The sequence below is a fragment of the Triticum aestivum genome, chromosome 3B (assembly GCF_018294505.1).
Source record: "Triticum aestivum cultivar Chinese Spring chromosome 3B, IWGSC CS RefSeq v2.1, whole genome shotgun sequence".
Lineage (NCBI taxonomy): Eukaryota > Viridiplantae > Streptophyta > Magnoliopsida > Poales > Poaceae > Triticum > Triticum aestivum.
In genome coordinates this window covers 219,563,299-219,851,656 of record NC_057801.1, presented here as the reverse complement: position 1 = coordinate 219,851,656, position 288,358 = coordinate 219,563,299, and positions in this window count along the sequence as shown.

Sequence of the window (288,358 nt, the reverse complement as noted above, 5' to 3'; positions counted from 1 at the left end):
AAAAAGATAGAAAGTAAACAGTTGCTAGTCAATAAGAATATACGAAACACACACGAAATGAAAAGAAGCATCTTAATTATGTTCATGGCAATCACAGAAGGACAGTAGAAATTTTAAAACGTTAGCAATGCTTCATGTTACCGGAAGCATTACGATCAACTATGACATTCATCAAATATGGGATTACTTTAATGGTGGCATTGCTTGTTTACCAGATACAGTAAATCAACAGCAGCTAAAGAGTTGGTTTAAGGGCATGGGACCATAGGGACACCAGGTCACTCAGCAGCGTAAAGAACCAACTTACTATCATAATGGGGAAAACTGTACGAGTACCATTTGTTAACACAGTTTAATTGCATCATATCACTAGAGGCATTAGATTAACAATAACACTGGTTAGACATGTCCTTAAGGTAACAGTGTGATCGCTTCATTTTACATGCACCCCTACACTAACAACAACAAAAGGTTGGTATAAGGACATGCGACAGTGGACGCATAAGCACAATGTACCTACAAGGAGGCATAAAGTGGTGATGCCGAGTTTGTTCATGCTCTATGAGGGCAACAAATCTAATCCTGGAGAACATTTACTATGTGAGGGCAGCAAATCTAATCCTGGAGACTTTTACTATGTGAGGGCAGAAAATCTAATCCTGGAGACCTTTTAATATGTGAGGGCAGCAAATCTAATCCTGGACATACTCTGTTGACTTGTCCACCAGCCGCCACTTTCTATCCTTTTTTCAACCAAGAAAAGATATGTTCCTTATCCAGTTTGCACTGAGTTTTCCCATTATTTCCCTTTTCAACCAAGAGACCGGTTGGGTATCCGGTCTCTACTACTTTCCCCCTGATATTTCCTCTTTGAATAAAGTCCTAGATTCATGCTACGACTTTCCCCCCTTTCTTCGTTGTTTGAATGAAGTCCTAGATTCGAATGCATGAAGCAGCTTTACCACTAATAATACTAAAAATTTAGGTGGATTTGGAAGAGCTGATGGAAGTAGAAAAAGATGCACATGCAGACACGTGGGGAGCTAGGGCAGTAGAGCAAGGCCGCTTTAACTTGTACGTGAGGTTCATCGGGATGTCGGCGGTGGCAGGTCTGTTCTGCGCACAATACGGAAGGGAGGAAGAAGGGTCGGAGGACCTCCCGAGCCGGTGCTGTGTTGGAGAGAACGACATGGGCAGAGGATCGGGCCCCGCAGGCAGCTGTGGGTTTCCTCCCTCTGCGATGATGACCGCGTGAATGATGCACCTTTAAGTCCTCTACACACACTGGCCAAAGGGATCCGACCAGATCAGTGACCAGCAGTGGGCAAAGAGAAAATATCGCTACCGCTGTCTTGTTTAGATCTGGAGAGGATGAGAGAATGAAGAGAGCAACCCTAGTAAAGAAAGCGCTCAGGCCACTACGTACATATATAGTGGAGTGATTATCTTTTTCTATCCACAATAAGCATTCCAATTTGTGTATATGGCATTAAAGAAAAGAAACTCTCTATTTAAGGTGACTAACTGTATGACTCCTACTTACTACTAGTAGTACTAGTATCGTTCACTTGTGCTTGCCCCCTCCATTCACTGAACAACCCCACGGGTGAATAAAAATACAATACTAGTATTCATATAGAACGAACAAGCTCGAACTACTTTCGCGTAGTTAAAAGTTGAGGGCGGGGCTTTTCTCGGGCAGTATGTGCGGCAGTTTTTGCGTAGGCGGTTTGACGATGAGGTGAGGAGGGTGAGGGAGTAGCGGATTCAACTTACTTACTGCTGGAAAGGTCGGGCTATGCAATTTGACGGCGCGTTACTGCTGGAAAGACTTGTGATATGACTGGCGCTACGGCCGGGATGATGCCCCCCTTCCGTTCTGCACTCTAATCTGGTGCATGACACATCGACCCGAATGCTGGCTCTCCCACATTTCGGCAAAGTACGTAGTAAGAAGGAGCAAAGAATCATGCGGTATATACTACTACTACTCACATCGGAGGAGTGCGAACCACGGCAGCCCAGTGAACCAGCAGTGCGAACCATGGCAGCCCAGTGAACCAGCAGTAGAAAACAATGTGGTGATATGACCATAAAAACAATGTTCTACGGTCCAGACTGTAGCATGTACTGTACAACTCCTCTTTGTTTGGATCCCTGAGTTAGAGCTAGTTTGGGTTGAAATAGCCTCAAATTATTGAAACAAGAGGGGTTAGTTTGAGCTAGTTTGCTCTAACCCACCTAAAAAACTAGCCCGTTGGAGAGGTTCTAATTGGGTTAGTTATCCTCGAGCCCACTAAAATAGAACTAAAAAATCTCCCCTACCTGTACCGGTTCGCTCCCTCCTCCCCCCCCCCCCGGCACGACTCCTCTCTATTCCCCATATGGCCGCCCGCCCAAGCGCCGCTCTACCGCACGCCCTCTCTCTCCTCCGGCCGCCCTCTCCCTCTAGCCTCCGCCGCCCTCCTCCGACCGCCCTCTCCCTCCAGCATTCGAAGGTCACCCCGCTTCCCCTTCACCTATCATTTTTCTTCCTCTATCATGTACGGAGGTGGCGCATCTACCAAGGAGGTCGCGAGAGGGGTGAGTTTGTTCGTTCCTTCTCTGCCTCACAGCCATATCATTGATCTTGCTCGCTCCAGCACTCATTCAGATTTGGAAAAGTAGATCCTGATCAAACTTGGTATAGATTTGTGGTGCACGCATGGAATTGTTTGATGCTGCTTGAGGAGGTAATAAATCTTTCTAGAGGCCCAAAGATTTAGTTCACCTTTCTAGGTATTTTAGTTTCAGGCTTGCATTATTTCTAGAGGCCTAAAGATTCAGTTCACCTTTCTTGGTATTTCAGTTTTAGGCTTGCATTATTTCTAGAGGCCCAAATATCTAGTTCACCTTTCTAGGTATTTTAGTTTCAGGCTTGCATTATGCTAGAGGCCCAAAGATTCAGTTCACCTTTCTAGGTATTTCAGTTCCAGGTTTGCATTATTTCTAGAGGCCCAAAGATTAAGTTTGTAGTCGTCGGCAAGCAGCACTGCTACCCATGCCGGTGTGGACCTCAACTTGCAAGCGCCGGCATCGAAGGGGTTCCCGGGGCTTGGACTCTACAGAGCCTTCCTTCGGAGCGACGATGATGAGCTCCTCCCTGGGTGCATGAGGGGCTTCGGGCTCCCTCCCTATCATGAATGACTTCCGTGATGAGTTAGCTCATGCTTTGTTTCATGGTGTGTATTTTTTTGTGAAGCTTGATTGATGACCTGTATGTTTAAGTGGGATATCTCATTTGTATGGACAAAGTAAAATTTATCATGTTTTGCATGCTTGATTTGTAAAGATGGTTCACTTATGTCAATTGTGAGCGGGAGGACGCCACACAAGAGCCGGTCACACCAAATCCGGCTGGAAATAGGGTCCAAAGTAGTCAAATAATCGAGAAAGAGCATTTATTGTCAATCTAACCCTGCCATCCATACACCTCTTTGGTTTCGAGTTAGTTCAGGGTTAGTTCAGGGTTAGAATCTAACTCTAACCTCTAACTGAGTTAGATTTATCCTCGTCTCGGTTCATCACCATCATATTTTCCCTATTCCTGTGTTTTCACTACCCTGCGAATCAAGGTGACCCTTTTTTGCAGGAAAAATCAAAGAGGCCCTTAGACTGGTTTAGGTCCAGTCATTTTTTATAAACGTGTTATATCAAAAATTTAATGAACGTGCTCCGATTTCTATGAAAATAATCCGATTTCATATAGTAATTCATTTATTTGTTTATTCTTCTGTGGGGGGTTTGCATGTAATTCGTGAGGTCTGAAATGTACAGTACCCTGGCATATGCTTCGAGTCATGCATGCACTACGACCCAGATGTTCTATGTCCCACATGTCGGCGAAAGGCAACACGTGGAAATAGCATAGGAGTACATATAGGAGGATAAATGCGTGAAAAAATATGTACTGTGAAGCGTAGCTGTGGTTTGAAAAGGAGACCTAAAGTGATGACAGCTATAGGTCGCACGCACCCAACTAGTGGTACTAGACATACGACTATTTTCCCTCAAAAAAATAGGTATGAGTGCTCAGTACTCCTATTCTATCACCACAAGTCCCATCTGACAACAGCGTCCATGCTATAGCTAGCTCTTCTCCCTCATTTCTCTCTTCTAATTCTAAACTCAGCCGACGCCTGGTGGGCGGGGTGGGGATTTGCCGATGGTCAGTTTGCTCAACTGCGACCCCACCTCACAGTGAAAACTTTATGACTGGAATAAAAATGCAATATACTCCCTCCGTTCCTAAATATAAGCCTTTTTAGATAGTGTTTCAAATGGAATACAACATACAAATGTATGTAGACATATTTTAGAGTGTAGATTCACTCATTTTGCTCCGTACATAGTCACTTGTTGGAATCTCTAGAAAGACTTATATTTGGGAATGAAGGAAGTACTATACTAATAAAACATTAAGGCCACAAGGCGATGCAGTGCTGGAAGACACATCCATCGATGATGTCTACCTCCTTGACTCAAGGCACCGGCCCACCGAACGACGGCTAAGTAGCAGCGTGTAAGTGCATCTAGTGCCCCTTAGTGATTTTGGTTTATTGAAGACTTATAGGTTAAGTAACTGATGCGTTTGTGAGTGTACACAGGTCTATAAGTCTATGAGGAGTTTGATATTTACAGAGAAAGTCGACCCCTAAAAATGAAGTTCTTCGACTGAAGACTTTGATATTCTGAAGACTTTCTGAAGACTTTGAAAGTGAAGAAATTGGTGTGACCTTGAAGACTTGATATTCATTCGAGGAATATGAAGCGTGAAGACTTTTGTTTTCGTAGTTTCATTTTCTCTTTATTGAGTCATAGGAAACACCGTACTGTTAAAGGGGGTCGAGGAAATACTAAGGAAAAATTTCCATGTGATGCTCAACTCAAAATTCTACACCTACCAATCCCTTCGAGTGAAGCCATTGGAAATCTCATACAGTCCAGTCAAATTCGTCAGTGACAGAGACGCAGTTCTTCTGTTCACTGAGGACTTTGCTCTGACTGAGGAGGTAGGAATTCACCAGTGCGAATTGCCTACACAGTGAGGAACATGATAGCCCTGAGGAATTTGAGAGTCAAAATTCCGACCGTTGCTGTGTTGCGCGCCAGCTGTCCCAAAATATCTTATCCATGTCGGGATGCTCCCTAGGCTATAAATAGCCGCCCCCTACAACCACTAGCTGGTTGGTTGCTCCGATAGAACTTGATACTTGTCATTTGAGAGCAACCCATCCTCCGAGGACTTTGAGCGAAAATCATCAAGTGAGGAAAATCCCAAAACCAAACCCCCACAAACCCAAAGTGATTGAGCATCACTGAAGAAATTGATCCTGCGTGGATCCGATGCTTGTTACCTTTGAAGACTGTGCTTCTTCCAGACGGTTAGGCGTCAAGGTCTAGAGCATCCAAGAGGAATTGTGGATCGCCGAGTGACCAAGTCTATGAAGGTTTGGAAGTCACCCGAAGACTTACTACGAGTGATTGGACGAGGCCGGCGTGGTCTTAGTTCAAGGAGAATACGGTGAGAACTGGGTGTCCTGAGTTGCGGCTCAGAGACTGGGTGTCCGGGACTGTGTGTCCTCGAGTTTAAATACTCAGCCGATCCAACCAGACGTACAACTGAGACAGCAGTTGGAACTGGTTTACCAAATCATTGTCTTCACCAACTGACTGGTTCTATGTCCTCAACTCTTTCATTTCCTCATTACTGTGTTGGATGTTGTTCATATCTGTGCTTGAAGACTTTGACTGAAGACTTTCACAAATTCCTCAGTTCAATTTCTTCAGTCTGTTTGTCTTCATCTTGCTATCCTGTGTTTACGCTTTCCGTACTCTGTGTTAGTCCTCATTTCATCATGCTGACTATGTTTGTATCCTGTTATGTTTACTTCTGAGTACATATTCCACTGCAAGTAGTTCTTCGCTAAGGAATTTTCTCAACGGCAAATTCCTCGGTGAAGAATTCATAAAAATCGCCTATTCACCCCCCCTCTAGTCGATATAACACACTTTCAATTGGTATCAGAGCAAGGTACTCCCTTGTTCTGTGTGATTTTGGTTTAACCGCCTGGAGTTTTAGTTATGTCGACCGCAGGTATGAAGAAAGTAACATGCCCTATCTTTGACGGTCCTGACTATCCCAAGTGGAAGGCCATGATGAGGAAGCGCCTCATGGCAAAGAACAGCAAGCTGTGGACCGTCACTGAGATTGGTCTTACTGATCTATGCAAGATGGCGAATGCTGATGATATTCGCAAGTACACTCGACTTGATATCATAGCGAAGGATATCATCTGCTCCTGCCTATCCAGAGATCAATTCGGGCGAATTATGCATCTTGGCAATTCGAAGCTCATCTGGGACCGAATCTCTGATGTCTATGAAGGTCATCGAACTCGTCATGATCCCTGGTTTGAGGACTTCAAGGAATCTCTCAAAACGATGACTTTCGAGCCAGAATCATCATCATCTGCATCTTGTCTCATGGAAAACGGTGCTGAGGTAACCGAATGCTCCTCATCCGAGTCTTGTGATAATGAATCTCATAATGATGAATCTGACAATGATGAATCTGATGATGATATTGAATCTTGCTATACCAAACTTATTTGCGTTGCCACTAAACAACAAACCGTTTTAGAACAAACTCAAGATATGCTAGAAAGAAGTGATAATATGTTGCGCAAAGAAATGGATCAGTCAAAAGCATTGGGTGAATGTCTTCAGAAAATTCACGCCAAGTTTGACGTCCTTCAAGACCAACATAATACCTTCTTGACTGATCATGAGAAGCTTTCTCTTGAAGCTCTTCAAAGAAAGGAAGATCTTGAAAAGCTAAGAGTGTGTTATGAAGATCTTCAGAAGGAGCGCGATTCATTACTAGCTCAACAAATCAGCGCTTCTCAGGAAGAATTTGTTCCTCCATGCTTAAAGTGCATTGAACGTGAATCTGCTAATTCTTCACCTGAATGTTCAAATGCTTCAAATGTTACAAATTCTTCATCTGCCTCTGCTATCACTAATTCCTCATCCGAGGACATTGCTAGTATCACTGACAATGCAGGGCTGAAGGAATTGTACATGACAGGCATGTACAAAAGCCTCAAAGGGCATCAGACACTTTGTGATGTGCTCAAAAAGCAGATCCTCAACAGAAACCCTAGGAAAGAGGGTATTTCCTTTGAGAGGAAACTCAATGCTGATGGAACATATTGGAAGCCTGAGCAGTATCCCAAAACCTCATGGGTTGCTGCAAAGGGACCTCCAGTTGATCCATCTAACTTATCTGGCTTTACGTGTGAATCTTCTCATTCTTCTGATGAGTCATTTGACTCCAACTATAAACTGTTCAAAGGACTCAGGGTTTCTCGATTGCTTCTGGTGTCTCAGCAAGTTCCTCAGCTGCACCAATGTCATCATCAGGCCCCACTCAGCTGAAGACAAAAGCAACTGCTGGACGCGGTCCTCGGCCAAGTCCTAGAAAGAAACAGGTTGCCTTCAACGTGCCCTCTGATGATGAAGCTTCTGCTGAAGAACTTGCAGAAATCATCAGAGACAGACTGACCAAGGCTGCTAGAGCCAAAGGAACAACTGTGCCTCTGCTTTTGGATCCGAAGAAGATCCTTGACTTCATCGACCTATGGCATCAGGATGCAAACACTCCCATACCTGATCTGCCTCTAACTCCTGGTCAAAGTCATATGCTGAACCATTTCATCGCTGAAGAGAAATGGAAATTTGAAAAGGCTCGTGAGATAAAGAGAGCACAAGCCAGAAAGGAGAAGCTTCTGAGGAAGAACATCATCAACCTGACTCCTGAAGAACTTCTCAAATCTCAATCTGAAATCCGAGCCCTCAGCAAGGATTTCGATGCTTACAATGCTGATTGGCAAGGAGCCAAGGTGAGATTCGTCAATTTGACGAAGAAAATGACAACTGTTGCAGCCCCATCGCAATAAGAAAATCCTCAGGCTGAAGACTCTGCTCAGCCTGCTGAAGAACATGCCAGCACTGCTGATGACTTTCAGCATGCTGATGAGAATACAAGTTTCAGGGCTGAGGACTCCACTCCAGCCGCTGAAGAAATTCCCAGGGCATCCACTAGCGGTGCGCCTGAAGAAACTGAAGAGATCAGGGCAACTGCACCAGTTGCGCCTGAAGAAACTGAACCACAGTCCTCAGCTCCTCCTGCGCCAACACCAACTCCAATTCTTCCTTCTGCTTATGAAGTGAAGAAGACAAAGGCTGCAGAACAAGCTGTAGTGAAGAAGAGGAAGGCATCAACTGTGTCAAATTCTTCGGCTGCGAAGAAAATGAAGCCAATGATCAGCTCTCGTGAAAATCCCATTGATGCCGTTCCCATTTCCTCCATGTCGTCTAAGGAAATTGTTCCTTATGGAGAAGACTACAAGATCCCAAGCGGATCTGATGAAGAAAATCAATCTGTTGCTACCTCAGAACAGGTTGATGAAGAAATTGAAGTGGAAACATTCCCTTCATCAACAGTTGTTTCCTCACCCATGCCTCAATTCACAGCTGAAGAGGCTGGTGTTGAGGAAATTGAAAAAGAAGATGAAGACGTGGATATTGGATGCACTACACCAGTGATGAACGATGACTTTTGGGAAAGTCAGCATCCCAATACTCCCCTCTTCACTCCGATTCAACAAATTCCTCAGTCCCCGGCTACAACTGTTCAATTGGGCTCTGAAGAAACTCATCCCACAACGTCTGTTAATGAGGAAATTCCAGCCACTAGCGCTAAAGAACCTGCTGCTGATCCCCAAACTGCACAAGAAGAGGAACCAGAAATTCCTCAGCCTGAAGCACCTGAGATCGCGATTCCTGAGGTTGTGCTGCAAATCACTGACATTCCTCTGCCCAAACCAAAGAATCCGTTCTCTAGCAAGCAAAAATTCAAGGCTGAAGACTTCTTTTCTGAGCACGTGTTCTTCACTGCTTACAATCCATATGACTCTGCTCGCATGAGGAAAAGACGCTTCTGGACTGCTACTCAAGCCAACTTCTATTCCTTAGTGCTCTTTGACAAGGACAAGATCTTCGATCATGAGCATATTCCTCATGTGGATATGGAATCTCTGCCGTGCTTCGAGCCAGTACTCCGAGTTATTCATGATGCAGGACTCCTAAATTTCTGCACTGATATCTGTGATTGGAATGAAGAACTCATTCTTCAGTTCTACGCCACTCTGCATATCACCGGAGATGCTGAAGATGTCAATTCATGGGTGCTGGATTGGATGACAGAAAACACTCACTACAAGGCACCAGCAACTGAATTGCTTCGTGTCCTTCCTCTTGATCCTCCCCATGAAAGTGCACGTTGCATCTACAATGACCGAGAACTGACTGATCATTTTATGCAAGTGCTCATGAAGCCTTTGAAGCCAGGGCAGGCCCCTCGAACCAAATTCCTCGTCAAGGAACTGATGTATGTGCCTCGGACTGTCTATCGAATCCTGACGAAGACAATGAGTCCCATCAAAGGCCATGACTCAAATGAAGAAGATGCCGTTGGCATCATGAAGAACATGCTTTTCAACATCATTCATGGCGTTCCCGTCAACTTCCATGATTTCTTCATGAGGACTCTGGCTAATGTTGCAATGTCGCCTTTTGAGCTGAAGCCATATGCGCCTTGGATTATGAGATTCATAAGGGCACGATCTTCACTGAATTACAAGGCTGACACTCTAAATCATGGCAGCTACTTGCCGCCCATTGAAGTCCTCAAGCGACCAGTTTCATCATCTGATGATAAAGGCAAGGCAGCAGCTGTGATTGATGAAGGCACTCGTCCATTGGATGGTCAATTCCGTCTAGCTACATCTTACTCCACCAATGATGATTCTGCAACACATGACACTGCCGCAAATACCTCAGCCAAGCAAAAGCCTCAAGCAACAGCACCCAGGGTGATGACTGACCGTGAGTTACTCCTCAGTCTTCATCAGAAGGTTGAACGCAATCAGAAATGGGTGAAGCGTCAATTTGCTGCAATTCTTCATAACATGACCTCAACACATAATGCAGTGAAGAAAAATCAGTACTACCTTCATGAAACCCTCAACCGCACCTGGGCTGTTCTCAATCATGTATATTCCGCGGAAGAATTGAAGACTATGGGTCTCCAGGAAGCATTTGACTGGTCTGCACCACCTCCCAAGAAATTCAAGAGAGTCAAAGTTCCTGATCTGGTGGCCAGTTCTTATTCTTCATCGCGTGAAACTGATGAACATGAAGATTTGGACAACACTGCGGCAGGCCCTACTTCAACAACCAACCCCAACAACGCTGGCGCTCCTCCATCAAGTTGAAAATCTTCAGGGGCGTTAGTCCTCAGTTTCGATCCTTTTGGTCATTTGATGACAAAGGGGGAGAAATCTGAGTTAGTCTTCAAGCGGGTTTATATTATGGGCGTTTTTATTAAGTTACAACTCTCGTTCTTCCGAAACTTTTATTGGATCGAGTTGTAATCTTAAATCCGATGGTGCCTTGATACTTTTGGTCGTGCTCTGATGCTTTTGATGCACTGAGCTCTGAAACTTTTGATGTGCTATTCCGCATGCTTATTCCTTGTCAATATTATTGCACGCATGCTGAATCTCATCAGGCACCATATTTCATCATGCATTTCAAATTCTTCATATTATATATCAAATGCGTGTATGAAATACAAGATATAGGGGGAGATCTCCATGATTCAATTCTTCAAATGTGCAATGCCTCAAAAGCAAATTCCTCACTATGCACATATTCAGGGGGAGTTCTTCTATATCTTGCAATCAAATTCCTCAATATCAGTATTTACACTTCATATGTTTATCCCCGTTGAAAACTTAACCAATGTTGTCATCAATCACCAAAAAGGGGGAGATTGTAAGTGCATCTAGTGCCCCTTAGTGATTTTGGTTTATTGAAGACTTATAGGTTAAGTAACTGATGCGTTTGTGAGTGTACACAGGTCTATAAGTCTATGAGGAGTTTGATATTTACAGAGAAAGTCGACCCCCAAAAATGAAGTTCTTCGACTGAAGACTTTGATATTCTGAAGACTTTCTGAAGACATTGAAAGTGAAGAAATTGGTGTGACCTTGCAGACTTGATATTCATTCGAGGAATATGAAGCGTGAAGACTTTTGTTTTCGTAGTTTCATTTTCTCTTTCTTGAGTCATAGGAAACACCGTACTGTTAAAGGGGGTCGACGAAATACTAAGGAAAAATTTCCATGTGATGCTCAACTCAAAATTCTACACCTACCAATCCCTTCGAGTGAAGCAATTGGAAATCTTATACAGTCCAGTCAAATTCGTCAGTGACAGAGACGCAGTTCTTCTGTTCACTGAGGACTTTGCTCTGACTAAGGAGTTAGGAATTCGCCAGTGCGAATTGCCTACACAGTGAGGAACATGATAGCCCTGAGGAATTTGAGAGTCAAAATTCCGACCGTTGCTGTGCTGCGCGCCGGCTGTCCCAAAATATCTTATCCACCTAACGGTCATATCATTGAAGGGCATTTATGTCTTATCATGTCGGGGTGCTCCCTAGGCTATAAATAGCCACCCCCTACAACCACTAGCTGGTTGGCTGCTCCGAGAGAACTTGACACTTGTCATTTGAGAGCAACCCATCCTCCGAGGACTTTGAGCGAAAATCATCAAGTGAGGAAAATCCCAAAACCAAACCCCCACAAACCCAAAGTGATTGAGCATCACTGAAGAAATTGATCCTGCATGGATCTGACGCTTGTTACCTTTGAAGACTGTGCTTCTTCCAGACGGTTAGGCGTCAAGGTCTAGAGCATCCAAGAGGAATTGTGGATCGCCGAGTGACCAAGTCTGTGAAGGTTTGGAAGTCACCTGAAGACTTACCACGAGTGATTGGACGAGGCCTGCGTGGTCTTAGTTCAAGGAGAATACGGTGAGGACTGGGTGTCCTGAGTTGCGGCTCAGAGACTGGGTGTCCGGGACTGTGTGTCCTCTAGTTTAAATACTCAGCCGCTCCAACCAGACGTACAACTGAGACAGCAGTTGGAACTGGTTTACCAAATCATTGTCTTCACCAACTGACTGGTTCTATTTCCTCAACTCTTTCATTTCCTCATTACTGTGTTGGATGTTGTTCATATCTATGCTTGAAGACTTTGACTGAAGACTTTCACAAATTCCTCAGTTCAATTTCTTCAGTCTGTTTGTCTTCATGTTGCTATCCTGTGTTTACGCTTTCCGTACTCTGTGTTAGTCCTCATTTCATCATGCTGACTATGTTTGTATCCTGTTATGTTTACTTCTGAGTAGATATTCCGCTGCAAGTAGTTCTTCGCTAAGGAATTTCCTCAACGGCAAATTCTCAGTGAAGAATTCATAAAAATCGCCTATTCACCCCCCCTCTAGTCTATATAACACACTTTCACAGTGGCTTTCGTGGCCAGGTCGACGTGCTTCTCAACAATGGCATCCAAAGATTCCAGCCGCTGGAAGAAGGCCAACGTCTTTCTTTCCTCACTTGCCTTGTAGTGGCCTATGTAGACGATTTCCTCGTAGACAAGGATGTGCAGGTCGACAGTTTCTTGCATGGCGAGGCGCTGCGCGGCGAGCGCGGCTTCGAGGTGCACATTCTTCATCGCGACCGCTGGCGCCTGCAGGGCCACCAGGGCTTAAAAGAGTTCATCACCATGGAGGCCGATGAGGGTGGCAGGCAATGAGGATCCTGGGCACGCAGGCTGGAGCAGTACGGCAAGGTCGTCTACGTGGTTGTTGACGGCGGTGAACTTGTGGATGGAGTTGACCATCATGTCGTCCATGCAAGAGGCGAAGCCGGCGTCGGCGAGGGGTACGATGCTAGTGGTCGCCAGCACCGTCTGGAACGCTGCACGGTGCAGGGCCGCAGGCCGGCGCCTTGGATGATTTGGCACAGCCGACTGCCGCTCGCGTCAATCGCCTCCATAGGTGCTTGTGGCTTCTGTTCACTTGGTCTTGGATTGGAGTGAGCAGTGTTGCGCAGATACTAGGAGTAGATGGATTGGAGTGGTGGGGCGCCTTATTATGAGAGTCCAAACTCTGTTCCATTCACATCGCACTGGCTCTATTCTGCTTCTCCAATTAATTTCCTCTACATGTAATTGAGGATGCATCATTGACCGTTCAACGTCTCGGGAACCGCTACCCTCTCCCTCCTTGGCATTCAAGCACCTATATATGGAGGAGACTGCCGCTCGCGTCTATCGCGTGTCAGGAGACGTTGTCGTTGACGACGAGGTGCCTATGGTGACTTTGTAAATTTCAAGATGTTAGTGCCAGCTCAGTCTTTCGGAGGTGCTCATAGGGGTAGGGTGTGCGTGTGTGAGTTCATAGGGGTGAGTGTATGCACGTGTATATAAGCACTTGCGTCTGTATCATGTTAAAAAACGTAAATGCGTGTCAAAAAGAGACTAGTTAGTATACTTAATATTGTGCACTGCGACCAAGGCAGAGAGGAAAACGAGAGAACTATGTATTTATTTACGGTGCAGATTCACTCATTTTGCTCCATATGTACTCCATCTCGATGTAGTCTAGTCTCTTGTTGAAATCTCTAGAAAGGCAAATACTCCTTTCTGGTTTACAGGGCTATACTAGCAAGTACTACAAATAGCAGGCTCACATAGCAATTTTGTCTCATGCAAGAGCCTGGCTATATGCATGCTCCAAGGTTCACAACTGCCATGTTCGGGTTGCGCTTGGCTCTTCGCCTCTTCGAGAAGATGAACAATGATGTTACTACTACTGCTTCTACAGTATCAAATCCACTGCTGCATGTCCGTCCACCGCGAGCGGGAGGGATAGCTTGTTGTAGTACTATAAGCAAAAGCATGTCCTCGTCTGCGAGCCACCGCGCGCATGGGCGAGGGAGAAGTCGTGCAGTAGTAAAATAAAGCTTCTCCTTGTTGTACGAGTTGATGCGAAACATCATAGCACTGGCCCCCCATACTTGCCTCTAAACTTGGCTGAAAGACCCGCAGTGTACAATATATTTGCTGCAACCTCTAACATTTACCCACCACAAATTACAATATATATATTCCTGTCTTAACCATATGAGCATGCAAACTACAATTAGTAGGATGACAGGTAGGGCCAGAAGATTATATTAATCAAAAAAACCTTTGAGATGGCCACATAGCATGGAGCCGACCCCACCAATTTTATGCTTACAAGCATGGTACACGCTATCCTAGACAACTCTACACATGAAACTGCCACATGAGCTTCCAGGCTGCGCTTGGCTCTTCGCCACTTCGGGAAGTTGAACAATGATGGAGTACTACTATAGTGGAGGAGTACTACAGTATGCTTCTGGCCATCTGACATCGGTAGCACTGCTGCATGTCGACCGTGTGTGGGAGGGAGAGCGTTTAGCAAAAGGTTCTCCTAGTCCTACCAGCCACTACGATCATGGGCGAGGGAGGGATGCAGCTTCATTGACTTAGCGCTCCTACCTTTGCTTGTATGACAGGTGGGCCTAACAGCTGGGTGTCCCACCTGTCATATAGCCAAAGGCAGGTGCAGTTAAGGCACCAGAGAACAGTCCGCGAGGGAGAGGATAATCAAACTTCTCGTCCTTGTACGAGTTGACGCGACACATCAAAGCACTACACTCAATATATTTCAATAATTTGCATTTACCAATGAATTAATTACAATGCATTCATGCATGTCGTGTCTCTCCTTTTGATACTTGCATGTGTCGACTTAATGCACCTTGAGGTAGTATGAATATGTGACAGTAAAGCTTTGTAATGCCCCGGCCCTAAAGCGAGAGATGGATGTGCACGAGGAGGGCGAGATCATGCAGACGGAACATGACCCGATGATGGAGCTCTCTATGGTATCGATGGACCTCACCTTGCTCCACTACCCCTTGTGCCTCTGCCCCTTGAAGCCTCCAGTGTATGAGGTTCGAAAACACCTCGCCCGTTTGGCTGATCGAGCAAGGTGCAGGTTTCTTGATTGACGTGTTGTTTGATTGATTTGTGCAGTGCAACTGAGGGCACTTGGCATGCGCGGACTGCCGTGTCGAGCGCCCCGGGAACCAGTGGTAGTGCCAGAAGTGCGAGCGCGGCGGTGGCTTTAACATGCGAAACACGGCGGTGGATGCCGTCCTCTCGTCGGTGAGGGTGGAGTGCCCGCACAAAGGCTCTGGGCTCTATGTCACTTACCACAACCTCACCGATCACTAGAGCATGTGTCCGCTCGCGCCATGCAAATGCCCTGTGCCCGTCTGCGGCTATGAAGACCCGCCGCCGGCGCTCTCCCACCACATCAGCATCGCGCATCCCATGCCCGTGCATAGGATCCAGTACGGCAAGGTGCTCCAGCTGCAAGTGCCACTGGAGGAGGCATGGCTCTTGCTGTTCGTGGAGGAGGACGGCCGCATGTTTTTCTTCATCGGCTGCGTGCTCGACATTGGCGTGCCTATCACCGTTTCGGTTGTCTGCATTAGAGCGGGGGTGTCCCCCAGCCGCATTACGTGGCCAAGTTGTGGGCGAACGGCCCGCCGGGGGAGCCCAAAGGCATGACTGACGCCGTCAAGGTGGAAATGAAGGTGACAAGCAGCAAGGATCCCGGCGACGTCGCCATGCAGGAGCTGACCTTCTTCACAGTTCTGCCCAAGCTGCTGGCCAGGTCTAAGCTGGTGTCCCTCCACATTCAGATTGACAAGCTCACGTCCTAAATATTTCTACAGTGCCTTATGTTTATATTAGTAATATGCTAATATAGGGATTAGCTCGGTCAACTTTAGCTTAAGAGATGGTGGGTTTTGGTGGCGATGCAACAATTACTTCGACATCAGATCAGTAATTTCCAACAGTCGAACGGATATTTTGTGTCTGTTGGATATAAAGTTCCTTTGGGTAAGAAGTACTACTTGTCATCAAAATGGATTAAAGGAGATGTATCTAGACGTATTCTAGTTCTAGATACGTCCCTTTTTATCCATTTTGATGACAAGTATTTTCGTACGTAGGGAGCTTATATGCTTGTTTGTTCACGAAGTGTTTCATACTTGTGCGAGTTGACGCGAGACATCAAAGTAGTACTACTACTAGTAGTACTCCCTCCGATCCTAATTCCTCTATGCATAAGTCGAGGCGCAGATAGCAAGCAGGGCCTGGTTGTGTTGGACAAGTCACCCGACTGCGAACCAGGCAAATGAAGCTCGTGTAGTGTTGGTGCATTGTGCGGCCCGCACATTAACCAAAACCTCGCGCCTCCAGCTTAGCCTCCGCATTTTAAACTTCTCAATCTAAAGGCCAAGGAGCAACGTGAAACCTATGATAGAGCCAATCGGATGGTTGAGAACACTACAATTCGTAGCTACAGATGCGTGTGTGAGAGGACAAGTGCGTGTGTGCACCTCTTCTCTTCCTGTATAACGTACTAAACTCAAAGTACAAGTGTATGTGGGTGGCATCGACCTAGGGAGCTAGAGAAGGTGCGTGTGAGAAGTCCCGGGAGATAGGTGTAATGCATCCGAAAAAAGACTAGTCTATAGCTCGCCACTAGGCTATTCCTGTAGAACGCCCCAATAACCGTAAGATATGTATCCAATGGTGCCAGTTATTGCACGTATACAGCAGTAGAAAAAAAACTACCACGACATATGCTACACCACGGCTGAGAACACGTGCCCACGTTACGCCATCCGGGAATAGTGCCACACTTCGAAACTAGAACCGTCAATAAATTTTGAGCTTCCGTCTCGTCACATTCCAAATTAGTACTACTGCCATGCTATATTTAATTGCAAACCTGTTCACACCGGTCACAACCTAAACGGTTTCCCACTTAGGAGTGTATTACTACTCGGTTATAAATACTACTATGCCAAGATGACTACACATTCCTCCTCAACTCCTCATCCACAAAAACAAACAAGTCATTCAGCATCCTTCCCTTGCGTCTGCCATGGCCAGCGTGAGTTCTAGGTCGAGAGATTACCACCAGGGAGAGGCGAGCATGGAAGTGGAAGCACGAGAGATATCCCGCCTCGCCACGAAAGTAGCCGTCATAACCCGCCGCACGGAAGTAGCAGCACAGAGATCCTGCCGCGCCGCCGAAGCAGCACGGAGGTCCCGCCACACTGTCGATGCAGCAGACTGGTCCGGCCGTGCCGCGGAAGCAGCAGAGATGTCCCGCCGCGCCGTGGCGGCCTGGGAAAATGTCCCGCAGGCAAGCGATGACTCTTACAGGCGCATGCATGCGATCGTCCATAGCCAGATGTATTAGATCTCCGGCTGGGCGAGGTCGCAGGACGACATGAAAGCCTCATTTGAAAAGGCTACCGATGTCATCCGGCAACTAAGGGAGGGAAATGAGAGGCGTCGGGCCGAGCGTGACCTACTAAGGGCTAAGATCATCCGAAGTGCAGACCAGTAGGAGGAGACCAGTGCCTTGTTGAAGAGGACTGGCGTCATCGTCAAGAAACTTATGGACGAGAATGACATGCTCCGCATCGAGCGCCAAAGGCTGGTGGAGGAATCCGTGTATGCTCCCAAGCAGTGTCTTGAGAACACGAAAGAGCTCATCACCGCTCGTGGCGGAGACTAGTTCCCGCGGCCTGCAGCAACGCATCAAGAAAGTAGAGATCAGCGAGCCAGGTCGTTGTCTTCCTGCTTCTTTTGCCCTTGTGTATTTCGGGCGTAGTTGCATGTGGATTTTTTAATTATCTTCCTAATTATGTAAGACAATTATTATCCACTGTTGTCATGCTTATATATTCATCAGTCTTGCTATAAGCCGCATAGGTCCGTCGGATCTTACATCAAGATCCGTGCAGAATTTTCTTTTCACATTTTTTCTCTTAAATCTCAGTCGAGTGAGACATAGCCATGCCATTAAATAGAGCACTACAAAATAATACACCTCTGTGATGATACGTGTTTGTCACACTAGGTCATGTTTTTTGTCATGCATGTACATCCATGACAAATTTATGACAGAATCAAGATAGTCATACCTGTGCTATCGTAGAAGTGCTCCATGACATTACCAAAATTATCATCACGGAAGTGTCCACTTCCATGACAATAAATCGCGCGTCACAGAAGTGATTTTGTCAAGGGTGACCGACACGTGGCATCCACCGTAACGGAACATCGTTAAGCTATCGGGTCGGTTTTTGGATCCGATAACCCGTTAACAGCCCCGACCAATGGGGATTTTCCACATGTAAAATCATCATTGGCTGGAGGAGACACGTGTCAGGTCCGCGCCGGCACAGGTGTCACTCATCCAATGGGCGAGACGCGCCTATGATATGTTGACACGTGGGCCGGCCCATCAAGTTTAAATGGGCCGGCCCAACTAAAGGCCCACTGTCGGTGTCAAAACCGGCGGATCTCGGGTAGGGGGTCCCGAACTGTGCGTCTAGGCGGATGGTAACAGGAGACAAGGGACACGATGTTTTTACCCAGGTTCGGGCCCTCTCGATGGAGGTAAAACCCTACTCCTGCTTGATTGATATTGATGATATGGGTAGTACAAGAGTGGATCTACCACGAGATCAAGGAGGCTAAACCATAGAAGCTAGCCTATGGTATGATTGTTGTAATGGTTGTTCGTCCTACGGACTAAAACCCTCCGGTTTATATAGACACCGGAGAGGGCAAGGGTTACACAGAGTCGGTTACAATGGTAGGAGATCTACAGATCCGTATTGTCAAGCTTGCCTTCCACGCCAAGGAAAGTCCCATCCGAACACGGGACGAAGTCTTCAATCTTGTATCTTCATAGTCTTGGAGTCTGGCCGATGATGATAGTCCGGCTATCCGGAGACCCCCTAGTCCAAGACTCCCTCAGTAGCCCCCGAACCAGGCTTCAATGACGACGAGTCCGGCACATATATTGTCTTCGGCGTTGCAAGGCGGGTCCTCCTCCAAATTCCATGTGCTTGCCGAATAGTGTCCAGCTTCCTTACAAATGTTACGCTCCTTGGCTTCCACGCCCAATAATGGCCCTCTTCCACGTGTCGCACGAATGCGAAAGGCCAGGGTATTTTTATATTTTACCCCCTAGCTGCGCAAATAATCTGCCTATAAGAGAGGCAGGAATCCAGATCCAAATCACACCATCTTCCTTCCGCGAGTACTCATCGGAGCGCTTCTGACCAGAAATCCATTCCATCATGGACCGTCGACGCGGCTCCTCCTCTCGTGCTCCTAGCCCTCAGCCAGGAGATTGGAGGAGATGTTCTGTCCCGCACAACGAGCTGGTGACGCTCCAAGCGGAGGGATACCTTCCTCCGGCCTTTATGGTCCCAGTCCGAGCCGGGCTGGCCACCTACAAAGGTGGTAAGCAAGCGGAGGCCACCCCTAGTCCCTCCAAAGGAGAGCGGGTGTGCTTCGTCTCTTATCTGATAAGGGGGCTCGGATTTCCCATACATCCGTTTCTCCGGGGGCTTCTGGAGTTCTACGGACTCCAGCTTCATCACCTCACGCCCGCCTCTATTCTGCACATCGCGGGTTTCGTAGCTCTTTGCGAGCTGTTCCTGGGCATCGAACCCCATTTTGCGCTGTGGAAGAGACTATTTTGACTCGTACCCCGTTCTCACGAGGGGTCAATATATCAAGTGGGCGGAGCCGATATATGGCGCATCGCCGGGACCGGATATCTATCCGGAACCCCAAAGAAGGCGTCCGAAGACTGGCCCTCAGAATGGTTTTATGTGGAAGATGCTCCACTACCGGACCCAGTTCGGATCGGCCTCCCAGAGTTCAGCAAGGATCCTCTGAAGAAACGCCTAAGTTGGCGCCTGCGGAGCCCTCAACAGGAGGAAGACAGGAGCGTCTATTATTTGATGGGCCGGATAAGGCTACTGGCCCATTCCGGATTGACCATGATTGGAGTCATGGCCACATGCATCATGCGAGGGGTGCAGCCGCTTCAATATAGGGGCCACCCCATGTGGGATTTCAACGGGGAGAATGACGCCACCCGTCATGGCCGCAAGGGGCCGGGATCGCCCGCGGATCTGGTGAAGATCCTGTCCGGCCTGTACAAGGGGGAGAAGGAGGACTTCCTCCAGACGAGCCCATTGAATGGGTTTTCCATGAATAACCCTCGGAGCTGGGTAAGCGGACTCTTATTCATCCGACCCGTGCTTTCAACGTTAAGTGCCTTATTTTATGATTTTGACGGAGGAACTGCGTCGGGATGTGGAGGGCATACACAGTCCGGCTCCACAACCCAAGGACCCGGGAAGATCCCTTGACCCGGCCTCCGAAGAGGATCCGGACATAAAGGTGGAGTTAATTGATGGGGTGTTCCACCAACTCAGCATGGACAATGCTCTAGTCGCCATTACGGCTGACTACCCCGGCCTATCTCCGGCTTCCCAGGTAATTATGACCGGAGTCCTGACACCATTACTTCATCCTTGCGTATTTCTGACCACCGTATACAATGGTGTCTTGCAGGAGGTGCCTTCAAGGCGGGAAGCCGAACCCGCGGCGGCTGACCAACAAGGGCCAGTCCGGCCCGCAGGCGGAAGAGGGGTGCGGTGTGAATCGAAACGTCACCGCAACAGTATAGCTCGCGACCGTTGTTTAGGAAAAATATTCCTAGGAGGTGTGTTAATGCTCATGACTTTTTCAGGAGAAAGAGCGCTCGCCGAGCTGTGCCCGGAGAGTTTGCCAACCAAGCCTCCGCCAGCCAGGCTCCAACACCTGGTCCGGAGGGGGAGGCGAGCGCAAGGTGCGAGCCAGATACTCCTCCAACGGAGGATGCCGACAGGCTGTCCGCCACCAGGTCTGAGGTGGAGAGCGCCATGAATCATAGGCGCCGCCGGACAGTTCTTCGTGACGCGTGTTTCTCCCCAGACGCGCTGAATGCCTTTAACGCGGGAGACGCGCACCTTCGTGCCGCTCAAGATGGTTTGACCAGAGCCACAAAGCAGTATGTAAAAGACATACGGGTAAAGGATTTTAATAGTTGTATATGCCAGTAGCCCCAGAGACTTAAAGTAGTTAAAATAACTGATTTATGGATCATTTGATATGCAGGATCTCACGGAGAAGAATGCCCAATTGTCTCAGGAGTTACAAGGGTGCAAGGCCCAACTTGAGGCCGCACTGGCCGCCGCAGGAGGAGACACCGAGACCTCCTCCGGTAACACATATTTCAACAGGATGGGCAGTGTGCGGCGTGCGTATAAGTCTAACAATAATATTACAGATGTTGCCGGACTTGATCCGGACAAGCAACAGCTACTGCGCCAGCTAAAGGCTGGCGAGAGGGTGCTTATGAAGGTGCAGCAGGAGAGGAACAAACTCCAGGATGCCCACACCCAGCTTGGAGAAGAGCTAAAAGGTGTTCAGACTGAGCTGTCTGGCTCCGTGAAGGAGAATCAGCAGCTTCGTCGCGGCATCTATAGTAAGTGCTTGAGCAAACTCTTTTGAAAAGGAGAGTTCGGCGAGGAAGTCAATTCACAGAAATATGTCTATAGGTGTGCTCACAGGCCGCCCTGCGGAGGAAATGCCCGGTTCAACGGGTGACCAACTTCCCGAGCTGGTGCAACTACTCGAACGTGTTCGGCAGGCGATGAGTGGCGTCGTCCAGGACTTATGGCCGTCCGTCTCCCTACCCGAGGGCCTTGGAGAGCTTGCGGAGAAGCTTCAGGGAGCACGGCAGTGCTTCCGTTTATGGAAGATATCGGCCTGCCGTCAAGGTGCCAGGGAAGCCTGGGCCATGGTGAAGACACGGTACAAGAAGGCGGATCCAAACCACTTGGCCGAGGTCGGACCTGTGGGGCCTGATGGGAAGGAGATCCCTGTGAGCTTAGTGTACGGCCAAGTAGAGTTGGCCGCTAAGTATTCCCAACGAGACTGTAAATTAGACAGCCTGTTAGAAGGGGTTGAGAAGGAGTACAGTCAGTCAATTTGACGATGTATTTAAAATGACATGTAAAATGCCTTCTAGCCAGATTGTAGATCGTTTGTCTTTGCCGACCTTTTCGCTTCAACCTCGGGACCCTAGAGTCCGGAGTGTGTCTGAATACCTTCTTGGTTATGAAAAAACCGGGGCGTGCATGGAGACCAGGCGTAGGGGTCATTAGTGCTTTATCAGACAAGTGCCCAACTAGTTATGTTATATTACATGGTTAGTAAGAAACATCTTCCAGGGAGAATAGTTCTGTTAAGGATTCCTTTCCCTGGGAGGCATGCCCTAAAGTGCATGTCCGGACTGCAAAAAGAGCAGGAAAACATCTGGGGGCAGATAAATAAATAGTTAAAAAGGAAAATCATCTTTCAATTCACCGACCGAATATTCCCTTAAGAACGCTAGCTTTCGGCTTCACAGAGTCTGAGGTACACATCCGGCTGACCCGGCAGTAACAATCGCAGAGGTGCTCCCTTTACCTCCTAGCCGAACAATCGGGAATGTAGGGGTAATCACAGGAGCCAGGCAACCCAGCTTGGCCAAAACTTAAGTCATATTGATGCATATAATGGTGAATAAAATGTACATGCGGAAGTTTGACACATGTATTCGGCGTAAAGCCTGTTACAAGTAAGCTTCTGTGAAAGAAGCCCCCAGGTATAATGAGTGCAAGTAGCACGTCAAGTATGTGCGAACAATGCGCAGATCGGCCCTCAAGGGCTTTATGAAAAAAGTGGGAGAAAAGAGAAAACAAAAGACAACTGAAACGTAAAATGTGGACGGAGGAAGGAGACGAACTCTGAGTCCGACGCTAGGCGTAGAATCTTCGGAGGCAGGCTGTGTTCCATGGGTTCGGCTCGAGTCGGTTGTCCGATGCGTTTCGCAGACGGTATGCTCCGCCGGTCAGAACTTCGTCGATGATGAAGGGACCTTCCCATTTGGGCTTGAGTTTTTCCTTTTTCTTGTCTGGCAGGCGTAGAACTAGTTCCCCAATGTTGTAAGTTTTAGCCCGTACTTCTCTGCTTTGATATCTTCGAGCCTGCTGCTGATAGAATGCGGAACGAGCCTTTGCCACGTCGCGCTCCTCCTCCCATGCGTCCAAGCTGTCCTGCCGATCCAACTCGGCTTCTCTTTCTTCGTACATGCGCACTCGAGGTGAGTCATGAATTATGTCGTAGGGCAAAACTGCTTCTGCGCCGTATACCATAAAGAATGGTGTGAATCCGGTAGTACGGTTTGGCGTGGTCCGCAACCCCCAGAGTACGGAGTCGAGCTCCTCTACCCAGTGCGTGTTAGATTCCGTAAGGGACCGCACTAATCTGGGTTTGATGCCGCTCATGATTAGACCATTTGCTCGTTCAACTTGACCGTTGGTTTGAGGGTGATAGACTGAAGCATAGTCGAGCTTAATGCCCATATTTTTGCAGCAGAGTTTAACCTCGTCGGCCGTGAAGTTCATGCCGTTATCGGTGATGATGCTGTGGGGGACGCCATAACGGTGTACTACCCCGGATATGAAGTCTATCACTGGTCCGGATTCGGCCGTTTTAACTGGCTTGGCCTCTATCCATTTGGTGAATTTGTCCACCAGGACCAAGAGGTACTTCTGCTTGTGGGTTCCCCCTTTAAGGGGTCCAACCATGTCAAGCCCCCAGACCGCGAACGGCCAGGTGATGGGTATAGTTTTGAGGGCGGTGGGTGGCATGTGGCTCTGATTAGCAAAGAGCTGACAACTGACGCATCGTTGGACTAAGTCCTGAGCATCTGCCCGGGCCGTCTGCCAATAAAATCCTGTACGGAAGGCGTTGCCTACGAGGGCCCGGGCTGCAGCGTGAATTTCAGCCAGAAGGTTTCGCACTTCCTCTTCGGAGATGCACCTTTGAAGGACCCCGGTTGTACTTTTCTTATAAAGTTCTCCCTCATGGACCTTGTAGGCTTTAGATAGCCAAACTATGCAGCGGGCCTCATTTTGGTCTTCGGGAAGTTCCTGCCTAATTAAGTAGGCTAGGAATGGTTTTGTCCACGGGGCAATTACCGACATTATTTCGTGGGCTGAAGTTGTCATTTCATCGGCTGATCCGCCGATAATGTCAGATTGTTCTGTGTTGGGTGGTGCGGTTGCTTCCGGGTTATTATTTCCGGACTCCTCTTCCCATAGTACGGATGGCTTAAAGAGCCGCTCCAGGAAGATGTTTGGAGGGACGGTGTCGCGTTTTGCGCCGATGCGTGCCAACACGTCGGCTGCTTGGTTATTATCCCGGGCTACGTGGTGGAATTTGAGTCCTTCGAACCGAGCTGACATTTTTAGGACAACGTTACGATAGGCTGCCATTTTCGAATCCTTGGCGCCAAAGTCTCCATTTACTTGGGATATTGCAAGGTTTGAATCCCCGCGCACCTCTAGGCGTTGAATACCCATGGAGATTGCCATCCGGAGACCATGTAGGAGGGCCTCATATTCGGCTGCATTGTTGGAGTCCGTGTACATTATCTGAAGTACGTATTGGACTGTGTCTCCGGTTAGGGATTTCAATACGACGCCAGCCCCGAAGCCGACCAACATTTTGGAGCCATCGAAATGCATAATCAAATTGGAGTATGCGCCGTACTCTTTAGGGAGTTCGGCTTCAGTCCATTCAGCGATGAAGTCAGCCAAGACTTGTGACTTTATAGCTCGCCGAGGTTTATAAGTTATGTCGAATGGTAAGAGCTCAATGGCCCATTTTGCAATCCTGCCCGTCGCGTCACGGTTGTTTATAATGTTGTTGAGGGGTACTTCGGAGGCCACTGTTATCGAACACTCTTGAAAGTAGTGTCGCAGCTTCCAGGATGCCATAAACACCGCGTGCGCTATCTTTTGATAATGCGGGTACCGGAACTTGCATGGGTTAAGACAGTGGATACATAGTACACTGGCTTTTGAAGAGGGAATTTGTGTCCTTCTGTTTCTCGTTCGACGACGAGGACCGCGCTGACAACTTGATGTGTTGCCGCAATATATAATAACATTGGTTCGCCCAGGTTAGGCGCGGCCAGGACCAGATTTGTTGCCAGTATGTCCTTCATTTCTTTGAGTCCGGCCGTGGCGGCATCCGTCCACTCGAAGTGTTCGGTGCGCCTGAGGAGGCGATAGAGGGGCAATGCCTTTTCTCCTAAACGAGAGATGAAGCGGCTTAGAGCCGCCATGCATCCAGTCAATTTTTGTATTTGTTTGAGGTCTTTTGGAATATCCAGCTGTGACAGAGCTTGGATCTTGGCTGGGTTTGCTTCAATTCCTCTACCGAATACAATGAAGCCCAGGAGCTTTCCGGCTGGTACGCCGAAAATGCATTTTTCCGGGTTCAGCTTTATGTCATATGCTCGGAGGTTATCGAATGTGAGCCTCAAATCGTCTACTAGAGTTTTGATGTGTTTGGTCTTGACGACCACGTCGTCTACGTATGCCTCTACTGTTTTGCCGATCTGGGTAGCCACACATATCTGAATCATGCGCTGATATGTTGCGCCGGCGTTCTTGAGTCCGAAGGGCATCGTGTTGAAGCAGAATGGTCCGTATGGAGTTATGAATGCCGTTGCGGCTTGGTCCGCCTCCGCCATCTTGATTTGATGGTAGTCGGAGTATGCGTCGAGGAAGCACAGTGAATCGTGCCCTGCAGTAGCATCGATTGTTTGATCGATGCGGGGAAGGGGGAAAGGATCCTCTGGACAAGCCTTGTTGAGGTCCTTGAAATTGACACATAGGCGCCAGGATTTGTCCTTCTTTGGTACCATTACCAGGTTTGCTAGCCAGTCCGGATGTTTGATGTCTCAGATGAATCCGGCTTCCAATAGTTTGGCTAGCTCCTCTCCCATTGCCTGTCTTTTGGGTTCGAAAAATCGCCGAAGAGCCTGTTTGACTGGCTTGAATCCTTTTAGGATGTTTAGGCTGCGCTCTGCCAATCTGCGTGGGATTCCTAGCATATCTGAAGGGTGCCAGGCGAAGATGTCCCAATTCTCCCGAAGGAATTCTCGTAGTGCGGCGTCTACATCAGGGTTTAACTATGCCCCAATGGAGGCCGTCTTTGTTGGGTCCGTTGGATGGACCTAGAATTTGACTATTTCGTCCGCTGGTTTAGAAGACGTGGACTTGGACCTATTATCGAGTATCACATCATCCCTGTTCACCGTGGAGCGCGGCGTAGTGAGCTCCTCTGCCACTAAGGCTTCGGATAGTGCCTCTAGGGCTAGTGCGGCTGTCTTGTTTTTGGCGCGGAGTGCTGTGTCCGGATCACTAACAAGAGTGATTATTCCATTGGGCCCGGGCATCTTAAGCTTCATGTACCCGTAATGGGGTATGGCTTGAAAAATTGTGAATGCCTCTCGCCCTAATAGAGCGTGATATCCGCTGCTGAACGGGGCCACTTGGAACGTAACCTCCTCGGACCTGTACTTGTCCGGCGAGCCGAACACCACATCGAGTGTAATTTTTCCTGTGCAGCATGCTTCCTGGCAAGGGATTATTCCACTAAAGGTTGTGCTACTTCGCTCAATGCGGCTCCAGTCTATTTCCATTTTTCAAAGTGTTTCCTTGTAGATGAGGTTTAATGCGCTGCCGCCATCCATGAGCACCTTGGTAAGGCGAAAGCCGTCCACTATTGGGCTGAGGACCAATGTGGCTGGTGCTCGGGGAGTTCGGAATTTAGGTTCGTCGCTGGCGTTGAAGGTGATAGCCATGTCGCTCCTTGGATTTGTTGTTTCTATGTGGTAGACTTCGGCGAGGCTGCGAATTGTTCGTTTTCGCATATTATTTGATGCCAAAGTCTCGAAGACTGTTGACACCGTACTGGTACTGTTGGAGTGGTTCTCCGGGGCTATAAGCTCTTTGCCACTTTTGGCCACCTGCCGCAGTATCCAACATGCTCGAAGGCTATGTGTTGGAGTGGCGCCCTCTGTACTGTGAATTTTACAAGGTCCGCTAAGCCATCCCTCCAGTACGGTTCCGTACCCTTTATGGGGTTTTGCTTTTTGGTTTTTGTACCGGGTGCCTGAGCATGATGCACCTTTTGTTTCGGACTAGGGTTGTATTCGGAGCCAGATTGTCCCAAAACTTAGTTTCGGTTTTCCGGAAACTCTCCATCACACAGTACTTTCGTACTATGGACGCCAGGTCGGCGAAGCGTGTAATTTCACGACGACTTATGGCGTTCAAGATTCCCTTGTCCGTGCAATTATTGCAGAAAATCGAAATTGCGTTTTCCTCACGGCAGTCTTTTATCCTGTCCATAACGAGCAGGAATCTGGCCCAGTAATGATGTACTGTTTCAGCGGGCTCTTGCCGGATTTGAGATAGATCGCATATGTTTGGGTGGGTGGGTGGAATTGAGTCCGGAACCCTGCCCATCTTGAGGCTCAAAGGCCGAAAAATTTCCGAATTCGGAAGCTTGGATTGCTGGACGTTGTCCAACGAGTATGGTCTGCTACCTGACTTTAGGTTCAGTACTTGATCGACGTCCGTCCCTCCGCGGGAATCCGGCATGGAGGGTTCGGGAATCCGGACATGACTAGTTTTTAATACAGAAGAAGAGTCGCCGCGTTGTTCCTCTACCACCGCAACGTGGTGGGTAACCTGGGGAGAGTTAATCTCTCTCAGATTGGTTTTAAGCCCAATCTGATTGTAGTCTGTAGCTACTCCCAGGGCGGCGATGCGATCCAAGAGTTCGCTTACGGATGAGAGTTCTATTGGATCCAGTTGCTCGGCGAATTCCGAGTTGACGTGAAGATTGCTTTTGATGACCCGAGAGGTCATCGTCGAAGCGGTGGCCGAACAGGCGGTCATGAGAAAACCACCTAGCCGGATAGTTTGGCCGGCGGCCAAGGCTCCTTTGGTGATGATACCGTCTTTAAAGACGGGAAGAGGCATCCTTCCTGATCATGACGGCACAGAGGAACTCTCAATGAAAGCACCAATGTCGGTGTCAAAACCGGCGGATCTCGGGTAGGGGGTCCCGAACTGTGCGTCTAGGCGGATGGTAACAGGAGACAAGGGACACGATGTTTTTACCCAGGTTCGGGCCCTCTCGATGGAGGTAAAACCCTACTTCTGCTTGATTGCTATTGATGATATGGGTAGTACAAGAGTTGATCTACCACGAGATCAAGGAGGCTAATCCCTAGAAGCTAGCCTATGGTATGATTGTTGTAATGGTTGTTCGTCCTACGGAGTAAAACACTCCGGTTTATATAGACACCGGAGAGGGCTAGGGTTACACAGAGTCGGCTACAATGGTAGGAGATCTACATATCCGTATTGCCAAGCTTGCCTTCCACGCCAAGGAAAGTCCCATCCGGACACGGGACGAAGTCTTCAATCTTGTATCTTCATAGTCTTGGAGTCCGGCCGATGATGATAGTCCGGCTATCCGGACACCCCCTAGTCCAGGACTCCCTCACCCACAGGATTTTGCGGACCATAATGGGCCAGCCCAGCTAAAGGCCCATGAGATTTTGCGGACCATAATGGGCTGGCCCAAGTAACGGCCCACAAGATTTTGTGGGCCATAATGGGCCGGCCCAAGTAAAGGCCCACAAGATTTTTGTATGCCATAATGGGCCGGCCCAGGTAAAGGCCCACAAGATTCTTGCGGATCATAATGGGCCGGCCCGGCTAAAGGCCTACGAGATTTCGCCGACATTAATGGGCCGGCCCAGCTGTAGGCCCACAAGAATTTGAGGACCCTAGTAGGCCGGCCCATTAACTGGCTGCCATGTTTTGGGCCAAATGCCGGCCCATATTTGATCTGGTCCATTAATGGCCTGCCACGTCCCGGGCCTAATAGTGGCCCATATGAGATCCGACCCGTTAAATGCCTACCACGTTCTGGGCCAAATTACGGCCCAGATCAGGTACGGCCCTTTAAGAGGCTATGGGCTCAATTATGGCCCATATCAGATTCGGCCCGTCAACTGGACACTATGCATTTGGGCCCAATTGCTAGAGGCCCACTTAGTAATTCGGCCTGACATTAGTTTTGGCCTCTTAAGGACCCGTTTAACATTTCGGCCCTATATTAATTTCGGCCTGTTGAATGCCCGTCATATAGATGGGCCTAACTACGGCCCGGTTTGCATCCGGCCTGCTCGCAGCCGATATCTGATTGGGCCAAACAAGTACCGAGACAATTTTGGCCTGTTAAAAGCCCGTGATTTGATTCACACAATCATGGGCCGGGGTTCATTTCGGGCTGCTGCCAGCCTGTTAGCTATTAGGCACGTTTCAGGCCCAACCTACATCGTGATTGCATGAAGGCTCGATTATGTACCGTAATTTTACGGTTTGGCCGGTTTACTGCGAAGACAGGATATATATAAAGTAAAATAACTGCAACATTGTGAATAAGAAAAAGCCTAGACTATACAATAAAGAAATTATAGCATATTACATCCACTGGGCATCAAAGTTTGCTACTATGATAATAAAGCACAAGCAGACTGTAGATTACATACACTGGGCATCAAAGATCGCCACAAGTGCAAATAAACACGCCGACAAAATAATATACAAAACCGACAGCACTTCAATAGAGTTCAAGAAAGGTTAGCCCTGCTGGGGAGCTGCAGCGCAAGCAGCTGAGAAAGATGATGAGACTGCGCTTGTTCAACACTTAAATCTTCCTCACTCTAAAAGATAAACAAGCAGACAGATGACAGGTTTTGCACATAAAAGTATTAGTGCTGACAATTCATCACATTTCTTACTAACGAATAAAGTGACACAGTTTAAAATTGCATTAACACAATATGGTATTGTTCAGGTCAAGACATGGCAGGAAATGACATTGTGAAGGAGTTGGCACCTTCACGGCACCACTGGATTACAGATCAAGAACTCATAAGTATCAATGGTTAGTGTGCTGTCAATATATCCCATTTCAGATTGGCAAATAAAGAGACGGTTTAAAAAATACTCCCTCCGTCCGGAATTACTTGTCATCAAAATGGATCTGTCTAGAACTAAAATACATCTAGATACATCAATTTCAATGACAAGTATTTTTGAACGGAGGGAGTAGTAGAATGATATGACATTGTTCATAGTTAAGACATTGCAGAATATGACATTGTGCTGTAGTGGGTAGGTTCACCACACCACTGGATTACGGACGAAGAATAGAAGCATACATGCAGTGCAAAAGAAGATCACTTGCTCTGTATAGTTTAATTTACATGGTATGAATAAGGAACTTGGTTGTACAACTGAAAACTCAAATTGAGAAAGGACAAACTTTTGTTTATGAACTACATAATAAACTTTAAACATGCATTTTGATGCAAACACAAAAAATAAACATCTGTTGCAGTCATGCCTAACCAAATATATACAAAAAAGTGGGAAGGCTTGAGATGGACAAACTTACATTATTGGTGAAGACATGCTCTATAAAGGCCTTGTCCATGCTGATGGGGGGCAATTCAAGAAGTTTACCACAGAATCTTGTTCATAAGCGTTGCCTTTATTCTACATTTTGTTAAGAGTAAATATAGATGTGATAATATACGAAAAAATGGAGAATATTTAAGATAAGATGAAGAGTGATGCTACATAGCCAAGTAGCTATAAATGTAAGTGCAGCGATACAAGAAAAAGGTACAGCCAAGAGCAATGCACAACTAAACTTCTTCAGTACCAACCTTATGGTAAGAGTAAATATAGAGCAAAGGAAAATAAGCTGCAGAGTGATGGTACATGAACAACTACCTGTCATTATAAGTACACTGATAATGGACAGCATGTACTTACAAGAACAATGCAGAGCTAAAAAAACATTGGCATTGGATATATTCTACACTAATGTAACCATTCATATAGATCAGATAATTTGCAACAATTGATAAGCAAGCTATCATGCATACTGCTGTCACATAATGAGCCAGGTATGTATGCAAGTACATTGATACAGGACAACAGGTACTAACAAGAGCAAAGCAGCGGGCATGATATTTGCGATATCCTGTCGTTCTTTTCAAACCGGAGTTCTTCTTCGAGCAGATTTCCTTCAAACAAGATCCGTAAGGCACATGCGGAAAAGTAGAAGTTCAAATTGTCATGTGATTTCATAGACTGTACCTCATCCTAGGAACGAGACCAATGCATAACAAGCTTTTTCCATTCAATGTCTTCTAAATTTAGCACAAGGGACTTCACCGGAAATTCGTTTATAGATTTGCCACCAAATTGTGATTTCCTCAGGTAACACCGATACTGCTGCAATGCTTCCTTGAAAAGCACAAGCAAGCTTTGCTCGTCATGACTATCCAGATTGACCCTCGCCTAGTTACAACAATGTAATGTAAATCATTGATGTGTTCAATCAGCAGAAAACAGGAAAATAATAACCATGAATAATAGCACTTACACGTAAGTTGGACAGGAAGATGTGAAAATGGTGTTTGTCTTCACAATAATCTTCCCATGATGGGAATATATGCACGTAGTCCCTAAGAACATTGAAAGCATTGTCTTTTAAACTGGGAATAAATGGAATGGGGTCCAATCTGCAGGAATTGGCCGTCTCTGCAGTTCGGATAGGTCTTCGGCCGGTGGACTTGCTGTGCTTTTTGCTGGAGTGGGATTTTTCTGTGGTATAGCTGGTGCTATGGCAAATGAAATCGGTATACCTTTTGCTGGAGTGCAGGTCCTGTGTGGCGGGGCTAGTGGTGTGGCTAGTGAAGTATGGGTACAGTCTGCTAGAGTCGGTCCTAAGTTTTGTGTCACTGGTTGTACAACCAACATAAGTGGGGTGTTCTATGATTTCTCCGGCACCACCACGTTTTTCAGGGACTTTGCTGGTGCTCCTTCAGGTTCGGCAATCACCCTCTTCCTTTTTGATGTCTGATGCACACGAACAACATTTGAGTGGAAAAACATGGTATGATGACAGATGGAATATGTATTGATAATGGATGGGCATGGCATCTCGACATATATGATGAGTAAACTAAGCAGATGGCGGTGCAACAAAGTAGAAGAAATGCAACACAACATATGCAAGATACCCGCAATCAATAAAACATTGCCAAATTAGAACAGGCACCTTGATGGGTGAACAAGACAGGCCATCTGCCTTTGACTCCTCGAGGTTAGAATAGTCATTAGGATCATATTCTGAACAAGAGTCAACAGGTGGGGAGCGTATGAGTTTCATTGCATCCAGAATGGCACTCAATGCCTTGGTGCCAATTTTGTAAGTCATTGCAGTGTTTAGCTTCAAGAGTGGACTGCTGCTAGTGCGACACAAAGCAGCTACACAGATCATAGTGTAGATATAACGGGAAAACCTTAAGCATCAGAGTAAAATCAGCAAAGTGGAACTTGCTGGAATATATGTGCTAGTATTGCCGGTACGGCTAGATAGGCTTCGGATACCAGCTCTCTTCAAGTGAAGGTGCGGTACTGTTAATATAAGTATAACTCTCAAAGGCGACACAACCCCGCGCATTTCCTTGATATTCTTATAGGATTCAAGTGGGCAGGCCACCACAAATCCTATTCATATGTTTAGAAGATCCTACGAATCAAAGAGGCTCAAAGTGTCCATCACAACCGACCGTATAGACCTCTACACCACAAATGTCCCTGCTCATCTTCAGTACAAGGAACATACTGTACTACTAGCATACTCCCTCCGTTCCAAAATATAAGTATTGGTAGAGATTTCCACTATGGATCACATACAGATGTATCCAGATACATTTTAGAGTGTAGATTCACTCATTTTGCTCCATATGTAGTCCATGGTGGAATCTATACAAAGACTTGTATTTAGGAACGGAGAGAGTACATATTAAAGAAGAACGGAAGCGGAACATGGTAAAGAAGAGCAAGCAGATTTTGGATAATAAAATGTTGGTTGTGCAGTGCCCACACAAGATGAACCAGAGCGCATTAAGAATGCAACTCCCAGCTGTCTCTCGACCATTTCAGGCGGTTGGATGAAGATCCTACATCTCCTAACCCTTCTTCTTCCTCGTCTCTGATTCTTCCCATAAAGAACACCGCACGTGCCGCCGGCCGAACCACCGGCCCCCACCGCCTGTGTTCCTCTGCCACCCCCACCCCTCACCCGCGTCGAGTTTTCTTCGTTCGGCGAGGCCCCACAACCACCCGAGCCCTTTGGATCGCACCGGCGAACTCCGGCGAGCTCTGAAAAATCGACTGACCCAATTTTGAAATTTAGTCTACTGTGATTTAACTAGTGTGGAATATAAAAGGGGAAAACCATAAGCATTGGGAGTATATTGTTGAGCGTGCCATGGCGGATCTGAAGGTGCAAACTGGACAAAGGCAACTTTGCAACCAAGACAATAAATCAGAGTAAAGCAGTGGCGATCTATTTTCTTGCTGCGATAAATAAGTTGAGAAGATACAAAAGAGTACCGCCTATGGTGCGGTGCCATGTACGCATCTGCTGAGAATTTGACGGTGCTGCGGTAGCAATGGCTGTCGGCGGCGTGGAAGCAGATCTAGGAGGGAAGACGGTGGCAGCGGGGCGCGATGGATGAGATGGTCGTAGGAGTGGCGCCGGCAAGGTGGACGACGGCGGGGATGAAGCGAGTGGACGGGATGTAAGGATCCCGGTCCAAAGGCATGGATGAGAGAGGTCGATCTCTTGTAATGGACGGCGGTGTCGGGGTATCAGCTCCGGCATGGTGGAGGAGGACGGCGGTGGATGGGGTGGCGGACGGCGGCAGACGGAGGAGGGTGGGGTGGAGAAGGTGTTTTGGCGCCCATGGAGTACGAATGGGAAAAGGGACGTAGAGAGGAAGGGGGAACCATGTATTCAGGGCGCGCTTGTCTCAAATGCGAGGAAATTTACAAACTTAGCCCCCGTTTCAAATTTCTACTACATCACAGCAACATTAGTCGGTTGGGGATAGGACGGTAATCTCGCATACACCGAATATTTGCCGACGAGAGTTTGTTTTTGGCGCCCACCGTGTATGAATATGAATCAGGGAGGGAGTCGATTTTGGCCGAGGGCACACTGTGTTTTGGCGCCCACCGTGTATGAATCCAGGTGAGAGGCGGTTACGTCACGTTTGGGTGAAATTACAAACCTACCCCTATCAAAACCTATAGAAATCCAGCAGATTGGCTTTGCATGGCAGGGATAGGCAGTAGTGATTTCCATCTCGCAGATTTTGGTTTCGGGCAGTTACTGCGAGTTTCCCCGCTTCGTTCAAATTTTGCACAGTGCACGTTTACCGTGCCAACTCAATTTGAATCCCGTTTGTATTCTACTATTTTTTTCGGGCGGGATCCATTTTCAATTGGAATTACATTCTATATACATCATTTTTTTACATATACTTTCAAAAGCACAACAAAGAATTCTGCTCCTTTATATGTATAATATGATTTACAAATACAACGATCTCGAAATCTTAAGGTTGAATTCGAAAAAATTTAACCAAATTATGTTCACCTAAAATGTATGGATCAGTAATATATACAAATTAAATAACATAGATGTGCGTGAATTCATATCAGTATGCATGTTTGATAGATCATCTTTGGTTTGAGTATGGATTACATGTATCATCATCTCGAATTCAAATATTTGAATCCCTTTTTTGTTCACTCCTTCACGCCCATCTCTCTCGCATGCATGCTCCTTCAGGTAGCCATCACTCTCTTTTCTCCAGCTCACCCGCACGCTCACTTCATGTTTCTCCTATCCTCACAAACATGGTCTCTCGACGTCTCCCTTGAGAAGTGTCACACTCTCCCTATCATTATACATTACACGGTTTTCATTATCTCTCACGTCTCTACTGTTCTCTGGTATAACACGGTACCTACGCTTTCTTTTTCACCGCCACACACAAATTCTCCACTCGTCTTTCACTTTGTTTTTCTCTCTATGGGATTCTCTCACACACCCTATATGTCTCTACATATGACTCATACCACTAAAATTACTCTCACTCTCTCCTGTAGACACAACATTTGTTGTGGTCTCCTTTTCTTCTCCATCCCAGACTGACACCGATCAGACAACCCCGACTACCATCTCCTCTCTCTCTCACACAGACACACACACACAACTCCTGCTTCCACTCCCCTTCCCGACTACCGTCTCTCTCTCACACACACAAAACTCTCGCTTTCGCACCCCGACTCATATTTCTCTCACAAACATTTATCGACTAGCTAGCCTCTAGATAGGTTTATACACCCGCACACTCATGCTTCCACCATCGCATGCATGTCTCTCTCCCGCTCCTTGTATCTATGTAGCTTTTTCTTCCCTTCTTGAGGCACGCCGTCTCGATTGTGCACACACACTATCGCCTCATTTTAAGCTAATACCAATCGCACACACACTACTTGTGTCTTTTTCACACATGCACTCCGTCCTCCTCCACTCTCCCTCTCTCTCACACACACATGGGATTTTTGCAACAACTAGCAAGATGCCCATGCGTTGCACGGAACATCAAGATGCATTTGTACGAGTAGTTTATCTTGTGGGGGAATAGGATGAACGAGGGAAGAACTTATTTGCAAATGTGGAGAGGGATGTGGGTATCTTTTTGCAAAATTGCCATAGTTTCCTTCCTATCCGTCAGATATAGATCGGACGGCCTATATTGCAGGATGGCAGGCACACGATCATCACTGACAATGCTTTTTATAAGAGTAGGGATAAAAAATAGAGTTGGTGATGATGGTGGGCCTGCCATCCTGCAATGTAGGTCGTCCGATTTATATCTGACGGATAGGAAGGAAAATATGGCAATTTACCCACACTCTTCACCACATTTGCAGATAAGGCCTTCCCAAGTTCATCCTTTTCTCCCACAAGATCTTGATGTTCCGTGCAACGCACAGGCATCATGCTAGTAAGAGTAGAAATTAGACATATACCACTTCTCGAATCTTGAAACCAACAACATGCCTCCCTTATCTCATCAAAACCGCCAAAGGAATATATTTTGAGTGAAACATAACATATTTTTAGTGATATACGTATTTCAAAACTAGACTTTTTTTTCTATCAAATCGGTGAATATGTATTAATCTACTTTGATCGTGTGGCAACGCATTGGCATATTCTATTAGTTATTATAATTTTTTGGACACCAGACAAACGGTGGAGTCCATATACGAAGAGAAGAGGCGCACGCACGCAGTCGGCCTCTCGCTGTCTCGCACACATTAGTGTTATGTAAAGGCGACGTTAACAAATAAACCCTGAAACCCTAGGTGCACGATTGCTGCATTCGCGGGTACCGGGTACGTGGTGGAGCACCTTTGTAGGAGTTGATGGTCGGGAGCACAGGTGAACAACTTGGAGCGTGGTGGCTCGCCAGTTGCCACATATCGAGTAGCCACGTTTAAAATATCATTTTTTAGCGGGGTTAAGAGTTCCGATTTTCAATGGCACGTTATAAGTAGTAAGTAGTTTTTATAACGATTGGTATGGAGCGAAAATGGAATTCATAGTACTGCATACCTCCTTGGCGTATGGTTGTATGGGTTTATGTTACGAGATGTTGAACCTAGTAGTTCTAGGGCAAATACTATGGTTTAGATTTAGATGCTGGTTTTCAGTAATCGGAAGGGGAAACCCTTCTTTGATTAAAAAAACTACTACCTCCATTCTGGTTTACTAGTCCCCATCGTACTTTGGGTCAAAGTTTGTCCACGAATTTTACTTGTAAAATGTGAATGGAAAACGAGATTTTGTTATACCCAAACAAAAAGGGACTGGAGGGATTGATTGCTATGACACGGACGCGACCTCTCATAGCGCAGGCATTGAACCGGCGCACCGGCCAAGAGGGCTGCACTCGTTGCAGGCCCGGCTGAGCACGCCTCCTCGCCGCGTGCAAGCAGCTTAAGACTGCCCCACCTGCCTTCATTGAATCCACGCGTGTGCCGGCAACACGTCCTTTCGCGAGCCGGCAGGCATTTTAGAACACAAAAAATTACTAAAATATAATTAATTTATGCATGGTCTTGACTTGATGTGCTCGCACGAGTAGCGAGAACTAGTAGAGGTTTTTCTTTATTTATAACTCTCCTTGCATTTTTTTTGCTTTGAGGTGAATCATGGTTGTGGACATTATGTATGAATGTGCAGATATCTGTGAACACGAGTTTGATGTGGAAGTTGAACTTGGAATGTCGGTCTTGCGTGTGAACTATACCATGTCCAATGCTTCGTCTGTTATTGTTAGGAAAGTAATTGCTGTTATTACATGACCCAAAAAAAACATTTTGTGCCACATCAGTAGATGCACAGACATCACAACAGGCATGCTGACTGGATAAACATTTGAACCTAGCTATTATGAAGGAAATTTTGTATTGACAATAGTTTTAGATAGCAGGAGACGCCTAGCCTGCTCTGCCTCTGCTAGCTTATTTCTGGATTCTTCCATCCCTTCTTTGGCTTGGGTGAAGAGAGCATCTGATTGCTCTTTTCGCTTCTTCAGAAACTCAGCTACATTCTCAAGGGCTGCTGCACGCTTTCTTTCAGCCTTTACTAATGCCACGAGGACACGAACAGCTGACGACTCCACCTGGCTTGTGTGTAATCCAGCATCATCTGGGAATTTGCACCTTGTGTCTAATCCAGCATCATTAGGGAACTGGCACCTTGTGTGTAATCCAGCCTCATTTTGGAAACATGATCTCGAGGTTGACCATACTTCCCTCCTCGCAGGAACTGCATCCTGACATGAAGTTACTTCTTTTTTAGATCAGTACTCAGAGAAACCTAGATCCATTTAGTAGAAGCCAGATAAAAAGAACTCGGAGAAGTGAATTCAAAAGGAAAAGAAATATAAAAACAGACTACAAGGTGAGAACACCCACTTCCTACATCAAGTTAAAAACGAAAGCATTAGAACGATTAAGACTCTTCTTATTACACATCAAAGAACACCACGCTTAAGAGAAACATAAACTACAACATATACACATCGAAGAACACGAGGCTAAATGAAAGTAATTGAAAGGGTGTTACTTACCAAAGCTCATTTTATAGGTTCGGTGCAGCTCCTCTTTAACTTGCCACGCTCCTTGAAGATGTCCCAAATATTCCGTGCTTGGTCTTCATTGCTCCTCTGCATGTTCACACTCGTGGTTTTAAAATCTCAACATGGCAAGAAAAATACTACTAGTAATACTCGCGCATCTTGTGGGCAACATTAAAGCACTCATCTGCCATGTTAGAGCATCTCCAACAGAATCGCAACGCGTGGCGCTTTAAAAAAGCGTTTACAGTGCTGAGATCGAGAAGTAGATACTAGAGAGTAGAGGATAGTTCTCAGCATAGATTGATAAAAAAAGATAATTCAACTACTCCTCGTCGTCTGACTCCTCCTCGGTGATGTCCTCCTCCGACGTGTAACTCTAGGCATGAAGATACCGATCATCGTCGGATTCCCAGGGCGACACTGCTCCTAGCCTCATGTTGAATTGAGCATCCGCTTTTCGCCTACGCTTGTCCTCGCGATAGGCGGCTCGCTCCGCCCTCCTCTTATCCCTCTCCGCCCTCCTTTGCGCATAGAACTCGCGCTCGTTGATGATGTCCTGCGGAATTGTTGGCGCCACAGTGCAATGGCTTCCTCGTCCATCTCGGCGATGCCGAGATGGTGCTCCCGCATCTGATTGTCGTGACGCTCCTCGTCGGTGCTAAACCGCGACAGAGGCGTGAGCTCCTGCACCCGCTCCCGCATCGGCATGTTGGGGAAGTTCAATGTTCTATGAGGCCATCGGAGGCGCCACGCCGCCGCGTCGTATGCGCGGGCGGCCTCGATGGCAGTGTCGAAATTGCCGAGGCCGAGGAGCATCCCACGAAACCGGATCTCGGCGGAGAAGCCGCCGGAGGGGCGCGCGCAGACGCCGCGGTATCCCCATGTTTCCCGGCGACACGGCGGCATGGTGGCGTGGCGGAGGCGAGGCAAAAAAGAGCGGGAAGAGAGCGGTGGCGAGGCACAGAGCGGTGGCAAGGCACAGAGCGGTGGGAGGGCGTTTGATTTTATAAAGCGCGCCGGACGCCGCGCGCCAAAACTAGCGCACGCCCGGCCGCTTTTTCCCGCGCGCATGCGATCCTTTCCCGACGTCTTTGCTATCTCTACTCTCTTCTCGACGGTTATATTTATTTAATATTTAATATTTAATATTTATCTCTACTTCATTTATTGTCTACTTTTTTTCTATACTTTTTTTTCTTGCAATATAGGCCGTCCGATTTATATCTAACAGATAGGAAGGAATCAAATGGGAATTTTGCAAAAAGATACCCATACCCCTCTGCAGATTTGCAAATAAGGCCTTCCCTCGTTCATCCTTTTGTCCCACAAGATTAACTACTCATACAAATGCATCTTGATGCGTTCAACGCATGGGCATCTTGCTAGTTCTAAAAACCTTTCCATCATTTGCCACACTGCTGGTTGCAGATGAAAAACCTACCCAAGCATAGTGCGATATAGGAGTGACGCACAATTACAAGCTGATATTCTGTTGGACAATGGAGGCTATAACCAATTACGTTTACGGGAACAATAGCACCCAGGAAAATTGAAGGGTAGGTATGAAGAAAATTGGAACTGCACATGTACTGCTAAGTGATTCAATACACACATTACGAATCGAGGAGGAGAACGATGGTCGTGGCGGCCTCTGTGAGTCATGGTCGTCAACGGGAGCCAGTTCATTGTCCACGACGGTGGTACTTCTGCGCTTGGTGTCGGCTTCCGAGAAGCAGATCCGACACCGTGGAAGATGATGCCGGGGAAGAGGCTCTGTCTACGACGACGGTGGACCGGCTCCAGTGCCGCGTACGAGGTCGTCGATGTGGCAGATGCGCTGCGGTGGACGAGTGCGGCGATGTAAAGGGGAGGAGCACCAAGGCTCCGGTGCCGTGGAGAAGTCTATTTTGCGGTGGGGATAGAAAATGGGGAGTATTCAGCTGTACTACTCTGGGTGCCAGGGTGGGGCTGGCTGGGTAGGGTGAACCTAAAGTTACGAAAACAGCCCCCACCAAGCGTCATCCGTAGGCCTGTTCCGAAGGCTATCATGGTAACTTCCCACTGCTCGAATCAGGGTTGCGAGAGATTTTCTCGCCGACCTCAAAATTTTGTGACACTGGACTCCCCGTGTGGCATGTTGAGTGATTCGGCTAAGCAACTAGCGAGTAGTAGTAGTAAACTCTGCATATTAATTTTGACCGAAGTCAAACTTCCTAAAGTTTGACCAAGTTTATATAAAAATATAAACATTTACCATAACATATATGTATGATGTGGAAGTACATCCAATAATGAATCTAATGGTATTTATTTGTTATTGTATATGTTAATATTTTTTGTTATAAGCTTTCTGAGAGTTTACAAAACTTGACTTTGACCATTGCTAATACGCGGACTTAAATAAAAACGGAGGGAGTACACATTTGTTTTCTTAGTTTGTAGTGAACTAATCATTTGTTGAAATTCTGAAATAAATACATTAGGCTATTGACTTTGAATGTAATGTTCTATACAATTCAATAGTTACAATCATTGTCGAATCCCAAGATGTATACAAGGTCTATAGTACTTCACAACATGCTCAAACTCACATAATCCCAGTCAAATGAGAATCTAAATGCATTTCATAGTTATTACTTTGTAGGATGCAACAAAAAAACCAAAACTCTACATCAGCCATTATAGAAGCAACATTTTTGACATATCCCATTATGTGAATGAAACGTGTAGAGAGAGCTTTTGAAGATGGAGCAGATAGGGCAGGAAAGATTGTATGTATGTGGATGAGAGAGTAGGAGACAAACCTAACGAGACAGAGAGAGAGAGAAAGAGAAATAGAGAGAGGAAGAAGTTAGGTCTGTGAGAAAGATGGAGACATGTAATATACGTGATTCTGTATACGTGGAAGGAGAAGAGACAACATGTTTGATGAGAGAGCTGGAAAAAGATGGACGAGAGGGTAAGGATCTCATGGGTTGAGGGATTGACAATTTTGTGCGGGGGAAAGAGGGATTGGTAATTTTGTGCAAGAGAGAGAGAGGGTGGGGGGAGGAGTCAGTCAGCCGTCGTCACATCACCCTGCTTCCAAATGACCCCGGATTCTCTAGCGCGGTGTGGTCACCTTCTTCGACCTGCTCGATGCCCTCTTTGAAGATTGATGTGTTGTGCATGTTGTGGTGCAAAGAAGCACAAGCAAGAGTGGTTGTCGTATAACCTTGGATGGGGATGAATTGTGTCCTCGGGGGAGTATGTGTGTGTGTGTTGTGCTGCGTATGTGTGTGTGTGTGTCAGATATTGAGCGAAAACAAACCTAAGGAGAGCAATGGGTATTCACAAAGAGATTGTGCGGGCCTTGAGGTGGGCAGGGCCGAGTGAGGGTGTCAAAATGTGCGCGTTGATGCATATGTTGCATGCGATCATGCGAGGGACGGACGAATCGAGAGAGATGGTTGTTTTTTTACGGATGCTACTCTCTCTTTCTGTCTCTCTGTGTCTCTCTCTCTCCCTCACACACACACACACACACCCAAACACAAACATACACACACACACAAGTAAACTAGAAGACCGTTCTCTCATGTATACACAACGTATCGGCATCTATCTATGTCTCACTCATGCATGATCATTTGCAGATTCACACCTCTCTATGTCTGTATCACACGCACACCGTCTCCACATTGCCCTTCCGCCGCAACACACATATGGACACATACACACGTTCTCTCTTAGTCACACACACAAAATAAGTATTAAAAATAACTAGGGCGCACCTAAAACGTCCAAATCCAAATAAACACAAACTGGACCTAAATTCAAATATATGGAAATATTTCAGCGTCAAGAACTTTCCCAGGAAAAAAAAGTTGAGTAATATTTGAGGATTGTTTTCACACACACAAAAAGGTTCGGTGGATGTCCTTTGAGCGCGACACGATGACGCACCGTTCGATCGACCGTGCGGCCGCGGTTCACGCGCTTGCACATGATTCCGTATCGTGGCTGTGGTACTAACTTCAAAAAAATTTAATAAAAGCGCTGCCTAAGTCTAATGTTTATGTGTACTAGTACGATTTTCTTTTAAGTTTGACCAACCTCATATAAAACTAAAGTAAGCTCCCATACGCGCACTCATCAATATGCCGCCGCCGCCCTTGCGCATGCCGGCGCCTGCCTCCTCCGGCCAACAATTTCTCGCCCATCACCGCCGTGTCGCCCCCATCCCTGTGACATGAAGCCGAAGGCTCGCCCATGTCGTCTGTAGTCCCTCCTCGCCATGCCGCCGCGCTACCAAACATGCGAGCAGCTGGTGGAGCCGCGTCTATGTCACACCCTGCATTTTGTAACATTTCATTTGCATTAGTAAAGCATGAAAATTTGGACCAACAAAAACTTTTGCTTTATTTGGCTTTTATTTGGAGTTGGGTTTCTCTCTGTGATTTTTTTTTTCAAGTGCTCTCAAAAGTGAACATAGTTTCACCTTCTATACTTCATCTCCTTGCCCCAAACTTCTGTCCAATGATCATGCCATGTGTATAGATCAATATAGTATTTTCTTACAAAAATAATTTGGCCAAAAAGTATTTTCAAAAATTATTTCTCCAAAAACCCCTAAATTGAGGTTTGCACTGCAAGTACTTGATTTGGGTTATGAAAAATATTTCAAAAGGTATATTTGAATCCTATTAGATGTAGGACTCCTATAAACCACAAAAATATAATTTTAAAAACTATTTTCCTATTTTATTTAAAAAGCTTTTTCTTAAGGCCAGAAATGGACTTTAATAGGGAAAAATTATTTTATAATTTCAAAAATATTTTATAAAAATCAGGGAAACTCATTGGACATATATTTTCCATATATAAGAGTTTCAACACATGGTCATGTTCAAAATATTGGACAAAACCTCCCAAAACCATTTCTACCCATTTCAAGGATTTGAAATATTTCTACAGGAAATATTTTCATATAAATCCAAGAAAAATCCAGCAAGTCACAAATTCATATTGTGATGATCTTGCAAAGCCTCATGCCAATTAAAGTCATTTTGGTTCACCAAAATGCCCCCAAACCCTCTCTGACCAGAATGAAATTTGATCAAGTTTGTACTACCAACTTTCTCCCCTTGACCTCAACTTTTGTGAGCATGTTCACATGACCAAATGAGGCCACTAAACCAAGTGGTGCATCAAGGAGAAGTGATTTGCCCAACTAGATCTACTCAAGTCTATTTCTGCTCATTTCTAGGGTTTACGAAAGTTGCATTGGCAACTTTCCCCAAATAAGCTCAAATTTGGTGGCACACCCTATTTCTAAGTGTCTTTCCATCCTGTTAAGTATCATGGCAATGAGAGTTCATCTGCTAGCCCAAACCATTATCAAACACCTTCTGGCATTTTGCAAAAACCACTATTTTGACCCCTTCCACTATTCTTGGAGAGCTCAAATTTTTACCACAGCTCCTCCTAGACCGCTTTCACCTCCAGTAACAATGGCAAGTCCCCAGCTCAATTATTGTATGGGTAAAACACCACCTTCTCTCTCTGGACAGCCCCTTTCTCCCTCTTCCTCACCTCTCTCCTCACCCCAGTGGCCATCCAGAGCATCCAATGCCTCCCCCTCCTTCTTTACTCCACCCTTGAGCTACTAGACACGGTTGGCCGCGCCCACAAGGCATAGAAAATGCCATGCTGGCCATTTAGGTGCTTTGGAGCACGCTACAGTGCGCTCCCGCACTGTAGCCGCCCCCTACCAAGCAGCTCCGGCCACCTCGGGCCTCCCCCGCGCACCTGCCGATGCGCCTCGGCGTCCGCGCCATGCTACGCGGTCGGCCCCCTCCTCTCTCCTCCTCCCCGCGCCTCAGCGCTAGCGAACAAGGGCCGCCCGAGCGCACCAGTGAGCGTGCTCACACGCGCGGTGCCTCTGGCCCCCTGATCCCCCTCTCTCCTCTTCGCCTGGGCGTAGTCGACCCTCACGAACACCCCAGACACAACCAAGCAGGCCCCCATGACCTGTGGCGATGGCAACGAGCTCGCCAGCGCACAGGTCCACGGTGGACCACCGTGCGGGTATATAAGCTCGCCTCGGGCTGCTCCAGTGGCATTCGCCTCCTTCTCACACCTCCAGGAGCACGCCCGCACCACCCAATCACCCCCGGAGAGCCTCTGTGCTCGTGATCGACCGGAGCTCCGCCGCCTCGGGTCGCCGTCGATCTCAGGGTACGGGCTCCCTCCACCCCTTCTCTCTCTCGATCTGGACTCTCCTCACCTACCTGATCATTTTCCCTCCGTTTCCCCTCTCCTTTGCAGCCGGAAACGACCAGAGCCATCGACACCCGAAGCTCCTCCGCCGCGAACCTCGTCGCCGGCGAACCCCTCCACCCCGGCGACCAACTCCGGCACCACCCGAACAGCGACACGACGAGGAGTCCAGCGGTGCCATCAGCTCACCTCGCCGTGCCCGGAAACGTCGCCGGTGAGCTCGCCGCCCCTCTGACCCAGGGTTGACGACGATGGCCGTGGGGCCCGTCTGTCAGCCCCTCGCCCTGACGCCTGGGCCCCGCCCATCAGGTTTGAACCTGGCGCGCGCGCGTGCACCGGCGCGCTGGGCCGCCTCGCTGGCTGGGCCTGCTGCCCTGCGGCTGTTCTGGCCCAGCAGGCATAGTGCCCCTTTTTCTTTTTCTTTTCTGTCACTTATTCCAAAAATTCCACAGGATTAAATAATAATCCAAATACAACAATTCCAGTTCCAAAAATCTTGTAAAAATCCCACCTATTTAATGGTGTAACTCTCATATATGTCCATCAAACTTTTCTGCACTGTTCAAATTTAAATTCAAATTTGAGCATTTAATTCCCCTCTAAAAATCCATTTCTCCTATTCCACAACTCCAAATCCAAAACTAGGAATTTTCCCCTTCTTAGTTTTCAACATAGTATTTTACAAAAGTGTGTTGACATTCTTCTGAGCACTTTGGTTTTTCTGTCTTATTATTGCCTTATTTTCCTCGTTGTTATTTTGCGACGATAGATTGCGTTGCTAACGAAGGAGTTGGACCAGAAGACTTTGAAGACCCCGAAGACTTTGTTGAGCTAGGCAAGCAGCCCTTTGACCATGTCCATGAAACCCTTTTTGTGCATGCCATATAGCTCTTATTTGTTGTTGCATCGGAATCATGATGAGATGGTGAACCACGTAGGTTGGTTGCCCCTGTTACTTCCTCGTTGATACTTGCATTGTGCATGACCCTACCTTGTTATGAGGGTTATGCCGGTGGGAGTAGATAGGATGCTAAGTAGTTGCTACGCAAAAAGGGATGGGAATATGCATGTGATGGAGACAAAGTATTTTCAAAGGACTTTTCAAAAACGCCGACGGGTGCCACTTTTGCCCGAGGGAGATGATGAGTTGGGTAGCCACTTGATGACGAAGTGGTGTACCGAGGCAAGTGTGTGTGTTGTTTTCAAAAACGGATTGGTTTAAGTTGCGACCGTTATTCCAACCTTACATGCGCAACCACTCTACCCTTATATGGGAAAGGGCATTATTGATTACCTAGGCCGATACTAGCTTGGAGCCCGCATTACTAGTGACGGGAGAGTTGTTGGTGCGCTCTCTCGGGACGGGGTCGTGCCAGGTAGGGCGGCCATGACTGTTTTCACAGGGCACCGGATACACCATTGTGTCCCCTCTCGGATGTTACGATCTCGAGCGAGTCTCGTATGATGTACATCGTGAGGATACGGAACAACGAGTGGACTCCATGTTAGTGTCGTCTAGGGAAAGGTAGTGATCGGGTGCTTACCCCGGGTACTTGAGGTACCGCGGGTCGTGGATGACATGGAAGTTCCCCGGATCTAGTGGGTAAAGTGTGCAACCTCTGCAGAGTGTAAAACTATTCGAATAGCCGTGTCCACGGTCAAGGACAGTTGGGTGACCGCTCTTGGGCTACGTCCACATGTTTACAAACCGTGTGTGTGCGTGTGTGTTGATAAAATGACCTGGGTCAAGTCAAGGGACTTGACGTGATTGAGATGGGTTGGTGCCCGCTCTATTTATGTTGATATCTGTAACCTGTCCTCATGGTTGCTTGAATTATCTTGATGCATGTCTTACAAGTTGTTGAACATGTCCTTGCACTCAAAACTAGCTTTCTGCAAAAATTTACCTATATCATGCATTGTTGTATATTGAACCAAAAACATGGGTTGCTTGCGAGTACATTCAAAGTACTCATTGGCTTGCCACTGGTTATTTAATTGACCAGGCAATGAAGAACCGGAGTTCGAAGAAGAGTTCTTTGGAGACGAACATGCAAACTAGGACGTTTCCCAGTCAGAATGCCTGTAGGGTTAAGGCAGATGGCATGGGTTCTACTTATCGACGTAGATTTCCGCTGCTTATGTTTCATTTGATGTTCAGCCCTTAAGGCTTTATCTATGTAAGACTTGACCGTAATGGTCATAATTTGTGTAAGACGGTATGTATGGATGTAAGACTCTTGTTATTCAGCTTCTGTGTGTTCAGTGAGCATTGATCTCTGGGATCACTGTACACGTGCATTCGGTGATCTCGACTTATGAGTCGGGGTCCCCACAGAGCTGGTATCAGAGCCATCCTGACTGTAGGAAGCCTTAGTTAGCATGGACGTTAGTTAGCTTGAGACCATCTAAACTTCTCTTCTTTTCTAAAGCATACCCAACCCAAGATATATTTCCCCTTATTGACCTCGCCCATTCAACCTTTGTAGATGGCTGCCGTACCCGAAGACTTCCTGACCACCGGATTTCCCGTGCTTCTCAAGGATAGCCTCAAGAAGTGCCAGTACCACCGAGCCCCCATTTTCACCTACCATGAGCATTGGATCAATAACACCGAGACGGAGTATCATGTGGAAGTGATCGTGAAGGCCAATGACTCTCCAACAAACTGGTTCTTCGAGGGACCCCAAATGGCAACACTAGTTCTTGCTGTCGAGACGGCAACCCTCAAGGCACTCACCCGCCTCCGAGACCTTCTTCCAGAGATGGCAGACAAGTTGGAAACCCGCTTCTTGCCTTATCGGAAGGAAGGTGAGGATGAGAGTAGTGCACCAGCTCCAACAATAGAAGAAGGACTTCCACTCCGATTGCAGACCTACTTCAGCCTTTGTGCCGATAGTTTGGCACAACACTTGGCCTCGGAATCAATGGAACTCCGAAAGGAACTTCATGAGACCAAGGCACTTCTTCTCCAAGCTCAAGTGAAGATGGATAGGATCAAGAAAGAAGGTGCTCCCCCTGGACAGCCCGCTGTCGCATACAGAGGCAGAAGACCCCCAAAGGATGGAGAACCACCACAGCAACACCGCATGAGCGCGAGGGATTACCGAAAGCTCTTCACCCCACCAGCCAAGCAATGCCGTGTTGAGCACCTCCACTCCCCCACCCCTTCAAGGAATGAAGAAAGCCGCGCTACTGATGATGAGGATGAAGACCCAGAAGAGCTAGACTATGCGACCGAGCATTCCACCACTTAGGTTAGAGCCAGACACGGAATCTACCTTCGAGACCTTGAATGCCACATGGATCCTGCAATCTGAAGGAGCAATTTGGGTCAGTCGACTCATGTGAGCCGTTTGATGCAACATGGATGGCTAGAAGGGCTTCTTCCACCTCTTCTGCCGTCTTCTTCCTTCGCTCCGTCAACTTCTTTCACAAATCGACTGACTCAAATTATACTACTATTACGAACGTATTAAGTACAGTAGGAACACGAAGGTACGAGCAGTAGTACCAACTGCAAGAAGAACAATAGTAAGACATAGTATTAGTACTACTCTACGTACTAAAGAGTTCAAATAACGAGAAAGAACATAAACATAGTTCTGCTGGGGCCTTAGCACAACACACCTTTGAAAATAAACTAAGCAACTAGTCCGCTTGACACTGCAGTAGAACCAGCATGAGCGACGGCAGTGCCACCTACTCGGAGTCCTAGTCCACATCCTCGAATTCATCCTTGTCCCTCTTCCTCTTCCTCTTCGCCGACGCTTCTTTGCTTGAACCGGACACTGGGCTCTGCTTCTTCATCCAACCCATGTAGATATTTAAACAAAGGTAGGCATCCATTGCTGCTTACAGGATGTGTTCTTCATCTAATGTCTTCGACTCCCATGCATGATGTAACTCGTGATGAGGTTTCTTCAGTTTAGCGTACGAAGGATCAATCATGGCTGCTGCCAGGGTCTGCATTGAAGGTTGAGAGGAGGACACCAGGCTTTCCTTCTGGAGATCGAAGGGTTGGCCTACAACGAGACCTATTCGACGTAGGACATCCCTGTCGTTCTTAAAGCCTACAATAACGAATTTCACTCTTTTGTCCTTGAGGAAGTTCTTAAAATCCTGGCACTCAACGTCGGCATGGCATATGTGGTAGACCATGCAAACGTTATGTACGCAAACCTGGATCACGGCGGGCTTCTTCCTCTCTTCATCCTTTAGATCCTTCTCTCGTCCCAGGACTGTGGTGTACTCAACATCTAGCCCAGCGACCCACTCATCCGTTGAACTGTTGAACATGCATAGGAAGCGAGCAAGCCATGCTTTCACCGTCGTGGATCCATGTGTGTAGATGACGATGAATTGATTGCCGGTGATGGCTCTAACCTAGTACTCAGCAGCAACCATGGAGATTTGGGAGGCCATGGATTTTGGAGGAGGGTTAGGAGAAGTTGAATTGTTGTACCCCGCAAAAACTGGGAGCGAACTAATGAGAAAGGACGGGATGACTGGGAGCGAACTGTTGTGAGGTAGAAGACGGGGATGAGTAGGGCGTGCGAATAGCGTGGGGTTGCTGGCTTGCCCGGTGGATAAACGACTGCAGGCCCCCAAAGAGTTCTCGAGAACTATGCGAGACCCACTAGATGTCATGTCTACTAGACCCATATTGTAGGCCTGACGGTATAGCTTCTGCCTGTTCGCACGCCATGCCGGCGCGTGGATGTAACTTCACTTAATTCCATTAATCGTCGCGCCTCCCATGACCTGCGCCTCCCTCGCGCGGTCGCGCCCTTTGAGACTTCGATCGGCTATAAATGAGCATTTTTTTTTGCCTACTCCGCATGCATGATACTCCCTCTGGTCCTTTTTACTCCCGTCAACCGTTTGCAAAGTGTTTGACCAAATATATACTTTTTAACAGCACCTTATATTAATTAACCAGCCATACCAGTACACTCATTCGATAAAATATTCACCACACAGGGTGGTACGTTATTTACAAGAATACCATCTAATCTATTGTCAAAGCTATACTTAGCGATTAAGTGTGCCACCTTATTGGCCGAGCGGCTAAATTTTGACAATTGAAGATTGTTGATCAACTTCGAGATGCTCAACACTTTCATCTTCAGGTCACGCATAGCAGACCTATCATAGTCCCCCGATGCAAGAGATGCTACCACAAAAGCGTAATCAGTCTCTAAAATTACAGGATTATGAAGAGAAATACGTATGTAGAGGCCGGCAATGCAAGCCCTAAGCTCCGCTTCCTCCACGCTTTGACATGCATCAATGAAATCCCATGACCAAATTTATACTAAAAATATCAATATCTACAATACGGATTATAATGAGTATAAGAACTATGTTTTATAATGAGTGTATAAATATTGATTTGACATTGTGAATGTTGATACTCCCTCCTTCTAGGTGAGTAAGTCATCTTAGGCTGAGCACCGTGACCAAGGAGGAGGGGAAAACGAGAGACATTAATGTTTATTTGCTAATTAAATAGTATTGCATGCAATGAACTAACCACTGCATGTCATGTCTGATAGTCTCAAGTCATTAAAAGCATTCACACCCTCATCTCTTATTGGTTGATATGTCAAGAAACAAGAAACGAGGTAGAAGTTAATGCACCACGCCTACGTGTTTTGGGATTATTTGGTTTTCGTAAGATGACTTACACACCTAGCTATTAGAGTACCACTAGCTCCCTTCTAGTTTAAAGGGCTCGACTCAAAAATTTCACCTACTCTTAGCAAGATAGTAGAGGCGGTGGAATAGTTTTTGAAGTCTGCAAAAGTACTCAACTAATGCTGTCGTTCTTCACAAAAAAATGTGTTTACCAATGCAAGCATGAACACTAGTTACTCTAACCCCCTCTCTTCTTTAATTCTTTGCCACATCAGCATGTTTGCTATTCCCGTGTGCATGATACCAGCTAAGATACCACCATGATGGCCAGCCTTAATCAACGCATGCAATAATTTAGTGCACCTTGAAATATGAACATGTGTGGGGCGTGTATGTTTTTAATGACTTGAGACTATACTTAGCCCAGCATGCAAGATGACTTATTATGCACCATTCCCCATACCTCCAGGAAGCTCGTTCGTCTGCAAATCTTTTCCTCTCCATGTGTGGAAACTATATGCCTGCAAATTCTCCTTCTCCCTCCGGCGGTCCCACGACTCCACCTCGTGTGAAAAAATCTGCATGCATGACTCTCCTCCCCCCACGCTCGTCCAATCTGTTGTGACCAGCAATATTTCCACCCCTTCGCTCCCCCGTAATTTACTCCAACAAATATGCCCACGTAGCTTTTACTTAACTTCAAGTACATTGGGTCACTGACATACGGGCCCAGCAGTGTACTGGCCCACATGTTAGTGACGCAACTGGACCTGCAGTTAACTCAGTGCAGCTCAGTCCATATCTTACGTAGGTGTGCCATTGCTCGCTATAAATACTGCGCCTCCCACGACATCGCTATCTCCTCCCCCTCACGTTCACGTTCATCGCTATCTCCTCCCCGTCCCTCTCACGTCGACCACCATGGCATCGCCCCTCCCAAGCCCTAGGAGCCCCTCGCTGCACCGCGCGGACGGTCACGCGTCGCCATTCTGTTCCTCGCCGCCACTAGTCGAGGACGACGCGTCGGCATTCCGCTCCTCGCCGCTATGCGACACGTCGCCGTTCCGTTCCTCGCCGCCACTAGTCGAGGAGGACGCGTCGGTGTTCCGCTCCTCGCCGCGACGTGACGCATCGCCGTTCCGTTCCTCGCCGCCACTAGTCGAGGAGGACGCGTCGGCATTCCGCTCCTCGCCGCGACGCGTCGAGGTGGACGCGTCGGCGTTCCCAGTCTCGCCAGCACGCGCGTCGGAGGACGCGTCGGCTCCCCGCTACGAGGAGAATGTCGCGCCACTCACCGAGCCCCCCAGCCTTGAGGAGCTTTGGAAAGAAATGGATGTCGCCTTGTGGGAGGCTTTGCCTCCAGCAGAGCGCGCCAAAATAGAGGCAGAGAAGAAGGCCGAGGAAGAGAAGCGCGCCACGCAACAAGCTTTCTGGGAGATCTATGTCGCGTCCGAGAGAGTCAAGCAATTGGTTCTTTGGCAGAAGGCTCGTGCGAGGGCCGTGAGGGTGGCGGAGGACACCCGTGCCGACGCCCTGAGTGCAGTCGTGCCCAAGTGCCTCATCTACGCTTGGCGATACGTGGACCGGGTGCACGCTTCCAGCCAGGAGGAGTACCTGTTGGTGCCGGATCACCACACCGGTTAGATCGCGCTCGCCCGCCGGCAAGCCACCAATCAGCACCTCGTGGGGTTGCGAGGCTGAGGAAGAGGTGTTGTGTCGGCGCACTAGGGCTCTCGTGGTGCGCCGCAAGCGCTCCTGCGAGCGTTGTGGCTTTTAGGAGGAGTATAATTTTTGTTTCGTAAGGCGATCACATTAGTTTTGGGACGCAAATGATAAATCCCTAATGTTCAGGAATTTTTAGCGTCCTTAATTAAGTATGTAAAAGGGAAAGTTTGGAAATGTTGTGTATTATTACGCATTTTGCAAGTACGTGCATATAGCACAAACTTTACTATATACTATCGGACTACACGTCTCTCTCGATATATGCTTGCAGACTGTGCTACTCCCTCCATCCAGGTCAATAAGTCATCTTTGGTTGTTCACGGTGACCAAGAAGGAGGGAAAACTTGTACACCTAGACGGAGGGAGTACTAATATTACTTATGTATGTGCAAATGCACGTTTTAACATTACGATGCGGTTTTTGTAAAAGTAGAAAAACAACACTAGTCAAGCTTGTGAAGCGATTCAATGCAAAACAAATGCAAAAATGCTCGTTTGATTGTTTACTTTTAGCTTCCTTCTCTGTGGTTATTTCTCTGTCGTACTTTGTACGGAGTATCTCACTGGTTGGAAAGGCATGCAAATTCCCAAACCGCTTCCTACACCCTGTATCAAATTTTTTGCCTAACAAGTTGTGCCGTGCAATTGGAATTCCAACTTGAGTACTACTACTAGTAGGAGTACCAGGGGCCAGTTATTTTAGGCTTCTAGATTAGTAATCCCATAACTACTACCTCCATCCTGGTTTATTGGTCCCCATTGTAATCTGTGTCAAATTTTGATCATAAATTTAACTAATGAAACGTTAGTGCATGTCACATGCACTACTCCATCCGTCTAGGTGAGTAAGTCATCTTAGGCTGTGCATCGTGACCAAGGAGGAGGAGAAAATGAGAAATGTTAATGTTTATTTGCTAATTAATAGTATTGCATGCAATGAACTAACCACTGCATGTCGTGTTTGATATCTCAAGTCATTAAAAGCATGCACACTCTTTATCTCTTATTGGTTGATATGTCAAGAAACAAGAAACGAGGTAGAAGTTAATGCATCGTGCCTAAGTGTTTTGGGATTATTTGGTTTTCATAAGATGACTTACACACCTAGATGCACCGCGCCTAAGTGTTTTGAGTAACATTTTATCAGTTAACTCTTTGATCAAAATTTAGCACAAATTATAATGGTGAGGAATAAACCAGGACAGAGTAGTAGTTTAGAAGCCCAAATAAATAAGTGAGGCGCCTTATTGTTACTCTCCACTGTGACTAGTCTTGTGGGAAAAGTTGGGGAAGCCGCCAAAAGAACTGGCCCTAGGAGTAGTAGCTAGGGATCGAGTGTGGGAGATGAACCGGAGAAAGTAAATGCAGAGAGATGAAATGCAAAAAAGACGGAGGGATGTGATGGTTGCTTGTCCGTTTATTTTACCAGGCCATTTATTACTGGGAGTGGTTGGGTTTGTGATATGACGGCTTTACTGCCACGCCACGAGCGGGGTGATATGACGGCTTTACTGCCAAGCCACTCAAGTTTAACTACAAGCTTACAGAATCAAAAGTGGCAAAGACACGGGTCATAAGCGCCCACACACACACTACATGTTTTCTAAGTGCACTTGATAATGCGTATGTCCAGGTGAACCTCCATGGAGTCCCCGTGTACCGAGTCAGTGGGTAAAGGATGGAACGGATGCCATGGGTTTTCCAAGTCCACATTGGCGTGATAGTCCTAGCTCCTCAGAGTCCAAGTCTGTCCGATGAGGCGGATTTCGCCGCACGCGCCCGGAGGGGTACTAACATTGACCACGCACCCGTACATCTGCCTCGTGTCAGTGTCAGCATCAGCGGCGACACCCCTGATGCACATTATAGAGACGGGGCGGCGGCCTGCGCGGGCCTCGCCGGTGCCCACGATCAAGAGGAAGACGCTGCCGTCCTCCTCCGAGACTAGCAGGCAGCGGTGATCCTCCAGCGACTCCGGCATGGTGAAACGGTAGCACGTGTCGTACTTGATGTTCTCCGCCAAGGGCCAGCAGTGACCGCTGCACGCATCCGTGAGGTGATGCACCATGTCCGCCGGCGAGCCACAAAACGGCATCGGGCACTCATAGCAGTGGACGAAGGGCTCCTTGGAGGCATCGACCAGTCCGTCCATGAAACAGGAGTGGCTGTAGGGGACGCTGCGCCAGTTGAATATGTGAGCAAGTTACTATTAGATTTAATCCTAATAAGCACAAAATAAATTATGACGGCTATAACAGAGATGAAACTAATCATGTGGACTAGCATAGTAGTAGGATACAGAGTAGAAACATGAATTCTACCACGATTTCAAACAGGAAGGACAGAAACGCATACGGTGCAACGGGAGCAGCACCGTTGGCGTTGAGGTTGTCGCCCATGTCGTTGAGGAAGAGGTTGCCGAGTTCGGGGAAGAAGTCGCCGTCGGTGAAGTCGTGGCTGCCAGCAGTCGCGAAAGTGCGCTCCCCAGATTTCAACAGTGCCCGCCGAATGGAGCGCAGGAGGGAGTGGCTGTAGGGGACGTTGCGGCCACCGAATGGAGCACATGAGTAGCACACGAAGCAGTAGATGGTGTCCTTACTAGTACTCCCTAGTCTCTATCTATCTATATCTATATATATCTACTCTTATAGAAAACCGAGTTTGTGATGATGGTATGCCTGCCATCTTGTAATATAGACCGTCCGATCTATATCTAACAGATAGAAAGCCAACTCTGACAATTTTACAAAAGATACCCGCACCTCTCTCCACATTTACAGATATTCATCCTTATCTCCCACAACCTCGTGCTCCTCCCTATGTCTCTATCTCTACTACTTTTTTTATAACAAATCGAATAGTGCTGCACCGTTCGCTGCACGCCCGGCTGAACACGCCTCCTCGCCTCCATCATCACCAACTGAGTCTTTTATAGGAGTAGGAGTAGAGAAAAAACCGAGTTGGTGATGATGGTGTGCCGTGCAATGCACGGGCATCTTGCTATTTTTTTTGCATATAAGTCCAAACACCACGTAGACACGGTCTTTAAGCATGGTTCGTAGTCGTTCCACGCTCGGGCATTGAAGTTTGTAAATATTTTAGATTAGAATATACTACTCCTCCGGTGCTAGTAGTAGAGCAGAGTCCTACTCTACTACTCTACTCTAGCAAGCTAGGGCATAGTACTGTAGTAGGTACTGTACAGAGTACCAGTACTATGATCACTCAAGCAAGTTGTCTGGCATCGATATGACCCTATGCTGCTAGTATGTGTCTCGTAAGTTAAGCGGCGTGCTGTAGTAATCATCATCTGTCCACTTCCCGCAAGACATATTCGCTTCTCCATCTTTGTCCGCACATAATCTTGTCCAAGCTTCCATCCCCGCTAAGGCGCCTCCCCCCTCGTCCGAAACCCAAGCACTAACAATGGCAGAACCGAGCAGCGTCTACCAAAAGAGTGGCTGGAATTCGCTCGCCATAGAGTTAATCAAGCTCATTGTTTCGCGTGTGGACAATCTCAGTACCATGCCGCTCGCCACGTGCTCGTCGGGGCTGTACCGTTTACTCAAAGCCCTCAGGCCGGAGCTTTTTAAGCCAGCTCCTTGCTTGCTGATGCCACCTGATCTTTAGAAACAGCGTGTCACGCAGCATAACGTTCATAGGGTTGCGAGTGTCGGTGTCAAAACGGGAAGATCTCGGGTAGGGGGGTCCCAAGCTGTGCGTGTTAGGATCGATGGTAACACGAACACGGGATTTTACCCAGCTTCGGGCTCTCTTGATGAGATAATACCCTACATGCTGCTTGATTGACTTTAATGAGTATAGGGGTTACAAGAGTTGATCTACCCTGAGATCATATGTTGTGGTCTAAACCCTAGAGGTATGATGAGTAATGTCATAATGATCTATCGACTAGCCTGGCCTCGGTTTATATAATGTACCAGCGGCCTAGGATAACAAGAGTCCTAGCCGAATACGCCGGTGGGGAGGAGTCCTTGTCTTGATTACCAAGTCTTGTAGAATCTTCTTTGTATGCGGCAGCCGTCCGAACTGGCCCATGAGTATACAGCCATGGGGGTCCTCGGCCAAATCTAACTGATTGGGAGACAATGTGGTGAGTACCCCCTAGTCCAGGACACCGTCAGTAGCCCCCTGAACCGGTCTTCAAGTTGGGGACGCTCCTCGATTCTTCCAAACTGTTCTTCATCTTCATTCGTCGGTCTAGAAAACTGGTTCAACAAATCTTCTTATCTTCGATCTTGAGGATCGCCGAAGTAAATCCGAAGAGTTTACACGTCGGGCATCCGAGGAGCCCCTTTAAGTTTCTGGCCTTTATTAATGCCTTGTTATTTTTAAGCCATACCTCGGGTTTGAAGTTGTTCCCGAGCGGCAACATCCTCTTGTGTCCGAGCTCCAATGCCGGATTGCATTCGAGGTATCTTTAGCAGCCAAGCACCAACGCCAGACCACTTCCGAGCTCCAATGACGGAATGTATCCGAGCTCCAACGTCGGACTATGTCCAAGCTCCAACGCCAGACTATGTCAAGCTCCAACGTCGGACTGTATCCGAGCTCCAATGCAGAACTATGTCCAAGCTCCAACACCGGACTATATCCAAGGTGTCATAGATCACCTTGGTTCAAAAAAGTCGAAGGAGTTTAGCCGAGCTTAATGCCGGAAATGCCCTCTACGGAGCCAGCCACTAGCGTCCAAGCTTTATGCCGGACTGCTTCCGGGTTGTCTATTGTAGTCGAGCACCAACGCTGGACTATATCCAAGGTGGTGCACCACCTCGGCCATGGGCTGACTTTTATGAATTTAATTCCGTATTGTGCAATGTAATCTCTGCCGAGATGTATAGCCAGTAGCCCTCAAGGTGCGTGTTGGCCTAATATCCGGGATGCACCTGAAGGAAAAAAATGAAACCGCTGACCCTAGTAGCCCCTGAGACTCTGGTCGATTCATAAAATCAGCATGAGGATCAATTCCCAGCTCGGTAGCATACTTAGGAATAGAAGAGCGGTGTGCAAAGTCCTCGAGACTCGGGTTGGGTGCGGCCGACCAACCTGAGGATAATAATCTCCTCGAAAACTATATTGTGCTTTAAATTTTCTGCATTGGATTGTCAATGCAGTAGCCCCCGAGACACTGGTCGGGTAGCAACACCAGATCAGGGGATCGATGTACCCCTTTAATATTTGTAAATAATAAGCCCGAAGCCCAGTAGCCCCCGAGCCTTAATGCGGGCACGGGAGGCCGAATTAAGGACCGATATCCATAGTAAAATGACTCTATGTACACAAGTAATTTACGTCATTAATGCTCGGATCCGCATTGTACAAAACTTTGTTGACCAACCATTGGCTCCAACCTCCTCGGCCAGCAGCCGAGGAGTGTTTGTCGTACTTTATAAAGCCTTTATGAGGGCAAAGATTTATGGCAAACAAGGCAATCCGGCCATACGGTTTTATAAACAAAGCTACACAGAGAGACTTGTTATATTATTGTTTAACATAAGAAACATCGTCCAAAGAAAATAGCCCCGCTATCGGTTCCTTTCTCTGGGTTTTCATGCTAAGCATGATCATGAAACCTCAGCTCCGATCAATGTGGGAGGAAAATACTGAGGATTTAGTTCGGGGAAAGCTTCCAAACTATGTTTTCTAAATGAACCCAAATTTTTACCTCCATTGCGACCGTCTATAATCTGAAAGTGGCCCATCGTCGGCTTCTACCCCCTTGTAGATGCTATGCAGGGTGTTTCTGCAATAAAAAACAACCCTTAGCCAACGTCTCAGTGCCCGAAGGCGGTTGTGTTAGCGGAAACGAGGCAATTAGATACGCAGGCTTTATATCTTTCACTTAGTCATAGGAGCTTAAAGTTGGGACGCCAGCAAGTAGCCCCCCCCCCCCCGGTTAGTGTTCGGCGACAGTCGAGGTCAAGACGTAAACACTTCGGCCAATGTTATGAAGGGCCCATCATTTAATACAGTCATAGGACCGCTGACCAGTTTACGCTTATTGTGACAGTCAGTTTTCGGCTTTCTCCACTGAGGTGCTTAACCATGCGAGATGGAAGCACAATCGCAGTGGTTCTCCCTTTGCACACCTAGCCGAACAAAGCGGAGCATAGGAGGCAAGCACAGGAGCCTGGCAACCCAACTATTGACCGAAGACACAATTCGAAACTGATGCATATATAGGAATATCCGAGATTTTTTGCCGAATCTCTAGAGGTGTCCGGGGTTGCACTACAAGACTTATGCGGAAAACACACAAATAGTTGAAAAGTGCCATAGGCTTGGAAAACCAAAAAACGTTAGGAAAAAATCGACGTCCGAACTAGATCAATTGTTCGGTGCCAATCAGAAAATTGGTCTTATAAAAAAATTGTGCTTCTGTCGTGCTTTAACATGACACATCCTATCTCAAGACCTCAAGCGGGTCAGCCTACGGCTTCAAACTCCTATCCCGAAGGCGGAGTACTTCTTGTTAGGCCAGTTTAACAAACTTTAGCGGCATTGAGAGAGAAATTAGGCTCCCCGGCTATTGACCGCAAACTCGTGTCGAAAAAACGAGTGATAGAAAAAAGACTTTGCAACGACTAAGAAGAAGAACACCTATTATATAAAACAGCTCACATAAATTTAAGAGCCCCCGAGAGACTTGGGTAAAAGAATTTTATGTATAATTATTGTATGTACCGAAGTACTTATATCATATCTGTGTTCACCCGACCTTAATACGCGTCTTAACAGGCCGTCGGCTTCTCCCTCTTTGGTCAAGGACCGAAAAGTGTTATGTACTCCCCTTGTCAAGAATATCGACGGTGTTTCCGATAACCAGGCAATCAGGCCATAAGGCTGTAACCAACAAAGGGAGCTCAGGGAACTTATGCTATATTATCGACGAAGTGTAAGAAGCATCTTCGAAGAAAATAGTACCCCCACTGATACCTTTCTTAGGTTGCTCACTATGAGACTTGTGCAATAGATTTTTTGTACTCATGAGTTCCGTTGTGTGCCGACCATTATTGAAAACAGTAAGAGCGCTAGCTTTCGGCTTCACCCAGTCTGAGGTCCGGCTCGGGTGACCCGATCGTGACAATCGCAGAGGTGCTCCCTTTACTCCCTAGCCGAACAATCGGGAACGTAGGGGTAAACACAGGAGCAAGGCAACCCAGCTTGCAAATCACTTACGTCAATATGGTGCATATTGTGGCGTAATACACGAACAAGTAACAAAGCCGTACAAGTATAATCATATGCAAGAGGAAAAGCTCTAGCAAGGGAGCCCCCAAGTAAACGGGGTATTTGAATTTGTGTGCCACAAACAAAGTTATGACAAGAAATTTTTTCGCAAACAACTTTTTGCCAAAAAAGAGTATAATGCTTGGTCAGACCGAACAAAATTTAAAACTGAAAGTTTTTGAGCATGAAAGCAACTTAGCTGGTTAATGTGCTCGGTGTTGATGATGCGATTCGGGCTTGTGGCGGGACGAAGACGCCCATTGATCTGCGACAGGTCCGACAAGGTTTGCAGTCCTCGGCATGGCCGAGGTCCTAGCCCCCCGAGGTGTCCGAGCAAGGAGTTCGGTACTCTAGAGTAGTGACCGCGTAACGCAGTCAAAATCGATTACCTGCACACATAAAACAGTGCGGTCCAGGAAATAATAATAATATATATAATCCTTGAATAATTGCTTTATGCGAGAATAATTTATTTAAAGAGATGTGGCCAGGCGCCGAAGCCAATGTCGATGCAGGGCATCGGCGTGACGCAGTGAAGGCGTGACAAAGCCTGAATTTGCAGGGTGGTCTGAGTTTCGGATGCGGCATTCGCTGAACTGTGTACGGAAACTGACCGAACCACCACGCGACCGTTTTTAATGTGGCCGCCATTTGATAGACCTGTGTACAGATGATGGAACAAACCAGAGTAATAATACTTTAAAAAGAATAAGCCCAACAAGCAAAAATTGTTAGGATTAATAGCACCTGGTTTATTTGTTGTAGTAGTCCGAAGAAAAGCGACTCCCAAAATTGGGAATCGATCCACACACCCATTGCCTGATGGGCGATAAAGCGACGGCACGGCGATGCCGGCAAAGGTTGGCTTGCCGAGACAAAGCCCCTGGTCCAGCTAACATGACGAAGCTGGTCGGCTGGTGACGCCGAAGTCACCGGAGTATGTCTAGCCGAGGTGACGGAGCAGGCCGGTGAGGAGTTGTTGCAGCTGCCACGTCAGCCGAGGTGTTGAAGTAGTTTGGCGTGAAGGCTATTGGCACAAAGAGGCAACAGTGCAGCCATGCCGACCCAGGTCGTCACTTGTGACGTGGTCAATGCTGGCTTGATGAAGTGACCATGCGGCTGCCGGTGTGCCCGCTCCGTGTAGTCCGTGTAGCGACGATGTTGGTGACGATTTATCCTTCGTGATGCCGAACTATTGTTCGGCTGGCCGAGATGATGATCCGAAGAAGTTGAGCTCGGCTCAACAAAGCGACGACGTGTCTAGCGCAGGTCGGCCGCCGTGGAGTGATGTTGTCGAGCCGGCTTGACACCAGCGCGATGGTGAAGATCGTATTGTAAAAATACTTTTAATATTAATGGGATGTGTCTGAGAATAAAACACAATACCCCATACAAAAACATCCTTCAAAAATGACGTCCGAAATCCCGTTCGCAAAGGAGATGAACTCGGGTCGGATTCGTTCTCGCGCAGAAAACAGATCCAAAAAGCGATGCACTAATCGGAAGGTTCCCGGAGTTAGAACGGTCGAATCGAGCTGAATTTTTGGCAGGTGGTAGATATGGGAATTCCGCAGGCGATCAACGGTTGGATCTTCTAAAGGACGTCCGAGCTAGATGCTAGACACCCCGCCCCCCACTCGTCTGGATTGTCGTCCAGATTCAACAGGGTTCCGGTATATCGAAGATTGCCGGAGATTACTCCATCGGCACTTGACGAAAGTTTTGCAGGGTTGTTGTAGACTTAATTCCGCATAATTCCACCGAAGCAATCGTTTGGGCGACACTCGAGGAGGCGGCGGCGGCGGATACAAGTTTGTTGTCCAAAAAAACAGCACGGTCGCCCGAGGGCAATGTTGACGTTGAGCCCTCGAGCTCCATGGATGACTCTTCCATGATCTTGATAGAGATCGGAGTTGATGTTGATCAAGGCCCTCATCCGAACATGACGATCGAGGGTAGGGTGTAGTCCTCGGTCAAGCCAAGGTGACCAGTCGAGATGGTGACGAAGAAACCGACGTCGCAGTTGACCTGCAGTCGAGCCTGACGTCGCCATTCACACAGCGGAACTCTCAATGAAAGCACCATTGTCGGTGTCAAAACTGGCAGATCTCGGGTAGGGGGGTCCCAAGCTGTGCATCTTAGGATCAATGGTAACATGACCACGGGATTTTACCCAGCTTCGGGCTCTCTTGATGAGATAATACCCTACATGCTTCTTGATTGACTTTAATGAGTATAGGGGTTACAAGAGTTGATCTACCCTGAGATCATATGTTTTGGTCTAAACCCTAGAGGTATGATGAGTAATGTCATAATGATCTATCGACTAGCCTGGCCTCGGTTTATATAATGTACCAGAGGCCTAGGATAACAAGAGTCCTAGCCGAATACGCTGGTGGGGAGGAGTCCTTGTCTTGATCACCAAGTCTTGTAGAATCTTCCTTGAATGCGGCAGCCGTCCGAACTGGCCTATGAGTATACAGCCACGGGGGTCCTCGGCCCAATCTAACTGATTGGGAGACAACATGGTGAGTACCCCCTAGTCCAGGACACCATCAGCGAGCATCAACCCCCTTCACTGCGATCCGATCCCCGTCAGCCTCAACTACATGAACGGTATGTACTGGGTCGGCATGAACACGTCTTGGATGGTGCTCGTCGACGGTCGCGGCAGCTGGATGCTCGTGGAGGTCTACACCCGGCGATTGATCCCCCTTCCTTCGATTAACACTGCACTACTTTGTCACCGCGGACCAGAATACTCGGAATCTTACAGTAGCCAACATGATACCAAGTTTGATTTTCTCAAGGTTGTAATCTGCCAAGTGCCCACAAGATATGCGAATTATAAAGATTTCTGGCTAATTGCGTTCTTCAACCACGGTCTCGCCTATCTGACAGGTCACTGCGGTAAGTGGATAAATCTACACGTCCATCGCAGGATCATACATCCTCCATGGTTTTCTGATGCCATTGAACACAAGGGCTTCATTTACGCGGTCGACTCCTTCTATGGCTGGACGTATTGCTGGCCTACTCCAGTCATCGCTACAAACGGCTATTATAGCAGTATGTTACTTTCCTATGATATCATGATGGCTTGCTTATATTACTGTCAACATTTACTAAAAAACTATTCATGCTCATAACATGCTGTTCTTAAGATTGACTAAATCAAGAGCCCTTTTTTATTTGACTCCAACTTGATCTGATGTTGTAGGCCACTTGGTGCCCCTAGCCTTCCTAATCCTAGAACCTTTCAAAGAAAAGCGGCATGGCAGTTGCAGGTGGTTCCTGGCTCGATCAGACGACGGCAAAAGATTGATGATCGTTTGCACGTACCGGACGTGTTGTTTCGCGGAATACAATCACAATCACTGCAAGGTCTTTGAGCAGGATCCCAGCTTCTTTGGGCCTTCAGGAATTTTTGACTGGAGGCTGGTAAGTGGCCTTGGTACACTCTCTCTGTTTGTCGGACTGAATTATTCGATTAACCAGGAGATAACCGACGGCAAGGATCATGATGGCAGCGCGGTTTCGTTCATCAGGCAAAACTGTGTGTATACAGCGTACCATGCGTCTCTGCATGCACCATACCCTGATATGTGCCGCCACGCTCTGAAGCCCAAAGTAGGAGAGAGGGTCACAAGTATCAGACTTCGACCTGCTGGCTGGAGTTTCCCCCGTCAGGCACCCATCTGGTTCAAGCCGTCAGCCAATCTCCACAGCTTAATAAATAGTAACATCTAACTGAGCCAGTTAGTTAGATGCGTACACTTGGTGTAGTAGGATCTTTATTTAGTTTGATGCATACACTTTTTTTTTGTAATGATGGCTGATGTTTGGTTTGGAAGAGAGAGTTGTGTCTTCACTCTTCTGGCCTGCTTACTACTTCTGTTGCACCCCCAGCCCTGGTTGCTGCTGCTGCTGTTTTCAATGTACAATCAGTAGTATATTTCGTCTGTTGGTTGAATAAATGTGTTGTTAGAACGACAAACACAATGTTTTGGAAGTCGTTGCACGGTTCGATTCTTTAGTGCCCCGTACCGTACGTAGCTCATGCTATTTTTCATACGGAAGAAATTTTCCACTTGTTGATAACATGCAGCCCACTGATGAAGGTCCAATGGAGAAACCCATAATTAACTGGAAGGGAGGCTCTCACATGAATCCGGCCCAGGTACGTGCTCATCGTTCCCTAAACATAAATAAGTAAATAAATAAATAAAGCTAATGCTCATGCACCAGTTCTTTGGGAAAATAGGTAGCCCAGTATTTCTTTTTGAAGAATACCCAAGCTAGGCCTATTTGTTTTCTCCGAATACTGGGCTGCAAATCTTTCAAGACGAGCAAATGGGATATTAGTTTTTTTTTGAATTTTGTTCTTCACTGATATGTTATACGTATTTCATTGCATTTAACATGACATAGTACTAATTTATTTTTAAATTTATTTTAGTATGGTTATTAATTTTTGGATTAAGATTGTTTCGTTCCCCAGCAAAAATTTGTGAATTTTCAAAATTTCCCACATATTTAGTTATTTTTTTGACCTTGGTACTGACCAGAAAATGGCTGCAAATCTATCAAGACGAGAAGAGCTTTCATTCGGCTGGCCGAGAAAATGGCCCATCAGTAATGAGAAATGGGTTGTACATTTTTAAAACACATCAAACCGGCAATTAGTTTCAAATATCTTTTTTTTTCGTTTCGAGATTTTAAATTAAATTAATTTTTATGTGTGGAGAATTTGTTGGATTTTATATTGATATACATTTATTTTTAAAATCAGTTTGAATGTGAGTCAAAATTTCGGGATTAAAAACAGTTCGAACCGCACCGAAATATGCAAAATTTTGTATAAGTTTTTAACCGTGGCCACAATATGGGTTGTGATGCTAACAAAAAGAATATGGGCTCCAAAAAAACCTTAAGAATTAGCAAATGGGCTGTAAATTATTAAAAATAATGGCAGATGGGCTGTATGCTGTTTCCACAGATTTGAGGCTTTCCTAAAAAAAGGTTGACGCACAAGAAGTGACTATTGGATGGCCATCCAATGGCCGTCGTGCTTCTTCAATCTCTGCTCTTCCTGCTCCAGCCGCTCAAACAAGCGCCGGCGGGACTGCCTGCTCCCTCCTCCTCGCGGTCGGCTCTGACTGCTTGGAACCACCAGCTATATCTTCGTACGCAAGGAAGTGCCTCCTTATTACGCACAAAAAAATGAATACTCCCCCTGTTAGCTGGGACCCAGTATAGTGGCAGGCTGACTTGTGGGCCTACTAAGTTGACGGGGACGGAGGGCTTTGTAAACTTAGTCAATATGCATGATTCTAGCTCCAGTGACTGTACGATGTCCATCCAACGGCGTAGTGCTTCTTAAACATCTGGTCTTCTTGCTCCAGCCGCCCAAACCAGCACCGGTCGTGCCTCGTGCTACTGCCTCCCGTGGTCGGCTACGATGCGGCGGAGGCCTCACCGCCCCTACTACTCCCACCTCAGGCCAGGCCATCCCTCTACTCACCCACACCCCCTGTTATTCTGCAGCGATGGCAGCCTCACACTGAAGCGAACCAGTGAACCCTTGTACTCCTCTACGCATGGGCATCCACTGCCGCGTCTTCCCCGGCTCCGCGTCATCCCCTTCCTAGGCCTCGTCGTCATCCACCGCCCTGGTGCTCTCGGCGCGGCATGGTCAACATGGTCAAGGAACGACTTCCATCGGACGTGGACTATACGTGGAGAGGCTGACAGTTGGGTCCATGGCCGCAGCAAGGAAGTGCCTCCTTGTTATGCGCAAAATAATTATTCCTCCACCTGACAGCGGGGATCCACTGGACAGGCCACCATATTTTGCGAAAAAACGTTTCCCCCTGACTGCTGTGACCCACCAGCTACACCTTCGCACGCAAGGAAGTGCGTTCGGGCAAAAAACAAAACCCCCCTGACTGCTGGGACCCACCAGCTACATCTTCGCACACAAGGAAGTGCGCCCGAAAAAAACGATTCGCCCCCCTGACTGCTGGGACCCACCAGCTACATCTTCGCACGCAAGGAAGTGCGTCCGGGCATAAAAATGATTCGCCCCCCTGACTGCTGGGACCCACCAGCTACATCTTCGCATGCAAGGAAGTGCGTCTGGGCAAAAAAATGCACGTGTCGTAGTAGAGGCGCGCACGTAGCATGTACACGTAAGTACAGCGGCGAGGGTGCAGGAAAAAAAATACGGCCACGTACGTACATACGGGCAGGGTCTCGAACACCTACTCGCGCATACGTACATGGCTTGGTCGGAACAGAGAAACAACATCGTCGTCGTGTTCATGGTGAGGCAACGGGATGCGTCGTGTTCATGGGGACGCAACGAAATGCGTTGTGTTCATCGAGAGGCAATGGAACGCGTGGGAGACAACCGGCTTGCACGGAACAGGCGATGGACACAAGGCCTGGCGTACCGCACAACGGAGGAAACAGACCTCCTATGTTCGGAACGGGGTCCTGTTGATCGGGAGGGGTGTGGCGTACCGCAAAACGGAGGAAACGGACCTCCTACAGTCGAAACGGGGGTCCTGTTGATCGGGAGGGGTGTGGCATACCGCAAAACAGACGAAACGGACTTGTGTTGGAGCACTACGGTTGAAACGGGGTTCCTGTTCATCTGGAGGGGTGTGGCGTACCGCAAAACGGGACTCCACGGGATACTGTTCATCTCAACCGTGGACCTCCTCCAACCTCCACGGGCTACCGTCGACCTCCTCCAGCCTCCATGGGCTCCTGTTCATCCAGCCTCCACCGCACACTACTCCACCGGCTACTGTTTAACCACCCCTCCACCATCTACAGTTCATCCAGCCCTCCACCATCTACTGTTCATCAAGCCCTCCACACCACGGGATCCTGTTCAACCACCCCTCCACGGACACCCCTCAACCGTCTACTATTCATCTAGCCCTCCACACCACGGGGGTCCTGTTCATCCAGAGGCAACGCCACTGCTCACTGTTCATCCAACCCCCCCCCCCCTCCGCAACGCTCACTGTTCATCCAATCGATCGGCTTTAGTTAGCAGCAGTAGCGAAGGAATCGCTCCATCGAGTTCAGTTAACAGCCATCGATCGATCGCTCAGGTTCAGCAACACATAGCCTGCAGTGCAATCGCTCGGGTTCAGTTAGAGCCCAACGCCTCGCTCGGGTTCAGTTAGAGCCAATGCCTCGCACACATGCGCATACGTGTACGAGAGAAATGCGCATCGCTCATTCCCGACCTCCCACCGTAACCGGCAACACCCCAAAATTTTCCTTCCCCTCGCTTCTCCACGGTTTTTTCCTTCATGGACGGCCGAAAGAATGTCATGCAGCTGCGTCTCCGGCCCGCCCAGGACGAAAAGCCCATTTTCTGTCATGACTATTTGTCATAGAAGTAGGAGCCCACCACATCTATGATGATACCGGGTTTTGTCACAATTATCATTATAGAAGTGTCATATGTATGACAGAAAAAAAATCGTTCGGCCCAAAATTTCACGGATGTGTCTTTTTTTTGTAGTGGAGGCTCGGGCGCCATTAATGAAGACCTTGGGAGAGAGGTGGACGGAAGATGGAGGTCAAAGGGCTCTCCTCTCAATAAGCACGCACAGGGGTCTGATCGCACGCCTCTCGTACTCAAATAGCTACCCTGCACGGTGCCTCCTAGCTAATAAAATAAGGGGACGAGTGGCGACACTTAAATGGTAAATAGAACGCCCACATTTTCAATAATACTTGTGTTTCCGATTGTAACGTGACAACACTCGTTCCAAAATGACTTTGTTGATTGTTAATGTGTGCGCCTTCACAAATCGGATAGCAAAATTACCACAGCATGTTGGTGCCATGTCATGGCACCAAGCCAAGTTTAATGATTTCCATGCGTGTTTTGATTTATAGGAATTAAAAATCTAAGTTTCTCAATGTTTCCAGCCGAGCCACGACGCCCAGAATTTTGAATTTCATTCCCTTTCTTGCATGGAACATAGAAATTTACCCGAGGAGACACATGTGATTTTTCAACCAACGTTGGTGCACTGGAGCATGTGCTTGTATTTCAAAATTGAATTATGCACACAGAGGTGACACGTTCCCTCTCAGAACCACGAGCCTTCTTGAGAGAAGCTCCGGTATGCAAGAAGCTTATACCAAAAGTTGTTCCTATTAGGCCAATTTTACCATAGCATGGTAGTACCATGACATGCCACCCTGCCAAGTTTCACGATTTTCAGGCATGTTTTGGATTTACAAGAATTTTAAAACCAAGTTTCTCAATGTTCTCGGTTGAGCCACAATGCCCAGATGTTTGAATTTCATTCCCATTTCTTTCATGGGACCTAGAAATTCATCCGAGGACACACATGTGATTTTTCAACCAACTTTGGTGTACGAGAGCATGTCCAAATTTGAATTATGCACATTAAATGACCAGAAACTCAATTAATGTATAAAAAGGCCAAACAAACCCGGAATAATTCCAAAATTTAACAGGGCACTCATGTAGTTCTATGTTGCCTCTGTAAAGAAACTCAAGGGGGGCAGCGCATATCATTTCACACTCAAAGGTGGCACATTCCCTCTCACAACCACGAGCCTTCTTGAGAGAATCTCCGGTTTGCAAGAAGCTTATACCAAAACTTGTTCCAAAGTGGCCCAATTTTTACCACAGCATGTTAGTGCCATGACATGACACCATGCCAAGTTTCATGATTTCTAGGGTATTTTTGGATTTACATGAATTTAAAATTCAAGTTTCACAATGTTCTCGGCCGAGTCACGACGCCCAGATGTTTGAATTTCATTCTTATTTCTTGCATGGCACCTAGAAATTCAACCAAGGACACGCATGTGATTTTTCAACCAAGTTAGGTGCATCAGAGCATGTGCTTGCAATTCAAATTTGGATTATGCACATTAAATGTCCAGAAACTCAACTAATGTATAAAAATGACAAACGAACCTGGAATAATTCCAAAATTAAACAGGGCACTCATATAGTTCTATGTTGCCTCTGTAAACAAAATCAGGGGGGAGGCAGCGTATATCATTTCGCACACAAAGGTGACACGTTCCCTCTCGGAACCACGAGGCTTGTTGAGAGAATCTCCGGTTTTGCAAGAAGCTTATACCAAAACTTGTCCCAATTTAGCAAAAATTATATATATGAAAACAGGGTTTAGATTATCCCGAGCATCTCGCTACCTAGACCAATGTACTATGATTTGAATTCAACATAAAATGGATACAAATATTTGAATTGGAGATCGTATGGTACATGTAGTTCATAGTGAAATATGATTACTGCTATATGCATGTTTTTTGTTATCAATATAATATTTAAATGATTGTATAACTCGACAACAATCGTATTCAAATGAGAAAAATGATTCAAATTTAGTCCATATGGTAGACGACAATATATATGTTCATAGGGTGAAGTAAAATGTTCATATATGATGGAAGATCAAAATGTACGACCACATCAATTATAAACCGCAAGGCCACCTAACGATATATTCGAATTCAACATAACGTGGATTCAAAAATTGAAATTTGAGATCCTGGCATTGTAATTTTATAAAAAGGGACATTACTCTTTCTTTTTGTGGGAATTGATTTGTTTTTTGTTCTTGTTGAGGGAAGTGCAAATCGATTTGGTATTGTACAGGGTAATCTTGTTCTCCGACTTTTTACATTTTTCTTGTAGTTTTTTCAATGGCATTTATAGCAATATAGTAAAAAGGGGACATGACTCTCTTGTGTCTTGTATGAATTAAGTTTGCTCTGCTGAACAAGGAATCCGCACCTTGTTATCCTGAAATTTTAAAGCTCGAGTATCTTTTGTCTCACCTGCTTTGAAACTCATGCCTCTTCAACCCGCACCGTGCCTTGTTATCCCGAAATTTTGATGCGCGTGAAAACTCCCTCCTCAACCGAAATCGGTCCCGCAGCCCAGACATGCGAAATCCCCCTTCTACCCCTGAGCCGGAAATGCCGGCTCGACGTCTCAGTGTCAAAACCGGTGGGGGTATGCTGGTAACTTACCCTACATTACGAACAAGCGCGTCCCTAAGCCATGGCTCCCCCAACCTTCCCCTTTGTTCCCCCCATTCGTACACTGAGGATGCCAAAACACGCGAAACCCCACGCTCCTTCGTCGGCCTCCCGACCGCCGGCCAGCGGGAGACTCTTCCCCGATAACGTCGTCCACCACAACAGCTCGCCTTCCCTCATCCACCGACTGGATGAGGATCCGTCATTGATCTCGTCGTCTCGCTGGATCAGCCGCCCCGTCCTCCACCTCCAAGGATCTGCCCCAATGTTCGCCTTTTCTATCGCGCCACCTCCATCCCCACAACACCGTCTTGACCTGCCCCATCGGAACCGCAGTACCCTCAACAATTCCTCCTATGAAATCGAGGCCAACTCGGCACCACCAAGGAGGTTCTACACTCACGGCTGAATTTTTTCTTTTATTCGATCTTATGGGGCCGCGGTGCTCGATACCGAGCAGCCATTGCGGGTCTCCATCGACGGTGCCGTCGCCGGGCACTTCATCCATGGCATCTCTTCCCCATGTCGTTGCATTCTCGGCAGCGACTTCCACACGAGCACTAGCTGCAGCTGCTCTGGCTCTCGCTCATGCTGCTGCTGCTACTGCTCCGGCTCTCGCTTGCGCTGCGGCTCTATTCTTGCTGTTGGTCACGTTGCTGCTTTCGTTCGTGCTGCTGCTCTGCTCTACTATTGCTATCGGTCATGCTGCTGCTCCACTCTTGCTCTCATTCGTGCTGCTACTCTGCTCTTGCTCTCGCTCGCGCTGCTGCTGCTGCATGACCTCCAGCAGCTACAGGAGTTGCTGCTTTAGCACTCGCTCGCGGTGCTACTACATGACTTGCTCTTTGTTAGTGTGTTTCCTGCTCGAGCGTCTACTGATTTAGTTCACTGCTTCTCTGCTACTAGTGCTCCAACGCCCTAAACATCTATTGCAATGCTCTGCTATTAGTTCAATCAGTTTCGACAATAAAATTCAGTTTTGACTGTAAAGTTTAGTTTCTTCAGTTAAGTTCAGAGCGGAGGTGGCCGTGGCGCGGCTGATGCATTTTACATCTAGCACTTTTTGGTGATGTATTTTACATCGTCTATTGCAGATGATATTAGAATCCCACTTCAGATTAACATTGTATGTCTTGTCCTGCTTCAGCCTCGTCGCCGCAGACCTCATCGAAGCTGCTCCAACGACGGAACCGTCCATCACAGCGGAGTAGTACCCTCAGTGCCGTTTCCAGAGGCCTCAGATCTTCTTCCCGCCTCTGATAGTCACACCAGCATCACCATCCTCCACGTCCAACCCAATGATGCTGAGGTCCACAAGGCTATGCCAAAGAGGTTTTACACTCGTCACATCACTTTGTTACTCTGCATTCATGTCGATCCCTCAGGGATCCTTTGCTACGGAACTACTACGGTACTACTATTCATGCATTAGGTTAGAAGGAGTGGAGCAAACAAAACTACAGGATTTTTTTCCTTTGGTGTCTCTTTCAAAGAAAAAACATAGAAATTTTAATATACACTTGGACGTCCTTCTAAAATTAATATGCATGAAGAACAGAACTAATTGCATTGCTAGCATAATAAGATTTATATTTTTTTCATTTTCATGTGGTTTGACTTTAGTTTGACCATGTTTCTCCATTCTTGTGTTTTTCCAATTCATGTGAACCAAACACCCAGGTTGACAGAAATCCTATGTTTCCAAATGCTCTATTTTTCACGTGCATTCCTATCCTATTCCTCTGTTTTTCCTTTCCCTGCATTTATAGAATCCTCCAATTCTATGGAGCCCTTACAGATTTACTTCATTTTCAGATAGGTTTCAAAAAAACTCTGTGTTATGTCCTACTCCTGCCGTGCCGTCATCCACCCCACCTGAGGTGCACCATCGATAGAAGTGTTCACAGTAGTAGAGATTCCCCCTGTAAACTTTCTTTCGCTGCCTCAGATCATCTTCCCCATTGCCGGCAGCCACGCCAACTACATTACCATCATCAACTAAGTAGATGAACCTGAGGACTACACAATTCCAGAAGAGAGGTCGCAGTCTTTCGTGTTTGCTTACGTTATACATCGCTTGTTATTACTTGCTACTTTATCGTTCAAATTTGATATTTAAAATGCCCGTGGGTGTCATATCGAGGTAGCAACGAATAGTATCTGTCTACTATCTGGTTCATCTGGGGTCTTCAATGTGGTTCATGTTGGGTGGGCAACAAGCAGTAGATGATCCATTGTCTATGCTTTTAAACTAAAGCTATAATCTACCCGCTATCATTAATTTTGGATCTATCCACTCGTTTACTACCATCAGTCTTGATTTCTGCATGCACCCCTTATGCCTTACAAAATCTAACTATTTTTATTATTATGCATGTTAGTTATTGTACATAATCGTACTGAACATGTAGATAAAAAGAGAAGACCGTTGTGAGGGAATATAATGTCATGCAGACGCCACTCCATGGTGGGTGAAGTGGGCCCCGCTCCTGCCATTCCAGATTGTATTCTAGAGGAAGATAACTGTTCAGATGGGGATTCAGAGGGTGCCGACCACTCCTATTTACCACCTGAAGTGTTTGCTCTAATCTGGCATGCTGATGTTGGTCATATCATGCATATGACGCCTCACAGTGCTTACATTATACATCTTATATGTCATCAGCTTAGTTTAGATTTGCTTAGTGTGAATGCCACCTGTTTGGTTTCTATATCATACTCCCAGCGTTCCTAAATATTTGTCTTTTTAGAGATTGCAACAAGTGACTACATACGGAGCAAAATGAGTGAATCTACACTCTAAAATATGTCTATATTTTATCCGTATGTGGTAGTCAATTTGAAATCTGTAAAAAGACAAATATTTAGGAACGAAGGGAGTATATGGGAATTATGCAGTTCCATCTTCTTTAGCCAGGCATCATATACGTGAATCATGCAATGCCATCCTGTTTAGCCAGTCATCGTTTATGTGAATTGTATCGTGCCATGTTTTTCATAATGTATTCCATTTGTCAACAATGTTTATACATTCATCTACTCTTCCTGTGCATCAACCATTTGAGTTGGTCATGGGAAAATCTGGAGTGAAAACAAGGTCTTCTAAGCAGTCAGTGCTACCTGTCATTGCAGATTTCTTGCGGGTTACAGATAGCTCCTCAGAGGAGGATTCAGAGACAGAAGACCAGTCGTATTCCCCCCTGCCCCGAGGTGCATGCTCTAACTTGGCAGGGTTATATTGCTCATATCATGCATATGGTGTCTTGCATTGCCATGACATCTGCTTAGATTAGACATGCTTTGTGTGAATGCCTCCTATTTTCTTTCTATATCAGATATGTGAATTATGCACCGCCATGTAGCCAGGCATCATATATGTGAATTATCTCATGCCACCTTTTTTTCGTTACGTATTCCATTTGTCGACAATCTGTGTATATTGAACTACTCTTCATGTGTATTATCCATTTATCTCCTCAGAGGAGGATTCAGAGACAGATGACCAGTCCTATATCCCACCTGAGGTGTATGCGCTAAGTTGCAATGTTTATATTTCTCATATCATGCATATGGTGTCTTGCATTGCTTAGTTTAGACATCATATGCACAATATTTAATTCCATCTTCTTAGTTTAGAGATCATACATGCGAGTGCTAGCTACTTAGTATATGAATCAATTATAACAATTATATCATGCCATCCTGTATACTAATCACAAGGCCAGCGGATAGTAACCCACTTCTAGTTGACAAAGCACCATGTCCACCAAAGAGTACCCCCACACGAGCAGTTTTTAAAGCAACTGCAGTGCCCAAAGCACAAAGATCACCACAGCGAACCCAAACTCCACGTTTAAAGCAGAAGAGCAACTGTTCTCAAGTCAGATTTCGTAGCTAGGGTCCATACTCCTTTGTTGTTGCATCACTGTATTTACTCATACTAACTACTTTCGAATTTGAAGGATCCAATTGAAACTCCAATTGCGCAACAGGTATGTTTTAAACCTTTTCTTTAACTGGATTGCTGTTCTAACTTCTTGCTCTATGTTGATTTCAGTTTTAGTTGTATAAAAAGTTATGTTCTCATGTGATGCACATTAGAAGTGTTGCCAATGTTGTGTACATTCTCACACTTATATTCTATCTATGTTGTTGTGTCTTAAAAATATATGAGTTGAATTGTGTCTCTATCTTGATTAGGGAACATAAACTAGAATGATATGGACAATACAATGACCATAGTACATAGATATATGTTTGTTTCATGCTGTTATCCTGTCCACCTTACTACTGAACCGGTTTACCAAAATGAGTTTCGTATACTACATGCTAAACCTGTGATGTGTCTCCTTGTTTCTCTTATAGTATGCAAACAGAATATTCGAGAAGAGCACCCCACTAGGCAATGGTAGAGAAAGTAATGCAGATAAGGTTCAAGATAGTGATACAACCCTGTTGGTCTCCAAGAAAGGTGATAAAAACGATCTTGTAGACAGTGAGAAAACCCCACAGCCCTGCGTTCATGTAGTGTTAGAGTTACGGGCCAGTACCGCTGGCACAAGCTCTTCAAACTCGTTGCCTGAATCACTTTGGATTCATTAGTCTCATCTACAAGCTCAAAGGCGTCAGTCGGCTGTGCTGCGGAAAAAAGCCGAAGGACTAAGGCATTCCCTGCAGAATTCAGATGCATACTTTCTTGTGCAACAACAAGCGCTGGAGGATTTAAGCGCCAAACAAGAGAAAGTTAGTATGCTTGCTAAGCATCTTGCCAGCATTATGGGTACCCAGGATGTTGTTTCTTGAGCCCTTCTAAAGTGGTTTCAGTTCTGGACTTGTTTTGTTGTGGCGTTTATTAGCACTAGTCGCCAACTTTGACAACCAGTGTATGCGATATGCTGCTTTGTTCCCTATAATTGCACTAGTGGCGAACTTTGATGCCCAGTGGACGTAATATGTGTAATAGCCGTGATAGCCTAGTGTAAGTTGCTTGCTTATTTATTTCCTTGTTGTCTTGTTTATTTGTTTGCTTGTAGTGAGTGCAGTTCTTTTTCTGCGGTTTGCTAGTGGACGCGACAACCTATTTTTTTAAAACTATGCCACAATAACCGTGGGCTACATATTTACTGTAGTGACATTGGGCCTCCTACGGGTCGTAGAAACAATGGGCCTTCTATGGGCCGTAGAAACAACGGGCCTTCTACGGGCCGTAGACACAATGGGCCTTCTACGGGTCGTATCATCAATGGGCCTTATACGGGTCGTATGATCGATTGGCCAAACATGGGTCAATAAAAGACCGCATTATGGCCGTAAACTGGCTAGAGTTGGAATCATCCGTTCATGGGCCGACCATAACGGGCCGTCGTTAATCAGCCGTATTTGATGATGCTATAAAAACAGCCCAACATATTAACGTGCCACAAACGGGCTGACTGAAACCCCGGGCTGAATTTGGTCCACAAGCAGAAAATGACAGTAACGGGCCGTAAGTAACCGAATGCTGGAAATGAGCCCAAGAATAAATGGCCCTAAGAAGGCCGAAAATAACATGGGCTAGAAACGGCCCAATGGAATAATGGGCCGTTAATGGGTATAAAGTGATACACTGTTCATTACGGGCCAGTTTCACCACGGGCCGTTAATGGGCCAAGATTTACAAAGGGCCTCATATGGGCCGAAAGACGTCATGGGCCATACATGGGCCAGAAGTTAAAACGGGATGGAATCATATTGGACGGCCTAGATGACGCTACTGGGCATAATTCGGATAGGTTGCAACGGGCCCTGGGTTAGCGGGTTGTAAATGGGCTATATGCGAACAGGCCGTTAACAAGCTTTCCATGGGCCGGCCCGCCACCTTTTAACCAAGTCAAATGGGCCGAACTTTTCATAGGAATGGGCCTCTGTTAGAACGTGCCACGTGTTGACATATCATTGGCGCCTTCGGTCCAATGAGTGGATGACATCTGTCCCAGCGGTGAGCTGGCACGTGTTTCCTCCAGCCAATGATGATTTTACACATGGAAAATCCCCATTGGTCGGGGCTGTTAACGGTTTATCGGCTCCAAAACTGGACCCGATAGCTTAACGACGAGCTGTTACGGTGGATGCCACGTGTCAGTCACCCTTGACGAAAGCACTTCTATGACGCACGATTTATCGTCATGGAAGTGGACACTTCCGTGATGATAATTTTGGTAATGTCGTGGAACACTTCGACGATAACACATGTATGACTATCTCGATTTTGTTATAAAATCGTCATGGATGTACATGCATGACAGAAAATGTGACCTACTGTGACAAACACGTATCATCACGGAAGTGTATTTTTTTGTAGTTAAGAGCCATCATAGATCGTACTATATCTAATAAAGTACAATTACGACGTTCGGACACACCATTACGCTGTGGTGTTCTAGGTGGCGTGAGTTGTGAAACTATTCCACATTGTTTTAAATGAAGGCCAAACTCGTAACTCAAATGTTCACCTCCGTGATCAGATCATAGAAATTTTATTTTCTTGTTACGATGATTCTCCACTTCAATCTGAAATTCCTTGAACTTTTTGTAACAGCCTGGATTTTGGCCCTTTTCTTTTTCTTTTGATTTAGTTGGTTTTTGCTCTGTTTTTCTTTTTGGAGTGGTTCAGTGGCCTTGCCACCTGGGAAATCATCCTAATTCCCCCTCCCAAGTGGCTCATCATTCTCAAAACCTTGCCAAAGATCATTTCACTTCACTCCTTGACCAAACCCTAAGATTCTTTTCTAGGGAATATTCCTTTTTCATTAAAGGAATAACCCTATCTGCCCTAGGTTGTGAAGAAACCTATATTTCTGTCCATCCAACAATCCCCAAATAATTCTCATAATTCCTTTGGGTCATATATAGATCAAATATGCCCACACATTGCCTTGGCCAATTCAAAAATAATTCTCCAATATTCCTTTTTCTATTCTGCCCTGAATGGCACTTTGTGAAGGAAGTGTCATTTATATTTTCCTAGTGGCTCCCAACCTTTTTGGGCATGTTTATATGTCCAAATAATTGCCTCATGCACAAGTCCAACTTAATTTACCTAGCCAATCTTCCTCAGTGAAGTTTCAAATTTTCTGTTAGATAGAAGGCTTTGGGAAGGAAGTACTAGCTAGGAGTACCCAAATAAGTTGAACTTTTGCACACTCCTTAATGTGCTCATATTAACCCCCTCCACCCATTTTCAGCCCTATACAATCAACTATGTGAGCACAGGAGCAAATCTTTGATTTTGGCAATATTTTTAGGTTGTGAAACAAGTGTATTTTATATTGCTTCAAAAATCCTGATAAATTACCGAATCATCCTTATACCCATAAAACATCTCTCCACCCAATTTGGAATCATTTCATTGATCCATTTGATCACCAAAATTATTCCAAGTTTCTGGTCAGCAGAGATGTTTGTGAACCAAGTGCCATTTTGGCTTGGCCAATTGGTATGTGACTTTGTGAGCATCTTCATATGCCCAAATGACCAAGCCTTGCCCAAATTTTAGGTCAAGTTGACACTCCATGTGAGTGCACCATCATGATATAGTTTCTGGACCATTTTGGTCAGTTGTGAAGCAACTGCAGTAAATATTGGTCCATTTCTCCTCCAACTCTCCAGGATTGTAGTCCTTCCTAGCCTAAATACCCCAGACATAACACTTGACACATAGCAGCCCCCTGTTGATCACATTGAGCTGATAAAGTTTACTGCAGTAAACTTTAGAGCTCACTAACCTTTTAACCATAGCCGTTTTCACCAAACTACCACCGCAGTTGAAACCACCCTACGAAGGACTTACCACTAGACAACATTGCAAGCCATTTGGCTCTTCTTGATGCCAGTCTGCGCGGTGACCACCGCTTTGGCATGCAATGGCCGCATCTAGATTGGTTTCTTGCTCGGGCCCCTCCCCCTCTCGTCGTCTTCGCGCTCGTGAACGTGTCTACCAGATGGCCCGTGTCATCGCCGTCCCCCTGGACTCATCTCCCTCTCCCGAAGCCTCCTCGTCAGCGCTCATTGCCGCTCGCCCGCGGGAGCTGTGTGGCCGACATCGCATTAATGGTGCCCGGCCTCTTCCTCAACCCCTTCTCCTGGCCGTCTCTTCCTCGTGAGCTCTCCCATGTGCCCTCCCCATCGTTTTCCCCGGAGTTCATGCGCGCGACCACACGTCCGCATCGTCGGAAACGCGTCCGCGGCAGTGACAGCACGGCAGCTCCTCCCCGCGGCTATTTAAGGCCTCCCCCGAGCCTTCCGAGCTGACAACCAGCCTCTCCACACTCCACTACCCCACCCAAACCTCTTCCCCGAGCACTGGAGCCCCTCTGCTCGTCCTCCGTCCGCCACGGGCGCCGCCCCCTCTGGCCTAAATCCGAGCGAGTCGAGCTCTCTCCCTCTGTTCTAGCACCACTAGGGGCCTCCTCACCTGCCCTAGATCCACCCTAGTGCCCCATTCCTTCCTCGGTGGCCTCTGGCCACAAGTTCCCCGGACCCCGGAGAGCCCCGTCTGCCACGGCCATGGTCCCGCCCTGCCCAAGTCTTGCTGACGTTCGAGTGGTGGTGGGACGGGTGCGCCTCGCCGTCTTGAGCACTCCGGCGGCCCAAGCTCCGCCGAAGGTGGCCAGAGTGGCCGGAGCGAGCGCCGGCACCGGCGACCTCTCCTCTGCCCTGCGTGTGGCGTCGGGGAAAGAAGGAGGAGCAGGAGGAGGGCGTTGACCCAGCGCGTGGGCCCTGCGGGCCCCAAGCGTCAGCGACCCAAAGGCCGGCCCCATCCCCGCTGACGTGGCTAAGTGGAGACGTAATTGGGCGAGTACGTTTTCACCTATCGAAAGCGTATTTCCAATTTTACGCTTCTGTCTTATCCACTCAGGGACTTATTTGTGGGAATTTTTTTACAGAAAAGTCCCTGAACTTCAACCCCTCAAAACTTTTTATTCTTAACTCCAAATGAGTTGAATCCAAAGCCTACTTCTTCATTTCGTCGAGCCCTTTCTGTTGCTGAACTTTGATTATGTTTTGGCATACTGAAAATGACCATTATGCCCTTGCCCTTATTCAGCCCCCTCCGAGAGAGAACACTTTCCAACGATTCGTTCCGCGAGTTTCTCCCACTTTCTTTCGGTGATTTCTTCCACCCCAGGAAAGCCACACCCTCCATTTGCAACACTGTAATGCAGTGACATGGTTTAATTCATTTTGAACTTGTTTAAAACATCATTTTTGCTACTTGTGATGTGTGCATGGCATTTTATCGGAGTATTATTTTGATCTTGTTGATGCCATGCTATTGTTTGGATTACTAGGAGTTATGTTTGTAGTTGATGAGTATCATGTTGCCACTGGAGTATTAGTGGCTGGTATTAGGATTGTTTCCATGATGATATCTGTGATTATGTTTGGAGTATTACTTTAGAGGTCATGCTACCTTTGGATTATTAGTGGTTAGTATGATTATCTTCATGATGATAGTTGATGTTCTGTTGCTTGGAGTATTATTTTTGGAGATGATGTTTACTTGTGGATCATAGTTGGATAACTTGTTCTTGCATATTGGAGTAGTAGTATTGTTGTTGTCAGATTCATCATGATAGTAGTGTTGTGCTACCCTTGGAGTATTTTGAGATGATGATATTATGCTTGGATTATTGTTGGATATTGCTATGACTTGGATTATAGTTTGATAGTTGACATCGGAGTATCAATTATCATGGTTATATTTTTGGGGATAAATTCCGTCAGTAAGTTGGTCAAGTGTCGCCGAACTGAACTTTTCTAGTGCAATCACATTTGCTGGTATGGGACGGCCCTAATGCGGTCTATTCTCATGCCTCTCGCTGGTGCCTACAACTAGGGAAGTTTATGGGCGTGCTGTACCCTGGCCCGATAAGCAGGCATAACCTTGTGAGCTCTTTGTTGAGTTTTTGCGCGTGTGTCCCTGTGTGGGACGGGCCACGACGGTGGTCATTGTGTCTTGAGGTAGACACGGGGCCATGACTTAGCCTAGATGGGAGTGAGTCGGAGTGGCCGAGAGAGTGTCATGGCAGTAGATCGGTTTTGTCGGAACACCATTGGTCCACCCGAATGGGAGTGCGAGGCCATGGGTTCTATGGTGTCGGTACAGTGCACTACCTCTGCAGAGTGTATGTTTGATCTATCAATAGCCGTGTCCTCGGTCATGGGCATGGGTTCATACTAGGGTACCCTGTTCGATCAACACTCACATGACGGAATGACTGATAGGTGATGGATATGTGGATATTTCGAGCAGTGCAGATTGGCCAAGTATTGGTCGTGGTTGTGATCGCCGTAAGGATCACGGGACATTCATTGGTCGGGTTGTGATCGTCGTAAGGATCACGGGCCATTTATTGGTCGGGTTATGATCGCCGTAAGGATCACGGGCCATTTATTGGTCGGGTTGTGATTGTCGTAAGGATCCCGGGTACAGTTTGGTTTTGATCACGAGGTGATCGAGATGGTATATTGTTTGGCCGGTTAGCGAAGAAAGATATGGTTATGGAGATTGGAGATGGTGATTTATCAGTATTGTTGTAGCTTCATATTATGCTTAGGAGTTGCTGTTATATCATGGTAGCTGTTAATTTAATTAACCTGCTTAATGCTATGTTTTTGTCTTGCCTTGATGTTTTTGGTTGTTGTGAGCTTGCAAGTACATTCAATGTACTAACCTGGCGTGTCATGCCACATTGCAGGTGATGCCGTGATTGCTTGATTGCTTGTCGTGGTTTCCATTCGTGCGAGCTAGATCGTGTCCCAGCCAGAGTCCCTGTGGAGTAGAGTTCACCACCGTCGTCGTTGTTCCGCTGCTAGAAGATTTCCGCTGCTACGAGTTGTTCCGCTGCTAGCATAGAGCAAGTGTAGTATCACAGGCGTAGTGTCGCCGTGCTGATGTGAACCTTTGTAACATCAGACCTTTGTATTTATTCTTGTAATAAGAGCTGATTTGTTCTATATCAAGCAGTGTCATATTCCAGAGACTTCTCCTCGATCTCTGGGCTGGAATACGGGGCATTCCGGCTTCTCTGAGCCGGGGTGCCACAAGCTTGGTATCAGAGTAGCTCTGACTGTAGGACGCCCTAGTCAGCGTGAGTGGTAGAAACCGGTAGAAATCGGTAGTATAGAGTCTGGTTTGTTTATTGCATTTGGTTGCTGCATTTGTTTGTTGCATAGCATGCATATAGCCTTAGTATTGGTGATAACGGTTTATCTGGTGAGTGTAGCTGGCATCGGTTCGGATCCACTACAGCTCAACCTTTGCATTTCCCTAGTTCCTTTTTCTTTTGGTGTTTGGTGTCATCTCTGTCCCAGCAGAGTGATGCCAAGTGATACCGACACTGTTTGCAAAAATAGTGCTCAGGTATCGCACGATTTCTTTCTTCTAGTCCCGTCTATTGTTTCGGTGATGGACATGCTTCTATCCTGGATCGTTTTTTTATTTTGTCGTGTTGGCAACCCTTAATGATCTTAGTTATCAAGAAAGAGCAATGTTAACAACCTCGGTTTTTCCCCGCTATCCTATTTCTTGGACGAGTACGGATCTTTTTCCGTCCGCTTGATAATAATGTGGTTGGAACCTTCATGTCCCACTGCATGATTACCGAGTACGTCCTCGCCTCCGAGCTAGTCCAGGTTGCTATCTGACTAAGCTAGCACTTGTTGTAGCGCTGTTTACACCAATTCTTCCACACATTTATTCGTCCTTGTGCACATCGTCACAGCATGCTAGATCGTAGAACCGGAGACCCCGCAAGATTTGTGTGCTTAAGTAGGCATGCATATTGTGTGACTAGCAGTAATATGTGACATTGATTGTGTGAATTGTTTGTTGTTGTGTGCTTTTGTTTAGTTGAGTTTTCTTGTGCTTCTTTCTTTTTGGGCCCCGGTGTTACATTATTTTCCCCTATAAAGTGTTGCTCATCAACTGACACTGGACTTGAAGAAGCAATAAGGAGTTCAATTATTTGGAAGAAGCTCAGCTAAACATTTTGGTCTACCCAGTCAACTGCATTATGGCATTAATATCTGCTCAGAATACCAATGGTGTATTGAATTGATTATCAGCATCAAGTCCCCATCAGTACCAAATCCTCACAGCATTTATGATCCAGCCAGCAGGAAGATAAGTTAGGTACAAGGCCAACAATATATTTTCAGACAGAGGTATGGATCATATACAAAGTTTTGGCTCAGCACTGCATGATGTTTGAAATATGTTATCATCCACAATAAAGTCAGAATGTGATATGCTCAAGGAAGACGGTCAAACCATTTTTCTCATGCAAATAATCAGCCTCAGAATATTATGGGCATGTGTATGGATTTCAGTCTGCATGACAGTATGAAGTTTTGGATATAAGCAACCCAGTATTCTTCCACACGCTATCGGAAGAAATTTATGATGCAAGGCTCCTCAAATTTTCCTCAGCATGATATGTGAACAATTTCCGGCCCACGATACCCGGTCTTTCACAGCAAGACACCTCATTAAAGGCTTCTGACACACGGACATGAAAATTTTCTCAACAAGCAAACCTCAGGAGAAGCTTCTCAAGTACGGAACTCAGGCTTCTCCAGCACAATAATCAGACCAAGCTTCGTGTGTAAGCTATAGAGCCTTCTCCTGCACGATACCTAGACAAAATGTTTGAGCAGCAGTTAACAAGTCTCCCACAGCAAGCTACTCGGATGGCTTCTCTCGTAAGCCACCTAGTCCGCGTGAGTACCACAATATTGCACCATCCTCAGAGATTATATGAAGAGTTGCCAATGTATGGCAGTACCGCTCAAGGACCAGACTTGCAATAACTTTGTCAGAGATATACCTAAGAGGAGTAAGAATCCCACAACCTCGTGGGTCAGGCAAATGAAAATAAGGATGAGCAGAAATACATATCGTGAAATACAAGGATCGACAAGATCTGGAGATGACATCACAGAATCAACAGTCTTGACAGTGATCACCAAAGGCATTATTCTTGCACCAAACAAGGACATATCATGAAGCCTTGTCACCTACTTGTATGATTGGCCTCAGCAAAGAGCTCCATGCGAGCTACAAACCCCGGGTATATGTCATATGTGTGTGGACCCAGGTCAGAAAACAAACACAAGGAATAATGACAAAAGTACTAATCACGCCCATGGTCATACGAAGAATCAAGGACAGGTGTGGCCGAGATATTTCAATAAGGTATCCTAACAAAGAAAATTATGACAGTAAAAAGAATGAGACTGACAGCAAAGGAATGATGATTTATGCGCAACCATCAGGGTCCAGATACCCCAACTCAGTTGGAGGCCATAATTCCATATGGATCCACCAAGGCATACTTTCAAGGGCCTAGTCTATTTACCAGGTTTTTTCATATCTCGTTGACCTGCTTGACATGGTTAGTGTGGAATATCCAAGTATCTTCTGTCAGATCCAAGATTTCTTTGCAAGCTCAGCAGTCTGTCCTCAGCGGCAGTGTTAAAACATATCGCAACCTATTACCATAGATAGGTATATCAACCACCTGAGAAAAATCAAAAGCCGAACAATCAGCTCAGACCCGGTATGTCAGGAAAAGCATTTGTCCGTCAGCCCCCTGCCGGGCCAGTCTCAAGATGTAAATAATTGAGGTTTGACACAGCTAGAACTCCATACACCATTCTATTGCTCACGATAGAAGGCAGTAAAATCTTTGGTACATATCTCATGCTCGAGCCAAAGAAATAAATCAAGATAAATCAGTGCCACCTGTGAAGCAGTCAGATCCCGTTAGAATATGGCCATGATGCTTCTCAACATTTATGGAACCCAGAAGGCATGCATTTATTTGAAGCAACACCATGACAGAAGTAAAAAGGTTTCATGACCAAAGGAAAATCTATGCTCAGAGCCCTTGGATATCACCGCAGACATGAGAAAATTTGCGGCAGCAAAAGGATTTGGTATGTGAGCAAAAACCCGTTAGAATTTGGGGAAAGGTGAAGCAAGACCACCCTAGAGCAAGGTAAGTTGATCATCTGAAATTCTTGGGGGAACAATAAATAAAGGAACAAGGATACCCAAGTTGGAGACGGTGTCCTCCAGTCATACTTGTTCCACCGGCAACCAAATCTTGAGGACGACATTTCTTTAAGGGGGGAAGGTTTGTAACAACCTAGATTTTGGCCCTTTTCTTTTTCTTTTGATTTAGTTGGTTTTTGCTCCGTTTTTCTTTTTGGAGTGGTTTAGTGGCCTTGCCACCTGGGAAATCATCGTAATTCCCCCTCCCAAGTGGCTCATCATTATCAAAACCTTGCCAAAGATCATGTCACTTCACTCCTTGACCAAACCCTAAGATTCTTTTCTAGGAATATTCCTTTTTCATTAAAGGAATAACCCTATCTGCCCTAGGTTGTGAAGCAACCTATATTTCTGTCCATCCAAAAATCCCCAAATAATTATCATAATTCCTTTGGGTCATATATAGCTCAAATATGCCCAAACATTGCCTTGGCAAGTTCAAAAATAATTCTCCAATATTCCTTTTTCTATTCTGCCCTGAATGGCACTTTGTGAAGGAAGTGTCATTTATATTTTCCTAGTGCCTCCCAAACTTTTTGGGCATGTTTATATGTCCAAATAATTACCTGATGCACAAGTCCAACATTATTTGCCTAGCCAATCTTCCTGAGTGAATTTTCAAAGTTTTTTGTTAGATAGAAGGCTTTGTGAAGGAAGTACTAGCTAGGAGTACCCAAATGAGTTGAACTTTTGCACACTCATTAACGTGCTCATATTAGCCCCCTCCACCCATTTTCAGCCCTACCCAATCATATATGTGAGCACAGGAGTAAATCTTTGATTTTTGCAATATTTTCAGGTTGTGAAGCAAGTGTATCTTATATTGCTTCAAAAATCCTGATAAATTACGAGATCATCCTTATACCCATGAAACATCTCTCCACCCAATTTGGCATCATTCTATTGAACCATTTGATCACCAAAATTATTCCAAGTTTCCAGTCTGCAGAGATGTTTGTGAAGCAAGTGCCATTTTGGCTTGGCCAATTGGTATGAGACTTTGTGAGCATCTTCATATGCCCAAATGACCAAGCCTTGCCCAAATTTTAGCTCAAGTTGACTCTCCATCTGAGTGCACCATCATAATCTAGTTTCTGGACCGTCTGTTGTGAAGCAACTGCAGTAAATATTGGTCCATTTCTCCTCCAACACTCTAGGACTGTAGTCCTTCCTAGCCTAAATACCCCAGACATAACACTTTACACGTAGCAGCCCCCGGTTGATCACACTGAGCTGATAAAGTTTACTGCAGTAAACTTTAGAGCTCACTAACCTTTTAACCATAGCCGTTTTCACCAAACTACCACCGCGGTTGAAACCACCCTTCGAAGGACTTGCCACTAGACCACATTGGCATGCCATTTGGCTCTTCTTGATGCCAGTCCCCATGGTGACCACTGCTTAACATGCAATGGCCGTGTCCAGATTGGTTTCTTGCTCGGGCCCCTCCCCCTCTCGTCATCTTCGTGCTCGTGAACGTGTCTACCAGCTGGCCAGCGTCATCGCCGTCCCCCTGGACTCAGCTCCCTCTCCTGAAGCCTCCTCGTCGGCGCTCGTCGCCGCTCGCCCACGGGAGCTCTATTGCCGACAGCGCATAAATGGTGCCCGGCCTCTTCCTTTGCCCCTCCCCTCACCGTCTCTTCCCCATGAACTCTCGCTTGTGCCCTCACCGTTGTTTGCCCCCGAGTTCATGCGTGCGAGCACATGTCCGCGGCACCGGACACGCGTCTGCGGCGGTGACAGCGTGGCAGCTCCTCCCTACGGCTATTTAAGGCCTCCCCTGAGCCTTCCGAGCTCACAACCAGCCTCTCCACGCTCCACTACCCCGCCCAAACCTCTTCCTCGAGCACCGGAGCCCCTCTGCTCGTCCTCCGTCCGCCACGGCCGCCGCCCCCTCCAGCCTAAATTCGAGCGAGTCGAGCTCTCTCCTTCCGTTCTAGCACCACCAGAGGCCTCCTCACCTACCCAAGATCCACCCCAGTGCCCCATTCCTTCTCCGGTGTCCTCTGGCCATGAATTCCCCAGAGCCCGGAGAGCCCCGTCCGCCGATGCCATGGTCCCGCCCTGCCCAAGTCTCCCTGACGTTCGAGTGGTGGTGGGACGGGTGCGCCTTGCCGTCCTAAGCACTCCAGCGGTCCAAGCTTCGCCGGAGGTGGCCCGAGTGGCCAGAGAGAGCGCCAGCGCTGGTGACCTCTCCTCTTCCCTGCGCGTGGCGTCGGGGAAATAAGGAGGAGCGGGAGGAGGGCGTTGACCCAGCGCGTGGGCCCCGCGGGCCCCAGGCGTCAGCGACCCAAAGGCCGGCCCCATCCCCGCTGACGTGGCTAAGTGGAGACGTAATTGGGCGACTACGTTTTCACCTATCGAAAGCGTATTTCCAATTTTACGCTTCTGTCTTATCCACTCAAGGACTTATTTGTGGGAATTTTTTTTACAGAAAAGTCCCTGAACTTCAACCCCTCATAACTTTTTATCCTTAACTCCAAATGAGTTGAATCCAAAGCCTACTTCTTCGTTTCGTCGAGCCCTTTCTGTTGCTGCACTTTGATTATGTTTTGGCATACTGAAAATGACCATTATGCCCTTGCCCTTATTCATCCCCCTCCGAGAGAGAACACTTTCTGACGATTCATTCCGCGAGTTTCTCCCACTTTCTTTCGGTGATTTCTTCCACCCCAGGCAAGCCACACCCTCCATTTGCATCACTGTAATGCAGTGACATGGTTTAATTCATTTTGAACTTGTTTAAAACATCATTTTAGCTATTTGTGATGTGTGCATGCCATTTTATCAAAGTATTGTTTTGATCTTGTTGATGCCATGCTATTGTTTGGATTACTAGGAGTTATGTTTGTAGTTGATGAGCATCATGTTACCATTTGAGTATTAGTGGCTGGTATTAGGATTATTTCCATGATGATATCTATGATTATGTTTGGAGTATTGCTTTAGAGGACATGCTACCTTTGGATTATTAGTGGTTAGTATGATTAACTTCATGATGATAGTTGATATTCTGTTGCTTGGAGTATTATTTTCGGAGATGATGTTTACATGTGGATCATAGTTGGATAACTTGTTCTTGCATATTGGAGTAGTAGTATTATTGTTGTCAGATTCATCATGATAGTAGTGTTGTGCTACCCTATGAGTATTTTGAGATCATGATATTATGCTTGGATTATTGTTGTATATTGCTATTACTTGGATTATAGTTTGATAGTTGACATCGGAGTATCAGTTATCGTGGTTATATTTTTGGGGGATAAATTCCGTTAGTAAGTTGGTCAGGTGCCGCCGAACCGACCTTTTCCAATGCAACCACATTTGCCGGTATGGGACGGCCCTAATGCGGTATATTGTTGTGCCTCTCGCCGGTGCCTCCAACTAGGGAAGGTTATGTGCGTGTTGTACCCTGGCCCGGTAAGCAGGCATAACCTTGTGAGCCCGTTGTTGAGTTTTTGCGCGTGTGTCCCCGTGTGGGACGGGCCACGACGGTGGTCGTTATGTCTTGAGGTAGACACGGGGCCACCCATGACTTAGCCCAGAGGGGAGTGAGTCGGAGTGGCCGGGAGAGTGTCATGGCAGTAGATTGGTTTTGTCGGAACGCCATTGGTCCACCCGAATGGGAGTGCAAAGCCATGGGTTCTGTGGTGTGGGCACAGTGCGCTACCTCTGCAGAGTGTATGTTTAATCTATCGATAGCCCCATCCTCGGTCATGGGCATGGGTTCATACTAGGGTACACCGTTTGATCAACACTCACATGATGGAATGACTGATAGGTAATGAAAATGTGGATATTTGGAGCAGTGCAGATTGGCCAAGTATTGGTTATGGTTGTGATCATTGTAAGGATCACGGGCCATTCATTGGTCGGGTTGTGATCGCCGTAAGGATCACGGGCCATTTATTGGTCGGGTTGTGATCAACGTAAGGATCACGGGCCATTTATTGGTTGGGTTGTGATCGCCGTAAGGATCACGGTTATAGTTTGGTTTTGATCAGGAGGTGATCGAGATGGTATATTGCTTGGCCGGTTAGCCAAGAAAGATATGGTTATGTAGATCGGAGATGGTGATTTATCAGTATTGTAGTAGATTCATATTATGCTTAGGAGTTGCTGTTATATCATGGTAGCTGTTAATTTAATTATCCTGCTTAATGCTTTGTTGTTGTCTTGCCTTGATGTTTTTGGTTGTTGTGAGCTTGCAAGTACATTCAATGTACTGACCTGGCATGTTATGCCAGATTGCAGGTGATGCCGTGATTGCTTGATTGCTTATCATGATTTCTGTTCGTGCGAGCTAGATCGTGTCCCAGCCAGAGTCCCTGCGGAGTGGAGTTCACCACCATCGTCGTTGTTTCACTGCTAGAAGATTTCCGCTGCTACGAGTTGTTGCGCTGCTAGCATAGAGCAAGTGTAGTATCGCAGGCGCAGTGTTGCCGTGCTGATGTGAACCTTTGTAACATCAGACCTTTGTATTTATTCTTCTAATAAGAGCTGATTTGTTCTATGTCAAGCAGTGTCATATTCTAGAGACTTCTCCTCGATCTCTGGGCTGGAATACGGGGCGTTCCAGTTTCTCTGAGCCGGGGTGCCACACTTTTCAAATGTTTCAGACTTGTGTTTCATTAAGTAGATATACCCATATCTGCTCAAATCATGTGCGAAGGTCAGAAAATAAAGATACCCGTCGCGTGCATCAACACTCATCGGACCTCATACATCGCTATGTATTATTTCCAATAGGTAATCGGCTCATTCCATTGTTCCTAAGAACGGATTTTTAGTCATCTTGCCCATGAGGCATGGTTTGCAAGTATCAAATGATTCATAATCAGGTGATTCCAAAAATCCATCCGTATGGAGTTTCTTCATCCACTTTACACTAATATGACCTAAACTGCAGTGCCACAAATATGTTGCACTATCATTATCAACTTTGCATCTTTTGGCATTAATAGTATGAATACGTGTATCACTATGACCGAGATTCAACAAACCATTTACATTGGGTGTATGACCATAGAAGGTTTTATTCATGTAAACAGAACAACAATTATTCTCTGACTTAAATGAATAACCATATCGCAACAAACATGATCCAATCATATTGATGCTCAATGTAAACATCTATTTAGGTCCAACACTAATCCCGAAGGAAGAGGGAGTGTGGAATTTTGATCTTGTCAACCTTGGAATCACTTCCAACACACATCGTCACCTCGCCCTTAACTAGTCTCACTTCATTTGGCAACTCATGTTTTGAGTTACTAATCTTAGCAACTGAACCGATATAAAATAGCCTGGGGTTACTATGAACACTAGTAAAGTACACATCAATAACATGTATATCAAATATACCTTTGTTCACTTTGCCATCCTTCTTATCTGCCAATTATCTATGGCAGTTCCACTTCGAGTGACCATTTCTTTTGTAGTAGAAGCACTCAGTTTCAGGCTTGGGTCTAGATTTGGGCTTCTTCATGGGAGTGATAACTTTCTTGCAATTCTTTTGAAGTTTTCCCTTTCTTTCCCTTGCCCTTTTTCTTGAAACTAGTGGTCTTGTTAACCATCAATACTTGATGCTCTTTCTTGATTTCTTCCTTCGCCGATTTCAGCATCGTGAAGAGATCGAGAATCTTTCCCGTTATCCCTTGCACATTATAGTTCATCACAAAGTTCTAGTAGCTTGGTGATAGTGACTAGAGAACTCTGTCAATCACTATCGTATCTAGAAGATTAACTCCCACTTGATTCAAGCGACTGCAGTGCCCAGACATTCTGAGCACATGCTCACTAGCTGAGCTATTCTCCTCCATCTTGTAGGCAAAGTACTTGTCAGAGGTCTCATACCTATCGACACGGGCATGAGTCTGAAATACCAATTTCAGCCCTTGGAACATCTCATATGCTCCATGGCGTTCAAAACATTTTTGAAGTCCCGGCTCTAAGCCGTAAAGCATGGCAAACTAAACTATCAAGTAGTCATCATATCGAGCTTGCAAAACATTCATAACGTCTGCATCTGCTCCTACAACAGATTTGTCACATAGCGGTGCATCAAGGACATAATTCTTCTATGCAGCAATGAGGATAATCCTTAAATCACGCACCCAGTCCGCGTCATTGCTACTATCATCTTTCAACTTAGTTTTCTCTAGGAACATATCAATAATAGTGGAGCTACAACGCGAGCTATTGATCTACAACATAATTTGCAAATATTATCAAGACTAAGTACATGATAAATTAAGTTCAATTAATCAAATTACTTAATAACTCCCACTTAGATAGACATCCCTCAAGTCATCTAAATGATACGTGATCCAAATCAACTAATCCATGTCCGATCATGACGTGAGATGGTGTAGTCATCCATGGTGAACTTTCGGTCATATCTACTATATGATTCACATTCAACCTTTCGGTCTCCAGTGTTCCGAGGCCATGTGTGTACATGCTAGGCTTGTCAAGTCTAACCCAAGTATTCCACATGTGCAAAATTGTCTTGCACCCGTTGTATGTGAACGTAGATTCTATCACACCCGATCATCACGTGTTGTCTTAACACGACGAACTGTCGCAACGGTGCATACTCAAGGAGAACACTTACACCTTGAAATTTAGTGAAGGGATCATCTTATAATGCTACCACCGTACTAAGAAAAATAAGATGCATAAAAGATAAACATCACATGCAATCAAAATATGTGACATGATATGGCCATCATCATCTTGTGCTTTTGATCTCCATCTCCAAGCGTCATCATGATCTACATTGTCACCGGCTCGACACCTTCATCTCCATCGTAGCGTCGTGGTTGTCTCACCAACTATTGCTTCTACAACTATCGCTAATGCATAGTGATAAAGTAAAGCAATTACATGGTGTTTGCATTTCATACAATAAAGAGACAACCATAAGGCTTGTGCCAGTTGCCGATAACTTCTACAAAACATGATCATCTCATAAAATAACGCATATCACATCATGTCTTGACCATATCACATCACAACATGCCCTGCAAATAAAAGTTAGATGTCCTCTACTTTGTTGTTGCAAGTTTTATGTTGCTGCTACGGGCTTCTAGCAAGAACCGTTCTTACCTACACATCAAAACCACAACGATGTTTCTTCAAGTTTTTAGTTTTAACCTTCTTCAAGGACTGGTCGCAGTCAAATTCGATTCAACTAAAGTAGGAGAAACAAACACCCACCAGCCACCTTTATGGAAAACTAGTTGCATATCTGTCGGTGGAACGGGTCTCATGTGCGTGGACATGTAATTTTGGTCCAGGCTGCTTCCTCCCACAATACCGCTGAATGAAAATAAGACATTGGTGCTAAGAAGTATGACTATCACCCACAACTCTTTGTGTTCTACTCGTGCATATTATCTATGCATAGACCTGGCTCGGATGCCACTATTGGGAAACATAGCATTTAATTTCAAAAAAATTCCTGCGTTTGCGCAAGATCTATCTAGGAGATGCATAGCAATGAGGGGGAGAGTGTGTCTATGCACCCTCATAGAACGTAAGCGGAAGCGTTTCATAACATGGTTGATGTAGTCGAACTTTCTTCGCAATCCACCAATCGAGTACCAAACATACGGCACCTCCAAGTTTTGCACACGTTCAACTCAGTGACGTCCCTAGCCTTCTTAATCCAGCAAGTTGTCGAGGTAGTATATGAGTTCCGTCTGCACGACGGCCTGGTGACAGTGATGGTGAAGTGATTCGCGCAGGGCTTCGCCTAAGCACTACAAAGATATGACCGTATGCGTAAACTGGGGAGGTGGGTGTCGGCGTTCTGGGAACGGGGGTCCCCAGACTTGCCTGCCTACGGCCTGCAGCGTGGCTCAAGCGGGGGCCTAGTGTCGCCCAGCTTTGTCAGCTCAAGCTCAAGACCCTCGCGAGGGGCCAAGCCTCGTGTGGCGGACGACAGGAAGCTTCCTCAGGAGCAGCCTCATTAGGCGGGCTCGCGAGGAGGCTGAGATATCAAGGCAGGGTACCTCGCGAGGTGCCCGTGACGCAAGCCATGACGATCGAGACCAGGCAGGCGCCAGGCAGGCGCCGGCCTGTGCAGTGTCCTTGTTTCCCCTTCGGTGCAAAGAGGGCAAGCACAGGCCAAGGTATCTGGCAAAGGTTACCACTTCGGTGCAACAAGACCAAGACCAGCAGAACGGCAGGGTGGAGGTCATCGTGGAGCCCAGGGCAGCATCACTGTCAGAGTCTTTGGCAGTCCGAGACCAACTTTAGTCAGGATAAGTGTACTAGATGTTCCCCTTCAAAATGGCCAATTGTTGGCGTCCTTCCCGCTCATTATTTGGGAAGAGGCCCAGGGCCACTATAAATAGGACTAGCCACCACAGTAGAGAAGCACCTGATCCAGATTTCGGGTAGACTAGATAGATAGATAGAGAGAGAGAGAGAGAGAAAGAGAGAGAGAGAGAGAGAGAGAGAGAGACGACTGAACTCACCCAAGCAGTTCATCGCACCAGCTCAAGAACAGCCCCTCGTGAGGTTGTTCTCCCTTTGTATTGTTCATCATGAGCCCCTGAGGCAATCCACCATACCACACACTGGAGTAGGGTATTACACCACGATGGTGGCCTGAACCAGTATAAACCCCGTGTCCCTTTTGTGTTCTTCTTTCTAGCTTAGATCCCTTGCGAGGCTTCGAGACGTGAGCTGGTAGGGGAGAGATCTTCGTGCGCACCCTAGAGTTCGGACCTCAAGGGACTGCCAGAACCCGAAATCCTACATTTGGCGTGCCAGGTAGGGGTGCGCCAAAATCCCTCTTCCACCGCCTCGCGTTCCGTCGCCTCGCCGTTCTGATGTCAAGCGACCCGACTTCCAACACCGACCGCTGGCCGGCGTGGCCCGCCCACGCCGTGTCGCCGGCCCAGGGCTACCTCAACCTTGCGTCTCAGGTAGCTCGCGCTGTGCAGGGCGCTGCGGGGCGTGTGCGACACGGCCAAACACCGCCTGCCCTCACATCGCAGCAGGTGCAGTCAGCAGCAAGAGCCTCAAGCCACACCGCGGCCACGGCGCCGCACACCCGACAGGAGCAGGCAAACTCAAGGGCCGTGCTCACAGTAGCCCGAGAGCTGCTGCAGTGCAGGCTGCTGGAGGGCGGCCGCGACGTGCTGCTGGAGCAAGTGGCCGAGCTCCTGGATGCCGCCACCTCGGGAGCACCTCCTTTCTGCGTCCAGCTACCACCACAGATCCAGAGCGGGCCATATGGCGGCCCCATACGTGCCCATGCAACTCCGAGCGGACTCCAGGGCCAGCTCAACGCCAACTCGGCCGTCAGCACCGGGCGACGGGTCGCGCCGGCCCCATCTCCGGCCGGCGAAGGAGTGCAGGCCGCGGCCTTTGGCCTCGGCGGGCCACCACGCCACCACCCCCAAGACAGCGCTCCAAGCCGAACTGCATGGCGTATGGGGCACTACGGCGAGGCCCACGGGGCGGTGGCCCTAGAAGCCTATGTGCCCCACATGGTGGATCGAGAGTGCGCACTGGAAGAAGACCATGGCTCGTTCCTCGAGCCAGGCTGGGGCGAGGAGACACCAGAAGCTGAGCTCTTTCAGGAACCCACCCCAAGAGGGCCTCGACGACCGCGCTGGTGGCAGCAACTATCGGGTAACGCTAATTCCTCAGGAGCAATCTTATGCTAACCATGGGTCGCAGGATGTACAGGTCGCCGCGGTAGATGGCTGCCCCAATACTGTAGCCTCTTACCCCTCGGGAGGAGGGCACTGGGGGCTGCAGGAGAGGGGCCGAGATCCGGGTTCACCCCCGTGGTGCTCGGAGCAAGGCGTTCTCAGGAGGTAGGCCCTCTGCCGGGGAGATGCCTCAGGGCCTGCCTTCGGCAGAGGACCCATGGTCATCGAGGGAACCGCTGGTGACCGCTCTACCCCATTGGCGTCGTCCTTGGTCTCCGGCCGCTGTCAATGGCGGTAGAGTGTGGCGCAAGGCGGGGCCCTCATCTGGCGATATGAAGCAAGACCGATACCTGTGAAGAAGGCCTAGTGCCTGTGAAGCTAACCGCCCGTGACACTCTCACGTAATAATGAGTGGGGCTGTACATGCCCCGGAGTCTTCGGAGAGCCGCCCTCGGGCCTCGGGGGCTCCCGCCCACGCCTAGTGGTAGCACTTAGCTCCGCGCTGGTGAGAAGACGTCGAAGACTAGACTAGGTGCTGGACGCGGCTTTTTGCCTTTTGCCTTTTACTATGTTGTCAAGGTTCTTCGATTCGAATTTAAGTTGGATTTGAGCTTGAGACTTGCGTGAGTTTGGGGAAGGGGTGTTTAGTCTCGTTCGAGCAATCTCTTGTGTTGTGGTTTCGGCTTTGCGTCCAAAGTTAATGTCAGCTGCCTCCCCTCACGAGCCCCTCGCGAGCCGGGCCAGGCCAAGCACGTCTACAATTCGGACCGCTATCGCCGCACCCTCTCCGGAGGTTCGCATCGCAGGATCAATTGGTTCGCCCAAAAGACGCTTGAGGTGCTGCGGCTCCCACAGGCCCTCCCGGGACTCGTCAGGGTCAAAAGGTAAACAAGTCGGCTGACCCATCGCTGGGCCAGTAGCCCGGCATAAGATCACACGCGACGTTATACCTACAAGGATACTGATCGCAAACCTTTACATGAGGGGCTCCCCCTCCCAAAATGCTCTTACAATCCTTAGGGCCGAGCCCGAACCTTCTTCATGCAGGGTAAAAACAGCGGCGGCGTGCGATCAGTCGGACATGTCACTCACCGCGTCTTCCGGGGCACCTCCGGAGGCATCGCTGGCGTCACTCACATCATCACCACCACCGCCACCACCTCCGTCAACGCCAGGCTCGTCCACAACGCCACCTTCATCGGAGGCCACGATCACACCGTCGTCATCGGATGCGAAGGCCCCGATGAGGGCGTCCATGTTGTCTTCCACCCATTGCGCCAGGTCGCCCCGAATGGCTATGGGCACCAGAGCGATGGTGGCATCGAAATCGAAGTGGGGGTCTCTGTCCTGTAGATAGCTGAAGACGCGGGAGAAGGCACGCCCAAGCAAGGCTCGGCTCCTCTCCTCGACAAGCCAACAGGCCCTGTCAAAGCGGGTCTCCAGCTGTGTCACCACATCCGTGAAGAACTGGATGTTGCCAGCGTAGTTGATCACGTGAGGCTCAGCAATAACCGCCTCGCAAATGTGGCCCAGGGCTGCATTGGCCCTTTCCCTGAGTGTCTGGAGCATGGGGGCATGCTCATGCTCCAGAGTCTGCCACTGACGGATCTCGTCCTCTTTCTGCCGCGCGACGGCCTCGACGCCATCAACCCTGTGTTGAAGAAGAAGCAGCTCGACGCGGGAAGCGGCCAGCTCCGCTTGTGCTGCACCGAGGGCGGCTGCAGAGGAGTCCGCACTCGGCGTCACTTCAGCCAGCTTGGCCCTGAGGGCCGCGGTCCTACCCTCAGCTTCGGCCCTGATCAGCTCCAACCTCACTTCGTATTTGTTAACGCTCAAAAAAGGCATGATCACAAAGAGTGACTTGTGTCTATAATGAAATGAGGTTAAGATTATGAGTTTATGTCACCATTTGATGGCCCTCGTCAAGATGATCAAAATAAATATGAAGATGGACCAAAAAGGAGCTCAAGTGCAAAAGATATGACAATTTCGGAGATACCCGTGTTGACACCTGATTAAAGAATGGCATGAAACCTAATTAAGAATACCTCGGATGGAAAAATTTACAACTGCAAAGTTCTTCGGCTCGTCGAAACGTACGATTTTGATATAGGGAATGTCCCCATCCAAGATTATATGCAAAAGTTATAGGCAAAACCGTGCACTGCAGCAATGTTGGCCGGATCATCCGGGCCGGGGTCCGGATCATCCAGGTAATTGGAGCACTAAGATTCCAGAAGGTTGGTGCTGAAGCCGGATGATCTGGGTCAAGTCCCGGATGATGGATTCATGTACCTAGGGTAGGGTCATAGGCCTGACCTAAATGTCCTACCCAAGGACACCCTTAGAAGAGATCACCTTCCAGTCGACCAACGAGGAACCCACTCGACTGACTAGAAGGACTCGACCATGGAGACTCACTCCACCATGGAGATACACTCGACCACCAGAAGGTCAGAAGGCACTCTGCACTGCAACGGCCTGTAATTGAATAGACTTAATGGTAGTTAAGACACTTTATGTGGGGCGTTACCAGTAACGCCCCAGACTTAATGTACTTTAAACCCTCCAATACGTGGGCTGGCAGGGGTCCTGGCGTACTCTATATAAGCCACCCCCCTCCACAGGTAGAGGGGTTCGCACTCTTGTAACACCTATACACATAATCCACTCGACCGCCTCAGGGCTCCGAGACGTAGGGCTTTTACTTCCTCCGAGAAGGGCCTGAACTCGTACATCACTTGTGTTCACAACCTCTCCATAGCTAGGACCTTGCCTCTCCATACCTACCCCCACTCTACTGTCAGACTTAGAACCACGACAGTTGGCGCCCACCATGGGGCAGGTGTTTTAGCGATTTTGTGGAGAAGTTGCGGTATTTCCGATTACTTTCATCATGATGACTACTGGAGTTTTGGTCGAGGGGCGCGAGATCCGTCTTGGCGCTCGCACCTTTGTCGCCGACGACCCCGCGTGGCTCCAGGAGGCTCCACTCGACGTTGATGCGCTCCCCGTCCGCGGTGCGACGCATTTTCGCGCATGTGTCCGCGGCGTTCTGCTGCGGCAACCGTCGGCCCCCTATCGGTCGACTCCCCTATCGGTCACCCGTCCGGTCTCCCCCCAGCGCAAGCGCTCTGGTCGGTCGAGGCTTCAGCGGTGTGTGAAGCACGCGGTGGCTCGCCAGACGGCCATCGCACAAGTTGCAGCAATCGAGCCCGACGAATCTCTCTGCGGCATGTTCGATCTGTCGACTGGCTCCGTAGAGACTACATCCGAATGCGATAGCAGTGATCCAGCGGCAGAAATTCTCATGGTCGACGGGCCCCGCAGTCCTCCCGGCTTTGCCCATGGGGGCGGAGCGGGCGGTGGAGGTGACCCCGCACAAGACCACGAAGAGTACCAGCCCGAGACACTCGACTCTCTGCAGAGAGAAGAGCTTCGCCGCAGGAACATGGATGCCCTGCATACTTCCATCGCGGGAGAAACCCCCGAGGCTCGCGCCTTGGAGGAGGCACGTTTGGCCAATGTGGCTGAACGCGCTCGTCTGGAGAACCTTCAGCGAGCACTCGACGAGCGCGCGCGGCAATGAGTTCCCGAAGCCAGTCAACGTCGACTCTTCCCGCCGACTCAGGTATACCGCACGCCAATTCAGAATTTAGCAGCTGCAACCCGTATAGTAGAGTCCATCCAGCCTTCATAGTCGGAAGCTGGGAGAGGCTTGATGCAGATCAGAGATTTGCTCCGAGCAGCAGGGGACCAGAACTCAGCCGTGTCGCAGTCGCGCAACAGAATTCACAGTCAATCCGTCGCTGCGAATACAGTTCAGTCGGCAGACAGTCCTAGATCGCCTCCGCGGCGGGAAGGGCGCGACAACCGGCGAGATCAGTATGGAGACCGACACGACCGAGATGACAGGCGTCGAGTGCCCGTTTCTCCTCCGAGGGAAGGGTCTTACACTCCTCGGCGACAGGATGACAGGCGTCAGTTCAGTGCGGGGCGAAGAGTTCCAGTCGACCCCAGGGAACCAGGCTTCCACGCGCGATCCATTATCGTGCAAGGCTTGGTCGACCGGAACAGAGCCCATTGAGGTGGACCCGAGAGAGATGCACCCACGAGCAGTCAAGTGCATGTTTCTGGTCCAGAGTGTTTTAGCAGGGTTATCAGAGCCGCAGTGATTCCTCCCAATTTCAGGTTGGCGACAGGAGTCAGCAAATTCACTGGGGAGTCCAAGCCTGAAACTTGGCTTGAGGACTACCGAGTGGCTGTTCAGATTGGTGGTGGGAATGACGAAGTGGCCATGAAGCATTTGCCCCTCATGCTGGAAGGTTCAGCCAGAGCATGGTTGAATCAGTTACCTCCTAGCAGTATTTACACTTGGGAAGATTTGTCCGGAGTGTTCGTCAGAACTTTTGAAGGAACTTGCAAGCGACTAGCTGGTTTGACAGAGCTGCAAGTTTGTGTGCAAAAGACCAATGAGACTCTCAGAGAGTACATTCAGAGGTGGATCACTCTGCACCATACTGTGGAAAATGTGTCTGATCATCAAGCAGTTTGCGCCTTCAAAGATGGCGTCAAGAACAGGGAATTGAGTCTGAAGTTTGGTCGAACCGGGGACATGACCCTGAGTCGAATGATGGAGATTGCTACCAAGTACGCTAACGGCGAGGAAGAGGACCGACTCCGAAGCGGCAAGTACAAGCCAAGTCAGTCGGAGAAGGAAAATTCCAGTCGGAAACAGAAGCGGAAAGCCGAGCCAGCAGCTCCTGGACAGGCCCTGGCCGTGACTCAGGGAAAGTTCAAAGGGAAGCCAAAAGGATCCTGGAATCCTAAGAAAGTAAAGGATAAAGAAGGAAACGACGTGATGGATATGCCATGCCACATCCACACGAAGAAAGATGAAGAGGGCAACATCATTTACCCAAAGCACACCACTCGCCAGTGTCGACTCCTGATCCAGAAGTTCCAGGGAAAACAGTCTAAGGACAAGGAAAAGGAGTCAGACAAGGCCGGAGACAAAGAGGACAGTGAGGAAGAATATCCGCATGTCAACTCCACTCTGATGATCTTCGCGGATGTGGAAAGCAAGAGTCGACTGAAAGTCATTAACTGTGAGGTGAACATGGTTGCCCCAGCAAAACCAAGTTATCTGAGATGGTCCTAAACACCCATCACATTCGACCAATCTGATCACCCGACTCATATTGCCACCACTGGGAGGCAAGCTTTGGTGGTCGATCCAGTTGTCGAAGGCACTCGACTGACGAAAGTGCTGATGGATGGTGGTAGTGGGCTGAACTTATTGTATGCAGACACACTGAAAGGAATGGGCATCTCGATGTCCCGACTGAGCACCAGCAACATGAGTTTCCACGGAGTAATACCAGGGAAGAAAGCCGACTCACTCGGCCAAATAGCTCTGGACGTGGTTTTTGGTGATTCCAAGCATTTTCGCAAAGAAAAGTTGACCTTTGAGGTCGTGGATTTTCAGAGTGCGTATCACGCCATTTTGGGGAGGCCAGCCTACGCACGGTTCATGGCGCGACCATGTTACGTGTACATCAAACTGAAAATGCCAGGTCCCAAAGGAGTGATCACTGTCACCGGGGATCGGAAAAAGGCAGAAGAGTGCTTTCAGAAGGGCTCAAAGATTGCCGATTCCCAGGTGACAGCGGTCGAGTTCGAAGAGTACAAGCAAAACGCAGATCCGAGTGATTTGTTGCGATCCAAGAAACCCGCCACAGAATCTGCATTTCAGTCGTCTGGCGAGACGAAGCCAGTTCACATTCACCCGACCGACCCCAATGCAGCCCCGACCCACATCTCCACGACACTCGACCCGAAATAGGAAGAAGCGCTCATCCAGTTCCTCCGTGAGAACTGGGACATTTTTGCATGGAAGCCAGCTGACATGCCAGGTGTTCCCAGGGGACTGGCTGAGCATCGCCTCATAGTCGACAAATTAGCAAAACCAGTCAAAGAGCATCTTCGGTGGTCCGCCGTCCAGAAGAGAAAAGCTATTGGTGAGGAAGTGGCTCGACTGTTGGCAGCAGGATTTATCCGAGAGATATACCACTCCGAGTGGCTCGCTAATGTCGTCATGGTTCCCAAGAACGACAACTCACTACGCATGCGCATTGATTTCAAACACATCAATCGGGCCTGCCCGAAAGATCATTTTCCTCTCCCTCGCATAGATCAAATTGTTGACTCGACCGCGGGGTGTGAGAGATTGTCTTTTCTAGACGCATATTCCGGGTATCATCAGATCCGTCTGTATGGACCCGACAAAATAAAAACAGCTTTCATCACTCCATTCGAGTGCTTCTGCTATATCACCATGCCATTCGGCCTCAAGAATGCCGGAGCCACATTTATGCGAATGATTCAGAAGTGTCTTCTCACTCAAATCAGTCGGAATGTGGAAGCGTATATGGATGATATCGTCGTTAAGTCGCGAAAAGGTTCCGACCTGCTTGCTGACCTCGCCGAAACATTTGCCAACCTCAGAAGGTATGATATCAAGCTCAATCCATCGAAGTGCACATTCGGAGTTCCTGGTGGAAAATTACTCGGTTTTCTCGTTTCTGAGCGAGGGATCGACACTAATCCAGAGAAGATCGGCACTATTCTCTGAATGAAACGCCCTGTGCGAGTGCACGATGTCCAGAAGCTTACTGGATGCTTGGCCGCATTAAGTCGATTCATCTCACAACTCGGTGAAAAGGCATTGCCTCTTTACCGACTGATGAAGAAGGCAGACAAGTTCGAGTGGACTCCAGAAGCTGATGCAGCGTTTGCCGAGCTAAAAGCTCTGCTCTCCACCCAGCCGGTGCTTGCTGCTCCAATCAGCAAAGAGCCTCTGTTGCTTTATATTGCAGCCACAGGACAAGTCGTCAGTACAGTGCTTACGGTCGAGCGGGAAGAGGAAGGAAAAGCCTTCAAAGTTCAGCGCCCGGTGTATTATTTGTCTGAAGTCTTGACTCCGTCCAAGCAGAGATATCCTCATTATCAGAAGCTTGTGTATGGAATATACATGACCACGAAGAAGGTTGCTCATTATTTCTCTGATCATTCTATCACAGTCGTCAGCGACGCCCCACTATCAGAGATTCTGCACAACAGAGATGCAACTGGTCGAGTGGCGAAATGGGCGATTGAACTTCTTCCCCTTGATATCAAGTTTGAGGCAAAGAAAGCCATTAAGTCCCAGGCAACAGCTGATTTCCTCGCCGAGTGGATTGAACAACAGCAGCCGACTGAAGTTCACTCGGAGCATTGGACCATGTTCTTCAATGGCTCTAAGATGCTGAATGGTTCTGGTGCTGGGGTTGTTCTAGTTTCCCCCAGAGGAGATAAGCTTAGGTATGTGCTCCAGATTCACTTTGATTCCTCCAACAATGAGGCAGAGTATGAGGCCCTTTTATATGGATTACGCATGGCCATCTCACTCGGCGTCCGTCGCCTGATGGTTTACGGCGATTCAGATTTAGTGGTCAACCAGGTGATGAAGGAGTGGGACGTGAGAAGCCCAGCTATGACTGGATATTGCAATGCAGTGAGGAAGCTGGAAAAGAAGTTCGAGGGGTTGGAGCTCCATCACATCCCCCGACTGAAAAATCAAGCAGCAGATGATCTGGCAAAGATAGGTTCCAAAAGAGAAGCCATTCCGAGTGGTGTGTTTTGGGAACATATACACACTCCGTCAGTTAAAGAGGATCCCTTCACAGAGGAAGCTCCACAGCCCAAGAGTGCCACACATCCGACTAAGGTTGAGGTCCCAGCAGTGGTCGACTTGGTCATGGAAGTTTTAGTGATCACTCCCGAATGGACAATTCCCTATATCGCGTATATCCTGAGAAAAGAGCTCCCAGAGGATGAGGAAGAGGCTCGGCAGATCGTCCGTCGATCCAAAGCCTTTACCGTCATCAAAGGACAGCTGTATAGAGAAAGCCCGACTGGAGTTGGTCAAAAATGCATAACGCCAGAAGAAGGTCGAATCATTCTCAATGATATCCACTCAGGGACCTGTGGTCACCATGCGTCCTCTCGGACCATTGTAGCCAAAGCATACCGAGCTGGATTTTACTGGCCGAGGGCGAATGAGATGGCAAAGGAAATAGTGGACAAGTGTGAAGGATGTCAGTTCTACTCCAATATGTCACACAAGCCCGCGTCAGCTCTGAAGACCATTCCACTCGTCTGGCCGTTCGCAGTATGGGGGTTGGACATGGTCGGTCCCTTGAGAACAGGTCGAAGTGGTTTCACGCACGTACTGGTCGCAGCCGACAAGTTCACGAAGTGGATTGAGGCTAAACCAATCAAGAATCTTGACGCCGGTACTGCGGTTATCTTCATCAGGGAGCTAACGTTCAGATATGGAGTCCCGCACAGCATCATTACGGATAATGGGTCGAACTTTGACTCGGAAGAATTCAAGGATTTCTGCAACGCTCAAGGCACATGAGTCGACTACGCTTCAGTCGCTCATCCGCAGTCGAATGGACAAGCAGAGCGAGCCAATGGCTTAATCCTCAAGGGTTTAAAACCCCGACTGATGCGTGATCTCAAGCACGCGGCTGGAGCATGGGTCGACGAACTCCATTCGGTGCTTTGGGGTTTGCGGACCACACCCAATCGGTCGACCGGAAGAACTCCATTCTTTTTGGTCTATGGAGCTGAAGCAGTCTTGCCGAGAGATCTTCTTCACAATGCTCCTCGAGTTGAACTCTACAATGAAGCAGAAGCTGAGCAAGCGTGTCAGGACGCAGTCGACCTTCTAGAGGAAGAAAGGGAGATGGCTCTGATCTGATCGACCATCTACCAACAGGACTTGCGTTGCTTTTACGCCGGAAATGTGAGAAGTCGAGCCTTCCAGGAAGGAGATCTAGTGCTCCGAGTGGATCAGCAGAAACCACACAAGCTCGCTCCTTCTTGGGAAGAACCCTTCATCGTCACCAAGGTTCTCCACAATGGGGCATATCGTCTTTACAACGTCGAACACAACATAGAAGAGCCCCGAGCTTGGAATGCGGATCTGCTCCGCCCATTTTACTCTTAAAGTTTTTTCACTCGGATGAGTTGTAACAAAGTACTTCTGTAGTTCATGGATTTCAAAATAATAGTGTCATAATTCCTTCATAGTTTTTGTCACTTTTTATTTTTGTCCAATAAAAATTTCCCCCAGTGGGTGGCTTAGACGCGAATCTGTTTCGCCTAAGTTTGTAAGAATCCTACCGAGTGGCAAGCCAGACTTCCACTCGGAGGCTTAGCCGCGAATCCGTTTCGCCTAAGTTATTAAAAAAATCCTACCGAGTGGTAAACCAGACTTCCACTCGGGGGCTTAGCTGCAGCCCAGCGCTCGCCTAAGTTATAAAAAAATCCTACCGAGTGGTAAGCCAGACTTCCACTCGGGGGCTTAGCTGCAGCCCAGCGCTCGCCTAAGTTATAAAAAAATCCTACCGAGTGGTAAGCCAGACTTCCACTCGGGGGCTTAGCTGCAGCCAAGTGCTCGCCTAAGTTATAAAAAAATCCTACCGAGTGGTAAGCCAGACTTCCACTCGGAGGCTTAGCTGCAGTCCAAGTACTCGCCAAAGTTATAAAAAATCCTACCGAGTGAAGAGCAAACCTCTCACTTGGGGGCTTAGCTGCAGCCTAGTGCTCGCCTAAGGTATAAGAAATCCTACCGAGTGAAGAGCAAACCTCTCACTCGGAGGCTTAGCTGCAGCCCAGTGCTCGCCTAAGGAATAAGTCGACTCCAGTGGACATCTTGCTGTGAACCTGCAAAGGACAATTCGAGCCAAGAGCAATCATATCCAAACATCAAATCCAAGTTTAGGTCGATACCTAAAGGAACCGAGAGTGCCCAGGCGTTAAGCCTGTTAAGGTTTATCGGTTACAATTCCACTCGGCATACCGAGGCAAATTTAAAGTGTTGGGCTTAAAGGAAGTTTTTTACCCCTCCTGTGGAGGGCTGGAAGGAGCAACGAACTCATCAAGGTCGATTCCGTCTGTGATCCGGGTAGCAGCAGTGATGAAGGTTTCCATGAAGGACCTGAAGTCGTGTTTCTTGGTGTTGGCCACTCGGAGAGCCGCCAGCTTGTCTTCTCGCGCGTCTTTGCAGTGGACTCGGGCCAGACACAGGGCAACATCAGCACCGCAACGAGCCGAGGACTTCTTCCACTCTTGCACTCGGTCAGGGACGGCATTCAGTGGAGCCATCAGCGACTCGAGGTCGTTCTGGAGTGTCGCCCTGGGCCAGAGTGTCGAGTCGATGCGGGACGTAGCAACCTTCAGCCTTGCAAGGTAGTCCACGACAGCTGCAACACGGGACTCCAGTCTGAAGACATTCATAGCTGGCTAGTCTCTTCTTCAAAGTTTCGACAGAATTCACTGGAGAATTGACGGGGTCAAGGTTCGGCTCCAGCTGGCTAGTCTCTTCTTCAAAGTTTCGACAGAATTCTGCAAGGACAAAATGCCGAGTCAATACAGTGGTCGAATGGAAGCATCACAGTTGAAAATGTTGGTCGAGTGTAAAAGGTTACCTTCGAGCATAAGGAACAATTTCTTGGCAAGACCACCCAGGAAGGCTTCCAGGTCATTCTTCTTCCCAGTCAACTGGTTGATCTTCTCGGTGAGTGTAGTCTTGTCAGTTTTCAGTCGGTCGACGTCCTTGGTGGCAATCGCCAGAGCAGCTTTCAGATTGGTATTTTCCTGTTCAAGCTTGGTGACTGAAGCTAACTTCTCATCAGCAAGCTTGGTCTTCTCGGCTAGCTCAAGCTCTTTCTTCTTCTGGGCCTCCTTCACCTTGCCTGCAAGTTACAGCAAAGTCAGATTTTGAAACAAATGGAAGGAAAAAGGAGTCGTCGAGGTCTCACCGAACATACCTTTGGTCTCCTCCTTCGCCTTCGTCAGATTCTCCTGCACCAGCTTCAGATCCAGCTCGAGCTGAACGTGCTTCTGCTCCAGTTCGGTATAGCGAGCCGCAAGGTCACAGGATTTCTACGAAGAACCAATCGACAAAATATCAAAGATAATTCACTTCCGAGTGGATAAGAGAAAATCACACGTTTCTAAGACTACAGTCGAATGCAAGCATTCGACCGTAGTCTCGGGGACTACACCCAGTGGGTGCACTCAGCATGCCCCCACTAATTCTGTTCAGGACAGAGTCGACCAGTCGACCCCAAAAAAAAAGACGTGCTCTTCAGACTGTAGTCGACTGCAAGCAATCGACCACAGTCTCGGGGACTACACCCAGTGGGTGCACTCAGCGTGCCCCCACCGGTTTCAGAAATCCATTCGATCTAGTCGAATGACGAAAAGCCGTTACTTATAAAGCCTAAGGCCGACTGCCAGCAGTTGACCTTAGCCTTGGGGACTACACCCAGCGGGTGCACTCAGCGTGCCCCCGCTAACACGGAGTTTTTTATCAACACACCTAGTGGGTGACTGCTATGAATTCCAGAAAGAAAAGTTTTGATAGCATATCCTAACAGAACAGGCGGTGGTCGACTGACCTGAATGTTGCTTTGAAGGGCGGAGCTGGCGTCGTAAGCTGCTTGGCTCGCATCCCGGATGGTCTTCATCTGCTCCATCATAGCCCCTGCTTGGCGTATCGCTTCCTTCCCAGCGCTGGCTTGGTCCTCTGGGACGTGGTGCTTCGTGAAGAGAGAAGGTTGTGCGGCACTCGACGAAGTGGGATGAGCACTCGTTAACAGCACCGCGAAAGACACGGTGTGTCGAGTGGTGTTCTCCCCCTCAGTGTTCAGAGTTTCAGGCACCGTCACATCCTGTGCCACCCGGCCGGCAGATGCTTTCCTACTCCTTCTGTGCTTCAGCGGTTCCTCATCCTCATCATCATCAGGAAGAGTGATAACAACATTGGATGGAGCTGCAGAATAGAATCAGAATCATAGATCACGAATCAGTCGACTAAAGACGGAATTAAGAGTATAATACCAGGATTTGAAGTTGCTGCGTCCTCCATCTCATGGTCTTCAGCCTTGCCTGAAGTATCAGAAGTTGCAGCGCTGAAGTTCCAAAGAATCAGTCGACTAACTCAAGTATCAACCAGAGATAAAGCTTATACAAAACAAGAAGACTTAAGCAACATGTTTACCCTGATATGGTGGGGATGGACACCTTCATCTTCGGCAGGAGCTTGGTTGGCTTTGAAGGAGCCACCTTCGACTGCTTCGGCGCCTTTTCAGTCGGCGCCGGAGAAGCGGTCCGAGGGCGCTTGGTCGACTGCGAAGCAGTCGCAACCCCCTTACCGCGTTCAGTCGCTGGGTCATGGACGAGTTTCGACCGCCTTTCCGAGCACGGTGGTGAAACCTCCTCCTCCTCTTCTTCTTCGTCCTCATCATCGTCGTCGTCATCGTCGTCATCTTCGGCAGCGTCTGAATCCCACTCATCCTGGCTCTCGCCCCCGCTGGCTTCTCCCTCCTCAGTCGGAGCCTGAGCTCCATTGGGCATCGAATACAGCTCGGTAAGGGCCTGGAAGACGTCAAGACAAAGATCAATCGACCAAGTTGCAGAACATACAGAAACAAATTCGACAAATATACAATAGAAGGCAGAGCAAATGTACCTTGTCTGGAACGCTGTGATGGTCGAGTGGAGGAATCCTCCTGGATCCACGGGGATTATCCTTGTTCCCAGTGATCGCGGCCATCCACCTTTCTACCGTGGCGTCGTCGACTGCTTCCGGGTGGACTTGAGTCTCGTCTTCTGTACCGCAGTACAACCACATGCAATGGCTCCGGAACTGAAGAGGCTGGATACGCCGCCGAAGGAAAACCTCCAAAAGGTCCATGCCAGTCACGCCGTCCAGAACCAACTGCACCACGCGGTCCATCATCATCTTCACATCGGCTCTCTCCTCCGGAACCACCTTCAGAGAGGAGGGCTTGTTCACTCGGCTCATGGTGAATGGAGGGAGTCCACTCGACTGCCCCGGCGTCGGCTCGTTCTGGGAGTAGAACCAGGTCGACTGCCAGCCCCTGACCGACTCGGGAAACGACATAGCTGGGAAAGTACTCTTGTTCCTCACTTGAATTCCCAGGCCCCCGCACATTTGGACAACTTGAGTTTTCTCATCATCGGGACTCGCCTTCTTCACGGTCTGAGAACGACACGTGAAGATGTGCTTGAACAAGCCCCAGTGCAGTCGACAGCCTAGGAAGTTCTCACACATAGATACAAACGCAGCAAGATACGCGATGGAGTTCGGAGTGAAGTGGTGGAGTTGGGCTCCGAAGAAGTTCAAAAAACCACAAAAGAAAATGCTCGGTGGCAGAGAAAATCCTCGATCGACATGAGTGGCCAGGAGCACACACTCACCCTCTTCCGGCTGGGGTTGCCACTCTTTTCCTGGAAGTCTTGCAACATCGTGGGGGATCAGCCCGTCATCGGCCATGTCGAGGAGATCCTTCTCCCTGATGGTCGACTGGATCCAATCTCCCTGGACCCAGCCCTTCGGCAGGCGGGATCTCGACGAAGACCCGCTACGGCTGGTGGATCTCCCCTTCGCCTTCTCCGCCGCCGACGCCTTCTCCGCCGCCGACGCCTTCTTTGCGCGCTCCAGCACCGCCGTCTTCTCCTTGACCATGGCTGCCGGCGAGGTGCGTGAAGAAGAGCTTTGCGGAGGCGAAAGCGGGTGCGTTGGGCGGAGACGAGGAGAGCAGAGGAGGATGAATGGAGCACTATTCAGAAACCCTCACTAGTCGCATTTATAACATCCCTTCCGAGTGGATGACAGGTGGACCCGGTCAATCTAATCATATCCCGAAACAGTTGCATTGACACGATACGTGGTGCAAAAAGTGGCACGGAGATCGAGGCGTCTATGTCCTGTCCCGTCCGAGTGCCGCGGTTCGTTCCTCTTCGCGCGCTTCCCCAAATTTCGTATCCCGTGGAATCCGCGAGCGGCAGATCGGTCTGTCAGACACGAGATTTCCTGCGATCCATCGCTCGGGAACCGGCAAAGTCTAGAAGATCACTCGACGAAAGACAAGAATGGATCGAGTCGACTGAAGAAAAGTTGCTCGTTATCAACAGAGAAGATCTTGGTCACGAACGACGCATAGCCAGTATACCAAAAATCAATCGGAAACAGTATCAACACTTTCATCATTCAAGCCTCAATCCATTCAGGGGCTAATGATGGATTCATGTACCTAGGGTAGGGTCATAGGCCTGACCTAAATGTCCTACCCAAGGACACCCTTAGAAGAGATCACCTTCCAGTCGACCAACGAGGAACCCACTTGACTGACTAGAAGGACTCGACCATGGAGACTCACTCGACCATGGAGATACACTCGACCACCAGAAGGTCAGAAGGCACTCTGCACTGCAACATCCTGTAATTGAATAGACTTAATGGTAGTTAAGACACTTTATGTGGGGCGTTACCAGTAACGCCCCAGACTTAATGTACTTTAAACCCTCCATTGCGTGGGCTAGAAGGGGTCCTGGCGTACTCTATATAAGCCACCCCCCTCCACAGGCAGAGGGGTTCGCACTCTTGTAACACCTATACACATAATCCACTCGACCGCCTCAGCGCTCCGAGACGTAGGGCTTTTACTTCCTCCGAGAAGGGCCTGAACTCGTACATCGCTTGTGTTCACAACCTCTCCATAGCTAGGACCTTGCCTCTCCATACCTACCCCCCACTCTACTGTCAGACTTAGAACCACGACACCGGATGATCCGGGTAAAGGTCGGACAATCCGGGCAATCGTCCGGACGTCGGGACAAGTTTTTCTGCTGCAGACTTTATAAAACGACCCTAAACCCTCTCAAGATGACCTCAAATCGAAAAGTGTTCAACATGAAAGTTGTGCATCTCGTCGAGGTGGTTGATTCTGATATAAAAACGTCCAAATCCAAGGTTGGATGCAGATTCTAGAGCCATAACAGTAAGCTGCTGTTAGAAAACTGGGCTTGGCTGGATCATCCGGGCCTAGAGCCGGACATTCGGGCCGGAAGTCATGAGAAGTCCGAATTTTGCTACATTTTAATGATTTGGACGACAAGGTAAGTCCTTTTCTTGTACGGGAAGTCCATCCGCCTCTTATATAGATAAGAGGTGATCGTCGATTGAACAACAACACACAATCGAACAAATCTATCTACACTTTTTACCTTTACTTTTCCTTCTCCGTTGTTCTTCTTCTTCCTCGTTCTTCGTCTGTTCTTTTTGTTGCAGGGCAGCAAACCTTGAGGCCCTAGGGGCGATCAGGTCGACCTAGGGCAGCCCATAGCCGCCATGCGCCCTGACGGGGTCCCTCCAGGGCATGTGGGGTTTCGGGTCATCAAAAGCGCCCGCCGGATTGCCTGCGTACCGCGCTTCCGGACGGGTCTCCTTCGGCGTGAGCTGCGGTGCAGCACCCTTGGCGTTGGGGGTACACGGTGACGTGTTCGTGTGCGAACATACTTTTTGGCGACTCCGCTAGGGAAGAAGCTTCGAACGGTCTCCGGCCCGTTCTTGCTACGAAGAGATCGTCATCTAGGGTTTGCAGTCTACAAAGGTAATATGAATACCCAATCCCTTTATGTAGATTCAAATAATTCATATGGTGTTAATAGATCGTTCAATGAGTATACTCTATCGGCCAACTAACTACGTGCAAGGGCCAATTCAAAGTAATTTATATACTTCAACTTCTTATGATATTAGTAACATGCACCATATGTATCCCAACTCACATGCATCGGCAACCCAGCAAATTCATATGCCGATGAGCAACATGATGAGTTCGATTAATCAATTTGAAACACCCCAAGTTAGAATTTCGAACGCCATCCAAGAAAGTGTTTCACCCTTTTATTCATCGGCAACTAATGTGCAATATAGTAATCCAACCATGCCGATGAGTGAGAGAATTGGCCATGCTACTAGTGGCTATTCGGCCAGTTACTCTCAACCGTCATATGCTACACCTCATGTTAGTAATTCTTCGGCACCATACACAACTGTAGATGTTCATAATTCGGCTTCACACCTTCCTGGTTATAGCTGAATGAATGTAAATTTTACAGGAGCGGTTGTGCCCAATATTGTGGAAGATGAGGTAGTGGTGGCTGTATTGTAGAGTTTAGCCCAGAATAAGAGGATTAGTGCTCTTTGCCTTGAACAACATGAAAAGGGGCTATTTCCCGATTATGCCGCAATAAAAGCTAGAGTTTTGCAACAAGATGAATCTTTGCCAATTGATAAATTTGGCGAGCAAAAGTATGGTCTTACAACAATGCATATGCCTTCACCTAGTACTACATCATATTATACACCCCCTACACAATTGAAAATTTTCGGCAAAACCCGTGTGTCATTGCCGAAAGAATCTAAAAGTATTGGGGGGCAATCATATCCGGAGTGGGCTGAAATTGAGAAAAAGCTTAAAGCTAATTTTGCCGCTTGCCGTCAGAAACAAATAGAAAAAGAATTGGCTCAGATAAAAGAAGAATTGCCAATTGGTAGTATCAATGAAAAGAAGGATGATTCAGAACATGAAAGTGCTTCGGTTGAAAAAGCTGAATCAAGTAGTATATATTCTGAATCCATCAAATCCAACGAGGCAAGCATTATTGAGAAAGGGCATGGCAAGCATAGGAAAACAACGGTGCTTGATTTTTCTGAAGTTAATGGAACCTACTTCCTGCCCTATGAGTTTCGTGTCGTAGAAATTGACAAGCTTCAAGGACAAGAACAAGTAGCCGAACAAAGTTCAGCCGACAAAAATCTTCAAAGCAATGATGCACGGATTCAAGAAAAAGATGATGACAAGGTATTGGGGAGCCATCCAAAGATGGAGCAAGATGTTCTTCAAATGGCACCACTATCATGCTCTCCCAACATATTTGAAGAGGTATGCATAGCGAATAATTTACCTATTGTCAGATTTGGTCGCAACTTCATTATTGATGCATCTATAAGAAATATTCTCATAACTAACTTCGAAAGACCAATGAAGAAGGGTAATTTACTTGTAAGCAGTAAAATTGTTATGGAACATATCGGTCAACCCATTGCACCATTTATAAAGAACGGTAATGACTTATCGTTACAGCCAAAGCTTTTTGCCGTTGCTTTCTCTAAAGTTAATATCTAGTTGGGTAGCTTTGCTTATTTCTTACTTGGCTTACACTTGGTTTCAACTGAGACATGTATGTTCTAAATATCTTCGTTTCAGAAATTTAAAGCCAAGGTTAAATTCTATTGAGAAAACCGATGCTAATATAATATCTTATCCAAAGACATCGGAGATAGAGTGGAAAACACAATGCATAGCCGAATGGGGATATTCCAAATCTGAACCATTCGTTTGCTTATCTCCAAAGCCGTTCAAACAGCAAGATCGGCTAGGATACAAGAAGTATACCTTCAATTCAAGCATTGTGATAAAATATTTGATTTGTTGCTGAAAAATAATTACATTACAATTCTTGATCACCATGTTAAGCCATCAATCCAAGGACGAATGTATTGTAAGTTGCATGATTCGTCCAAGCATAATTTTGAGGATTACAACATGTTTCGTCAAATAGTTAAATCAGCCATTGAAAAAGGACGATTGAAGTTTGTTGAAACACCAAGAGATGACCAGTCTATTCCGATTGGTCCCGATGGAAAAAAGTTTTTGCATCGGCTGCTTCAAGCCGATCCATTTAAAGAGAATGTAAAAGCTGCAGGTGATGGCATCAAGCTTTCAAGTAAAGAAGTTGTTGAAGAGCATAACGAGCATAATCTTGAGGGCAGGAGTTCCATCAAAGCTACAATGGAGACGCCAAGGACTGGGGGGGGGGCAGCAAGCAAATCTAATGATCGATGAAAGCAAACCAAAAGAAAACAAAGGCCGGAATAAGCGCAAGTGTAAGAGATCAAAAATCACCTTTGCTGAACTATTGGATAAATATCAAAAGAAGAGTGAAGAGAAGAATGCTTATAGGCCAAACCATGCAAAGAAACCAAAATCACCCCCAAGGCGCAAATATGAGGATTGGTATTGGCAAAGTGACAATTTTAATGCAACATATTCATATCCTTATTTTGGGCCGCCAATGCCAATGCCGTGGATGCCTCCCTATGCTCATATAGATACATATTCATCATGGGACATGTATGATACAAGGGCACATTCTCCATCTTATTCTAGACCATCTCACCAATACTATGCAGCTCCAAGGAGATTAACATTTGAACAATCACGCGTCAAAGACCGTTTCAATCATAAGGAATCGGTCCAGAGCTCAAGGAAGAAGAAAGAGGTGGTCAAACAAGTTTGCCGTGTTAAAAGAGATGGTCATAAGAGTGCTACTTCAGATTTGATCTCAAATGAAAAAGAGCCAATGAAAGTGTTGACATTGGCTACTACAGGCAATGAGATGAAGCAACCAATTATTGAGAGTTAAAGTGCCAAATCTGAAGAAAAGAAGTTGAGAGTGCACAAGGACAAGAAAGAATTGCCATTGGTTAAAACAGAATCACAACCGAGATGCCCACTCGGCTTATCGTATTGTCAAAAGAAGGAATTACAAAATCTTAGCGCACAAGAGCTGAGAAAGAGGAACATGGCATGGGTTCCCAAGAAGATCAATCAAGACAAAAATGAGGTGCATACTTCTGTTGCAACAAGTACAATAAAAGTGAAGAAGGAAAATAATGAAAGCCACAAACAATTAAGCCGAAGGTGTGCATCACAACATCAAAATCTTTGGTTAGCACATCATCCATTTTCTTCAACAATGCCATTGATGCCTTTGCCACGGAATTCATCCACAGGTATGATCAGTTACCCTCCATGGACTTATTTTGATCCATGGATGCAACATAATTGTCATGCCCAAGATGCGACCCTATCCTAAAGGAACTTGAAGGTCCCACCAAGGATAGAAGCGCATCTTGAAGGCGCTTTTGCAAGGTGGATATCATTACATCAACATTACATAATAGTGGGGATACATACAAAAAGGCATACAATGCCACATGAATACAACAATACAACATACAAGAACAACATCCGACTATGAATGAATCATAAACAGAAACTCAAACAATATCCACCCTGCTAGCCCAGGCTACCGACCTGGAACCTATCCCCTAATCGAAGAAGCAGAAGAAGAAACTCCAAAACAAGCAACATCGCTCTCGCGTCAAGATCATCGCATAACCTGTACCTGCAACTGTTGTTGTAGTAATCTGTGAGCCACGAGGACTCAGCAATCCCATTACCATGGGTATCAAGACTAGCAAAGCTTAATGGGAAAGGAAGGGGTAAAGTGGTGAGGTTGCAGCAGCGACTAAGCAAGTATGGTGGCTAACATACGCAAATGAGAGCGAGAAGAGAATCAAAGGAACGGTCGTGAAGCTAGCAATGATCAAGAGGTGATCCTGAACTCCTACTTACGTCAATCATAACACAGAAACCGTGTTCACTTCTCGTACTCCGCCGAGAAGAGACCATCACGGCTACACACGCGGTTGATGCGTTTTAATTCGGATCTGGTGTCAAGTTATCTACAGCCGTACATTAACAAATTCCCATCTGCCACATAACCGCGGGCACGGCTCTCGAAAGTTTAAACCCTGCAGGGGTGTCCCAACTTAGCCCGTGACAAGCTCTTGCAATCAACGAAGGAATAGACCTTCTCCCAGGAAGACCCGATCAGTCTTGGAATCCCAGTTTACAAGAAATTTCGACAATGGTAAAACAAGACCAGCAAAGCCTCCCGCTGTGCCGACAAATCCCGATAGGAGCTGCACATATCTCGTTCTCAGGGCACACTGGATGAGCAAGACTTCGGGTTGGCATAGACCCTGGTTGCCCAGGGGGCGCCGGACATCGCTCGGTTCGGACCAGCATTAGACAAGAAATGGCCCTGGGGGGCTAAAATAAAGATGACCCTCGGGTTGGCCGACCCAAGGGAAAGGGATAGGTGGTGGTGAGGCAAATGGTAAAACCAAGGTTGGGCCTTGCTGGACAAGTCTTATTCAAAACGAACTATCAGGGGGGTCCCATAAATCACCCGACCGCGTTAGGAACGCAAAATCCGGGAACATAACACCGGTATGACGGAAACTAGGGCGGCAAGAGTGGAACAAAACACCAGGCATAAGGCCGAGCCTTCCACCCTTTACCAAATATATAGATGCATTAATAATATAAAAGAGATATTGTGATATCCCAACATAAATCCTGTCCACCATGGAGAAATCTTCAACTTCACCTGCAACTAGCAATGCTATAGGAGGGGCTGAGCAAAGCGGTAACATAGCCAAACAACGGTTTGCATAGGAAAGGTGTCAAAGGTTAGGGGTTCATGGCAATTTGGGATGGCTTGATAAACAGGTAATAGGTAGCGCAGCATAGCGATAGAACGAAGCAACTAGCATAGCAATGATAGTAGTGAGATCCAGGGTAGCGGTCATCTTGCCTGAAATCCCGCAAGGAAGAAGAACGAGTCCATGAAGAAGATGGATCCACGAAGACGAACCACACGAAGACGAATGCATCCTCACGATCGCAACGAAACGGGAACTATCGAGAAGAAGCACACAACATGGTAAACACACCACACATGAACAAGGCATGATGCACAACAAGCATGATGCATGACCAAGCTACATGAAGCTACTCATGGCAACAGATGATGCAAACAAGAACAACACATCAAGGCAAGTTTAAATGAGGCCGGGAACAACATATAACAATTCCGGTAAGTCCTCATATGCAAATTTCGAAATTGGTCCAGAACTGAATAAACCTTATGTTCAAGTTGTTAAACAGCAAGTTAAGATGCACCAAGATGATCTACATGAATTTCTAGGCAAGTTACATACAAAGTTCATTTAATTCGGAGCTACGGCCTAGAAGATATGAGCAAAACAAGTTAAACATGGCATTGATGCAAAATGCACCCAAACATCAAGCAAACACCTCAAAACAAGGATGCAACATGATAATGTGAAGCTACATGCAAAAATCAAGCAAGTTTCATATAGAGCACACTCAAAACGGAGCAACGGTGCAACACATACACTCTATACAAGCCATAGCAACAATCTGTCCATAACAGCAACTAGGCATATTACAAGCATCAAAACAACATGCTACAGCACCCCAACATAAGAACAAAAGGAATGGGCATGAAGTACTGGTAAAACACTACAAAACATGAACACCGAGCTATCTCCAGAAACAACTAGAACATGCTCTACACATGGTCAGATTGCAAATAATAACAGTTTCAGACTTATCAGGAAATAACATCAGGTTGCAATGTTTAGAGCAAGCAAACAACATGTTACAGGAACTTATCATGGCAAACAAAGGCATGGCATGAATCTACTAAAAGCATAGATCAAAAGTCCCTTACTGACCATAAGCCAAAAAGGATCAGAAAATATGATGGCACCCATGTAAACATGGCAAGTTATATTACAGATTCATACATGGCAGGAACAACAATAAGTAGGCAAGTTCGTGAGCTTGAACCACTCACCACAGAGCAATACATGGCATGGCAAGGCAACCAACAGTAAGAAGACATGTTTATGAATCTAAGCATGGCAAGAACAAGGTCATAGGGTGCATGGATCACTAGCAAAACACATGGGAACAAGTGAACTTAATGTAAACAGGCTGACAGCAACATTATGAAGCAACTTTAGAGCAAGATTACAACAAGCTACAACAACCTATAAATGCAACCAGGGGCATGAATGGATAGAGCAAGACATGTAGATCAAAACATGTTTATAGAGCATCTCCAGATTATGCACGAAATGACTAGTAGAAGCATGTTAACATAGCAACAAAATATAACAGAATCTGTCAGGAAAACAGCAACAGCAACTACCCTACTTAGCAAGCTTGATACACTCAGCACACAACTCACAAAAATACATGGTTGGCACCCCTGGAAAGATGGCATGGCATAGATCAACATACATGTAGACATCAACCTCATAGGATGCACACATCAATCATGGCAAAAATGATAAATGAGCAAGTTATAACAGTTTCAGCAGATTAACATCAACATGCACTTTTCCAACAGCATTTCGGGCATCAAGATGAGCTCAAATGAAAATGATGCAATGGAATTAAATGAAGTACTCGTCGAGACAAACAATTTGACATATTATACGCACGAAACGGAGCTACGGATGCAGAGATATGATGCGATGAACATGACATGTTTATGCAAGAAATCTGGGACTTGTGGATATTTGACCTCCGGGAAAACTGGATGACGCGGATCCGGGGCGCCGTTTGGATGGCCGGGCGGGTGGATCTCATCCCACCCGCCGGATCCGGCGACGAGGCGGCCGGTGACAGCGGCCGGAGGGAGGGGCGGCGCCGGAGGAGGCCGGGGACGGCGGCGCGGCTCCCGCGGCGGAGGCCGGCGGCGGGGCTGGGCGAGCAGCGCGGGGCGGAGGGCGGGCGGAGCGGCGCCGGCTCGGGGCCGAGCGCGGAGGCGGCGGCGCTGGTCCGAGGCGGCGGGCGCCGGCGAGCGGCGGCGTGGGCCAGCAGGCCGGAGCGGAGGGCGAGGCGGAGGCGGCAGGGTCGCACGGGGAGGACGCCACCGGCGGCAGGCGGCGGCGGCCGTAGCCGGCGAGGGAGGCGGGGCGTCGGGCGCGGGCGGCGGGGCGAGCGGGCTCGCGCGGGCCCGATCTGGGCCCCGCGGGCCGCGGCGACGGCGGGCGGCGGAGCGCCACGTATCGCGCAGCGGTTGGACGCGGGCGGCGGCGGGTTTCGTCCGGCGGCGGGCGGACATGTCCGGTGGCGGCGGGGGCGATTTGATCTAGGGTTTGGTCCAAAAAATGGAGGAGGAGGACATTTTTATAGGTAGAGGGAGCTAAGAGAGTCCAAATGAGGAGCGGTTTTTGGCCACGCGATCGTGATCGAACGACCGAGAGCATGGAGGGGAGTTAGATGGGTTTTTGGCCAGTTTGGATGGGGTGTTGGGCTGCAACAAAAGAGGCCTTTTGCGGTAACCCGGTTAACCGTTGGAGTATCAAACGACCTCCAAATGGCACGAAACTTGACAGGCGGTCTACCGGTGCTATACCAAGGCCGCTTGGCAAACCTCGGGCCATTCCGAGAAAGTTTAATACCCGCTCACAACAGAAGAGAAGAAGGGGACGCCGGAGGACATAGGAGTGCCGGATTGCAAAACGGACAACGGGGAAAAGGCTCGGATGCATGAGACAAACACGTATGCGAATGCAATGCACATGATGACATGATAAAATGCAACACGCAAGCAAATGACATGGCAACAACGGCGAATAACTGGCAGACACCTGGCGCATCGGATCCGGGGTGTTACAATAATTTTCGATATCATGACAGAGTATTACCAAATCACTATACATTTGGTTAGTTACATTTTTTTGCTAAGACAAAGGGGCCGAAATATTTTATTGCTATTTTATTTGTTTATTTCGGCTATACATGCTTTAATGGATGAATTCTACATGGACCTCATGATAATGGCCGATAATTAACTATCGTCCTAAAAAACTATCCGATCATGGCCGGTGTCACATTCTAACATCGTCCTTAGTTCAATTGGAACCGAGACAAGGTACATGTTAAGTGATATTAACCTTGTCTCTCTAGTGCTATGGAGATTATGTTTCGATGGTCGAATTCATAACAATGGCCATGGTGTTGGTGTTGTTTATATATCTCCATATGGTGTTGTTATGTGAAGCCTCATGCCTCTTAAAATATTTATTGCACAATAATCAAAGCCGAATATGCAATGTTATTCGGTTTGGAACTTTTGCCATATGTGCTAAACATATTGAGGCTTTTGGTGATTCGTTATGAGTAGTGCAACAAATATCCAAGGTTATGAATGTTTTGACGAATCACTTGTAGTTTATCTTGAGGTATGCATAGATGCAAAATTTAGCTTGGTTGCTTTAAAATTGTTCATATTTCTAGACATGACAATTCAAGAGAGTTGGCATAGCAAGCATCTGGCTACTATGTTAATCATGGTGTATTGCATTTATGTCAATAGCCGATGCTTAGTCTCGTCAACAGAGGTAAGGCCGAACCGAAGTCCACCGCTTCGGCCACTAATGAATTTTTTTATGCAGGTGAAAGTAAGATTTGGAGAAATTTTATTGTTGATTATCTGCGAAATGCTAGCAAAAGGGTGAAATGATTCAGAGGATGACCTTGAGATACATATCTATGGAGCTTTATCATCAGATTGTTAAGGAAGTTGAGAAGGTTTCATCCAATTTTGCATCAAGGATTCAAAGAAATAATGGCTGATATATATTTAGCGCCCAAGAACATGCAAAGTGGCCGATGGAGTGTTGACCTCGTCCTTAGAATCAACATGATACAAGTTATTTTTCGGCATACTACCTTTGCCGAAAAACAGGGGGGCATGTGTTAACGCTCAAAAATTTCATGATCGCAAAGAGTGACTTGAGTCTATAATGAAATGAGGTTAATATTATGAGTTTATGTCACCATTTGATGGCCCTCGTCAAGATGATCGAAATAAACATGAAGATGGACCAAAAAGGAGCTCAAGTGCAAAAGATATGACAATTTCGGAGATACCCGTGTTGACACCTGATTAAAAATGGCATGAAACCTAATTAAGAATACCTCGGATGGAAAAATTTACAACTGCAAAGTTCTTCTTCTCATCGAAACGGACGATTTTGATATAAGGATCGTCCCCATCCGAGATAGTATGGAAAAGTTATAGGCAAAACCGTGCACTGCAGCAATGTTGGCCGGATCATCCGGGCCTGGGTCCGGATCATCCGGGTAATTGGAGCACTAAGATTCCAGAAGGTTGGCGCTGAAGCCGGATGATCTAGGTCAAGTCCCGGATGATCCAGGTAAAGGCCGGACAATCCGGGCAATCGTCCGGACGTCCGGACAAGTTTTTCTGCTGCAGACTTTATAAAACGGTCCGAAACCCTCTCAGCATGACCTCAAATCGAAAAGCGTTCAACATTAAAGTTGTGCGTCTCGTCGAGGCGGTTGATTTTGATATAAAAAACGTCCAAATCCGAGGTTGTATGCAGATTCTAGAGCCATAACAGTAAGCTGCTGTTAGAGAACTGGGCTAGGCCGGATCATCCGGGCCTAGAGCCGGACATCCGTGCCGGAAGTCGTGAGAAGTCCAAATTTGGCTACATTTTGATGATTTGGATGACAAGGCAAGTCCTTTTCTTGTACGGGAAGTCCATCCGCCTCTTATATAGATAAGAGGTGACGGCTGATTGAACAACAACACACAATCGAACAAATCTATCTACACTTTTTACCTTTACTTTTCCTTTTCCCTTGTTCTTCTTCTTCCTCTTTCTTCGTCTGTTCTTATTGTTGCAGGGCGGCGAACCTCGAGGCCCTAGGGGCGGTCAGGTCGTCCTAGGGCAGCCCATAGCCACCACGCGCCCTGAAGGGGTCCCTCCCGGGCGTGTGGGGTTTCGGGTCATCAAAAGCGCACGCCGGATTGCCTGCGTACCGCGCTTCCAGACGGGTCTCCTTCGGCGTGAACTGCAGTGCATCACCCTCGGCGTTTGGGGTACACGGTGACGTGTTTGTGTGCGAACAGTATTCATGCTCAAGATCCGAGCGAGCTCCCGCAACGAGGCGGTCCACCTCTTCTTGGACTCGGGCTTCCCGCGCGGCGACGTCATCCTCCGCCTGAGTCACCAGGCGCTCCCTTGTCTCCAACTGTTCAAGGTCAAGGTTGCACTCGGCAGCCTCCAGCGTCAGCGCCTCCTCGCGCTTCAGGAGCTCCGCCTGGTCGATGGAAGCCCCCTTCAGCGGCGCAAGGGCCGCCTGGCGCAGTTCCACTTGCCGCTCCAAAGAGCTGCTCCAGGCTTGGAGCTCCCACGCGCGCTCCTCCGCAGCCTTGCGTCGTCGGTCTGCTTCCCGGGCCTCCTCGACGGCTTGGGAGCAGGCCTCTCGCAACGCCACCAGCGACGCCTCAGCCTTCGCATTATCAAGGTCACGCTGGTGACGCGCAAGGGCGATGGCTACCTTCAGCTTGCGCCTCTCCTCAGCGAGACGCACGCCTTCGGCCTCAAGGCGCGCATCCTCGCCAGCAAGCTTCGCGCCGATCCGGCTCACCGCATCCGCCGCCCCTTGGAGGAACTCTTGACGAAGGGCGCGACGCTCCCGAGCACGCCTGAGAACATCTTCCGCGTCACCCTCTGCCACTTGTGTGTGCGGAGGGCCCCGAGGCGGCTTGCCCCCTCCCGGTGCGGGACTGGGGCTGGCGCCCCAGCAATCGCCGGACAGACCTCGCCAGGAATCCAGCCTGGTGCCGGTCCATCCCCAGAGGAGGAACTGAAGACCGACTTCAGCCAGTCTCCATCCACGATCAGGGGAGGAACGCGGGGCAAGCTAGCTGTGCCCCAGAAGGACTCGTGAAAGGAGGACAGCAGGCGCGCAGGCTCGAGGTGCCCAGCAGGACGGACCACTTCTCCGACCGGTCCAGCGGCGGGGGCGCTGCTCGAGCTCGGCGCACCTAGGGTCAGCGATGAAGACAAAGCTTGGGGGATGGCTCCTGGGCCGTCTCTACGAATTCGGCAGGAAGGGCCCTGAAAGGCCACAATCAGCTGTAGGGACAGTAAGGTAAAGGAGCAGAGAGAGAAGAGGACATACTCGTCCACGACAAAGTACTTCCTGCGCTTCAACGGGTGACAAGGGCGATCATCGCCACCCAAGGCCTCCTTCCTCTTGCGGAGGGCCTCGAAGTCTACGCGGAACCAGCCTAAGCGCTCGGCAAAAGGGTCGGCTTGTGACATGAAGGAGTAGTCAAGTTGTTCAGCACCAAGGGGACCGGCCTGGGGGACGCCGCCAGGCGCCGTCTCATGAGGAACGGCCGGGCTCTCGGAAGCCCCAGCCTCGGGAGCCATAGGCAGCAACTCCTTGCCTGCCACTACTCCAGGACGGGCTTCGGGAGGTGCCGCCTTCGGGGCTCTGCGCGGCGTCAGCATCTCGACATCGGCCCCTTCAGCTTCTGGCGGTTCTCGTCTCCTCGCTCAATCGCCTGAGGCAGAACCGTCGTGGGCGACCGGAAGAGCAACCACAGCAACTGGGTTCTCGCGGGGCCTCGTGAGGCCAACCGGACGTAGCCCCCACTCGTCAAAGTTGGGCATCTATCTCACAAAATCGGCCCTGCCTGAGCAAAGATACAAGAGGGCAGCATTGTGTCGAAGGCTGCCTGGGGAAGGATCGCCAGTCAGGACCCTGAGCATCGTCCTCAGCACTTCAGGCGCCAGATCCTCCTCCTGAAGCCGCATGCGGTCTTTGTGCCCCGCAAAGGCCCACATCTGACGGGAGTGGCGCTGGAGAGGAGCAATGAGATGTTGGCGGAACTCCTTCACTACCTTGGGCGCCGTCATGTCGAGCGCCCTCAAACTCTGGAAGCGGCACCAGACGAAGGCGAGCCGGGGGCTCACGAGCGTCTCATGATCCCAGCCTGTATTGGGAACAGCGGGCAAGGTTGGGTGCGAGAGCAGGGGGCTGGGCACTCCGACATCAACATACAGCCACCGCTCTCTGAACCTGTCCTCAGGAGGAGGAAGGCCGAAATCGATCCCTTTGAAGCAGTCGTCTCCAGCACGGCGAGGAAGCTCACGCACCCGAGCATTGAGTGGGGTCGCTTAGGCGCAAAGAGAAGAAGTGGCGTAGGAGGACAACAGAAGGAGGGATGCCCACCATTGCCTCACAATCAAAGGCGAAAAAAGCCAGGAGGGTAATGGACTCAGGCCCCAAGTGCATCATGTGGATCTGATAATGGGAGAGCACCGCATTGAAGAAAGCGGAAAAGGGGGGAACCAAACCCGCCCACAGGGCATCGGCGAAGAACCGAACCTCCGTGACGACTGAGGGAGTCCTGGACTAGGGGGTGTCCGGATAGCCGAACTATCATCATCGGCCGGACTCCAAGACTATGAAGATACAAGATTGAAGACTTCGTCCCGTGTCCAGATGGGACTTTCCTTGGCGTGGAAGGCAAGCTTGGCGATACGGATATGTAGATATCCTACCATTGTAGCCAACTCTATGTAACCCTAGCCCTCTCCGGTGTCTATATAAACCGAAGGGTTTTAGTCCATAGGACGAATGATAACAATCATACCATAGGCTAGCTTCTAGGGTTTAGCCTCCTTGATCTCGTGGAAGATCCACTCTTGTACTACCCATATCATCAATATCAATCAAGCAGGAGTAGGATTATACCTCCATCAAGAGGGCCCGAACCTGGGTAAAAACATCGTGTCCCTTGTCTCCTGTTACCATCCGCCTAGACGCATAGTTTGGGACCCCCTACCCGAGATCCGCCGGTTTTGACACCGACATTGGTGCTTTCATTGAGAGTTCCTCTGTGTCGTCAGCGATAGGCTCGATGGCTCCTTCGATCATCAACAACGACGCAGTCCAGGGTGAGACTTTTCTCCCTGGACAGATCTTCGTATTCGGCGGCTTTCCACTGCGGGCTAATTCGCTTGGCCATCTGGAGCAGATCAAAAGCTACGCCCCTGGCCGTCAGGTCAGATTTGGAAGTCTGAACTTCACGGCTGACATCCGCGGAGACTTGATCTTCAATGGATTCGAGCCACAGCCGAGCGCGCCACACTGTCACAATGGGCATGATTTAGCTCTGCTGCCGGACAGTGCCCTGGAGGCCGCACACGCGCCCGCTCCGACCCTTAATTCGGAGCCGGCTGCACAGATCGAGGATGAGTGGCTAGACACCGCCTCGGGGGCTACAACCCCTACTGACCTTGTCCCTTGTGAAGCTCGTGACTCCGAGGTGCCGGACTCCTCGCTGGACTCCGAACCTCCCGCGCCCCCTCCAATCGAATCCGATTGGGCGCCGATCATGGAGTTCACCGTTGCGGACATCTTTCAACACTCACCTTTCGGTGACATACTGAATTCGCTAAAATATCTCTCATTATCAGGAGAGCCGTGGCTGGACTGCTGTCAGGACGGTTGAGATGCGGACGATGAAGAAATTCAAAGCCCACCCACCACCCACTTCGTAGCCACTGTCGACGACCTAACCAACATGCTAGACTTCGACTCCGAAGACATCGACGGTATGGACGACGATGCCGGAGACGACCAAGAACCAGCGCCTGCTGGGCACTGGAAAGCCACCTCAACTCACGACGTATACATGGTGGATACACCAAAAGGAAGTGATAACGAGGAACAACAGGACGCGGCGAAGGATAATTCCCCCGAAAAACAACCAAAACGGCGACGCATGCGCCGCCCGAAGTCCCGCCTCGATAACAACAGCACCCATACTGACCCAGCCGTAGAACACGATCCACATAAGGATCCTCGCAAAAAGGACGGCCCGGTCAGGTCCATCTATGGGCCAAAAAAGAAGGCTCCAAGAAGCAACACAACACACCGAGTGTTTGAAGATAACGGCACACCTAAATACAGGGGTGCCGCACACCCACTATGTTTCACCGACGAGGTACTGGATCATGAATTTCCAGCGGTATTCAAGCCCGTAAACATAGAGGCATACGACGGAACAACAGACCCCGGAGTTTGGATTGAGGATTACATCCTACACATACATATGGCTAGAGGAGACGATCTCCATGCCATAAAATACCTACCCCTCAAGCTCAAAGGGCCAGCTCGGCATTGCCTCAAAAGCCTCCCAGAAAATACCATTGGAAGTTGGGAAGAGCTCGAGGATGCAATTCGAGCAAATTTCCAGGGGACTTATGTCCGCCCTCCGGATGCAGACGATTTAAGTCACATAACTCAACATCCCAGAGAGTCAGCACGCAAATTCTGGAACAGGTTCCACATCAAAAAGAACCAAATAGTCGACTATCCGGACGCCGAAGCCTTAGCAGCCTTTAAACATAACGTCCGAGACGAATGGCTCGCCAGACACCTCGGCCAAGAAAAACCAAGAACAATGGCCGTGCTAACACGCCTCATGACCCGCTTTTGCGCGGGGGAAGATAGCTGGCTGGCAAGATGCAGCACCAGCGACTCGAGTACATCCGAGGTCATGGATGGAAATGGGAAATCACGACGCAAAAAAGATCAGCACCGGAATAAGAAAAATGGCCCAAATAGCACGGCGGTCAACGTCGGGTTCAAAAGCTCTTGGCGGAATAACAAAGCACTGCCCCTTAAGGACAACAGTGACGATCTATCCAACCTAAACAAAATCTTGGATAGGATATGTCAAATCCACAGTACCCCCGGGAAGCCTGCAAACCAAACCCGCAGAGATTGTTGGGTCTTCAAGCAGTCCAGCCAACTTAACGCCGAACACAAGGGGCTCGACACACCAAGCGAAGACGATGACAAACCCCACAAGCAGCGCGCCGGAAAACAGAAGACTTTCCCACTAGAAGTCAAAACAGTGAACTCACTTCGTGTGATAACAAGGAAAAATAGTGCGGCACCTACTAAAGCACGCGCCACATGGTCCACCCCAGCGGAGTCCCAAAATTGGATGTCAAAACCAATTACTTTCGACCATCAGGATTACTCCAGAAGTATTCGAAACGTAGGAGGGACTGCTTTGATATTGGATCCCATAATCAACGGACTACAATTCACACAAGTCCTAATGGATGGCGGCAGTGATATAAACCTGCTATACCAGGACACCATCCGCAGAATGGCGATAGACCCTACCAAAATTCGCCATAGCAGCACTTACTTCAAAGGAGTGACGCCAGGCCTTTATGCCAATTGTACAGGCTCCGTACTACTAGAGGTTGTGTTCGGTTCATCCGACAACTTCCCTCGCGAAAAGCTAATCTTCCATATCGCCCCATTCAAAAGTATCCATCAAGCACTACTGGGACGCGAAGCTTTCGCCCGCTTTAACGCAATACCGCATTACGCGTCTCTTACACTTAAAATGCCCGGTCCACACGGCATAATCTCATTAAAGGGTAACTTCGAGTGTTCCTCGACCACGGAAAATGTGAGACTGCTTTGACAGCCACACACTAATCCGGCCTTGCTGATCAAAGCCCCTAAAAACAGGTCATTCAAACCTCGGACACGGTTAGGCGAGTCCGGTACAAATAAACACGGGGCTTTCTAGCCGCATACCTCTTTACAAGGGGATGCACGCATGAACAATGAGAGCCAATAAAGCTCAACTTTATTCATCTTCCAAATCATACTCTGTTTTAAATACATTTTTTGCACGATATTTTTTCCAAACTAAGTTCTTCTCTTTTACAGATGAACCTCGTGATACACCCGTCCAGGACGCAGCACAACAGAGACATAGGCGCAGACGTGCAGCAGGGACCCGTTGCAAGTTTTCAGATTAAGACCCTGCGTAAACCTTTTTTACTATCTCTTGTTGATACACATCCCCCGGTTTTCTACCATAACCGAGGAGGAGGCTGGCGTTTTGGCATCGGCCGTGTCAGAAGTTCTCGCCCGCACCTGGACACTAGGGGCTTAGGGCATTATTCTGCCCGCTATCATAAAGACCGAATACCTTAGGGAGTGTTCGGCGTCTCGAGTTAGGCCTTATATGCATCAGCTCCGAATCATGCCTTTGGTCAAATGTTGGGTTTGCCCGGCTCCTGTGTTTTGCTGCCTTACGTTCCACTCCATCGGCTAACGCTGCACCAGGAGAACTACTGTGATTGTGGCCCGGTTCGGCCGGGCGAGCACCTCAGTAGAGAAAGTCGAAAACTGACTGTCATGATATAGCGAGAGACTGGTCAACCACTCGATCGATAACTGGAATGTTTAGAATTCCTCCGCTTTGACGAAGGACCGCTTCCCGGTCAGGCACACACGCGCCCCGAATTCGGAGAGCGCGGTGCCCCTAGGGGCTATATCGTTGCCCCACCTTCGAACTCCTATGGCTAAGTGAAAGTGATAAAGCATTATAGTCTGGTTGCCTAGTTTGCTATGCTACCGCCTCCTTCACAGGACCAAGACGTTGGATTAAGTGTGAAAATGCGCTTCTTTGCAAACACCCCCGCACCATGTGCGTGGGGGCTGAAGCCGAAGACTGCCATCTTTCAGGTTATATATACATATACATTAACGGTCGCACAGGAGATATTTCAATACTTGAACGCACAAGTATAAAAAGCCCTTATATTATAAATATGGTTTTACAAATCATACATGTCATTTGAACATAACGTTTTTTGAGCACTGCGACTCTATTAAACGAGTTCTCTGCAGGACTTCCTCAAAATAGTGCTCGGCGGGTAATCGGCTTCTGTCCGAATCCCGGGATGCAACATCGGTGGCGTCCATCTCTGCCCAGCATGCTTTGACACGGGCGAGAGCCATCCGTGCACCCTTTATGCATGCCGACTGCTTCATCGCCTTGATATGCGGCACCGCATCAAGGAATTGCTGCAATAAGCCAAAATAACTCTTCGGCTTGGGCCTTTCCGGCCACAGATGAGCCACCACATCCGTCATCGCTAATCCGGATAATCTATTCAGCTCAGCCCACTCAGCCAACCGATCGGTCAACGGAAGTGGACGCTCCGGACTATGGAATTGAGACCAAAAAAGCTCTTCCATTTCGTGATCCTTTTGGCTTCATAAGTGCACGATTGCGTCTGCCGCACTCGCCGCCAAATTCAGATAAGGATCCTCCGCACCCCACAACTGGCCCAACTGAGCATACTTCGGATCCGTTAACTTCCTACGCAGCAGAAAGGGCTTTCCAGCCGCAATATCTCCAGCCTAACGCAGTTCCTCCTTTATAGCCCGCATTGCAGAACGGGCATCCTTGGCTTTGGCGGTGGCCTTCTTCAGGTCCTCTTGCTCCGCCTGGTGTTCTCTTTCAAGAACCTCGTAGCGGTCGGTAGCATCTTTTAGTTTCACGGCCATTCCGGCCATCTCCTCCCTGCTTCGGCAGTGAGCAGCCTTTTCGGCTTTTAGCTCCTCCGCTGTCTTCGAGGCAGCCGCATCACTTTTTCTGGCTTGCTCATTGGCTCGAGCAAGCTCTGCCCGAAGGTCTTCCACAGCAGCGGCACCATCTGCAACAAGCATACATGTTGTAAGGAGTGGGCATCAGCTCCCTTACCAGGTGACTGCGGAGAAACCACCTACCTTGTGACTCGTCAAGTCGTTTATTGACCAGCGCAATGTCCGCATCCGCAACGTCAAGTTGCTGCTTCAGCTCGGCAACTCTATCAGTCCGGCTGGCCACTGAATGTTCCGCCACCTACATAGAAAAGGCGACATTTTATAACTGAGATTATGATCCTCGGCACGCTGTCGCTTTCGACAACATACCGAGTCTCAGGGGCTACTATCTATACAGGGCGCACTCTATGTGCAAAACTGTCAAAAGGTATGTCATTTTTATGTACCTCAAACCCCGTCAGTAAAATTCTGACGGCCTCATGCAACCCGCTCTTAGCAGATGAAATCCTTTCAATCACCATACTCATTGATGTACGGTGATCTTCTGAGATAAACGCCCTCTCAAGCAGATTCTTCAGCTCCTCCGGCCGTACACCAGTTGGTGCCGAACTCTCCGGCCACGCCGGACTTGGGGATACCCTCCGCGACGACACCTCAGGGTCGCCCGCCCCGCCTGACGGTGCGAAAGATGGAGGCGTCTCGCTCTACATCATCTCCGGACGAAGATCCCCCGAAGATGAGCTCTGCTGAGAAGGGCTGAGATCCAAACTACAAGGTAAGAACTTCGGTTATCCTCAGAAATAAAAAACATGGATGTCCCTTATTACAAAACTCCCCTTTTTCTACTTACGGCTTGCTGGAGGGCTGATTCCCTTGGGGAGACAGTGCGGTCGGGGCTTCTCCCGGCACAGGACCTTCCGGTGCGGATTTCTTCCCCCGCTTTAAGGCCTTAGCCTCCGGGTCCTCGGAAGCGGTCCTCTTCCCCACCTGGAGGGAGGGATTCTTGATCCCTCCCTTCTTGAGAGCCTCCTTAGTGGAGGCGGTAGTTTTCCTGTTCTCCCCTTCGCCCTCTTCCGAAGGCGCAACCTCCAACATCTTGACTAACACGGGATCCGGCATGGTCTCAGGAAGGGGGGGGGGCGGACACTGTACCAGTTTTGCTTGCGCTATCCACTCCTGTCCAAGGGATAGCTGGTTAAGAGGCAAATCCATGATAAATAAATGGACGATATGTCCGGACACAGGGCTACTTACTTGAGTATCCGGGCGATTGCAGCTTAGGCCAGTGTCCTCGGTCAATTCCGGACACATCTCTCGTGTTCCGAAGAACAGTTTGTACATCTCCACGGGTGTCGTACCCATGAAGTGTTGGAGAGCTCGTGGTCCCTCCGGATTGAATTCCCACAGGCAGAGGGGGCGACGTTTGCAGGGCAGAAGACGCTGAATCAGCATAACCTGCGTCACTACGACCAGATTGATCTCCCTCTCTTGGAGGTCTTGAATCCGGCCCTGCAATAGGGTTACGTCCTTGGACGGCCCCCAGTCAAGCCCTTTGTTGACCCATGACGTCAGCCGTTGTGGACGGCCCGAGCGAAAGGAGGGCGGCGACCTCTGCCTGCTGCCCCTGGGAGCGGTGATGTAGAACCACTCATGTTGCCACAAGCCGAGCTCCTCCTGAAAAGAGCCCTCGGGCCATGGAGCATCGGCCCTCTTGCTTATAACCGCCCCGCCGCACTCTGCATGACGCCCCTCAATCATCTTCGGCTCCATGTTGAAGGTTTTGAGCCACAAACCGAAGTGAGGGGTAGTGCGGAGAAAGGCTTCGCAGACGACAATAAATGATGAGATATGGAGGATGGACTCCGGAGCCAAGTAGTGGAATTCTAGCCCATAGTAAAACATGACCCCCTCACGAAGGGAGCCATCGGGAAGCCTAAACCCCGATGGAGGTGAGACATGAACACGACACTCTCACCAGGCTCGGGAGTAGGAATGACTTGCCCTTGGGCAGGTAACCTGTGCGAAATCTCGTAGGTTAAGTACCTGGCGTCTCTCAGCTTTAGCACGTCCTCTTCCATGATGGAGGAGGGCATCCACCGGCCTAGTAGGTCGGAACCAGACATTGTCGAAGGTTCGAAGTGCCTGAATCTGGAGCCCTGGGTGTTGGAACTTGGGGCGAGGGACGGATTCGATTGAGGATTGAAGAAAAGGAACGGGCCTTGGTCTCATTATAAAGAGGAAGAATACCAAGAGCCGTCCCCGTGACCGTTTGGAACTCGCCTTCGATGGAGGGGGCGTGGCAACGGGCGCGGTTGGGTTACCCACATCCGTATTGATGGGAATCCCGGAATAAGGGGAACACGATCTCTGCTTCGACAAGACGTGCCAAGGAAACCGCTTCGCTAAACGCGCTGAGGTGGTATAATAAAAACGATTTGAGTAAAGGCTTGGTTGTGGTGTGACGTCACGCCACAAAATACGTCAGCAGATTGAACTTGTGTAAATATTATTCTCTCTACGGTGGTATGTGGAATTTATTTACAGAGCCGGACACTATCCTGGTGTTCACAATATTCTATGAATTATTCGGACAAGGAACCCGCCTTGCAATGCCGAAGACAATATGCGCGCCGGACTCCTCGTCATTGAAGCCTGGTTCAGGGGCTACCGAGGGAGTCCTGGACTAGGGGGTGTCCGGATAGCTGAACTATCATCATCGGCCGGACTCCAAGACTATGAAGATACAAGATTGAAGACTTCGTCCCGTGTCCGGATGGGACTTTCCTTGGCGTGGAAGGCAAGCTTGGCGATACGGATATGTAGATCTCCTACCATTGTAACCAACTCTATGTAACCCTAGCCCTCTCCGGTGTCTATATAAACCGGACGGTTTTAGTCCATAGGACGAATGACAACAATCATACCATAGGCTAGCTTCTAGGGTTTAGCCTCCTTGATCTCGTGGTAGATCCACTCTTGTACTACCCATATCATCAATATTAATCAAGCAGGAGTAAGGTTTTACCTCCATCGAGAGGGCCCGAACCTGGGTAAAAACATCTTGTCCCTTGTCTCCTATTACCATCCGCCTAGACGCACAGTTCGGGACCCCCTACCCGAGATCCGCCGGTTTTGACACCGACAACGACCCTATCAAAGGAGGCATGGGACACAGGCCAGACCGTGGTCCTGCTACACTCCTTGAAGATGGAGGCAAGAGCAGAGTGGACCTTGTTCAAGGCTTCGGGGTTGAGTATGATTAACCGATCAACGGCGGGGGCCGCCACTAGAGATGAGCGGGGCAAAGGCGCGGGCTTCTTCCCCATTTCCTTCTTCTTTGGTGCCTTGGCAATGGAAAGGGGGGAGAGCTCGAGCTAGATTGGAGATGGAGGTTGGAGCCCGAGGAAGAAGGAAGGGCAGGAAGCGTGCGAGCGGCGGAAGGGGAACAACTGTGTGCAACCATGGGTCCATCTAGCCGGGCGCGTAATGAGGCATCATGGGGAAGCGGAGACGCCCACGTCCAATCAATCGCCACGCGGCACCCAAGGCCGCAGGCTGTTGGGGCCCGGGGGCTACTGTCGGTGTTCAGGGAACGGGGGTCCCCAGACTTGCCTGCCTGCGGCCTGCGGCGAGGCTCAAGCGGGGGCCCTGTGCGGCCTAGCTTCGTCAGCTCAAGCTCAAGACCCTCGCGAGGGGCCAAGCCTCGCGGGGCGGACGACAGGAAGCTTCCTCAGGAGCAGCCTCATCAGGCGGGCTCGCGAGGAGGCGGAGAGATCAAGACAGGGTACCACGCAATGTGCCCGTGACGCGAGCCATGACGATCGAGACCAGGCGGGCGCCAGGCGGGCGCCAGCCTGCGCAGTGTCCTTGTTTCCCCTTCGGTGCAAAGGGGGCAAGCACAGGCCAAGGCATCAGGCAAAGGTTACCGCTTCGGTGCAACAAGACCAAGACCAGCAGAACGGCAGGATGGAGGTCATCGTGGAGCCCAGGGCGGCGTCACCGTCAGAGTCTTTGGCAGTCGGAGACCAACTTTAGTTAGGATAAGGGTACTAGATGTTCCCCTTCAAAATGGCCAATTGTTGGTGCCCTTCCCGCTCATTATTTGGGAAGAGGCCATAGGACAAGCCACCATAGTAGAGAGGCACCTGATCTAGATTTCGGGTAGATTAGAGAGAGAGAGAGAGACGACTGAGCTCACCCAAGCAGTTCATCGCACCTGCTCAAGAACAGCGCCTCGCGAGGCTGTTCTCTCTTTGTATTGTTCATCATTAGCCCCTAAGGCAATCCACCATACCACACACTGGAGTAGGGTATTACACCATGATGGTGGCCTGAACCAATAAACCCCGTGTCCCTTGTGTGTTCTTCTTTCTAGCTTAGATCCCTTGCGAGGCTTCGAGACGTGATCTGGTAGGGGAGAGATCTTCATGCACACCCCAGAGTTCGAACCTCAAGGGTCTTCTAGAACCCGAAATCCGACATTTGGCGCGCCAGGTAGGGGTGCGCCAGAATCCGTCTTCCGCCGCCTCGCGTTCCATCGCCTCGCCGTTCTGAGGTCAGGCGACCCGACTGTCAACTGATCTTCTGTGTGCTAGGCTCACCCTCCTCATATATATAGGTGGGAGGGAGAGGGAGAGGCCAAGGGGTGCCCCAAGTGGGGCCTAATCCTGCCCTGGTTCGCCCCCCTTCCTTGTATAGGCGCTAGGGGAAGGAAGGGGGAGGTGGTGCCCCCCCTTTCCTTTCTTCCTTGAGGAGCGAAAGGAAGGAGGGACTTTCCCTCCCCCCCTTTCCTTTCCCTAGGGCTGGATGACTTGGTGGAGGGGCGCACCAGCCTCTTGTAGGTTGGTCTATCCCTCCCTTGTCCCATTAAGCCCATATCTTTGTCGGGGGTGCCCGGAACCCCTTCCGGTGACCCTATATGTACCCGGTACCCTCTGGAACACTTCCAGTGTCCGAATACCATCATCCTATATATCAATCTATACCTCTCGACCATTTCGAGACTCCTCTTCATGTCCATGATCTCATCCAGGACTCCGAACAACATTTGGCCACCAAATCACATAACTCATATAATACCATATCGTCATCAAACATTGAGCGTGCAGACCCTACGGGTTCGACAACTATGTAGACATGACCGAGACACCTCTCCGGTCAATAACCAATAGCGGAACCTGGGTGCCATATTGGCTCCTACATATTCTACGAAGATCTTTATCGGTCAAACCATTATGACAACATATGTAATTCCCTTTGTCCATCAGTATGTTACTTGCCCGAGATTCGATCATCGATATCTTCATACCTAGTTCAATCTCGTTACCGGCAAGTCTCTTTACTCGTTCCGTAATACATTATCTTGTAATTAACTCAGTAGTCACTTTTCTTTCAAGGCTTCTTATGATGTGTATTACTGATAGGGCCCTAAGATACCTCTCCAACACTCGGAGTGACAAATCCTAATCTCGATCTATGCCAACCCAACAAACACCTTCGGAGATACCTGTAGAGCAACTTTATAATCACTCAGTTACGTTGTGATGTTTGATAGCACACAAGGCATTCCGCCAGTATCCGGGAGTTGATTAACCTCATAGTCAAAGGAATATGTATTTGACATGAAGAAAGCCATAGCAATAAAACTGAACGATCAATATGCTATGCTAACGGATGGGTCTTGTCCATCACATAAGTATCCTAATGATGTGATCACGTTCATCAAATGACAACACATGTCTATGGTTAGGAAACTTAATCATCTTTGATTAATGAGCTAGTCTAGTAGAGGCTTACTAGGGACATGGTGTTTTGTCTATGTATCCACACATGTATCAAGTTTCCGGTTAATACAATTCTAGCATGAATAATAAACATTTATCATGATATAAGGAAATATAAAATAAAAACATTATTATTGTCTCTTGGGCATATTTCCTTCATAATCAACTAGCGAGCAATAATAGTAGATCTCAGATGACAACACTTTTTCAAAACAATCATGATATGATATGATAAAATGGTATCTCGCTAGCCCTTTCAGAGACCGCAAAACATAAATGCAATGCACCCCTGAAGATTAAGGACAGACTAGACATTATAATTCATGGCAAAAGAGATCCAGTCACAGTCAAACTCAATATAAATTAACAACAGTGCATATGAATGACAGTGGTGCTCTCCAACTGGTGCTTTTTATAAAAGGATGATGACTCAACAATAAAAGTAAATAGATAGGCCCTTTGCAGAGAGAAGCAGGGATTTGCAGAGGTGCCAGAGCTCGAAGCTTTTAAAACATAGATGAATATAATTCTGAGCGGTATGCTTTCATTGTCAACCTAACAACCAAGAGAGCTCACTATCTTCCATGCTAGATACATTATAGGCGGTTCCCAAACAGAATGGTAAAGTTTTTACACCCCGTCCACCAACAATCACACTCCATGGCTGATCCGAAATAACGGGTACCGTCCATACCAACAACAGTCCTAGGGGAGCTTTGTTTCATGATTATATTTTGATTTGATTTTGAGCATGGAACTGGGCATCCTGATTACCAGCCACTTTCTCGTGAATGACAAGTTAATCAACACTCATCGTGAGAATAACCCACCTAGGATGGAAGATACTAACAGCCCCCAATTACTACATGAGCGATTCGGGCATACAAAATAGATTATTATTTGAAGGTCTGGAGTTTGGCACATGCAAATTTACTTGGAACGGCAGGTAAATACCGCATATGGGTAGATATGGTGGACTCATATGGAACAACTTTGGGTTTAAGAAAGTGGATGCACAAGCAGTATCCCCGCTTATTTAATTGAAGGCTAGCAAAAGATTGAGGAGCGACAACGGTCATAAACATGCATTGAGATTAACCAAAAATGAGTGCAAGCATGAGTAGGATATAAATCACCATGAACATAAATATCGTGGAGGCTATGTTGATTTTGTTTCAACTACATGCATGAACATGCGGCAAGTCAAGCCACTTAAATCATTCAAAGGAGGATACGATCCTATCATACTACATCACAACCATTTTAATTATCATGTTGGCACTCAAGACAAACCATTATAAACTCCTAACTAATTAAGCATGTCATGAGTAACTATCTTATATCTTATATCTTATATTTACTAATTGGAGGCACCTTTCAAGATCTCTCATTAATCCACATCATTAGAATTAATTACACCGTTGGATTGTAAAATTTACGATCAGGATAAAAAGAAAACGTGCGTAACACAGGTGGCCCAGTCCCACAAAAAACACATCTGTCACGTTCAACGTTAGTGATATACCCAGCTCAAGAAAAAAATTAGTCGTATACAAAACATATAAGGCCTCCATATGTTCATGAAAATAAAAGAGGATAGCTGCACTTAAAATAAAAGGAAAGTCTCTGTGCGATAAAAAGTGTTCATCGTTAAAAAAAGAAAAAAAGATCCACACGAACCAGCTGACTATCCGTGCCATTAAAGTTCTCATATGGTCATCAAAATAAAAAAATGTTTTTCTCCAAAAAAAACAAAGGAAGGGAGCGCCTCACATAGAAAAGAAAACTAAGTCTCCATCCATTAAAAGTCCAGCGTAAAACAGGAAGGAAATAAGAACGCCCCGCTGCCTGACATAAAAAAAAGCCACCGTCATTTAAAAGTCCAGCGTAAAAAAGGAAATAAATCAAAACGCCCCGATGATTACCCGCACCATTAAAGTTCTCATCGGTTCATCAAAATAAAAAAGGACAGCCTCATGTCAAAAAACAAGGAAAGTCTCCGTCCATATAAAGTCCAACCTGGAAAAAAAGAAAGAAATCAAAACGACCTGGCCGATTACCCGCACCATTCAAGTTCTCTTATTAATCCACATCTTGAGAATTAAATACACCGTTGGATTGGCAATTTATGTTCAGCATAAAAGAAAAAACATGTGTAACCCATATGATCCAGTCTCACAGAAAAGGCATCTGACACGTCCAACGTTATTAGTCATATATACGAAACAAATAAAGCATTTATACGTCCCTCAATCAAAATAAAAAAGGGAAGTCCCACGTCCTAAAAAAGGGAAAGCCTCCATCCATAAAAAGTACAATGAAAAAAGAAAAGAAGTACACACAACCCGGCTGATTACCCATAAAAGCATCCATCAACAAAGTATTCAGCTGTTCAATAAAATATATTCTGCAGATCCAAATCACTATGAACTCCTGTAATAGGCCGCCGCTTCCTGCTCTCCTGCTCTCCATCAAATCAAGTTTAGTCTCTCATAATCATGTTCCTCTCGAGCCTTTTATTCTCACTTTTCTAACAACAATAATCCATCAAGTATTTTTGTTGTGGGATAATTCATCATGTATGTTAATTGTGTTCCACCTCATTCTTTGTATCTCACTTCTTAAGTGCAACAATCCATTATGTATATGTTCATGATTTTATCCCATGATGCCAATTTTGTAGGTATGGTCCAATCAAGTAATTTAGCATATGTATATTGTTGGGCGTCCTACATAAAACTGTAAGAAGAAAACATTTTTAATAAATGTGTCCATAATATTAAAAAGCCAAAAACATCCATGTGATCAAAGAACGTTCAGATCTATCCTGTGTGTCCATAAGTCTTTCTATATTTAAATCCAGTCAAAATTTCTACTCCTTTAAACGGTCTGAATGAGGGAGAATGGCATTCTTCCGCAAGGCGAGGCCGATCTGCTTCACTAATTAATTGGTCAGCCTGTGGATGCATGAGCACGTCTTGCCGCGTGTACCAAATTTCTTGATGTAGTTACTACAGTAATCAAAAAAATCTTGATGTACCATTTGCCACAAAGATCTCATATACACATCATTATGTATGTCATATATATGTGTGTAGTTAGAATGTAACAAAAATGCACAATTATAAAAGACATTATTTAAGATTTTTTGGGTGCGCACAAATTAGATCTGAATTATAGACACAGTTACCAGCTGCTCCATTAGTCATAAAAGAAATTTTGTGAGAATTTATTGGTTCAGACAATAACTTAAAGTCTAAATAATGTATGGTTCTTAAAGGTATGAGAAAATAGAATTCTCTAATGTATATCTTTTGCTACAGTTTCACATATGTTGAGAGAAAACTTTGTATGTCTGTTGTTTCATTGTTGTTTATAGAAACATCTTTTTTGTAATCAAACAAAATTAGGGGCAATCCAATGTTCCCGAGGGAGGAATTTGGCTTAATGTTGTACAAATCCAAAAAGAGGTTTTAAGACAAACTTCTACTGTAACTCTGAGGTAAAAACGAAGATGTATGTTTTTTTAGATAGCGAAATAAAATGAACATATACCTATTAAAAACTTATATGTAACAAATACATAATACATGCAACAAATTTTGAATTCGTAACCATGTTGTCTACGAATCTAATAATAACATTTTCCTATTATTGTGCAACATTTATAATAGATACCCACTTTTTCATATATATTCTTACAAGTGCTAGCCCGTGCAAATGCACGGGGTTGAGGACTAGTAATCTCTAATTGTCATTGCAAGCATGTTTCATTCATAATAGGCTGAATCAGGAACGATGAGCTAATAATATTTACAAAAACAAAATAGGTCGAGTTCGTACCAGCTTCTCTCCATCTCAATCATTTCATCATATATCGTCATTATTGCCTTTCACTTGCATGAACGAATGGTGTGGAAAATTAGAAGAGTCCACGTGCATTTGACTAAGCTAGAATCTGCAAACATTTATTCAAAAGAGAAGACAAGGTAATATGGGCTCTCTGTTAGATCAACAATAATGCATATGGGAGCCACTGAACATTTTCATCATGGTCTTCTCCTTACAACCCAAAGAAAAATAAAAAGAGTTTTAAAGAAACACACTGAAATATTTTTGGAGTTTTTGTTTTCCTGAAGAAAGTTAAACAAGAACGAGAAAAGCTATTTACACGGGAAAGCTCCCAACAAGCAAAAGAAGAACGATAAATGTTTTGGGTTTTACTTTAATACTACACTAAATTAAGCTAGAAAGAAAAACTAAAAATAGGCGAGGATTAATTTTTTTTGTATTTTCTCAAAGTTTAACAAAATGCACAAGAAGAAAGCATCAAAAATAAACTAACATGGATATCACAACGAAAAAGTATGAACACCGACAACTGAAATGAGTGTGTGAATATGAATGTCGGTGAGAAATATGTACTCCCCCCAGTGTAGGCTTTTGGCCTAAGTTGTTCTAGGGCCATGGCTCAAAATAATCCTCTCCCCGGTACTCCGGAAGGTCGTGGGGGTTTTGCTGGTTGGCGAGATCCTGTGGCTCCCACTAGTAAACAGGTTCGTGGTATGGATTAGGTGATAATGCTGGCTCAGGGACTTGGGATCGCGTCCGCTCCCAGTATGCATAAATGTCCTCAGGCGTAATAGTGTACCTGCCTGAATGAATATCAAACAAAGAAGGTTCTGGCAATGTAATAATTTGACAAGTACCCTGGCTGGATACTAAGTTATAAATGAGCTGATTGTCATCATCTTTAGTAATAAAATCATGTGCATACTAACATAGTCCAAATATCTAGTTGGTACAACATCTCTTCCTTCTCATTAAACCTAATGGGTATCTCAAAATGTTTAGCTAAGCGGGAAGCATAGATTCCTCCGAAAATAGGACCCCTCGAATGGTTTAAACTCAACCTTTGAGCAACCATAGCGCCCAAACTAAATGTTCTATTAGAATGTAAGGCATGGCGCAAAATGGCAAGGTCAGGAGCACTGAGGCCTCCATTCTCCCCACGACCAATTAAACATCTCCCAGCAAATAATGAATAATAGCGTAAAAAAGGAAAATTTAAACTAGCCACTCTCGCTTTTGACACCCCTCTCTCTTCACCCATAGTAGTTTCAGCAATAAAGTCCTCCACATCTCTAGGACGTGGCTCACTAACACTGCCCTCATAAGGTAACTTGCAAACATCGCAAAAGTCATAAAGAGTAATTTTCTTAGGCACATCATATAAGTAAAATTCTACCATAGGAGGATCTTCCCTATAACGAAAGTGAAAATTTTGCACGAAAGTCTTAGTGAGCAGGAGGTATGGTCCACACTTATCTTGGGGGAAGTCGGTGATGCCTGCATTCTCTGCTAAATAATAGAAATAATCATAAATTCTAGCCGCCCTCAAGAATGCATCACTTGGCCATTCACATGGCCAGACCTCCGCGGTGCGAGGAGGGTTGTACATGGGCTTCTTCTTTTCTTCATTTCATTTTCATTTGAATTCCGACTTGAAGAACCCCTTTACAACCTCTTCATCATTACTTTCCTTTTCTCCGAAAATATTCTGAAAATTTTAGTGACTCAAAATAAAAGTGAACCAAACTCATAGTAACTACTCCCACAAGTGCCTAGAGGCTATATCATGCAACAAAACTAGTTTGGACCATATAAATTTGACATGGAAGCACAAGAACAAGGTCACCACAGTAGCAAGAATTTGCAATATATAAAGCACTAGAACAAAAACTAATTGGACCATTGGAGGAGTCACATACCGATGAACAATCCCCAAAATAGTTTTGCAAATGGAGCTTTGAGCAAGGAGATCAAAAATGGCAGCAAGATGAGCTAGAACACGGGTTTGAGCAATGGCGGGATTTTTCTGGAACAATACGAAGTGGATGGGTGTTGGCATAATTGAGTGAGACCCAAGTGGGACCCACAAGCCTTGGGGGTGCCCAGGGGGTGGGCGCGCCCTGTGGGCTTGTGATCCACTCGTGCTGCCCCGTGGTGTGTTTTCAGTGCCAGAAATTCTAAAATATTCCAAAAAATCATACTAAATTTTTAGGGCACTTGGAGAACTTTTATTTTCGGGACATTTTTATTGCACAGATATTTCAAAAAACAGAAAATAGCATTTCTACTTTCTTTAATCTAATTAACTAAAAGTAAAAGTTGGGTACAGTGGGTTGTGCCTCCTAAATTCATCCATCACATGTCCGTCAAAAGGAATCCATTCATAAGGTTGATCAAGTCTTATTAACAAACTTCTTCCGAATGACATGAAACCGATATGTCCCCAACAATAAGAATATCATATTTCTTTTTGACTGCAGGAATAGGGAATTCAAAACCTCCAATAACAATAGTTGAAATTTTTCCGATATAATTGATGCTATTCACTTGAGGTTGTTTCTACGGAAAGTGTACCATATGCTCCTTACCATTAACATGAAAAGTGACATTGTCATTGTTGCAATCAATAGCATCCCCTACAATATTCAAAAAGGGTCTACCAAGGATGATCGACATACTGTCATCCTCGGCTATATCAAGAATAACAAAGTCTGTTAAAATAGTAACATTTGCAACCACGAGAGGCACATCCTCACAAATACCAATGGTTATAGTAGTTGATTTATCATCCATTCGCAATGAGATTTCAGTAGGTGTCAACTTATTCAAATCAAGTCTACGATACAAAGAGAAAGGCATAACACTAAAACTGGCTCCCAAATCATATAAAGCAGTTTTAACATAGTTTCTTTTGATGGAGCATGGTATGGTTGGCATTCCTAGATCTGATAATTTCTTCGGTATTCCACCCTTAAATGTATAATTAGCAAGCATGGTGGCAATCTGCTTCTGGTATCTTTCTTTTATTAGTAATAATATCTTTCACATACTTAGCATAAGGAGACATTTTCAGAATATCCGTCAAATGCATCTGCAAAAAAGACAGGTCTAAGCATTTCAACAAAGTTCTCAAAGTCCTCATCATCCTTTTTCTTGGATTGTTTAGGAGGAAAGGGCATGGGTTTTTGAACCTACGGCTGTCTTTCTTTACCATGTTTCCCAGCAATGAAATCATTATTATCATATCATTTATTCTTAGGTTGTGGGTTATCAAGATCAACAACAGGTTCTATCTCCATATCGTTATCATTACTAGCACTACTAGGGAAAAGCCTAGCAGCAGCGCGGGTTTTGGGCCTATTAGTAGCGCGGGTACCCGCGCTACTAATAAGGCGCTACAGCTAACGTACAGCAGTAGCGTGGGTAGAAACCCGCGCTACTACTAATCTGTAATCTCTGAATTCTTTTTTTCAATTTTTTCGAATTTTTTTTGAATTCTTTTCCCTAATTTTCAAATTTCTGAATTATTTTAACCTCAAATCTCTAATCACCCCTCGTCGCTGCTCAATTTAATCTCTAATCACCCCTCATCGCTGCTCAATTTAATCTCTAATCAACCCTCATCATTCCAAATCATCTAACTTCCCGGACGGTCACCCATCCTCTCACTACTCCAGCCTGAACACGCTTAACTTCCGGGTTCTATTCTCCCTCGTTTCCAAGTCAGCACTTGTTGTTTTCCTAACAATAGTAAGATGTCAATCCTATTAACCTCAGGAATTTAGCTTGAGCATGAAGTCACACATTTCACTGTTTGACTTTTAAACTATTGTTCTAAAAAATTAGTAACACTAATATTTCTTGAATAATTAGTTTGACCATAGTTTGACAACAGTTTGACCAGATTTGACCATAGTTTGACCAGATTTGACCATAGTTTGACCATAGTTTGACCAGATTTGAACAAAATTCAAAAAAAAACTAAAATAATTATTTAGTAACACTAATATTCTTCAATAATTAGTTTGACCATAGTTTGACCAGATTTAACAAAAACTAAAAAAAACTGATTTTTTTGAATTTTTTGCCTCCAGATCTTAAAAGCCCCGTAACTTTTTTCTGTTAGGCTTTTGAGGATTTTAAAAATGTTTAACGGGGTTCCCCCGGTTAATTTCGGATGTAACTTTTCGAGTAGATGATTTTTCATATAAAAAACTTTTTCATCCGAGTTCGTATGCAAAAGTTATGGCCATTTTACAATTTTCCAAAGAGATTTTGTAAATAAAGTCGAAATTCATATTTGTAAATTTTCCCAACAACTAGACCACATATCACATGGGAAACTTATTTTCTTTTATTTTTTTGACATTTTTATCATTTTCTTTTGTTTTTTTTAACTGAAAAGGCGGTCCAAGGGGGGGGGGGGTAGACTTTGACAAATAGGCCATACCCCGCGCTACTACTATGACAGACGATTAGCAGTAGCGCGGATTTTTAACCCTCGCTACAACTAAGTTGATAGCAGTAGCGCGGGTTAGTAGTAGCGAGGGTTAAAAACCCGTGCTACTGCTATCAACTTAGTAGTAGTGAGGGTTAAAAACCCTCGCTACTACTATGGCATATCCCGGGGGGCACGGTAGAGACCGCTTAGTAGTAGCGAGGGTTACAAACCCGGGCTGCTGCTATCAACTTAGTAGTAGCGAGGTTTAAAAACCTGCGCTGCTAGTAAGTAGCAGTAGCGTGGGTTTTTAACCCTCGCTGCTGTTAAGATTCAGTGTATAGCCTTTTCCCTAGTAGTGTAGGTTGAGCATCAACATGAACATTACCATTAACATTATCACTAGGTTCATGTTCATCATCAGATTGTGTCTCGACATCAGAAATAGAAATATCATTTGGATTCTCAGGTGTGTCTGTAACAGGTTCATTAGAAGCATGCAAAGTCCTATCGGTTTCCTTTTTCTTCTTAGATGAACTAGGTGCATCAGTATTAATTCTCTGAGAATCTTGCTCAATTCTCTTAGGGTGGCCTTCAGGATACAAAGGTTCCTGAGTCATTTTACCACCTCTAGTCATAACTCTAACAGCATGATCATTGTTCTTATTATTCATCTCATTAAGCGGATCATAACTCGTAATAGGTGTCTACAACTTGCAAGATCAGATCAAAAGCATATATATATATATATATATATATATATATATATATATATATATATGTATATATATTAATGAAAGCATAACAGGTTTAGATCTGAAATCATGGCACTCAGGCCCTATTAACAAGCATTAAGCATAGCAAAGTCATAGCAACATCAATCTTAGAACATAGTGGATACTAGGGATCAAACCCTAACAAAACTATCTCGAATACATGATAAATTTCATCCAACCCAGCACCATCCAGCAAGCCTACAATGGAATTACTAACGCAGGACGGTGAGCATCACGAAATTGGTGATGGAGGAAGGTTGGTGATGATGACGACGATGAATCCCCCTGTCCGGAGCCTCGATCGGACTCCATATCATCGCTCTCGATGAAGAATAGGAGGCAGCAGCGGCTCCGTATCGTAAAACATGATGAACTCTTCTCTCTGATATTTTTCTCCCCGAATAGGGTTATATGGAGTTGGAGTTGAGGTCGGAGGATCTCCAGGGGGCCCACAAGCCACCTAGGCACGCCCTAGGGGGGCGCCCCCCAGGCTTGTGACCAACGGGTGGACCCCCTCTGGTTGATTCTTGTGCCAGTATTTTTTATTAATTCCAAAAATATTCTCCATAAATTTTCAAGTCAATTCGAGAACTTCTATTTCTGCACAAAAATAACACCATGGCAATTTTGCTGAAAACAGCGTCAGTCCAGGTTAGTTGCAGTCAAATCATGCAAGTTAGAGTCCAAAACAAGGGCAAAAGAGTTTGGAAAAGTAGATACGATGGAGACGTATCAATAACCCTGCCAAGTTAGAGCATACACCTCGGTGTGTGGGGGGGATACGATTGGTCATCTGTCTCTGAATCCTCCTCCGAGGAGTTATCTGTAACCAGCAAGAAATCGGCATCGACATCTAGCACTGCCTACTTAGAAGACCTTGTTTTCACTCTAGATTTTCCCATCACCGACTCAAAATGCTGATGCACAAGAAGAGTATATGAATGTACAAACATTGTCAACAAATGGGATACATGATGAAAAATATACTATGACACGATACAATTCACATATACGATGACTGGCTAAACAGGATAGCATTGAATGATTCACGTATAGATGCTTGGCTAAACAAGATGGCATTGCATAATTCACATATATGATAAAGAAACAAAAGAGGTGGCATTCACATAAAGCAAATGTAAACTAAGTTGATGACATATAAATGTATAACACTAAAAAAAGCCACATACAGGACATTTTGGGCCGAACGAATTTTTTCCTGTCATGCTTATGACACTTCTATGATGATAATTGTGACAAAACCCGGTACCATCATAGATGTGGTGGGCTCCTAATTCTATGACAAAAAATCATTAAACAAAATGGGCTTCTCTTCCTAGGTGGGCCGGAGACGCTCCTGTATGACATTCTTTGGGCCGTCCATGATGAAAAAAAATCATGGTAGAAGCGAGGACGAGGAAAATAACGAGGAGTTCCCGGTTACCGTGGGTGGTCGGGCCGAGCGACGCACAGAGGGGTTGCACATTTTTCTCGTACATGTATGCACGTGGGTGTGAGGCGTTGGGCTCTAACTGAACCCAAGGGAGGAGTTCGCCCACTGAACCCGAGCGATTGCACTAGCTACACATTACTGAACCCGAGTGATCGATTGATCCCTGGGTGTTAACTGAACCCGATCGAGCGATTCCTTCGCTACTGGTGCTAACTGAAGCCGATCGAACCTGCTGCCTCTTGATGAATAGTGAGCATTGTTGGGGGTTGGATGAAAAGTTCCCGGTGGGGGTTTGATGAACAGGACCCCACGGTTGTAGAGACCGTTGCCACTGGATGAATAGGACCCCGATCGAGCCGGTTGGGGGTGGATGAACATGACCCTTGGAGCGCTGGATGAATAGTAGCCTGTGGAGGGCTGGTTGAACAGTAACCGGTGGAGAGCTAGATGAACAGTAGCCCGTGGAGGACTGGTTGAACAGGACCCCATGGAGAGGGTTGGTTGAAGAGTAGCCAGTGGAGGCTCGATGAACTGGAGCCAATGGATGAATAGTAGCTGGTGAAGGCAGCAGGGAGACGCCGTGGATGAACAGTCGCAGGTGGAGGCTGGAAGAGGTCGATGGTATATGAACAGTAGCCCGTGGAGGCAGTAGCGAGGCAGTAGACAGTGGATGAACAGTAACCCGTGGAGTCCCGTTTTGCGGTACGCCACACCCCTCCTAATGAACATGACCCTCGTTTTGACCGTAGGAGGTCGAAGAGAAGTCCGTTTTGCGGTACTCCACACCCCTTCCGATCAATAGGGGGAACGTTTTTTTTAGCAAAATACGGTGGCCCGTCCGATGGGTCCCTCCTGTCAAGTGGACGAATAATTATTTTACACAAAATAAGGTTGCACTTCCTTGCTGCGGCTATGGACCCAGCTGTCAGCCTCTCCACGTATAGGACTGTTCCGAGGGAAGTCGTTCGTTGACCACATTGACCACGCCGTGCCGAGAGCACCAAAGCGATCGACGAAGGCAAGGCCTAGGAAGGGGACGACATGGAGCCGGCGAAGACATGGCAGTGGATGCCCACACGGAGAGGACTATGAGGGTTGACTCGTTCGGCTGTGGTGTGAGGCTGCAGTCAACACAGAATAACAGGGTGTGTGTGTGTGAGTAGAGGGATGTCCTGGTTAGCAGTGGGAGTAGTAGGGGGTGGCGAAACCTCCACGGCAGCACAACCGGCCACGGGGGGCAGGAGCAGGCGACATGACCGGCACTGGTTTGGGCGGCTGGAGCAAGAAGACCAGGTTGAAGGAGCACTACGGCCGTTGGATGGACAACGTACGGTCAGTAGAGGTAGAATCGTTCATATTGACTAAGATGACAAAGCCCTCCATCCGCGTCAACTTAGTAGGCCCACAAGTCAGCCTCCCACTATGGTGGGTCCCAGCTAGCAGGGGGAGTATTCATTTTTTTATGCGTAATAAGGAGGAACTTCCTTGTGTGCGAAGATATAGCTGGTGGGTCCGAGCTGTCATCGAGGGGAACATTTTTCGTGAAACACAAAGGCCCTTCTGGTGGGTCCCAACTGTCAGGTGGAGGAATCATTATTTTGCGCGTAATAATGAGGCATTAACTTGCATCCGGCCGTGGACTCAGCTGTTAGCCTATCCACATATAGTCCACTTCCGATGGATGTCATTCGTTGACCACGTTGACCACGCCATGCCGAGAGCACCAGGGCGGTGGACAACGGCGAGGCCTGGAAGGGGACGACGCAGAGCCGGGGAAGACGCGGCAGTGGATGCCCATGCGGAGAGGAGTACGAGGGTTGACTATTTTGTCTACCATCACCGGAGAATAATAGCAGGTGTGGGTGAGTAGAGGGATGGCCAGGACAGCGATGGGAGTAGGGTGGGGCGGTGAGTCCTGCGCGGCAGCAAAGCCGGCCACGAGAGGTGGGAGCAGGCAGTCCCGACGGTGCTTGGTTGAGCGGCTGGAGCAGGAAGAGGAGAGATTGAAGAACCACGCCAACCGTTGAATGGAAATCCAATAGTCACTACTTTCTTGCGTTGACTAAGTTGACACGGTGTAGCGTGCGCGTCAACCTTTTTTTAGGAAAGCGTATGCGTCAACCTATAGTAGGCGCACAAGTCAGCCTCAAATCTGTGGAAAACAGCATACAACCCATCTGCAATTATTTCTAATAAATTACAACCCATTTGCTAATTCTTAAGGTTTTTGTGGAGCCCAGATTCCTTTTGTTAGCATTACATCCCATATTGTGGCCACGGTTAAAAAATTATACAAAATTTTGCATATTTCGGTGCGGTCCGAACTGATTTTAATCCTGAAATTTCGAGTCACATTCAAACTAATTTTCAAAATAAATTTATATCAATATAAAATCCAAATAATTTTCCACGCATAAAAATCAATGGAATTTAAAATCTCGAAATGAAAAAAATTTGTAACTAATTGCTGATGTGTTTGAAAAATGTACAACCCATTTCTCATTACTGATATCCCATTTTCTGGGCAAGCTGAATGAAGCTCTCCTCGTCTTGAAAGATTTGCAGCCTAGTAGGGCTGACAAAGCAAGTAGTCCTCGGATGGGTATTCTGCAAAAGAACAAAAAAACTGGGCTAGCCATTTTAAGAAAGAAAGAAAAAACTACTGGGCTAGTCTTTTGGTAAACATAAAAGAAAAGGCTGGCTAGACAGGCCAGAGTGCCCTGCATAGCCCAGTTGACACCCTACTTCGGTCTAAAAAACAAAAATAATTGAGCGAGCTGCTGGGTCCCTGGTGGCAGCCGTTGTTGGGCAATTATCTCGTTTATTGACTACATTGACAATGGCATGGGACCCAGATGTCAGAAATCCATTAGGAGGAACCATTTTTTGGCTTGAAATAAGGAGGCACTTGCTTGCGTACTGCCATGACCCTGGTGGGTCCCTGCTGTCATCCTCTCCACTTACAATCATCTCCTGATTGTGTACGCGTCAACCTAGTAGGCCCACAAGTCATCCTCTAAACCCGTGGACAAGTACAACCCATTTAAGAAAATAACATCCCATTCCATACATTCAAACGGAAAGTTCAACATTCAGAGCAAAGTAACAGGTCTGATCCAGATATAGAGTACTGAACTTCCACGTTGACAACCATCATAGCCAAGTTAACTATCTACTCCCAGTAATACTCTAGTAGTGTACAATTACTAACTTACTCTTAGCTAACTAGATGATGCCAGCCACCATTTGTGGTACATGATAAATGCGGGCACCGACATCCTCCTCCTCATCTCGTAGTTGCCAGAGGTGCGATAGGGCGCGTTGTTCGCGCGCGTTGGCCATTTCCATGCCAGCTTGGTCCACCAAAGCTTTGGCTTCTAAGTGGGAAACCCACTTGACGAGCTGGCAATAAAATTCGGCGTCCCAAATGCATGCGTGCCCGACAACCTCCAGGGCTATTTGCCGGGCGCCAGCCTCCACGTAGTCGGCCCAGTTGCTAGCGCTCTACTCGCGACTCAGAACATCGGTGCGCTGCTGCTCCATGCCCCGTTGGCGGTGCAAATCAGTGATACGCTGCTCCTCCGCAAGGCAGTCGCGCTCCAACAAGTCCTCATACTCCGCATTGCCATCTCAAGACCGATAGAATGCCTCCTCCCTCTACCTGCCTTCCGGTGAAAAACTGAACAATACTTTCGGCGGTGACCGCCTCCAACGTCGCCTATTGCGGACGAGCGGGGGCATGAAGGACGTGGCGAGAGAGAGGACAAGTGGTGAGCAACATCGAGCCGGTGGGGGCTTATGAGGATAGGGCGAATTGGGTGATGGTGCCACCAGAGAACGCCGGGAACCAGTAATTATAGGCGGAAGGTAGGTGTCCGATTTCGGGCTCCGTAGACCCTGGATAGATTCAAACTTCAGTGTGTGTACGAAGAACTCAACCTCGCAAGTATGCCTACTCATCAATCCCACGTCCTAGCTCGATGAATTGGAAGGAAATGGGACAAGGAAGTTTACCCAGGTTCGGGCCACCCTGCGGTGTAAAACCCTACTCCTACTTTGTGGTGGATTGACCTTGGGGAACTAGTACAGTGGGAGAACTAGTACAGTGGGAGAACAACCACAAGAGGTGTGTTCTTGATATGGTAAGAGAGAGGATGATCTAAATGATTCGTCCTTGTCTACGGTGGTGGCCTTGCCCTATTTATAGTGGCTTTGGTCCTCTTCCCCCAAAATGGAGGCGAGAAGGGATGCCACAAAGGACAAATTTGAAGGGAGGCAACTGGTACATCTTATCCTGACAGAAGGTAGTCTTCGCCTGCAAAGCTTCTGGTCATGACGCCGTTGTGGGCTTGGCGATGACCTCCATCCTGCCGTCCTGGCGGTCTTGGTTTTGTTGCATAGAAATGGAAAACTTTGGCTGATTCCTTGGGACCCTGAGCGTGCGCTTGCCTCTTTAGCACCAAAGAGGAAACTATTGTACTGCGCCCACTGGCGCCCACCTAGCCTTGGTCGTCATGGCATGCATCATGCAAACCTAACAAGGTGGAGGCTTGCATAGGTATCTCCGCTCCTCAGGAGCCAGCCTCAGGAGGCCACTCCTTATGGAGGTCTTGGCGTCATCTGTTGTCGGCGTCCTGGGAACGGGGGTCCCCAGACTTGCCTGCCTGCGGCCTGCAGCATGGCTCAGCAGTGATCCAGTACGGCCCGTCTTCATCAACCCAAGCTCAAGACCCTCGCGAGGCCAAGGCTCGCGGTGCGGATGACACAAGGCCTCCTCGGGGGCGGCCTCGCCAGGCAGGCTCGCGAGGAGGCAGGGAGATCAAGGCGAGGGGTACCTCGTGAGGTGCTCATTACGCAAGCCATGACGATCGAGACCAATGGGCGCCAGCTTGCGCAGTGTCCTTGTTTCCTCTTTGGTGCAAAGGGGGCAAGCGCAGGCGCGGAGTACCGAGACATCAAGCAAAGGTTTCCATATTAGTGCAATGAGACCAGGACCAGCAGGACGGCAGGATGGAGGTTACCATGGAGCCCAAGACGGCGTCATCGCCAGTGCTTTTGGCAGCCGAAGACCATCTTTAGTCAGGATAGCTTGTACTAGTTGTCCCCTTTCGAAATGGCTGTTGTTGGCTCCCTTCCCGCTCAATATTTCCGAAAAGGACCAGGGCCTCTATAAATAGAGATAGCCACCATAGTAGGAAGGGATCGAATCCTTCCTAAGTAGAACACCCCACCACTACAAGAACACCTCTCCTCGCGAGGCTGTTCTTCCTCTGTATTGTTCATCATCAGCCCAAGAGGCAATCCACCACCACACACACTGGATTAGGGTATTACACCACAACGGTGGCCCAAACCAGTATTAACCTCGTGTCTCTTGTGTTGTTCATCATGCTAGCTTATAATCACGGCGAGGTTTTGGGTGTGTTTCGGTAGGGACAAGATCTTCGTGCGCACCCCAGAGTTCGAACCTTAAGGGTTTTGCCAGAACCCGATATCCGACATTTGGCGCGCCAGGTAGGGGTGCGCCGGAGCTCTCCCTTCCGTCGACTTGCTCCACCAACACCGCACTTCGCCCTCATGGCGGACAACGCGCCGCCGGCTCTGGCGGCTGATGCCAACGCTGGGGCCAGGGGGCTGTGAGCCTTGGCTCCCACCTTGCGGTAGGTGCAGTAGCGGCACAAGTTCAAGCCAGAGATGCCACCACGCTACAACGGCGCGGTGGATCCGCTGGCTTTCCTGCTGGCATACGAGGAGGCCGACCTCAAGGCCGGGGACGATGACAAGGTCATGGCCAACTGGTTCCCCATGGCCCTCACCGGCGTAACGCGCGTTTGGCTGCTCAACCTGCCAACATCCTCTGTGGCCTCCTGGGAGGAGCTGTGCAACCTCTTCCTTACCCACTATGTTGCGCCAGCGGCCCCGGTCGTCGTAGCTCTCCTGGGCGGCTCGCAGGCGCCACCCTCAGACCACCACGCCAAGCCGTTCTTCCGCCGGATCGGCGCCGCCCTCGCGCGGCAAGGAGCTCGTCCGAGTTGGGCGGCACCCAAAGCTGATCTGACCTTCAGCTCAGACGATCACCCCATCAAAACCGCCTGTTCGGCTGCGCTCCCAATGCTTTGCACGCACACCATCTGCCAGGTGGCCATCACCAGGACCCTCATCAATGGCAGCGCCGACCTCAACGTGCTCTCGGTGGAGGCCTTCAGCCTCCTACATGTACTGCTGGAACGGCTCCGACCCATTTAGCCCTTTTCGGGCGTCGGAGGCGATTCCTCCAGCTCCCTTGGGCAGATCCACCTTCATGTGACCATCGGCACCCACGACAACTTCTGCATGGAGCTGGTCAACTTCGACATCGCCCACATCAGCCTCCCGTACAACGCCATCCTCGGATACCCTGCCTTGGCTCAGTTCATGGCAGCGACCCATCCGGCCTACAACCTCATGAAGATGCCCGGGAGCAGTGGCGTCCTCACCGTAGCTGGGGATACCAAGGATGCTCTGCTGGCGCTCAAGCTCACCCTCAAGACAGCCGCAGCAGCACAGCCTGCCGGCGCGGACACCTCCAAGGCCAACGAGGCTGCGCCGACCAAGAAGAAGCAGTTGTTCACCCAGGACAACGCGGAAACCAAGCAGGTACTTGTTGAGGAGGATGGGTCCTCAGGCGCCACCTTCACCATAGGTGCCAATCTCGACTCCGACCAAGAGGAGGCACTGGTGAAAGTTCCTGCGCTTGAACAATGAGGTGTTCACGTGGGAACCCAAGCAGCTAGCGGGGGTCCCAAGGCAGGTGATTGAGCATCACCTGATTGTGTGCCCCAATGTACGCCCCGTGAAGCAGAAAGCAAGGAGGCAGTCCACCGAGAAGCAGGCCTTCATCATCCAAGAAACCCGCAAGCTGGAGGCGGCAGGTGTTATTCGCGAGGTCCGCTACCCCGAATGGCTGGCGAACCCAGTTGTTGTGTCGAAAAAGGGGGAAAGGAGCGCATGTGCGTCGAATTCACCAACCTAAACAAGGCCTGCCCTCAAGATCCGTTCCCACTCCCTCGCATCAACCAAATTGTCGACTCCGGCCACCGCCGAGTGCGACTTACTATGTTTCTTGGATGCGTTTTCGGGCTATCACAAAATCAAGATGGTAGTAGAAGATGTGGAGAAGACGACCTTCCTGACCCCATGTGGGGTATACTGCTACACCTGCATGCCATTCGAGTTGCGCAACGCGGGCAGAACCTTCCAGCGGCTGATGCACATCAACTTAGGCCGGCAGCTCGGGAGAAACACCGAGGCTTATGTCGAAGACATTGTGGTGAAGTCTCGGGAGGCGAAGACCTTGATCCAGGACCTGGAAGAGACCTTCGCAAGACTCTGCAAAGTGGAGCTGCGACTCAACCTGGAAAAGTGTGTGTTTGGCGTTCCTTCCGTAAAGCTTCTGGGTTTCCTCGTGTCCCACAGAGGGATCGAGGCCAACCCGGAGAAGGTCAAGGTGATCGAAGACATGAGTCCACCGCAAACCGTCAGAGATATGCAGAAGCTCGCTGGGCGCATAACTGTGTTAGGACGCTTCATCTCCAAGCTGGGGGAGCGAGCCCTGCCCTTCATCAAGATGATGAAGAAGAAGGGCCCGTTTGAATGGACACAGGAGGATGACCAAGCATTTCAAGACCTCAAGAAGTACCTAACCAGCCCTCCTGTGATGGTGGCGCCACGCCCTCTCGAGCCCTAGGTGCTCTACCTCGCCGCCACAACCTACTCCGCAGGTGCCGCTCTGGTGGTGGTTCGGGAGGAGCGCCAGGTCAAGGCTGCTTCACGGCTGGCCATGGCCCCAGCCGCGGCGGCACAAGAGCAAGAAGGCCTCGCGAAGACTGCGGCCTCGGCAGATGGAGACCAGCCTCAGCAGGAAGACGCCCCTAGGGCTGAAGAGGCCGAGCCAGGCGGCCAGGCGCTGGGGGCTTCGTCGTCTCAGGAGGCGCCTAACCCTCCGGAGGGCTCAGACCTCGTCGGCACGCCCACCCTCGTCGAGCATCTCGTGTACTTCGTCAGCACAGTGTTGCGGGATGCAAGGGCACGGTACCCCATGCCTCAGATGATCTTGCTCGCGCTGCTGGTGGCCTCGCATAAGCTGCATGACTACTTTCGAGGCCAGCCCATCAAGGTCGTCTCGGCCTACCCATTGGAAAGGGTGCTCAGGAGCCCCAACTCCGCTGGGAGGATCGCCAAATGGAACATAGAGCTGCAAGCGTTTCAGTTCGAATGGACAGAGGCGTCAAGGGAGCTACACTTGCAGATTTTGTGGCAGAATGGACAGAGGCGCCCGGGCTCGAAGCAGGCAAGGACCGGTCACTTTACCCAGGAAGTGAGGCACCAGATGGCTGGGTCATGTACTTCGATGGAGCATTCTCGCGACATGGCGCGGGGGCTGGCGCAGTGCAAATATCCCCCACTCAGGACAAGCTTATTACACCGTGCAGCTTTGTTTCCAGCAGGGTGAGAAGGTCTCCAACAAAATAGCAGAATACAAGGGCCTCATAGTAGGCTTGAAAGCTGCAGCAGCGCTGGGGGAGAAGCGCCTCATCATTAAGGGCGATTCACAGCTCTTCGTCAACTTCTCCGACAAGATGTACGAGCCAAAGGACGAGCACATGGAAGCGTATCTTACGAAGGTGCGCAGGATGGAAAAACAGTTTCGGGGGCTAGAGTTGCAGCATGTGCCCGCGGCACCAACCAAGAAGCTGATGACATCGCCAGCAGGGCATCCAGGCGGCTGCCTCAAGAGCCTGGCGTTTTTGAGGAACGACTCTTCAAGCCATCGGCGGCGCAGTCACTGTCAACTATGGAATTCAAGGACTACCTGATGCAAGGGATGCTACCAGAGAAAGAGGAGGACGTGGAACGTGTGGCCCGGGAGGCCACGGCCTACTGCATCCAAGATGGAGAGCTCTACCGAAGGCGGCCAAATGATGTTTCCATGCGTTTCATCTCTAGGGAACAGGGGAAGGAGTTGCTGGGTGACATACACGGTGGAGATTACGGACACCACACATCATCTCGGACCCTCGTCGGCAAGGCATTTCGCAGCGGGTTCTACTGGCCTACGGCACTCAACGACGCAATCGAGCTGGTGATGGCCTGCGAAGCCTGCCAGTTCCATGCCAAGCAGATCCATCAGCCAGCTCAGGGCCGTCAGACCATCCCACTCTCATGGCCATTCTCGGTCTAGGGGCTGGATATCTTGGGTCCATTTCCTCGAGCGCCTGGGGGCTACCGCTACCTCTACATCACCATCGACAAGTTCACCAAGTGGGCAGAGGTGGAAGCCGTCCGCACCATCCCAATTGGCTCTGCATTAGAGTTCATCAAGGGCCTCGTGAGCCGATTCGGGGTCCCTAATCGCATCATCACCGACAACGGTTCGTAGTTCACCAGCAATCTCTTCAAAACATATTGCGCTAACCTTGGAACACAGATATGCTACGCTTTAGTGGTACACCCCCAGAGTAACGGCCAGGACAAACGCACCAACGCAAAGGTCCAGAAGGGCCTCAAAACCTGGACCTTCAAAAATAAGCTGGAGGCCTGCGGCAGGGGCTGGTACGACGAGCTTTAGTCCGTGATGTGGTCCATCCGCACTATCGCCACCAAGTCGACTGGCGAGACCCCGTTCTTCCTCATCTACGGAGTGGAGGTGGTCCTCCCTCACGAGGTCAAGCATCGCTCCGCGCGGGTCCTAGTGTTTGATGAGGCGCAATAGGATGCCATGCGGGGGACTGGCCTCGTGCTGGGGGAGGAGCGTCGTCGAGAAGCCGCACTACAGGCAGCAAGATACCAGCAGGCACTACGGCGGTATCATTGCCGCAACATCCGCCCCAGGACTCTCGAGGTAGGTGATCTCGTGCTCAGGCGGGTGCTCTCCAGGGAAGGGCTACATAAGCTCTCGCCCATGTGGGAGGGCCCGTTCAAGGTTGTCCATGTTTCCAGGCCTGTCGCCGCGTGTCTGGAGACCCAGGAAGGGGTGCCCATCCCAAATGCTTGGAACATTCAGCACGTCCGGAAGTTCTACCCCTGAAGGAAGGCCAGTGCCTGTGAAGAAGGCCCGGTGCCTGTGAAGCTCGCTGCCCAAAGAAAGGCCCGGTGCCTATGAAGAAGGCCCGGTGCCTGTGAAGCTCGCCGCCCGAAGAAAGGCCCGGTGCTTGTGAAGAAGGCCCAGTGCCTGTGAAGCTCGCCGCCTGTTACACTCTCACGTAATAATGAGTTGGGGCTGTACACGCCCCGGAGTCTCCGGAGTGCCGCCTCGGGCCTCGGGGGCTCCCGCCCATGCCCAGTGGCAGCACTTAGCTCCGTGCTGGTGAGAAGACATCGAAGACTAGACTAGGTGCCGGACGCTGCTTTCCATTTGCTTTCCGCAGTTGGCTTGTTCTCCCTTGTTTGAACCTCTAATGAAGTTGCTTCTATTGTTGTTTGCCGTCTTCTGCCCCTGTCTTCTGTTTTCAGCTTTTCTCTGGCTTGCTCTCTCTCTCGCAGGCCTCGTGAGGGGGCTGTGCGGCGCCCTCGTGATCCCTTCTACTCCTGGTTTTCGCGAGCCCTCTCATTCAAGTTCACACCGGGAGCACCCGTCCCGGTCCATACCCCTCGGGCATCGCGATACAAAGAACCGCTCCTAAGCCGGCAACCCTCGCGACCAAGGTTCGGAAACGATTCTCCCAACTGATCTTTGCAGCTCTTAAGGCGCCCGGCGAGGCCTCGGGCAGTTACCTCGCAAGGAGAAAACTACTGTAGACGTCCCGAGCTAAGTTGTTCCGACACGCAGGCAGATAACCATGACACCATAACACAGCATAGGAACAATAAATGTAGCACGACAATTAGGGGATGATAGTCTGTTGCACGCCCCCACGGGGCTCCAAACTTCTCTCTCTTAATGCAGGAAAAGGAGAAAAACAAAATGAAAGCGGCGCACGCCTTGCGACAGCTCGCGAGGAGGGATCCGCATCATCCTCCCGAACTCAATCAGACTCCGCCTCGCGCTTCACCGGGGCGCGACGACGGGTCGACCCGCTACCACCCTCGAAGTGGGCGCAGCGGCATGGTGGCTGATCGTGGCTACCGCTGGAGGAGCTGTCACCAGAGGAGGAGCCACTGAAGCTCGACGAGCTATGTTCACCGCCAGGAGCGGGTTCGCCTTTGCCCTCGTCACGGCCGTCGCCAAGGCCAAGCACCTCATAGCCACCATCGTCTTAAGGGCAGCACCTGACACGGCAACCATCTTCTTCGAACACCCTCATGTAGAGGGTCGCGTCGCCATCGTACTTGAAGTGGAGGGTGCACCACCTGCCCAGGCCACGCGCGCATGCAAATGTCTGCCAACCCCGGGCCAGGGCCACGTTCCCGGCGACGGAGATCTCCACCGTGACCCAGGAGGCCCTGCTGCAGCAGCCGTCCGCCTGCAGCCAGAGCCCGTTGGGGGCAGCGGCTGGCAGTTCACCAACAAAGAAGCGAGGGAGCTGGAGCCAGTTGCCGACCGGGTTGTCCAACCACACCACAAATTCTGGCAGCACCACTGCCGAATGGAAGCGCGGCCGAGGAGGTCGTGCAGTCACGACACGCCTTCTCCATCGACTGGGCTGCCTCCATACGGGTGGCCGCCACCGCGTGAAGGGCCACCACCGCGACCACGAGAAGCCGCAATGGGAGTTGCTGGATGCTTGCGGGGACGGCCGCGGCCACGCTTGGGCGGAGGAGAGCTAGGTCCTTCCTGGCAAGCCTTCCCTTTCTCCGCGGCCGAGAACCTCTTCACTGGAGCCATGGGATGCTGCAAGCAACCGAAGCAAGGAAGGAGAAGAAGCAGGTGGGGCGAGGGGGGATGTGCAACAGGGGCTTTCGCCCCCTCCCCATTTATAGCCCAAGGGAGGCCAATTGTCAGCCTCCACGATCATAGGTAATGATGACTCTTTGTGCATGCTGCAGGGTCTCGTTAAATCGAGCAGTTGCCGAGGCAGCGTGGGGAAGCGGAGACGCCCATGTCCAATCAACCGCGATACAGCAACCAAGGCCGCAGGCTGTTGGGGCCCGTGGTGCTCCGCACTTGCCCTTTGGCTTCGATTCTAAGCCAAGTCCGAGCGCGCCTTGGGCCCGGGGGCTACTGTCGACATCCTGGGAATGGGGTCACCAGACATGCCTGCATGTTGCGTGTAGCTTGGCTCAGCAGTGGCCCTGTACAGCCCATCTTCATCAACCCAAGCTCAAGACCCTCGCGAGGGGCCAAGCCTCGCGAGGCGAACGACACAAGGCCTCCTCAGGGGTGGCCTCGCCAGGCAGGCTCGCGAGGAGGCGGAGAGATCAAGGCGAGGGGTACCCCGCGAGGTGATCATGACGCAAGCCATGACGATCAAGACCAGGCGGGCGCTAGCCTGCGCTGTGTCCTCGTTTCCTCTTTGGTGCAAAGGGGGCAAGCGCAGGCACATAGTACCGAGGCATCAAGCAAAGGTTTCCATATCAGTGCAACAAGACCAAGACCAGCAGGACGGTAGGACGGAGGTCACCATGTAGCCCAAGACGGCATCATCACCAGTGTTTTTGGCAGCTGAAGACCACCTTTAGTCAGAATAGCTTGTACTAGCTGTCCCCTTTCGAAATGGCCGTTGTTGGATCCCTTCCCGCTCAATATTCGGGAAGAGGACAAGGGCCTCTATAAATAGAGATAGCAACCACAGTAGGAAGGGATCGAGTCCTTCCTAAGTAGAACACCACACCACCACAAGAACACCTCTCCTCGCGAGGCTGTTCTTCCTCTGTATTGTTCATCATCAGCCCAAGAGGCAATCCACCACCACACACACTGGATTAGGGTATTACACCACAACGGTGGCCCAAACCAGTATAAACCTTGCGTCTCTTGTGTTGTTTATCGTGCTAGCTTAGAATCGCAGTGAGGTTTTGGGTGTGTTTCGGTAGGGAGAAGATCTTTGTGCGCACCCCCAGAGTTCGAACCTTAAGGGTTTTGCCGGAACCCGATATCTGACATCCGTCTCGCGAGGCTTGGCCCCTCGCGTGGGTCTTGAGTTGTTGATGCTGGAGATGGGCCGTACTAGGCCATTGATAGAGCCATGCCGTGGGCCGCAGGCAGGCAAGTCTGGGTACCCCCATTCCCAGAACACCGACAGTAGCCCCCTGGCGTAAGGCGCGCTCGGACTTGGCTTCGAGGCGAAGTCAAAAGGCAAGGGCGGAGCGCCGCAGGCCCCAACTTCCTGTGGCCTCGGTCGACGAGTGGCGCTAGATGGGACGTGGGTGTCTTAGCTTCCCCATGCCGCCTCAGCAACCGTTCAACTTGACAAGAGCATGCTACATGCAGAAATGTCATCATTACGGGGGGAGGGGCAGAGCCCCCCTTGCTCATCTCCATCTTCTCCTTGCTTGCTCCTTCTTCTTCCTCCTCATCTTGCCGTATTGCCGTAGCATCCATGGCAAGTATGCCGCAACCCCGGCGGTGTCCCCTTGAGGGTATGGGCACACCTGTTCGAGGGCTGGGGTTGCCCTAGTCAGCCGTGGTGATGCTTCCTCTCGCGATGGGTGCCACCAAGGACAGGGCAGCTCCTGCGATGGGGGAATGCGCGCCGTGGTCGCACGGCCACCTCAGGAGACCTTCCACTCAGGGATGCGTTCCTGGAGTTTGTCGTGTGGTCGGAGAGGCCCGTCGGCACCTGGCTCCTGCTCCCGCGCTTCTTCGTGGGCGCGCTGCCGACCGCGGGGCCGGATGGCCTCTGGCTGCAGGCTGACGGCTGCTGCAGCAGGGCTTCATGGGCGGGAGTCAAAGTCTCCGCTGCGGGCAATGTGTCCTTGACTAGAGGGTCGCAGGCGTTTGCTCGACGCAGGGCATGAGCGGGAGGTGCACCGTCCATTTCAGGTATGACAGCCTTGCGACCCTCTAGTATTTGGGGAAAATGGCCGCTGCACGGGGTGCTGCCCAGAAGATGGCAGCGGTGATGACAAGCTTGCCCTTGGTGATGGCCGCGACGACGACGAGGGTGAGCTTGCCCTTGGCGACGGCCAAACTTCCTCCAACAATGGTGGATCCTCCTCCAGTGAGAGCACCAACGGTGGCAGTTACGATGAACCACCACGCCGCCGGGCTCGTATTAGGGAAGGCGACGAGCCGTCTTGCCACCATGCTATGGCGAAGCGGGAGGAAAGCTCAGGCTGAGCTTGGGCACTGCTGGAGCCTGGCCCCAAGAGCTATTGTAGCCATGGGGTCTGCTTTTGTTTTACCTTTACTTTCTCCTGCATTTTGAAATAGTAGAAGGCCCTGCTGGCGTGTGTAATGAACCATGGCGCTTGCGCCACTATGCTATGTTTGTTATCTGGATATTGTGCCATGATACCCGTGTTTTTATTAGGTGCGGTTAGGGTAACTTAGCTCGGTGTGCTTGTGGTAGTCTCCCATGTTGCGAGGGTGCGCCTTTCCTGAGGTATCTCCCAAGGGCTTCCTTCCTGACGACCCAGGAGACATCGATCCCTGAGAGACGTTGTGCAGCTGCAGAGTTTTTAGTAGGCCTCATGGGGCATCTCCTCCTTCCTCGACCGACCCCCAAGCATGCGTTGGTGGTGGCTGGTGCACCGAGTCGCGCTGCCTGGAGGCATGGACATAAGAGGGTCACTACAAAAAAAAGAGACATCCTTGACATTTTGGGCCGAACGAAATTTTTTATCATGCTTATGACACTTCTATGACGATAATTGTCACAAAACCTGGTATCAGCATAGATCTGGTGGGCTCCTACTTCTATGACAAAAATCATGATAGAAAATGGGCTTTTCGTCCTGGGCGGGCCGGAGACGCAGCTGCATGACATTCTTTGGGTCGTCCATGACGGGAAAAACTGTGGTAGAAGCGAGGGCGAGGAAAATATCGGGGAGTTCCCGGTTACGGTGGGTGGTCGGGGGCCGAGTGATGCGCGTTTCTCTCCTACACGTACGCGCGTGGGTGCGAGGCATTGGGCTCTAACTGAACCCAAGCGTGGCATTGGGCTCTAACTGAACCCGAGTGATTGCACTAGCTATGTTACTGAACCCGAGAGATCCATCCCTTACTGTTAACTCAACCTGAGTGATTCCTTCGCTTGTGCTGCTAACTCAAGCCGATCGAACACTGCTGCCTTCTTCCCTTGATGAATAGTGAGTGTTGTTTGGGGGGGTTTGGATGAACAGTTCACGGTGGGGGGTTGTGTCGGTGTTCTGGGACCGGGAGTCCCCAGACTTGCCTGCCTGCAGCCTGCAGCGTGGCTCAAGAGGTGGCCCAGTATGGCCCATCTTCATCAACTCAAGCTCAAGATCCTCGCGCGGGGCCAAGCCTCGCGGGTCAGATGACGCAAGGCTTCCTCGGGAACAACCTCTCTAGGCAGGCTCGCAAGGAGGCAGAGAGATCAAGGCAGGGGTACCTCGCGAGGTGCTCGTGACGCAAGCCATGACGATCGAGACCAGGCGGGCGCCGGCCTGCGCAGTGTCCTTGTTTGCTCTTTGGTGCAAAGGGGACAAGCGCAGGCATGGAGTACCGAGGCGCCAAGAAAAGGTTACCATTTCGGTGCAACGAGACGACCAAGACCAGCAGAGCGGTAGGACGGAGGTCACCGTGGAGCACAAGACGGCGTCATCGCCAGTGCCTTTGGCAGCCAAAGACCAACTTTAGTTAGGATAACTTGTACTAGATGTTCCCCTTCAAAATGGCCGTTGCTGGCTCCCTTCCCGCTCAATATTTTGGAAGAGTACCAGGGCCTCTATATATAGAGATAGCCACCACAGTAGAGATCACTTCATCTAGAGGCTAGAGAGATCCACCCAAGCGGAGCACCGCACCAGCCCAAGAACACCTCTCGCGAGGCTGTTCTTCCTCTGTACTATTCATCATCAGCCCCTTAGGCAATCCACCACACCACACACTGGATTAAGGTAATACACCACAACGGTGGCCCGAACCAGTATAAATCTTGTGTCCCTTGTCTTGTTCATTGTGTAGCTTAGATTCTCAGTGAGGCGTTGGGACGTGGATTGGTAGGGGGAAGATCTTCACGCGCACCCCAGAGTTCAAACCTTAAGGGTTTTGCCGGAACCCGATATCCGACATTTGGCGCACCAGGTAGGGGTGCGCCGGAATCTTTCTTCCACTGTTCCGCGTTCGATCGTTCATCGCATCCATGGCTGACGCTCGCCGAGCTCGCGCAGAGCGTCGAGCTGCTCTCGCCGCTCGCGTCGCCTAGACGGCTCCCGTCAGTGGACCTCCCCATCGTTCCCTGTTGCCTGCCACCAACGACGCCACCAGCCTATCGGGGAACGAGCAGCAAGCATCGTCGTTGCATCCCTTGGTGCGTTGGGAAGGCTGCACCGCCACTCCGTCACTTACTACAGCTGGTTCATCGTCGCACGCTCGTCGCGCTCCCACGGACGCGCATGCCGCTTTGCTCTTGGCACGTGAGCTCCTGCACTACCGCCCCGTCGACGACCTCTACAAGGAGTGGCTCGCTCGCATCACCGAGATCTTCAGCGCTGCAGGGGTGTCCCCTGCATCGTCCCTCTCGCTGACTCGCCCTCCGTCCTGCGTGGGTGATGCAGCTCAGGAGGTGCCTCCTCCACCTCCTCCCCAAGAAGGCGCCCTGGCTCCAAGGCGCGCGGCCCCTAGTCGAGACACACCATGTCCAGTGCCCGCGCGACAAGAAAGGACCTGCCAAGAAATCCCTCGTCCCCAAGAAGGTGCTCGCATGCTCCCTGCTCCAGCACATCATGATCGCGTCCCAGCGCCAATACGTCAAGACCCCGCGCTGCCCCTGGTGGCGGCGCGCGGGAATCCCCAGGAGCAAGCCCCGCGTCTGCAAAGGGCTCCGGTGGCCACTGCAGGCTGCCATGCCTTCACCACCGAGCTACACAGTGTCACCTGGCCGGCAAGTTCAAGGTGGATCTGCCTCCTTGCTACGATGGCACTGCCGACCCCGCGGAGTTCCTGAAGCTCTACGAGCTAGGCATTGAAGCGGCCAACGGAGATGAAAAGGTCATGGCGAATTGGTTTCCCATGGCTCTCAAAGATGGTGCCCGCACTTGGCTCCTGAGCGTGCCTCCAGGCACGATCTCCTCTTGGGATGAGATGCGCACCCGCTTCATCGCCAACTTCCAGGGCACTCGCGACCGTCCTCCAGTCATAGGTGACCTGTGCCGCATCAAGCAGCAACCTGGAGAGACCCTGCAGAAGTACATCCAGTGCTTCAACAGCGCTCGACTCAATATTGCCAAGGTGACCGAGGAGGCCATCATCTCAGCGTTCTCTGATGGCGTCTGCGACGTCAAGATGAAGGAGGAACTGGCAATCCATGAGGATCTGTGCACATCTATGGAGCTGTTCAACCTGCGACCAAGTGCGCAAGGGCTGAGGAAGGGCGCCTCTCAATTCTCGAGCTCCCCGCCGCTGACCCTGAAGAGAAGAAAGCCAAGGCCAAGGACGTGAAGTGCAAAGGAGCAGCTTTTCTCACAGCAGAGCCAGACACGAAGTGCGGCAGGGACTAACCGGAGTCGTCCAAGGGCAGCCAGTACTACGTGTACCACGACCTCCACACCCACAACACCAACGAATGCCAAGAGCTCAGGGCCGTGCGAGAAGAACATATCGGTCGACGCCCCGAGTGCAACGACCGGGGCTATGGCCGAGGAGGAGGAAGAGGTGGACGACGATGGGACGACCGAGGCCCTCGCCAAGGGTGGCGTGACCGACCTCGCGAGGACCGATGGTAGGACCAGCCTCACGAGGGGCTTGGAGGGATCAGCCTCGCGAGGATCTCCTACAGGGTAACGCAGGCCTTCCTCCTCTGCCACCACCACCAAGAAGGAATGACGACCATCATCAGGACGAGGGGCCTGGGGGCTTCCAGGAACCATGTGTTATCGCTTGCATCTTGGGCGGTGCCCAGGCCCCAGCCTCTCAGTGCATCTTCAAGCAGTTTGCTCGCGAGGTGAACGCAGTCCTTCCCAAGCTCGAGGCCACGTGCCCTCTCAGGTGGTCCACGTGTGCCATCACGTTCAGCTCAGCGGATCAGCTCAAGTGTGCGGCTACAGCCGGGGTCCTCCCAATGCTTTGTTCCCCAGTCATCAGCAATGTGCAAGTTACCAGGACCCTCATCAATGGCGGCGCAGGACTCAACATTCGATCCATCGAGACGTTCAACAATCTCCAAGTGCCATATGATCAGCTTCAGCCAACCAAGCCTTTCTCAGGAGTCACTGACGGCTCCACCACCCCGATAGGGAAGGCCCGCCTCCCTGTCACCTTTGGACAATGCAAGAACTACCGTACCGAGATCATCGACTTTGACATTGCCCACATTCGCCTGCCATACAATGCCATCCTCGGGTATCCAGCCCTGGCCAAGTTCATGGCAGTGACTCACCATGGATACAATGTCCTCAAGATGCCGGGAAGCGGTGGAGTCATCACAGTCCCCTACGAAGACAAGGATGCGGTGTGCTCTCTCGAGCGTGCCTTCCAAGCTACATCAGTCGAGGACCCAGACAGCAAGAGCGGGAACCCTCTCGAGGCAGTTCCTAAGAAGAAGAAGACATCACCCAGCTCAAGGCCTCAGGAGGCAGGTGTCTCCAGAGGCTCCGCGTCAGGATCTGCGCCCATGCAAGGGGCTCCTCCCTCCATTGCATAGGAAGGCGCGCCCGGCGCCCTCCTCAGGCAAGGCTCGGGGGCTCTCTCCTGGAGGGCCTCTAACTTTGCCAAGATCACGAGGGAGGCGCTCGGGCACCACTTGGAGGCGTGCTTCGCGGCACGTTTCCCTCGGGAAGGCATGAGGCAAGGAGGGCCCAACCCTCAGGAGTTCATCACCAAGGTCACTCAGGAGCTGCAGGAATCGAGAGTCATGCGCGACAATCGCCGCTTGCCCGGCGTAGCTCCCCATCGAGGCGAGGATGGCGGGCTGCGCGTCTGCATCGACTACCCAGGGCTCAACTGAGTCGCGTCTCAGGAGCGTTTCTAGCCTTTGCGCGTGGGACATTGTGAGGGTCCACCTTGCAGCTATGTTTGCATGCCTCTCGGCCTGCCGAACGTGGCTGCTGCTCACCAGCGCCTAATGAGGAGCATTCTGGAAGCTCAGGAGGCCAGGCACCGAGCCTTCCTGGCGGAGATGGAGATGGACCTTGAGGAGCCGCCCGGACCCCGAGAGCCTCCCGAGGCTCAGGGCTCCGATGGCTCATGAGGATCGGCTTCTACACCGTGCATCGTCCACTACTCCAACACCTGCCCTGCAATAATACCAGGTGACACCTTTCGAGTTTCGTTTCAGCTGGGAGCGCCCTCAGGGCTGCGTTATTCCTAGGTCGTATGGGTCCGTCCCTGCGGCATGTATCCGTTTTGCTTATGTCTTTAGTTCACTTTGCTTGGAGCGCCCCTTGGGTTGCATCATCCCCAAGCCGCTCGGGCCTGACCCAGTGGCATGCATCTTTCCTGCATCTATCTAAGCCAATTTGCCTTGATGCTTAACCTGCCTGTGATAATCGCCTGCTTGATTGAGACCTACCTTTGGAGCCGCTCGTGCTGGCACGGAGCTTGCGCATGGGTCCGTCCCTACAACGTCGACAAATCTGAGTGGTCGAGCTCTGGACGCGGCAACCCCGCAAAGCGCTACCTCACCAGGCCCTCAGTGCCCTCATCACTCTCTCAGAGCGACCCATGGCTGGCCGGCAGTCATAATGGCAATCCTTGCTTCTCTCGTGTTGGTTTACAGGGTCCACCTAAGGAATAACATGGGGGCGTCGCGAGCTCTCTCTGTCCCTCACCCGTGCGATCTGCTCACGCGTTAAAAGGGGGGCTCCTGAGCATCGCGACTCAAGAGCTCTTACTAGCTCTCCAGTCCTCACCCCCTGGCCTTGTCCATGGCATCGCGACCTGGCATACCAGCGGCTGAGCTCGCTCGTGGGCCGGGACCTGAGGACGTAGAGCACAAAGGAGAGTCGGGGACGGGAGGAGAAGCTCACGAAGTCCTGACCCAACAACATCCCAGCTACCGGCACACAGGCCCGGCACCTCCCGAGCAAACAGCTCCAAGCTTTTGAGATAAGTCTCGCTCCTGGAACAACTAATCGATGTGACACCGAAACCTGACTTAATGCAGCTCTGTAACAGCGATGTTGCCTTCCTTTCTCGCCTTTCGGCGGCTACTTGAGCGCTAAAGGGGACCTCAAGAGCATCGCGCCTCAGGGGCTCTTACTGGACCTCGGGCCGCTCACCTCCTGGCCTTGACCACGGCATTGCGACCTGGCATACCAGCGACGGCTGAAGCCTGCCTGGGGACCGGGACCTGTCAGCATAGAGCACCAAGCTGTTGCGAGGTTAGAAAGGGGGAACCGAGCCGAGACAAGACAAGCATCTTGCACCACTTCATAATAAGGGTGATATCAACAAAAGACACAGTAGATGCTTTACATGCCCCCACAGGGTATTCCCTTGATTCCTCGCATGAAACAAAAGACGCAAATCCTAAGGAGCCCTGACTACATGTGCCTCCACGGCCGACGCTATCATCAACAGTGGGCCACCAAGCGTCGACGCCAACCCCATCCAGATCAGCCGTGTCGGCGGCCTAATGTTGCTGCCTTGCTCCGAGCGCGGCGCGAGCTCGTGGGCTCGTAGCTGTCGTCACTCGTCTCCGGAGTCGCGAGAAGCTCGGGAGAGTCGCTGGACTCCCCAACATCTCCGCTACTGCCAGAGGAGCCGCTGAGGAAGCGGAGGGCAGGCCTAGCCCTTGCCACACCGGCATCCCGGCCGCCTCCTCTGGGGTAGCACTCCAGCCGACGTCCTTCCGTGTCAAAGACCTTGAAGAGCATCAGGCAGGCGCCGTCATATTCGAGATGAATCACGAGGTCACCTCCTGTTCGGCAGAGCCGGGCGATCTCGCCCCAGCCCCGGGTCATGTAGACCTTGCCCGGAGCGACGACCTCGACCTCTGGTCTGGTCGCGGGGGTACCGTAGTCGGCGTGCTGCAGCCAGAGCTCAAGAGGCCCCCTCGGCGGCATCTCGAAGGCAAAGGAAGGAGGAAGGCGGATCCAGGAGCTTGGAGGCATGGCGGCGTGAAGTTCGAGCTCGCGAGAGGAGTCCGCGGCATGGACTCCAGGACCGACGACAGGCACCGCCACAACTTGTCAATGCTGCCGACGATGCAGGCAACACCCCTCGGTGTCTTCCTGTCTAGGGCCCTCAGCCCGAGCGTACAGAGGTAGCAAAAACCCAAGAGGTGGCCGCTCTTACCAAGGCCTCGACGTCTACAGCCGAGCAACCACGTCACGGCCGCCGAGGACTGGCCGCTTCTTCGGTGGGAGCAGGTCGGGTCCCTCTCTGGGGGCCTTTCCTTTCTCCTTGGCTGAGAACCAGCAGATCATCACCTTTGGCGTCAGGATGGAGGAGGAGCGAGGAAGAAGGAGCGGAGCAAGAAGAGATGGACTGCGGGGCTCACGCCTCTCCGTACTTAGTCCAGAGGAGGCCAACCATCGGCCCCCACGATCATAGGTAATCATGACTCATTTTTGCATGCAGGGACTCGTCAAATCGGGCAGTTGCTGAGGTAGCATGGGGAAACGGAGACGCCCACGTCCAATCAACCGCCACGCGGCGCCCAAGGTCACAGGCTGTTGGGGCCCGCGGCGCACCGCACTTGCCCTTTCGCTTTGCTGCTAAGCCAAGTCCGAGCGCGCCTTGGGCCCGGGGGCTACTGTCAGCGTTCTGGGAACAGGGGTCCCCAGACTTGCCTGCCTGCGGCCTGGGGCGTGGCTCAAGGGGTGGCCCAGTACGACCCATCTTCATCAACTCAAGCTCAAGACCCTCGCGAGGGGACAATGCAAGGCTTCCTCAGGAACGGCCTCTCCAGGCAGGCTCGCGAGGAGGCAGAGAGATCAAGGCAGGGGTACCTCGCGAGGTGCTCATGACGCAAGCCATGACGATCGAGACCAGGCGGGCGCCAGGCGGGAGCCGGCCTGTGCAGTGTCCTAGTTTCCTCTTTGGTGCAAAGGGGGCAAGCGTAGGCGCGGAGTACCGAGGCGTCAAGCAAAATTACCATCTCGGTGCAACGAGACCAACACCAGCAGAGCGTCAGGACAGAGGTCACCGTGGAGCCCAAGACGGCGTCATTGCTAGTGCCTTTGGCAGCCGAAGACCAACTTTAGTCAGGATAACTTGTACTAGATGTTCCCCTTCAAAATGGCCGTTGTTGGCTCCCTTCCCGCTCAATATTTGGGAAGAGGACCAGGGCCTCTATATATAGAGATAGCCACCACAGTAGAGATCACTTCATCTAGAGCCTATAGAGATCCACCCAAGCGGAGCACCGCACCAGCCCAAGAACACCTTTCGCGAGGCTGTTCTTCCTCTGTACTGTTCATCATCAGCCCCTGAGGCAATCCACCATACCACACACTGGATTAGGGTATTACACCACAACGGTGGCCCGAACCAGTATAAACCTTGTGTCCCTTGTCTTGTTCATCATGTAGCTTAGATTCTCGGCGAGGTGTTGGGACGTGGATCGGTAGGGGGAAGATCTTCGCGCGCACCCCAGAGTTCGGGCCTTAAGGGCTTTGCCGAACCAGATATCCGATAGGTTGGATGAACAGGACCCCATGGTAGTAGAGACCGTTAATGTAGGATGAACAGGACCCCGATCGATCGAGCCGGTTGGGGGTGGATGAACATGACCCCGTGGAGGGCTGGATGAATAGGCCCCCGTGGAGGGCTAGTAGAACAGTTGCTGGTGGAGGGTTGGTTGAACAGTAGCCGGTGGAGGGTTGGTTGAACAGTAGCCGGTGGAGGGCTGGATGAATAGTAGCCTGTGGAGGGGTGGTTGAACTGGACCTCGTGGAGAGGGCTGGTTGAATAGTAGCCGGTGGAGGAGCGGTGGAGGTTGGATGAACAGGAGCCCGTTGATGAACAGTTGCAGGTGGAGGCTGGAGGAGGTCGAAGGTGGATGAATAGTAGCTCGTGGAGGCTGGAGGTGGTCGGCGGTGGAGATGAACAGTATCTTGTGGAGTCCCATTTTACGGTACGCCACACCCCTCCTAATGAACAAGACCCCCGTTTTGACTGTAGCGCACCAAAACAAGTCCGTTTCCTCCATTTTGCAGTACGCCACACCCCTCCCAATCAACAGGACCCAGTTTCAACCGTAGGAGTTCCAGGAGAAGTCTGTTTCCTCTGTTTTGTGGTACACCTGACCCCTCCCTTTGAACAGGATCCCGTTTACACCGTGGCCAGTCGAACACAAGGCCGTTTCCTCCGTTCTGCGGTACGCCAGACCTCGTTTTGATCGGCTGTTCCATCCAAGCCGGTTGGCTCCCGATGAACATGAAGTATTCCGTTGCCTCCCGATGAACACGACGCACTCCCCATGAACACGACGACGCAGTTTCTTCGTTCTGACCCAGCCATGTACACGAGCCCTAGCCGTACGTATGCGCGAGTAGGCATTCGAGACCCGCCCATATGTACGTACGTGGTCGTATTTACTTTCTACCACCCTGGTGATACGTCCATTTTGCATCATGCTTTTATATCAATATTTATTGCATTATGGGCTGTTATTACACATTACATCTCAATACTTATGGCTATTCTCTCTTATTTTACAAGGTTTAGCATGAAGAGGGGGAATGCCGGCAGCTGGAATTCTGGCTGGAAAACGAGCAAACATTGGAAACCTATTCTGCACTGCTCCAAAAATCCTGAAACTCCACGAAACATGTTTTTGGAATTAAAAAGAATTATTGAGTGAAAGAAATACATCAGGGGGCCCACGCCTTGGCCAGGAGAGTGCCCCCCCTACTGGGCGCGCCCCTGTCTCCTGGGCCCCCCTGGTGGGCCTCCGGTGTCCATCTTCTACTATATGAGAGCTTTTACCCTGGAAAAAATCATGTGCAAGCTTACGGGACGAAACTCCGCCGCCACGAGGCGGAACCTTGGCGGAACCAATCTAGGCCTCCGATGGAGCTGTTCTGTCAGGGATACTTCCCTCCGGGAGGGGGAAATCATCACCAACGTCATCACCAATGATCCTCTCATTGGGAGGGGGTCAATCTCCATCAACATATTCACCAGCGCCATCTCCTCTCAAAACCCTCGTTCATCTCTTGTATCCACTCTTGTATCAAAACCACAAATTGGTACCTGTGGGTTGCTAGTAGTGTTGATTACTCCTTGTAGTTGATGCTAATTGGTTTACTTGGTGGAAGATCATATGTTCAGATCCTTTATGCATATTATTACTCCTCTGATTATGAACATGAATATGCTTTGTGAGTAGTTACGTTTGTTCCTGAGGACATGGGTGAAGTCTTGCTATTAGTAGTCATGTGAATTTGGTAATCGTTCGATATTTCGATGAGATGTATGTTATCTGTTCCTCTAGTGGTGTTATGTGAACGTCGACTACATGACACTTCACCATTATTTGGGCCTAGAGGAAGGCATAGGGAAGTAATAAGTAGATGATTGGTTGCTAGAGTGACAGAAGCTGAAACCCTAGTTTATGTGTTGCTTCGTTAGGGGCTGATTTGGATCCATATGTTTAATGTTGTGGTTAGGTTTACGTTAATACTTCTTTTGTAGTTGTGGACGCTTGTAATAGGGGTTAATCATAAGTGGGATGCTTGTCCAAGTAAGGGCAGTACCCAAGCACCGGTCCACCCACATATCAAATTATAAAAGTACCGAACGGAAATCATATGAACGTGATGAAAACTAGCTTGACGATAATTCCCATGTATACTCGGGAGCTCCTTTCTCATTATTAGAAATTGTCCAGGCTTATCCTTTGCTACATAAAGGATTGAGACACCTTGCTGCACTTTATTTACTTTATTTACTTGTTGCTCGTTACTATTTATCTTATCACAAAACTATCTATCACCTACAATTTCAGTGCTTGTAGAGAAAACCTTACCGAAAACCGCTTATCATTTCCTTCTGCTCCTTGTTGTGTTCGACACTCGAACTTATCAAAAGGACTACGATAGATCCCCTACATTGTGGGTCATCAAGACTCTTTTCTGGCGTCGTTGCCGGGGAGTGTAGCGCTTTTGATGAGTGGAACTTGGTAAGGAAACATTTATATAGTGTGCTGAAATTTTCTGTTATTTGTCACTATGGAAACTAATCCTCTGAAGGGCTTGTTCGGGGTATCTTCACCCCGACCAGAAGAGCAAAGAGTTGCTCCTCAACCTACTGAACTTTATGAAAATATTTACTTTGAGATTCCTTCGGGTATGATAGAGAAACTGCTAGCTAATCCATTTGCAGGAGATGGAACATTGCAACCCGCTTTACACCCTATCTTTGTGGATGAAGTTTGTGGATTATTTAAGCTTGCATGTATTACCGATGATGTTGTCAAAAGGAACTTCTTCCCTTTATCTTTGAAGGGAGATGCATTGATATGGTATAGGCTATGAGATGATGCGAGATCTTGGAATTATAAGCGATTGAAGTTGGAATTTCACCAGAAGTTCTATCCTATGCATCTTGTTCATCGTGATCGTAATTACATATATAATTTCTGGCCTCGCAAAGGAGAAAGCATCGCTCAAGCTTTGGGGAGGCTTAAGTCAATGTTATATTCATGCCCCAATCATGAGCTCTCCCGGGAAATGATTATTCAAAAATTTTATGCTCGGCTTTCTCTTAATGATCGCAACCTGCTCGATACTTCCTGTGCTGGTTCTTATATGCTGAAGACTATTGATTTCAAATGGGACTTATTGGAAAGAATTAAACGCAACTCTGAAGATTGGGGTTCCGACGATGGTAAGCAGTCAGGTATGACACCTAAGTTCGATTGTGTTAAATCTTTTATGGATACCGATGCTTTTCGTGGATTTAGTGCTAAGTATGGACTTGAGTATGAGATAGTAGCTTCTTTCTGTGAATCTTTTGCTACTCACGTTGATCTCCCTAAGGAGAAGTGGTTTAAATATAATCCTCCTATTGAAGTGAAAGTAGTTGCACCTATTACAGTTGAAGAAAAGACTATGACCTATAGTGATCCTATTGTTCCTACTTATGTTGAGAAACCTCCTTTTCCTATTAGGATAAAGGATCATGCTAAAACTTCGACTGTTGTTTGTAAGAGTAATACTAGGACTTATACACCTCCTGAGCAAATCAATGTTGAACCTAGTATTGCTATGGTTAAAGATCTCTTGGATGATGATTTAGATGGTCATGTTATTTATTTCTGTGATGAAACTGCTAATATTGCTAGACCAGATACTAAGATACATAGACCTGTCGTAGGCATGCCTGTTAACTCTGTTAAAATAGGAGATCATTGTTATCATGGTTTACGTGATATGGGTGCTAGTGCTAGTGCAATACCTTATACCTTATATAAAGAAATTATGCATGACATTCCACCCATTGAATTAGAAGACATTGATGTTACCATTAAGCTTGCTAATAGGGATACCATTAAACCAGTTGGGATTGTTAGAGATGTTGAAGTCTTGTGTGGGAAGGTTAAATACCCAGCTGATTTTCTTGTTCTTGGTTCCCCATAAGATGATTTTTGTCCCATTATTTTTGGTAGACCCTTATTGAATACAGCTAGTGCTAAGATTGATTGTGAAAAAGATACTGTCACCGTTGGCATAGATGGTATGTCTCATGAGTTTAATTTTGCTAAGTTTCGTAGACAACCTCGTGGTAGGGAACCACCTAGTAAGGATGAGATTAGTGGTTTCGCTTCCATTGCTGTGCCTCCTACTGATCCGTTAGAACAATATTTGCTAGACCATGAAAATGATATGTTTATGAAGGAAAGAAGGGAAATAGATGAAGTGTTCCTTAAACAGGAACCTATGCTGAAACATAACCTTCCCGTTGTAATTATTGGGGATCCCCCTCCACCCAAGGGTGATCCCATGTTTGAACTCAAACCATTACCTGATAATCTTAACTATGCTTATCTTGATGAAAAGAAAATATATCATGTTATTATTAGTGCTAACCTTTCAAAGCAATAAGAAGAAAGATTATTGAAAACTATGAAGAAGCACTGAGCAGCTATTGGATATACTCTGGATGATCTTAAGGGCATTAGTCCCACATTATGCCAACACAAAATTACAGTGGAGAAAGATGCCAAACCAGTTAGAGATCCTCAACGATGACTAAATCCCAAGATGAAAGAAGTGGTAAGAAAGGAGATACTAAAGCTCCTTGAGGCAGGTTTAATTTATCCCGTTGCTGATAGTGAATGAGTAAGCCATGTCCATTGTGTTCCTAAAAAGGGAGGTATTACCGTTATTCCTAATGATAAAGATGAATTGATCCTACAAATAATTATTACAGGTTATAGGATGGTAATTCATTTCCGTAAGTTAAATAAAGCTACCTTTTATTGATCAAATGCTAGAAAGACTATCCTAACACACACATTTCTGCTTTCTAGATGGTTATTCTGGTTTCTCTCAAATACCTGTGTCAGCGAAGGATCAATCTAAAACTACTTTTACTTGCCCTTTTGGTACTTTTGCTTATAGAAGTATGCCTTTTGGTTTATGTAATGCACCTGCTACCTTTCAAAGATGCATGATGGCTATATTCTCTTATTTTTGTGAAAAGATTTGTGAGATATTCATGGATGATTTCTCCGTTTATGGATCCTCTTTTGATGATTGTCTAAGCAACCTTGATCGAGTTTTGCAGAGATGCGAAGACACTAGTCTCGTCCTCAATTGGGAAAAGTGTCACTTTATGGTTAATGAAGGCATTGTCTTGGGGCACAAGATCTCCGAGAGAGGTATTGAAGTTGATAAAGCCAAAGTTTATACTATTGAAAAGATGCCATGTCCCAAGGACATAAAAGGTATAATAAGTTTCCTTGGTCACGCCGGTTTTTATATGAGGTTCATTAAGGACTTTTCTAAAATCTCTAGGCCTCTGACTAATTTATTGCAAAAAAATATTCCTTTTGTCTTTGATGATGATTGTGTAGAAGCATTTGAAATACTTAAGAAAGCTTTAATCACTGCACCTATTGTTCAGCCACCTGATTGGAATATACCCTTTGAAATTATGTGTGACGCTAGTCATTAAGCTATAGGTGATGTTCTAGGGAAAAGAGTTGATAAGAAACTGAATGTTATCCAGTATGCTAGTAAGACTCTTGATACTGCCCAGAGAAATTATGCTACTACTGCAAAAGAGTTCTTAGTAGTTGTGTTTGCATGTGATAAGTTTAGACCTTATATTGTTGATTCCAAAGTTACTATTCACATTGATCATGCTGCTATTAAATATCTTATGGAAAAGAAAGATACTATGCCTAGACTCATTAGATGGGTTCTCCTGCTCCAAGAATTTGATTTACATATTATTGATAGAAGGGAGCTAAGAACCCCGTTGCAGATAACTTGTTTAGGTTAGAGAATGTTCTTGATGACCCACTGCCTATTGATGATAGCTTTCCTAATGAACAATTAGCAGTCATTAATGCTTCTCATACTACTCCTTGGTATGCTGATTATGCTAATTACATTGTTGTTAAATTTATACCGCCTAGTTTCACATACCAGCAAAAGAAAATGTTCTTTTATGATTTAAGACATCACTTTTGTGACGATCCACACCTTTATAAAGTAGTAGATGGTGTTATTAGACGTTGTGTCCCTGAGCATGAACAGGAACAGATCCTTCGCAAGTGTCACTCTGAATCCTATGGAGGACACCACACTGGAGATAGAACTGCACACAAGGTACTACAATCTGGTTTTTATCGGCCTACTCTCTTCAAAGATGCTCGTAAGTTTGTCTTATCTTGTGATGAATGTCAAAGAATAGGTAACATTAGTAGACGTCAAGAAATGCCTATGAATTATTCTCTTGTTATTGAACCGTTTGATGTTTGGTGCTTTGATTATATGGGACCTTTTTCCTGCCTCTAATGGTTATACACATATTTTAGTTTCTCTTGATTACGTTACTAAGTGGGTAGAAGCTATTGCAACTAGTAGTGCTGATCATAACACTTCTATTAAAATGCTTAAAGAAGTTATTTTTCCGAGGTTTGGAGTCCCTAGATATCTTATGACTGATGGTGGTTCACATTTTATTCATGGTGCTTTCCGTAAGATGTTTGCTAAGTATGATGTCAATCATAGAATCACATCTCCTTATCATCTGCAGTCTAGTGGTCAAGTAGAGTTGAGAAATAGAGAGCTCAAATTAATTTTGCAAAAGACTGTGAATAGATCTAGAAAGAATTGGTCCAAAAAACTTGATGATGCATTATGGGCCTATAGAACTGCATACAAAAATCCTATGGGTATGTCTCCATATAAGATGGTTTATGGAAAAGCGTGTCATTTACATCTTGAACTTGAACATAAGGCATATTGGGCTATTAAAGAGCTCAACTATGACTTCAAACTTGCCGGTGAGAAGAGGTTGTTTGATATTAGCTCACTTGATGAATGGAGAACCCAAGCTTATGAGAATGCCAAGTTATTCAAAGAAAAAGTCAAACGCTGGCATGACAAAAGGATACAAAAGCGTGAGTTTAACGTAGGAGATTATGTGTTATTATTCTACTCTCGTTTAAGATTTTTTGCAGGAAAACTTCTCTCTAAATGGGAAGGTCCCTACGTTATCGAGGAGGTCTATCGTTCTGGTGCCATAAAAATCAACAACTTCGAAGGCACAAGTCCGAGGGTGGTAAATGGTCAAAGAATTAAACATTATATTTCAAGTAATCCTATTAATGTTGAAACTAATATTATTGAAACTGTAACCCCAGAGGAATATATAAGGGACACTTTCCAGAACGTTCTAGACTCCGAAAAGGAATAGGTATGTGGTACGATAAGTAAACCGACTCCAAAACGACTCCAATGGCAATTTTTATCAGTTTTGGAATATTTAAGAATTTTAGGAAGAAAGAAGTAGTCCGAAAGGGACACGAGGCCCCCACGAGAGTGGAGGGCGCGCCCACCCTTACTGGGCGCGCCCCCTGTCTCGTCGACACCACGTGTGCCTCCCGGACTCCGTTTTCTTGCACGTTACGTATTTTCGTCAGTAACAATTAATTATATATACTCCCGAAGGTTTTGATCACTGTATCACGCAAATATCCTCTGTTTTTATTTCGAGCTGTTTCTGTTTCAGATCTAGAGCATCATGTCGTCTCCAAGCGCTCCCAAGGACAATTTTTTCGAGAGGGTTATCAACCCCTATCTCGCGGAGGTGCTGCAACACCCTCATACCATTGACATGCGTGAGGGGGTGCTGCACATCCGCGATGTGGAAGGACCAAGGCGTACCGGAAGCGTGGAGACAACGCTCGAAACCGTGGAGCAGCAAGTTTTCAAGTGCCAAGGGGTGGTGGATCATGGACTCAACGCCAACCAGAAGATGATCACGAAGTTCACCAACAACCATAAGCTGGATGCCAAAGTCATTGGGGAGACCATCTTCAAGCATCAAGAGAAAATCGAGCACCTCCATGCCCAGATCTGTGATCTGCAAAACCAGAACTGTGGGTATGAATATAGATTCAAGAGGATGAGTTTGGCTACAGATTTAAGGATCCCGGAGACTTGATCATCCTTCTATGATGGAGAGCCTATGTGTGGGGACCCCGACTCATAAGTCGTGATCACCGAATGCACGTGTACAGTGATCCCAGAGATAAATGCTCACTGAACACACAGAAGCTGAATAACAAGAGTCTTACATCCATACATACCGTATTACACAAGTAGGACCATTATGGTCGAGTCTTGAGTATAACATCGCAGCGGAAATCTTCGTCGACAACTTGGACCCATGCCATCTGCCTTAACCCTACAGGCATTCTGACTGGGAAGCGTCCTAGCTCGCATGAACGTCACTGAAGTATTCTTCATCATATCCTGTTCTTTCATGCCTGGCCAATAAAATAACCAGTGGCAAGCCAACGTACTTTGAATGTACTCGCAAGCAACCCATGTTTTGGTTCAAGATACAATAATGCATGATATAGGTAAATTTTTGCACAAAGCTAGTTTTGAGTGCAATGACATGTTCAACAACTTGTAAGACATGCATCAGGAGAATTCAAGTAACCATGAGGACAAGTTACAGATATCAACATAAATAGAGTGGGCACCAACCCAACTCAATCATGTCAAGTCCTTTGACTTGACCCAAGTAGTTTTATCAACTCACACACACACGGTTTGTAAACATGTGGACATAGCCCAAGAGCGGTTACCCAACTGTCCTTGACCGTGGACACGGCTATTCAAATAGTTTTACACTCTGAAGAGGTTGCACACTTTACCCACAAGATCCGGGGAACTTCCGTGTCATCCACGACCCGCGGTACCTCAAGTACCCGGGATAAGCACCCGATCACTACCTTTCCCTAGACGACACTAACATGGAGTCCACTCGATTGGTAGTAACCCTCGTGCCTAACATTTCAAATCATAAAGTTGTGGAGCCTCGCTCCCATATTCATCACATACCACAAGCACGGGGTACCAACGGTGTGTCCGGTGCCCTGTAAAAAACAGCCATGGCCGCCCTACCTGGCATGACCCCGTCCCGAGAGAGAGCATCAACTCTCCACCGTCACTAGTAATGCGGGCTCCAAGCTAGTATCGACCTAGGTAATCAATAATGCCCTTTCCCATATAAGGGTAGAGTGGTTGCGCATGTAAGGTTGGAATAACGGTCGCAACTTAAACCAATCTGTTTTGAAAACAACACACACATGCCTCGGTACACCACTTCGTCATCAAGTGGCTACCCAACTCATCATCTCCCCCGGGCATAAGTGGCACCCGGTGGGGTTTTCGAAAAGTCTTCTGAAAATACTTTGTCTCCATCACCATGCATCTTCCCATCCCTTTTTGCGTAGCACTACTTTAGCATCCTATCTACTCCCACCGGCATAACCCTCATAAGAAGGTAGGGTCACGCACAATGCAAGTATCAACAAGGAAGTACGGTGGCAACCCATCAAAGTGGTTACTACCTCACCATGATTGCGTTGCAACAACAACATGGTGCTATATGACATGCATAAAAAGGGTTTCATAGACATGGTCAAAGGGCTGCTTGCCTGTTTTAACAGAGTCTTCGAGGTCTTCAAATATCTCTGGTCCAACTCCGAGCATTTCGTCTACTTCGTCAACTATCGTCGAAAGCAACCATAATAAGCAACACAACAAGGCAGGAAATAAAAGTGCTCTAAAAATGTGAGTTGGACTTTTCTAGGATACCTCTGGTCATATGAGGGATGACCAAAGTGGTTTCATTAGGATTTGATCAATGGACATCTTTGAACATTTCAATATGATGGAATCAAGGGGTTTATGGATTTGCAAGAAGTGTACAATTTTTTTAAATGAGCAAAGGCACCCATTTAGCAAATCATGATTTTAGAAGCATCTGGGAGTTGGTTTCACTGGATTTGGAGTTCAAATGAATATTCTATGGATTTGCAAAGTTGACAAACATGAAGAAATGGCTCACTCATTTGTGGAGTACAGAAAGTATTAAGAAAAATGTTCATAAACTAAGTTATGAACTTAGATGCATCTAGGAATTTGAGTCATGGCATTTGGATCAATTTTGAGCTCTCTGTGATTTTCTAAAGTTCATCACAGAAATAGGAAAAATAGGATTTGATAAATATTTGTGAAGAAAAGGTCTCTAGAAAAATGTGCAAATCGCACCATTTGATAGATCATGAATTTATGAACTACTACAAATTTGAATCATCAAATTTGGAGTTAATTTGGATTGTTTATGGATTTTACAAGTTTCTGGAAAAATAAAAAGACAAAGGAAGGGGTTATACCTATACTTCGCACCGAGCGCAGCATAGCGCCACAGCGCATTGGGCCGGCCCAGCTGCCTGGCCACGCGGCTAAGGAGGGCCATGCCGATGGCGGACTAGCGGAGTATGCTTCTCTGCGGTGGAGACGGTTAACCCAGATCCCGCCTCCACTTAAACACCTGGGCCCGCCGGCTGAGTCGCTGACCCGCGGGGCCCACCCATAGGGTCGTCTCCTTCCTCCCACGCCCGCGACAGAGGGGATCGAGGTTGCGGGTGAGCGCCGACCGTCGCTTGCCCCCGGCGGCAGAGGCCACCCCCGGCCAAGCTCCGGCCACGGGAGGGGTCGCCGGGGAGAGGCGGTTCTTCTGGAGGGGAGAGAAGGTGGGGAGGACCTCGTCCTTGTCCGAATCGGAGCGGAGGCCAGCGGCAGCATTCCGGCCATGGGGGAGTGCTGGAGGGCACGAGAGGAGGTGTGGGTTGGTCCAAGGGATGCACGGGAGGGAGAAAGAGCCAAAGGAGTGGAGAAGAGGCTCGGGGGTGACCTTAAATATAAGGGGGCGAGGTGCACCGCGGGGCTGTGCGCCCGCGAGGCTGTTGCCATCGCTACAAGCCACGGGGGATCGTGTGGGCGTGTCTGGGGTGTTCCTGGACGTCGACTACGTCGGGAGAGATAGAGAGAGGGAGTGGGGAGAGGTCAGAGGCGCGCGCGTGTGAGCCGCGCCATTGGCGCGCTCGGGCGGCCGGTGTTTGCTAGCGCGGAGGCGCGGGGAGGAGGAGAGAGGAAGGGGACAGCGCCGTGTCATGACGCGGACATCAAGGGGCGTTGGTTGGCGTGCTGGGGAGGCCCGAGGTGGTCGGGGGACGCGGCGTCAACGGTCGGGAGCGCGATGACGTGCTCCAGAGCGTGTCTTTCGCCGGCATCCGCGGCTTTTCCGCGTGCACTCGCGCGCCCACCTGTGTCTGGTAGCTGCAGGGGGAATAAACAAGGGTGAAAGAAGCTTGGGATGCTCTGGAACTTGCCAGGAGTGAGGGAGAGATGAGAAAGGGAGGGGAAAGTGGCTGTCCAGAGAGGAAAAATGGGTCTCTGCCCCCTTCATCATTGCCTCTTGGGCAGGGAAGCACACCAGAGGTTGAGTGGGACTAGGAGGGGTGATGGTAAAATGTGGAGTCCATGGAGATTAGTGGAAGAGGCCAAAAATGGGATTTTGGTAAAAGTGGCAGAAGGTGTTTGATGTAGGTTTGGGCAAGCAAATGGTCTTCCCTTGTCATGAGGCTTGACAGGGTAGAATGGCATGAGAAAATAAGAGGTTCCACCAAGATTGAGATCATTTGGGCAAAGTTGCCAATGCAACTTTTGTGAACCCTAGAAATCAACAGAAATGGACTTTCCAAGATTTAGTCATGCAAGTCTGTTCTCCTTGATGCACCACTTGGTGTAGTGTCATCATTTGAGTTTATGAACATGTCCACAATAGTTGAGATCAAAAGGAGAAAGTTTCCAATGTAGAGTTGTCAAAATTTGGTTCTAGACAGAAGGAATTTTGGGGCACATTGATCAAGTTAACTTGTTCTCCAACCTGTGCCATTCGGTCTAGATGAATTATTAGACCATTTGAGCATGTTCACAAGGTTTGATAACATTTGGACATGTTTGGCAATGTAAAGTTGCTCAAACTTTAAAATGGACAGAAATGGTTTTGAGGGGATGTCATGGGGTTATACTATTCTCCATGGCATCATACTTGTCAAGATCATCAACAATGTCATATGTGACATGCTAGAATTTTCTTGGAATTTTTGGAGAATACTTCCTTTGTAAATATTTCAAAAGCTTGAAATATTCAGAAAGGGTTTTTCAAGGATTTGACCAATATTTTGAACATGACCATGTGTTGAAACTCTTATATATGGACACTATATGTCCACTGAGTTTCCCTGATTTTTGTCAAATATTTTAAAACAATAAAATAATTTTTCCCTATTAAAGACAATTTCTGGCCTTAAGAAAAAGCTTTTAAATAAAATAGGAAAATAACTTTTAAATTTATATTTTTGTGGTTTCTGGGTATCCTGTATCTAATAGGAGTCAAATATATTTTTGGAAAGATTTTTACTACCCTTAATTAAGTACTTGCAGTGCAAATCTCAATTCAGGGGTTTTTGGAAAACTACTTTTTGAAAATACCATTTGGCCAAATTATTTTTGTAAGAAATTGTTTTTATGTCATATACACATGGCATGATCATTGGTCAAGGTTTTTGGATCAAGGGGAAGGAGTATAAGGGTTGGGGAATTTATTTGATTTTTAGAGCACTTGCAAACAGCAGTCAAACATTCAATCAAAGCAAAGACAAAACACTCAAAAGTTTTTGTCAAACCACATTCTAGCATGATTTATTGACTTAAGTGTTGTGCCATGAAAATCAGGGTGTGACAGACCTACCCCCCTTACAAGAATCTCGTCCCCGAGATTCCCAGACTAGGCGTAGAAAGGGATACAGAATTTAGATGCGAGGCAGTCTTCACGTCCTCATACAACTCCTTCTTCCGTGTGGTGCTCCATTGAATCTTGAAGTACCTGGTGTTGTAGCTTCATGTATGATTCTCTCGGTTGACCCAGGTTGCTGAGGGGTCTCTCGCGTTAGGTCAGGTTGGACTAGGGGTCGATGGCTCGGTGGTCAATGCCCTCGTAGAGATCGGGCAAGTTAGGAAGTTGGAAATGTTTCCGGAGTGGTGTCGTGTGGGAAAAAAAACATTACACAGTGGGTAAGTCAGGTGGTAACTCTAGATGGTAGCCATCTGCTCTTCGCCTTGTAGTGATCTCAGAGAGGGTTGTTAAATCTTGGAGTGATCTCGAAGGGGGCCGATGAATCTTGATGTGGGTCTCCTTGTCATGGAAATGCTTGGCTCCTTAGAGAGGAGTGGTTTGTAGATACGCACGGTCTTCAACGAGGAAGTTCACTTCTTGGCGATGGCGGTTGACATAGTTCTTCCTCCTAGACATGACGATCTTCAGATGTTCCTTGACCAGCACAACGATTCTTCTTCCGTCTTTGGGTAGACAAGTATGTCATCAAAGAAAGATGACAACTAACTTGTCCGAGCACTCAATGAAGTCTATGGGGTACGTAAAGTTGGCTGAGGCATTGGTGGTGGTCATGGTTGAGTATCGGCCAAGGTCTTATGATCTGAAACCAAAGCCCAAGGTCAGGATCCGACCATGTTGTGGCTTGGTAGGGCTTAAGGGTTTCAAGGATTCTATTGTGCGAGTGAATGTTTATCATTCCATCCTTGAGCATAATTTCTGAGATGCCAATACTTCTACCTAGTCTTCACCTCATATTACCAAAAGAATCATCTCGTATAGGTCAACTCCAATCATCACTCATGTGATTCATATCCTCATGGCTCCCGAGAGGAGGTCTAACAAAATCATATATGTCTACAATCCCCAAACTCATATGTATGTCTACCCCTAAAAATCCATGGGTAGAACATATAAGCTGCTAAGCTTGAACGTGACAATCCAAGTGCTCAGCCTGTTCTTCCAAGGTCTAAGATAAAGCACCTCTATCTAAGGAAACACGTCGTATGCCACTCCAAGATCCTGTTTCCTTCCTATGAATCAACCCCAATAGTCCATTAAGTTCCATCACCAACTACCTAATCCATTAATTCTACAAATCCAATGTCCATGGTGTTCCATACGATCTTCTTATGTCTTATAATCCACAAATACAGGGAAAGCTACCTTACTATAGTCAGTTCACCAATTTCCATTATCATGATCAAGTAAACTTCAAGGTCAAGCTTATATAGATCCCTAAATAAACTCCGACAATTAGTCCAATCTCCTAGTTTATCGTCCACCGAGAAACAGGGTATCATGTTCGAGATCATCAGTCTAAATCCAATTTACTCCGAACCATGTAGACATACTCAACATCCATATTCAACTAGAATCACCTACAAAAATCCAAATCTCTTGTCCAACGGGAATTCCTACATGTTCCCCCAAGTCATTTACGTAATATCAACTCTCTCCTATCAATATCCCATGGCTAAGTTAAATCCAAATACTTCCAAGAATTCCAGCTTGCGAACACAATTATCCTTCTAAATCCAATTTACTCAGGGGTAATGAAAGCTACGCTAATCTATACTCATGATCCCACCAAGTTCATCTACCAACATCAAAGACTCATAATCCACCAAATAGTCTCATATAATTCCTCAAGTCATTGATATAAACTCATCAAGTCATTTGTCCCTATTCCTATATCCTCAGATTTGTCCTCCCTATGGCATCGTCAGTTCTGGTGCTATCTTAGGAAGATAATGTGCTCGTTCACTATGTCCACTAGTTCCCTAATGAACCCAGTGATAAGCAAGGTTACGGAGGCTTAACAGGTTCTCTTGCAATTCTGTGGGTTAAGCACATGGTTAAGGACTCGAGCTGGGGTATCTTATGAAGTCTTGAAGGGTCTAGGAATGGGTCTCTAATCTTGAGAGGTAAACATAACTCTACTGGGCTGCCCTTGGTCGAGGAGGTTGTAGCAAAAGTCTTCAGTGCTGGTTGGTTGCCAAAGTAGAATCCTTGGTGTATCTTGTCTTGCTAGCCTTCAGTTGGGGAGAGAGATGAGAGGGACAGGTAGCATAGAGGAGGGGAATGCCTAAAGGGGGTTCTATAGTGCAAGTGCAAACAATCATGTGCAAAAGGGGCCAAATACAAGCATTAAGATAAGGAAGGTGATATACATGCGTACTTGCCGCCTAGGGCAAAAGTGCGACCTACATCAAAACACAAACAAATAAAAACAAGCAACACACAATCATGGTTCTATTCGAACTATCATATGGACTCGACTGCGCATAGGGGGTACACGACTCATCCTACCCTAGGGGTTCTCGGACTCAGTAGTCATGCCTTGTGCCTCATGCAGTCTTCTGAGTTTTCCTTAGGTGTTGCTACGTCTCTTGTAGTTGTTCGATGAAACACTCCAGGTTGAGCCTGAAGATTCTTCAACAACTTCTTGCCTATTGAAGTGATGGGGTGAAGGTGGCTCCTCATGGCTGGCATTGACTTGATCTTCTCTTGTCTTCTTAATCACGACGATCCCTTTCTGTCTTCTAAGCCGTCGATGGTACCAAGTAGGTAATCCTTTATGCAATGACATTATCAAGGCATAATAGAGGTCCATCATGTCGGTTACGTTGATGTCAACATCGACACCAAGAGCGGGGGATGAGGAGAACCGTTTTCCTGCTTACTATGGTGAGGCGGACCAATTGGCTAGATTCTCACCACTGGTGGTTGCCGATACAACAACGGTAAGGACAGGATTGCTCTATTAGCGATGTATATCATGATCTTGCATATCCTATACCCTGGTCATCGTAGGCTAAGGTTGCATCATCTTGGGGCAGTGTCAAGGGTGTCACCATATCCTGGGTCTTCAGGTCCTCATTCCTTGAGGATATATCTTCTGTTGGTATCGTCTTGTTGTGATGTCGCCAATCTTGTGTTCAGGAGATGTGGGTGAATGTCTGGCAAGGCATCTTCCTTCTAGATTATCCACGAGGATTACAAGGAATCCAGTGGTTAGGGGCATAAGGGTTCTAGCGACCAAAGGTTTGAAGGGGAAGAGATCAATAAGGAAAGTATACCTTAGTTTTCAAAAAACTGAGAAGGGAAGAGAAGTACATATAGTTTTGAAAACCAGTAGTAGTTTTGGAAATAGTTTTACCCTAACTAACGACCATGCTAACTAAGGCTTCCTACAGTCAGGATGGCTCTGATACCAGCTCTGTGGGGACCCCGACTCATAAGTCGTGATCACCGAATGCACGTGTACAGTGATCCCAGAGATCAATGCTCACTGAACACATAGAAGCTGAATAACAAGAGTCTTACATCCATACATACCGTATTACACAAGTAGGACCATTATGGTCGAGTCTTGAGTATAACATCGAAGTGGAAATCTTCGTCGACAACTTGGACCCATGCCATCTGCCTTAACCCTACAGGCATTCTGACTGGGAAGCGTCCTAGCTCGCATGATCGTCACTGAAGTATTCTTCATCATATCCTATCCTTCCATGCCTGGCCAATAAAATAACCAGTGGCAAGCCAATGAGTACTTTGAATGTACTCGCAAGCAACCCATGTTTTGGTTCAAGATACAATAATGTATGATATACGTAAATTTTTGCAGAAAGCTAGTTTCGAGTGCAATGACATGTTCAACAACTTGTAAGACATGCATCATGAGAATTCAAGTAACCATGAGGACAAGTTACAGATATCAACATAAATAGAGTGGGCACCGACCCAACTCAATCATGTCAAGTCCTTTGACTTGACCCAAGTAGTTTTATCAACTCACACACACGGTTTGTAAACATGTGGACGTAGCCCAAGAGCGGTTACCCAACTGTCCTTGACCGTGGACATGGCTATTCGAATAGTTTTACACTCTGCAGAGGTTGCACACTTTACCCACAAGATCCGGGGAACCTCCGTGTCATCCATGACCCGCAGTACCTCAAGTACCCGGGGTAAGCACCCGATCACTACCTTTCCCTAGACGACACTAACATGGAGTCCACTCGATTGATAGTAACCCCCGTGCCTAACATTTCACATCATAAAGTTGTGGAGCCTCGCTCCCATATTCATCACATACCACAAGCACGGGGTACCAACGGTGTGTCCGGTGCCCTGTAAAAACAGTCATGGCCGCCCTACCTGGCACGACCCCGTCCCGAGAGAGAGCACCAACTCTCCCCCGTCACTAGTAATGCGAGCTCCAAGCTAGTGTCGACCTAGGTAATCAATAATGCCATTTCCCATATAAGGGTAGAGTGGTTGCGCATGTAAGGTTGGAATAATGGTCACAACTTAAACCAATCCGTTTTGAAAACAACACACACTTGCCTCGGTACACCACTTGATCATCAAGTGGCTACCCAACTCATCATCTCCCCCGGGCATAAGTGGCACATGGTGGGGTTTTCGAAAAGTCTTCTGAAAATACTTTGTCTCCATCACCATGCATATTCCCGTCCCTTTTTGCGTAGCACTACTTTAGCATCCTATCTACTCCCACCGGCATAACCCTCATAAGAAGGTAGGGTCATGCACAATGCAAGTATCAACGAGGAAGTACGGTGGCAACCCATCAAAGTTGTTACTACCTCATCATGATTCCGTTGCAACAACAACATGGTGCTATATGACATGCATAAAAAGGGTTTCATAGACATGGTCAAAGGGTTGCTTGCCTGTTTTAACAGTGTCTTCGAGGTCTTCAAATATCTCTGGTCCAACTCCGAGCATTTCCTCTACTTCGTCAACTATCGACGAAAGCAACCATAATAAGCAACACAACAAGGCGGGAAATAAAAGTGCTCTAAAAATGTGAGTTGGACTTTTCTAGGATACCTCTGGTCATATGAGGGATGACCAAAGTGGTTTCATTAGGATTTGATCAATGGACATCTTTGAACATTTCAATATGATGGAATCAAGGGGTTTATGGATTTGCAAAAAGTGTATAGAAATATATTTTTTTAAATGAGCAAAGGCACCCATTTAGCAAATCGTGATTTTAAAAGCATTTGGGAGTTGGTTTCACTGGATTTGGAGTTCAAATGAATATTCTATGGATTTGCAAAGTTGACAAACATGAAGAAATGGCTCACTACTTTCTGGAGCACAGAAAGTATTAAGAAAAATGTTCATAAACTAAGTTATGAACTTAGATGCATCTAGGAATTTGAGTCATGGCATTTGGATCAATTTTGAGCTCTCTGTGATTTTCTAAAGTTCATCACAGAAATAGGAAAAATAGGATTTGATAAATATTTGTGAAGAAAAGTTCTCTAGAAAAATGTGCAAATAGCACTATGTGATAGATCATGAATTTATGAACTACTACAAATTTGAATCATCAAATTTGGAGTTAATTTGGATTGTTTATGGATTTTACAAGTTTCTGAAAAAAGAAAAAGACAAAGAAAGGGGTTATACCTATATTGCGCACCGAGCGCAGCATAGCGCCACAACACATTGGGCCGGCCCAGCTGCCTGGCCACGCGGCTAAGGAGGGCCACGCCGATGGTGGACTAGTGGAGTATGCTTCTCTGCGGTGGAGACGGTTAACCCGGATCCCGCCTCCACTTAAACGCCGGGGCCCGCCGGCTGAGTCGCTGACCCATGGGGCCCACCCGCAGGGTCGTCTCCTTCCTCCCGCGCCTGCGACAGAGGGGATCGAGGTCGCGGGTGAGCGCTGACCGTCGCTTGCCCCTGGCGGCACAGGCCACCCCCGGCCAAGCTCCGGCCACAGGAGGGGTCGCGGGGAAGAGGTGGTTCTTCTGGAGGGGAGAGGAGGTGGGGAGGACCTCATCCTTGTCCGAATCTGAGCGGAGGCCAGCGGCAGCATTCCGGCCATGGGGGGAGTGCTGGAGGACACGAGAGGAGGTGTGGGTTGGTCCAAGGGATGCACGGGAGGGAGAAAGAGCCAAAGGAGTGGAGAAGAGGCTCGGGGGTGACCTTAAATATAGGGGGGCGAGGTGCACCGCGGGGCCGTGCGCCCACGAGGCTGTTGCCATCGCTACAAGCCACGGGGGATCGTGTGGGCGTGTCTGGGGTGTTCCTGGACGTCGACTACTTCGGGAGAGATAGAGAGAGGGAGTGGGGAGAGGTCAGAGGCGCGCGCGTGTGAGCCGCGCCATTGGCGCGCTCGGATGGCCGGTGTTTGCTAGCGCGGAGGCGCGGGGAGGAGGAGAGAGGAAGGGGACAGCACCGTGTCGTGACACGGACGTCGAGGGGCGTTGGTTGGCGTGCTGGGGAGGCCCGAGGTTGTCGGGGGACGCGGCGTCAACGGTCGGGAGCGCGATGACGTGCTCTAGAGCGCGTCTTTGACCGGCATCCGTGGCTTTTCCGCGCGCACTCGCGCGCCCACCTGTGTCTGGTAGCTGCAGGGGGAATAAACAAGGGTGAAAGAAGCTTGGGATGCTCTGGAACTTGCCAGGAGTGAGGGAGAGATGAGAAAGGGAGGGGAAAGTGGCTGTCCAGAGAGGAAAAATGGGTCTCTGCCCCCCTTCATCATTGCCTCTCGGGCAGGGAAGCACACCAGAGGTTGAGTGGGACTAGGAGGGGTGATGGTAAAATGTGGAGTCCATGGAGATTAGTGGAAGAGGCCAAAAATGGGATTTTGGTAAAGTGGCAGAAGGTGTTTGATGTAGGTTTGGGCAAGCAAATTGTCTTCCCTTGTCATGAGGCTTGACAGGGTAGAATGGCATGAGAAAATAAGAGGTTCCACCAAGATTGAGATCATTTGGGCAAAGTTTCCAATGCAACTTTTGTGAACCCTAGAAATCAACAGAAATGGACTTTCCAAGATATAGTCATGCAAATCTGTTCTCCTTGATGCACCACTTGGTGTAGTGTCATCATTTGAGGTTATGAACATGTCCACAATAGTTGAGATCAAAAGGAGAAAGTTTCCAATGTAGAGTTGTCCAAATTTGGTTCTCAACAGAAGGGGTTTTGGGGCACTTTGATCAAGTTAACTTGTTCTCCAACCTGTGCCATTTGGTCTAGATGAATTATTAGACCATTTGAGCATGTTCACAAGGTTTGATAACATTTGGACATGTTTGGCAATGTAAAGTTTCTCAAACTTTAAAATGGACAGAAATGGTTTTGAGGGGATTTCATGGGGTTATACTATTCTCCATGGCATGATACTTGTCAAGATCATCAAAAATGTCATATGTGACATGCTAGAATTTTCTTGGAATTTTTGGAGAATATTTCCTTTGTAAATATTTCAAAAGCTTGAAATATTCAGAAAGGGTTTTTGAGGGATTTGACCTATATTTTGAACATGACCATGTGTTGAAACTCTTATATATGGACACTATATGTCCACTGAGTTTCCCTGATTTTTGTCAAATATTTTTAAAACAATAAAATAATTTTTCCCTATTAAAGAAAATTTCTGGGCTTAAGAAAAAGCTTTTAAATAGAATAGGAAAATAACTTTTAAATTTATATTTTTGTGGTTTCTTGGTATCCTATATCTAATAGGAGTCAAATATATTTTTGGAAAGATTTTTATTGCCCTTAATTAAGTACTTGCAGTGCAAATCTCAATTCAGGGGTTTTTGGAAAACTACTTTCTGAAAATACCATTTGGCCAAATTACTTTTTAAGAAATTATTTTTATGTCCTATACACATGGCATGATCATTGGTCAAGGTTTTTGGATCAAGGGGAAGGAGTATAAGGGTTGGGGAATTTATTTGATTTTTAGAGCACTTGCAAACAGCAGTAAAACATTCAATCAAAGCAAAGACAAAACACTCAAAAGTTTTTGTCAAACCACATTCTAGCATGATTTATTGACTTAAGTGTTGTGCCATGAAAATCAGGGTGTGATACTATGCCTTGGAAGACGGGCGACAAGCCTACATCATCAACAACTCCTACTTCACCACCTCCAAGGACATGATCACATGGGTATGGGCACTCCCCTTGGCAACTGCCAAGCTTGGGGGAGGTGCCCCGCTATCGTATCACCATCACACTCTTATCTTTACCGTCTTATTTAGCTCTATTCTTTTAGTAGTATCTTGATCTAGTAGATTGAAGTTTTGATATCAAGTAGTTTTGAGTTTTGCTTTGTGATCTCTTTTTGTAATCGAGTCCATGAGCTATCTATAATAAAGATTTGTGTTGAGTCAAGGGCTTTGCTATGTTGCTATGATCTTGAGAAAGTATGAGGCATAAAAGTTGTTGAGAGTTGATAAACGTAGTTTTGGTCATCGTTGCAATTAATAGGAAGTGATAAGGAAAGAGGGGTTCACATATAAATATATTATCCTGGACACCTTTTATGATTGGGAGCACTCATTAAGTATGACATGCTAAAAGAGTTGACGTTGGACAAGGAAGACAACGTAATGGTTTATGTTTTTGCACATCTCAGTTAAAGTATATTGTCATTGACCTTCCAAACATGTTGAGCTTGCCTTTGCCCCTCCTGCTAGCCAAATTCCTTGCACCGAGTAGAGATACTACTTGTGCTTCCAAATATCCTTAAACCCAATTTTTCCATGAGAGTCCACCATACCTACCTACGGATTGAGTAAGATCCTGCAAGTAAGTTGTCATGTTGCAAGCAATAAAAAATTGCTATCTAAACATGTATGACTTATTAGTGCAGAGAAAATAAGCTTTGTACGATCTTGTTGTGGAAGTAATAAAAGTGACGGATTACATAATAAAGGTCCACATACAAGGGGCAATATAAAGTTACGGTCTTTTGCATTAAGATTTTGTGCATCCAACCCTAAACGCACATGGCAACCTCTGCTTCCCTCTGCGAAGGGCCTATCTTTTACTTTATGTTTTTACTTTATGCTTGAGTCAAGGTGATCCTCACCTTTCCCTTTTTCATTTTATCCTTTGGAAAGCTCTTCGTGTTTGAAAGATCATGACATATATATCCAATTGGATGTAAGTTAGCATGGGCTATTATTGTTGACATCACCTAAAGGTGAATACATTGGGAGGCAACACAATAAGCCCCTATCTTTCTCAGTGTCCGGCTGAAACTCCATAATCACAAGTATTGCTGAGTGTTAGCAATTATAGAAGACTACAAGATAGTTGAGTATGTGAACTTGCCGACAAGCTCTATTGTTGACTCTTTCTGATGTTATGATAAATTGCAATTGCTTCAATGAATGAGATTATAGTTTGTTAGTTCTCAATGAAGTTTTTGAACCATACTTGACATTGTGAATTGATTGTTACTTGAGCATAGGAAATCATATGACAAAATCCATATATGTTGCTGTTATAAGAAAGATCATGATGCCCTCATGTCCGTATTTTATTTTTATCGACACCTCTATCCCTAAACATGTGGACATATTTTTCGATTTCGGCTTCCGCTTGAGGACAAGCGAGGTCTAAGCTTGGGGGAGTTGATACGTCCATTTTGCATCATGCTTTTATATCAATATTTATTGCATTATGGGCTGTTATTACACATTACATCTCAATACTTATGGCTATTCTCTCTTATTTTACAAGGGTTAGCATGAAGAGGGGGAATGCCGGCAGCTGGAATTCTGGCTGGAAAACGAGCAAACATTGGAAACCTATTCTGCACTGCTCCAAAAATCCTGAAACTCCACGAAACATGTTTTTGGAATTAAAAAGAATTATTGAGTGAAAGAAATACATCAGGGGGCCCACACCTTGGCCAAGAGAGTGCCCCCCTACTGGGCGCGCCCCTGTCTCCTGGGCCCCCCTGGTGGGCCTCCGGTGTCCATCTTCTACTATATGAGAGCTTTTACCCTGGAAAAAATCGTGTGCAAGCTTACGGGACGAAACTCCGCCGCCACGAGGCGGAACCTTGGCGGAACCAATCTAGGCCTCCGATGGAGCTGTTCTGTCGGGGATACTTCCCTCCGGGAGGGGGAAATCATCACCAATGTCATCACCAATGATCCTCTCATCGGGAGGGGGTCAATCTCCATCAACATCTTCACTAGCACCATTTCCTCTCAAAACCCTAGTTCATCTCTTGTATCCAATCTTGTATCAAAACCACAAATTGGTACCTGTGGGTTGCTAGTAGTGTTGATTACTCCTTGTAGTTGATGCTAATTGGTTTACTTGGGGGAAGATCATATGTTCAGATCCTTTATGCATATTATTACTCCTCTGATTATGAACATGAATATGCTTTGTGAGTAGTTACGTTTGTTCCCGAGGACATGGGTGAAGTCTTGCTATTAGTAGTCATGTGAATTTGGTAATCGTTTGATATTTTGATGAGATGTATGTTGTCTTTTCCTCTAGTGGTGTTATGTGAACATCGACTACATGACACTTCACCATTATTTTGGCCTAGAGGAAGGCATAGGGAAGTAATAAGTAGATGATGGGTTGCTAGAGTGACAGAAGCTTAAACCCTAGTTTATGTGTTGCTTCGTTAGGGGCTGATTTGGATCCATATGTTTAATGTTGTGGTTAGGTTTACCTTAATACTTCTTTTGTAGTTGCGGACGCTTGCAATAGGGGTTAATCATAAGCGGGATGCTTGTCCAAGTAAGGGCAGTACCCAAGCACCGGTCCACCCACATATCAAATTATCAAAGTACCGAATGCGAATCATATGAACGTGATGAAAACTAGCTTGACGATAATTCCGATGTGTCCTCGGGAGCTCCTTTCTCATTATTAGAAATTGTATAGGCTTATCCTTTGCTACATAAAGGATTGGGCCACCTTGCTGCACTTTATTTACTTTATTTACTTGTTACTCGTTACTATTTATCTTATCACAAAACTATCTATCACCTACAATTTCAGTGCTTGCAGAGAAAACCATACCAAAAACCGCTAATCATTTCCTTATGCTCCTCGTTGGGTTCGACACTCTTACTTATCGAAAGGACTACGATAGATCCCCTACACTTGTGGGTCATCACCTGGCTATACGTACGTGTACGTGCTACGTGCGCGCCTCTACTACGGCACGTGCGCGCCTCTACTACGACACGTGCCCTTCCTTACATGGCCACGGTTCATCACTACAGCCGGCCGACAGACCGATCGACCAGTATGTACGTACACGTTCACGACCAGAATGACAACACTACATACGCTTAGACCAGGTGGGTCCCGACTGTCAGGCACTTCCTTGCATGCAAAGATGTAGCTAGTGGGTCCCAGCAGTCAGGGGGCCAATCCTTTTTTTGCCCGTAATATGGATGCACTTCCTTGCATGCAAAGATGTTGCAGGTGGGTCCCAGCATTCAGGGGGGAAATATTTTTTCGTGAAATATGGTGGCCCGTCAGGTGGGTCCCTGCTGTCAGGTGGAGGAATAATTATTTTCCGCATAATAAGGAAGCACTTCCTTGCTGCGGTCGTGGACCCAGCTGTCAGCCTCTCCACGTATAGTACTCTTCCGGTGGAAGTCGTTCCTTGACCATGTTGACCACGCCGCGCCGAGAGTACTAGGACGGTGGGCGACGGCGAGGCCTAGGAAAGGGACGACGCAGAGCCGGGGAAGACGCGGCAGTGGATGCCCACACGGAGAGGAGTATGAGGGTTCACTGGTTCGGCTGCGGTATGAGGCTGCCATTGCCGCAGAATAACAGGGGGTGTGGGTGAGTAGAGGAATGGCCTAGCTAGCGGCGGGAGTAGTAGGGGCGGTGAGGCCTCCGCGGTAGCACAGCCGGCCACGAGAGGCAGGAGCAGGCGGCATGACCGGTGCTGCTTTGGGCGGCTGGAGGAAGAAGACCAGAGGTTGAAGAAGCACGACGGCCATTGGATGGACATCATACGGTCAATGTAGGTAGAATCATTTATATTGACTAAGTTGACAAAGCCCTTGGTACGCATCCACTTAGTAGGCCCACATGCCAGCCTCCGAAATGGTGCGCCCTAGTTGTCAGGGGGAGGAATCATTTTTTGGGCGGCTGAAGCCAGAATATCCAAGATTGAAGAAAAAGCACGACATCCATTGGATGGACATCCAACGGCCACTACTGCTAGAATCGTGTGTTGGCTATAAGTTGACAAAGCCTTGCATACGCATCAACTTACTTTTTTTAGGGACGCGACAACTTAGTAGGCCCACAAGTGTGTGGCAGAGAACTTATAGCCCATTTGCGATTTGTGGGTCCCTACTGTCATCCAGTCAAAATAAAGTCATCTCCTGAATCCTCATGTTCGTTGACCATGTTGACCATGCTCGGCACCACAGTGAGCGCAGGAACTCAGAGGACGATGGAGAGGGCCTCACGGGCCCTACAGATGATCTGATACATCGCCTGCTGCTCATTCAGGAAGCCAGGATCATAGGACACGTATGAGCACCTTCAAGAGACTGAGACGGCATGAAACGGTAATGTCGCGCTTGGGAGCTCTGGTTTATTTCACACCTGTATTAAGATACAAGTGTAATTTACTCGTCATTGGAAACAACGCGTAAAGTACATGCGTAATGAAACCGAGGGCCTGAGGTCTGTAAGGAAATCCGGCGTGTTATGCGTGTAATTTGAGAGACCACTGTATATTTTACTAGTCGAAATCAACCAACCAAGCACTTTGCCCGAGACCATCTACTTTTATTTACAACCTTCAGTTTTACAAGCGGTTTTGGTTGGAAAATGACGATCCAATCACGGCCTAAGATGATGAGTTGGTCAGAAGATCATATGTTTTCACCTCTAACCTACCCGAGTTGTCGTATAGGCTATGAATGAAACATAAGACAATGACCTTCATAAGCACAGGAACAACATAAGAGGATGATCTTCATAACATGCAAATCACAGGCATTACCTCAACATGTAAAACAATATGAAGCATTATTCTCAGGAGGATGGTGAACAGCTTGTGATGCCGCATGCCACAACATTCCAAGCTCAACTTTGCAATCAAACTAACAAGGCCCGGCATTACATAGACAACATTCAGAATAAAACTCTTAAAATACCTTACATAAGTCAACATTCATGTGACTATGCATCTCAACAGAGTAAATATTTCTGAACTGAAGACAAGAATAGGAAAAAAACGATCAATGTTGCTCACAACAAAGGGCGTCCCACTCAAAAGTATCAAATGCATGTCTTCTGGCTAACATCAATGAGCAAAATTTGACAAGGTTTTCCAATTCCAATATATTAAAGTAATGTCTTCTTGCTAACATCAATGATTAAACTTTGACAAGCTTTTCCCGTTCAAAATATGTAATGCCTATGATTGTGGAACAGGCAGGGTTTGTCATCAGTTTGTCACCTGATAGTCCAATGGCTCAAGGTGACAACGAATGATTAGAGAACCATTCGATGTTTTGTGCATGATGAAGTATTATGGAGGACACGAACGATCTCAACATTTTGTGCAGTTCCACTAGAATCAAGCTGAGTATCCCTCTAGATTTCGTATTTATATGCTGCAAGAAAACGAAGACACATCAACACACACATGAATATTGGCCCCAGTGTCAACCCACCAATCGGTGGACTAACAAACTGAAAGTACAGTAAACAGATTACCATACCCAGAAGCCCCATCATTGTTGCTTAGAATGACATTAACAGACATGGAGTCCTGTCCTGGCTTCTTGTACTTGTTTGGGCACTTTTTGCCCAGTGCACTCCACGTGTTGTAGAGTTGCCTATGCTCTCTACAGACTAGTCATGTCACCAGCATCTACTAATACTCTGTAAAGCTTCTTGATCATTCCTTCTATAATGTAGTGCAAACAGTGACTACTTCTTTCGGCAAAGTGGTAAGACAAACTTGACCCACTAATGCAGCCATTTGCCTTAGACACATTGGCTCCTTTTGTGCAGTTCAACTAAAATCAAAGTCGGAATAAAACCGAGCTTTAATTTTGATATCCCTGTAAGCAACAATAGGTATAAGGGAAACAATTACTGAGAAATAACGGTTGATGACTTGTACTCCCAGAAGAAAAAATCTACTGATCTACCTTATATTAATGGGAAACAAAGCAGGAGAGTAGCAGTTCTCAATCAGTGTGATTCATTCATATTAACAGAGACATTATCTTAACAATGCCTTGTTTCAACATGTATAAAGAACGACAAAGCAGAAAAGTACCATTCCTAAAACAATGCGACTGATCCATTTAATAGAGACATTATCTTAACAATACCTTGTTCAAACATGTAGAAAGAACTACAAAGCAGGATAGTACCATTTGTAAAACACTGTAACTGATATATAATAACAGAGACATTATCTGAACAATACATTTCTTAAACATGTACTCCGGCTGGTCCCTAACAGAAATGGTACTCCCGCCGATCCCTAACAAGTGTTGCAGTTTTGAACTAAGATTCAGTAGTTAATTCTGAGGAAAGTCGGTACTGAAAGTCGATACTAACCTTTCAAGACTAAGATTTGAAACAACTCGTGAGGAAGACCAAAAAGAGATCTCAACACATAAATGGAAATCTGGTCTCCTTTTGTGCAGTTCAACCAAAATGAAGCGAAGCAAAATGTCGCAATAGCAACAAGTTCAATAAATATCCCTGTTTTAACAGAGGCAAAAAAGGAATCAATTACAGGCCAATAAAGGAGGATGAAACATGCGGCAACAAAAATGGTAATCCAACCAATCCCTAACAAGTATTGCACTTTTGAACTAAGATTCACTAGTTAATTCTGAGAGTGGCATTGCTTAATTTTATCGGCGGCATTAGATTAACAAAAAGCATAAACAGTTCCGGGGAGAGTGGGCGCAACAACAGCATGTGCTTCCATCTACTTATAAAGGGGGTGATGCAGAGTTTTGTTGTAACAAAGAAACAAGCATCATGTCTGGGTTGGAACAATTTTTGCTCACTTAATGGTGAAAGACAGTAGTTCAATAGCTTCGATTGAACATTTATCCAAAACAGTACCAATACAAGTAGCACAACATCTCAAAGCACACTGCAACATCATGTGGATGAAAGTCGGTATTGACCATTCTTGACCAAGATTTGCGAGGAGGACTGGAACCATATCCCAACACAAATATGAAAATCCGATCTCCTTTTGTGCAGTTCCACAAAAATTAAGCAAAGTCGCTGGTGCGACATTCAAGTTGAACTGCACAAAACACTCTTAAAACATAAGTGTTTCGCGTAGCGAAGCAAAATGTCGCAATAGAAACAAGTTGAATAGATATCCCTGTTTTAACAGAGGCAAAATAGTAATCAATTTCTGGCCAATAAAGGAGGATAAAACATGCGGCCAGAAAAATGGTACTCCCGCCAATCCCTAACAAGTGATGCAATTTTGAACTAAGATTCAGTAGTTAATTCTGAGAGTGGCATTGCTTAAGTTTACCAGCGGCATTAGATTAACAAAAAGCGTAACCAGTTCTAGTGGAGAGTGGGCACAACAACACCATGTGCTTCCATCTACCTATAAATGGGGTTGTCGGTGTCAAAACCAGCGGATCTCGGGTAGGGGGTCCCGAACTGTGCGTCTAGGCGGATGGTAACAAGAGACGAGGGACACAATGTTTTTACCCAGGTTCGGGCCCTCTCGATGGAGGTAAAACCCTACGTCCTGCTTGATTAATATTGATGATATGGGTAGTACAAGAGTAGATCTACCACGAGATCAAGGAGGCTAAACCCTGGAAGCTAGCCTATGGTATGATTGTTGAGATGTATGTTGTCCTACGGACTAAAGCCCTCCAGTTTATATAGACACCGGAGAGGGCTAGGGTTACACAGTGTCGGTTACAATGGTAGGAGATCTACGTATCCGTATCGCCAAGCTTGCCTTCCACGCCAAGGAAAGTACCATCCGGACACGAGCCGGAGTCTTAAATCTTCTATCTTCGTAGTCTGGGAGTCCGGCAGATATTGATAGTCCGGCTATCCGGACACCCCCTAGTCCAGGACTCCCTCAGTAGCCCCTGAACCAGTCTTCAATGACGATAAGTCCGGCGTGCATAATGTTCGGCATTGCAAGGCGAGTTCCTCCCTTGAATAATCCGGAGAAGATAATGAACACCAGGATAGTGTGCGGCTCTGCAAAAATAATTTCCACATTCCGTCGTAGAGAGAATAAAATATACACTTAGCTCAATCTGCTGACGTATTATGCGGCGTGTCAACACACCGCAACCAAGCCTTTGTTTGAATTACTATACCACCTCAGCACGTTTAGCGAAGCGGTTTCCTTGGCATGTCCTGTCGAAGCAGAGATCGTGTTCCCCTTATTCCGGGATTCTCATCAATACGTGCGTGGGTAACCCAACCGCGCCATTGATGGTGGCGCTTGGGAGATAAGCGAGTTTTACCAGGCTGGTGGGGAACGCATAGTTTTGTCCGCCTACATATAAGGGATAAGGATTCACCTTCTCACCTACGCCTTCTTCCTCCTTTGCTTATCCATCCCTGGCGAACTCAAGCTCCAACGCCCAAGCTCGTGCATCTCGCCTCGACCTTCTCCGAATATGTCCGGAGCGGGAGGTAAATGGTTAGCCTCCACCGCCAAGGAGGAGGACATCACCAAGCTGCGCGACGCCGGATATCTTTCCAGCGATATTGCGCATTGGCTGCCCGACGAGGGGCAGCTCATCCCTACCCCAGGGCCTCATGAGAGGGTCGTCTTCCTCCCCCACTTCCTCCGCGGACTGGGCTTTCCGCTCCATCCATTTGTCTGGGGGCTCATGTTTTACTACGGCCTAGATTTCCACGATCTGGCACTGAACTTCATCCTCAACATCTCGGCGTTTATCGTCGTGTGCAAGGCCTTTCTCTGCATCCAGCCCCACTTCGGCCTGTGGCTCAAGACCTTCAACGTCAAGCCGAAGGTTGTGAAGGGCACGCAAGCGGAATGCGGAGGCGCCATGTTGGGCAAATTGCCCAATGTCCCTTGGCTAGAAGGGACCTTCGTGGACTCCGTCAAGGGGTGGCAATCGGGGTGGTTCTACATCACCGAGCCGCGCAAGCCCACATGGGCGGCGGCCCTCGAGTTTAGATCTGGAATCCCCACGCAGCTCACCTCCTGGAAAGATGGTGAGCAATAGGCTCCGGCTCGTCGACGTGGTCAAAGTCATGCTCCTCCGACGGATTCTCCCATGCCAAGAACGGGCATTCAATTTGTGGGAGTTCAATCCGGAAAAGCACCAGACGCTAAGCGGGCTCTTCGATACAACACACGAAGGTTCCTGGAGGGTGCTGTTCAAGGGCGCCGAAGCCCCCACATCCGCGACCGAAGACCGCGGATTCAGCTCGCAGTCTCCGACTGACGAGGTAAGTGATTCAACCCCATTACGGGACACTTGTGGTAATTAGATTGACTCTGGTGAGGTTTTAATCTGCCTCTTCCTTTGACAGGAATGGATGGAGAAGGCCAAGCTGCTCATCAGCCCGGCTCCCATGCCAGAAGACCCAGTGAACGCCCGCTTGACAGGGCTATTGGTCCTGGCACCGCACGTGGTGCCGGAGAAAAAGGCCAAGAAAGTGGCCACGGGGACTCGAAAGAGTTCCCCGTAATCAGGCGTCTGACGACGACGAGGACTCCTCCCCCGAAGACGAGGAGGAGGAGTACTCTCTCCCGGAGGAGGGAGAGAAGAAGAGGAAGGCTTCCCCGATCGGGGCGGCCGAAGGGTCCAAGAGGGGGAGAACTATCCCCCCGGACAGTTTTGCCAACATCAGCGTTGGCGAGGATGAGTGGCCTCCAAGGGCCAGGCGTCCGGCAGGATCGTAAGTATTCGGATCATTTATATGCCGTACCTTTCATGTCATGTAGTATCCTTCTAACGCCGCATCCTGTCCATAGTCCGGCCAAGGATGATCTCCCCGGCTCGATGAGCGGGTCATTGGCCTCGTCGGATGTAAATTCCGTCCCGACCACCTCTACCCCACGCGCCGCCAAGGACGCCGAGGTGGGATCCCAAGAGGGGACCCATCAGGAGGAGGCTCCAGAGGCGCCGTCAGGTGACCTCCCGGACTTTGTGCCGGACTCTACATCGGAACCCGCAGTGGTTCCAGAGTCTGACAAGCGGCCCCTTCGAAAGAAGGGCAGGACCGTGACGCCGGCGGCCTCCGTCCAACCGGAGGCGCCGGATAACCTGTTGGAGGCGCTTAAAGGCGCTTCCATCGAGGAAGAACACAGCACTATCATGAGTGCGGTGATTGAGAAGGTCCAGCTCGCCAAGAGCGGGCTGACCGAAGCTTGCAGCAGCCTTCTAACAGGTTTTGAGGTAAGAAGTTAAAATTATGTAATGTAATACCGCATAGACAGTAGCCCCTGATGCTTAGTTCAGTGTTCGGAAGGAAAAGTCGGACTGAGGATCTAACAAGATATACGCAGGGTTGCTTAAAATATGTCAATATGGGTTTGCAGGCTGCACTGTTGACCTCTGCCGCATTAACGGCGGAGGTCGAGGTGCTGAAGAAGGATCTCGAGCAGTCCGAGCAAGAGCTCGGCCATGCCAAGAGGCAGCTCGAGGAAAAAGAAGGTGAGTAACACCATTTTAAATAAGTACCTTACAGAAAAGGATTTCGGTTGCAAATAAAATTAACAAGGATAATATGTGTATTGCAGGGGCCACTAACGAGGTGGCAGCCCTGAAGGATGCCGTGTCCGTGGCCGAACGCAGTGCGGCCACGGAACGGGCTGAGCGAGAAAAGCAAGAGGCCCAGGTGGCGGAAGTTCGGCAAGAGCTCCAGGGTCTCATGGAAAAGCATGAGAGTTTGGAGCATGACTCCAAGACTCGAGAGTCCGAGCTTGCCTCGGCTCTCGAAAGTGCCAAGTCCGCCAAGGCCGAGGCCCGTAAGGCCCTTCAGGAAGTTGAGGACATAAAGAAGATAGCGGCGGGTAAGGCATTTTTCATGCAAAGCAGGCATGTTAGTGTGAACTACCTGACACTTACCCGAATTCGGAGCTCTCCAGGGGCGTTTGCAGATCTACCGCGTAGTGCGTCTGATGCCACCGCATTCTATCGTGGCGAGGAGGGGAGCTCGACGGAGAAGGTCTTCTGGTCTCAGTACTCTGAGGCCGGCCATCCGGTGCCCCCAAGCGACCAGCTGAAGCAGCTGGTCGAACTCCACAAGGTAGCTGAGGAGGCCATGAAGGGCCTCATAGTCCGGCTATGGCCTGGACAGGCCATGCCTGGGAGCTACTTTGGCCTCGTGCGGCGGCTGGTGGATGCATGCCCCAGGCTCGATCTAGTCAAGCGCTCCGCCTGTATTGAGGGCGCTCGTCGGGCCCTTGCCCGCATAAAGGTGCAATGGGGCAAACTGGATGCGGAGAAGCTTCTCATGGACCCCACCGCCGCCGGGCAAGGAGCATCGCATGCGGAGCGGTATTATAAGTTGTCCTGAAGGGAGCCTGCGATATTGCAGATGAGTGCTCCCGAAATGTAATTTTTGAGTGAACTCGCTGTGTATTTAGCCTGTGAGCCAAAAACTTCGTTTATGTGCGCCATGAGCAACGCTTGTTTAATTTAAATATTACCTTCTGTGCGGCCGTTTGTTAAATCTGAGAGATGGCAATTCGTTGGCTTCAGCCCCAAGCCACAAGTGCTGGGGTGTTCGGTGATAACTTGAGCACTCTTGTTCCCATTTTTGGGTCATCTAGGGAGGCGCTCAACACGACGAACAGGCAACCGGACTTTATGCTTGAACACTCTCCTTAGCCATAGATTCTATAATTTTAAATTTCGGCGAAGCCCCTGGTATTCGGAAGACGAATCCGGGCGCTATCCACGCCTTCATCGGACATTATCCGGAAACTGTCGCTCGAAGCGGCGTGGTCTTTAAGGACCCGAAAGAACCTCTCGAACAGCGACCAGTCTCTCGCCTTATCATGCCAAGTCAGTTTAGCGCGCATATCATTTCACACTCAAAGGTGGCACATTCCCTCTCACAACCACGAGCCTTCTTGAGAGAATCTCCGGTTTGCAAGAAGCTTATACCAAAACTTGTTTCCAAAGTGGCCTATTTTTACCACAGCATGTTAGTGCCATGACATGACACCATGCCAAGTTTCATGATTTCTAGGGTATTTTTGGATTTACATGAATTTAAAATTCAAGTTTCACAATGTTCTCGGCCGAGTCACGACACCCAGATGTTTGAATTTCGTTCTTATTTCTTGCATGGCACCTAGAAATTCAACCAAGGACACGCATGTGATTTGTTCAACCAAGTTAGGTGCATCAGAGCATGTGCTTGCAATTCAAATTTGGATTATGCACATTAAATGTCCAGAAACTCAATTAATGTATAAAAATGACAAAAGAACCTGGAATAATTCCAAAATTTAACAGGGCACTCATATAGTTCTATGTTGCCTCTGTAAACAAAATCAGGGGGAGGCAGCGTATATCATTTCGCACACAAAGGTGACACGTTCCCTCTCGGAACCACGAGGCTTGTTGAGAGAATCTCCGGTTTTGCAAGAAGCTTATACCAAACTTGTCCCAATTAGCAAAAATTATATATATGAAAACAGGGTTTAGATTATCCCGAGCATCTCGCTACCTAGACCCAATGTACTATGATTTGAATTCAACATAAAATGGATACAAATATTTGAATTGGAGATCGTATGGTACATGTAGTTCATAGTGAAATATGATTACTGCTATATGCATGTTTTTTGTTATCAATATAATATTTAAATGATTGTATAACTCGACAACAATCGTATTCAAATGAGAAAAAATGATTCAAATTTAGTCCATATGGTAGACGAACATATATATGTTCATAGGGTGAAGTAAAATGTTCATATATGATGGAAGATCAAAATGTACGACCACATCAATTATAAACCGCAAGGCCACCTAACGATATATCGAATTCAACATAACGTGGATTCAAAAATTGAAATTCGAGATCCTGGCATTGTAATTTTATAAAAAGGGACATTACTCTTTCTTTTTTGTGGGAATTGATTTGTTTTTGTTCTTGTTGAGGGAAGTGCAAATCGATTTGGTATTGTACAGGGTAATCTTGTTCTCCGACTTTTTACATTTTTCTTGTAGTTTTTTCAATGGCATTTATAGCAATATAGTAAAAAGGGGACATGACTCTCTGTGTCTGTATGAATTAAGTTTGCTCTGCGAACAAGGAATCCGCACCTTGTTATCCTGAAATTTTAAAGCTCGAGTATCTTTTGTCTCACCTGCTTGAAACTCTTTGCCTCTTCAACCCGCACCGTGCCTTGTTATCCCGAAATTTTGATGCGCGTGAAAACTCCCTCCTCATCCGAATCGGTCCCGCAGCCCAGACATGCGAAATCCCCCTCTACCCCTTGAGCGGAAATGCGCTCGACATCTCAGTGTCAAAACCGGTGGGGTATGCTGGTAACTTACCCTACATTACGGACAAGCGCGTCCCTAAGCCATGGCTCCCCCAACCTTCCCCCTTTGTTCCCCCCATTCGTACACTGAGGATGCCAAACCGCGAAACCCCACGCTCCTTCGTCGGCCTCCCGACCGCCGGCCAGCGGGAGACTCTTCTCCCGATAACGTCGTCCACCACAACAGCTCGCCTTCCCTCATCCACCGACTGGATGAGGATCCGTCATCGATCTCGTCGTCTCGCTGGATCAGCCGCCCCGTCCTCCACCTCCAAGGATCTGCCCCAATGTTCGCCTTTTCTATCGCGCCACCTCCATCCCCACAACACCGTCTTGACCTGCCCCATCGGAACCGCAGTACCCTCACAATTCCTCCTATGAAATCGAGGCCAACTCGGCACCACCAAGGAGGTTCTACACTCACGGCTGAATTTTTTCTTTTATTCGATCTTATGGGGCCGCGGTGCTCGATACCGAGCAGCCATTGCGGGTCTCCATCGACGGTGCCGTCGCCGGGCACTTCATCCATGGCATCTCTTGCCATGTCGTTGCATTCTCGGCAGCGACTTCCACACGAGCACTAGCTGCAGCTGCTCTGGCTCTCGCTCATGCTGCTGCTGCTACTGCTCCGGCTCTCGCTTGCGCTGCGGCTCTATTCTTGCTGTTGGTCACGTTGCTGCTTTCGTTCGTGCTGCTGCTCTGCTCTACTATTGCTATCGGTCATGCTGCTGCTCCACTCTTGCTCTCATTCGTGCTACTCTGCTCTTGCTCTCGCTCGCGCTGCTGCTGCTGCATGACCTCCAGCAGCTACAGGATTGCTGCTTTAGCACTCGCTCGCGGTGCTACTACATGACTTGCTCTTTGTTAGTGTGTTTCCTGCTCGAGCGTCTACTGATTTAGTTCACTGCTTCTCTGCTACTAGTGCTCCAACGCCCTAAACATCTATTGCAATGCTCTGCTATTAGTTCAATCAGTTTCGACAATAAAATTCAGTTTTGACTGTAAAGTTTAGTTTCTTCAGTTAAGTTCAGAGCGAGGTGGCCGTGGCGCGGCTGATGCATTTTACATCTAGCACTTTTTGGTGATGTATTTTACATCGTCTATTGCAGATGATATTAGAATCCCACTTCAGATTAACATTGTATGTCTTGTCCTGCTTCAGCCTCGTCGCCGCAGACCTCATCGAAGCTGCTCCAACGACGGAACCGTCCATCACAGCGGAGTAGTACCCTCAGTGCCGTTTCCAGAGGCCTCAGATCTTCTTCCCGCCTCTGATAGTCACACCAGCATCACCATCCTCCACGTCCAACCCAATGATGCTGAGGTCCACAAGGCTATGCCAAAGAGGTTTTACACTCGTCACATCACTTTGTTACTCTGCATTCATGTCGATCCCTCAGGGATCCTTTGCTACGGAACTACTACGGTACTACTATTCATGCATTAGGTTAGAAGGAGTGGAGCAAACAAAACTACAGGATTTTTTTCCTTTGGTGTCTCTTTCAAAGAAAAAACATAGAAATTTTAATATACACTTGGACGTCCTTCTAAAATTAATATGCATGAAGAACAGAACTAATTGCATTGCTAGCATAATAAGATTTTATTTTTTTCATTTTCATGTGGTTTGACTTTAGTTTGACCATGTTTCTCCATTCTTGTGTTTTTCCAATTCATGTGAACCAAACACCCAGGTTGACAGAAATCCTATGTTTCCAAATGCTCTATTTTTCACGTGCATTCCTATCCTATTCCTCTGTTTTTCCTTTCCCTGCATTTATAGAATCCTCCAATTCTATGGAGCCCTTACAGATTTACTTCATTTTCAGATAGGTTTCAAAAAAACTCTGTGTTATGTCCTACTCTGCCGTGCCGTCATCCACCCCACCTGAGGTGCACATCGATAGAAGTGTTCACAGTAGTAGAGATTCCCCCTGTAAACTTTCTTTCGCTGCCTCAGATCATCTTCCCCATTGCCGGCAGCCACGCCAACTACATTACCATCATCAACTAAGTAGATGAACCTGAGGACTACACAATTCCAGAAGAGAGGTCGCAGTCTTTCGTGTTTGCTTACGTTATACATCGCTTGTTATTACTTGCTACTTTATCGTTCAAATTTGATATTTAAAATGCCCGTGGGTGTCATATCGAGGTAGCAACGAATAGTATCTGTCTACTATCTGGTTCATCTGGGGTCTTCAATGTGGTTCATGTTGGGTGGGCAACAAGCAGTAGATGATCCATTGTCTATGCTTTTAAACTAAAGCTATAATCTACCCGCTATCATTAATTTTGGATCTATCCACTCGTTTACTACCATCAGTCTTGATTTCTGCATGCACCCCTTATGCCTTACAAATCTAACTATTTTTATTATTATGCATGTTAGTTATTGTTACATAATCGTACTGAACCATGTAGATAAAAAGAGAAGAACCGTTGTGAGGGAATATAATGTCATGCAGATGCCACTCCATGCTGGGTGAAGTGGGCCCCGCTCCTGCCATTCCAGATTTTATTCTAGAGGAAAGATAACTGTTCAGATGGGATTCAGAGGGTGCCGACCACTCCTATTTACCACCTGAAGTGTTTGCTCTAATCTGGCATGCTGATGTTGGTCATATCATGCATATGACGCCTCACAGTGCTTACATTATACATCTTATATGTCATCAGCTTAGTTTAGATTTGCTTAGTGTGAATGCCACCTGTTTGGTTTCTATATCATACTCCCAGCGTTCCTAAATATTTGTCTTTTTAGAGATTGCAACAAGTGACTACATACGGAGCAAAATGAGTGAATCTACACTCTAAAATATGTCTATATTTTATCCGTATGTGGTAGTCAATTTGAAATCTGTAAAAAGACAAATATTTAGGAACGAAGGGAGTATATGGGAATTATGCAGTTCCATCTTCTTTAGCCAGGCATCATATACGTGAATCATGCAATGCCATCCTGTTTAGCCAGTCATCGTTTATGTGAATTGTATCGTGCCATGTTTTTCATAATGTATTCCATTTGTCAACAATGTTTATACATTCATCTACTCTTCCTGTGCATCAACCATTTGAGTTGGTCATGGGAAAATCTGGAGTGAAAACAAGGTCTTCTAAGCAGTCAGTGCTACCTGTCATTGCAGATTTCTTGCGGGTTACAGATAGCTCCTCAGAGGAGGATTCAGAGACAGAAGACCAGTCGTATTCCCCCTGCCCCGAGGTGCATGCTCTAACTTGGCAGGGTTATATTGCTCATATCATGCATATGGTGTCTTGCATTGCCATGACATCTGCTTAGATTAGACATGCTTTGTGTGAATGCCTCCTATTTTCTTTCTATATCAGATATGTGAATTATGCACCGCCATGTAGCCAGGCATCATATATGTGAATTATCTCATGCCACCTTTTTTTCGTTACGTATTCCATTTGTCGACAATCTGTGTATATTGAACTACTCTTCATGTGTATTATCCATTTATCTCCTCAGAGGAGGATTCAGAGACAGATGACCAGTCCTATATCCCACCTGAGGTGTATGCGCTAAGTTGCAATGTTTATATTTCTCATATCATGCATATGGTGTCTTGCATTGCTTAGTTTAGACATCATATGCACAATATTTAATTCCATCTTCTTAGTTTAGAGATCATACATGCGAGTGCTAGCTACTTAGTATATGAATCAATTATAACAATTATATCATGCCATCCTGTACTAACACAAGGCCAGCGGATAGTAACCCACTTCTAGTTGACAAAGCACCATGTCCACCAAAGAGTACCCCCACACGAGCAGTTTTTAAAGCAACTGCAGTGCCCAAAGCACAAAGATCACCACAGCGAACCCAAACTCCACGTTTAAAGCAGAAGAGCAACTGTTCTCAAGTCAGATTTCGTAGCTAGGGTCCATACTCCTTTGTTGTTGCATCACTGTATTTACTCATACTAACTACTTTCGAATTTGAAGGATCCAATTGAAACTCCAATTGCGCAACAGGTATGTTTTAAACCTTTTCTTTAACTGGATTGCTGTTCTAACTTTGCTCTATGTTGATTTCAGTTTTAGTTGTATAAAAAGTTATGTTCTCATGTGATGCACATTAGAAGTGTTGCCAATGTTGTGTACATTCTCACACTTATATTCTATCTATGTTGTTGTGTCTTAAAAATATATGAGTTGAATTGTGTCTCTATCTTGATTAGGGAACATAAACTAGAATGATATGGACAATACAATGACCATAGTACATAGATATATGTTTGTTTCATGCTGTTATCCTGTCCACCTTACTACTGAACCGGTTTACCAAAATGAGTTTCGTATACTACATGCTAAACCTGTGATGTGTCTCCTTGTTTCTCTTATAGTATGCAAACAGAATATTCGAGAAGAGCACCCCACTAGGCAATGGTAGAGAAAGTAATGCAGATAAGGTTCAAGATAGTGATACAACCCTGTTGGTCTCCAAGAAAGGTGATAAAAACGATCTTGTAGACAGTGAGAAAACCCCACAGCCCTGCGTTCATGTAGTGTTAGAGTTACGGGCCAGTACCGCTGGCACAAGCTCTTCAAACTCGTTGCCTGAATCACTTTGGATTCATTAGTCTCATCTACAAGCTCAAAGGCGTCAGTCGGCTGTGCTGCGGAAAAAAGCCGAAGGACTAAGGCATTCCCTGCAGAATTCAGATGCATACTTTCTTGTGCAACAACAAGCGCTGGAGGATTTAAGCGCCAAACAAGAGAAAGTTAGTATGCTTGCTAAGCATCTTGCCAGCATTATGGGTACCCAGGATGTTGTTTCTTGAGCCCTTCTAAAGTGGTTTCAGTTCTGGACTTGTTTTGTTGTGGCGTTTATTAGCACTAGTCGCCAACTTTGACAACCAGTGTATGCGATATGCTGCTTTGTTCCCTATAATTGCACTAGTGGCGAACTTTGATGCCCAGTGGACGTAATATGTGTAATAGCCGTGATAGCCTAGTGTAAGTTGCTTGCTTATTTATTTCCTTGTTGTCTTGTTTATTTGTTTGCTTGTAGTGAGTGCAGTTCTTTTTCTGCGGTTTGCTAGTGGACGCGACAACCTATTTTTTTAAAACTATGCCACAATAACCGTGGGCTACATATTTACTGTAGTGACATTGGGCCTCCTACGGGTCGTAGAAACAATGGGCCTTCTATGGGCCGTAGAAACAACGGGCCTTCTACGGGCCGTAGACACAATGGGCCTTCTACGGGTCGTATCATCAATGGGCCTTATACGGGTCGTATGATCGATTGGCCAAACATGGGTCAATAAAAGACCGCATTATGGCCGTAAACTGGCTAGAGTTGGAATCATCCGTTCATGGGCCGACCATAACGGGCCGTCGTTAATCAGCCGTATTTGATGATGCTATAAAACAGCCCAACATATTAACGTGCCACAAACGGGCTGACTGAAACCCCGGGCTGAATTTGGTCCACAAGCAGAAAATGACAGTAACGGGCCGTAAGTAACCGAATGCTGGAAATGAGCCCAAGAATAAATGGCCCTAAGAAGGCCGAAAATAACATGGGCTAGAAACGGCCCAATGGAATAATGGGCCGTTAATGGGTATAAAGTGATACACTGTTCATTACGGGCCAGTTTCACCACGGGCCGTTAATGGGCCAAGATTTACAAAGGGCCTCATATGGGCCGAAAGACGTCATGGGCCATACATGGGCCAGAAGTTAAAACGGGATGGAATCATATTGGACGGCCTAGATGACGCTACTGGGCATAATTCGGATAGGTTGCAACGGGCCCTGGGTTAGCGGGTTGTAAATGGGCTATATGCGAACAGGCCGTTAACAAGCTTTCCATGGGCCGGCCCGCCACCTTTTAACCAAGTCAAATGGGCCGAACTTTTCATAGGAATGGGCCTCTGTTAGAACGTGCCACGTGTTGACATATCATTGGCGCCTTCGGTCCAATGAGTGGATGACATCTGTCCCAGCGGTGAGCTGGCACGTGTTTCCTCCAGCCAATGATGATTTTACACATGGAAAATCCCCATTGGTCGGGGCTGTTAACGGTTTATCGGCTCCAAAACTGGACCCGATAGCTTAACGACGAGCTGTTACGGTGGATGCCACGTGTCAGTCACCCTTGACGAAAGCACTTCTATGACGCACGATTTATCGTCATGGAAGTGGACACTTCGTGATGATAATTTTGGTAATGTCGTGGAACACTTCGACGATAACACATGTATGACTATCTCGATTTTGTTATAAAATCGTCATGGATGTACATGCATGACAGAAAATGTGACCTACTGTGACAAACACGTATCATCACGGAAGTGTATTTTTTTGTAGTTAAGAGCCATCATAGATCGTACTATATCTAATAAAGTACAATTACGACGTTCGGACACACCATTACGCTGTGGTGTTCTAGGTGGCGTGAGTTGTGAAACTATTCCACATTGTTTTAAATGAAGGCCAAACTCGTAACTCAAATGTTCACCTCCGTGATCAGATCATAGAAATTTATTTTCTTGTTACGAGATTCTCACTTCAATCTGAAATTCCTTGAACTTTTTGTAACAGCCTGGATTTTGGCCTTTTCTTTTTCTTTTGATTTAGTTGGTTTTTGCTATGTTTTCTTTTTGGAGTGGTTCAGTGGCCTGCCACTGGAAATATCCTAATTCCCCCTCCCAAGTGCTAATCATTCTCAAAACCTTGCAAAGATCATTTCACTTCACTCCTTGACCAAACCCTAAGATTCTTTTCTAGGGAATATTCCTTTTTCATGAAAGGAATAACCCTATCTGCCCTAGGTTGTGAAGCAACTATATTCTGTCCATCCAAAAATCCCCAGATAATTCTCATAATTCCTTTGGGTCATATATAGATCAAATATTGCCCACACATTGCCTTGGCAATCAAAAATAATTCTCCAATATTCCTCTTTCTATTCTGCCCTAATGGCACTTTGTGAAGGAAGTGTCATTATATTTTCCTAGTGGCTCCCAACCTTTTTGGGCATGTTTATATGTCCAAATAATTGCCTCAGGCACAAGTCCAACTTAATTTACCTAGCCAATCTTCCTCAGTGAAGTTTCAAATTTTTTGTTAGATAGAAGGCTTTGGGAAGGAAGTACTAGCTAGGAGTACCCAAATAAGTTGAACTTTTGCACACTCCTTAATGTGCTCATATTAAACCCCCTCCACCCATTTTCAGCCCTATACAATCAACTATGTGAGCACAGGAGCAAATCTTTGATTTTGCAATATTTTAGTTGTGAAGCAAGTGTATTTTATATTGCTTCAAAAATCCTGATAAATTACCAAATCATCCTTATACCCATAAAACATCTCTCCACCCATTTGGAATCATTTCATTGATCCATTTGATCACCAAATTATTCCAAGTTTCTGGTCAGCAGAGATGTTTGTGAACCAAGTGCCATTTTGGCTTGGCCCAATTGGTATGTGACTTTGTGAGCATCTTCATATGCCAAATGACAAGCCTTGCCCAAATTTTAGGTCAAGTTGACACTCCATGTAGTGCACCATCATGATCTAGTTTCTGGACCATTTTGGTCATTGTGAGCAACTGCAGTAAATATTGGCCATTTCTCCTCCAACTCTCCAGGATTGTAGTCCTTCCTAGCCTAAATACCCCAGACTAACACTTGACACATAGCAGCCCCCTGTTGATCACATTGAGCTGATAAAGTTTACTGCAGTAAACTTTAGAGCTCACTAACCTTTAACCATAGCCGTTCACCAAACTAACACCGCAGTTGAAACCACCCTACGAAGGACTTACCACTAGACAACATTGCAAGCCTTTGGCTCTTCTTGATGCCAGTCTGCGCAGGACACCGCTTTGGCATGCAATGGCCGCATCTAGATTGGTTTCTTGCTCGGGCCCCTCCCCCTCACGTCGTCTTCGCGCTCGTGAACGTGTCTACCAGATGGCCCGCGTCATCGCCGTCCCCCTGGACTCATCTCCCTCTCCCGAAGCCTCCTAGTCGGCGCTCATTGCCGCTCGCCCGCGGGAGCTGTGTGGCCGACATCGCATTAATGGTGCCCAGCCTCTTCCTCGCCCCTTCTCCTGGCCGTCTCTTCCCGTGAGCTCTCCATTGCCCTCCCCGTCGTTTCCCCGGAGTTCATGCGCGCGACCACACGTCCGCATCGTCGGAAACGCGTCCGCGGCAGTGACAGCGCGGCACTCCTCCCCGCGGCTATTTAAGGCCTCCCCGAGCCTTCCGAGCTGACAACCAGCCTCTCCACACTGCCTACCCCGCCCAAACCTCTTCCCGAGCACTGGAGCCCCTCTGCTCGTCCTCCAATCCGCCACGGCCGCCGCCCCCTCCGGCCTAAATCCGAGCGAGTCGAGCTCTCTTCCTCTGTTCTAGCACCACTAGGGGCCTCCTCACCTGCCCTAGATCCACCCTAGTGCCCCATTCCTTCCTCGGTGGCCTCTGGCCACAAGTTCCTCGGAGCCCGGAGAGCCCCGTCTGCCACGGCCATGGTCCTGCCCTGCCCAAGTCTCGCTGACGTCGAGTGGTGGTGGGACGGGGTGCGCCTCGCCGTCCTGAGCACTCCGGCGGTCCAAGCTCCGCCGAAGTGGCCAGAGTGGCCGAGCGGCGCCGGCACGGCGACCTTCTCCTCTGCCCTGCGTGTGGCGTCGGGGGAAAGAAGGAGGAGCAGAGGAGGGCGTGACCAGCGCTGGGCCCTGCGGGCCCCAGGTGTCAGCGACCCAAAGGTCGCCCCATCCCTGCTGACGTGGCTAAGTGGAGACTAATTGGGCGAGTACGTTTTCACCTTATCGAAAGCGTATTTCCAATTTTACGCTTCGTCTTATCACTCAGGACTTATTTGTGGGAATTTTTTTACAGAAAAGTCCCTGAACTTCAACCCCTCAAAACTTTTTATTCTTAACTCCAAATGAGTTGAATCCAAAGCCTACTTCTTCGTTTCGTCGAGCCCTTTCTGTTGCTGCACTTTGGTTATGTTTTGGCATACTGAAAATGACCATTATGCCCTTCCCCTTATTCAGCCCCCTCCGAGAGAGAACACTTTCCAACGATTCGTTCCGCGAGTTTCTCCCACTTTCTTTCGGTGATTTCTTCCACCCCAGGAAAGCCACACCCTCCATTTGCAACACTGTAATGCAGTGACATGGTTTAATTCATTTTGAACTTGTTTAAAACATCATTTTAGCTACTTGTGATGTGTGCATGGCATTTTATCGGAGTATTATTTTGATCTTGTTGATGCCATGCTATTGTTTGGATTACTAGGAGTTATGTTTGTAGTTGATGAGTATCATGTTGCCATTTGAGTATTAGTGGCTGGTATTAGGATTGTTTCCATGATGATATCTGTGATTATGTTTGGAGTATTACTTTAGAGGTCATGCTACCTTTGGATTATTAGTGGTTAGTATGATTATCTTCATGATGATAGTTTGATTGTTCTGTTGCTTGGAGTATTATTTTTGGAGATGATGTTTACTTGTGGATCATAGTTGGATAACTGTTCTTGCATATTGGAGTAGTAGTATTATTGTTGTCAGATTCATCATGATAGTAGTGTTGTGCTACCCTTGGAGTATTTTGAGATGATGATATTATGCTTGGATTATTGTTGGATATTGCTATGACTTGGATTATTAGTTTGATAGTTGACATCGGAGTATCATTATCATGGTTATATTTTTGGGATAAATTCCGTCAGTAAGTTGGTCAGTGTCCGCCGAACTGACTTTTCCAGTGCAATCACATTTGCCGGTATGGGACGGCCCTAATGCGGTCTATTCTCATGCCTTCGCTGGTGCCTACAACTAGGGAAGTTTATGGGCGTGCTGTACCCTAGCCGATAAGCAGGCATAACCTTGTGAGCTCTTTTGTTGAGTTTTTGCGCGTGTGTCCCTGGTGGGACGGGCCACGACGGTGGTCACTGTGTCTTGAGGTAGACACGGGGCACCATGACTTAGCCCAGAGGGGAGTGAGTCGGAGTGGCCGAGAGAGTGTCATGGTAGTAGATCGGTTTTGTCGGAACGCCATTGGTCCACCCGAATGGGAGTGCGAGGCCATGGGTTCTATGGTGTCGGTACAGTGCACTACCTCTGCAGAGTGTATGTTTGATCTATCGATGGCCGTGTCCTCGGTCATGGGCATGGGTTTGTACTAGGGTACACTGTTCGATCAACACTCACATGACGGAATGACTGATAGGTGATGGATATGTGGATATTTTGAGCAGTGCAGATTGGCCAAGTATTGGTCGTGGTTGTGATCGCCGTAAGGATCACGGGACATTCATTGGTCGGGTTGTGATCGCCGTAAGGATCACGGGCCATTTATTGGTCGGGTTATGATCGCCGTAAGGATCACGGGCCATTTATTGGTCGGGTTGTGATTGTCGTAAGGATCCCGGGTACAGTTTGGTTTTGATCACGAGGTGATCGAGATGGTATATTGTTTGACCAGTTAGCGAAGAAAGATATGGTTATGGAGATTGGAGATGGTGATTTATCAGTATTGTAGTAGCTTCATATTATGCTTAGGAGTTGCTGTTATATCATGGTAGCTGTTAATTTAATTAACCTGCTTAATGCTATGTTTTTGTCTTGCCTTGATGTTTTGGTTGTTGTGAGCTTGCAAGTACATTCAATGTACTGACCTGCGTGTCATGCCACATTGCAGGTGATGCCGTGATTGCTTGATTGCTTGTCATGGTTTCCATTCGTGCGAGCTAGATCGTGTCCCAGCCAGAGTCCCTGTGGAGTAGAGTTCACCACCGTCGTCGTTGTTCCGCTGCTAGAAGATTTCCGCTGCTACGAGTTGTTCCGCTGCTAGCATAGAGCAAGTGTAGTATCACAGGCGTAGTGTCGCCGTGCTGATGTGAACCTTTGTAACATCAGACCTTTGTATTTATTCTTGTAATAAGAGCTGATTTGTTCTATATCAAGCAGTGTCATATTCCAGAGACTTCTCCTCGATCTCTGGGCTGGAATACGGGGCATTCCGGCTTCTCTGAGCCGGGGTGCCACAGGCTTGGTATCAGAGTAGCTCTGACTGTAGGACGCCCTAGTCAGCGCGAGTGGTAGAAACCGGTAGAAATCGGTAGTATAGTCTGGTTTGTTTATTGCATTTGGTTGCTGCATTTGTTTGTTGCATAGCATGCATATAGCCTTAGTATTGGTGATAACGGTTTATCTGGTGAGTGTAGCTGGCATCGGTTCGGATCCACTACAGCTCAACCTTTGCATTTCCCTAGTTCCTTTTTCTTTTGGTGTTTGGTGTCATCACTGTCCCAGCAGAGTGATGCCAAGTGATACCGACACTGTTTGCAAAAATAGTGCTCAGGTATCGCACGATTTCTTTCTTCCAGTCCCGTCTATTGTTTCGGTGATGGACATGCATCTATCCTGGATCATTTTTTTATTTTGTCGTGTTGGCAACCCTTAATGATCTTAGTTATCAAGAAAGAGCAATGTTAACAACCTCGGTTTTTCCCCGCTATCCTATTTCTTGGACGAGTACGGATCTTTTTCCGTCCGCTTGATAATAATGTGGTTGGAACCTTCATGTCCCACTACATGATTACCGAGTACGTCCTCGCCTCCGAGCTAGTCCAGGTTGCTATCTGACTAAGCTAGCACTTGGTGTAGCGCTGTTTACACCAATTCTTCCACACATTTATTCGTCCTTGTGCACATCGTCACAGCATGCTAGATCGTAGAACCGGAGACCCCACAAGATTTGTGTGCTTAAGTAGGCATGCATATTGTGTGACTAGCAGTAATATGTGACATTGATTGTGTGAATTGTTTGTTGTTGTGTGCTTTTGTTTAGTTGAGTTTTCTTGTGCTTCTTTCTTTTTGGGCCCCGGTGTTACATTATTTTCCCCTATAAAGTGTTGCTCATCAACTGACACTGGACTTGAAGAAGCAATAAGGAGTTCAATTATTTGGAAGAAGCTCAGCTAAACATTTTGGTCTACCCAGTCAACTGCATTATGGCATTAATATCTGCTCAGAATACCAATGGTGTATTGAATTGATTATCAGCATCAAGTCCCCATCAGTACCAAATCCTCACAGCATTTATGATCTAGCCAACAGGAAGATAAGTTAGGTACAAGGCTAACAATATATTTTCAGACAGAGGTATGGATCATATACAAAGTTTTGGCTCAGCACTGCATGATGTTTGAAATATGTTATCATCCACAATAAAGTCAGAATGTGATATGCTCAAGGAAGACGGTCAAACCATTTTTCTCATGCAAATAATCAGCCTCAGAATATTATGGGCATGTGTATGGATTTCAGTCTGCATGACAGTATGAAGTTTTGGATATAAGCAACCCAGTATTCTTCCACACGCTATCGGAAGAAATTTATGATGCAAGGCTCCTCAAATTTTCCTCAGCATGATATGTGAACAATTTCCGGCCCACGATACCCGGTCTTTCACAGCAAGACACCTCATTAAAGGCTTCTGACACACGGACATGAAAATTTTCTCAACAAGCAAACCTCAGGAGAAGCTTCTCAAGTACGGAACTCAGGCTTCTCCAGCACAATAATCAGACCAAGCTTCGTGTGTAAGCTATAGAGCCTTCTTCTGCACGATACCTAGACAAAATGTTTGAGCAGCAGTTAACAAGTCTCCCACAGCAAGCTACTCGGATGGCTTCTCTCGTAAGCCACCTAGTCCGCGTGAGTACCACAATATTGGACCATCCTCAGAGATTATATGAAGAGTTGCCAATGTATGGCAGTACCGCTCAAGGACCAGACTTGCAATAACTTTGTCAGAGATATACCTAAGAGGAGTAAGAATCCGACAACCTCGTGGGTCAGGCAAATGAAAATAAGCATGAGCAGAAATACATATCGTGAAATACAAGGATCGACAAGATCTGGAGATGACATCACAGAATCAACAGTCTTGACAGTGATCACCAAAGGCATTATTCCCGCACCAAACAAGGACATATCATGAAGCCTTGTCACCTACTTGTATGATTGGCCTCAGCAAAGAGCTCCATGCGAGCTACAAACCCCGGGTATATGTCATATGTGTGTGGACCCAGGTCAGAAAACAAACACAAGGAATAATGACAAAAGTACTAATCACGCCCATGGTCATACGAAGAATCAAGGACAGGTGTGGCCGAGATATTTCAATAAGGTATCCTAACAAAGAAAATCATGACAGTAAAAAGAATGAGACTGACAGCAAAGGAATGATGATTTATGCGCAACCATCAAGGTCCAGATACCCCAACTCAGTTGGAGGCCATAATTTCATATGGATCCACCAAGGCATACTTTCAAGGGCCTACTCTATTTACCAGGTTTTTTTCATATCTCGCTGACCTGCTTGACATGGTTAGTGTGGAATATCCAAGTCTCTTCTGTCAGATCCAAGATTTCTTTGCAAGCTCAGCAGTCTGTCCTCAGCGGCAGTGTTAAAACATATCGCAACCTATTACCATAGATAGGTATATCAACCACCTGAGAAAAATCAAAAGCCGAACAATCAGCTCAGACCCGGTATGTCAGGAAAAGCATTTTTCCGTCAGCCCCCTGCCGGGCCAGTCTCAAGATGTAAATAATTGAGGTTTGACACAGCTAGAACTCCATACACCATTCTATTGCTCACAATAGAAGGCAGTAAAATCTTTGGTACATATCTCATGCTCGAGCCAAAGAAATAAATCAAGATAAATCAGTGCCACCTGTGAAGCAGTCAGATCCCGTTAGAATATGGCCATGATGCTTCTCAACATTTATGGAACCCAGAAGGCATGCATTTATTTGAAGCAACCCCATGACAGAAGTAAAAAGGTTTCATGACCAAAGGAAAATCTATGCTCAGAGCCATTGGATATCACCGCAGACATGAGAAAATTTGCGGCAGCAAAAGGATTTGGTATGTGAGCAAAAACCCGTTAGAATTTGGGGAAAGGTGAAGCAAGACCACCCTAGAGCAAGGTAAGTTGATCATCTGAAATTCTTGGGGGAACAATAAATAAAGGAACAAGGATAACCAAGTTGGAGACGGTGTCCTCCAGTCATACTTGTTCCCTCGGCAACCAAATCTTGAGGACGACATTTCTTTAAGGGGGGAAGGTTTGTAACAACCTGGATTTTGGCCCTTTTCTTTTTCTTTTGATTTAGTTGGTTTTTGCTCCGTTTTTCTTTTTGGAGTGGTTTAGTGGCCTTGCCACCTGGGAAATCATCATAATCCCCCCTCCCAAGTGGCTCATCATTCTCAAAACCTTGCCAAAGATCATGTCACTTCACTCCTTGACCAAACCCTAAGATTCTTTTCTAGGAATATTCCTTTTTCATTAAAGGAATAACCCTATCTGCCCTAGGTTGTGAAGCAACCTATATTTCTGTCCATCCAAAAATCCCCAAATAATTATCATAATTCCTTTGGGTCATATATAGCTCAAATATGCCCAAACATTGCCTTGGCCAGTTCAAAAATAATTCTCCAATATTCCTTTTTCTATTCTGCCCTGAATGGCACTTTGTGAAGGAAGTGTCATTTATATTTTCCTAGTGCCTCCCAACCTTTTTGGGCATGTTTATATGTCCAAATAATTGCCTAATGCACAAGTCCAACATTATTTGCCTAGCCAATCTTCCTGAGTGAATTTTCAAAGTTTTTTGTTAGATAGAAGGCTTTGTGAAGGAAGTACTAGCTAGGAGTACCCAAATGAGTTGAACTTTTGCACACTCATTAATGTGCTCATATTAGCCCCCTCCACCCATTTTCAGCCCTACCCAATCATATATGTGAGCACAGGAGTAAATCTTTGATTTTTGCAATATTTCCAGGTTGTGAAGCAAGTGTATCTTATATTGCTTCAAAAATCCTGATAAATTACGAGATCATCCTTATACCCATAAAACATCTCTCCACCCAATTTGGCATCATTCCAATGAACCATTGGATCACCAAAATTATTCCAAGTTTCCAGTCTGCAGAGATGTTTGTGAAGCAAGTGCCATTTTGGCTTGGCCAATTGGTATGAGACTTTGTGAGCATCTTCATATGCCCAAATGACCAAGCCTTGCCCAAATTTTAGCTCAAGTTGACTCTCCATCTGAGTGCACCATCATAATCTAGTTTCTGGACGGTCTGTTGTGAAGCAACTGCAGTAAATATTGGTCCATTTCTCCTCCAACTCTCTAGGACTGTAGTCCTTCCTAGCCTAAATACCCCAGACATAACACTTTACACATAGCAGCCCCCGGTTGATCACACTGAGCTGATAAAGTTTACTGCAGTAAACTTTAGAGCTCACTAACCTTTTAACCATAGCCGTTTTCACCAAACTACCACCGCGGTTGAAACCACCCTTCAAAGGACTTGCCACTAGACCACATTGGCATGCCATTTGGCTCTTCTTGATGCCAGTCCCCATGGTGACCACTGCTTAACATGCAATGGCCGTGTCCAGATTGGTTTCTTGCTCGGGCCCCTCCCCCTCTCGTCATCTTCGTGCTCGTGAACGTATCTACCAGCTGGCCAGCGTCATCGCCGTCCCCCTGGACTCAACTCCCTCTCCTGAAGCCTCCTCGTCGGCGCTCGTCACCGCTCGCCCACGGGAGCTCTATTGCCGACAGCGCATAAATGGTGCCTGGCCTCTTCCTCTGCCCCTCCCCTCACCGTCTCTTCCCCATGAACTCTCCCCTGTGCCCTCACCGTTGTTTGCCCCTGAGTTCATGCGCGCGAGCACGTGTCCGCGGCACCGGACACGCGTCCGCGGCGGTGACAGCGTGGCAGCTCCTCCCTACGGCTATTTAAGGCCTCCCCTGAGCCTTCCGAGCTCACAACCAGCCTCTCCACGCTCCACTACCCCGCCCAAACCTCTTCCCAGAGCACCGGAGCCCCTCTGCTCGTCCTCCGTCCGCCACGGCCGCCGCCCCCTCCGGCCTAAATTCGAGCGAGTCGAGCTCTCTCCCTCCGTTCTAGCACCACCATAGGCCTCCTCACCTACCCAAGATCCACCCCAGTGCCCCATTCCTTCTCCGGTGTCCTCTGGCCATGAATTCCCCAGAGCCCGGAGAGCCCCGTCCGCCGATGCCATGGTCCCGCCCTGCCCAAGTCTCCCTGACGTTCGAGTGGTGGTGGGACGGGTGCGCCTTGCCGTCCTGAGCACTCCAGCGGTCCAAGCTTCGCCGGAGGTGGCCCGAGTGGCCAGAGAGAGCGCCAGCGCTGGTGACCTCTCCTCTTCCCTGCGCGTGGCGTCGGGGAAATAAGGAGGAGCGGGAGGAGGGCGTTGACCCAGCGCGTGGGCCCCGTGGGCCCCAGGCGTCAGCGACCCAAAGGCCGGCCCCATCCCCGCTGACGTGGCTAAGTGGAGACGTAATTGGGCGACTATGTTTTCACCTATCGAAAGCGTATTTCCAATTTTACGCTTCTGTCTTATCCACTCAAGGACTTATTTGTGGGAATTTTTTTACAGAAAAGTCCCTGAACTTCAACCCCTCATAACTTTTTATCCTTAACTCCAAATGAGTTGAATCCAAAGCCTACTTCTTCGTTTCGTCGAGCCCTTTCTGTTGCTGCACTTTGATTATGTTTTGGCGTACTGAAAATGACCATTATGCCCTTGCCCTTATTCATCCCCCTCCGAGAGAGAACACTTTCTAACGATTCATTCCGCGAGTTTCTCCCACTTTCTTTCGGTGATTTCTTCCACCCCAGGCAAGCCACACCCTCCATTTGCATCACTGTAATGCAGTGACATGGTTTAATTCATTTTGAACTTGTTTAAAACATCATTTTAGCTATTTGTGATGTGTGCATGCCATTTTATCGAAGTATTGTTTTGATCTTGTTGATGCCATGCTATTGTTTGGATTACTAGGAGTTATGTTTGTAGTTGATGAGCATCATGTTACCATTTGAGTATTAGTGGCTGGTATTAGGATTATTTCCATGATGATATCTATGATTATGTTTGGAGTATTGCTTTAGAGGTCATGCTACCTATGGATTATTAGTGGTTAGTATGATTAACTTCATGATGATAGTTGATGTTCTGTTGCTTGGAGTATTATTTTCGGAGATGATGTTTACATGTGGATCATAGTTGGATAACTTGTTCTTGCATATTGGAGTAGTAGTATTATTGTTGTCAGATTCATCATGATAGTAGTGTTGTGCTACCCTAGGAGTATTTTGAGATGATGATATTATGCTTGGATTATTGTTGGATATTGCTATGACTTGGATTATAGTTTGATAGTTCACATCGGAGTATCAGTTATCATGGTTATATTTTTGGGGGATAAATTCCGTTAGTAAGTTGGTCAGGTGCCGCCGAACCGACCTTTTCCAGTGCAACCACATTTGCCGGTATGGGACGGCCCTAATGCGGTATATTGTTGTGCCTCTCGCCGGTGCCTCCAACTAGGGAAGGTTATGTGCGTGTTGTACCCTGGCCCGGTAAGCAGGCATAACCTTGTGAGCCCATTGTTGAGTTTTTGCGCGTGTGTCCCCGTGTGGGACGGGCCACGACGGTGGTCGTTATGTCTTGAGGTAGACACGGGGCCACCCATGACTTAGCCCAGAGGGGAGTGAGTCAGAGTGGCCGGGAGAGTGTCATGGCAGTAGATTGGTTTTGTCGGAACGCCATTGGTCCACCCGAATGGGAGTGCAAAGCCATGGGTTCTGTGGTGTGGGCACAGTGCGCTACCTCTGCAGAGTGTATGTTTAATCTATCGATAGCCCCATCCTCGGTCATGGGCATGGGTTCATACTAGGGTACACCGTTTGATCAACACTCACATGATGGAATGATTGATAGGTAATGAAAATGTGGATATTTGGAGCAGTGCAGATTAGCCAAGTATTGGTTGTGGTTGTGATCGCCGTAAGGATCACGGGGCATTCATTGGTCGGGTTGTGATCGCCGTAAGGATCACGGGCCATTTATTGGTCGGGTTGTGATCAACGTAAGGATCACGGGCCATTTATTGGTTGGGTTGTGATCGCCGTAAGGATCACGGTTACAGTTTGGTTTTGATCAGGAGGTGATCGAGATGGTATATTGCTTGGCCGGTTAGCCAAGAAAGATATGGTTATGTAGATCGGAGATGGTGATTTATCAGTATTGTAGTAGATTCATATTATGCTTAGGAGTTGCTATTATATCATGGTAGCTGTTAATTTAATTATCCTGCTTAATGCTATGTTGTTGTCTTGCCTTGATGTTTTTGGTTGTTGTGAGCTTGCAAGTACATTCAATGTACTGACCTGGCATGTTATGCCAGATTGCAGGTGATGTCGTGATTGCTTGATTGCTTATCATGATTTCCGTTCGTGCAAGCTAGATCGTGTCCCAGCCAAAGTCCCTGCGGAGTGGAGTTCACCACCATCATCGTTGTTTCGCTGCTAGAAGATTTCCGCTGCTACGAGTTGTTGCGCTGCTAGCATAGAGCAAGTGTAGTATCACAGGCGCAGTGTTGCCGTGCTGATGTGAACCTTTGTAACATCAGACCTTTGTATTTATTCTTCTAATAAGAGCTGATTTGTTCTATGTCAAGCAGTGTCATATTCTAGAGACTTCTACTCGATCTCTGGGCTGGAATACGGGGCGTTCCAGTTTCTCTGAGCCAGGGTGCCACACTTTTCTAATGTTTCAGACTTGTGTTTCATTAAGTAGATATACCCATATCTGCTCAAATCATGTGCGAAGGTCAGAAAATAAAGATACCCGCCGCGTGCATCAACACTCATCGGACCTCATACATCGCTATGTATTATTTCCAATAAGTAATCGGCTCATTCCATTGTTCCTAAGAACGGATTTTTAGTCATCTTGCCCATGAGGCATGGTTTGCAAGTATCAAATGATTCATAATCAGGTGATTCCAAAAATCCATCCGTATGGAGTTTCTTCATCCACTTTACACCAATATGACCTAAACTGCAGTGCCACAAATATGTTGCACTATCATTATCAACTTTGCATCTTTTGGCATTAATAGTATGAATATGTGTATCACTATGACCGAGATTCAACAAACCATTTACATTGGGTGTATGACCATAGAAGGTTTTATTCATGTAAACAGAACAACAATTATTCTCTGACTTAAATGAATAACCATATCGCAACAAACATGATCCAATCATATTGATGCTCAATGCAAACATCTATTTAGGTCCAACACTAATCCCGAAGGAAGAGGGAGTGTGTAATTGTGATCTTGTCAACCTTGGAATCACTTCCAACACACATCGTCACCTCGCCCTTAACTAGTCTCACTTCATTTGGCAACTCATGTTTTGAGTTACTAATCTTAGCAACTGAACCGATATCAAATAGCCTGGGGTTACTATGAACACTAGTAAAGTACACATCAATAACATGTATATCAAATATACCTTTGTTCACTTTGCCATCCTTCTTATCTGCCAATTATCTAGGGCAGTTCCACTTCGAGTGACCATTTCTTTTGTAGTAGAAGCACTCAGTTTCAGGCTTGGGTCTAGCTTTGGGCTTCTTCATGGGAGTGATAACTTTCTTGCAATTCTTTTGAAGTTTTCCCTTTCTTTCCCTTGCCCTTTTTCTTGAAACTAGTGGTCTTGTTAACCATCAACACTTGATGCTCTTTCTTGATTTCTACCTTCGCCGATTTCAGCATCGCGAAGAGATCGAGAATCTTTCCCGTTATCCCTTGCACATTATAGTTCATCACAAAGTTCTAGTAGCTTGGTGATAGTGACTAGAGAATTCTGTCAATCACTATCGTATCTAGAAGATTAACTCCCACTTGATTCAAGCGACTGTAGTGCCCAGACATTCTGAGCACATGCTCACTAGCTGAGCTATTCTCCTCCATCTTGTAGGCAAAGTACTTGTCAGAGGTCTCATACCTATCGACACGGGCATGAGTCTGAAATACCAATTTCAGCCCTTGGAACATCTCATATGCTCCATGGCGTTCAAAACATTTTTGAAGTCCCGGCTCTAAGCCGTAAAGCATGGCACACTAAACTATCAAGTAGTCATCATATCGAGCTTGCAAAACATTCATAACGTCTGCATCTGCTCCTACAACAGGTTTGTCACATAGCGGTGCATCAAGGACATAATTCTTCTATGCAGCAATGAGGATAATCCTTAGATCACGCACCCAGTCCGCGTCATTGCTACTATCATCTTTCAACTTAGTTTTCTCTAGGAACATATCAATAATAGTGGAGCTACAACGCGAGCTATTGATCTACAACATAATTTGCAAATATTATCAAGACTAAGTACATGATAAATTAAGTTCAATTAATCAAATTACTTAAGAACTCCCACTTAGATAGACATCCCTCAAGTCATCTAAATGATACGTGATCCAAATCAACTAATCCATGTCCGATCATGACGTGAGATGGTGTAGTCATCCATGGTTAACTTTCGGTCATATCTACTATATGATTCACATTCAACCTTTCAGTCTCCAGTGTTCTGAGGCCATGTGTGTACATGCTAGGCTTGTCAAGTCTAACCCAAGTATTCCACATGTGAAAAATTGTCTTGCACCCGTTGTATGTGAACGTAGATTCTATCACACCCGATCATCACGTGTTGTCTTAACACGACGAACTGTCGCAATGGTGCATACTCAAGGAGAACACTTACACCTTGAAATTTAGTGAAGGGATCATCTTATAATGCTACCACCGTACTAAGAAAAATAAGATGCATAAAAGATAAACATCACATGCAATCAAAATATGTGACATGATATGGCCATCATCATCTTGTGCTTTTGATCTCCATCTCCAAGCGTCATCATGATCTCCATTGTCACCGGCTCGACACCTTCATCTCCATCGTAGTGTCGTGGTTGTCTCGCCAACTATTGCTTCTACAACTATCGCTAATGCATAGTGATAAAGTAAAGCAATTACATGGTGTTTGCATTTCATACAATAAAGAGACAACCATAAGGCTTGTGCCAGTTGCCGATAACTTCTACAAAACATGATCATCTCATACAATAACGCATATCACATCATGTATTGACCATATCACATCACAACATGCCCTGCAAATAAAAGTTAGACGTCCTCTACTTTGTTGTTGCAAGTTTTATGTTGCTGCTACGGGCTTCTAGCAAGAACCGTTCTTACCTACACATCAAAACGACAACGATGTTTCTTCAAGTTTTTAGTTTTAACCATCTTCAAGGACTGGTCGCAGTCAAATTCGATTCAACTAAAGTAGGAGAAACAAACACCCACCAGCCACCTTTATGGAAAACTAGTTGCATATCTGTCGGTGGAACGGGTCTCATGTGCGTGGACATGTAAGGTTGGTCCAGGCTGCTTCCTCCCACAATACCGCTGAATGAAAATAAGACGTTGGTGCTAAGAAGTATGACTATCACCCACAACTCTTTGTGTTCTACTCGTGCATATTATCTATGCATAGACCTGGCTCGGATGCCACTATTGGGAAACATAGCATTTAATTTCAAAAAAATTCCTGCGTTTGCGCAAGATCTATCTAGGAGATGCATAGCAATGAGGGGGAGAGTGTGTCTACGCACCCTCATAGAACGTAAGCGGAAGCGTTTCATAACATGGTTGATGTAGTCAAACTTTCTTCGCGATCCACCAATCGAGTACCAAACGTACGGCACCTCCGAGTTTTGCACATGTTCAACTCAGTGATGTCCCTAGCCTTCTTGATCCAGCAAGTTGTCGAGGTAGTATATGAGTTCCGTCTGCACGACGGCATGGTGACAGTGATGGTGAAGTGATTCGCGCAGGGCTTCGCCTAAGCACTACAAAGATATGACCGTAGGCGTAAACTGGGGAGGTGGGTGTCGGTGTTCTGGGAACGGGGGTCCCCAGACTTGCCTGCCTACGGCCTGCAGCGTGGCTCAAGCGGGGGCCCAGTGTGGCCCAGCTTTGTCAGCTCAAGCTCAAGACCCTCGCGAGGGGCCAAGCCTCGTGTGGCGGACGACAGGAAGCTTCTTCAGGAGCAGCCTCATTAGGCGGGCTCGCGAGGAGGCTGAGATATCAAGGCAGGGTACCTCGCGAGGTGCCCGTGACGCAAGCCATGACGATCGAGACCAGGCAGGCGCCAGGCGGGCGCCGGCCTGTGCAGTGTCCTTGTTTCCCCTTCGGTGCAAAGAGGGCAAGCACAGGCCAAGGTATCTGGCAAAGGTTACCGCTTCGGTGCAACAAGACCAAGACCAGCAGAACGGCAGGGTGGAGGTCATCGTGGAGCCCAGGGCGGCGTCACTGTCAGAGTCTTTGGCAGTCCGAGACCAACTTTAGTCAGGATAAGTGTACTAGATGTTCCCCTTCAAAATGGCCAATTGTTGGCGTCCTTCCCGCTCATTATTTGGGAAGAGGCCCAGGGCCACTATAAATAGGACTAGCCACCACAGTAGAGAAGCACCTGATCCAGATTTCGGGTAGACTAGATAGATAGAGAGAGAGAGAGAGAGAGAGAGAGAGAGAGAGAGACGACTGAACTCACCCAAGCAGTTCATCGCACCAGCTCAAGAACAGCCCCTCGTGAGGCTGTTCTCCCTTTGTATTGTTCATCATGAGCCCCTGAGGCAATCCACCATACCACACACTGGAGTAGGGTATTACACCACGATGGTGGCCTGAACCAGTATAAACCCCGTGTCCCTTGTGTGTTCTTATTTCTAGCTTAGATCCCTTGCGAGGCTTCGAGACGTGAGCTGGTAGGGGAGAGATCTTCGTGCGCACCCTAGAGTTCGGACCTCAAGGGTCTGCCAGAACCCGAAATCCTACATTTGGCGTGCCAGGTAGGGGTGCACCGGAATCCCTCTTCCACCGCCTCGCGTTCCGTCGCCTCGCCGTTCTCATGTCAAGCGACCCGACTTCCAACACCGACCGCTGGCCGGCGTGGCCCGCCCACGCCGTGTCGCCGGCCCAGGGCTACCTCAACCTTGCATCTCAGGTAGCTCGCGCTGTGCAGGGCGCTGCGGGGCGCGTGCGACACGGCCAAACACCGCCTGCCCTCACATCGCAGCAGGCGCAGTCAGCAGCAAGAGCCTCAAGCCACGCCGCGGCCACGGCGCCACACACCCGACAGGAGCAGGCGAACTCAAGGGCCGTGCTCACAGTAGCCCGAGAGCTGCTGCAGTGCAGGCTGCTGGAGGGCGGCCGCGATGTGCTGCTGGAGCAAGTGGCCGAGCTCCTGGATGCCGCCACCTCAGGAGCACCTCCTTTCTGCGTCCAGCTACCACCACAGATCCAGAGCGGGCCAAATGGCGGCCCCATACGTGCCCATGCAACTCCGAGCGGACTCCAGGGCCAGCTCAACGCCAACTCGGCCGTCAGCACCGGGCGACGGGTCGCGCCGGCCCCATCTCCGGCCGGCGAAGGAGTGCAGGCCGCGGCCTTTGGCCTCGGCGGGCCACCACGCCACCACCCCCAAGATAGCGCTCCAAGCCGAACTGCATGGCGTATGGGGCACTACGGCGAGGCCCACGAGGCGGTGGCCCTAGAAGCCTATGTGCCCCACATGGTGGATCGAGAGTGCGCACTGGAAGAAGACCATGGCTCGTTCCTCGAGCCAGGCTGGGGCGAGGAGACACCAGAAGCTGAGCTCTTTCAGGAACCCACCCCAAGAGGGCCTCGACGACCGCGCTGGTGGCAGCAACTATCGGGTAACGCTAATTCCTCAGGAGCAATCTTATGCTAACCATGGGTCGCGGGATGTACAGGTCGCCGCGGTAGATGGCTTCCCCAATACTGTAGCCTCTTACCCCTCGGGAGGAGGGCACTGGGGGCTGCAGGAGAGGGGCCGAGATCCGGGTTCGCCCCCGTGGTGCTCGGAGCAAGGCGTTCTCAGGAGGTAGGCCCTCTGCCGGGGAGATGCCTCAGGGCCTGCCTTCGGCAGAGGACCCGTGGTCATCGAGGGAACCGCTGGTGACCGCTCTACCCCATTAGCGTCGTCCTTGGTCTCCGGCCGCTGTCAATGGTGGTAGAGTGTGGTGCAAGGCGGGGCCCTCATCTGGCGATATGAAGCAAGACCGATACCTGTGAAGAAGGCCTAGTGCCTGTGAAGCTAACCGCCCGTGACACTCTCACGTAATAATGAGTGGGGCTGTACACGCCCCGGAGTCTCCGGAAAGCCGCCCTCGGGCCTCGGGGGCTCCCGCCCACGCCTAGTGGCAGCACTTAGCTCCGCGCTGGTGAGAAGACGTCGAAGACTAGACTAGGTGCTGGACGCGGCTTTTTGCCTTTTGCCTTTTACTCTGTTGTCAAGGTTCTTCGATTCGAATTTAATATGGATTTGAGCTTGAGAGTTGCGTGAGTTTGGGGAAGGGGTGTTTAGTCTCGTTCGAGCAATCTCTTGTGTTGTGGTTTCGGCTTTGCGTCCAAAGTTAACGTCAGCTGCCTCCCCTCACGAGCCCCTCGCGAGCCGGGCCAGGCCAAGCACGTCTACAATTCGGACCGCTATCGCCGCACCCTCTCCGGAGGTTCGCATCGCAGGATCAATTGGTTCGCCCAAAAGACGCTTGAGGTGCTGCGGCTCCCACAGGCCCTCCCGGGACTCGTCAGGGTCAAAAGGTAAACAAGTCGGCTGACCCATCGCTGGGCCAGTAGCCCGGCATAAGATCACACGCGACGTTATACCTACAAGGATACTGATCGCAAACCTTTACATGAGGGGCTCCCCCTCCCAAAATGCTCTTACAATCCTTAGGGCCGAGCCCGAACCTTCTTCATGCAGGGTAAAAACAGCGGCGGCGTGCGATCAGTCGGACATGTCACTCACCGCGTCTTCCGGGGCGCCTCCGGAGGCATCGCTGGCGTCACTGACATCATCACCACCACCGCCACCACCTCCGTCAACGCCAGGCTCGTCCACAACGCCACCTTCATCGGAGGCCACGATCACACCGTCGTCATCGGATGCGAAGGCCCCGACGAGGGCGTCCACGTTGTCTTCCACCCATTGCGCCAGGTCACCCCGAATGGCTATGGGCACCAGAGCGATGGCGGCATCGAAATCGAAGTGGGGGTCTCTGTCCTGTAGATAGCTGAAGATGCGGGAGAAGGCACGCCCAAGCAAGGCTCGGCTCCTCTCCTCGACAAGCCAACAGGCCCTGTCAAAGCGGGTCTCCAGCTGTGTCACCACATCCGTGAAGAACTGGATGTTGCCAGCGTAGTTGATCACATGAGGCTCAGCAACAACCGCCTCGCAAATGTGGCCCAGGGCTGCATTGGCCCTTTCCCTGAGTGTCTGGAGCATGGGCGCATGCTCATGCTCCAGAGTCTGCCGCTGACGGATCTCGTCCTCTTTCTGCCGCGCGACGGCCTCGACGCCATCAACCCTCTGTTGAAGAAGAAGCAGCTCGACGCGGGAAGCGGCCAGCTCCGCTTGTGCTGCACCGAGGGCGGCTGCGGAGGAGTCCGCACTCCGCGTCACTTCAGCCAGCTTGGCCCTGAGGGCCGCGGTCCTACCCTCAGCTTCGGCCCTGATCAGCTCCAACCTCACTTCGTATTTGTTGACGCTCAAAAAAGGCATGATCACAAAGAGTGACTTGTGTCTATAATGAAATGAGGTTAAGATTATGAGTTTATGTCACCATTTGATGGCCCTCGTCAAGATGATCAAAATAAATATGAAGATGGACCAAAAAGGAGCTCAAGTGCAAAAGATATGACAATTTCGGAGATACCCGTGTTGACACCTGATTAAAGAATGGCATGAAACCTAATTAAGAATACCTCGGATGGAAAAATTTACAACTGCAAGGTTCTTCGCCTCGTCGAAACGGACGATTTTTATATAAGGAACGTCCCCATCCAAGATTGTATGCAAAAGTTATAGGCAAAATCGTGCACTGCAGCAATGTTGGCCGGATCATCCGGGCCGGGGTCCGGATCATCCAGGTAATTGGAGCACTAAGATTCCAGAAGGTTGGTGCTGAAGCCGGATGATCTGGGTCAAGTCCCGGATGATGGATTCATGTACCTAGGGTAGGGTCATAGGCCTGACCTAAATGTCCTACCCAAGGACACCCTTAGAAGAGATCACCTTCCAGTCGACCAACAAGGAACCCACTCGACTGACTAGAAGGACTCGACCATGGAGACTCACTCCACCATGGAGATACACTCGACCACCAGAAGGTCAGAAGGCACTCTGCACTGCAACGGCCTGTAATTGAATAGACTTAATGGTAGTTAAGACACTTTATGTGGGGCGTTACCAGTAATGCCCCAAACTTAATGTACTTTAAACCCTCCAATACGTGGGCTGGCAGGGGTCCTGGCGTACTCTATATAAGCCACCCCCCTCCACAGGCAGAGGAGTTCGCACTCTTGTAACACCTATACACATAATCCACTCGACCGCCTCAGGGCTCCGAGACGTAGGGCTTTTACTTCCTCCGAGAAGGGCCTGAACTCGTACATCGCTTGTGTTCACAACCTCTCCATAGCTAGGACCTTGCCTCTCCATACCTACCCCCCACTCTACTGTCAGACTTAGAACCACGACAGTTGGTGCCCACCGTGGGGCAGGTGTTTTAGCGTTTTTGTGGAGAAGTTGCGGTATTTCTGAGTACTTTCATCATGATGACTGCTGGAGTTTTGGTCGAGGGGCGCGAGATCCGTCTTGGCGCTCTCACCTTTGTCGCCGACTACTCCGCGTGGCTCCAGGAGGCTCCACTCGACGTTGATGCGCTCCCCGTCCGCGGTGCGACGCATTTTCACGCATGTGTCCGCGGCGTTCTGCTGCGGCAACCGTCGGCCCCCTATCGGTCGACTCCCCTATCGGTCACCCGTCCGGTCTCCCCCCAGCGCAAGCGCTCTGGTCGGTTGAGGCTTCAGCGGTGTGTGAAGCACGCGGTGGCTCGCCAGACGGCCATCGCACAAGTTGCGGCAATCGAGCCCGACGAATCTCTCTCCGGCATGTTCGATCTGTAGACTAGCTCTATAGAGACTACATCCGAATGCGATAGCAGTGATCTAGCGGCAGAAATTCTCATGGTCGACGGGCCCCGCAGTCCTCCCAGCTTCGCCCATGGGGGCGGAGCGAGCGGTGGAGGTGACCCCGCACAAGACCACGAAGAGTACCAGCCCGAGACACTCGACTCTCTGCAGAGAGAAGAGCTTCGCCGCAGGAACATGGATGCCCTGCATACTTCCATCGCGGGAGAAACCCCCGAGGCTCGCGCCTTGGAGGAGGCACGTTTGGCCAATGTGGCTGAACGCGCTCGTCTGGAGAACCTTCAGCGAGCACTCGACGAGCGCGCGCGGCAACGAGTTCCCGAAGCGAGTCGATGTCGACTCTTCCCGCCGACTCAGGTATACCGCACGCCAATTCAGAATTTAGCAGCTGCAACCCGTATAGCAGAGTCCATCCAGCCTTCACAGTCGGAAGCTGGGAGAGGCTTGATGCAGATCAGAGATTTGCTCTGAGCAGCAAGGGACCAGAACTCAGCCGTGTCGCAGTCGTGCAACAGAATTCACAGTCAATCCGTCACTGCGAATACAGTTCAGTCGGCTCACAGTCCCAGATCGCCTCCGCAGCGGGAAGGGCGCGACAACCGGCGAGATCGGTATGGAGACCGACACGACCGAGATGACAGGCGTCGAGTGCCCGTTTCTCCTCCGAGGGAAGGGTCTTACACTCCTCGACGACAGGATGACAGGCGTCAGTTCAGTGTGGGGCGAAGAGTTCCAGTCGACCCCAGGGAACCAGGCTTCGACGCGCGATCCATTATCGTGCAAGGCTTGGTCGACCGGAACAGAGCCCATCGAGGTGGACCCGAGAGAGATGCACCCACGAGCAGTCGAGTGCATGTTTCTGGTCCAGAGTGTTTTAGCAGGGCTATCAGAGCCGCAGTGATTCCTCCCAATTTCAGGTTGGCGACAGGAGTCAGCAAATTCACTGGGGAGTCCAAGCCTGAAACTTGGCTTGAGGACTACCGAGTGGCTGTTCAGATTGGTGCTGGGAATGATGAGGTGGCCATGAAGCATTTGCCCCTCATGCTGGAAGGTTCAGCCAGAGCGTGGTTGAATCAGTTACCTCCTAGCAGTATTTACACTTGGGAAGATTTGTCCCGAGTGTTCGTCAGAACTTTTGAAGGAACTTGCAAGCGACCAGCTGGTTTGACAGAGCTGCAAGTTTGTGTGCAGAAGACCAATGAGACTCTCAGAGAGTACATTCAGAGGTGGATCACTCTGCACCATACTGTGGAAAATGTGTCTGATCATCAAGCAGTTTGCGCCTTCAAAGATGGCGTCAAGAACAGGGAATTGAGTCTGAAGTTTGGTCGAACCGGGGACATGACCCTGAGTCGAATGATGGAGATTCCTACCAAGTACGCTAACGGCGAGGAAGAGGACCGACTCCGAAGCGGCAAGTACAAGCCAAGTCAGTCGGAGAAGGGAAATTCCAGTCGGAAACAGAAGCGGAAAGCCGAGCCAGCAACTCCTGGAGAGGCCCTGGCCGTGACTCAGGGAAAGTTCAAAGGGAAGCCAAAAGGATCCTGAAATCCTAAGAAAGTAAAGGATAAAGAAGGAAACGACGTGATGGATATGCCATGCCACATCCACACGAAGAAAGATGAAGAGGGCAACATCATTTACCCAAAGCACACCACTCGCCAGTGTCGACTCCTGATCCAGAAGTTCCAGGGAAAACAGTCTAATGACAAGGAAAAGGAGTCAGACAAGGCCGGAGACAAAGAGGACAATGAGGAAGAATATCCGCATGTCAACTCCACTCTGATGATCTTCGCGGATGTGGAAAGCAAGAGTCGACTGAAAGTCATTAACTGTGAGGTGAACATGGTTGCCCCAGCAAAACCAAGTTATCTGAGATGGTCCTAAACACCCATCACATTCGACCAATCTGATCACCCGACTCATATTGCCACCCCTGGGAGGAAAGCTTTGGTGGTCGATCCAGTTGTCGAAGGCACTCGACTGACGAAAGTGCTGATGGACGGTGGTAGTGGGCTGAACTTGTTGTATGCAGATACACTGAAAGGAATGGGCATCCCGATGTCCCGACTGAGCACCAGCAACATGAGTTTCCACGGAGTAATACCAGGGAAGAAAGCCGACTCACTCGGCCAAATAGCTTTGGACGTGGTTTTTGGTGATTCCAAGCATTTTCGCAAAGAAAAGTTGACCTTTGAGGTCGTGGATTTTCAGAGTGCGTATCACGCCATTTTGGGGAGGCCAGCCTACGCACGGTTCATGGCTCGACCATGTTACGTGTACATCAAACTGAAAATGCCAGGTCCCAAAGGAGTGATCACTGTCACCGGGGATCGGAAAAAGGCGGAAGAGTGCTTTTAGAAGGGCTCAAAGATTGCCGATTCCCAGGTGACAGCGGTCGAGTTCGAAGAGTACAAGCAAAACGCAGATCCGAGTGATTTGTTGCGATCCAAGAAACCCGCCACAAAATCTGCATTTCAGTCGTCTGGGGAGACGAAGCCAGTTCACATTCACCCGACCGACCCCAATGCAGCCCCGACCCACATCTCCACGACACTCGACCCGAAATAGGAAGAAGCGCTCATCCAGTTCCTCCGTGAGAACTGGGACATTTTTGCATGGAAGCCAGCTGACATGCCAGGTGTTCCCAGGGGACTGGCTGAGCATCACCTCAGAGTCGACAAATCAGCAAAACCAGTCAAAGAGCATCTTCGGTGGTCCACCGTCCAGAAGAGAAAAGCTATTGGTGAGGAAGTGGCTCGACTGTTGGCAGCAGGATTTATCCGAGAGATATACCACTCCGAGTGGCTCGCTAATATTGTCATGGTTCCCAAGAAGGACAACTCACTACGCATGTGCATTGATTTCAAACACATCAATCGGGCCTGCCCGAAAGATCATTTTCCTCTCCCTCGCATAGATCAAATTGTTGACTCGACCGCGGGGTGTGAGAGATTGTCTTTTCTAGACGGATATTCCGGGTATCATCAGATCCGTCTGTATGGACCCGACGAAATAAAAACAGCTTTCATCACTCCATTCGGGTGCTTCTGCTATATCACCATGCCATTCGGCCTCAAGAATGCCGGAGCCACATTTATGCGAATGATTCAGAAGTGTCTTCTCACTCAAATCAGTCGGAATGTGGAAGCGTATATGGATGATATCGTTGTTAAGTCGCGAAAAGGTTCCGACCTGCTTGCTGACCGCGCCGAAACATTTGCCAACCTCAGAAGGTATGATATCAAGCTCAATCCATCGAAGTGCACATTCGGAGTTCCTGGTGGAAAATTACTCGGTTTTCTCGTTTCCGAGCGAGGGATCGACGCTAATCCAGAGAAGATCGGCACTATTCTCCGAATGAAACACCCTGTGCGAGTGCACGATGTCCAGAAGCTTACTGGATGCTTGGCCGCATTAAGTTGATTCATCTCACAACTCGGTGAAAAGGAATTGCCTCTTTACCGACTGATGAAGAAGGCACACAAGTTCGAGTGGACTCCAGAAACTGATGCAGCGTTTGCCGAGCTAAAAGCTCTGCTCTCCACCCAGCCGGTGCTTGCTGCTCCAATCAGCAAAGAGCCTCTGTTGCTTTATATTGCAGCCACAGGACAAGTCGTCAGTACAGTGCTTACGGTCGAGCGGGAAGAGGAAGGAAAAGCCTTCAAAGTTCAGCGCCCGGTGTATTATTTGTCTGAAGTCTTGACTCCATCCAAGCAGAGATATCCTCATTATCAGAAGCTTGTGTATGGAATATACATGACCACGAAGAAGGTTGCTCATTATTTCTCTGATCATTCTATCACAGTCGTCAGCGACGCCCCACTATCAGAGATTCTGCACAACAGAGATGCAACTGGTCGAGTGGCGAAATGGGCGATTGAACTTCTTCCCCTTGATATCAAGTTTGAGGCAAAGAAAGCCATTAAGTCCCAGGCAACAGCAGATTTCCTCGCCGAGTGGATTGAACAACAGCAGCCGACTGAAGTTCACTCGGAGCATTGGACCATGTTCTTCGATGGCTCTAAGATGCTGAATGGTTCTGGTGCTGGGGTTGTTCTAGTTTCCCCCAGAGGAGATAAGCTTAGGTATGTGCTCCAGATTCACTTTGATTCCTCCAACAATGAGGCAGAGTATGAGGCCCTTTTATATGGATTACGCATGGCCATCTCACTCGGCGTCCATCGCCTCATGGTTTATGGCGATTCAGATTTAGTGGTCAACCAGGTGATGAAGGAGTGGGACGTGAGAAGCCCAGCCGTGACTGGATATTGCAATGCAGTGAGGAAGCTGGAAAAGAAGTTCGAGGGATTGGAGCTCCATCACATCCCCCGACTGAAAAATCAAGCAGCAGATGATCTGGCAAAGATAGGTTCCAAAAGAGAAGCCATTCCGAGTGGTGTGTTTTGGGAACATATACACACTCCGTCAGTTAAAGAGGATCCCTTCACAGAGGAAGCTCCACAGCCCAAGAGTGCCACAGATCCGACTGAGGTTGAGGTCCCAGCAGTGGTCGACTTCGTCATGGAAGTTTTAGTGATCACTCCCGAATGGACAATTCCCTATATCGCGTATATCCTGAGAAAAGAGCTCCCAGAGGATGAGGAAGAGGCTCGGCAGATCGTCCGTCGATCCAAAGCCTTTACCGTTATCAAAGGACAGCTGTATAGAGAAAGCCCGACTGGAGTTGGGTAAAAATGCATAACGCCAGAAGAAGGTCGAATCATTCTCAATGATATCCACTCGGGGACCTGTGGTCACCATGCGTCCTCTCCATTGTAGCCAAAGCATACCGAGCTGGATTTTACTGGCCGAGGGCGAATGAGATGGCAAAGGAAATAGTGGACAAGTGTGAAGGATGTCAGTTCTACTCCAATATGTCACACAAGCCCGCGTCAGCTCTGGAGACCATTCCACTCGTCTGGCCGTTCGCAGTATGGGGGTTGGACATGGTCGGTCCCTTGAGAACAGGTCGAAGTGGTTTCACGCATGTACTGGTCGTAGTCGACAAGTTCACGAAGTGGATTGAGGCTAAACCAATCAAGAATCTTGACGCCGGTACTGCGGTTACCTTCATCAGGGAGCTGACGTTCAGATATGGAGTCCTGCACAACATCATTACGGATAATGGGTCGAACTTTGACTCGGAAGAATTCAAGGATTTCTGCAATGCTCAAGGCACACGAGTCGACTATGCTTCAGTCGCCCATCCGCAGTCGAATGGACAAGCAGAGCGAGCCAATGGCTTAATCCTTAAGGGTTTAAAACCCCGACTGATGCGTGATCTCAAGCACGCGGCTGGAGCATGGGTCGACGAACTCCCTTCGGTGCTTTGGGGTTTGCGGACCACACTCAATCGGTCGACCGGAAGAACTCCATTCTTTTTGGTCTATGGAGCTGAAGCAGTCTTGCCGAGTGATCTTCTTCACAATGCTCCTCGAGTTGAACTCTACAATGAAGCAGAAGCTGAGCAAGCACGTCAGGACGCAGTCGACCTTCTAGAGGAAGAAAGGGAGATGGCTCTGATCCGATCGACCATCTACCAACAGGACTTGCGTCGCTTTTACGCCAGAAATGTGAGAAGTCGAGCCTTCCAGGAAGGAGATCTAGTGCTCCGAGTGGATCAGCAGAAACCACACAAGCTCGCTCCTTCTTGGGAAGGACCCTTCATCGTCACCAAGGTTCTCCACAACGGGGAATATCGTCTTTACAACGTCGAACACAACATAGAAGAGCCCCGAGCTTGGAATGCGGATCCGCTCCGCCCATTTTACTCTTAAAGTTTCTTCACTCAGATGAGTTGTAACAAAGTACTTCTGTAGTTCATGGATTTCAAAATAATAGTGTCATAATTCCTTCATAGTTTTTGTCACTTTTTATTTTTGTCCAATAAAAATTTCCCCCAGTGGGTGGCTTAGCCGCGAATCCGTTTCGCCTAAGTTTGTAAGAATCCTACCGAGTGGCAAGCTAGACTTCCACTCGGAGGCTTAGCCGCGAATCCGTTTCGCCTAAGTTATTAAAAAAATCCTACCGAGTGGTAAACCAGACTTCCACTCGGGGGCTTAGATGCAGCCCAGCGCTCGCCTAAGTTATAAAAAAATCCTACCGAGTGGTAAGCCAGACTTCCACTCGGGGGCTTAGCTGCAGTCCAGCTCGCCTAAGTTATAAAAATCCTACCGAGTGGTAAGCCAGACTTCCACTCGGGGCTTAGCTGCAGTCCAAGTGCTCGCCTAAGTTATAAAAATCCTACCGAGTGGTAAGCCAGACTTCCACTCGGGGCTTAGCTGCAGTCCAAGTACTCGCCTAAGTTATAAAAATCCTACCGAGTGGTAAGCCAGACTTCCACTCCGAGGCTTAGCTGCAGTCCAAGTACTCGCCTATGTACAACGTACGCTCGCAAGGAGGACGAGGTGCAGGTCGACTGCGACCCTCTCCTCTGAGCTACGCCATAAGTACAACGTACGCTCGCAAGGAGGACGAGGTGCAGGTCGACTGCGACCCTCTCCTCTGAGCTTCGCCATAAGTATAATGTGTGCTCGCGAGGAGGACGAGGTGCAGGTCGACTGCGACCCTCTCCTCTGAGCTTCGACACAAATACAACGTAAAAATCCTACCGAGTGAAGAGCAAACCTCTCACTCGGGGGCTTAGCTGCAGCCCAGTGCTCGCCTAAGGTATAAAAGATCCTACCGAGTGAAGAGCAAACCTCTCACTCGGGGGGCTTAGCTGCAGCCCAGTGCTCGCCTAAGGTATAAAAAATCCTACCAAGTGAAGAGCAAACCTCTCACTCGGGGGCTTAGCTGCAGCCCAGTGCTCGCCTAAGGTATAAAAAATCCTACCGAGTGAAGAGCAAACCTCTCACTCGGGGGCTTACCTGCAGCCTAGTGCTCGCCTAAGGTATAAGAAATCCTACCGAGTGAAGAGCAAACCTCTCACTCGGAGGCTTAGCTGCAGCCCAGTGCTCGCCTAAGGAATAAGTCGACTCCAGTGGACATCTTTCTGTGAACCTGCAAAGGACAATTCGAGCCAAGAGCAATCATATCCAAACATCAAATCCAAGTTTAGGTCGATACCTAAAGGAACCGAGAGTGCCCAGGCGTTAAGCCTGTTAAGGTTTATCGGTTACAATTCCACTCGGCATACCGAGGCAAATTTAAAGTGTCGGGCTTAAAGGAAGTTTTTTACCCCTCCTATGGAGGGCTGGAAGGAGCAACGAACTCATCAAGGTCGATTCCGGCTGTGATCCGTGTAGCAGCAGCGATGAAGGTTTCCATGAAGGACCTGAAGTCGTGTTTCTTGGTGTTGGCAACTCGAAGAGCCGCCAGCTTGTCTTCTCGCGCGTCATTGCAGTGGACTCGGGCCAGACACAGGGCAACATCAGCACCGCAACGAGCCGAGGACTTCTTCCACTCTTGCACTCGGTCAGGGACGGTGTTCAGTCGAGCCATCAGCGACTCGAGGTCGTTCTGGAGTGTCACCCTGGGCCAGAGTGTCGAGTCGACGCGGGACGTAGCAACCTTCAGCCTTGCAAGGTAGTCCACGACAGCTGCAACACGGGACTCCAGTCTGAAGACATTCATAGCAACTTCATCATTCACTGGAGAATTGACGGGGTCAAGGTTCGGCTCCAGCTGGCTAGTCTCTTCTTCAAAGTTTCGACAGAATTCTGCAAGGACAAAACGCCGAGTCAATACAGTGGTCGAATGGAAGCATCACAGTTGAAAATGTTGGTCGAGTGTAAAAGGTTACCTTAGAGCATAAGGAACAATTTCTTGGCAAGACCACCCAGGAAGGCTTCCAGGTCATTCTTCTTCCCAGTCAACTGGTTGATCTTCTCGGTCAGTGTAGTCTTGTCAGTTTTCAGTCGGTCGACTTTCTTGGTGGCAATCGCCAGAGCAGCTTTTAGATTGGTATTTTCCTGTTCAAGCTTGGTGACTGAAGCTAACTTCTCGTGAGCAAGCTTGGTCTTCTCAGCTAGCTCAAGGTCTTTCTTCTTCTGGGCCTCCTTCACCTTGCCTGCAAGTTACAGCAAAGTCAGATTTTGAAACAAATGGAAGAAAAAAGGAGTCGTCGAGGTCTCACCGAACATACCTTTGGTCTCCTCCTTCGCCTTCGTCAGATTCTCCTGCACCAGCTTCAGATCCAGCTCGAGCTGAATGTGCTTCTGCTTCAGTTCGGTATAGCGAGCCGCAAGGTCACAGGATTTCTACGAAGAACCAATCGACAAAATATCAAAGATAATTCACTTCCGAGTGGATAAGAGAAAATCACACGTTTCTAAGACTACAGTCGAATGCAAGCATTCGACCGTAGTCTCGGGGACTACACCCAGTGGGTGCACTCAGCGTGCCCCCACTAATTCTATTCAGGACAGAGTCGACCAGTCGACCCCAAAAAAAAGACGTGCTCTTCAGACTGTAGTCGACTGCAAGCAATTGACCACAGTCTCGAGGACTACACCCAGTGGGTGCACTCAGCGTGCCCCCACCGGTTTCAGAAATCCATTCGATCCAGTCGAATGACGAAAAGCCGTTACTTATAAAGCCTAAGGCCGACTGCCAGCAGTCGACCTTAGCCTTGGGGACTACACCCAGCGGGTGCACTCAGCGTGCCCCCGCTAACACGGAGTTTTTTATCAACACACCTAGTGGGTGACTGCTATGAATTCCAGAAAGAAAAGTTTTGATAGCATATCCTAACAGAACAGGCGGTGGTCGACTGACCTGAACGTTGCTTTGAAGGGCGGAGCTGGCGTCGTAAGCTGCTTGGCTCGCATCCCGGATGGTCTTCATCTGCTCCATCATAGCCCCTGCTTGGCGTATCGCTTCCTTCGCAGCGCTGGCTTGGTCCTCTGGGACGTGGTGCTTCGTGAAGAGAGAAGGTTGTGCGGCACTCGACGAAGTGGGATGAGCACTCGTCAACAGCACCGCGAAAGACATGGTGTGTCGAGTGGTGTTCTCCCCCTCAGTGTTCAGAGTTTCAGGCACCGTCACATCCTGTGCCACCCGGCCGGCAGATGCTTTCCTACTCCTTCTGTGCTTCAGCGGTTCCTCATCCTCATCATCATCAGGAAGAGTGATGACAACATTGGATGGAGCTGCAGAATAGAATCAGAATCATAGATCACGAATCAGTCGACTAAAGACGTAATTAAGAGTATAATACCAGGATTTGAAGTTGCTGCGTCCTCCATCTCATGGTCTTCAGCCTTGCCTGAAGTATCAGAAGTTGCAGCGCTGAAGTTCCAAAGAATCAGTCGACTAACTCAAGTATCAACCAGAGATAAAGCTTATACAAAACAAGAAGACTTAAGCAACATGTTTACCCTGATATGGTGGGGATGGACACCTTCATCTTCGGCAGGAGCTTGGTTGGCTTTGAAGGAGCCACCTTCGACTGCTTCGGCGCCTTTTCAGTCGGCGCCGGAGAAGCGGTCCGAGGGCGCTTGGTCGACTGCGAAGCAGTCGCGACCCCCTTACCGCGTTCAGTCGCTGGGTCATGGATGAGTTTCGACCGCCTTTCCGAGCGCGGTGGTGCAACCTCCTCCTCCTCTTCTTCTTCGTCCTCATCATCGTCGTCATCATCGTCGTCATCTTCGGCAGCGTCTGAATCCCACTCATCCTGGCTCTCGCCCCCGCTGGCTTCTCCCTCCTCAGTCGGAGCCTGAGCTCCATTGGGCATCGAATACAGCTCGGTAAGGGCCTGGAAGACGTCAAGACAAAGATCAATCGACCAAGTTGCAGAACATACAGAAACAAATTCGACAAATATACAATAGAAGGCAGAGAAAAGGTACCTTGTCTGGAACGCTGTGATGGTCGAGTGGAGGAATCTTCCTGGATCCATGGGGATTATCTTTGTTCCCAGTGACCGCGGCCATCCACCTTTCTACCGTGGCGTCGTCGACTGCTTCCGGGTGGACTCGAGTCTCGTCTTCAGTACCGCAGTACAACCACATGCAATGGTTCCGGAACTGAAGAGGCTGGATACGCCGCCGAAGGAAAACCTCCAAAAGGTCCATGCCAATCACGCCGTCCCGAACCAACTGCACCACGCGGTCCATCAGCATCTTCACATCGGCTCTCTCCTCCGGAACCACCTTCAGAGAGGAGGGCTTGTTCACTCGGCTCATGGTGAATGGAGGGAGTCCACTCGACTGCCCCGGCGTCGGCTCGTTCTGGCAGTAGAACCAGGTCGACTGCCAGCCCCTGACCGACTCGGGAAACGACATAGCTGGGAAAGTACTTTTGTTCCTCACTTGAATTCCAAGGCCCCCGCACATTTGGACAACTTGAGTTTTCTCATCACCTGGACTCGCCTTCTTCACGGTCTGAGAACAACACGTGAAGATGTGCTTGAACAAGCCCCAGTGCGGTCGACAGCCTAGGAAGTTCTCGCACATAGATACAAACGCAGCAAGATACGCGATGGAGTTCGGAGTGAAGTGGTGGAGTTGGGCTGCGAAGAAGTTCAAAAAACCACGAAAGAAAACGCTCGGTGGCAGAGAAAATCCTCGATCGACATGAGTGGCCAGGAGCACACACTCACCCTCTTCCGGCTGGGGTTGCCACTCTTTTCCTGGAAGTCTTGCAACATCGTGGGGGATCAGCCCGTCGACGGCCATGTCGAGGAGATCCTTCTCCCTGATGGTCGACTGGATCCAATCTCCCTGGACCCAGCCCTTCGGCAGGCGGGATCTCGACAAAGACCCGCTACGGCTGGTGGATCTCCCCTTCGCCTTCTCCGCCGCCGACGCCTTCTTTGCGCGCTCCAGCACCGCCGTCTTCTCCTTGACCATGGCTGCCGGCGAGGTGCGCGAAGAAGAGCTTTGCGGAGGCGAAAGCGGGTGCGTTGGGCGGAGACGAGGAGAGCAGAGGAGGATGAATGGAGCACTGTTCAGAAACCCTCACTAGTCGCATTTATAACATCCCTTCCGAGTGGATGACAGGTGGACCCAGTCAATCTAATCATATCCCGAAACAGTTGCATTGACATGATACGTGGCGGAAAAAGCGGCGCGGAGATCGAGGCGTCTATGTCCTGTCCCGTCCGAGCACCGTGGTTCGTTCTGTTTCGCGCGCTTCCCCAAATTTCGTATCCCGTGGAATCCGCGAGCGGCAGATCGGTCTGTCAGACGCGAGATTTCCTGCGATCCGTCGCTCGGGAACCGGCAAAGTCTAAAAGATCACTCGACGAAAGACAAGAATGGATCGAGTCGACTGAAGAAAAGTTGCTCGTTATCAACAAAGAAGATCTTGGTCACGAACGACGCATAGCCAGTATACCAAAAATCAATCGGAAACAGTATCAACTCCTTCATCATTCAAGCCTCAATCCATTCGGGGGCTAATGATGGATGCATGTACCTAGGGTAGGGTCATAGGCCTGACCTAAATGTCCTACCCAAGGACACCCTTAGAAGAGATCACCTTCCAGTCGACAAATGAGGAACCCACTCGACTGACCAGAAGGACTCGACCATGGAGACTCACTCGACCATGGAGATACACTCGACCACCAGAAGGTCAGAAGGCACTCTGCACTTCAACAGCCTGTAATTGAATAGACTTAATGGTAGTTAAGACACTTTATGTGGGGCGTTACCAGTAATGCCCCAGACTTAATGTACTTTAAACCCTCCATTACGTGGGCAGGCAGGGGTCCTAGCGTACTCTATATAAGCCACCCCCCTCCACAGGCAGAGGGGTTCGCACTCTTGTAACACCTATACACATAATCCACTCGACCGCCTCAGGGCTCCGAGACGTAGGGCTTTTACTTCCTCCGAGAAGGGCCTGAACTCGTACATCGCTTGTGTTCACAACCTCTCCATAGCTAGGACCTTGCCTCTCCATACCTACCCCCACTCTACTGTCAGACTTAGAACCACGACACCGGATGATCCGGGTAAAGGTCGGACAATCCGGGCAATCGTCCGGACGTCCGGACAAGTTTTTCTGGTGCAGACTTTATAAAACGACCCTAAACCCTCTCAAGATGACCTCAAATCGAAAAGTGTTCAACATGAAAGTTGTGCATCTCGTCGAGGTGGTTGATTCTGATATAAAAACGTCCAAATCCAAGGTTGTATGCAGATTCTAGAGCCATAACAGTAAGCTGCTGTTAGAAAACTGGGCTAGGCTGGATCATCCGGGCCTAGAGCCGGACATCCGGGCCGGAAGTCGTGAGAAGTCTGAATTTTGCTACATTTTAATGATTTGGACGACAAGGCAAGTCCTTTTCTTGTACGGGAAGTCCATCTGCCTCTTATATAGATAAGAGGTGATCGTCGATTGAACAACAACACACAATCGAACAAATCTATCTACACTTTTTACCTTTACTTTTCCTTCTCCCTTGTTCTTCTTCTTCCTCGTGCTTCGTCTGTTCTTTTTGTTGCAGGGCAGCAAACCTTGAGGCCCTAGGGGCGATCAGGTCGACCTAGGGCAGCCCATAGCCGCCATGCGCCCTGACGGGGTCCCTCCCGGGCATGTGGGGTTTCGGGTCATCAAAAGCGCCCGCCGGATTGCCTGCGTACCGCGCTTCCGGACGGGTCTCCTTCGGCGTGAGCTGCGGTGCATCACCCTCGGCGTTGGGGGTACACGGTGACGTGTTCGTGTGCGAACATACTTTTTGGCGACTCCGCTAGGGAAGAAGCTTCGAAAGGTCTCCGGCCCGTTCTTGCTACGAAGAGATCGTCATCTAGGGTTTGCAGTCTACAAAGGTAATATGAATACCCAATCCCTTTATGTAGATTCAAATAATTCATATGGTGTTACTAGATCGTTCAATGAGTATACTCTATCGGCCAACTAACTACGTGCAAGGGCCGATTCAAAGTAATTTATATACTTCAACTTCTTATGATATTAGTAACATGCACCATATGTATCCCAACTCACATGCATCGGCAACCCAGCAAATTCATATGCCGATGAGCAACATGATGAGTTCGATTAATCAATTTGAAACACCCCAAGTTAGAATTTCAAATGCCATCCAAGAAAGTGTTTCACCCTTTTATTCATCGGCAACTAATGTGCAATATAGTAATCTAACCATGCCGATGAGTGAGAGAATTGGCCATGCTACTAGTGGCTATTCAGCCAGTTACTCTCAACCGTCATATGCTACACCTCATGTTAGTAATTCTTCGGCACCATACACAACTGTAGATGTTCATAATTCGGCTTCACACCTTCCTGGTTATAGCTGAATGAATGTAAATTTTACAGGAGCGGTTGTGCCCAATATTGTGGATGAGGTAGTGGTGGCTGTATTGAAGAGTTTAGCCCAGAATAAGAGGATTAGTGCTCTTTGCCTTGAACAACATGAAAAGGGGCTATTTCCTGATTATGCCGCAATAAAAGCTAGAGTTTTGCAACAAGATGGATCTTTGCCAATTGATAAATTTGGCGAGCAAAAGTATGGTCTTACAACAATGCATATGCCTTCACCTAGTACTACATCATATTATACACCCCCTACACAATTGAAAATTTTCGGCAAAACCCGTGTGTCATTGCCGAAAGAATCTAAAAGTATTGGGGGGCAATCATATCCGGAGTGGGCTGAAATTGAGAAAAAGCTTAAAGCTAATTTTGCCGCTTGCCGTCAGAAACAAATAGAGAAAGAATTGGCTCAGATAAAAGAAGCATTGCCAATTGGTAGTATCAATGAAAAGAAGGATGATTCAGAACATGAAAGTGCTTCGGTTGAAAAAGCTGAATCAAGTAGTATATATTCTGAATCCATCAAATCCAATGAGGCAAGCATTATTGAGAAAGGGCATGGCAAGCATAGGAAAACAATGGTGCTTGATTTTTCTGAAGTTAATGGAACCTACTTCCTGCCCTATGAGTTCCGTGTCGTAGAAATTGACAAGCTTCAAGGACAAGAACAAGTAGCCGAACAAAGTTCGGTCGACAAAAATCTTCAAAGCAATGATGCACGGATTCAAGAAAAAGATGATGACAAGGTATTGGGGAGCCATCCAAAGATGGAGCAAGATGTTTTTCAAATGGCACCACTATCATGCTCTCCCAACATATTTGAAGAGGTATGCATAGCGAATAATTTACCTATTGTCAGATTTGGTCGCAACTTCATTATTGATGCATCTATAAGAAATATTCTCATAAGTAACTTCGAAAGACCAATGAAGAAGGGTAATTTACTTGTAAGCAGTAAAATTGTTATGGAACATATCGGTCAACCCATTGCACCATTTATAAAGAACGATAATGACTTATCGTTACAGACAAAGCTTTTCCCGTTGCTTTCTCTAAAGTTAATATCTAGTTGGGTAGCTTTGCTTATTTCTTGCTTGGCTTACACTTGGTTTCAACTGAGACATGTATGTTCTAAATATCTTCGTTTCAGAAATTTAAAGCCAAGGTTAAATTCTATTGAGAAAACCGATGCTAATATAATATCTTATCCAAAGACATCGGAGATAGAGTGGAAAACACAATGCATAGCCGAATGGGGATATTCCAAATCTGAACAATTCGTTTGCTTATCTCCAAAGCCGTTCAAACAGCAAGATCGGCTAGGATACAAGAAGTATACCTTCAATTCAAGCATTGTGATAAAATATTTGATTTGTTGCTGAAAAATAATTACATTACAATTCTTGATCACCATGTTAAGCCATCAATCCAAGGACGAATGTATTGTAAGTTGCATGATTCGTCCAAGCATAATTTTGAGGATTACAACATGTTTCGTCAAATAGTTAAATCAGCCATTGAAAAAGGACGATTGAAGTTTGTTGAAACACCAAGAGATGACCAGTCTATTCCGATTGGTCCCGATGGAAAAAAGTTTTTGCATCGGCTGCTTCAAGCCGATCCATTTAAAGAGAATGTAAAAGCTGCAGGTGATGGGATCAAGCTTTCAAGTAAAGAAGTTGTTGAAGAGCATAACGAGCATAGTCTTGAGGGCAGGAGTTCCATCAAAGCTACAATGGAGACGCCAAGGACTGGGGGGGCAGCAAGCAAATCTAATGATCGATGAAAGCAAACCAAAAGAAAACAAAGGCCGGAATAAGCGCAAGTGTAAGAGATCAAAAATCACCTTTGCTGAACTATTGGATAAATATCAAAAGAAGAGTGAAGAGAAGAATGCTTATAGGCCAAACCATGCAAAGAAACCAAAATCACCCCCAAGGCGCAAATATGAGGATTGGTATTGGCAAAGTGATAATTTTAATGCAACATATTCATATCCTTATTTTGGGCCGCCAATGCCAATGCCGTGGATGCCTCCCTATGCTCATATAGATACATATTCATCATGGGACATGTATGATACAAGGGCACATTCTCCATCTTATTCTAGACCATCTCACCAATACTATGCAGCTCCAAGGAGATTAACATTTGAACAATCACGCGTCAAAGACCGTTTCAATCATAAGGAATCGGTCCAGAGCTCAAGGAAGAAGAAAGAGGTGGTCAAACAAGTTTGCCGCGTTAAAAGAGATGGTCGTAAGAGTGCTACTTCAGATTTGATCTCAAATGAAAAAGAGCCAATGAAAGTGTTGACATTGGCTACTACAGGCAATGAGATGAAGCAACCAATTATTGAGAGTTAAAGTGCCAAATCTGAAGAAAAGAAGTTGAGAGTGCACAAGGACAAGAAAGAATTGCCATTGGTCAAAACAGAATCACAACCGAGATGCCCACTCGGCTTATCGTATTGGCAAAAGAAGGAATTACAAAATCTTAGCGCACAAGAGCTGAGAAAGAGGAACATGGCATGGGTTCCCAAGAAGATCAATCAAGACAAAAATGAGGTGCATACTTCTGTTGCAACAAGTACAATAAAAGTGAAGAAGGAAAATAATGAAAGCCACAAACAATTAAGCCGAAGGTGTGCATCACAACATCAAAATCTTTGGTTAGCACATCATCCATTTTCTTCAACAATGCCATTGATGCCTTTGCCATGGAATTCATCCACAGGTATGATCAGTTACCCTCCATGGACTTATTTTGATCCATGGATGCAACATAATTGTCACGCCCAAGATGCGACCCTATCCTAAAGGAACTCGAAGGTCCCACCAAGGATAGAAGCGCATCTTGAAGACGCTTTTGCAAGGTGGATATCATTACATCAACATTACATAATAGTGGGGATACATACAAAAAGGCATACAATGCCACATGAATACAACAATACAACATACAAGAACAACATCCGACTACGAATGAATCATAAACAGAAACTCAAACAATATCCACCCTGCTAGCCCAGGCTGCCGACCTGGAACCTATCCCCTAATCGAAGAAGCAGAAGAAGAAACTCCAAAACAAGCAACGTCGCTCTCGCGTCCAGATCATCGCATAACCTGTACCTGCAACTGTTGTTGTAGTAATCTGTGAGCCACGAGGACTCAGCAATCCCATTACCATGGGTATCAAGACTAGCAAAGCTTAATGGGAAAGGAAGGGGTAAAGTGGTGAGGTTGCAGCAGTGACTAAGCAAGTATGGTGGCTAACATACGCAAATGAGAGCGAGAAGAGAATCAAAGGAACGGTCGTGAAGCTAGCAATGATCAAGAGGTGATCCTGAACTCCTACTTACGTCAATCATAACACAGAAACCGTGTTCACTTCCCGTACTCCGCCAAGAAGAGACCATCACGGCTACACACGCGGTTGATGCGTTTTAATTCGGATCTGGTGTCAAGTTATCTACAATCGGACATTAACAAATTCCCATCTGCCACATAACCGCGGGCACGGCTCTCGAAAGTTTAAACCCTGCAGGGGTGTCCCAACTTAGCCCATGACAAGCTCTTGCGATCAACGAAGGAATAGACCTTCTCCCAGGAAGACCCGATCAGTCTTGGAATCCCAGTTTACAAGAAATTTCGACAATGGTAAAACAAGACCAGCAAAGCCTCCCGCTGTGCCGACAAATCCCGATAGGAGCTGCACATATCTCGTTCTCAGGGCACACCGGATGAGCAAGACTTCGGGTTGGCATAGACCCTGGTTGCCCAGGGGGCGCCGGACATCGCTCGGTTCGGACCAGCATTAGACAAGAAATGGCCCCGGGGGGCTAAAATAAAGGTGACCCTCGGGTTGGCCGACCCAAGGGAAAGGGATAGGTGGTGGTGAGGCAAATGGTAAAACCAAGGTTGGGCCTTGCTGGACAAGTCTTATTCAAAACGAACTGTCAGGGGGGTCCCATAAATCACCCGACCGCGTTAGGAACGCAAAATCCGGGAACATAACACTGGTATGACGGAAACTAGGGCGGCAAGAGTGGAACAAAACACCAGGCATAAGGCCGAGCCTTCCACCCTTTACCAAATATATAGATGCATTAATAATATAAAGAGATATTGCGATATCCCACCAAAATCCTGTCCACCATGGAGAAATCTTCAACTTCACCTGCAACTAGCAACGCTATAGGAGGGGCTGAGCAAAGCGGTAACATAGCCAAACAACGGTTTGCATAGGAAAGGTGTCAAAGGTTAGCGGTTCATGGCAATATGGGATGGCTTGATAAACAGGTAATAGGTAGCGCAGCATAGCGATAGAACGAAGCAACTAGCATAGCAATGATAGTAGTGAGATCCAGGGTAGCGGTCATCTTGCCTGAAATCCCGCAAGGAAGAAGAACGAGTCCATGAAAGATGGATCCACGAAGACGACCACACGAAGACGAACGCATCCTCACGATCGCAACGAAACGGGAACTATCGAGAAGAAGCACACAACATGGTAAACACACCACACATGAACAAGGCATGATGCACAACAAGCATGATGCATGACAAAGCTACATGAAGCTACTCATGGCAAGAGATGATGCAAACAAGAACAACACATCAAGGCAAGTTTAAATGAGGCCGGGAACAACATATAACAATTCCGGTAAGTCCTCATATGCAAATTTCGAAATTGGTCCAGAACTGAATAAACCTTATGTTCAAGTTGTTAAACAGCAAGTTAAGATGCACCAAGATGATCTACACGAATTTCTAGGCAAGTTACATATAAAGTTCATTTAATTCGGAGCTACGGCCTAGAAGATATGAGCAAAACAAGTTAAACATGGCATTGATGCAAAATGCACCCAAACATCAAGCAAACACACCAAAACAAGGATGCAACATGATAATATGAAGCTACATGCAAAATCAAGCAAGTTTCATATAGAGCACACTCAAAACGGAGCAACGGTGCAACACATACACTCTATACAAGTCATAGCAACAATCTGTCCATAACAGCAACTAGGCATATTACAAGCATCAAAACAACATGCTACAGCACCCCAACATAAGAACAAAAGGAATGGGCATGAAGTACTAGTAAAGCACTACAAAACATGAACACTGAGCTATCTCCAGAAACAACTAGAACATGCTCTACACATGGTAAGATTGCAAATAATAACAGTTTCAGACTTATCAGGAAATAACATCAGGTTGCAATGTTTAGAGCAAGCAAACAACATGTTACAGGAACTTATCATGGCAAACAAAGGCATGGCATGAATCTACTAAAAGCATAGATCAAAAGTCCCTTACTGACCATAAGCCAAAAAGGATCAGAAAATATGATGGCACCCATGTAAACATGGCAAGTTATATTACAGATTCATACATGGCAGGAACAACAATAAGTAGGCAAGTTCGTGAGCTTGAACCACTCACCACAGAGCAATACATGGCATGGAAAGGCAATCAACAGTAAGAAGACATGTTTATGAAGGTAAGCATGGCAAGAACAAGGTCATAGGGTGCATGGATCACTAGCAAAACACATGGGAACAAGTGAACTTAATGTAAACAGGCTGACAGCAACATTATGAAGCAACTTTAGAGCAAGATTACAACAAGCTACAACAACCTATAAATGTAACCAGGGGCATGAATGGATAGAGCAAGACATATAGATCAAAACATGTTTATAGAGCATCTCCAGATTATGCACGAAATGACTAGTAGAAGCATGTTAACATAGCAACAAAATATAACAGAATCTGTCAGGAAAACAGCAACAGCAACTGCCCTACTTAGCAAGCTTGATACACTCAGCACACAACTCACAAAAATACATGGTTGGCACCTCTGGAAAGATGGCATGGCATAGATCAACATACATGTAGACATCAACCTCATAAGATGCACACATCAATCATGGCAAAAATGATAAATGAGCAAGTTATAACAGTTTCAGCAGATTAACATCAACATGCACTTTTCCAACAGCATTTCGGGCATCAAGATGAGCTCAAATGAAAATGATGCAATGGAATTAAATGAAGTACTCGTCGAGACAAACAATTTGGCATATTATACGCACGAAACGGAGCTACGGATGCAGAGATATGATGCGATGAACATGGCATGTTTATGCAAGAAATCTGGGACTTGGTGGATATTTGACCTCCGGGAAAATTGGATGACGCGGATCCGGGGCGCCGTTTGGATGGCCGGGCGGGTGGATCTCATCCCACCCGCCGGATCCGGCGACGAGGCGGCCGGTGACGGTGGCCGGAGGGCGGGGCGGCGACGGAGGAGGCCGGGGACGGCGGCGCGGCTCCCGCGGTGGCGGCCGGCGGCGGGGCTGGGCGAGCAGCGCGGGGCGGAGGGCGGGCGGAGCGGCGCCGGCTCGGGGCCGAGCGCGGAGGCGGCGGCGCTGGTCCGAGGCGGCGGGCGCCGGCGAGCGGCGGCGTGGGCCACCAGGCCAGAGTGGAGGGCGAGGCGGAGGCGGCGGGGTCGCACGGGGAGGCGCGCCGGCCTGCGCCGGAGGAGGCGCGGCGGCGACCTCGGGCAAGGGCGGCGACGCGGGGTCGGCGCCCGAGGCTGGCGGCGCGGGGTCCGGCGGCCGAGAGCCACCGGCGGCGGGCGGCGGCGGCCGTAGCTGGCGAGGGAGGCGGGGCGTCGGGCGTGGGCGGCGGGGCGAGCGGGCTCGCGCGGGCCCGATCTGGGCCCCGCGGGCCGCGGAGACGGCGGGCGGCGGAGCGCCACGTATCGCGCAGCGGTTGGACGCGGGCGGCGGCGGGTTTCGTCCGGCGGCGGGCGGACATGTCCGGTGGCGGCGGGGGCGATTTGATCTAGGGTTTGATCCGAAAAATGGAGGAGGAGGACATTTTTATAGGTAGAGGGAGCTAGGAGAGTCCAAATGAGGAGTGGTTTTCGGCCACGCGATCGTGATCGAACGACCGAGAGCATGGAGGGGAGTTAGATGGGTTTTGGGCCAGTTTGGAAGGGGTGTTGGGCTGCAACAAAAGAGGCCTTTTGCGGTAACCCGGTTAACCGTTGGAGTATCAAACGACCTCCAAATGGCACGAAACTTGACAGGCGGTCTACCGGTGCTATACCAAGGCCGCTTGGCAAACCTCGGGCCATTCCGAGAAAGTTATATACCCGCTCACAACAGAAGAGAAGAAGGGGACGCCGGAGGACATAGGAGTGCCGGATTGCAAAACGGATAACGGGGAAAAGGCTCCGATGCATGAGACGAACACGTATGCGAATGCAATGCACATGATGACATGATAAAATGCAACACGCAAGCAAATGACATGGCAACAACGGCGAATAACTGGCAGACACCTGGCGCATCGGATCCGGGGTGTTACAATAATTTTCGATATCATGACAGAGTATTACCAAATCACTATACATTTGGTTAGTTACATTTTTTTGCTAAGACAAAGGGGCCGAAATATTTATTGCTATTTTATTTGTTTATTTCGGCTATACATGCTTTAATGGATGAATTCTACATGGACCTCATGATAATGGCTGATAATTAACTATCGTCCTAAAAAACTATCCGATCATGGCCGGTGTCACATTCTAACATCGTCCTTAGTTCAATTGGAACCGAGACAAGGTACATGTTAAGTGATATTAACCTTGTCTCTCTAGTGCTATGGAGATTATGTTTCGATGGTCGAATTCATAACAATGGCCATGGTGTTGGTGTTGTTTATATATCTCCATATGGTGTTGTTATGTGAAGCCTCATGCCTCTTAAAATATTTATTGCACAATAATCAAAGCCGAATATGCAATGTTATTCGGTTTGGAACTTTTGCCATATGTGCTAAACATATTGAGGCTTTTGGTGATTCGTTATGAGTAGTGCAACAAATATCCAAGGTTATGAATGTTTTGACGAATCACTTGTAGTTTATCTTGAGGTATGCCTAGATGCAAAATTTAGCTTGGTTGCTTTAAAATTGTTCACATTTCTAGACATGACAATTCAAGAGAGTTGGCATAGCAAGCATCTGGCTACTATGTTAATCATGGTGTATTGCATTTATGTCAATAGCCGATGCTTAGTCTCGTCAACAGAGGTAAGGCCGAACCGAAGTCCACCGCTTCAGCCACTAATGAATTTTTTTATGCAGGTGAAAGTAACATTTGGAGAAATTTTATTGTTGATTATCTGCGAAATGCTAGCAAAAGGGTGAAATGATTCAGAGGATGACCTTGAGATACATATCTATGGAGCTTTATCATCAGATTGTTAAGGAAGTTGAGAAGGTTTCATCCAATTTTGCATCAACGATTCAAAGAAATAATGGCTGATATATATTTAGCGCCCAAGAACATGCAAAGTGGCCGATGGAGTGTTGACATCGTCCTTAGAACCAACATGATACAAGTTATTTTTCGGCATACTACCTTTGCCGAAAAACAGGGGGGCATGTGTTAACGCTCAAAAATTTCATGATCGCAAAGAGTGACTTGAGTCTATAATGAAATGAGGTTAAGATTATGAGTTTATGTCACCATTTGATGGCCCTCGTCAAGATGATCGAAATAAACATGAAGATGGACCAAAAAGGAGCTCAAGTGCAAAAGATATGACAATTTCGGAGATACCCGTGTTGACACCTGATTAAAGAATGGCATGAAACCTAATTAAGAATACCTCGGATGGAAAAATTTACAACTGGAAAGTTCTTCTTCTCGTCGAAACGGACGATTTTGATATAAGGATCATCCCCATCCGAGATCGTATGGAAAAGTTATAGGCAAAACCGTGCACTGCAGCAATGTTGGCCGGATCATCCGGGCCTGGGTCCGGATCATCCGGGTAATTGGAGCACTAAGATTCCAGAAGGTTGGCGCTGAAGCCGAATGATCTGGGTCAAGTCCCGGATGATCCAGGTAAAGGCCGGACAATCCGGGCAATCGTCCGGACGTCCGGACAAGTTTTTCTGCTGCAGACTTTATAAAACGGTCTTAAACCCTCTCAGCATGACCTCAAATCGAAAAGCGTTCAACATTAAAGTTGTGCGTCTCGTCGAGGCGGTTGATTTTGATATAAAAAACGTCCAAATCCGAGGTTGTATGCAGATTCTAGAGCCATAACAGTAAGCTGCTGTTAGAAAACTGGGCTAGGCCGGATCATCCGGGCCTAGAGCCGGACATCCGTGCCGGAAGTCGTGAGAAGTTCAATTTTGGCTACATTTTGATTATTTGGACGACAAGGCAAGTCCTTTTCTTGTACGGGAAGTCCTTCCGCCTCTTATATAGATAAGAGGTGACGGCTGATTGAACAACAACACACAATCGAACAAATCTATCTACACTTTTTACCTTTACTTTTCCTTTTCCCTTGTTCTTCTTCTTCCTCTTTCTTCGTCTGTTCTTATTGTTGCAGGGCGGCGAACCTCGAGGCCCTAGGGGCGATCAGGTCGTCCTAGGGCAGCCCATAGCCACCACGCGCCCTGACGGGGTCCCTCCCGGGCGTGTGGGGTTTCAGGTCATCAAAAGCGCACGCCGGATTGCCTGCGTACCGCGCTTCCGAACGGGTCTCCTTCGGCGTGAGCTGCAGTGCATCACCCTCGGCGTTGGGGGTACACGGTGACGTCTTTGTGTGCGAACAGTATTCATGCTCAAGATCCGAGTGAGCTCCCGCAACGAGGCGGTCCACCTCTTCTTGGACTCGGGCTTCCCGCGCGGCGACGTCATCCTCCGCCTGAGTCACCAGGCGCTCCCTTGTCTCCAACTGTTCAAGGTCAAGGTTGCACTCGGCAGCCTCCAGCGTCAGCGCCTCCTCGCGCTTCAGGAGCTCCGCCTGGTCGATGGAAGCCCCCTTCAGCGGTGCAAGGGCCGCCTGGCGCAGTTCCACTTGCCGCTCCAAAGAGCTGCTCCAGGCTTGGAGCTCCCACGCGCGCTCCTCCACAGCCTTGCGTCGTCGGTCTGCTTCCCGGGCCTCCTCGACGGCTTGGGAGCAGGCCTCTCGCGACGCCACCAGCGACGCCTTAGCCTTCGCATTATCAAGGTCACGCTGGTGACGCGCAAGGGCGATGGCTACCTTCAGCTTGCGCCTCTCCTCAGCGAGACGAAGGCCTTCGGCCTCAAGGCACGCATCCTCGCCAGCAAGCTTCGCGCCGATCCGGCTCACCGCATCCGCCGCCCCTTGGAGGAACTCTTGACGAAGGGCGCGACGCTCCCGAGCACGCCTGAGAACATATTCCGCGTCACCCTCTGCCACTGGTGTGTGCGGAGGGCCCCGAGGCAGCATGCCCCCTCCCGGTGCGGGACTGGGGCTGGCGCCCCAGCAATCGCCGGACAGACCTCGCCAGGAATCCAGCCTGGCGCCGGTCCATCCCCAGAGGAGGAACTGAAGACCGACTTCAGCCAGTCACCATCCACGATCAGGGGAGGAATGCGGGGCAAGCTAGCTGTGCCCCAGAAGGACTCGTGAAAGGAGGACAGCAGGCGCGCAGGCTCGAGGTGCCCAGCGGGACGGACCACCTCTCCGACCGGTCCAGCGGCGGGGGCGCTGCTCGAGCTCGGCGCGCCCAGGGTCAGCGATGAAGACAAAGCTTGGGGGATGGCTCCTGGGCCGTCTCTACGAATTCGGCAGGAAGGGCCCTGAAAGGCCACAATCAGCTGTAGGGATAGTAAGGTAAAGGAGCAGAGAGAGAAGAGGACATACTCGTCCACGTTAAAGTACTTCCTGCGCTTCAACGGGCGACAAGGGCGATCATCGCCACCCAAGGCCTCCTTCCTCTTGCGGAGGGCCTCGAAGTCTACGCGGAACCGGCCTAAGCGCTCGGCAAAAGGGTCGGCTTGTGACATGAAGGAGTAGTCAAGATGTTCAGCACCAAGGGGACCGGCCTGGGGGACGCCGCCAGGCGCCGTCTCATGAGGAACGGCCGGGCTCTCGGAAGCCCCAGCCTCGGGAGCCGTAGGCAGCAACTCCTTGCCTGCCACTACTCCAGGACGGGCTTCGGGAGATGCCGCCTTCGGGGCTCTGCGCGGCGTCAGCATCTCGACATCGGCCCCTTCAGCTTCTGGCGGTTCTCGTCTCCTCGCTCCATCGCCTGAGGCAGAACCGTCGTGGGCGACCGGAAGAGCAACCACAGCAACTGGGTTCTCGCGGGGCCTCGTGAGGCCAACCGGACGTAGCCCCCACTCGTCAAAGTTGGGCATCTGTCTCACAAAATCGGCCCTTCCCGAGCAAAGATACAAGAGGGCAGCATCGTGTCGAAGGCTGCCTGGGGAAGGATCGCCAGTCAGGACCCTGAGCACCGTCCTCAGCACTTCAGGCGCCAGATCCTCCTCCTGAAGCCGCATGCGGTCTTTGTGCCCCGCAAAGGCCCACATCTGACGGGAGTGGCGCTGGAGAGGAGCAATGAGATGTTGGCGGAACTCCTTCACTACCTTGGGCGCCGTCATGTCGAGCGCCCTCAAACTCTGGAAGCGGCACCAGACGAAGGCGAGCCGGGGGCTCACGAGCGTCTCATGATCCCAGCCTGCATTGGGAACAGCAGGCAAGGTTGGGTGCGAGAGCAGGGGACTGGGCACTCCGACATCCACATATAGCCACCGCTCTCTGAACCTGTCCTCAGGAGGAGGAAGGCCGAAATCGATCCCTGAAGCAGTCGTCTCCAGCACGGCGAGGAAGCTCACGCACCCGAGCATTGAGTGGGGTCGCTTAGGCGCAAAGAGAAGAAGTGGCGTAGGAGGACAACAGAAGGAGGGATGCCCACCATTGCCTCACAATCAAAGGCGAAAAAAGCCAGGAGGGTAATGGACTCAGGCCCCAAGTGCATCATGTGGATCTGATAATGGGAGAGCACCGCATTGAAGAAAGCAGAAAAGGGGGGAACCAAACCCGCCCACAGGGCATCGGCGAAGAACCGAACCTCCGTGACGACTGAGGGAGTCCTGGACTAGGGGGTGTCCGGATAGCCGAACTATCATCATCGGCCGGACTCCAAGACTATGAAGATACAAGATTGAAGACTTCGTCCCGTGTCCGGATGGGACTTTCCTTGGCGTGGAAGGCAAGCTTGGCGATACGGATATGTAGATCTCCTACCATTGTAGCCGACTCTGTGTAACCCTAGCCCTCTCCGGTGTCTATATAAACCGGAGGGTTTTAGTCCATAGGACGAATGACAACAATCATACCATAGGCTAGCTTCTAGGGTTTAGCCTCCTTGATCTCGTGGAAGATCCACTCTTGTACTACCCATATCATCAATATCAATCAAGCAGGAGTAGGGTTATACCTCCATCAAGAGGGCCCGAACCTGGGTAAAAACATCGTGTCCCTTGTCTCCTGTTACCATCCGCCTAGACGCATAGTTCGGGACCCCCTACCCGAGATCCGCCGGTTTTGACACCGACATTGGTGCTTTCATTGAGAGTTCCTCTGTGTCGTCAGCGATAGGCCCGATGGCTCCTTCGATCATCAACAACGACGCAATCCAGGGTGAGACTTTTCTCCCTGAACAGATATTCGTATTCGGCGGCTTTGCACTGCGGGCCAATTCGCTTGGCCATCTGGAGCAGATCGAAAGCTACGCCCCTGGCCGTCAGCTCAGATTTGGAAGTCTGAACTTCACGGCTGACATCCGCGGAGACTTGATCTTTGATGAATTCGAGCCACAGCCGAGCGCGCCACACTGTCACAATGGGCATGATTTAGCTCTGCTGCCGGACAGTGCCCTGGAGGCCGCACACGCGCCCGCTCCGACCCTTAATTCGGAGCCGGCTGCACAGATCGAGGACGAGTGGCTAGACACCGCCTCGGGGGCTGCAACCCCTACGGCAATGGAGCCGAATACTGACCTTCTCCCTTGTGAAGCTCGTGACTCCGAGGTGCCGGACTCCTCGCCGGACTCCGAACCTCCCGCGCCCCCTCCAATCGAATCCGATTGGGCGCCGATCATGGAGTTCACCGTTGCGGACATCTTTCAACACTCACCTTTCGGTGACATACTGAATTCGCTAAAATATCTCTCATTATCAGGAGAGCCGTGGCTGGACTGCTGTCAGGACGGTTGGGATGCGGACGATGAAGAAATTCAAAGCCCACCCACCACCCACTTCGTAGCCACTGTCGACGACCTAACCAACGTGCTAGACTTCGACTCCGAAGACATCGACGGTATGGACGACGATGCCGGAGACGACCAAGAACCAGCGCCTGCTGGGCACTGGAAAGCCACCTCAACTCACAATGTATACATGGTGGATACACCAAAAGGAAGTGATAACGAGGAACAACGGGACGCGGCGAAGGATAATTCCCCCGAAAAACAACCAAAACGGTGACGCAAGCGTCGCCCGAAGTCCCGCCTCGATAACAACAGCACCCATACTGACCCAGCCATAGCACACGATCCACATAAGGATCCTCGCAAAAAGGACGGCCCGGTCAGGTCCATCTATGGGCCAAAAAAGAAGGCTCCAGGAAGCAACACAACACACCGAGTGTTTGAAGATAACGGCACACCTAAATACAGGGGCGCCGCACACCCACTATGTTTCACCGACGAGGTACTGGATCATGAATTTCCAGCGGTATTCAAGCCCGTAAACATAGAGGCATACGACGGAACAACAGACCCCGGAGTCTGGATTGAGGATTACATCCTACACATACATATGGCTAGAGGAGACGATCTCCATGCCATAAAATACCTACCCCTCAAGCTCAAAGGGCCAGCTCGGCATTGGCTCAAAAGCCTCCCAGAAAATACCATTGGAAGTTGGGAAGAGCTCGAGGATGCAATTCGAGCAAATTTCCAGGGGACTTATGTCCGCCCTCCGGATGCAGACGATTTAAGTCACATAACTCAACAGCCCAGAGAGTCAGCACGCAAATTCTGGAACAGGTTCCACATCAAAAAGAACCAAATAGTCGACTATCCGGACGCCGAAGCCTTAGCAGCCTTTAAACATAACGTCCGAGACGAATGGCTCGCCAGACACCTCGGCCAGGAAAAACCAAGAACAATGGCCGCGCTAACACGCCTCATGACCCGCTTTTGCGCGGGGGAAGATAGCTGGCTGGCAAGATGCAGCATCAGCGACCCGAGTACATCCAAGGTCATGGATGGAAATGGGAAATCACGACGCAAAAAAGATCAGCGCCAGAATAAGAAAAATGGCCCAAATAGCACGGCGGTCAACGCCGGGTTCAAAAGCTCTCGGCCGAATAACAAAGCACTGCCCCTTAAGGACAAAAGTGATGAGCTATCCAACCTAAACAAAATCTTGGATAGGATATGTCAAATCCACAGTACCCCCGGGAAGCCTGCAAACCAAACCCGCAGAGATTGTTGGGTATTCAAGCAGTCCGGCCAACTTAACGCCGAACACAAGGGGCTCGACACACCAAGCGAAGACGATGACAAACCCCACAAGCAGCGCGCCGGAAAACAAAAGACTTTCCCACTAGAAGTCAAAACAGTGAACTCACTTCGTGTGATAACAAGGAAAAATAGTGCGGCACCTACTAAAGCACGCGCCACATGGTCCACCCCAGCGGAGTCCCAAAATTGGAAGTCAAAACCAATTACTTTCGACCATCAGGATTACTCCAGAAGTATTCGAAACGTAGGAGGGACTGCTTTGATATTGGATCCCATAATCGAGGGACTACAATTCACACAAGTCCTAATGGATGGCGGCAGTGATATAAACCTGCTATACCAGGACACCATCCGCAGAATGGGGATAGACCCTACCAAAATTCGCCATAGCAGCACTTCCTTCAAAGGAGTGACGCCAGGCCTTTATGCCAATTGTACAGGCTCCGTACTACTAGAGGTTCTGTTCGGTTCATCCGACAACTTCCCTCGCGAAAAGCTAATCTTCCATATCGCCCCATTCAAAAGTATCCATCAAGCACTACTGGGACGCGAAGCTTTCGCCCGCTTTAACACAATACCGCATTACGCGTCTCTTACACTTAAAATGCCCGGTCCACGCGGCATAATCTCATTAAAGGGTAACTTCGAGTGTTCCTCGACCACAGAAAACGTGAGACTGCTTTGACAGCCACACACTAATCCGGCCTTGCTGATCAAAGCCCCTAAAAACAGGTCATTCAAACCTCGGACACGGTTAGGCGAGTCCGGTACAAATAAACACGGGGCTTCCTAGCCGCATACCTCTTTACAAGGGGATGCACGCATGAACAATGAGAGCCAATAAAGCTCAACTTTATTCATCTTCCAAATCATACTCTGTTTTAAATACATTTTTTGCACGATATTTTTTCCAAACTAAGTTCTTCTCTTTTACAGATGAACCTCGTGATACACCCGTCCAGGACGCAGCACAACGGAGACATAGGCGCAGACGTGCAGCAGGGACCCGTTGCAAGTTTTCAGATTAAGACCCTGCGTAAACCTTTTTTACTGTCCCTTGTTGATACGCATCCCCCGGTTTTCTACCATAACCGAGGAGGAGGCTGGCGTTTTGGCATCGGCCGCGTCAGAAGTTCTCGCCCGCACCTAGACACTAGGGGCTTAGGGCATTATTCTGCCCGCTATCATAAAGACCGAATACCTTAGGGAGTGTTCGGCGTCTCGAGTTAGGCCTTATATGCATCAGCTCCGAATCATGCCTTTGGTCAAATGTTGGGTTTGCCCGGCTCCTGTGCTTTGCTGCCTTACATTCCACTCCATCGGCTAACGCTGCACCAGGAGAACTACTGTGATTGTGCCCCGGTTCGGCCGGGCGAGCACCTCAGTAGAGAAAGTCGAAAACTGATTGTCATGATATAGCGAGAGACTGGTCAACCACTCGGTCGATAACTGGAATGTTTAGAATTCCTCCGCTTTGACGAAGGACCACTTCCCGGTCAGGCACACACGCGCCCCGAATTCGGAGAGCGCGGTGCCCCTAGGGGCTATATCGTAGCCCCACCTTCGAACTCCTATGGCTAAGTGAAAGTGATAAAGCATTATAGTCTGGTTGCCTAGTTTGCTACGCTACCACCTCCTTCACAGGACCAAGACATTGGATTAAGTGTGAAAATGCGCTTCTTTGCAAACACCCCCGCACCATGTGTGTGGGGGCTGAAGCCGAAGACTGCCATCTTTCAGGTTATATATACATATACATTAACGGCCGCACAGGAGATATTTCAATACTTGAACGCACAAGTATAAAAAGCCCTTATATTATAAATATGGTTTTACAAATCATACATGTCATTTGAACATAATGTTTTTTGAGCACTGCGACTCTATTAAACGAGCGCTCTGCAGGACTTCCTCAAAATAGTGCTCGGCGGGTAATCGGCTTCTGTCCGAATCCCGGGATGCAACATCGGTGGCGTCCATCTCTGCCCAGCATGCTTTGACACGGGCGAGAGCCATCCGTGCACCCTTTATGCATGCCGACCGCTTCATCGCCTTGATATGCGGCACCGCATCAAGGAATTGCTGCAATAAGCCAAAATAACTCTTCGGCTTGGGCCTTTCCGGCCACAGATGAGCCACCACATCCGTCATGGCTAATCCGGACAATCTATTCAGCTCAGCCCACTCAGCCAACCGATCGGTCAACGGAAGTGGACGCTCCGGACTATGGAATTGAGACCAAAAAAGCTCTTCCATTTCGTGATCCTTTTGGCTTCATAAGTGCATGATTGCGTCCGCCGCACTCGCCGCCAAATTCAAATAAGGATCCTCCGCACCCCACAACTGGCCCAACTGAGCATACTTCGGATCCGTTAACTTCCTACGCAGCAGAAAGGGCTTTCCAGCCGCAATATCTCCGGCCTAACGCAGTTCCTCCTTTATAGCCCGCATTGCAGGACGGGCATCCTTGGCTTTGGCGGTGGCCTTCTTCAGGTCCTCTTGCTCCGCCTAGTGTTCTCTTTCAAGAACCTCGTAGCGGTCGGTAGCATCTTTTAGTTTCACGGCCATTCCGGCCATCTCCTCCCTGCTTCGGCAGTGAGCAGCCTTTTCGGCTTTTAGCTCCTCCGCTGCCTTCGAGGCAGCCGCATCACTTTTTCTGGCTTGCTCATTGGCTCGAGCAAGCTCTGCCCGAAGGTCTTCCACAGCAGTGGCACCATCTGCAACAAGCATACATGTTGTAAGGAGTGGGCATCAGCTCCCTTACCAGGTGACCGCGGAGAAACCACCTACCTTGTGACTCGTCAAGTCGTTTATTGACCAGCGCAATGTCCGCATCCGCAACGTCAAGTTGCTGCTTCAGCTCGGCAACTCTATCAGTCCGGCTGGCCACTGAACGTTCTGCCACCTACATAGGAAAGGCGACATTTTATAACTGAGATTATGATCCTCGGCACGCTGTCGCTTTCGACAACATACCGAGTCTCAGGGGCTACTATCTATACAGGGCGCACTCTATGTGCAAAACTGTCAAAAGGTATGTCATTTTTATGTACCTCAAACCCCGTGAGTAAAATTCTGACGGCCTCATGCAACCCGCTCTTAGCAGATGAAATCCTTTCAATCACCATACTCATTGATGTACGGTGATCTTCTGAGATAAACGTCCTCTCAAGCAGGTTCTTCAGCTCCTCCGGCCGTACACCAGTTGGTGCCGAACTCTCCGGCCACGCCGGACTTGGGGAGACCCTCCGCGACGACACCTCAGGGTCGCCCGCCCCGCCTGACGGTGCGAAAGATGGAGGCGTCTCGCTCTACATCATCTCCGGACGAAGATCCCCCGAAGATGAGCTCTGCTGAGAAGGGCTGAGATCCGAACTACAAGGTAAGAACTTCGGTTATCCTCAGAAATAAAAAACATGGATGTCCCTTATTACAAAACTCCCCTTTTTCTACTTACGGCTTGCTGGAGGGCTGATTCCCTTGGGGAGACAGTGCGGTCGGGGCTTCTCCCTGCACAGGACCTTCCGGTGCGGATTTCTTCCCCCGCTTTAAGGCCTTAGCCTCCGGGTCCTCGGAAGCGGTCCTCTTCTCCACCTGGAGGGAGGGATTCTTGATCCCTCCCTTCTTGAGAGCCTCCTTAGTGGAGGTGGTAGTTTTCCTGTTCTCCCCTTCGCCCTCTTCCGAAGGCGCAACCTCCAACATCTTGACTAACACGGGATCCGGCGTGGTCTCAGGAAGGGGGGCCGGACACTGTATCAATTTTGCTTGCGCTATCCACTCCTGTCCAAGGGATAGCTGGTTAAGAGGCAAATCCATGATAAATAAATGGACGATATGTCCGGACACAGGGCTACTTACTTGAGTATCCGGGCGATTGCAGCTTAGGCCAGTGTCCTCGGTCAATTCCGGACACATCTCTCGTGTTCCGAAGAACAGTTTTTACATCTCCACGGGTGTCGTACCCATGAAGTGTTGGAGAGCTCGTGGTCCCTCCGGATTGAATTCCCACAGGCAGAGGGGGCGACGTTTGCAGGGCAGAAGATGCCGAATCAGCATAACCTGCGTCACTACGACCAGATTGATCTCCCTCTCTTGGAGGTCTCGAATCCGGCCCTGCAATAGGGGTACGTCCTTGGACGGCCCCCTAGTCAAGCCCTTTGTTGACCCATGACGTCAGCCGTTGTGGACGGCCCGAGCGAAAGGAGGGCGGCGACCTCTGCCTGCTGCCCCTGGGAGCGGTGATGTAGAACCACTCATGTTGCCACAAGCCGAGCTCCTCCTGAAAAGAGCCCTCGGGCCATGGAGCATCGGCCCTCTTGCTTATAACCGCCCCGCCGCACTCTGCATGACGCCCCTCAATCATCTTCGGCTCCATGTTGAAGGTTTTGAGCCACGAACCGAAGTGAGGGGTAGTGCCAAGAAAGGCTTCGCAGACGACAATAAATGATGAGATATGGAGGATGGACTCCGGAGCCAAGTAGTGGAATTCTAGCCCATAGTAAAACATGAGCCCCCTCACGAAGGGAGCCATCGGGAAGCCTAAACCCCGATGGAGGTGAGACATGAACACGACACTCTCATCAGGCTCGGGAGTAGGAATGACTTGCCCTTGGGCAGGCAACCTGTGCGAAATCTCGTAGGTTAAGTACCTGGCGTCTCTCAGCTTTAGCACGTCCTCTTCCATGATGGAGGAGGGCATCCACCGGCCCTGTAGGTCGGAACCAGACATTGTCGAAGGTTCGAAGTGCCCGAATCTGGAGCCCTGGGTGTTGGAACTCGGGGCGAGGGACGGATTCGATTGAGGAATGAAGAAAAGGAACGGGCCTTGGTTTCATTATAAAGAGGAAGAATACCAAGAGCCGTCCCCGTGACCGTTTGGAACTCGCCTTCGATGGAGGGGGCGTGGCAACGGGCGCGGTTGGGTTACCCACATCCGTATTGATGGGAATCCCGGAATAAGGGGAACACGATCTCTGCTTCGACAAGACATGCCAAGGAAACCGCTTCGCTAAACACGCTGAGGTGGTATAATAAAAACGATTCGAGTAAAGGCTTGGTTGTGGTGTGACGTCACGCCACAAAATACGTCAGCAGATTGAACTTGTGTAAATATTATTCTCTCTACGGTGGTATGTGGAATTTATTTTACAGAGCCGGACACTATCCTGGTGTTCACGATATTCTATGAATTATTCGGACGAGGAACCCGCCTTGCAATGCCGAAGACAATATGCGCGCCGGACTCGTCGTCATTGAAGCCTGGTTCAGGGGCTACCGAGGGAGTCCTGGACTAGGGGGTGTCCGGATAGCTGAACTATCATCATCGGCCGGACTCCAAGACTATGAAGATACAAGATTGAAGACTTCGTCCCGTGTCCGGATGGGACTTTCCTTGGCGTGGAAGGCAAGCTTGGAGATACGGATATGTAGATCTCCTACCATTGTAACCGACTCTATGTAACCCTAGCCCTCTCCGGTGTCTATATAAACCGGACGGTTTTAGTCCATAGGACGAATGACAACAATCATACCATAGGCTAGCTTCTAGGGTTTAGCCTCCTTGATCTCGTGGTAGATCCACTCTTGTACTACCCATATCATCAATATTAATCAAGCAGGAGTAAGGTTTTACCTCCATCGAGAGGGCCTGAACCTGGGTAAAAACATCGTGTCCCTTGTCTCCTATTACCATCCGCCTAGACGCACAGTTTGGGACCCCCTACCCGAGATCCGCCGGTTTTGACACCGACAACGACCCTATCAAAGGAGGCATGGGACACAGGCCAGACCGTGGTCCTGCTACACTCCTTGAAGATGGAGGCAAGAGCAGAGTGGACCTTGTTCAAGGCTTCGGGGTTGAGTATGATTAACCGATCAACGGCGGGGGCCGCCACTAGAGATGAGCGGGGCAAAGGCGCGGGCTTCTTCCCCATTTCCTTCTTCTTTGGTGCCATGGCAATGGAAAGGGGGGAGAGCTCGAGCTAGATTGGAGACGGAGGTTGGAGCCCGAGGAAGAAGGAAGGGCAGGAAGCGTGCGAGCGGCGGAAGGGGAACAACTGTGTGCAACCATGGGTCCATCTAGCCGGGCGCGTAATGAGGCATCATGGGGAAGCGGAGACGCCCACGTCCAATCAATCGCCACGCGGCACCCAAGGCCGCAGGCTGTTGGGGCCCGGGGGCTACTGTCGGTGTTCTGGGAACGGGGGTCCCCAGACTTGCCTGCCTGCGGCCTGCGGCGAGGCTCAAGCGGGGGCCCTGTGCGGCCTAGCTTCGTCAGCTCAAGCTCAAGACCCTCGCGAGGGGCCAAGCCTCGTGGGGCGGACGACAGGAAGCTTCCTCAGGAGCAGCCTCATCAGGCGGGCTCGCGAGGAGGCGGAGAGATCAAGACAGGCTACCTCGTGATGTGCCCGTGACGCGAGCCATGACGATCGAGACCAGGCAGGCGCCAGGCGGGCGCCAGCCTGCGCAGTGTCCTTGTTTCCCCTTCGGTGCAAAGGGGGCAAGCACAGGCCAAGGCATCAGGCAAAGGTTACCGCTTCGGTGCAACAAGACCAAGACCAGCAGAACGGCAGGATGGAGGTCATCGTGGAGCCCAGGGCGGCGTCACCGTCAGAGTCTTTGGCAGTCGGAGACCAACTTTAGTCAGAATAAGGGTACTAGATGTTCCCCTTCAAAATGGCCAATTGTTGGTGCCCTTCCCGCTCATTATTTGGGAAGAGGCCATAGGACAAGCCACCATAGTAGAGAGGCACCTGATCTAGATTTCGGGTAGATTAGAGAGAGAGAGAGAGACGACTGAGCTCACCCAAGCAGTTCATCGCACCTGCTCAAGAACAGCGCCTCGTGAGGCTGTTCTCTCTTTGTATTGTTCATCATTAGCCCCTAAGGCAATCCACCATACCACACACTGGAGTAGGGTATTACACCATGATGGTGGCCTGAACCAATAAACCCCGTGTCCCTTGTGTGTTCTTCTTTCTAGCTTAGATCCCTTGCGAGGCTTCGAGACGTGATCTGGTAGGGGAGACATCTTCATGGGCACCCCAGAGTTCGAACCTCAAGGGTCTTCTAGAACCCGAAATCCGACATTTGGCGCGCCAGGTAGGGGTGCGCCAAAATCCGTCTTCCGCCGCCTCGCGTTCCATCGCCTCGCCGTTCTGAGGTCAGGCGACCCGACTGTCAACTGATCTTCTGTGTGCTAGGCTCACCCTCCTCATATATATAGGTGGGAGGGAGAGGGAGAGGCCAAGGGGTGCCCCAAGTGGGGCCTAATCCTGCCCTGGTTCGCCTCCCTTCCTTGTATAGGCGCTAGGGGAAGGAAGGGGGAGGTGGTGCCCCCCCTTTCCTTTCTTCCTTGAGGAGCGGAAGGAAGGAGGGACTTGCCCTCCCCCCTTTCCTTTCCCTAGGGCTGGATGACTTGGTGGAGGGGCGCACCAGCCTCTTGTAGGTTGGTCTAACCCTCCCTTGTCCCATTAAGCCCATATCTTTGTCGGGGGTGCCCGGAACCCCTTCCGGTGACCCTATATGTACCCGGTACCCTCTGGAACACTTCCAGTGTCCGAATACCATCGTCCTATATATCAATCTATACCTCTCGACCATTTCGAGACTCCTCTTCATGTCCATGATCTCATCCGGGACTCCGAACAACATTTGGCCACCAAATCACATAACTCATATAATACCATATCATCATCAAACATTGAGCGTGCGGACCCTACGGGTTCGACAACTATGTAGACATGACCGAGACACCTCTCCGGTCAATAACCAATAGCGGAACCTGGGTGCCATATTGGCTCCTACATATTCTACGAAGATCTTTATCGGTCAAACCATTATGACAACATATGTAATTCCCTTTGTCCATCAGTATGTTACTTGCCCGAGATTCGATCATCGATATCTTCATACCTAGTTCAATCTCATTACCTGCAAGTCTCTTTACTCATTCCGTAATACATTATCTTGTAATTAACTCAGTAGTCACTTTTCTTGCAAGGCTTCTTATGATGTGTATTACTGATAGGGCCCTAAGATACCTCTCCAACACTCGGAGTGACAAATCCTAATCTCGATCTATGCCAACCCAACAAACACCTTCGGAGATACCTGTGGAGCATCTTTATAATCACTCAGTTACGTTGTGATGTTTGATAGCACACAAGGCATTCCGCCAGTATCCGGGAGTTGATTAACCTCATAGTCAAAGGAATATGTATTTGACATAAAGAAAGCAATAGCAATAAAACCGAACGATCAATATGCTATGCTAACGGATGGGTCTTGTCCATCACATAAGTATCCTAATGATGTGATCACGTTCATCAAATGACAACACATGTCTATGGTTAGGAAACTTAATCATCTTTGATTAATGAGCTAGTCTAGTAGAGGCTTACTAGGGACATGGTGTTTTGTCTATGTATCCACACATGTATCAAGTTTCCGGTTAATACAATTCTAGCATGAATAATAAACATTTATCATGATATAAGGAAATATAAAATAAAAACATTATTATTGTCTCTTGGGCATATTTCCTTCATAATCAACTAGCGAGCAATAATAGTAGATCTCAGATGACAACACTTTTTCAAAACAATCATGATATGATATGATAAAATGGTATCTCGCTAGCCCTTTCAGAGACCGCAAAACATAAATGCAATGCACCCCTGAAGATTAAGGACTGACTAGACATTATAATTCATGGCAAAAGAGATCCAGTCACAGTCAAACTCAATATAAATTAACAGCAATGCATATGAATGACAGTGGTGCTCTCCAACTGGTGCTTTTTATAAAAGGATGTTGACTCAACAATAAAAGTAAATAGATAGGCCCTTTGCAGAGAGAAGCAGGGATTTGCAGAGGTGCCAGAGCTCGAAGCTTTTAAAACAGAGATGAATATAATTCTGAGCGGTATGCTTTCATTGTCAACCTAACAACCAAGAGAGCTCACTATCTTCCATGCTAGATACATTATAGGCGGTTCCCAAACAGAATGGTAAAGTTTTTACACCCCGTCCACCAACAATCACACTCCACGGCTGATCCGAAATAACGGGTACCGTCCATACCAACAACAGTCCTAGGGGAGCTTTGTTTCATGATTATATTTTGATTTGATTTTGAGCATGGAACTGGGCATCCTGATTACCAGCCACTTTCTCGTGAATGACAAGTTAATCAACACTCATCGTGAGAATAACCCACCTAGGATGGAAGATACTAACAGCCCCCAATTACTACATGAGTGATTCGGGCATACAAAATAGATTATTATTTGAAGGTCTGGAGTTTGGCATATGCAAATTTACTTGGAACGGCAGGTAAATACCGCATATGGGTAGATATGGAGGACTCATATGGAACAACTTTGGGTTTAAGAAAGTGGATGCACAAGCAGTATCCCCGCTTATTTAATTGAAGGCTAGCAAAAGATTGAGGAGCGACAACGGTCATAAACATGCACTGAGATTAACCAAAAATGAGTGCAAGCATGAGTAGGATATAAATCACCATGAACATAAATATCGTGGAGGCTATGTTGATTTTGTTTCAACTACATGCATGAACATGCGGCAAGTCAAGCCACATAAATCATTCAAAGGAGGATACGATCCTATCATACTACATCACAACCATTTTAATTATCATGTTGGCACTCAAGACAAACCATTATAAACTCCTAGCTAATTAAGCATGTCATGAGTAACTATCTTATATCTTATATCTTATATTTACTAATTAGAGGCACCTTTCAAGATCTCTCATTAATCCACATCATTAGAATTAATTACACCGTTGCATTGTAAAATTTACGATCAGGATAAAAAGAAAACGTGCGTAACACAGATGGCCCAGTCCCACAAAAAACACATCTGTCACGTTCAACGTTAGTGATATACCCAGCTCAAGAAAAAAATTAGTCGTATACAAAACATATAAGGCCTCCATATGTTCATGAAAATAAAAGAGGATAGCTGCACTTAAAATAAAAGGAAAGTCTCTGTGCGATAAAAAGTGTTCATCGTTAAAAAAAGAAAAAAAGATCCATACGAACCAGCTGACTATCCGTGCCATTAAAGTTCTCATATGGTCATCAAAATAAAAAAAATGTTTTTCTCCAAAAAAAAACAAAGGAAGGGAGCGCCTCACATAGAAAAGAAAACTAAGTCTCCATCCATTAAAAGTCCAGCGTAAAACAGGAAGGAAATAAGAACGCCCCGCTGCCTGACATAAAAAAAAAGCCACCGTCCATTAAAAGTCCAGTGTAAAAAAGGAAATAAATCAAAACGCCCCGATGATTACCCACACCATTAAAGTTCTCATCGGTTCATCAAAATAAAAAAGGACAGCCTCATGTCAAAAAACAAGGAAAGTCTCCGTCCATATAAAGTCCAATCTGGAAAAAAAGAAAGAAATCAAAACGAGCTGGCCGATTACCCGCACCATTCAAGTTCTCTTATTAATCCACATCTTGAAAATTAAATACACCGTTGGATTGGCAATTTATGTTCAGCATAAAAGAAAAAACATGTGTAACCCATATGATCCAGTCTCACAGAAAAGGCATCTGACACGTCCAACGTTATTAGTCATATATACGAAACAAATAAAGCATTTATACGTCCCTCAATCAAAATAAAAAAGGGAAGTCCCACGTCCTAAAAAAGGGAAAGCCTCCATCCATAAAAAAGTACAATGAAAAAAAGAAAAGAAGTACACACAACCCGGCTGATTACCCATAAAAGCATCCATCAACAAAATATTCAGCTGTTCAATAAAATATATTCTGCAGATCCAAATCACTATGAACTCCTGTAATTGGCCGCCGCTTCCTGCTCTCCTGCTCTCCATCAAATCAAGTTTAGTCTCTCATAATCATGTTCCTCTCGAGCCTTTTATTCTCACTTTTCTAACAACAATAATCCATCAAGTATTTTTGTTGTGGGATAATTCATCATGTATGTTAATTGTGTTCCACCTCATTCTTTGTATCTCACTTCTTAAGTGCAGCAATCCATTATGTATATGTTCATGATTTTATCGCATGATGCCAATTTTGTAGGTATGGTCCAATCAAGTAATTTAGCATATGTATATTGTTGGGCGTCCTACATAAAACTGTAAGAAGAAAACATTTTTAATAAATGTGTCCATAATATTGAAAAGCCAAAAACATCCATGTGATCAAAGAACGTTCAGATCTATCCTGTGTGTCCATAAGTCTTTCTATATTTAAATCCAGTCAAAATTTCTACTCCTTTAAACGGTCTGAATGAGGGAGAATGGCATTCTTCCGCAAGGCGAGGCCGATCTGCTTCACTAATTAATTGGTCAGCCTGTGGATGCATGAGCACGTGTTGCCGCGTGTACCAAATTTCTTGATGTAGTTACTACAGTAATCAAAAAAATCTTGATGTACCATTTGCCACAAAGATCTCATATACACATCATTATGTATGTCATATATATGTGTGTAGTTAGAATGTAACAAAAATGCACAATTATAAAAGACATTATTTAAGATTTTTTGGGTGCCCACAAATTAGATCTGAATTATAGACACAGTTACCAGCTGCTCCATTAGTCATAAAAGAAATTTTGTGAGAATTTATTGGTTCAGACAATAACTTAAAGTCTAAATAATGTATGGTTCTTAAAGGTATGAGAAAATAGAATTCTCTAATGTATATCTTTTGCTACAGTTTCACATATGTTGATAGAAAACTTTGTATGTCTGTTGTTTCATTGTTGTTTATAGAAACATCTTTTTTGTAATCAAACAAAACTAGGGGCAATCCAATGTTCCCGAGGGAGGAATTTAGCTTAATGTTGTACAAATCCAAAAAGAGGTTTTAAGACAAACTTCTACTATAACTCTGAGGTAAAAACGAAGATGTATGTTTTTTAGATAGCGAAATAAAATGAACATATATGCTACAATAGAGAACTTGAACATATACCTATTAAAAACTTATATGTAACAAATACATAATACATGCAACAAATTTTGAATTCGTAACCATGTTGTCTACGAATCTAATAATAACATTTTCCTATTATTGTGCAACATTTATAATAGATACCCACTTTGTCATATATATTCTTACAAGTGCAAGCCCGTGCAAATGCACGGGTTGAGGACTAGTAATCTCTAATTGTCATTGCAAGCATGTTTCATTCATAATAGGCTGAATCAGGAACGATGAGCTAATAATATTTACAAAAACAAAATAGGTCGAGTTCGTACCAGCTTCTCTCCATCTCAATCATTTCATCATATATCGTCATTATTGCCTTTCACTTGCATGAACGAATGGTGTGGAAAATTAGAAGAGTCCACGTGCATTTGACTAAGCTAGAATCTGCAAACATTTATTCAAAAGAGAAGACAAGGTAATATGGGCTCTTTGTTAGATCAACAATAATGCATATGGGAGCCACTGAACATTTTCATCATGGTCTTCTCCTTACAACCCAAAGAAAAATAAAAAGAGTTTTAAAGAAACACACTGAAATATTTTTGGAGTTTTTGTTTTCCTGAAGAAAGTTAAACAAGAACGAGAAAAGCTATTTACACGGGAAAGCTCCCAACAAGCAAAAGAAGAACGATAAATGTTTTGGGTTTTATTTTAATACTACACTAAATTAAGCTAGAAAGAAAAACTAAAAATAGGCGAGGATTATTTTTTTTTGTATTTTCTCAAAGTTTAACAAAACGCACAAGAAGAAAGCATCAAAAATAAACTAACATGGATATCACAACGAAAAAGTATGAACACCGACAATTGAAATGAGTGTGTGAGTATGAATGTAATGTCGGTGAGAAATATGTACTCCCCCCAGTGTAGGCTTTTTGCCTAAGTTGTTCTAGGGCCACGGCTCAAAATAATCCTCTCCCCGGTACTCCGAAAGGTCGTGGGGGTTTTGCTGGTTGTCGAGATCCTGTGGCTCCCACTAGTAAACAGGTTTGTGGTATGGATTAGGTGATAATGCTGGCTCAGGGACTGGGGATTGCGTCCGCTCCCAGTATGCATAAATGTCCTCAGGCGTAATAGTGTACCTGCCTGAATGAATATCAAACAAAGAAGGTGCTGGCAAAGTAATAATTTGACAAGTACCCTGGCTGGATACTAAGTTATAAATGAGCTGATTGTCATCATCTTTAGTAATAAAATCATGTGCATACTAACATAGTCCAAATATCTAGTTGGTACAACATCTCTTCCTTCTCATTAAACCTAATGGGTATCTCAAAATGTTTAGCTAAGCGGGAAGCATAGATTCCTCCGAAAATAGGACCCCTCGAATGGTTTAAACTCAACCTTTGAGCAACCATAGCGCCCAAACTAAATGTTCTATTAGAATGTAAGGCATGGCGCAAAATGGCAAGGTCAGGAGCACTGAGGCCTCCACTCTCCCCACGACCAATTAAACATCTCCCAGCAAATAATGAATAATAGCGTAAAAAAGGAAAATGTAAACTAGCCACTCTCGCTTTTGACACCCCTCTCTCTTCACCCATAGTAGTTTCAGCAATAAAGTCCTCCACATCTCTAGGACGTGGCTCACTAACACTGCCCTCATAAGGTAACTTGCAAACATCGCAAAAGTCATAAAGAGTAATTTTCTTAGGCACATCATATAAGTAAAATTCTACCATAGGAGGATCTTCCCTATAACGAAAGTGAAAATTTTGCACGAAAGTCTTAGTGAGCAGGAGGTATGGTCCACACTTATCTTGGGGGAAGTCGGTGATGCCTGCATTCTCTGCTAAATAATAGAAATAATCATAAATTCCAGCCGCCCTCAAGAATGCATCACTTGGCCATTCACATGGCCAGACCTCCGCGGTGCGAGGAGGGTTGTACATGGGCTTCTTCTTTTCTTCATTTCATTTTCATTTGAATTCCGACTTGAAGAACCCCTTAACAACCTCTTCATCATTACTTTCCTTTTCTCCGAAAATATTCTGAAAATTTTAGTGACTCAAAATAAAAGTGAACCAAACTCATAGTAACTACTCCCACAAGTGCCTAGAGGCTATATCATGCAACAAAACTAGTTTGGACCATATAAATTTGACATGGAAGCACAAGAACAAGGTCACCACAGTAGCAAGAATTTGCAATATATAAAGCACTAGAACAAAAACTAATTGGACCATTGGAGGAGTCACATACCGATGAACAATCCCCCAAAATAGTTTTGCAAATGGAGCTTTGAGCAAGGAGATCAAAAATGGCAGCAAGATGAGCTAGAACACGGGTTTGAGCAATGGCGGGATTTTTCTGGAACAATACGAAGTGGATGGGTGCTGGCATAATTGAGCGAGACCCATGTGGGACCCACAAGCCTTGGGGGTGCCCAGGGGGTGGGCGCGCCCTGTGGGCTTGTGACCCACTCGTGCTGCCCCGTGGTGTGTTTTCAGTGCCAGAAATTCTAAAATATTCCAAAAAATCATACTAAATTTTTAGGGCACTTGGAGAACTTTTATTTTCGGGACATTTTTATTGCACAGATATTTCAAAAAACAGAAAATAGCATTTCTACTTTCTTTAATCTAATTAACTAAAAGTAAAAATTGGGTACAGTGGGTTGTGCCTCCTAAATTCATCCATCACATGTCCGTCAAAAGGAATCCATTCATAAGGTTGATCAAGTCTTATTAACAAACTTCTTCCGAATGACATGAAACCGATATGTCCCCAACAATAAGAATATCATATTTCTTTTTGACTGCAGGAATAGGGAATTCAAAACCTCCAATAACAATAGTTGAAATTTTTCCGATATAATTGATGCTATTCACTTGAGGTTGTTTCTACGGAAAGTGTACCGTATGCTCCTTACCATTAACATGAAAAGTGACATTGTCATTGTTGCAATCAATAACATCCCCTACAATATTCAAAAAGGGTCTACCAAGGATGATCGACATACTGTCATCCTCGGCTATATCAAGAATAACAAAGTTTGTTAAAATAGTAACATTTGCAACCACGAGAGGCACATCCTCACAAATACCAATGGTTATAGTAGTTGATTTATCATCCATTCGCAATGAGATTTCAGTAGGTGTCAACTTATTCAAATCAAGTCTACGATACAAAGAGAAAGGCATAACACTAAAACTGGCTCCCAAATCATATAAAGCAGTTTTAACATAGTTTCTTTTGATGGAGCATGGTATGGTTGGCATTCCTAGATCTGATAATTTCTTCGGTATTCCACCCTTAAATGTATAATTAGCAAGCATGGTGGCAATCTGCTTCTGGTATCTTTCTTTTATTAGTAATAATATCTTTCACATACTTAGCATAAGGAGACATTTTCAGAATATCCGTCAAATGCATCTGCAAAAAGACAGGTCTAAGCATTTCAACAAAGTTCTCAAAGTCCTCATCATCCTTTTTCTTGGATTGTTTAGGAGGAAAGGGCATGGGTTTTTGAACCTACGGCTGTCTTTCTTTACCATGTTTCCCAGAAATGAAATCATTATTATCATATCATTTATTCTTAGGTTGTGGGTTATCAAGATCAACAACAGGTTCTATCTCCATATCGTTATCATTACTAGCACTACTAGGGAAAAGCCTAGCAGCTGCGCGGGTTTTGGGCCTATTAGTAGCGCGGGTACCCGCGCTACTAATAACGCGCTACAGCTAACTTATAGCAGTAGCGCGGGTGCCACCCGCGCTACAGGTAACGTATAGCAGTAGCATGGGTAGAAACCCGCGCTACTACTAATCTGTAATCTCTGAAAAAAAATTTGAATTTTTTTGAATTTTTTTTTGAATTCTTTTCCCTAATTTTCAAATTTCTGAATTATTTTAACCTCAAATCTCTAATCACCCCTCGTCGCTGCTCAATTTAATCTCTAATCACCCCTCATCGCTGCTCAATTTAATCTCTAAGCACCCCTCATCATTCCAAATCATCTAACTTCCCGGACGGTCACCCATCCTCTCACTACTCCAGCCTGAGCACGCTTAACTTCCGGGTTCTATTCTCCCTCGTTTCCAAGTCAGCACTTGTTGTTTTCCTGACAATAGTATGATGTCAATCCTATTAACCTCAGGAATTTAGCTTGAGCATGAAGTCACACATTTCACTGTTTGAGTTTGAAACTATTGTTCTAAAAAATTAGTAACACTAATATTTCTTGAATAATTAGTTTGACCATAGTTTGACAACAGTTTGACCAGATTTGACCATAGTTTGACCATAGTTTGACCAGATTTGACCATAGTTTGACCATAGTTTGACCAGATTTGACCAAAATTCAAAAAAACTAAAATAATTATTTAGTAACACTAATATTCTTCAATAATTAGTTTGACCATAGTTTGACCAGATTTAACAAAAACTAAAAAAAACTGATTTTTTTTGAATTTTTTTGCCTCCAGATCTTAAAAGCCCCGTAACTTTTTTTCTGTTAGGCTTTTGAGGATTTTAAAAATGTTTAACGGGGTTCCCCCGGTTAAATTCGGATGTAACTTTTCGAGTAGATGAGTTTTCATATAAAAAACTTTTTCATCCGAGTTCGTATGCAAAAGTTATGGCCATTTTACAATTTTCCAGAGAGATTTTGTAAATAAAGTCAAAATTCATATTTGTAAATTTTCCCAACAACTAGACCACATATCACATGGAAACTTATTTTCTTTTATTTTTTTGACATTTTTATCATTTTCTTTTGTTTTTTTTAACTGAAAAGGCGGTCCAGGGGGGGGGGGGTAGACTTTGACAAATAGGCCATACCCCGCGCTACTACTATGACAGACGATTAGCAGTAGCACGGGTTTTTAACCCTCGCTACTACTAAGTTGATAGCAGTAGCGCGGGTTAGTAGTAGCGAGGGTTAAAAACCCGCGCTACTGCTATCAACTTAGTAGTAGCGAGGGTTCAAAACCCTCGCTACTACTATGGCATATCCCGGGGGGCACGGTAGAGACCGCTTAGTAGTAGCGAGGGTTACAAACCCGCGCTGCTGCTATCAACTTAGTAGTAGCGAGGTTTAAAAACCTGCGCTGCTAGTAAGTAGCAGTAGCGTGGGTTTTTAACCCTCGCTGCTGTTAAGATTCTGTGTATAGCCTTTTCCCTAGTAGTGTAGGTTGAGCATCAACATGAACATCACCTTTAACATTATCACTAGGTTCATGTTCATCATCAGATTGTGTCTCGGCATCAGAAATAGAAATATCATTTGGATTCTCAGGTGTGTCTGTAACAGGTTCACTAGAAGCATGCAAAGTCCTATCGGTTTCCTTTTTCTTCTTAGATGAACTAGGTGCATCAGTATTAATTCTCTGAGAATCTTGCTCAATTCTCTTAGGGTGGCCTTCAGGATACAAAGGTTCCTGAGTCATTTTACCACCTCTAGTCATAACTCTAACAGCATGATCATTGTTCTTATTATTCATCTCATTAAGCGGATCATAACTCGTAATAGGTGTCTACAACTTGCAAGATCAGATCAAAAGCACATATATATATATATTAATGAAAGCATAACAGGTTTAGATCTGAAATCATGGCACTCAGGCCCTATTAACAAGCATTAAGCATAGCAAAGTCATAGCAACATCAATCTTAGAACATAGTGGATACTAGGGATCAAACCCTAACAAAACTATCTCGAATACATGATAAATTTCATCCAACGCAGCACCATCCAGCAAGCCTACAATGGAATTACTGACGCAGGACGGTGAGCATCACGAAATTGGTGATGGAGGAAGGTTGGTGATGATGACGACGATGAATCCCCCTGTCCGGAGCCTCGATCGGACTCCATATCAGCCCTCTCGATGAAGAATAGGAGGCAGCAGCGGCTCCGTATCGTAAAACATGATGAACTCTTCTCTCTGATATTTTTCTCCCCGAATAGGGTTATATGGAGTTGGAGTTGAGGTCGGAGGAGCTCCAGGGGGCACACAAGCCACCTAGGCACGCCCTAGGGGGGTGCCCCCCAGGCTTGTGGCCAACCGGTGGACCCCCTCTGGTTGATTCGTGTGCCAGTATTTTTTATTAATTCCAAAAATATTCTCCATAAATTTTCAAGTCAATTCGAGAACTTCTATTTCTGCACAAAAATAACACCATGGCAATTTTGCTGAAAACAGCGTCAGTCCAGGTTAGTTGCAGTCAAATCATGCAAGTTAGAGTCCAAAACAAGGGCAAAAGAGTTTGGAAAAGTAGATACGATGGAGACGTATCAATAACCCTGCCAAGTTAGAGCATACACCTCGGTGTGTGGGGGGGATACGATTGGTCATCTGTCTCTGAATCCTCCTCGGAGGAGTTATCTGTAACCAGCAAGAAATCGGCATCGACATCTAGCACTGCCTACTTAGAAGACCTTGTTTTCACTCTAGATTTTCCCATCACCGACTCAAAATGCTGATGCACAAGAAGAGTAGATGAATGTACAAACATTGTCAACAAATGGGATACATGATGAAAAAAATACTATGACACGATACAATTCACATATACGATGACTGGCTAAACAGGATAGCATTGAATGATTCACGTATAGATGCTTGGCTAAACAAGATGGCATTGCATAATTCACATATACGATAAAGAAACAAAAGAGGTGGCATTCACATAAAGCAAATGTAAACTAAGTTGATGACATATAAATGTATAACACTAAAAAAAAGCCACATACAGGACATTTTGGGCCGAACGAATTTTTTCCTGTCATGCTTATGACACTTCTATGAAGATAATTGTGACAAAACCCGGTACCATCATAGATGTGGTGGGCTCCTAATTCTATGACAAAAAATCATTAAACAAAATGGGCTTCTCGTCCTAGGTGGGCCGGAGACGCTCCTGTATGACATTCTTTGGGCCGTCCATGATGAAAAAAATCATGGTAGAAGCGAGGACGAGGAAAATAACGAGGAGTTCCTGGTTACCGTGTGTGGTCGGGCCGAGCGACGCACAGAGGGGTTGCACATTTTTCTCGTACATGTATGCACGTGGGTGTGAGGCGTTGGGCTCTAACTGAACCCGATGGAGGAGTTCGCCCACTGAACCCGAGCGATTGCACTAACTACACATTACTGAACCCGAGTGATCGATTGATCCCTGGGTGTTAACTGAACCCGATCGAACGATTCCTTCGCTACTGGTGCTAACTGAAGCCGATCGAACCTGCTGCCTCTTGATGAATAGTGAGCATTGTTGGGGGTTGGATGAAAAGTTCCCGGTGGGGGTTTGATGAACAGGACCCCACGGTTGTAGAGACCGTTGCCACTAGATGAATAGGACCCCGATCGAGCCAGTTGGGGGTGGATGAACATGACCCCTGGAGCGCTGGATGAATAGTAGCCGGTGGAGGGCTGGTTGAACAGTAACCGGTGGAGGGCTAGATGAACAGTAGCCCGTGGAGGACTGGTTGAACAGGACCCCATGGAGAGGGTTGGTTGAAGAGTAGCCAGTGGAGGCTCGATGAACTGGAGCCAGTGGATGAATAGTAGCTGGTGAAGGCAGCAGGGAGACGCCGTGGATGAACAGTCGCAGGTGGAGGCTGGAAGAGGTCGATGGTAGTAGACAGTGGATGAACAGTAACCCGTGGAGTCCCGTTTTGCGGTACGCCACACCCCTCCTAATGAACATGACCCTCGTTTTGACCGTAGGAGGTCGAAGAGAAGTCCGTTTTGCGGTACTCCACACCCCTTCCGATCAATAGGGGGAACGTTTTTTTTCGCAAAATATGGTGGCCCGTCCGATGGGTCCCTCCTGTCAAGTGGACGAATAATTATTTTACACAAAATAAGGTTGCACTTCCTTGCTGCGGCTATGGACCCAGCTGTCAGCCTCTCCACGTATAGTACTGTTCCGAGGGAAGTCGTTCGTTGACCACATTGACCACGCCGTGCCGAGAGCACCAAAGCGATCGACGAAGGCAAGGCCTAGGAAGGGGACGACATGGAGCCGGCGAAGACATGGCAGTGGTTGCCCACACGGAGAGGACTATGAGGGTTGACTTGTTCAGCTGTGGTGTGAGGCTGCAGTCAACACAGAATAACAGGGTGTGTGTGTGTGTGTGAGTAGAGGGATGTCCTGGTTAGCAGTGGGAGTAGTAGGGGGCGGCGAAACCTCCACGGCAGCACAACCGGCCACGGGGGGCAGGAGCAGTCGACATGACCGGCACTGGTTTGGGTGCCTGGAGCAAGAAGACCAGGTTGAAGGAGCACTACGGCCGTTGGATGGACATCGTACGGTCACTAGAGCTAGAATCGTTCATATTGACTAAGATGACAAAGCCCTCCATCCGCGTCAACTTAGTAGGCCCACAAGTCAGCCTCCCACTATGGTGGGTCCCAGCTAGCAGGGGGAGTATTCATTTTTTATGCGTAATAAGGAGGAACTTCATTGTGTGCGAAGATATAGCTGGTGGGTCCGAGCTGTCATCGAGGGGAACATTTTTCGTGAAACACAAAGGCCCTTCTGGTGGGTCCCAGCTGTCAGGTGGAGGAATCATTATTTTGCGCATAATAATGAGGCATTAACTTGCATCCGGCCGTGGACTCAGCTGTTAGCCTATCCACATATAGTCCACTTCCGATGGATGTCATTCGTTGACCACGTTGACCACGCCATGCCGAGAGCACCAGGGCGATGGACAACGGCGAGGCCTGGAAGGGGACGACGCAGAGCCGGGGAAGACGCGGCAGTGGATGCCCATGTGGAGAGGAGTACGAGGGTTAACTATTTTGTCTACCATCACCGGAGAATAATAGCAGGTGTGGGTGAGTAGAGGGATGGCCAGGACAGCGATGGGAGTAGGGTGGGGCGGTGAGTCCTGCGCGGCAGCAAAGCCGGCCATGAGAGGTGGGAGCAGGCAGTCCCGACGGTGCTTGGTTGAGCGGCTGGAGCAGGAAGAGGAGAGATTGAAGAACCACGCCAACCGTTGAATGGAAATCCAATAGTCACTACTTTCTTGCGTTGACTAAGTTGACACGGTGTAGCGTGCGCGTCAACCTTTTTTTAGGAAAGCGTATGCGTCAACCTATAGTAGGCGCACAAGTCAGCCTCAAATCTGTGGAAAACAGCATACAACCCATCTGCCATTATTTCTAATAAATTACAACCCATTTGCTAATTCTTAAGGTTTTTGTGGAGCCCAGATTCCTTTTGTTAGCATTACATCCCATATTGTGGCCACGGTTAAAAAATTATACAAAATTTTGCATATTTCGGTGCGGTCCGAACTGATTTTAATCCTGAAATTTCGAGTCACATTCAAACTAATTTTCAAAATAAATTTATATCAATATAAAATCCAAATAATTTTCCACGCATAAAAATCAATGGAATTTAAAATCTCGAAATGAAAAAAAATTGTAACTAATTGCTGATGTGTTTGAAAAATGTACAACCCATTTCTCATTACTGATATCCCATTTTCTGGGCAAGCTGAATGAAGCTCTCCTCGTCTTGAAAGATTTGCAGCCTAGTAGGGCTGACAAAGCAAGTAGTCCTCGGATGGGTATTCTGCAAAAGAACAAAAAAACTGGGCTAGCCATTTTAAGAAAGAAAGAAAAAACTACTGGGCTAGTCTTTTGGTAAACATAAAAGAAAAGGCTGGCTAGACAGGCCAGAGTGCCCTGCATAGCCCAGTTGACACCCTACTTCGGTCTAAAAAACAAAAATAATTGGGTGAGCTGCTGGGTCCCTGGTGGCAGCCGTTGTTGGGCAATTATCTCGTTTATTGACTACATTGACAATGGCATGGGACCCAGATGTCAGAAATCCATTAGGAGGAACCATTTTTTGGCTTGAAATAAGGAGGCACTTGCTTGCGTACTGCCATGACCCTGGTGGGTCCCTGCTGTCATCCTCTCCACTTACAATCATCTCCTGATTGTGTACGCGTCAACCTAGTAGGCCCACAAGTCAGCCTCTAAACCCGTGGACAAGTACAACCCATTTAAGAAAATAACATCCCATTCCATACATTCAAACGGAAAGTTCAACATTCAGAGCAAAGTAACAGGTCTGATCCAGATATAGAGTACTGAACTTCCACGTTGACAACCATCATAGCCAAGTTAACTATCTACTCCCAGTAATACTCTAGTAGTGTACAATTACTAACTTACTCTTAGCTAACTAGATGATGCCAGCCACCATTTGTGGTACATGATAAACGCCGGCACCGACATCCTCCTCCTCATCTCGTAGTTGCCAGAGGTGCGATAGGGCGCGTTGTTCGCGCGCGTTGGCCATTTCCATGCCAGCTTGGTCCACCAAAGCTTTGGCTTCTAAGTGGGAAACCCACTTGACGAGCTGGCAGTAAAATTCGGCGTCCCAAATGCATGCATGCCCGACAACCTCCAGGGCTATTTGCCGGGCGCCAGCCTCCACGTAGTCGGCCCAGTTGCTGGCGCTCTACTCGCGACTTAGAGCATCGGTACGCTGCTGCTCCATGCCCCGTTGGCGGTGCAAATCAGTGATACACTGCTCCTCCGCAAGGCAGTCGCGCTCCAACAAGTCCTCATACTCCGCATTGCCATCTCAAGACCGATAGAATGCCTCCTCCCTCTACCTGCCTTCCGGTGAAAAACTGAACAATACTTTTGGCGGTGACCGCCTCCAACGTCGCCTATTGCGGACGAGCGGGGGCATGAAGGACGTGGCGAGAGAGAGGACAAGTGGTGAGCAACATCAAGCCGGTGGGGGCTTATGAGGATAGGGCAAATTGGGTGATGGTGCCACCAGAGAACTCCGGGAACCAGTAATTATAGGCGGAAGGTAGGTGTCCGATTTCGGGCTCCGTAGACCCTGGATAGATTCAAACTTCAGTGTGTGTACGAAGAACTCAACCTCCCAAGTATGCCTACTCATCAATCCCACGGCCTAGCTCGATGAATTGGAAGGAAATGGGACAAGGAAGTTTACCCAGGTTCGGGCCACCCTGCGGTGTAAAACCCTACTGCTACTTTGTGGTGGATTGACCTTGGGGAACTAGTACAGTGGGAGAACTAGTACAGCGGGAGAACAACCACAAGAGGTGTGTTCTTGAGATGGTAAGAGAGAGGATGATCTAAATGATTCGTCCCTGTCTACGGTGGTGGCCTTGCCCTATTTATAGTGGCTTTGGTCCTCTTCCCCCAAAATGGAGGCGAGAAGGGATGCCACAAAGGACAAATTTGAAGGGAGACAACTGGTACATCTTATCCTGACAGAAGGTAGTCTTCGCCTGCAAAGCTTCTGGTCATGACGCCGTTGTGGGCTTGGCGATGACCTCCATCCTGCCGTCCTGGCGGTCTTGGTTTTGTTGCATAGAAATGGAAAACTTTGGCTGATTCCTTGGGACCCTGAGCGTGCACTTGCCTCTTTAGCACCAAAGAGGAAACTATTGTACTGCGCCCACTGGCGCCCACCTGGCCTTGGTCGTCATGGCATGCATCATGGAAACCTAACAAGGTGGAGGCTTGCATAGGTATCTCCGCTCCTCAGGATCCAGCCTCAGGAGGCCACTCCTTATGGAGGTCTTGGCGTCATCTGTTGTCGGCGTCCTGGGAACAGGGGTCCCCAGACTTGCCTGCCTGCGGCCTGTAGCATGGCTCAGCAGTGATCCAGTACGGCCCGTCTTCATCAACCCAAGCTCAAGACCCTCGCTAGGCCAAGGCTCGCGGTGCGGATGACACAAGGCCTCCTCAGGGGCGGCCTCGCCAGGCAGGCTCGCGAGGAGGCAGGGAGATCAAGGCGAGGGGTACCTCGTGAGGTGCTCATGACGCAAGCCATGACGATCGAGACCAGTGGGCGCCAGCTTGCGCAGTGTCCTTGTTTCCTCTTTGGTGCAAAGGGGGCAAGCGCAGGCGCGGAGTACCAAGACATCAAGCAAAGGTTTCCATATTAGTGCAATGAGACCAGGACCAGCAGGACGGCAGGATGGAGGTTACCATGGAGCCCAAGACGGCGTCATCGCCAGTGCTTTTGGCAGCCGAAGACCATCCTTAGTCAGGATAGCTTGTACTAGTTGTCCCCTTTCGAAATGGCTGTTGTTGGCTCCCTTCCCGCTCAATATTTGGGAAAAGGACCAGGGCCTCTATAAATAGAGATAGCCACCACAGTAGGAAGGGATCGAATCCTTCCTAAGTAGAACACCCCACCACTACAAGAACACCTCTCCTCGCGAGGCTGTTCTTCCTCTGTATTGTTCATCATCAGCCCAAGAGGCAATCCACCACCACACACACTGGATTAGGGTATTACACCACAACGGTGGCCCAAACCAGTATTAACCTCGTGTCTCTTGTGTTGTTCATCGTGCTAGCTTATAATCACGGCGAGGTTTTGGGCGTGTTTCGGTAGGGACAAGATCTTCGTGCGCACCCCAGAGTTCGAACCTTAAGGGTTTTGCCAGAACCCGATATCCGACATTTGGCGCGCCAGGTAGGGGTGCGCCGGAGCTCTCCCTTCCGTCGACTTGCTCTCCATCAACACCGCGCTTCGCCCTCATGGCGGACAACGCACCGCCGGCTCCGGCGGCTGATGCCAACGCTGGGGCCAGGGGGGCTGTGAGCCTTGGCCCCCGCCTTGCGGTAGGTGCAGTAGCGGCACAAGTTCAAGCCAGAGATGCCACCACGCTACAACGGCGCGGTGGATCCGCTGGCTTTCCTACTGGCATACGAGGAGGCCGACCTCAAGGCCGGGGACGATGACAAGGTCATGGCCAACTGGTTCCCCATGGCCCTCACCGGCATAACGCGCGTTTGGCTGCTCAACCTGCCAACATCCTCTGTGGCCTCCTGGGAGGAGCTGCGCAACCTCTTCCTTACCCACTATGTTGCGCCAGCGGCCCCGGTCGTCGTAGCTCTCCTGGGCGGCTCGCAGGCGCCACCCTCAGACCGCCACGCCAAGCCGTTCTTCCGCCGGATCGGCGCCGCCCTCGCGCGGCAAGGAGCTCGTCCGAGTTGGGCGGCACCCAAAGCCGATCTGACCTTCAGCTCAGACGATCACCCCATCAAAACCGCCTGTTCGGCTGCGCTCCCAATGCTTTGCACGCACACCATCTGCCAGGTGGCCATCACCAGGACCCTCATCAATGGCAGCGCCGACCTCAACGTGCTCTCGGTGGAGGCCTTCAGCCTCCTACATGTACTGCTGGAACGGCTCCGACCCAGCAAGCCCTATTCGGGCATCGGAGGCGATTCCTCCAGCTCCCTTGGGCAGATCCACCTTCATGTGACCTTCGGCACCCACGACAACTTCTGCATGGAGCTGGTCAACTTCAACATCGCCCACATCGCCCTCCCGTACAACGCCATCCTCGGATACCCTGCCTTGCCTCAGTTCATGGCAGCGACCCATCCGGCCTACAACCTCATGAAGATGCCCGGGAGCAGTGGCGTCCTAACCGTAGCTGGGGATACCAAGGATGCTCTGCTGGCGCTCAAGCTCACCCTCAAGACAGCCGCAACAGCACAGCCTGCCGGCGCGGACACCTCCAAGGCCAACGAGGCTGCGCCGACCAAGAAGAAGCAGCTGTTCACCCGGGACAACACGGAAACCAAGCAGGTACTTGTTGAGGAGGATGGGTCCTCAGGCGCCACCTTCACCATAGGTGCCAATCTCGACTCCGACCAAGAGGAGGCACTGGTGAAAGTTCCTGCGCTTGAACAACGAGGTGTTCACGTGGGAACCCAAGCAGCTAGCGGGGGTCCCAAGGCAGGTGATTGAGCATCACCTGATTGTGTGCCCCAATGTACGCCCCGTGAAGCAGAAAGCAAGGCGGCAGTTCACCGAGAAGCAGGCCTTCATCATCCAAGAAACCCGCAAGCTGGAGTCGGCAGGTGTTATTCGCGAGGTCCGCTACCCCGAATGGCTGGCGAACCCAGTTGTTGTGCCGAAAAAGGGGGAAAGGAGCGCATGTGCGTGGAATTCACCAACCTAAACAAGGCCTGCCCTCAAGATCCGTTCCCACTACCTCGCATCAACCAAATTGTCGACTCCGGCCACCGGCGAGTGCGACTTACTGTGTTTCTTGGATGCGTTTTCGGGCTATCACAAAATCAAGATGGTAGTAGAAGATGTGGAGAAGACGACCTTCCTGACCCCATGTGGGGTATACTGCTACACTTGCATGCCATTCGAGTTGCGCAACGCGGGCAGAACCTTCCAGCGGCTGATGCACATCACCTTAGGCCGGCAGCTCGGGAGAAACACCGAGGCTTACGTCGAAGACATTGTGGTGAAGTCTCGGGAGGAGAAGACCTTGATCTAGGACCTGGAAGAGACCTTCGCAAGACTCTGCAAAGTGGAGCTGCGACTCAACCTGGAAAAGTGTGTGTTTGGTGTTCCTTCTGTAAAGCTTCTGGGTTTCCTCGTGTCCCACAGAGGGATCGAGGCCAACCCGGAGAAGGTCAAGGTGATCGAAGACATGAGTCCACCGCAAACCGTCAGAGATATGCAAAAGCTCGCTGGGCGCATAACTGTGTTAGGACGCTTCATCTCCAAGCTGGGGGAGCGAGCCCTGCCCTTCTTCAAGATGATGAAGAAGAAGGGCCCGTTTGAATGGACATAGGAGGACGACCAAGCATTTCAAGACCTCAAGAAGTACCTAACCAGCCCTCCTGTGATGGTGGCGCCACGCCCTCTCGAGCCCTAGGTGCTCTACCTCGCCGCCACAACCTACTCCGCAAGTGCCGCTCTGGTGGCGGTTCGGGAGGAGCGCCAGGTCAAGGCTGCTTCACGACTGGCCATGGCCCCAGCCGCAGCGGCACAAGAGCAAGAAGGCCTCGCGAAGACTGCGGCCTCGGCAGATGGAGACCAGCCTCAGCAGGAAGACGCCCCTAGGGCTGAAGAGGCCGAGCCAGGCGGCCAGGCGCTGGGGGCTTCGTCGTCTCAGGAGGCGCCTAACCCTCCGGAGGGCGCAGACCTCGTCGGCATGCCCACCCTCGTCGAGCATCCCGTGTACTTCGTCAGCACAGTGTTGCGGGATGCAAGGGCACGGTACCCCATGCCTCAGAAGATCTTGCTCGCGCTGCTGGTGGCCTCATGTAAGCTGCGTGACTACTTTCGAGGCCAGCCCATCAAGGTCGTCTCGGCCTACCCATTGGAAAGGGTGCTAAGGAGCCCCAACTCCGCTGGGAGGATCACCAAATGGAACATAGAGCTGCAAGCGTTTCAGTTCGAATGGACAGAGGCGTCAAGGGAGCTACACTTGCAGATTTTGTGGCAGAATTGACAGAGGCGCCCGGGCTCGAAGCAGGCAAGGACCGGTCACTTTACCCAGGAAGTGAGGCACCAGATGGCTGGGTCATGTACTTCGATGGAGCATTCTCGCGACATGGCGGGGGGGCTGGCGCAGTGCAAATATCCCCCACTCAGGACAAGCTTATTACACCATGCAACTTTGTTTCCAGCAGGGTGAGAAGGTCTCCAACAAAATAGCAGAATACAAGGGCCTCATAGCAGGCTTGAAAGCTGCAGCAGCGCTGGGGGAGAAGCGCCTCATCATTAAGGGCGATTCACAGCTCTTCGTCAACTTCTCCGACAAGATGTACGAGCCAAAGGACGAGCACATGGAAGCGTATCTTACGAAGGTGCGCAGGATGGAAAAACAGTTTCGGGGGCTGGAGTTGCAGCATGTGCCCGCGGCACCAACCAAGAAGCTGATGACATCGCCAGCAGGGCATCCAGGCGGCTGCCTCAAGAGCCTGGCGTTTTTGAGGAACGGCTCTTCAAGCCATCGGCGGCGCAGTCACTGTCAACCACAGCGCAACCTCGGGAGGAACTCCCTCAGCCACCTGCCACAGGAGCCCCGGCCTGTGGCCCGACCTCGGGAGCACGCTTACTCCTGGCGTTGGAGCCTCAGAAGGGATGCTAGACTATGGAATTCAAGGACTACCTGATGCAAGGGATGCTACCAGAGAAAGAGGAGGACGTGGAACGTGTGGCCCGGGAGTTCACGGCCTACTGCATCCAAGATGGAGAGCTCTACCGAAGGCGGCCAAATGATGTTTCCATGCGTTTCATCTCTAGGGAACAGGGGAAGGAGTTGCTGGCTGACATACACGGTGGAGATTACGGACACCACACATCATCACGAACCCTCGTCGGCAAGGCATTTCGCAGCGGGTTCTACTGGCCTACGGCACTCAACGACGCAATCGAGCTGGTGAAGGCCTGCGAAGCCTGCCAGTTCCATGCCAAGCAGATCCATCAGCCAGCTCAGGGCCGTCAGACCATCCCACTCTCATGTCCATTCGCGGTCTAGGGGCTGGATATCTTGGGTCCATTTCCTCGAGCGCCTGGGGGCTACCTCTACCTCTACGTCGCCATCGACAAGTTCACCAAGTGGGTAGAGGTGGAAGCCGTCCGCACCATCCCAGTTGGCTCTGCATTCAAGTTCATCAAGGGCCTCGTGAGCCGATTCGGGGTCCCTAATCGCATCATCACCGACAACGGTTCGTAGTTCACCAGCAATCTCTTCAAAACATATTGCACTAACCTTGGAACACAGATATGCTACGCTTTAGTGGTACACCCCCAGAGTAACGGCCAGGACGAACGCACCAACACAAAGGTCCAGAAGGGCCTCAAAACCTGGACCTTCAAAAATAAGCTGGAGGCCTGCGGCAGGGGCTGGTACGACGAGCTTCAGTCCGTGATGTGGTCCATCCGCACTACCGCCACCAAGTCGACTGGCGAGACCCCGTTCTTCCTCATCTACGGAGTGGAGGTGGTCCTCCCTCACGAGGTCAAGCATCGCTCCGCGCGGGTCCTAGTATTTGATGAGGCGCAATAGGACACCATGCGGGGGACTGACCTCGTGCTGGGGGAGGAGCGTCGTCGAGAAGCCGCACTACAGGCAGCAAGATACCAGCAGGCACTGCGGCGGTATCATTGCCGCAACATCCGCCCCAGGACTCTCGAGGTAGGTGATCTCGTGCTCAGGCGGGTGCTCTCCAGGGAAGGGCTACATAAGCTCTTGCCCATGTGGGAGGGCCCGTTCAAGGTTGTCCATGTTTCCAGGCCTGTCGCCGCGCGTCTGGAGACCCAGGAAGGGGTGCCCATCCCAAATGCTTGGAACATTCAGCACGTCCGGAAGTTCTACCCCTGAAGGAAGGCCAGTGCCTATGAAGAAGGCCCGGTGCCTGTGAAGCTCGCTGCCCAAAGAAAGGCCCGGTGCCTATGAAGAAGGCCCGGTGCCTGTGAATCTCGCCGCCCGAAGAAAGGCCCGGTGCTTGTGAAGAAGGCCAAGTGCTTGTGAAGCTCGCCGCCTGTGACACTCTCACATAATAATGAGTTGGGGCTGTACACGCCCCGGAGTCTCCGGAGTGCCGCCTCGGGCCTCGGGGGCTCCCGCCCATGCCCAGTGGCAGCACTTAGCTCCGTGCTGGTGAGAAGACATCGAAGACTAGACTAGGTGCCGGACGCTGCTTTCCATTTGCTTTCCGCAGTTGGCTTGTTCTCCCTTGTTTGAACCTCTAATGAAGTTGCTTCTATTGTTGTTTGCCGTCTTCTGCCCCTGTCTTCTGTTTTCGGCTTTTCTCTGGCTTGCTCTCTCTCTCGCAGGCCTCGTGAGGGGGCTGTGCGGCGCCCTCATGATCCCTTCTACTCCTGGTTTTCGCGAGGCCCTCTCATTCAAGTTCACACCGGGAGCACCCGTCCCGGTCCATACCCCTCGGGCATCGCGACACAAAGAACCGCGCCTAAGCCAGCAACCCTCGCGACCAAGGTTCGGAAATGATTCTCCCAACTGATCTTTGCAGCTCTTAAGGCGCCCGGCGAGGCCTCGGGCAGTTACCTCGCAAGGAGAAAACTATTGCAGATGTCCCGAGCTAATTTGTTCCGACACGCAGGCACATAACCATGACACCATAACACAGCATAGGAACAATAAATGTAGCACGACAATTAGGGGATGATAGTCTGTTGCACGCCCCCACGGGGCTCCAAACTTCTCTCTCTTAATGCAGGAAGAGAAAAACAAAATGAAAGCGGCGCACGCCTTGCGACAGCTTGCGAGGAGGGATCCGCATCATCCTCCCAAACTCAATCAGACTCCGCCTCGCGCTTCACCGGGGCGCGATGACGGGTCGACCCGCTACCACCCTCGAAGTGGGCGCAGCGGCATGGTGGCTGATCGTGGCTACCGCTGGAGGAGCTGTCACCAGAGGAGGAGCCACTGGAGCTCGACGAGCTACGGTCACCGCCAGGAGCGGGTTCGCCTTTGCCCTCATCACGGCCGTCGCCAAGGCCAAGCACCTCATAGCCGCCATCGTCTTAAGGGCAGCACCTGACACGGCAACCATCTTCTTCGAACACCCTCACGTAGAGGGTCGCGTCGCCATCGTACTTGAAGTGGAGGGTGCACCGCCTGCCCAGGCCACGCGCACAGGCAAATGTCTGCCAACCCCGGGCCAGGGCCACGTTCCCGGCGACGGAGATCTCCATCGTGACCCAGGCGGCCCTGCTGCAGCAGCCGTCCGCCTGCAGCCAGAGCCCGTTGGGGGCAGCGGCTGGCAGTTCACCGACAAAGAAGCGAGGGAGCTGGAGCCAGTTGCCGACCGGGTTGTCCAACCACACCACAAATTCTGGCAGCACCACTGCCGAATGGAAGCGCGGCGGAGGAGGTCGTGCAGTCACGACACGCCTTCTCCATCGACTGGGCTGCCTCGATACGGGTGGCCGCCACCGCGTGAAGGGCCACCACCGCGACCACGAGAAGCCGCAATGGGAGTTGCTGGATGCTTGCGGGGACGGCCGCGGCCACGCTTGGGCGGAGGAGAGCTAGGCCCTTCCTGGCGAGCCTTCCCTTTCTCCGCGGGCGAGAACCTCTTCACTGGAGCCATGGGATGCTGCAAGCAACCGAAGCGAGGAAGGAGAAGAAGCAGGCGGGGCGAGGGGGGATGTGCAACAGGGGCTTTCGCCCCCTCCCCATTTATAGCCCAAGGGAGGCCAATTGTCAGCCTCCACGATCATAGGTAATGATGACTCTTTGTGCATGCTGCAGGGTCTCGTTAAATCGAGCAGTTGCCAAGGCAGCGTGGGGAAGCGGAGACGCCCATGTCCAATCAACCGCGATACAGCAACCAAGGCCGCAGGCTGTTGGGGCCCGTGGTGCTCCGCACTTGCCCTTTGGCTTCGATTCTAAGCCAAGTCCGAGCGCGCCTTGGGCTCGGGGGCTACTGTCGACATCCTGGGAATGGGGTCACCAGACATGCCTGCATGTTGCGTGTAGCTTGGCTCAGCAGTGGCCCTGTACAGCCCATCTTCATCAACCCAAGCTCAAGACCCTCGCGAGGGGCCAAGCCTTGCAAGGCGAACGACACAAGGCCTCCTCAGGGGTGGCCTCGCCAGGCAGGCTCGCGAGGAGGCAGAGAGATCAAGGCGAGGGGTACCCCGCGAGGTGATCATGATGCAAGCCATGACGATCAAGACCAGGCGGGCGCTAGCCTGCGCTGTGTCCTCGTTTCCTCTTTGGTGCAAAGGGGGCAAGCGCAGGCACAGAGTACCGAGGCATCAAGCAAAGGTTTCCATATCAGTGCAACAAGACCAAGACCAGCAGGACGGTAGGACGGAGGTCACCATGGAGCCCAAGACGGCATCATTGCCAGTGTTTTTGGCAGCCGAAGACCACCTTTAGTCAGAATAGCTTGTCCTAGCTGTCCCCTTTCGAAATGGCCGTTGTTGGATCCCTTCCCGCTCAATATTCGGGAAGAGGACCAGGGCCTCTATAAATAGAGATAGCAACCACAGTAGGAAGGGATCGAGTCCTTCCTAAGTAGAACACCACACCACCACAAGAACACCTCTCCTTGCGAGGCTGTTCTTCCTCTGTATTGTTCATCATCAGCCCAAGAGGCAATCCACCACCACACACACTGGATTAGGGTATTACACCACAACGGTGGCCCAAACCAGTATAAACCTTGCGTCTCTTGTGTTGTTTATCGTGCTAGCTTAGAATCGCAGCGAGGTTTTGGGCGTGTTTCGGTAGGGAGAAAATCTTTGTGCGCACCCCCAGAGTTCGAACCTGAAGGGTTTTGCCGGAACCCGATATCTGACATCCGTCTCGCGAGGCTTGGCCCCTCGCGTGGGTCTTGAGTTGTTGATGCTGGAGATGGGCCGTACTAGGCCGTTGATAGAGCCATGCCGTGGGCCGCAGGCAGGCAAGTCTGGGTACCCCCATTCCCAGAACACCGACAGTAGCCCCCTGGCGTAAGGCGCGCTCGGACTTGGCTTTGAGGCGAAGTCAAAAGGCAAGGGCGGAGCGCCGCAGGCCCCAACTTCCTGTGGCCTCGGTCGACGAGTGGCGCTAGACGGGACGTGGGTGTCTTAGCTTCCCCATGCCGCCTCGGCAACCGTTCAACTTGACAAGAGCATGCTACATGCAGAAATGCCATCATTACAGGGGGAGGGGCAGAGCCCCCCTTGCTCATCTCCATCTTCTCCTTGCTTGCTCCTTCTTCTTCCTCCTCATCTTGCCGTATTGCCGTAGCATCGATGGCAAGTATGCCGCAACCCCGGCGGTGTCCCCTTGAGGGTATGGGCACACCTGTTCGAGGGCTGGGGTTGCCCTAGTCAGCCGTGGTGATGCTTCCTCTCGCGATGGGTGCCACCAAGGACAGGGCAGCTCCTGCGATGGGGGAATGCGCTCCGTGGTTGCACGGCCTCCTCAGGAGAGCTTCCACTCAGGGATGCGTTCCTGGAGTTTGTCGTGTGGTCGGAGAGGCCCATCGGCACCTGGCTCCTGCTCCCGCGCTTCTTCGTGGGCGCGCTGCCGACCGCGGGGCCGGATGGCCTCTGGCTGCAGGCTGACGGCTGCTGCAGCAGGGCTTCATGGGCGGGAGTCAAAGTCTCCGCTGCGGGCAATGTGTCCTTGACCAGAGGGTGGCAGGCGTTTGCTCGACGCGGGGCATGAGCGGGAGGTGCACCCTCCATTTCAGGTACGACAGCCTTGCGACCCTCTAGTATTTGGGGAAAATGGCCGCTGCACGGGGTGCTGCCCAGAAGATGGCAGCGGTGATGACGAGCTTGCCCTTGGTGATGGCCGCGACGACGACGAGGGTGAGCTTGCCCTTGGCGACGGCCAAACTTCCTCCAACAATGGTGGATCCTCCTCCGGTGAGAGCACCAACGGTGGCAGTTACGATGAACCACCACGCAGCCGGGCTCGTATTAGGGAAGGCGACGAGCCGTCTTGCCACCATGCTATGGCGAAGCGGGAGGAAAGCTCAGGCTGAGCTTGGGCACTGCTGGAGCCTGGCCCCAAGAGCTATTGTAGCCACGAGGTCTGCTTTTGTTTTACCTTTACTTTCTCCTGCATTCTGAAATAGTAGAAGGCCCTGCTGGCGTGTGTAATGAACCATGGCGCTTGCGCCACTATGCTATGTTTGTTATCTGGATACTGTGCCATGATACCCGTGTTTTTATTAGGTGCGGTTAGGGTAACTTAGCTCGGTGTGCTTGTGGTAGTCTCCCATGTTGCGAGGGTGCGCCTTTCCTGAGGTATCTCCCAAGGGCTTCCTTCCTGACGACCCAGGAGACATCGATCCCTGAGAGACGTTGTGCAGCTGCAGAGTTTTTAGTAGGCCTCATGGGGCATCTCCTCCTTCCTCGAGCGACCCCCGAGCATGCGTTGGTGGTGGCTGGTGCACCGAGTCGCGCTGCCTGGAGGCACGGACATAAGAGAGTCACTACAAAAAAAAGAGACATCCTTGACGTTTTGGGCCGAACGAATTTTTTTATCATGCTTATGACACTTCTATGACGATAATTGTCACAAAACCTGGTATCAGCATAGATCTGGTGGGCTCCTACTTCTATGACAAAAATCATGATAGAAAATGGGCTTTTCGTCCTAGGCGGGCCGGAGACGCAGCTGCATGACATTCTTTGGGTCGTCCATGACGGAAAAAACTATGGTAGAAGCGAGGGCGAGGAAAATATCGGGGAGTTCCCGGTTACGGTGGGTGGTCGGGGGCCGAGTGATGCGCGTTTCTCTCCTACACGTACGCGCGTGGGTGCGAGGCATTGGGCTCTAACCGAACCCAAGTGTGGCATTGGGCTCTAACTGAACCTGAGTGATTGCACTAGCTGAGTTACTGAACCCGAGAGATCCATCCCTTACTGTTAACTGAACCTGAGTGATTCCTTCGCTTGTGCTGTTAACTCAAGCCGATCGAACACTGCTGCCTTCTTCCCTTGATGAATAGTGAGTGTTGTTTGGGGGGGTTTGGATGAACAGTTCACGGTGGGGGGTTGTGTCGGTGTTCTGGGACCGGGGGTCCCCAGACTTGCCTGCCTGCAGCCTGCAGCGTGGCTCAAGAGGTGGCCCAGTATGGCCCATCTTCATCAACTCAAGCTCAAGATCCTCGCGAGGGGCCAAGCCTCGCGGGTCGGACGACGCAAGGCTTCCTCGGGAATGGCCTCTCTAGGCAGGCTCGCAAGGAGGCGGAGAGATCAAGGCAGGGGTACCTCGCAAGGTGCTCGTGACGCAAGCCATGACGATCGAGACCAGGCGGGTGCCGGCCTGCGCAGTGTCCTTGTTTGCTCTTTGGTGCAAAGGGGACAAGCGCAGGCATGGAGTACCGAGGCGCCAAGAAAAGGTTACCATTTCGGTGCAACGAGATGACCAAGACCAGCAGAGCGGTAGGACGGAGGTCACCGTGGAGCACAAGACGGCGTCATCGCCAGTGCCTTTGGCAGCCAAAGACCAACTTTAGTTAGGATAACTTGTACTAGATGTTCCCCTTCAAAATGGCCGTTGTTGGCTCCCTTCCCGCTCAATATTTGGGAAGAGGACCAGGGCCTCTATATATAGAGATAGACACCACAGTAGAGATCACTTCATCTAGAGGCTAGAGAGATCCACCCAAGCGGAGCACCGCACCAGCCCAAGAACACCTCTCGCGAGGCTGTTCTTCCTCTGTACTATTCATCATCAGCCCCTCAGGCAATCCACCACACCACACACTGGATTAAGGTAATACACCACAACGGTGGCCCGAACCAGTATAAATCTTGTGTCCCTTGTCTTGTTCATTGTGTAGCTTAGATTCTCAGTGAGGCGT